The following is a 272,498-nucleotide window of genomic DNA, read 5'->3' on the forward strand; positions in this document are numbered from 1 at the left end:
TGACTCCTAGTTTTGCCACACATTGGCTGTGTAAACTTGGGCTATTTACCTAAAACTCTGTGCCACAGTTTTTGCATTTATAAAATGGGCATAATAGTACTTATTTCATAGGGTTGTTATGATGGAGCAAATAAATGACTTCAGCTAGGCATCATCTCTACCTTTTTCAAGGCATCCTTTACTATCCCTCTGCTGCAGTTATATGTGTTCATGTCTAAACTCCCTCTGGACTAAGTTTTTTAAGGATCCTTGACAGTTATCTTTGTATCTCTTACCACTCAATGCCTTGGACAGAATGAGAATTTATTAAAAATGTTAGTGAAATGTGAGTTAATTTTGGGCTACACAGTATACACCAGTAGTACAATACCACTCAGATGAGGACAGTAGGAGGGTGGAAGGTAAGTATATGACTGAGGTGAGTATTATGTGCCCACCATGAGCTTGGCACTGGGAATTCAGCAGTGAAGAAGGCCCAGACTAAAGTTCAAGGAGCTCCTAACCTAGAAAGGGATAAGATTTTGTGCTGTGTGCTAAGGTGGTGAATTATGAGGGCAAGGGAGGTGCTGAAGGGATTCCAGAATGGCCCGGGTGGTTGGGCAGGGTAAGATGCCGGTTAAGTTTGATCAGAAAATATAGAGCAAAAGGAAATGTGACTGTGTTCTTTACCCCTGAAGTTCCTTCCTGACAACGTGCTTTTGGGGAAGACATGAGATGCCAGTAAGACTTGGCACTCCTCCTCCTCTGAGCATCCACAGAAAATGACCTTTCTGCTCAAAATTGCTTCTTTTCTTTCCATTATGTGAGCCTGCGTTTGCTTCTTCCATCCTCAGTGCCTGCTTCTATTCAGTCTGTCTGTCAGCAACGCCTACAACATGTTGGGCTCTTGGCTAGGCCCTGGGGCTGCAGAAAGGAACCTCACTCTCAAGGGATTCATGGACAAAATCCAGTGAACAGACCATGACTAAACGGTGTGATCGGTGCTGTGCCCATGTGTGTTAACCACAGAGTACCAGCCTGAGGAGTTGGGGGAGGCATCCCCTAGGCAATGACCCCACTAGAATCAAGTCTTAATGATTGGACAAAAGCTCTTGTCACCCAAGAAAGAGTGAGGCCTGCCTTCAATTGAACAGCTGGTGCAAATCTCAGAGCTTGTGAGCCAGAACACCCTGGAATGACTCCACTTTATCCCCATCTCCCTTCCCCTTCAGCCAAGATCCATTTGCCACCCCTCCCCCGGCACTGGCTGCATTGCTGTGGCCACATTAAGACTTGGCCCCAGATGGAGGATGAGTGAGGAAGCTGTTGTACCAATATGGCTGAGTGAAGCTGTCGAAGGCCCTAGAAGGAGGAAGTGGATAAGTGCCTTATCCAAAAGGATACAGCAGCCTCAGGTCTTATCAGGGGGCAGGAGCTTCCTCACTCCTTCCCCCATCTCTGACCAAGTCACAACGTGCCTCGGCAGTGCAGGCAGCTGTGTGGGGGGAGAAGGAACTATAGAACTGGGGGCTAGAGTGGAGGTGTACAGACCAGCTGGTTCATGACTGCACTATCCCAAGCAGAAGCAATGGTGGCTTAGACTAGCATGGTGGTAGTGGAAATGGGGTGAAGATTCAAGAGACATAGTTGAAAGGCAGAACCAACAGGACTTGATGATAAAATACTCTCAAGAAAAGGGAGGAGTCGACTGTCAGCCATAAGCATCCACCCCCCAGAGTGGCCTCACCCTCTTCCTGGCAATCCTAGAAACCGTATGGGTCCAGGACCTAGAGCCCTTTACTCTGCCTACTACTCAGCAAGTGGGTTTCAGTTTGATAAGAAAAGACTTCCTGTGGTGGAACTGAAAGGAAGAGGAAGGAGCTAACCCATTCCTGCCTAGGAGGTTGTGGGAGAAGGAAGATGGCCAGAGCTTTGTGTCCACTTCATGCCCTCTGGCTTCTGGAGTGGGTGCAGCTGCTCTTGGGACCCGGTGCTGCACCTCCAACCTGGGCCTTGAACCTGGACCCAGTGAGACTCACCGTCTACACAGGCCCCAATGGCAGCTACTTTGGGTTTTCACTGGACTTCTACAAGGACAGCCGTGGGAGGTGAGCCCTGGGGGACTCCCCCACCATCACTGCATCTCTGGGTCTTGAGTTCCCCATTTGTGATAGAGGTTGAGCAAAGTGATTTCTAGGGTCTATTCGGGCTGAGTTCTTGTTAGGAGTACTGGGGAGGGACTAGCTCAGGTGAAGGTGTCAACGAGAGGCAGCACTGGGGAGCTGGGCAGAGCAAGGACAAAGGGAAGACAAAACTTGATGCTTTATTTTTTTCCCCAAGGGTCCGTTTTATGACCCACTCCACCCTCATCCTTTTGAAATACAGAGAGGAGCACATGTCTTAAATTGACTTGCAGAACTATGAAATTGTCTACCACCACCCCCCAACCTTGCTTTTCTATTCCAACCCCCTCATCCCCATAAAAATTATAGATATTTGAAAAGAAGCAATAGGGCTTTCGTGGTTGGGATGGATCAGGCTGCAAAATCAGACAGCTAAGCTTAGAGTCCTGGCTCTTCCTCTTGACAGGAACTACCCTGAACTAGTTACTTACTGAAGTGGACACTAATGTCCAGCTTCAGGGAGTGGCAATGGCAGATGGCCTTCAAGTATCAGCCCCTTGGGAAATTTCCTCTGCTGAAGAGAGCCACCTCCCCCAAAGCTCCCCCACTTCCAAATGTGGCCTAGGAACAATGACTGATCGATGAGGAGTGTGGAGAGAGGGGAAAGTTTAAGGGTCCGGCTCTCTCACCTCAACTCCAGACAGTTCTGAAGGGTCCTTCTAGCGCCAGAGTTCCCAGGGCATTAGCCCATGGCTGTTATTGGGCCTGAAGCTCAGCTCCGCTCCCTCCTCTGCCCACTCGTGCTTCTTTCCCCTCCTTTCCACAGATATTGGTCTCATGGGCATTACTTAAGCATTCTGCATACTAAAAAAAAAAATTATAGCATTTTTTTGGAGCACTCGTTATGTATTATTTGGGTGGCACTGTGCTGAATGTTCCTCTTACGTTTATTTCATTTACTTCTGACATCATTTATTGGTTGGTATTGTCCACCTTTTATATACGGTACAGCTGTGATTTGAACCTAGATCTACTGGAGTCCTCAGAGGTGTCAGCACCCCACCACCCACTTTAGAGGTGACCACTAGTCTAATTCTTCGCCGTTAAAACACCATCAGGAAGGGGTCTGATAACAGTTCAGACAGACATATTAGGCTGCATATAAACCCATGGCTTTTGGCGGCAGGTGTTGGGGAATGTAGATGTGTACAGAGTTTAGGAGGTCTCTAAAGGCAAGGATATCAAACCCCTGGTGTTCAAATCGAACCAGATGGTTATAGTCTCAGCTTTACCCTTAATTCCGCGGGTTGCTGTGGGCGTATGATTTCCCTCGCTGGAAGTCAGTTTCACTGACCATAAAATGAAAAGACTGGCCTCTATGGTCTGTGAGGTTTCACTGAGGAAAGATGACCCAGGGACCCCCCCTCCACCAAGGCACACTGCCCTCCCGGGTAGTGCTCCCAGCGCGGGCACTGGGGAATGGGGTACGCCAGAATCCGCGCAGCGCTCACCCAGCTTTCTTATGCAGCGTGTCCATCGTGGTGGGCGCCCCACGGACCCTGGGCCGCAGCCAGGAGGAGACAGGCGGCGTTTTCCTGTGCCCCTGGAAGGCCGAGGGCGACCAGTGTACCTCGCTGCCCTTCGACCTCGGTGAGTCTCGCACAAGGAGGGAAAGGGAGGGGCTACAGGGAGAGCGGACAGCGGGGCTTCAGCACCCCATCCCTTCTTGTGCCCTCCAGATGATGAGACGCGAAGCGCAGGCACCCAAACTTTCCAAACCTTCAAGGCCCGTCAAGGACTAGGGGCGTCGGTCGTTAGTTGGAGCGACATCGTTGTGGTGGGCGCTACGGGACTGGGCTCAGGGTGCAGACAGAAGGCGGGGACACGTGGAGGGGGGAACCCGAGTCCCGCCCCTTCCCCACTCTCCTGTGGCCCTGCTTCAGGCCTGCGCCCCATGGCAGCACTGGAACGTCCTGGAAAAGGCCGAGGAGGCTGAGAAGACGCCCGTAGGTGGCTGCTTCGTGGCTCAGCTGCAGAACGGCGGCCGCGCGGAGTACTCACCCTGCCGGGCCAACATCATGAGCCGGGTTTACCAGAAAAATTACTTCAGTGAGCTCCGCTCTCCGTTTTGGCTCCGCCCACTCGCGGCGGTTTAGCCCCGCCCTTAATCTGATCCTTCCCTCCCACCAGCTCCCCCAAACCCTGCTTTCAGCCTGGCATCGCCCAGTGACCCAGCTCCTGGCTCCACCCCGCACGCCCCCGGCCCGGAAGCCGCTTCAAGGCCACGCCACCGTATTACCCCGTGGCCCCGCCCCCATATGACTCCACCTCCCGGCCCCGCCCAGGCCCCAGGGCCTGCTTCTTCACAGACCCTTGCTTCTTGCCTCCTCTAGGCGGAGACAAGCGCTACTGTGAAGCCGGCTTTAGCTCCGTGGTCACTCAGGCGAGTAGGGATCATAAACGGCGTTGGGGGGCTCCCAAACAGGAACCCCTCTCACCTCCAGGGCTTCCTTTTCAGGCTGGGGAGCTGGTGCTTGGGGCCCCTGGTGGCTACTATTTCCTAGGTACGTGCCCATCCGTACACCTCCCTCCCTCCTCTCGGCCTGGGTAGACCCCAGGCGTCTGGGGCCCCACACCAGCTGTCCCTTGCTCCCTAGGTCTCCTGGCGCGGGCTCCAATTGCCGATATCATCTCGAGTTACCGCCCGGCCACCCTCTTGTGGCACGTGCCCACCCAGCAGCTCACCTTCGACTACAGCCACCCAGAGTACTTCGACGGCTACCGGGGTAACCCTGGCACCTCCCTTCGAGGCTTCCCAGCACTCTAAGTGTCACCGCCGGTCAGGTCCTGCCCCTGTGGGAACTCCCCCTTGCCAACCCTGGCTGGCCAGCTCCAGCGCTAAGGCGCCCCCATCCTCTGCTACCACAGCTCCCCTTCCCCACCCTCTGCAGACCGCCCAGCTCCCATACACCCCACCTCGACCTCCCGCCCTGGATTCGCTTCACGGCCTAGGGCAGGTCTCGGTGGCCTCGATTTTCCCGTCTACACAATGCAGGATTTAAACAGTCTCCTCCCTCCCGGCCCCCTCCCTGCTTCACCCTCCCAGAAAGGCTAATTCGCGCTGTGTCTTCAGGGTACTCGGTGGCTGTAGGCGACTTCGACGGGAATCCAAACACTACAGGCAAGAAATTCACTTAGGGGCAGGGGTTGGGGAAGCCCGGAAAGGAGCACCTCCAAGACCCGCGCCGAAATCTCCCTGGGATGAGGAATGGCGGGCGGGAGGCGGGTAGAGATTCCAAGGACCTCACTGGCTGGGCCCGGCTCTCCCCAGAGTTTGTCTGCGGTGCCCCTACCTGGAGCTGGACCCTGGGATCGGTGAGTGCCCTCAGCCCACCACTCAGTGTCCCGAAGCCACTGACTTCACTCTTCAGCCTGATACCCCCAACCTAAACCTCCTGCCCTTTTGCGGCGGGGACGACAATGACGCGCTCCTGTGCGTTGTCCGCGCAGGTGGAAATTTTGGGCTCGTACCACCAGACGCTGCACCGGCTGCACGGAGAGCAGGTGGGGGTCGGTCCCCTTGGGGGGTGGCCAAGGCTGGGGCTTTGAGACCCTAGAATATTCCGCGGGACATGGTGGGGGCAAAGTCCAAGAGAGGGTACCGAGTCCGGGGACAGAAAGTAAGGTGCGACCGGGCTTCCTGCAGATGGCTTCGTATTTCGGGCACTCAGTGGCCGTCACTGACGTCAACAGGGACGGGTGAGAAGCTGGGCGCCCCCACCCCTACCCAGTTGGGTCCCAAATTACCAGAGGCGTTGACTGCCCTCGGGCTCCTCCTTCCCTAGCCCTCACTCCCACGTGACCACCGAGGGGAGCGGGAAGGCGAGGGTGGGCGAGATTTGGCTCTGGCCCGCAGCGTCCCCCTAGCTCCCCCACCACCACGTAACCACCCGTCGGTCCTGCAGGAGGCATGACCTCTTGGTGGGCGCGCCACTGTACATGGAGAGCCGTGCTGGCCGCAAGCTGGCCGAGGTGGGGCGCGTGTACTTGTTCCTGCAGACTCGAGGCCCTCACGCGCTGGGCGCCCCCAGCCTCCTGCTGACCGGCACGCAGCTCTATGGGCGATTTGGCTCAGCCATCGCGCCTCTGGGCGACCTCAACCGGGATGGCTACAACGGTAAGGGATGAGAAGAGCCCCACTTGCTTCACAGGGGTTTACAGCCACAATGATCGTGGATTTGACCCGAGGGCAGCAGGAGCCAGGAAGGGCTTTGAGCAGGAGAGAGTTAAAGGAGACTCATTGGGGTTTGTTTGCATTAGTCCAGGCAAGAGGTGGTGACCGCCCGGATGTGGGCTTTGGCAGCAGAGTTAGAGATGAAGGTGATTTCAAGATATTTACTACTTAGGTTATTAGGACTTGATGGGTGAATGGATGTGGGGCTAAGAGAGAGAGGAGTTGGGTGGGTGTTCACTGCCTGGAACTCAAGCCATGCAACAGGTCTGGGGTGAGATCAGCAATTCAGTTCTGGACTTGTTTGATTTTTTTTTTTTTTTTTTTTTTGACTGTGCCGTGTGGCTTGTGGGATCTTAGTTCCCTGACCAGAGATTGAACCCGGGCCTCTGGCAGTGAGAGCATCGGGTCCTAACCACTGGACTGCCAGGGAATTCTCTGGACTTGTTTGATCTTGAAGGGCTTGGGAGCATTAGGCAGACATATCCAGAGAACATCTCGGTGTGGCTTCCCCCACTTCCAGCAGAGAGGTCTGAGTGGGAGATAGGGGATTGGGGAGAGTCAGTGAGGTCCTGGGAGCTTGCGAAGTGTGAAGAGGCCCAGACAGAGCCCTGGGGAGCGAGAGCATTTAGGGGACTCCCGGAGAAAGTGAGTCTGGAAAGGAGACAGAGGAATGTTCAGAGAGGTAGGAGGGAAACCAGGAGATCTGATATAGCCCAGAACTCAAAGGAAGAGTGCTTTAAGCAGGAGGAAGTTGGGTCAGTGGCTCCAGATGCTGCTGAAAGGTACAATTAGATGCGGCTGGAGAAGTAAGTATTCATGGGCTTTAACAAGAAGGAGGTCATTGGTGACAGTGACAAGAACCGATTCAGGGCTGGGTAGGGACCAAAGCCAGAATGCCAGGAGGCAAGGTATGAATGGAGGGGAAGAACTGATGACAGCCAGGGTAGACCAGTCTTTCAACCAGTTTGTGAACGGGAAAAGAGAAAGGTGATTACTGAAAGGAGATGAGGGTCAAGGGAAGGTTATTTTAATTTCAAAGAATATGGAGTAAGTTGAAATGTGGAGGAAAATGATCTTATGGGGAAATGGGGGCATGAAGTGAGCTGGAGGAGGGTCCCTGCAATGCCTGAGGGATGCAGGGGTGGGATGCTCAGCCCAGTGGCAGGTGTAGGAGGGACACCTATTCCAGGGTCAAATGGGGAGAGGAGGAAAAAGTGGGTGTGGAGCTATAACACAACAGTTGGGCTGCTTCTCTTTGTGAATGAAGTGGGGGGCTAGGAGCTTGACTGAGTGGAGAAGGTTTGAAATAGGTGCTGAGCAGAAAACGCCGAGGGACTGCTGGGCAGCACCAAGGTCCCTAGTGAAGGCTGGAGGTCAGGAATTCATGGTGCTCCATAGGGTGGCGTCTGGCCAGGCTTGCCCAGGACTGGCAATGGAGCAGGATGGCTGAGGATGTGGTGAGGGTGACTGAATGATCAGAAAATAAATGAAGAGATGAGGAAGCCAAAAATCAGGAGACAGTGGAGGCCCAGGGCCTGAGGACAAGACTCGTCTGAGTGGTCTATTTGTATGAATTCTGTGTACCTCGATCAGAAAAGTCAATAAAGATTTTTAAAAGAAAACAACTGCACAGGAAACATAGCATAAAGTCAGAAGACAAAGGAAAGACAATTACAACATATATATCAAAGATTTTAATTGCTATCACATGCAAAGAATTCTTACAGATTAATAAGATTATGATGATTATTAAATTTTCAAGAGTGATCTTAAAAGTTATTAGTGATGACGAGCCCATGGTATGACTCTGGATTTGCATGGTGGGCGTGGAATGGGGTGAAGACCCCCAGGTGGAGAAGGGGCAAATATGTAATAGGTCTTGGTTACTTAATCTTCTGGGACTCTATTTTTTGTCTAAAATGGGAATAATAATGCCTAATTTTCAGGATTAAGTGAAATCATGTCATAATATTTTTCTCAATAGATAGTGAGGGCTGTTATTGTTTTTACAATAATCGGACTTGATGGGTCTCCCTCCAACCCAATTGTGAACTCCTGGAGGGCGGGGCAGCTCTCTCCTTGACCCAGACCTCTGCATTCCTCTCCTGGTCCCCTGGAGTCTGCCCAGAGAAGGAGCTCAGGAAAGTTTTACAGGGCCATCTGGAGAGACTGGATAACAAACAGCCACCCCCTTTCTGTTGCTCCTTCCAGATGTCGCCGTGGCCGCCCCCTATGGGGGTCCCAGAGGTCAAGGCCAAGTGCTGGTGTTCCTGGGTCAGAGTGAGGGACTTAACTCACACCCTTCCCAGGTCCTGGACAGCCCCTTCCCCACAGGCTCTGGCTTTGGCTTCTCCCTTCGAGGTGCCACAGACATCGATGACAATGGATACCCAGGTGCCCCTGGACTGCCTCCAGCTAGACAGGAAGGGCTCTTGGGCATTAGCTGGAGATGCTGAGACACAGCCAGGGGCTTGAACCTGACCTGGTGCCCGACTGAGAGCTCTGACCTGTCTGTGGGGCTGGGGGGCCAGAGCAAACCTTCTATGGGGGTGGTAGTGTGGGGAAGCGCTGGGAAGATGAGGTGAGGACACCGTACCCCCTCTAATTAACAATTCTGACACCTCCCTTCCTTCCCACAATGTCCAAAGACCTGCTGGTGGGAGCTTACGGGGCCAACAAGGTTGTTGTGTACAGGTGAGCACTGACTCCAGGGGCGGGGAGGGGGAGGACCCACACCATCAGAGGAGACTAGGCCAGGAGGGGCCACAAGGCAAGCTTCCTGCATCCCACCAGGGCTCAGCCGGTGGTGATGGCCACTGTCCAGCTGCTGGTGCAAGACTCGCTGAATCCTGCTGTGAAGAATTGTGTCCTGCCCCTGACCGGGACACCAGTGAGCTGGTGAGGAGACAGAGGGTATGGGCCAGGCAGGATCTGGGACCTCAGTGCGGGGACCCTAGCCCCTGAGCCCCATTCACATCTTTGCAGCTTTGACATCCAGATGTGTGTGGGAGCCACTGGACACAACGTTCCCAAGAAGCTGCGTGAGTGGCACCAGGAGGACAGGAGGGAGGTGGGCCTGGGCTCCCCTGGAGGCTGGCCGGGGAGACCCTGACACTCCCTGCTTGCCCGGCCAGGCCTAAATGCTGAGTTGCAGCTGGACCGGCAGAAGCCCCGCCAGGGCCGGAGGGTGCTACTGCTGGCCTCTCAACAGGCGGGCACCATCCTGGGCCTGGATCTGAGCGGGAGGCACGGCCCCACCTGCCACACCACCAAGGCCTTCCTCCGAGTATGCTCGGCTGGGAATGGGCAGGGCTGGGTGTGCAGAGCTTGTTCATCCAGCTCTGGGGCACTGGGCTGGGTGCTGCACAGGGTGGTCAGTGGGACACACGTAGTAGGGTACATGGTAGCAAGATGGCCTGACTCTTGCCCCCTCACTAGGATGAGGCCGACTTCCGGGACAAGCTGAGCCCCATCGTGCTCAGCCTCAATGTGTCCCTGCAGCCTGAGAAGGATGGACTAGCCCCAGCTCTCATGTTGCATGGAGACACCCACATCCAGGAACAGGTAGGGGTGGGCGGGTGCAGGCAAGGGAGGTGGAGGACCCCTCCACCCAGCAAGTCAGGGTTAGGGTTAGTGTCCAAATCGTATTGTGAACCCCCAAACCTAGATGTCACCTCTAATCTCGGATGTTACTCTCAACCCTGATGGAAACCCCCACATCTCAATATCCCCTAAACCCTCATGTAAACCCCAAATGTCGATGTCACCTCTAAACTCTGATATAAACCCATAAACCCTGATGTCATTATCAAAGCCCTGACATCATCCCAAACCCTGATGCAAACCGCAAAGCTCTGATGTCATCTCCAACCTCCTTTTCCTTCTCAGACCTTCTAATTCCCTAAGCCCTGATGTGCCCCCAAACTTACCCACACACCTGATGTGCCCCCTCTAGACCCGCATCATTCTGGACTGTGGGGAAGACGACCTGTGTGTGCCACAGCTCCAGCTCACTGCCAGCGTGTGAGGAGACCGCCCGCTCTACACAGCCCTGGCCCTGTCTACCCCTGTGACACCCCCTCCCCTCCTGGCTCCTGATACTCTGTCCTCAGCCCCTCTCCTCCTCCCAGACCCTGGGCTTGGACCCGGCCTCCTCGGCTTTACTCCTTTCTCCCCACAGGACAGGCTCCCCCCTCCTCATTGGAGCCGATAACGTGCTGGAGCTGCAGATGGAAGCGGCCAACGAGGGTGAGGGAGCCTACGAGGCTGAGCTGGCTGTGCACCTGCCTCCAGGCGCACACTACATGCGGGCCCTCAGCAACATCGAGGTGAGGCCCCCACCCTGGGGCACGGTCGGGGACCTGGAAGGTGCAGGAGCCTTGATTCTCATCTCCCACCTGAGAGCTCCCACTTCTCTTATGCCTTCCCTTTAAAAGCTGCGATTTTTTTTTTCTTTTTAATTCGGAAGAGGAGCATTTGCTAATGGCAAAAAATTCAAGAACTCGATTATAAAACCCAAACCAAAAATGGCTCAGGAAATAAATGTTAACAGGAACCTCTGTTACCATTTGGTGAATTTCCTTCCAGTCTTTTTTCTCAGCATCAACAATTTTTATTTATTTATTTTATTGACGTAGTTTATAATAATGGGGTTATACTCCATGTAATGTTTTGTGGGTTTTATTTCCAAAAAAAAATCATTAAATAGAATAAGGTGCTGCAGTAATACATAAAGTGGAATGTGACAGTCCTTGAACTCCCACCCTGGCGTCCTCCTCTCCCTGACTTTCCAAGGGAGCTTAAATATATATGGGATGCTCTGTAACCATCTTGTTTCTCGGGACTGCCTCTCTGAAGGGCTTTGAGAGGATCATCTGTAACCAGAAGAGGGAGAATGAGACCAAGGTGGTGCTGTGTGAGCTGGGCAACCCCATGAAGAGGAACGCCCGGGTGAGGCCGCCCAGTCCTGGGTGCTGGGTCTCCTCCACCAGGGGTTCATAGACAGCTGGGTTTTAGGGGCTGGGTTTGGAGTCAGATGGCTCCAGGCTAGAATCCTGGTCCTCCCACTCCCTAGCTGTGGGTTCTCGGGTGAGTGACACCCTTTCTGAGTGCGCTTCTGCACAAAATGGAGGTAATAATGGTGACCTTGGAGGATGAGGACCACAGGCCACATTCAGAGTGGGCATTTGGGCAGTGACTTTGGCTCTCGCCATGTCTCAGATAGGAATCACGATGTTGGTGAGTGTGGGGAACCTGGAAGAGTCTGGGGAGCACGTGTCCTTCCGGCTGCAGATCAGGAGGTACTAGACTGGGAAGCACTCCGTTCCCCTTTCTGATCTCCACGCAGAGACCCTCAGACACCCTCCATACATAAGGGTCTTCTGGGATGCCTGCTCTTTAGACTTCCCTCTTCCCTTTCTTCCTCAGAGACTTGTTTCTGAGCTTTGGAGCCCTAGAGGAAGTTCTTGTCTAGGTCTAACTTTAGTGTGGCATGCTGTTTGTGGACTTAGCTCTTCCTGAGACCTCTGAAATTCTGGCCCAGCCCCAGAGAGTCCTCACGTTCACTGGCCTGGTGTCCCTGATCTGTTTCTCCTCATCCCCCTCCCTTACAGCAAGAACAGCCAGAATCCAAACAGTGAGATGGTGATGCTGGATGTGCCAGTTCGGGCAGAGGCCCATGTGGAGCTGAGAGGGTGAGAGGCCAGGGATGGAAAAGGGAGTTAGTAGGCACAGCCCTAAGGTTCCGGGGTCCTGGGCAAAGCCCCACGGGCAAGTCAGGGGATCAAGCTCACTCTGGGAGTGTCGGGCCCCTGCAGGAACTCCTTTCCAGCCTCCCTGGTGGTGGCAGCAGAAGAAGGCAAGAGGGAGAACAGCTCGGACAGCTGGGGCCCCAAAGTGGAGCACACCTATGAGGTAGGGAGGAGTCTCCGCGCCCCAGGCTGGAGTGGGAGGGCCCCAGGGGCTGGGCTAGGTGCTGAGCCTCCTAACATCCTGCCGCCGCCACCCGTCAGCTCCACAACAATGGCCCTGGTGCTGTAAATGGCCTCCGCCTCAACCTCCGCCTCCCTGGCCAGTCCCAGCCCTCCGACCTTCTCTACATCCTGGATATACAGCCCCGGGGAGGCCTTCAGTGCTCCCCACACCCGTCTCCCAACCCCCTCAAGGTGAGAGCCTGGGTGAGTCCCCAGCCCATCAAACAGGGCCCCCTGTAGGAGGGCTGGGAGATGGGCAGAGTGTCGGACCTGATGGCCTCTTTGCCTCCTCAGCTGGACTGGGGGCTGCCCACCTCCAGCCCTTCCCCGGCCCATCACAAGCGGGACCGCAGACAGGCACTCCTGCCAGAGCAGGAGCAGCCCTCGAGGCTTCAAGGTCCAGTTTTTGTGGTGAGCAGGCTCTGTGGTCTCCAGCTGGGGCCTCCCTGGGGCCCAGGGGCAGAAGGGACGGGAGGCAGGGAGGGAGACGGGCAGGGGGTGTGATGTAGGCCTCGTGTGGGCCACCGTGGTCCCACAGAGTCCTCCGACTGAATAGGAAGGCTTGTGCTGGTCTTGTGTCTGGGGCAGGGTCGGGGGCACTTGCATATTTTAAGGTTTCCAGTACATTGAAGAAAACGAATAAATGCCAAAGCAGGTTTACAGAAAGGCTGGGTACTGAACGCTGTGCGATTGACCCACTTCTTTCCTCCCTCTCCCTGCATCTCCGGGACTGTGTGAGCAATCTCCTTCAGAGATAACGTCCCAAGCTTGAATCTGAGTCCCATCCCGAGGAGGAGGCCCGGCCTGAGCTCCCTGACCCCCCAGCCCCCTCTGTCTTGGGCCCTACGGTGAGAGGGTGATGGGTCAGGACGGGCTGGGGACCAATGACACATCCCCTCAGAGCTGCGATTCGGCGCCCTGTACTGTGGTGCAGTGTGAGCTGCAGGAGATGGCGCGCGGGCAGCGGGTCATGGTCACGGTGCTGGCCTTCCTGTCGCTGCCCATTCTCCGCCAGGTGGGCCGGGATGCGGGCGGGCGGGGCCCTCTGGAGGCGGGCACTGAGTGTGTTGGGGGAGGGCGGGGCTTCGGGGGGTGGGAGAGAGTGAGGGCAGAGTTTACTTTGGAGGGGACGGGGTTAGGCTGGGGGCAGATCTCCCCAGAGGGGAGTCTGGGGCCGGGACTCCCGCAACCAATAGGCCTCGTGTAAATGGCTTTCACCGCCCCCCCATCCAGAGGCCCCTGGATCAGTTTGTGCTGCAGTCGCACGCTTGGTTCAACGTCTCCTCCCTTCCCTACGCCGTGCCCGCCCTCAGCCTGCCCAGCGGGGAAGCTCTGGTGAGTGTGGAAGGATGGTGGCAGAAAGGGGTCCCACGGGTCTCCCATTGGCCTTCCCCTGTGTCCCTGCCCAGCAGGATGGGGGCGCGGCCTCCCTGGGTCTGCGGGGTGGGACAAGTAGGTGGCTTAGCTGGGGGTCACCAGCCCTGCAAGTTTGAGTCTTTGGGAAGGTCAGAGTCCCGGTGACTGAGGAGACCCGTGGGTCTCCCCTCAGGTGCAGACACAGCTGCTTCGGGTCTTGGAGGAGAGAGACATTCCAATCTGGTGGGTGCTGGTAGGCGTGCTGGGTGGCCTGCTGTTGCTCACGTTCCTGGTCCTGGCCATGTGGAAGGTGACGCGGGAAGGGAGGGTGGGTTTCGGGGTGGGGGGGGGCAACCCCGCAGGGAGGCAGAGGGAGATGGTGGCCCAAGTAGGTGACCCAGGGTCCATCTGATCTCCATCTCCACTATTAGAATGTCACTCTCCAGAGGACCTCTTCCAGGGCACAGATCCCTGGGAGAGGTGGCACCTGAAAAAATTCTGAGGCCTTTAGACCCATTCCCCCTGAGAGCAGGAGTCCCAGGGCATGAGCCCTGCCTTCAGGAATCCATTGGCCACCGAGAAGGACAGGGTTCACCTCCTCCCTGCTCTGTCCTGCCCCCGACCCCCCGACTGATGTGGGAGACCCAGGTCTGGTCCAGACCCCGCTTCCTGCTCCTTGTGAGGCCCTGCTGGGTCACTCCCTCCTCTGCGCCTGGACAACATGTGAGCCGTTCTCAAACTCACATGTCCAAACCCTGGAAAGCCATAGTGCTTTTAGGGAAAACCACGCATTAGACTTATAATAATCAAATATATACCATCACATGCTTGAGTCATATAGAGACATGATCATCAGTACTTAAGAAAAATTCAGGCAAGAAAAAACAAAACATTAAAAAAAATTTGGGGGCTTCCCTGGTGGCACAGTGGTTGAGAGTCTGTCTGCCAATGCAGGGGACACGGGTTCGTGCCCCGGTCTGGGAAGATCCCACGTGCCGCGGATTGGCTGGGCCACTGAGCCTGTGCGTCCAGAGCCTGTGCTCCGCAACGGGAGAGGCCACAGCAGTGAGAGGCCCACATACAGGGGAAAAAAAAATTTTTGTTACATGTATTATCTCTAAATGGGGAAAGGCCTCCATTTGATCATATAGTGGGGTTTGTGTTCTGTGCTGGTCCAGGACGAGGACCTCGTGACTGGCTGGTTTCCAGCATACATCTTCCACTGCTGCTCTGGGGCCTAAAGATCACCTTTACACCCTGTCCCCGGCCCCTGTGCACCCCCAGGTTGGCTTCTTCAAGCGGAATCGGCCACCCTTAACAGAAGATGATGAAGAGGAGTGATGAGCCCGTGCATCTCTGTCCTAGCAGGAAGGCTGGGGGTGACGCCTGCTCTGTTGCTTCTTCTCCAGCAAGTGCCCCCCAGCTCTGGTCACCCATGGGTTGGAGCTGTTCCATGGAGGGCTCCTGATGTCCTTCCCCACCCATCAGAGCCAGGTCACCCCCTTTCCTCCTGCCTAATAAAGAGGTTGAGTCCCAACCCCCAGCATGATGCCTCCTCTTGGGGTCAGAGGAGGAGACGAGGCCTGACGTTGGGATGGGGAATCTAGGGCTGGCAGAAGTGTGAGCAGAGAGGGTCTCTGCCAGGGCAAAGGGTGCAAATTACTGTCTTTGGGGAGTGTCAGGGAGTAGAGAGTGGGGGTGGAACAAGGGAGAAAGGGTGGCAGAGCCTCCAAGTGAGACTGGAGGGTGATGGGGTGTCTGAGGGTGACTGGGTGGGATGGCGGTTGGGAGCATCGAGAAGGCAGGCTGCGTCCCTGGTGGGTGGCTTTAAACAATATTTTTTTCCATGATTTTGAGGGAATCAAACCTCAAGATGATCTGAGATTTGGAGAAATCACACACTGTCCCCACTCATAAAAGAAGGTGCCTAAAGCTGTGCTCACTGTGAGGAGGGGCCGAAGGAGACTGAGCAAGCCCTCAGCCTGAGGAAGGCAGGGTCACGGCGGGGACAAGAGCAGGCATTGCTCTCTGGCCGCCCTGCTGTTTGCTGTTCCTTCTTCCCCGCCAAGGGGAAGGGTCTTCAGTTAGGAACGAGGGCAGCGGTGGGGAGCTCACAGGAGGGCTGCGAGTGGAAGACAACTGTCCCACCGCAGAGACTGGAGTCAGCGGATAGAGGTGGGGGGTCCTCTTGGAGTCCTGAGAGGTTGTTGGTTCATGAGTTCAATATTTATTGAGCACCATGGACCTGGTACTGTTCCAGCGCTGGGGTGGAGCACTGGACAAAACAAGGTCCCTGAGCTCATGGAACTTACGTTCAACCAAGAGTAAAGAATAAACAAGTTAATGTATGGTCAGTGGCAGTCAGTGCTGGGAGTTGAAATAAAGATGAGATAGTGATCGGATTAAGTGGGTGTTGGGAGAGGGCTGACATTTTAGGGGGAGTAGTCAGGGAAGGTCTCTCTAATGAGGTGAGCAGAGAGATGAATGAATGAGGCAGGCAGCTGGAGGGAATAAAGTGTTCTAGACAGAAAGAGCAGCCAATGAAGAGGCCTGAAGTGGGAGCAGGCTTGATGTAATCAAGTAAAAGAAAGGAGGCCCCTGGGCTGGAGGCAGGAGACGGGTCCAGACGTGGTCAGGGGTGGGGGCAGGGAGGCAGCACCTTGTGGCTGTGGCCATGGGGAAGACTTTGGACTTGATGCTAAGTGTGGGGGGAAGCCACTGATTTACAGACTTACCTCACAAGAGCTGCTGGTATTTGATTTTACCCAAAGGGGTAAAAGGTAAATTCAGAAAAGAAGAGAACAATTTGACATTCATGCATGGCAAGTTCCAGAACAGGTTTCTCGTTGTGTGACTGTGACCATCAAGGAAAAGATTAAGCTGTGATCCTTGAACACCAGCCAAACTCCCTCTCCCCTCCACCATTGTAATTGGATGGCCCCAGACAATTTATCTTGATCCAGCAAAGCATTTGGCATTTGTCCTTATAAACAAGACAGAAATGTGAGCTGAATGATAGAGACTCAGATTTAAAACCGAACAATTTTGATAAAGCTGAAGGAGATCTCTATGGGGGTGTCCCAAAGCTCCATCCTTCCGCTGCCTGTTATTGTCATGAGTCCCTTGAATGGAGTCAGTGAAGCTTCTCTTCACCCTGCAGATGGCTCCGGGCTGAGAGGCAGCTCCAATACAATGGGTGATGAAGCAGATTCAAGGCAGCCTTGACAGATTGTAAAGTTGGGTTGAAACCAACAAGATGAAATTCACCAGGAATGAGTGCTAAATCCTGCGTTGAGGTTGTGAAAAAATTGGTTACATAAGACTGGAAAATCTGAATAGATGGAAATTTATGAGAAAGAAAAAAAGAAAGAGAAAAGCAGGGAGAGAGGATGAGAGAGAGGAAGGAAGGAAAGAGAGAGAGAAAGAAAGAAAGAAAAGAAGGAAGGAAGAAAGGAAGGAAGGAAGAAAAGAAAGAAAAGGAAAGAAAGGTAGTTTTGTTCACAAGCTCACAACAATATGTCCTTATGTCAGGAGACCCAACCAGGACCTAACCAGGAGAAAAGCCTGACCTCTGGGGGACGGAGTTCCTTGCCCTAAGTATCCAGTCCTATTGTGAGAAAGAGGTGACAAGCCAGAGAGAACCAGGAGAGGGATAACCAGATTAGATGAGGGCAAGGGGTTTTAGATGAGGACAACCAGAAACTGGAAAGAAAGAGCGCTTGGCTGGGGCGCGGGCAAGCTTGTAGTGTGGGATTCAAACGTGGGGTTCCAAGCATTATGTTTGCCCAGTGATGGATCTGCTACTACGCTGGGCCAACAATAGCACCATTTATTGTGCCCCTGCTCCAGTCAAGCACATGCTAGACCCTTTACGTCATTATCTCTTTTAATTGGTACAATAACCCCACGAGGTAGAGATTATTACAACTCTCATTTTAAAGGAAGGCTGTGGAGCTGTGGAGCAGAAAGTTAAGTAACTAGCTTATGGCTCAAGAAGAGGCAGAAGCTAGACGAGAACCCAGACTGGGTGATTCCCAAGGGGGCTGCGCCCTACCTCCCCAACATTGAGCAGGTGTTTGTGCGGAGAGAACTGGGCAGTTCTTACAGTCTGGGGAGACACGTATGACCAACTCTTTGTGTTGTAAGCAACAGTCATTCTCCCTCTCAAAATTCTGCAACAGATTTCCGGGGCTCAGGAACTCTGAGAACCCCTGTGATTGGACCCTATTCGCTACATTCCCTAGCCGTTGGGGGTCTGGGCGCGCGGCGGTGGGCTTCGTGGTGGGCTGTGGACAGCGAGGGGGCGGTGCCCGGAGTCCCGCGTGGTGGGGCGCCGCCTGCAGGGGGCGCTGGCGGCGGCTCCTGGAGGAGACAATCGCACTGAGCGGCCGCCGCAGCCAGAGCTGGAGCCCGAGCGGGAGCCCGAACGGCGCGGCGCGGCGCAGAGCTGGGGCTGAGCGGGGCCGGCCGAGCGGGGCCGGGCGGGAGCCATGGGCCGTTAGGGCCGGGCCGAGCCCCGCGATGCCGCCGCCGAGTGGCCCCAGCGTCCTCGCGCGGCTGCTGCCGCTGCTGGGGCTGCTGCTAGGCGGCGCCTCCCGGGCTCCCGGCAAGTCGCCGCCGGAGTCCCCCAGCCCGCAGGGTGAGTGTCGGCCGGGAGGGGCAGTGATCGCGGGCCTCTGCCCCCACCCCCGCGATCGGGCCCCCGCCCGCCAGCCCCCTCTTCGCGGCGCTCGTGAATTGGGGGGTGTTCTATTCCCTGGATTTGGGTGGGGGTAGCTAGGCGACCTGGGGTCCTAGCTTACGGGGGAGAGCAGGGAGGGAGAGGGAGACCGCCGGGCGGGGGTCTCGGGGAGACACAATGGGGAGGGCGGGGGTCCCCAGGCTCCGCGCCGTCGCCCCCTCCCGCCTTGTTTTTCTCCCTCCTGGTCCGCGAGGCGCTGCTTGCTGCCTGAGCCATTGTCTATCGAAGACACCCGCCCAGGGGCGGGCTGGGGCGGCCGCCCGCTCTGCAGCCCCCAGCGGGTTCCTCGCTCCCGACCTGGCTGGGTGGGAGCCCAGGCAGCGGCTGCCACCCTGGGCCCGGACGGGGGCTGGGCGCCTAGAGCTAGGTTTGAAGGGGGGAGGGGAGAGGGGGAGTGGGTGAGGCGGTGGGCGGATTGGCTGCTCGAATGGGGTTCTTCGCCCCGGAGTCTGACAGCCCCCAGACGGCCCCCCAGGTTCAGAATTTGGGGTGCACCAAAGAAACGCTGATGGGCCCATGATGGAGGAGGGGCTGCAGTTGGGGGGCTCTCTGGAAAAAGAGGTACGTTGTGATTCCCAGCTCAAGGCGCATGGCAGGGCTGTGGTGGCGGAGCCATGCTGAGCTGGCTATCTGGCCGTGGACAGTGCCGGCTGGGAGGGCAGGTGCCTGGGTCCCCGCCCAGCAGGGCTCCAGCCACTCCTGTCCGCAGCCCCCCCCCCAGGTCACCCCCTCCTCATCTCACCTCTCCATCGCAGTGGAGGAGACCCTCCCAGCGCCTCACGGGCCCAGGTGGGTGTGTGAGGTGGGAGCGGGGCGGGCTCCTGCAGCGGGAGAGGTGGGAGAGCCGGACCGTGACTCCCTGCCGACGCCTGGGTTCTCCGGGGCCTCCACCCACTCCAGCCCGCGCCCGCCTCCCAGCCCCTGGCCACGCACCCCAGCCACTGTTCTCCCCACTCCTGCCTCTTAGCCCCATCCCTGCCTGAAATGGTGCTCTCCACTCTTCGCCTTTCCACCAAGGAGCCGACAGGAAAAGCGGGGGGGGGGGGTGGATGAGGGAAGTGGGGTCCGGATGAAGGGAGGGGGTCGGATTTCCTCCTGGAATGGGGCAGGGCTGAAGCCTGGACAGGCGGATCCTGTATGGAATGTCAGGCTTTGAGGATGGGGAAGGATCTCCTCAGCTTCAGTCTTCCCTGCTCTCTGCAGGAGAGGAGGCTTTGCTGGGTAGGAAGGGGCCCTGTTTTCTCAGGAAACCTCTCCCTCAAGACCTGCACCTCAGGGGAGGTGGCCCAGGGAATTGGCTGGAATAGAGCCAGGAGAGGGGGTTCTCCCAGGCCACTAGCTGGGGGCCCAAGTTGAGGGGAAGGGAGAAGGGCACCTGCCCACCCCCTCCCCAGCTTGGCACTGATGCCTCCTCAGGCCTTACCTGCCCACCCCTGTGTTATTCCCTAAGCCCCCTCCCCTTTTCTAATGCTCTGGCCCTTGAACCCAAGGCATTCCTTCAAATGACCATATTCCAGACTCCTGGGTCCCCTCTTCCCAGCTGCTCTATCCAGCTGCTCCTAGCCTGGGGTAGGAGTGGGGAGTCGGCAGGCCCCTCTAGCTTCTCAAAATTCCTGCTGGGTGGCCGGGAGAGGGGGGAGCGGTGCGGGGAGGCTACCAGTTCCCCGGAGAACCAGAAAGCAGGAAAGGTTCGAGTGTGTGCAGCCACCCGCCGAGTTGGGCTCTGGCCTGGGAAGCGAGAGGGAGGTGGGCTCAGGCGAACAGCTGGATGGGATGCCAAGGGCAGGCGTGGTGCTGGCCCTGGGGTTGGTTGAAAGCCTGAGACAAGACACCTGTCGCTGTTGAATGTCAGGCTCCACCCGTGAGGCCCCGTGACCTCCACATGCCCTGCTGCCCTCGGCTCCGGGGTCTTCCTTCTGTACCTGGCCTCTCCTAGGTTTGTGTCTAGCACCCAGCCCACTCCCCACCTCCCTCCTGGGCCCCACACTGAGGCCTCTGTACCTTTCCAGGCATGACACCCACTCCCATTATTGGCAGCAAGGTAGGGGTGAGTCACGTTCTTGAGGAGGGGCTGTGCTGAGTGGGAAGAGGTAGGTGGTGCTGTGGATCAGAGAGGCTGCCTGCAGAATCCATGAGAACAACTCAAGGCTGGTCCCTACCCTGTCATCCCGTCTGCGCTCAGGACACCTGCAGGCCAGCCTGGCCAGACCATCTTGAGGCCAGGGGTAGGGGTGGCTGGAAAGAAAGACTTGGACTTCCCTTCCCAGCCTCCTCCACGCTGGTTACCCTTGGGCCTGGGTCGGCCCCCCCAGATCTCCTTCCCCTCGCCAGGGCCCCAGCTCCCTGCCCATCTCCTGGGAGGAATGAGGGCGTTGCCATGGTGACTGACTGTAGCTGACCAGCTGGGAGGGGGCTGGCAGTCCATGTGAGGGGGAGGGGTCAGGAGGTACTTGTTTGGCCTTAGGGGTTGTGTGAGTCCCTAAATCTGAAGGGAAACAGGTGTGTGCAAAGGATTCTGGGCACAGGATGAATGATGGGAATGGCCAACCTGCTGGTGTCCCCTTCTCAGTTTTTTCTTGAGAACCCAAACTCTGACCCAACCCCCCTGCCTCCCTTCCAAATGGCTGAAACTTGACCACTCTCCTCTCCACTTGCAGATCCCTGGTTCTCCGGTTATTCATCCTTTCTCAGCCCTCCTTCCCTCTCCTCTCCCTGACACCAGCCCCATAGGGTCCAGTGGTTAAGAATTTGGGCCTAGAGACAGACTCCCAGGTTTGGATCCCAGATCTCCCACTTTACTGTAGTACAAGTATCTAAACTCTTTGAGCCTCAGTTTCCATATCTATAAAATGGTCTAAGACATCGAGTCTAATACATCACTGACTGTAAGATACACCATTATTTATTTCATGTGCCAGTAAAAGAGGAAAAAAATGCTGCCGATTATGATTATGACATACCGATCATAGGTGTAGCCTGAGTCCAGAAGTGTTAAAATGTCAAAATGTGCATGTGTCAGGCTTGATGAAATGTGCTAATAGTACCACCTACCTCACAGGCTGATGTGAGGTTTAAATGAGGGCTCTATAAATGCTGGCTCTTATAATACCTTGTCTAGCCTGGACCCCAAAGCCACGCCCAACCCACAGCCCCCTCCTCTGATCTCGAGGCTCCCCCCAGTTCTCTCATGCCTCCTCCCTCCTCCTCACTCCCCTCACCCCATCTTGCCCACAGAGATTCTGATCAAGGTGCAGGTGTACGTGAGCGGGGAGCTTGTGCCCTTGGCCCGGGCCTCAGTGGATGTATTTGGGAACCGGATGCTGCTGGCCGCCAGCACCACGGACTCGGAGGGCGTGGCCACACTGCCCCTCAGCTACCGCTTGGGCACCTGGGTGCTGGTCACTGCTGCCCGCACTGGCTTCCTCACCAACTCTGTGCCCTGGCGTGTTGACAAGCTGCCCTGTGAGTGCAGGGGCAGCTGGAGGGGGCGGGGAGCAGCTGACCCCGTCAGCCCCTTCCCGAAATAGTCCTTGGGGGCGGAGAGGGCAGGCTTTCCAGCAGCTGCTGCCTGGGCTGGGGTATGCACAGGGGGCTGAGGGAGGGTGAAGTCACTGGGATTCAGACGGTGGGAGTGCCAGCCTAGGGGAGGGGGGGCTTTCTCTGGAGCTGACAGACCATCCCTCCTGCAGTGTACGCGTCAGTCAGCCTCTACCTGCTGCCTGAGCGGCCGGCCACCCTCATCCTCTATGAGGACCTGGTGCACATCCTCTTGGGCTCTCCTGGTAAGACTCCCCGCTCTCCACTCCCCCACCCCTCCGCCCACACCAGCTCCTCTTCCCTCTCCCTGACTGGGTACAGAGAACTTCGCCTGCCACATGTTAGCTGGGTGCCCTTGGGCAAATCACTTAACCTCTCTGAGCCTTAGTTTGTTCGTCTGTAAGATGTGAACAATTGATAGTATCTACATCGTCAAATTTAGGTAAGGATTAAATATCGTCAAGCATGTGAAAAACTTCACAGAAGGCTGTTTATTGTTACTGGGGCTTCTCGTGGTTTCTATTCTCCCTCTACTCCTACTATCAGAATTCCCATTTCCTGCCACCTTATCTTCAGTGGATCCGCACGTATTTCTTGTGCACCTACTGGGTGCCTGGCTATATCAGAAGCCAGGGTCATTCCACAGGCATAGAACACCTATCAAGTGCAAGGACTGGAGCAATCCCACAGTGGCCCTTGTCCACCCACCAGGCTTTCGGTCTCACCCAACCAATACTTCCTGCAGCACCCGTGCTGTGCGAGGCATTGTCTCCGGTTCTGGGGAATAATGGTAAGGAAGAGCAGGGCGGCTCCCCACCTGGTGGAGTTCCCTGACAGGCAGAGCATTGCAAACGCTGAGATAATTACAGATCAGGCAGGGCAGGGGAGTGGAGGGCAGCTGCTTTCAATACCGAGAGGACCCTCACGTGGGAGAATAGCAGGGTGAGAGGATTTGGCGAAGGGAGCTGGGGGACGCGGGGGCTCGGGAGTTGAAGGGGGAGCAAAGGCACCTTCGCTGGAGAGGAATCGAGATTCAGGGGCAGAAGGGGACCGTGAGGGGGCAGGGGATGCTCTGGACTGGCTACGCAGGATGGGGGCGTGGTGTAGACCGGTTGACGAAGCCAGGCAGAGGGTAAGTTCCATCTGGCTAGTACTAGGGAGCCACTGTGGGTTCTGGAAGGAGAGCCTCCCCTCCCCAGTTTATATTCTTATCTGGAGCCCTTGCTTGTCCCCAGTTACTTTTCTGGTTTCCTCTTCTCCCTCTCTCTGATCCTGAACCAGAGGCTTCTAAGATGTCTGTGGAGGTTTCTAGAATGCCAAACGAACCCGAGCTTAAACCCTCCCACGGCTCCCACTGCTTTTGGTAGAAAGCCTAGACTCTTTCACAAAGCTGGCAGCGCCCTCCAGGGCCTGGCGCAGTCACCTGCAGTGCCCCGACCAGCAAGCTGCCTCATGCCCCTGGGCCTTTCTCCTGTCAGTCCTCCTGGAAGTCCCTTTCCGCTTTCTTTCCTGGCTGAGTCTTACTCACACTGCAGGGCTCCACAGGGCGTTCCCGAGCTGGGCAGGCCAAGCTCCCCTTGCACCATGCTATTTTACCAGCGAGGCAGGATGGAACGGTGGGTGAGAGGAGGGGCCCTGGCACCAGACTGCCTGGGCTTCAATCAGCCTCCAGTGACCTTGGGCAAGTTACTGAACTTCTCCCGCCTCCGTTTCTGCATCTATAAAATGGGGCTGATCATAAAGGCACCTACCTCAGGGGCTGTTGTGCTAATTTCAGGGGTTAATATAAGTAACCTGCTTAGGACAGTGCCAGCGTATCTTAAAGCTTGATAAATGTTAGCTATTACCATATTATATTGGAATACTGTTTATACATCCCGTCTGCTCCAAGACACACACACACACACACACACACACACACACACACACACACACACACACACACACACACACACACACACACACACACACACACACACACACACACACACACACACACACACACACACACACACACACACACACACACACACACACACACCCTAAGTTGTCAAATGCAGTAGCCACATGTGGCTATTTACATTTGAATAAATTAAAAATTCATTAAACTTTTTAGAATTAAAAATAAATGCAGTTCCCCCGTCGCACTAGCTACGTGTCAAGTGCTTAACAGCCCTGTGTGTCTAGTGGGTACTGTTACAGGCAGCAGGACACAGAACATTTCCATCCATAGCAGGAAGTTCTAATGGGTACTGTAACGAACGGCGACGCACTAGACTGTGAACTTGAAGGCAGGGAATTGTAAATTGCGTCTTATTCCTCTTTGTATTCTCAGCACCTCACACGGTGCCTGCCACACAGTAGGCAATAATAATTGTTGGAGGACCTGAACCTCGTCATTTTATAAATTAACATGGAAAGAGTGTTTCCGAGAGAGCAGGTAACTTGCTCGGGGGTCACACAGCCAGGACCAGAGGATGACAGGTCCACGTCCCTTCTAGGTTATCATTCTAAGCCTGCCCGGTGCTCTCCCCAAGTCACCACCCTTCCTGGCCTTCCCAAGTGGCCTAACCCATTGGCTCCCCTTCTCTTTAGACACTTGCTTTCTGCTCCGGTCCCTGGGGACCTGGTCCCTGGCCAGGCCACTGCAGCCCCTCTTTCTATCCAGGTGCCCGCTCCCAGCCCTGGGTGCAGTTCCAGCGCCGGGCTGCCCGCCTACCTGTCAGCTCTACCTACAGCCAGCTCTGGGCCTCGCTCACACCTGCCAGCACCCAGCATGAAATGTGGGCTTTCCCTGCCTTCCTGGGCACGGAGGCCTCCAGCTCAGGTATGCTGGGTGCCAGCCATGGAAGGGATGTTCCCCCCACCAGGATTTAGGCCTCATCCCTTGTGTCCCCTTCCTGCAGGCAATGGCTCCTGGCTGGAGCTGATGCCCGTGGCTGCTGTGAGCGTGCACCTGCTGGCAGGTAATGGGACAGAGGTGCCGCTCTCAGGCCCCATTCACCTGTCCCTGCCTGTGCCCTCGGAGCCTCGTGCCCTCACCGTGGGCACCAGCATTCCAGCCTGGAGGTTCGACCCCAAGAGTGGTGAGTGCCTCAAGGAGGTGCAGGTGCTAGAGTTTGGGGAAAGAAAGTGGGACTTAAGTTGGGGGGACACTGAGTTTGATGAAACCCTCACCTCTCCCAGGGCTGTGGGTACGCAATGGCACTGGTGTGATCCGGAAGGAAGGCCGGCAGCTCTACTGGACCTTCATCTCCCCTCAGCTGGGGTACTGGGCGGCTGCCATGGCCTCCCCCACGGCCGGTGAGAGTGGGGGGGACAGCAGGGGCGGGGGGTGGTAGAAGGGGAGGCTGGGAGAGTGGACTCCTTCTGAACGGCAGGAGGGACATCCACACCTGGGAATGCTAAGCTCTTGCCCCGCACAGGGCTGGTCACCATCACGTCGGGCATCCAGGACATCGGCACCTACCACACCATCTTCCTGCTCACCATCCTGGCAGCCCTGGCCCTGCTGGTGCTCATTCTGCTGTGTCTGCTCATCTACTACTGCCGGTGAGTGCCCCGCATCCCCTCCGACTGCCTCCCAATCCCCCAGCCTCCTCTCATCCCAGGCACTGACTGAGGCCAGCTCCATGCCTGGTCTTGTGCTGGGTGCTTGAGGCCCCAACGATGCATAAAACACACCTTAGATCCTCAAGGCCCGACAGGAAAGCACTGCATGTGCACATGCAGAGACCAAAGACTTGGGGGGAGAGGAGGCAGGAGCTGCGGGCCAGGCCCCTCCAGGGACACTCTGCAGCTGCTTCTACCAGCCAGCCCTCGCTTTCAGGGGTCCTCAGGCCACACATGCCCCTGGTTGGCTTAGGTGCTTCTCCCCGGCTCTCACTGCACCTGCTACGTCCCAAGGAGTGCAGTTTATGCCGAGGGAGGCCCAGATGGGCACAGCTGCTGGCTGCTCCCCCAACAGACTCTCACGCTCTTTCCGCACACCTCTCCCAGGACCCATCTGGGCTCCCCAACCTCTCTCTTGAGTCCCAGGCACTGTCCCCACCCCTCCAACTAGATCCATCCCCCATCTTCCAACGGCGGTGTAGGGAGCTGCTCTGGCCTCCACCCTTTCCTGACGGCCCCGCGCTGTCCCCCGTCTCCAGGAGGCGCTGCCTGAAGCCTAGGCAACAGCACCGCAAGCTGCAGCTCTCCGGGCCCTCTGACGGTAACAAACGAGACCAGGCCACCTCTATGTCCCAGCTGCACCTCATCTGTGGGGGACCCCTGGAGCCAGCCCCGTCGGGGGACCCCGAGGCTCCGCCTCCGGGCCCCCTCCACTCGGCCTTCTCCAGCTCCCGTGACTTGGCCGCCTCCCGGGACGACTTCTTCCGTGCCAAGCCGCGCTCCGCCGGCCGCCCAGCCGCCGAGCCTGCGGGTGCCCGCGGAGGCGAGGGCGCCGGGCTCAAGGGCGCCCGCTCCGTCGAGGGTCCCGGCGGGCTGGAGCCAGGCCTGGAGGAGTACCGGCGGGGGCCCCCGGGGACCGCGGCCTTCCTGCAGGAGCCGCCCTCGCCGCCACCGCCCTTCGAGCACTACCTGGGCCACAAGGGGGCGGCCGAGAGCAAGACCCCCGACTTCCTGCTGTCTCAGTCGGTGGACCAGCTGGCGCGGCCGCCGTCGCTCAGCCAGGCGGGGCAGCTCATTTTCTGCGGCTCCATCGACCACCTTAAGGACAGCGTCTACCGCAATGTCATGCCCACCCTGGTGATCCCCGCGCACTACGTGCGCCTCGGCGGCGAGGCAGGCGCAACGGGGGCGGGCGACGAGCCGGCCCCGCCCGAGGGCGCGGCCCCCGGCCCGGCGCGCCCTTTCCCCCAGCCCGACCCCCAGCGCCCGCTGATGCCGGGCCACTCGGGCGCGGGGGGCGAGGGCGGCGGGGGTGGTGGCGGCGAGGGCTGGGGGAGTGGGCGCTCGGCACCGGTCAGCGGCTCGGTCACCATCCCGGTGCTGTTCAACGAGTCGACCATGGCGCAGCTCAACGGGGAGCTGCAGGCGCTGACCGAGAAGAAGCTGCTCGAACTGGGCGTGAAGCCTCACCCGCGCGCCTGGTTCGTGTCCCTCGACGGGCGCTCCAACTCGCAAGTGCGCCACTCCTACATCGACCTGCAGGCGGGCGGCGGCGGCCGCAGCACCGATGCCAGCCTGGACTCGGGCGTCGACGTGCACGAGGCGCGGCCGCCGCGCCGGCGGCCCCTGCGGGAGGAGCGGGAGCGCACCCCTGCCGCCGCCGCCCCGCCGCCGCCGCCGCCGCCGCCGCCGCCCGCGACCCCGCGCCTGGCGCTCAGCGAGGACACGGAGCCAAGCAGCAGCGAGAGCCGCACGGGCCTCTGCTCCCCGGAGGACAACTCGCTGACACCGCTGCTGGACGAGGTGGCAGCGCCCGAGGGCCGGGCGGCCACGGTACCCCGGGGGCGGGGCCGCAGCCGCGGGGACAGTTCCCGCAGCAGCGCCAGCGAGTTGCGGCGCGACTCGCTCACCAGCCCGGAGGACGAGCTGGGGGCGGAAGTGGGCGACGAGGCGGGCGACAAGAAGAGCCCGTGGCAGCGGCGGGAGGAGCGGCCCCTCATGGTGTTCAACGTCAAGTAGCACCCGGCCTGGCGCCGCCTCCGGGCCGGCCCCCGCTCCCTCCGCCCGGGCCCGCCCCCAGGGTGCGTGCTCCGGGGGGCCGCGGGGGCCCTCGCCCTTAGCCCCCAGCCCCGGCCTGGAAAGATGCCCGGGGGCCTGCGGAGCTGTCCGGTGGTATGTGCTGGGTAGTGTCTCGGGAGGGACCCGTGTCTGCCTCCGAGAAGAAGGTGGGAGGGGTCCAGACCCCCGACGGGAGGTGCTGGGGAGGAGGGCTGGGTGGGGGGGAAGCAGTGCCTGTATAAACGTGGCTGTACATAGAAAGCTCTATCGTGGGAAAGCAGGAGGGGCACCTGGGCCTCAGCTGCTAGTGTGAGGGCTGGGAAGGGAGGGGTGTTCTAGTGGACCCCTGGGAGGGGAGGGGGTGCTGCTTGCCGACTAGCCCACCTCTGGGCTACGATGTCACAGGGCTGGAGGCTGGGGCAGCTCTGGGGACTCGGGGATAATGTGATGGGATCGCTGTAGGCAACAGCAAATATAAAACTGGTGAGATAAACTTCTGTGTGTCTTTCTGTGAGGTGGGGGGAATGTGGACACTGGATGGGGGCCCTGGCTCAGGGGCCCCCTGGGGAGGGCAGGCAGGGTGGCCAAATCAGACAGTTAAGAAAGTGTACAAACTTTACTGCAGCACGCGCGCGCGCGCGCGCGCACACACACACACACACACACACACGCACACCTGTGGATAGGGAACAGCACCTGTCTACAGGGTCCACGGAAATGGGGGGAGGGGATGGCAGCTGGAATCGTGGCTTTTGCCACAGCCCTCGTTGGGATAGGGAGGGCCTTAGACTGAGGCCCCGCCTCCCAGGGTGACAGGGGTACTCAGAAATGGGGGTCTGGGAGACTGTGGCAGTGGAGAGGTGCTGGGGAGGCCTGAGCAGTGGGCACCCTCTGAGCAGGGCCCCGAAGGCCGCGGAGTGTCTTCAGTCCTCAGCCCCTCCTCACAGCAGCTGCCTCGGGGCCAGGTCCCTCTGAGGAGCGTCCCAGCGCAGGGCTTCCCGGGGCAAACACTTGGTGCCCTTGGTCCCACAGCGGAAGCCAGAGGGACAGCAGTGACGCCTGTCCGCACAACACGTGCCCTGGATGGTGGGAGTGGGGGGGGCGAGAGTTGCGCGTGGCAGGACCCGGCCCAGGCCCACACCCGGCCCCAGGGCGGGGGGTGGCACTGACCTGGCGGTAGGGACAGCAGGCCCAGCCCCCTCGGCTGTCTCGGCAGCAGGTTTGGTTATCGTGGCAGAAGTGCCCCTCTCCACAGTCCACGTTCCCCACACCCACGTGCCGGCCGCGGTCCAGGTGGGCAGCAGGGCGGGCAGAGTCCACCTCCTTCTCGCAGGATCGGGCCTTCACGTTGCAGGTGTACCCAGCTGGGCAGCAGTGCTGGCGGTCCTCACAGCACACGGCCTGGGGGGACAAAGGGGCATTACACGCTCGACCACCTAACGTCCCCCCACCCGGGACTGGACTCCCCTGTCCTGTCCGGAAGCAGGCAGGTGGGCACTCACGTGTGGCAACTGGCAGCAGGCCCAGCCCCCGCTCAGGCTCGGGCAGCAGGTCTGCCCCACCGGGCAGCTGGTGTGCTGGTCACAGCCCATGTCTCTGGAGTGGGACAGGGAAGCCTGGCGGGCAGGCAACTTGTCCAGTCCGGTCACCACCTTGTTCCCCCTCTTACAGTGTCCCCCGGCCACACACGTGTAGCCCTGGGGGCAGCAGTGCTGGTGGTCTGAGCAGCAGACAGCCTGGGGAGGTGGCCGAAAAGGGTGGTCTAGGAAGCTACTATGGGACGGAGCGCTGAGCCCCCGCTGCCTCCCCTCCGCCTCTCCTGCTCACAGCTCCTCCAGCTGGGAGTGACTCTGACTGAGCTGGCGCCACCCGTGGGCCGGGCAGAGGGCAGAAGAGCAAGGCAACAGGAGCCTGGCCACGTGCTCAGGCCAAGACACCGTCCCTCCCCCCCTACTCTCCCCCCTTCCATGCACCTCTGGGACAGGACAGCAGCCCCAGTCCCCAGACGCCAGTCGACAGCAGGTATCGGAGGAGGGACAGCGGGTGACGTTATCACAGGGGACATCCTTCTCCACGGCTCGGGGGGCCGGCAGGCTGGCGTGGGCTGGGGCCTTCCTCATCCAGGGCCCCCGGCGGGCCCCCTGTTCACAGGTACCCTTCTCTGTGTCGCACCTGAACCCGGCCGGGCAGCAGTGCACGTGGTCCTCACAGCACACAGCCTAGGGTGGAGGGAGAGGGGACGGTGGGCCTGGGGGGCCTAGCTGGCTGCCACCCTCTGCTCAGCCCAGGCCACTCACCGCTCCTCGGTACCTGGGCAAAAGGGCAGCAGCCCCAGGCCCCAGACAGCAGGCGGCAGCAGGTGTAGTCGTCGGGGCAGCTCACCTCCATGTCACACTTCACCTCCCGCACTGTGAGGCAGGCAAGGAGCATGGGTCAGCAGTGGCGCTGGGAACCCTCGGTGGGGGGGGGGCCCTCCCTTTGTCAGTTCCACAGCTAGAACCGGATGTGGAGGATGGAGGGTACCGCTCAGGCCACCCCTGGCAGTGATCCTAAGGCGAGGCCCAGTGTGGACGAAAGGGGGCTGTCCCTTGCCCTGGCCCCTCGTGCGGGCATCAGTCCCCAGCCCCATTTCTGCTCACTCCTCGTGGTGCAGGTGGAATGGCGGCGTCTGTGGCCTCCCCCGGTACCTGTGTGTGCGGGCAGCTTGACGAGCAGGTCCGTAGCATTCTCCTTGGAGAGGCACTTACTCTGGATCAGGTCACACACAGTGTCCTGGGGGCAGCAGTGCAGGTGGTCGGAGCAGCAGGTGGCCTGGGTGAGGGCGAAGTGGTCTTTGGGATTTCCAGTCTCCCTAAGAGCTCAGGGAGCAGCCAGGCCGACCGCTGGCACTGCCCCAATCCCCCACTAGGGGGTGGCATGAGTCCTGAGCAGCCAGGCTCCCGGCCAGCCACCAGCCAGCCCGCCCCACCCCTTGGAGTCCCTGCCCGGCAGGTAGGTGTCCAGGCCAGATGGCTGTGGACGCACAGCCCCTCACTCACACTGGGCATCGGGCAGCAGCCATACTTTCCACTGGGCAGCTTGCAGCAGGTAGAACCACCAGGGCACTGGGACTGTGCATCCGGGCACAAGACCACTGGAAGGAGAGAGAAGGGTGACGGGCAGCCAGGGTGGAGGGGAATGTCTCCCCAGCCAGGAGCTAGATGAGGCCTCTCCTCACTCCCAGCTCACACCCCGACACTCTCCCACCTCCTTACCTGGCCTTTTAGTCTTTGGGGCAGGGATCTTCTCTGCCAGGGGGTGGGTGCCTGTGGCCGTGAGGCAGAGGCCACGAGCCAGGTCACAGGAGGCGCCATGAGGGCAACAGTGCACCTTGTCTTCACAGCAAGCAGCCTGAGAAGGGGTGGCCCTGACTATGTCTGTGCTCCCTCCAGCCCTTCCTCTGCCCCCACTGCCCTCCTCCCTCCCCCCATCTTCCCAAGCTTGTACCTGGGGCAGGGGGCAGCACCCCCACGAGCCGTCAGGCATACTGCAGCAGGTGGAGGAGTCGGGGCATTCGAACTGTCTGTCGGGGCACTGCACGGCACCCAAGGGCTCGATATCTGTGGACGGGATGACCCAGGATTCCATCCCGTCAGTGAAGGTCATTCCCCAGGCCCAGCTACAGGAGGATTCGGGGGCTGGCACTAGGGCTCAGGGCTCCCCCAGGCTTTCCTAACCCACTCTCGCCCAAGCCAGCCCTTGCCCCAGCAATAATACGGCACAGGGCAGAGGCATCCACTGACTGGGTAGGCCTTAAACCAGGCCAGCTTGGCCTCTCCCCCACCACACACAATGCTTGGCCCTGGGCCTGGAGTCTTACATTGTCTCCTGACCCCTCCTCGCCCCAGTGCTGCCCGTCTCTCCAGAGCAGTGGGGCTGCTTAGTACAGATGTCACATGAATGAGGACACGAGGGCAGGAATCAAGGTCACCCAGCTGGCTGCACTCCTGGGTGCTCCAGGCTCTATGTGCTGCCCATGTGGCTCACCTGATCTCCGGAAGCAGGACCGCCCGTCAGCACTGCAGTGGAAGCCCTGGGGGCAGCAGTGGTGGCCATCCCCGCATGACACGGCCTGTGGGACACAGAGACGCCTTCGTTGGCTAGGCCCATTTCCCTGAGGGTGGGAAGAGAGTGCAGGAAAAGTGTAAACGCAGACCCGAGCCCTCCATCGACCTAATGGCACCCTCACCTCTGGGAACGGGCAGCAGCTGGAGGTCCCCGAGATAGTGAGGATGCAGGAGTAGCCAGGAGAGCAATGGGCGTCGGTCTGGCACGGTGTGCCCAGATGCCGGCTCAGCGCCGTGGGCCACTTGTCCTGGGAAGCGAGAGGAGGGGATAAACCGAAGGACCCGAGCCCGGCCCCCTCCTCTGGCCAATCCAAGATGAACCTTTGGGAAATCCCAGGCTGCGAGCTCTTGCCTGGGCCGAAGGGCACTCACCGGAACGGGATTGCAGCAGCTGTAGGTAGCTCCTCTCAGGTCCAGGCAGCAGGCCACAGGGCAGAGCTGACCGTCTGGGCACTGTGTTCCAGCCACCAGCCCTGTCACTAAGGCCACCCAGCTCACCAGGGTCCACATGGTCCACCTGCAAAATTCCTAGAGGCATTTGGCAACCAGCTGAAGCCCAGGCTACCCTCGATTCTGGGCCCAGTCACTCCCCCCGCCCCAGGCCCAGGCCTAGCTGAGCCTCCCCAGCCACACCCTGTCCAGGCAGGAAGAAGGATGCGGGGCCCGAGATTCAGTTTCCTACGTGTGTCCTGTGTGGGTGTCACACATGCACCAGCGTGTGTACACCCATGAGCATGAATGCTGGCATGATCACATGTGTGAATCTGTGTCCCCACATGTGGCCTAACACCTCAGTCTCTGTGGCTGAGTGTGTAGAGACATGGGTATGTGAGAGTCAGGAAGATTTGTGGGTCTCATCTGTGGGGACGAGGACCACCTCCGAGGGGTGGGGAAGGCATCAGTAGCCATGAGAGGACAGGGATGGGGTGCAAGGAGGGAGTCTCCCCTTGAAGAAAAGCCAGGGTTCCACTTCCCAAGCCAGCCCCTCTAGATGCCCGATGCTGTGCTCACACCTGCACCCTGCTAAGGCCTGTTGGCGGGGGAAGGGGAAGGGAGGACACTTGATGACTTTGGCAACCACGGGGTTGAGAAAGCTGTGAAAAAGGAAGTACGGTGCCGGTGGAGTCTGGGCTGCCTTCCCCAGAGGCCAGCCACCACCTGCCCACTGACCGTCGCCTCCCCACCCAAGGAAGGGGATACACAGGCTGAGTCAACCTTTGGGACACCTGTGTTCTAAGGGCCCCCCAATACCACCAGGCCCTTTCAGGATCCCCAAACATACCCCCCTCCCTTCCCCCCACCTCTCCCTGCCCTGGAGCCGAAACCCAGCTGCATGTGGGGAGACCAAGTGTGCCCACCGGGCTGCAGATCTGCATCATCAGAGGGAAGTAAGCCTCGGTCTCTGGAAGGGAGCAGCCTTTCACTTCCTAAACAACTCTTCCCCCAAGCTCAGCCAGCCCTGCTAGCTCAATGGGGTGGCCTCTGCCTAGAGGGGCCAAAACAGTCACGTTTGTTGAGCCTCTTGGGAGCCAGTGACAACACTCTACATTATTTTCTTTCTTCTTTGCAACAACTGTCCAAAGTAGAAATTATTACCTTTACTTTTCAAAGGAGGAAACTGAGGCTCAGAGATGTGAAGTAAACCGCCCCCCCACCGTCATATATCAAGACATAGAGATGACAGGCTTTGATGGCTCCAGACTATACTGGACCTGGGTTCATTTCACAAGTGGACCATGGATAGTGCCTGGGAATGGGACCCCAAACCCCAGGAGGATAGAGGCCTGGGGTCCAAGCTGAGAAGAGGGACAGAAGTGCTTCCTGGACAGGTGGAACAGGCCAGGACAGAAACACAGAGTACGGGGCTGCCTGGATACTGCACATGGGTCCTAGTCCTAGAACTACCACCGTTGACTATGAGAGCCCCCAAAACTGCTCCCTGTCTTTGGGCCTCAGTTCCCCATTAGTCTGTGTGTGGACACTGCACACTTTGTATGGCAGGGAATCGCACACACCCAGTCACTCACATCCTCTCTCCCTCGCCTGGTTTTCCTCAGCGCCCCCTCTCCAGCTCAAAGACCATCCCCAGCAGGCCATCTCCTGGCCAGGTAAGGCTGAAGAAAACTGGACCCCGGACTGCGGCCCCTTTCACCCTCTACACCGATGCCCACAGCCCCCCACCCTGAAAGGCATCTACAGCTGGCCGCACCTGCTTCTTAGGAGTCCAACCTCAACCCTCCACAGGCTTGTCCCACTGCCCCGGCCAGAAGGAGTGCCTGTCTGCACATATCTCAGACTACTCAGCGCCCTAGTGATTCATTTACATATATTCTCCTTCCTGTGTATCCTAAGGTTCAGGAGTAGAGTGTATGCTTCTACCGAATATACGTGCATGCACGCGCACAAACACACTCAGGACCAGGAATGGGGGAGGAGGGGACCCAAGTCCTCTCAGCAGGGTTCCAAGTGGTGGCCTCTCTCCCCACCCCACACTGCCACCGCAGAGAGGGAAAGGAACCTCTTCAAGCCCCCAGCTCCGTCATCTTCCACTAGGGGGCAGCCCCCAACTCCGAGTGCCAGGAGAGAGATTCCCAAAAGGCGAGCCAACCCAGCAGCGAGAGAGCAGGAAAAAGTGGCACGGGGAGGCGGAAGTTAGCTCGTCCCACCACCACCCCCCCACCCCCCGCGAGAGGAAGTGAGAGAGAGCCAGACACAACCCAGGGGTCCAGTCACCACTCCCAAGTCCCTACTGTCTTTGAGGAGGCCAGGGTCTCAAGCCCCGTTCCCAGCCCTCCGAGCTCGGAGACCATGAGTGGGCGCCTCGCCGGCGCCCGGCCGCCGCGGGGACTACCCACCAGCACCACCACCAGCACCTGCCGACGGGGGCGGAGTCGGCTCCAGAACGGAGTAGTCTCTGCTTTGGGGGAGGGGGCTGCAGGCCCCAGGGGTGCTGGAGAGGGAGAAAGCCCCTTCTAACGGGGGTCACTGCAGTTACTGCTTATTCCCACCACCCATAAAACCCCTTCCAGTGCATCGGAGTTTCTCTAAGGGAGTCTTTTCTTGTTTCCCTGATGAAACTACAGAGGAGCCTGAAGCCCCCACCTCCCCCTGGCTGGGCCCCTGGGAAGGAGCAAGCGAGAAGTCTATGCAGCCACCCTCCTTACCTGCGTCGGGGTCGGCGATCCCTGGGGAGCAGCGACCGGGAAGCTCACCAACTTCGCCCCCTCGGCGCGTTGTCCCACCCACCTCTGTTTCCATTGGCCAGGTGTCCGGGCTGTCGCTCTCCCATTGGCTACTCGTCGACGTAAAGGCGGGGCCAACCTGGGAGGCTGTGCTGCTTTTCCTACTCAATTCACTCTCCTCCCTCCCTTCCTCTCTCTCCCCAACCCCCCATTTCTAGGGATCATGTGATTAGGGAATCATGTGATGCCGTCGCCGGCTAAGCCTGCCTGCTGGTGCTCGCCTCGCCGCCTCCTGTAGCCCCATCCCGAGATGGGCCAGCTCCTGTCAGGGGACATTGAGAGCCAAGAACTGTCCCTTAGAGGGTGCGTACAAGAGCATTTACAGGATGTCTCTTGGATTTGGAACATTTGTGCATCCTGTTTCTATTCTAGTCAACTAACTCAGATTTAATGCTGGGCAGCCGGGCCCCAAAGAGGAGTGAAGGAGTAGTGAGGGCAAGGATAAACAGCCCTCAGGCCCCTTCCTCAAGGGGCTCACAGCAGGGGGGGGGGGTTGGAGAATCGGGGGCCAGGTGCTCTAGGTGTGTGTAGGGAAGACGTAGTAGGTTGGCTCTAGGCAGGGAAAAAGAGGTTTAATTCCACCTTGGGGGCACTTTTTTTTTTTTTGCGGTACGCGGGCCTCTCACTGTTGTGGCCTCTGCCGTTGCGGAGCCCAGGCTCCGGACGCGCAGGCTCAGCGGCCATGGCTCACGGGCCCAGCCGCTCCGCGGCATGTGGGATCTTCCCGGACCGGGGCACGAATCCGTGTCTCCTGCATCGGCAGGCGGACTCTCAGCCACTGCGCCACCAGGGAAGCCCCGTGGGGGCACTTTTTTGAGCTGAGTCTGGGAGGATTTTAACTGGCAAGTGGGGAGGGGTTGGAGAAGTGGCTAGATAGGGGGTAATGGGAAGAGCATTAGGAAACCAGATGGGAAAGGCAGCCTTGGGCAGAGATTGAGTGCCAGGTTCAATGAAGTGGACTTGAGGAGCTGCTGGCTGTGTGGCACCAGGCTGGGCTGGCTGTGCGTGCATAGCACAAGTGGCTTCCTGGTTTTGGTCGGCCCTACCTTTCAGGAATTGACATGCTGGTGAGGAGAGAAAATATACCACACGGAACAGATTCACCAGCAGCAGGAGCTAGACTGCTCAGTGCCAAGGGGCCTTTCCCTGGCAGAGACGGGTGATGGGAGATGCACCAGGAGAGATGAGAGGCCCAGAGGAAGCCTGGTGCCGGGTCTTTGAGGAAGGACAGCGTTTGGTTGTGCCGAATGGCTGGGGAGCACTGCAGGTTAAGCAAAGAGCTTGAGTTGGGGGTGAGGCTGGGGTTGTGGGAGTCTGGGTAGAGAAGATTTTGATAGGATCAACTGACTGTAAATGTGAGGACTGGGCTCTGGACTCTCAATTCTATTCCACTGATATACGTGTCCATTCTTAAGGCCAGTATCACACTGCCTTAATTACTATAGCTTTTAAGCAAATTTTGAAATAGGGGAAGTGGGAGTCCTCTAATTTCTTGTTCAGGATTGTCTTGGCTATTCTAGGTCCCCTGAATTTCTATGTGAATTTTAGGATCAGTTTCTGCAAAGAGAGCTGAGGTTTTGATAGAGAATGCACTGAATCTATATTTGGGGTGTATTACCTTCTTAACAATATTGTCTTCCTATTCATGAATATGGGCTGTCTTGATTTATCTATCAGTTTCTTTTTGACAGTTGCCAAGTATTCCACACTATAGGTGTTACATGTTTACTTAACCAGTCTCTGTGCGGCTGTGCGGCTTGTAGGATCTTAGTTTCCCTACCAGCGATCAAACCCGTGCCCCCTGCAATGGAAGCTCAGAGTCCTAACCACTAGACCACCAGGGAATTCCCTTAACCTGTCTCATTTAATGGACTTTTATGTGTTTCCAGTTTTTGCAGTTACAAATAATTAGGTAACGAATATTTCTGAACATGTCTCTGAGTGCACATATGGGGGTTAAATTCCTGAAAGTAACATTGCTGGGTAAAAGGTATGTTGAAATGTTAATACCAAATTGCCTTAACATTTTTCCAATTTACACTCCCAGGCTCGGTATTTGGGGGAACTTATTTCCCATATACTCACCAACATTGGATATGCCAGTTCAAAAAATTTTTGCCATACTAATGACGGAAGATATTTCATGGTTGTTTTATCTGCATTTCCTTGATCTCAAGGGAAGCTGAGCATTTTTGTGTATGTTTATTCTGCATATGTATTTCTTCTGTGAAATGCCTGCTCTTATCTGTATTAGTCAGGGTTCTCCAAAGAAACAGAACCAGTTGATGTGTATATAGAAAAAGATTTATTAAAAAGAATTGGCTCACATGACTATGGAAGCTAGTAAGTCCAAAATCTGCAGTGTGAGCCAGCAGGCTGGAGATTCAGGAGAGCCGATGGTGCAGATGAAAGTCCAAAGACAGTTGCTAGAGAATTTCCTCTTGCCTGGAGAGGCCAGTCTTTTTGTTCAGTTCAGGCCTTCAACTGATTGGATGAGGCCCACCTGCATTATGGAGGGCAATTTGCTTTAGCCAAAATTCAGTGATTTAGATGTTAATCTCATCCAAAAACACCTGCCAAGTTGACACATAAAACTAATCATCACACAACAAACTCACAGATATAGAGAACAAACTAGTGGTTATGAGTGGAGAGAGGAATGGGGGAGGGGCAATATAGGGGATTAAGAGGTACAGACTATTATATATAAAATAAGCTCCAAGAATGTATTGTACAACACAGGAAATATAGCCAATATTTTATAATAACTATAAGTGAAGTATAACCTTTAAAAACTGTTAATCACTACATTGTACACCTGTAACTTACATGATATTGTATAGTTGATACAGTACATCAACTGTGGTTCAATAATAAAAAAAACTAACCATCACATTATCCCTTGTTCATTTTTCTCCCGTGTTTCTTTTTCTTGTTGAACTGTGGGAGCTCTTTACGTAGTCTGGGTATTATATACATTGCAGATATTTCCTCCCAATCTGTCATTTGTCTTTTATCTTTGTTTATGGTATCTTTTTTTTTTTTTTTTTTTTTTTTTTTTTTTTTTTTGCTGTACGCGGGCCTCTCACTGTTGTGGCCTCTCCCATTGCGGAGCACAGGCTCCGGACGCACAGGCTCAGCGTCCATGGCTCACGGGCCTAGCGGCTCCACGGAATGTGGGATCTTCCCGGACCGGGGCACGAACCCGTGTCCCCTGCATCGGCAGGCGGACTCTCAACCACTGCGCCACCAGGGAAGCCCTATGGTATCTTTTGTGGTCAGAAGTTGTGTTGTTATGTCATCTGAAATCCAGCAATCGATCTTTTCCTTTGTGGCTTCTGGCTTCCTGCAGCCCACACTTGCTTAAGAAGTTAGAAATATGTTCTTCCTGGTCTGTGACAGTTCCTGCTGTGGTCCCACCTCGGATGCCAGCACTACCCTGGATTGAGGCACCACAGTGATAGGAGATTCCGCTGAGAGACCTGACATGAAGAGAACCCCGGATGTGACCCTGGCTAAGAGGTTCCTCCAGGTCAGGGTTGGACAGCTTCCCTCTCTCTCCCTCTTTCTGCTTCTTTCAGCCTCTCCCCAGTGCTTCCCATCACCCCTTCAGGGTTTTCTTCATTCAGACTTCCAGTTCTGCTCTCATAGAAGAGTCACAGCTGCCCCAGGGCCAAGGGCCTTTCCCCCCAAGATCTTGAATTGCCCGATAAAACATCGGATGCCCAGTTAAGTTTGAATTTCAAATAAAGACAAAAATTTTAAGCATAACTATGTCCCATGCAATCGGGGGGCCAGGTGCTCTAGGTGTGTGTAGGGAAGACGTAGTAGGTTGGCTCTAGGCAGGGAAAAAGAGGTTTAATTCCACCTTGGGGGCACTTTTTTTTTTTTTGCGGTACGCGGGCCTCTCACTGTTGTGGCCTCTGCCGTTGCGGAGCCCAGGCTCCGGACGCGCAGGCTCAGCGGCCATGGCTCACGGGCTCAGCCGCTCCGCGGCATGTGGGATCTTCGCGGACCGGGGCACGAACCCATGTCCCCTGCAACGACAGGCAGACTCTCAACCACTGCGCCACTGGGGAAGCCTCCATGCAATATTTGACACATACTTAACACTTAAAAATTAATCCCTGGGAGTTACCTGGTGACCTAGTGGTTAGGATCCAGGCTTTCACTGCCGGGGCCCGGGTTCAGTCCCTCGTTGGGGAACTGAGATCCCTCAAGCTGTGCAGTGTGGCCAAAAAGAAAAAAATATATTATTCCTTGTGTATCTGAAATTCAAATTTAACTGGGCATCTTATATTTTTATTTCCTAAATCTGGCAGCCCTGAACACTAAGGTTGGAGCGAGGGCACAGAAAGAGCCCCTGCCTCATGCACACCTCCTCCTTCCTTCCCCATCCTGCCTGAGTCACCTTAGGGTGAGTAAGCGTTGCCCCAGTTGCTCAGGCGCCTGCCCTCCTCATCGGGCACCTGACTGGTGTCTGTGGGGCTCTGCTGGGCCCTCCAGCCTGCCTGGGTAGGTGTGGGGGAGGGGAGGCAGGAGCAGGCCAGTGCCCAGGCCAGAGGCTGTGGCAGGATCTTTGGCAACAGAGACACCAGACCTGGATTCCTGACCTAGCACAGGTCATGAACTTGCCCAGTGCCAGTGGGCAGGCCCCTTCCCGCATTGTTTTTTAATCAATTACTATTTTTAACAAAGTATACCATGCAAATAAATTTTAGTCAAGTTATAACACAAAGCAGCACTCTTTTTTTTTTTTTTTTTTTTTTTTTTTTGGCTGTGCTGCATGGCATGCGGGATCTTAGTTCCCTGACCAGGGATTGAACCCGTGCCCCTTGCAGTGGAAGCTCGGAGTCCTGACCACTGGACTGCCAGGGAAGTCCCAACAAAAGCAGCACTCTTATCCTCTCTCTTTTCCTACACCAGGCTTCCACTTTCAAACCCTTTAACCGTTTCTTCTGTGACTTTCCCTTGTGTGCTTGTATGTGAATTCTTAATTCGCCTTTGGCCTCAGTGTGTTCATCTGAGCAGTGGGTGAGCACTGCCCTGCTCTCTGTCCACTGGGAGATTCAGAGTCTACACTGAGCTGTGGCGACTCCACCCGGCCCCGGGTGCAGGTAGACTGATGCTGGATGGTATCTTTAAATCCAACTGTGGGGTGCAGGATACAGGGTAGGGGTTCAGCGGGAGGGAAGAGAGGGGAGAAGGGGGAAGGCAGGTAGGGGAGGTGGATTACTTGGCTTTGCCCTGTAATGGAGGGAGCTTCAGGGATCCTGATGTGCAGGTCTGAGAGCCCCTCATCTCGCTGAACCCCCTTTCTATGCAACGAGGAACCTACGCTCAGCGAGGAAACTCCTCTCCGCTCCCCTTCCCTCTTACAAGCTGTGTGACTTGACTTAACCTCTCTGCCTCAGCGTCCTGGTCTTTATGTTGAGGACACGACAATAAGGCGCTTCCCTCGGGAATGAGATGATGCCTGCAGAGCCCTCAGCTCAGGGCCTAAGCCAAGTATGTGCTCAGTTAAGGAAGCTGCCACCGTTGGTTGTAGTGATTCCTCCCCTTGGGACCTCCCCAGCTCCCCCTCACACATACCTTAGCCTGGGAGACCGCCCACCCACCCCTCAGCCCACCTCACCCTCTCCTCTCGAGCCATGGCCCGTGTAAGTCTCTTCCCAGTAATCCACCTGGACCCCCACGTGGCTGCACCGCATGGCATCCTTCTGGCCCAGGGTCCAGAACTCTGTCCAGGAGGGTCTATTTGTACCTGGTCCATTTCAGACTCCTGAGAAGGGCACCCCATCAGACTGAAAACATCAGGATCCCTCAGCCAGACCAGGGCAGAGGGGGCAAAGGAAGACTCAACCCCTCAGGGATGGGGTCGGGGCAGGGAGACACAGGGTAGGGTGAGCTGGGTTGAATTCTCTTCTCGCATCCAGATGTGGAGTCAGCATCTGCCTTCTGTGGGAGAGGAAGGCACATTCCCAGGTCAAACTTTCAGTTTCTTATGTTCTGAGAGCAGTGGGGTGATCCAGAGAAGAACTTCCTGGTAGAGGCAAGGACTGACCCCAGCGAGTCTCCAGAAAGCCCGATTGGCCTCTGGGACAGGCAGGTGGCAGGTGCTGGAGGAACAGGAGCCAGCTCTTTCCTGGAAACCTGGGCAGTGGGCTGGCATCTGGGCAGTGGGACCTCGTCTTTGCCTGTTGATCTCAAATTCCAGCTCGGCCTCTTCCCAGCTGGGTGACTTTGGCTTATTTTTTTGACCTCAATGCCCTCATCTGTGAAATAGAGTAACTGTATTATAATTACCTGCCAGGGTTTCAGGAGGAGAGACTGTGCTTGCACACGTATGTAAAGCACCAAGCTCAGGGGACTTCCCTGGCGGTGCAGTAGTTAAGACTCCACACTTGCAATGCAGGGGGCGCGGGTTCGATCCCTGGTCGGGGAGCTAAGGTTCCACACGCCACACACGGCCGAGGAAACGAGGCACCAGGCTCGTAGTCGAGCCCCATAAGTTGTCACCTCCTCCTCCACTACTCCTACGATCGGGACAAGTTCGACAAACTGCATCTATTCGGGACTAAAATTCATTTTCCTATTAAAATTTACAAAATCAATGATGTAAAATCTGATGCCACTCAAATGACAAAGAAAACATCCAGCCAAACCCAAGACAGGGGCTCAGATCCTCCAAACCCTTCTGAAGCTCCTTCAGGGTGCTGGCCCTGCACCGCGTCTAAGGACACCCCGTCCCTCCCCTGGAAGGCGTGGGAGGGGCTGGGCCCCGATGGTGGTCGGGCCAGTGTCATACCTCCCTGTGGGTACAGGGAGAAACTTTCCCCATCCTGTGCCTTTTTCTGAACTTGAGAATGCCCTGGGGGCAGCTGTGCCCCTCCGTGGTTGCTGCATTGCCTGTGGACTCCAGGAGTTGGAGCCTAGCTGTCGTCAAGGGCAGCAAGTGGACAGGTTGGGTCATGGAAATGGAAGGAGAGCTTGGGCTGTGGGCACTGTTGACTCGTTGACTGTTAGGGCTGGAATGTTAATGAACTTCGGGGCGGGGCGGGGAGTGGAAAGGAGAAGAATCAGGACCATGTTTTGCCGGCCTCTGTGCCACGTCACCGAGTCCTTCTAAGGACACTGCAGAGTGTTAGCTCCACCTCGCAGATGCACGAGACACTAAGGGTCTTGTCCAGGGTCATCTGGCTACTAAGCGGTGGTGTCAGTATCTGAGTCCAAGTTGATCGGACCTCAGAGCTTTTACCCACATCGCCAGGCTCCACTGGATGATGACGTCAGCTCAGCCTGTCCTCCCTCCTAACCCTTCCAGCCCACCTGAGCTCTCCTGTCCCCTCTCCAGGCAGTTCCCCTAGGGGTCAGGAGACACCCGCTTCAAATCGCTTGGACAGGTCACTTAACTCCTCTGAGATTGTTTCCTCATCTGTAAAATGGGTCCATGATAACCCCCACATGCCCTCTTAAACAGTCATGAGAGGTTCAGATGGGATGATGGATGTAAAGAGATCTTGTAAAGTGGCACATAAAATGGGAGGAATTCTTTTTAGGACATCAAAGAGGTTCCTCTTGTTAATCTGATGATCTGTCTCTGAAGCACTGGGCCAGGGCTTAGGCGAGGAAACTGCCTTCCCCAGAAAATTCAGAGAGGTCAGGTCAGAGTCATCTCCAGGAGCCCAAGGAGGAACAGAGAGAGGAGGCAGCTACATGTAGGGTGGGACAGGAGGAGGGAACTTCCCCCCCTCAGCCCGGGGCACGCTTTCCGGGTCACAAACCTCCTTCACACGCCTCATGTGTCATCTTAAACCTGTCAGCAGTCCCGAAAGGGAAGTAGGGCCGAGAGTGTTATTCTTTCCACTTCAAAAGTGATGAAAACAAGGCCCAGAAAAGAGACAAATTCCCCCAACAAGTTAGCAGAGAAGTCTGTACTCAAATGCACATCGGGGGACTTTAATTCAATTTCTTACGTAGGATGGTTGCTGGTATACTTGATTTCCATGTTTTTAAAAAGTAGGTCTGGGGGCTTCCCTGGTGGCGCGGTGGTTGAGAGTCCGCCTGCTGATGCAAGGGACACGGGTTCGTGCCCCGGTCCGGGAAGATCCCACATGCCACAGAGCGGCTGGGCCCGTGAGCCATGGCCGCTGAGCCTGCGCGTCCGGAGCCTGTGCTCCGCAATGGGAGAGGCCACAACAGTGAGAGGCCCGCGTACCGCAAAAAAAAAAAAAAAAAGTAGGTCTGGCTAATGTTTATTGAGACTCACATTGTGCCAGGTTCTGTACTAAGCTCTCCTTTCATCTTTAACACAGGCTTGCGAGGTAGGTACAGTTATCATCCCCATCTTACAATGAAAGAAGGAAGACTCAGAGGTTAAGCAACTTTCCTGGGGTTGTGTAGTTGGAAAGGGGTGAAGCCAGAAATTGAACACAGGTCTGGTCCAGAGCCTGTGTTCGTAACCATCATAGTTGTTCTTTTCAATGCCAGATTTTCTTTCAGTGTGAGTGCCCAGCTCTCATCTGAGCACCTTCCTTCATCCCAGCCTGCTCGGCCCTCCCTTGGCCTTCACTATGGGTTAATCTCCATCAACGTTTCCTGACCCCCCACTTCTCCCTTGTTCTAGGCCATCTTAGGCCCTCTCCATCATGTGACCTGTTTTAGTGCCTTCACAGATGTCCTTCCTGTCTGCAATTGTCTCGTTTATTTACTTGTTTGTGTGTGTCTCCTGCACTAAAAAGTGTGAGCAGGGACCCAGTGTGGCTTGTTCCCTGCTATATCCCAGTACCTACAACGTTATTTGGCATACAACACTCAAACATTTTTAAAAAGAGAAAAAGAGAGGGAAACATTCAGTAAATCAAAAAGAGAGAGAGAGAGAGGGAGACGAACACAGGTCAGGCCTTTGGTCCAGGCCCAGCTGGGATGGCTCCTCCTCAGTTTGGGTCACTGAGACACGGGCTCAGCCCTGGCATGGCCACGCTTTTCTGGAGGCTGACATGCTCCAGGCAGCCTCGGGCACACTGAGAAGCAGAAACTGAAGCCCCAGAAGGCAATGACACTACATGGGACCCCTGGTGCTTGGTGAGCTCATGAGGTTCTCAACAGAATCAGATCCAAAGTCTTCTTTTGGTAATATAGTTTGTAACTCTCCTTCAATAAATTTTCAGAAGTGAAATTCACAGAGAGTGTAATTTCCTATGCACGTTTTTAAAAATCAGTATTAAATTCAAACCGTAATAGAGAGGAAAAATAAAAGAAAGTAATTTAGAATGAAATAACATGTATTTCTGTGTGTGAAAGCTCAGGCTTGACTCCACGAGAGAACAGAAGCTTGCAGATGCCCATGAATCACTGGTGATGGAGAACCGGAAATGGAGGCTCTGCGCTGGAGTGTTTTGTTAGTAACTCAGCTCACACCAGCCAGGTGGCCAACAGGATGAGATGTTCTGAATGGTGAATGATCCTTGGTAAAGTTCTAACGGAGACAAAGCCACATCTTCCTGAAGATTGCATGGTAGTTTTATTCCTGGGAAATTCTATAGATTATCAATATAAAACCATTTAAAAAGATATGGGTGGGGCTTCCCTGGTGGCGCAGTGGTTGAGAGTCTGCCTGCTGATGCAGGAGACACGGGTTCATGCCCCGGTCCGGGAGGATCCCACATGCCGCGGAGTGGCTGGGCCCGTCAGCCATGGCCGCTGGGCCTGCGCGTCTGGAGCCTGTGCTCCGCAACGGGAGAGGCCACAACAGTGAGAGGCCCGCGTACCGAGAAAAAAAAAAAAAAAGATATGGGTGAAATAGAGCTGGCTTCGAGGTCGGATAATTATGAACAGATTTCTCAAATCCGCAGATGTGGAACCCGCGGATACAGAGGGGCCGACCGTGCTAGGCCATTTTATATAAGGGACTTGAGCATCCCTGGATTTTGGTATCTGCAGGGGCTCCTGGAACCGATCCGCCATGAATACCGAGGGACGACTGTATGTGGTTGTCCAGAAAGACAGAGGAAAGCCGCGAGGTGTACGGGTATAAATCCCTGTTAATGTCAGACTGTCCTACACTTTATAGGACATTGAGCATCCCTGCCCTGACCTCTATCAAATCCCAGGGGCTCTGATCTTGTGACAATCACAAATGGCCTCATAATTTCCCCAAATTTCCCCTAGGGGGCGGTAGAGCTCAGATCGAGAACAACTCCCCGGAATATTCCCCATCGCCCCACTGTTTAATTTAACACTTATCTTTGAGGTTGTTTTACACTCGGAAGTGGGGGTCAGCATCCCTTTCAAGGTGGTATTTGTTATATGGGGATATTGTCAGGCAGTCCCTTTGCATGGCTTTCTGCTGTTACAAACAGGGCTAAGGTAAGGGTGAGTCATTTCGCACATGAACAAGCCAATCAGGGAGGAATGCTTACCAGTGGCCTGGCTGAGTCACAGGGTTGGGCATTTGGAATTTTGATAGCTATGGCCCAAAACTGCCTTCCTTGGGGGTAGATTAATCCACACTCCCCAGCAGAGTAGAGAGTTCTAGGCATCTGGCTGGGGGTTGGGGGGAAGGCAGTTCTGCAGTCTTTGCCAGGACCCTTCACCTCTGGAGGCCACCTCCTCAGACCACACCCAGGGTGCTCCCAATGAAGACTTGGGTGTCCAGAAACTTCCCAGCTCATCTTCTCAAGCCAGGGAGGGGGGGAGACAAGAGAGGCCTTTCCCTGGGTGGGCTGCTTCTAGCTATTACATTTCTTTCTTTCTTTTAAACTTCAAAAAAAAAAAAATACAGGGACCTCCCTGGTGGTCCAGTGGGTAAGACTCCGTGCTCCCAATACAGTGGGCCCAGGTTCGATCCTTGGTCGGGGAACTAGATCCCGCATGCAGACGTGCCTGCTGCAACTAAGACCGGGTGCAGCCTAAATAAATAAATACTTTAAAAAAAAAAAAAAAGATAGCTTTGTTGTTGTGTTTTTTGTTTTTGTTTTGTTTTCTCAGTGCATGGCTTGTGGGATCTTAGTTCCCTGACCAGGGATTGAATCCAGGCCACCGAAGTGAAAGCCCCGATTCCTAACCACTGGACCACCAGGGAATCCCCAGCTTTGTTGCTTTCTGATTCTATACATAATATATATGTATTTCAGAGGGAGAAATCCCTTTCCCCACCAACTTTTTATTTTAAAACCTTTTAAAACTTCAGAAAAATTGCAAGAATGGTACAAGGAGCACCATATACCCTTCACTTTGATCTACAGTTGTTCCCATTTTGCTACATTGGCTTTATCTTTTTATTTTTGCTGAACCCTTTGGGACAGTTGCAGACATTTGCACTAAACACTCAGTGTGCATTTCCTAAGAACAAGGACGTTCCCCTACAAAACCACTGTATGGTTATCACACTCAAGAAATTTAATGTTAATGAAGTAATACCAACTATACAGGCTTTATTCAGTTTTCTCCAGTTGTCACAATAAAGTCCTCTATAACTTCCCCACCCCTCCCTGCCCACAGGGCCCAATCAAAGATCTGACTTGGCATTTAACTTGAGGCCTAGAGTTTGGATTTCTCTTCTCTGGTTCAGTGGTCCTGCAGCCTGGGGCCTTGCCTACAGGAAGGCACCTCTGGGTGGGAACGGTTCAGGCCCTGAACTCAGAGGTGCTGGTAGAGTCCACGGGAGGGACCTGAGCCCTACTTCAGCCCCATAAATGTCTTCCTAGGCCCTGGGGGTGCAAGCTGGGGCTTGCCCTGGAAGAATTCAGCCTTACAATAAACTATCTTCTGTTTACCTCGCTTGCTAGGCAAGGACTTGTCCATCAGTCCCTGAGATAATCCCTGGGGCTGGTACTATTTGCTCCCCTTTTACAGTTGAAAGGAGTTTCTGTTTTTCCATCTGACAAGGAGGCCCGTGATGGCCACATGGAGCCACATGCTGCCTCTAGTAGGACCACTGGGTGCGTGGTCAGCGTGAACCGCAGCTGAGACAGCCAGGACAGTGGCCACCTCCTCCTCAGACCTCTAGGCTTGCTTCTCAGGTCAGGCCAGTCTAGCCAGAGCCCCACAGGTTCATGGGCATCTCAAGGCTCTGGATCCACCCTGCAGTCGCTATGATCGTCCTTGGACGACACCTCCACCAGCTCCAGTGGTGGATAACTTCTGCCTTCTGCCCAGACTGTTGCCAGCATGCTGGCCTTCGGTTATACCAAGGTTTTCTCAGCCTCCAAGCATTTACATGTAGGGGATGGCAGGGAGTGAGATCTATTCAGCTCTGGGTGGGACTACAGAACTGTTGGTCGACTCAGCTTTTCACAGACATGACTTTAGCTAAGAGTCTGTAAATTAGCAGGATGGGTAACTCATCCTCATTTTCAGTTGAGGAAACTGAGGTGTAGTGACAAATCTCAAAGGCATCCTATTGCAAGAAGAAAACCAGAAATGGAGTGCAAGTCCCTCACTCTACTGTGAAGGAAACTGAGGCTCAGAGGTTACCATGTTTGATTCCTGGCTGTGCTACTTTGCTCTGGGGAAGAAGGCGTGTAAAGAGTTATCACTATCTGTGCCTGCATTTAGAGGCAGAGGTGGGACCAGAATCCTGGTTGCTCTAAAGACCCTTTCCAGAACTTTCTGTGCCACAGGTCCTGGAGCGGGGCGGGGGTGGGGGCAATCAGTAATAATAGTAATGGTCACCAACTGCTTGCCAAGTGCCAGACAGGGCTCTAAGCACTTTAGAGCTATTAACTCATTACATCCTCAAATTCCCATGAGGCAGGGGTATTTTGATCCCCATCAGCTCATTTATAAATGGGTGGAATGAAGGCTTAAAGGACTCCAGATACTTGCTAGAGGTCCCACAGCTGCTGCAGCAGGCAGCCCAGATTGGAACCATGTCCCGCCCTCCCAGTGCTCTGATCTGGAGGCAGGTAAGTAGTGCAGCCCCACCACACTGTATCTTAGAGTTCTTGGGGCCTGAGGCCTGAGTAAACATTTGCAGGGAGCAGAGAGCCCTGGCTGAGAATGGGATGGGATGGGAGATCCTCTGGACTCGGGTAGGAGGGGGTTTGAATTCTAGCTCTTTCATTTGTGTGATCTTGGTGCAACTTGACCTCTGGGGTCGCCATTTTCTCATGTGAAATATGGGAGAGTGCGTAGGAGAAGTCTGGATTCTACTCCACACCAGGAGTCATTACACACAAGGACCTCAGTTTCCTCCTCTGTAAAATGGGGGGGGGCAGTTATCTCTTGGCTGATAGCTGTGAAACTGTGTAAGTCATAACTTTGAGGGAGTAAAGGACCCTAATAGGGGCTGGGTTCTCGCCCTGTCAGTTTAGAAAATTATTTTGTGTCATTTCAGAATTCAGTTGGTATGGGAAGGGCATGTAAAGGGCGCCTTCTCTCAGGGCCCTTTTGATCAGCAGCACTTCACGGGTCACTCCCCGCCCCCCATTTCGGGCTTCCTAGCGGTGGAGAGCCGCAAAGTCTTTTCTCAGGGAAAGCACACGGTTGGCCCCTTGGAACCCACGTGCTAATCCGGCGTGCACCGGCTGGCTGGGCGACTCCAGGCTCGGACGCGACCATTCTGGGGGTGAGGGGCGGAAGAGCTGGTGACGTCAAAGGCACGGCCTACCCTTCTTAAAGGCGCAGGCTCGCAGCCGGTGTTCTTTTTTCTCTTAGGACACTCTCGCCGCACGAAAGTTTTAAAAGCGAGGCAGCTGATGGGGTCTCGGGTGCGGGGCTGGCCCGGGACAGAAATGCGGCTCCTGAGAAGCGGGATCAGAGACGTCCAGGATTAACGCCCACCTGTCACCCGGGGAGGCAATGGGGTGCGGGGGAGGTACTTGTCCAGTTCTTAACTTTAAGCCTCAGTTTCGTGTTCTGTAAAACGGGGTTAATAATGATCTACTTCTAGAAGTTCTGAGACGTAGAAGAAATAGGTTTCGTGAGAGTACCCAACACAGAAATATCGATCTCCTTCTCCCCTACTCAATCCTATTCCTGTGCGAAGGAGGAATCCGAGACCCAGAGCGGTGTAGTAACTTGCCCAGGGTCACAGGGAGGTGGGATGAAGCCGAGGTTAAACCCGGTTGAACCCACGTCTCCCGGCTCCCGGGCCAGCCTTTCCTCTTTGTCCAGCCTGCCTGGCCCGGGTTACTTACTCGTCAACTTCACTACCCACACCTTCAGGGTACCCCTCAGTTTTGTCAAGTGGTTTTGCAGTTGCAGTCTCGATGGACTGTTAAATAGAGACGACCCTGTTTGATACGGTCGCCACGAAATTGTAAAATCTCAGCAAAGAGCCCGATGGGTTAATGTTTGTCAGCACTATTTCATCGCCCCCTGTGGCCTTGGAAGAACTGATTCAAACCCCCGCCGCCAAACAAATGAGGAAAATGGGGAGACTGCTTTACCCACGTTCGTCTAGAAAGTTTGCGGGAGCAGCGCTCGGCCGGGATGCTGGCGGGGTGGTGTTGGCGACAATACGCTGTCAAGTACGGTGCTACGGCCAGGTCAAGCGCGGCGTGGAGACTCGCGACCTTGGGTGCGCGGGCCCGGCGGGGCACCCGCGGCGCGGGGCCGGGTTAGCGCGGGGCCCAGAGGAGGCCGCGAGTGGGCGGGCCGGCCTCACTCCGGGCAGGCGGCCGGTCGGCCCGTGGGGGGGGGGGCGGGGCCTCGCGGCGCCGTCCAGGGGCGGGACGGGCTCGTCCAGTTTCCGAGTCGGCCTTGGTGCCTAGCGAGCGCGCGCGGAGCCGGTCCCGGCCGCGGAGCCGCTATGGGCCCGCTCGGCCCCGGGCGCCGCGCCGCGCAAGCACCGGCCTAGAGCCAGGTGGGCGGGGCTGGACTTGGGCTGAGGGTCCGGCGGGGGGCGGAGGCGGGAGTCGGGTCTCTGGGGGTCCCGGGGAGCCTGAGCCGGGCCTGGATGGGGGCCGGGAGTCGCGGGCCGACCTAGTCGGCCCCACCGAGCGCCCCTTGCGCGCGGGGCCAGAACAGAGAGTGTCGCCGAGGGGCGAAGAGCGATCTTGTCTCCCCATCCCTACTTCCCGCACTCTCGACCGGCCCCCCCGAGAAAGAGATTTTGAGGGAGAGGGAGCAGAGAGATTGTCCTTCCCATCCAGGCTCGGGGCTTGGCCGTCCGGCCTCGGGAGGACGGGTGCGGGGGAGGGTCGGGCACCCCCGCCTGCAGTCCCAGAAAGTGGACGGACGGACCCTTCGCCGCCCTCAGGTTTGTTACCTTTCCCTCCCTGCCGGGCTCCACCTCTCCACGTCCGGTGACTCGAGGCTCGCATGGGCCCGCCTTGGGGCTGGGTGCTGGAGTGGGGGCGTAGGGGGGGCGGCTCAGGCGTTTTGATCTTTGGGCCCCCAGGCCGTCCCGGGCACCTGCACTGAAGAGGTGCACAGTAAGCCCGTGTGGCGAGGGTGAGGAATGGCGGTGGGTCATTACCGTCCATTAACTGATGAATGATTCTCCCAGATTCCTTCCTAACTACTTCCACGGTGACCTTGGGCAGGTCACCTCACTCTCTGAGCCTCTTTCCCCTTTGGCAAGGTGGAGTCGACAGTAACTGCTATAAAAAGTGCTTCTGCGAAACTCATAGTGAGTGAGTGGGGTGAGGGTCCAGCTAGTGTCCCCAAGAGCCTCTGCCTCCGTTCTCTCCCTCCCCCTGACTCCGGTTTTGTGCTCCAATTGACTGACGTTTGTTTTTCAGAACTGAAGCTACAAGATGGCTGACCAGGACCCTGGGGGCATTAGTCCCCTCCAACAAATGGTGGCATCCGGCACTGGGGCCGTGGTCACCTCTCTCTTCAGTAAGACCTGGGATGGTGGGGTGGGGGCAGCTGGGAGCTGGGGCAGACCAGAGATTAGGAATGACTTGGCTCTGGATGAGGGGTCGGGGCGGGGCTTTCAGACCTGCCCTCCTCCCCCAGTGACCCCCCTGGACGTGGTGAAGGTACGCTTGCAGTCTCAACGCCCCTCGGGGGCCACTGGTGAGTGTCTGACCCTGAAGCCAATAGGGAGTGGTGCCAGGGATCCCCAGAGATGAGGTCCCTGGGGCAGGTGGGGAACATTTGTGACTTGAGGTAGTGCCTTGTGTTTTAGAGTTGATGTCTTCCTCCAGACTCTGGAGCCTCTCCTACGCCAAATGTGAGTGCCCCACACCACGGGGAACCCATAAGTGTCCTGGGGAGGGATGTCCCAGTCTCCCCAGGGCACACGGGGGCCTCACAGCCACGGACTAGCACACGTTTCTAGATCATATTAGGTAGTCCTCGGTCCTACACAAGAACGGCCACCCAGGGACCCCAGGCTCTGCTGGCCCTCTAGGGATGGGAGCTCACCACCTCCCTGTGAGGTTCCAGGGCTCTGTCATGCTAACGCCCCTCCCCTTCCCCAGTGCCCTCCTCTCTCCAATCCACAGGGAAATGCCTCCTGTACTGCAATGGTGTCCTAGAGCCCCTGTATCTGTGCCCAAATGGTGCCCGCTGTGCCACCTGGTTTCAGGACCCCAGTCGCTTCACTGGCACCGTGGTGAGGAGCAGCTGTGCCCTTAGCTGGGTCTGTTGGCATTCCTGAGGGATTCAGATTGGTCAGGCAGCAGACCCAGGAAAGACCGGGTAGCGCAGAGCACGTAGGGGTGGCCAGTTCAGTTTGGGAAGGGCTTTCCTGAGGAGGTGGGGCCATCACAAGATTTTGAAGGGTGAATAGGAGTCTGTTTGGAGCCAAATAGGGAATTCCATGTGTAGAGGCCTGAGGGGCTACTGGGTAGGAGCGAGGGCATCAGGCTAGGGCCCAGCGTGGGCCAGCCCCACCACAAGCCTTGTTCATGTTCACCCTCCCTCCTCCTGGGCTGGTGTCTGCTTGGCCAGGATGCCTTTGTGAAGATTGTGAGACATGAGGGCACGAGGACCCTGTGGAGCGGCCTCCCAGCCACCCTGTGAGTACCCCAGTTCTGCGTATTGCTTTCCCCTGATACCCCACTGACCCCTTACTCCCCTGTTGGCTGGCTGGGTGGGCAGGGGAAGCTTGGGAGGTTTGGGAACTTCGGGGAGTCTTGGCTAACCTGTTCACACCCCTAGGGTGATGACTGTGCCCGCCACTGCCATCTACTTCACCGCCTACGACCAACTCAAGGCCTTCCTGTGTGGTCGAGCCCTGACCTCTGATCTCTACGCACCCATGGTGGCTGGCGCACTGGCCCGCCGTGAGCACAGCCCTGGGCTTTCCACCTCCCCTTGACCCCACCCGTGCCGGAGCCCAGTCTGGACTCCCAGCTCCAACCTCTGCCAGCCTAGGGGTGGGGGGGACGTTCAAGGCCCCCAGACTCTGGGCAGGCTGCCCCTGGGACCTGTAAACTGACCCCTCCTCACTGGTCCCTGCAGTGGGCACTGTGACTGTGATCAGTCCCCTGGAGCTGGTGCGGACAAAGCTGCAGGCTCAGCATTTGTCATACCGGGAGCTTGGCACCTGCGTCCGAACAGCTGTGGCTCAAGGCGGCTGGCGCTCACTGTGGCTGGGCTGGGGTCCCACTGCCCTACGGGATGTGCCCTTCTCAGGTAGGCACCAGGAGTGCAGGGATTGGCGTAAGGGAGCCCAAGAGGTCTACAGCCAAGTCCCAGCTTTGCTACTACTGACCTTGAAGTCACGTAAACTCTCGGAGCCAAGAACATCTCATCTGTGAAGTGGGCCCCAGCAGGCGGGATATTCAGCCAGTTTTCACAAGATACTTCTCTCGCAGAGGGCCTGTTACGGGAACTGGCACGTGGCAGGCAGGCTTCGTAGCTGGGAGGGAGTGGTTGTGATGTAGGTCTGTGAAAGGGGGGGTAGTTTGTGCCCTTCCCATCTCTGATGAGTGAACTCCTGTGCCCCCAAGCTCTGTACTGGTTCAACTATGAGTTGGTGAAGAGCTGGCTGCGTGGGCTCAGGCCGAAGGACCAGACCTCCGTGGGTATCAGCTTTGTGGCTGGCGGCATCTCAGGGACGGTGAGTTAACCAGGCTGGGAGTGTGGCCAGTAGAGGTGTCCTTGGGGTGACCTGAGGGCCGTTGCAGATGCTCCGGAGAAGAGTCCTTGCTTGCCTGTCAAGGAGTGCGCTCCCCCTCCCCTTCTGAAGCTCTAGCTGGGGCTGGCAGACCCTGGCCGCATGCAGGGGATGGGGGTCCTGGGAACGGAGACCAGCCCTCTCCCCACCCCACCAGGTGGCGGCCATCCTGACTCTACCCTTCGACGTGGTGAAGACTCAGCGCCAGGTCGCGCTAGGAGCGGTGGAGGCTGTAAGAGGTGAGGTGCCCTGGCTGGTGCGGGGCGGGGCAGGCGGGGTCCCAGCGGGGTCTTACAGGGTCTCGCCTTGGTTTGCAGTGACGCCCCCGCACGTGGACTCCACTTGGCTGCTGCTGCGGAGAATCCGGGCCGAGTCGGGCACCAGGGGCCTCTTTGCAGGTGAGCGGCTGTGTGTGTGTGTGTCCACGCCCAGGTGGAGGTGGGGCTCCCGGGGACCCGACCTCTGACCCCAGTCTCCCCCTCCCACCGCAGGCTTCCTCCCAAGGATCATCAAGGCCGCCCCGTCCTGTGCCATCATGATCAGCACTTATGAGTTCGGCAAAAACTTCTTCCAGAGGCTCAACCAGGAACAGTTTCTGGGTCCTTGAAAGGAATGAGGGAACAAGGACCCGACCTCTTCCGTGGTGGGAGTGGGGCAGGAGGAGACTGAGCCTGGTGCCTTTTCCTCAGCATTGCGGGGAGGGGCCTCATTTCTCTTTCCTCCCCGCGCTGAGCCCCAGGGGTAGGGGGCTGCCCCTCTGGGCCCACGCCGACCCCTCCTCTCTCAGACCACTTCCTTCCTGCTGCTCCCCATTCCCCAGCCCCAGGAATCATCACGCCCTCCCCTCAAGTTCAAGACCAAATTTGCTATCTTCTCCCCCCCTTCTTTTCCCTGTGGGTTTGCTGTAGCTGGGCCTGCCCCCAGGAGCCGCAGAACCTTGCGCCCGGCATAGTCTGCACCCACCCTTGTTAACTCCTTGAGTCTAAAGATGATAAACTTCTTTCCACTGCCTCTGATTGTGGGGGTCTGTGGGGAGGGTGGGAAGCAGGATTTGGTGAGTGATTTGCACAGAAGAAGGCTGGAAGGGACCTTGATGTTGGCTTTGGCTGCCCAGGTGGCACCCATATAGAGGACCCCTCCCACAGTGTAGTGAGAGCAGGTGGGGATAAGGACCCAGAGTTGAGAAGGTGGTGAGACCTCTCCCCAAGGGTACACTTAAGTGACAACCCAGGAGGGAGGGTGGCTTCACTGCCAGGCTTTGGCCTAATGGAAGGGTCTGGATCTCTAGGCCAAAGCTGTATTGCTCAGGATGATGGAAGGGAAACGGGGCCCTGCCACGCCTTGCCTTCTCCATCCTGCCACCCAGGATGTCCAGCATCTTCTTTGCCTGGGGTAAATGAGTTACCAAAGAGTATCAGGTTGAAGGGGTCCTTACATGTTTTGGTCCTTCCCTGGGCTGACCTAATATTTAGGACACTTAATACAGAAGCCACCCACCTCTTGAATTATTCTGACCAGTCTGCTCCCAGGGGGCACACCTGATTTTATCTGGTCTAGCATGACCTTGGTTATGGGCGCAGCACTAGCCCCACCGCATTCTGCCAACCTCAGAACAGGGCCCTGTCCCAGTCCCCCCCACAGACAAGGCTGCTCTCAGTCCTCTGGTTTTTATTTGCCTGCTACCCTCATAGCTGCCCCCCGTGCCCCCCCCCAGCCTGGGGGCTGAGGAAGGAGTGACTTGGGGGCATACACACGGACAGACGAGAGGCATGGGAGGCGGCGGTGCCAGGCTGGGCCACCAGCTCCTGAGGAGGGCGGGGAGATGAGCGAAGGAGAGTCCGGTAGGGAGCTAGCCAGGCAGCAGGGTCGCCAGAAGAATAAGCTTCCTGAGGGCTCCCTGTGGCCCCGGTGCCCCTGCCTCTTGGCCCAAGCTGCCTCCCTTGGCAGCTCCTGCCTCCATGGGCAAGAAGCTGAACCGCGCTAGAAGCAAAAGGTGTCTCCCGAGAGACGCCTGGCTGAGTGGGCAGCATTCTCTGGAGGGTGGCCTGGATTGGGGGACTGAGGAAAGGCGGCAGGTGGGGCCGGCACCGCCCGTGCCGCTCCTCAGCTGGGACTCAGTGCCGGGCTGCCCTCGGGACTGTCGCTCACCAGGCACTCGTTGGATTTGAAGCTCGCCAGGGACTTGCAGCTGGGGATGGAAGCCAGGGAGCCGCAGAGGCCCAGCATGGAGGGCGTGGGGTCCTTCCCTGGGGAGAGAGGGCGGGTGAGGCGGGGCCAACCGGTCTGCGTGTGCGAGTTGCGTATGTGAGTTGGGTGTGCACAGGTGCAGGCGGAGAAGGGACAGCCCTCGGGTCACCCATCCGGAGACCTTCCTCATTGCTGGAGCGCTTGCCTTTTTCAGTTAAACCCTGGTAAGCACCTGCCCGTTTCCATGCACAGAGCTGGGGGGCACTGCATTGTAATCGTCAGTTTATGTCTCTGTCTCCCCCCGAGGGTTCATCCTCTCTCTTTGTCCATTTATTAAACACACGGTGAGCACTTGTTCCGTTCCAAGCACGGGGGATACAGAGAACGGACGAGACACAGTCCCTGCCCTCACGGAGCTCACAGTCTGGTGGGGAGACAGACACACGGACAATCACAAACAGTGTGGCGGGGTTCCACGTCCATAGCCTGCCTTGTGTCAAAGAAGATCTAGGGTCATCCAGTACAGTGTGGTTTTTAGAAAGAAAAGACAGGTAGTCCAGGCACCGGGAAAACTAGGGTGGGAAACCAAGGTGAAGCCAGAGGGGGAGGGCAACACAAAATGCATGCGTTGAAGTCCTGGACATTCTCTTGAAGGGAGCCACTAATTTGGCTCTGAGCTTCCTGGCAGCCAAAGAAAAGGGGGAAACAATGATCAGGCGACTGGTTCACAGAGCGCATGAGATAAGAGCAAATTAGGTAGGCGAAGAACTCCCTGAGGATTTGCAGGGCTCTTGAGGATGTCATGATGCCAAAAGCCATGGAGCCCTCACCATATGCCAACACTGGTGATCATTTTAAACAACATCCCCATTTTACAGATGAGAAGGACTCAGCAAGGTGGAATCAGTGACCAAGCTCGCACAACCAGAGGAGGCGCAGCTGGGATTTGCCTGACGCACCAAACCAAGCTCTCAGTTGCTGTGCTAGGCTCTTGGGGAGAGTTGAATGAATGAGGGAAGTGGCCAGGGCCTGACTACAAGCCCCGAGGCCTGGCCTCAGCCCTTCTGGGATGGGTGCTGGATTGGGGGGCTCACCAATGGGGCCCCAGGGCTCCTCGTCCCGCTTGCCCTCTCCCAGGCGCTGGGAGTCCGAGCTCAGACTGGCTTCAGCCGACAGCGGCTCCGTGCTCATGAAACTGTGTCTGTGGCAAAGCAGAGAGCTGGTGTGCGGGCAGAGGCCCACGGCCCCAGTGCCCCTCTTCCCTGGTAGAGGAGGGAGTGGCACTGAGGCCAAGCCAAGTCTGCCTGGGGCTTACCTCCGGTAGAGCTTAGAGTTGTTGGCGCCCTCGGCCCCATTGAGTGTTCCCAGTGACGGCCATTGGTTGACCAGGCGTGTGGTGACGTCCTTGGAACACTGGGCCAGGGGAGCATGGTCACCGGGGATCAGACCTGTCCTGGGATGGGGAGGGGGGGTCAGGCCTGGCTGGAAGAGGGAGCAGAAGTGGGGAAGAGGAGCTCAGCAAGAGGTGGGGGGAGGGGTTAGGATTGAAACCTGGGTAGCAGAAACGGGTATGAATGCTGAGGACCCGTGGGGCAGATCCTGGGAGTCAGTGGAGGGTACTGGGGGGGGCCACGGCGGTGCCAGGAATTAGTGCCCTCGTGCTGGGGGTTAGGGGAATAATGAGATGTTGCAGGGGTCAGTCAGGGTGATGGGCGGGTGGGTGCAGCATAGTGTGGGAATCATGAAGAGTCATGGGGTGCCGCAATCATGCTGGGAGGTCACAGGGTGATGAAAATGTTTCAACGGGAACGGTTAGAGGGGTGGGTAGGGGTGAGGTCAGGGGTCACGGTGGGTGATGATGGTCAGTGGGCCTGCGCTGCAGATCAGAGGAGTGGTGAACAGAGGGAATAATGCAGTCATGTTGAAGGTCGTTGAGTCACATTAATTAGAGGTCCTTAATTGTAATCTTGGAGTCCCAGGAGTACTGTTCAGTGGCCATTCTAGCTTATGTCGGGTAGTTGAGGGTGAAGTGGGGAACCGGTTGGTGGGGGGCCTTATGTCGAGAATGATGTTCAGTCGCGGTGGCGGGGAGGGGGCTGGACCTCCGGGTGCCGGTGACGGACTCAGGGGTTTGATGCTGGTGCTTGGTATCAGGAAAGGTGGCGTTAGACTCAGTGGGGGCGATGGCGGGGGTTCCCTGGGGTGATGTGGTCGGGGTGGCCGAGGACGGGGGTCAGGGCCGCGGCGGCACTCACAGCTGCTCCTGCAGCTCCAGGATCACGCCTTCCAGCTCCCGCTTCTCCCGCTGGTTCTGCGCCGCCGCCTCCTCCAGCTGCAGCTGCAGCCGCCGGTTCTCCGCCTCCAGGTCCTTCAGCTGCGACTCGCGCAGACGCACCAGCTCCTCCAGGTAGCCCTGCGGGGGCGCCGGCTCAGCCCCGGCGGCGAGAGGAGGGGGTCCCCGCGGCCGCCCGCCCTCTGCCGGGCTCTCAGCCCCCACCCCCCGCCCCGTCCCGCCCCCGCACCGCGCACCTTCTGCGCGTAGACAATGCGGAACTTCTGTTCCATCTTGTGCCACTTGCTGTACCAGCTGTCCTCGTCGGTGACGAGCGGCAGGTACGGGTGCTCGGGCGAGTTGTCCTCGCTCGTGCTGCTCTCGGCGCTGTGCCGCTCCTCCTCGTCGGTCAGGTAGTCGTAGCTTGGAAGGAGGGCGCAGTGGGCACTGGCCGGACCTGCCCGCCCGCGCGGCCCCAGCCACACCCCCTTGGGCAGGGGGACCCAGGATGCCGCCCAGCCCGCCCGTCTCCCGCCATCCCCGCCCCTCAGGGCCGTCGTCTGTCCGCACCCAGCACCCCCCGCCGCAATCGGGCTGCTCACCTCTGGGTGAACTTTAGGTAGGGCGTGTAATCGATGACTACGGGGGTCTTCCCGTCCAGCACTTCGCCCTTTAGGCAGAAGCTGGGGGCAGAGCAGCCACAGGGTTGGGGGCGGGTATGAGGCGATGGGAGTGCGGACCTTCGCAGAGAAACAACCTCAACCCCCAACCATGGCCACGGCCACCCAGGCCCCACCTGAAGTCTATGGCGCTCAGTCCGATCAGCATCCCGGTGAGGACCGTGGCTTCCTCCCGCAGCATGATGGCTCCCGAGTCATAGAAACGTCTGCGGGGAGGGGTGAGGGACTGCCGGTGTAGCATCCTCCCAGGGAGCCCCACCCCTCAGAGCGTCTCTTGTTGGCTTATTACCAACCTTTCCTAGAGGAAGGAGGTATCTTTTTCCTGTTCACCCCTCAGCCGTGGATCTTGTCTCCCCCTCAGACTGGGGCCCACTGGGGATAGCGCCTGTGTTTCCCACCTATTAGAACGTGTGTGCCCTGAGACTAGACCTCCATCCTCAGAACTCCCCCTTCCCCACCAAGTACTGGGTCACCCAGATCCTTAAAAATCAGGAAACAAGTCCTAAAACAGTGCTTGGCATACAGTAGATGCTCAAAAATATGTTGACGTGAACTCTGAAATGTGAGGACAGGCTAGAGATACAATGCTGTTAAAAACCCACAGTGCAGGGATTGAAGATCTGAACCCTGGGGCTCTGGAGTCCGTGGGTAGCAAGTACAGACTGCTGCTATTGTTTGGGGAGCAGGTAGGGCTCTGTGTTGTAGGCCATGGAAGGCCAACAAGTAAAATGATACACAGTTGAGGCTTGTCCAGAGCTGTGTCTAAGAGCAGAGCTGTGCATGAGACCGGTGCTGGGGGTCATGGGAGATAATGAATTCGACTTGGAAGAGATGGTGGTGGTGCTAAAGGTGTGTTCTGGGACTGCAGGCCCAGCTGACTGGTGGACAGTCTGGGAGATGGAAACTAGCAGTGCATACTGGGAATTGTAGTCCAGGTACTGAAGGTTACATCAGGAACTTAAGGATCAAGTGTGTTTAGGCAATAAATGTACACACTGGGACTTGTGGTCCACAATGACTGAGGAGGTCTGACCTGGTGGTCCGGGTGTCCCGTAGGGCTGTGGTGATGTATTCCGACATGCGCTTCTCCATCAGTGCCACCCGGATCCATGCCCGGCCCTGGAAAGCATGCTCACCTTTACTTGCTGCCCCAAAGGGACTCAAGTGTGCACCACTGGGTCTGGATCTCCTGTGGCCCTTCTCCCCAGTGCCCGTGGGCAGGGGCTAGGACCAAGGAACAGGCAGTCCTCCTGTGTCCACAGCAGGGAGCAGCTGCCCTGGCCCTGCTCACTGCAGGCCACTTACCTTGGCGCGGGCAGTGCTGATGTTTTCCATGTTCTCGATGCTGCTTACGCAGTTGTTGGGCACTTTGCTGCAGGCCAGGCGGATGTAGTCCCAGAAGCCCCGCTGCCCGTCTGAGCTGAACCAGCTCACCGGACCTGCTGGGGCACAGGCTGAGCCAGGGCAGGGAGGGGGCTCAGCAAGACCAGGGAATTCGGAGAGGGTCCATGTAATGGGGCACACACATGCGTAAGTATAAGCAGCCATGCGCGTGCGTAGTGCCTACCCCAAACGCACGTGCACACACATGCATGTATATACAGGGCACATAACTGCACGCCCTTGGCTGGGGCTTGTGGACACCCACTGCCTTGTGCCCAGAAGATCCCCTCCCCTCTTCCCAGCTCTGTGCATGGGCTTCTGCGCATGGTCCAGAATTGGGGCCAGGGTGAAGGATGGAGTTCAGAAAGCCACAGAGTAGATCAGAGCGGGGGTGGGGGGTAGCTGGAAGCCAAAGGCTGGGAGTTGGGAGGGCTGGGCAGTGGGGGGACAGGAACCTGGGCCCACCTTTGAAGCGGTGGCTGAGGATCTGCTCTAAGATGGCTGCAAAATTCACGAACTCCTCAGATGAGTCATCGATGGGCTCTGCCGTATACTTCTCCAGCAGCGTTTTCACAGAGAACCTGGGCGAGGGGGAGGGAGAAGGGCAGTAGGGTGTCAGGTGAGAAGACAAGGTGATGGGGGTAGAAGGAAGGCAGAGAAGAGGCCACCAAGAGCACGGAGTGGTGGGGGAGCGGAGGGAAAGAGGGCGGGAGACAGGGGAGACTGTAGTGACCCATAGAGGGGCTGTGACATGCGAGAGTAGGGTGGCAGGTGGGAGACTGATTGACAAAGTGGGTGACAGGAGATAGGAGAGGCAGAGAAAGAAAGCTTCAGGAACAAGGTATGAGAGGGGATGAAACAATCGGTAGAAAGATGAGGTACCTAGAGCCAGCGGGCTAGCCCAGAGCCCCTTCCTCCTTGCCCACCCTTTGGGGTTGCATTCTCTCTGTCAGAGAAGGGTAGGGGTCCGATAGGAGTTAGGAGCTGCTTTGTGCCCCGTCCTCGAGCTGCCTTCTGCTATTGCTGGAAAAATCTCCAGTCCCTTCTGGGGTGGGGTGCGGGTCACCTGTACCAGGGCATGTGAGTTGGCACCAAGCACATGGAGTGTGGGCATGCATGGGTGGCCAGGTGGGCTCCCAGCACACGGATGCCCCCCTTCCCCCTTCTCCTTCCTAGCTTGGCCACCCACACACCAGCTGCCCAGACCCAGGCGGTGCAGAACTGGGCCGGGGGAGGTGCAGGGTGTGGGTCTGACACACTCAGTGGGTGGGAGGGGGCATTGGCAGCAGACCTCTGGAAGGGGGCTTGGGGGCCCGGACACCTGGCTTCTCAGAGAGGAAGGAAGCGAAGGGAAGCCAATGGGGTGGAGAGGCTGGAGCACAGAAGCCCCCGTCCCTCCCTTCAGTCCTGCCCGGAGACTCAGCTCCCTCTGCAGTCCCTATGCCTGCAATCGCCACCGGCCATCACTGCGGTGGGCTGGGACAGGGAGGAAGACACGGCTCCCAACATCCCATCATGGCCCCCTATGGGTGGCATAGCAGGGGTGAGGTATCCAGGGATATGGGGGCTGCTTGGAACTGTCCTTTTTACCCTAAGCTCATCAAGCCCTGTGATGTGCCCAGCACTATACTCTGCGTGTGTTATCCCATCCATCCCTACAACAGCCCTGGGTCCTCTTCTTATCACTGTCAGCCCCATTTGACAGATAAGGTAACTGAGGGTCCAAGAGATTGATGTTTTCAAAGTCACACAGCTTGTGAGAAGTCAACAGGTATGTCTGATTCCAAAGGCCTCGCTCTTTCTGCTACATCTGTGGCCTCCTGGTGGATGTCAGGATCACCGAGGCCCCGACCAACCCCTGCCTCCTCTGCCCTCTGTGCTCCAGCCCTCAAGCCTTGGCCCCTGAGGCTCTCAGGGCAATGGCACAACCAAGCCCATGGACCTTCCTCCCTTCCCTATGGGCTTAGAGTTGGTCTGGCCTGAGATCAGAGCCAGGTCAGTGCTGGAGTTGCACTAGGGAGAGGCAGCCTGGATGGACCCAAATCTTGTGTCCATGTGATACCTGGTGACCTTGGACAAGTCATTTAATCTCTCCAAGACCCATTTTCCCCAGGTGCAAACAAGAACAATGGTACCTGTCTCATCAAATTTTGGTTCAGATCCCGGGAAAGACTGAGAGAAGGTGAGCGCAGGCCATGGGGTAGGGGCGGTGAGGAGCTGAGCCATTAATGGGACAACCAGAAGGAGCCTGTGTTTAGGGCATTAATCTGGGCTTCGTTATGCAGCCCCGCCCCCGTGATTTCTTCTGGTCATTTGGGTCAGACCTCAGTGGGGGCCTGCGGCTGGTTTCAGCATGGCAGCCATCTGCCATCTGTCCTCAGGGGTGCTGCAGCTGGTCATTGCCCCCCCAGGAGCCCCATGGTGTGTTCCCTGCTCAGAGGTGCAAGGCTGCTGCAGGTTACCATGGAGACAGGGGGGCCAGGGCCCAGGGGAGCCCTCGGCCTGCTAAAGGGAACTGTTCTGGGAGCTGGAGGCGAACCATGTGACAATGAAGAGGCGGCGGGGGCCCGAGGGGTTTCTGAGCCTTTGTCATGCTCCCAATCGTCCCCAAAACTCTATCCCTCACACCCCAGCTCTAAGCGCACTTCCAATCCACCAGAACCTCTGCTTCTGCAGCCTAGGCCAAGGGGAGTTCCCCCCTTTCCCACACACTCAACAGGCCCAGCTGTCCTGGCAGGCAAGAGAAGGAAGAGGAACCTAGGAGATCAAGCGAGAGGAGAGGGACTGGAAGGATGACATCGGGATGGGGCGATTTTCGTGTGCCAGGCACAGGGCTAGGCACACTCCTTGGTGTGGCTGTTACATCTACAGTGGGGATGATGAGGCACCCAGGGCCCAGAGTGGTTAGGAGACTTCCTCAAGGTTGTACAGCTCATAACTGATGAAGTAAGAGCTTGAACCTAGGACCACCTGTGTTTTACACCACACTGGCAGGGTTTGGGGGGTGAGCGTGGAGGCAGGGGACCGCCTTTGGGCTGGGCCATTGCTGCATTCATTCCTTCTATAACATTCCAGGCATTTTTACAGAGGTCAGATGTGCACAGAACCGTGCTAGGCACTAGGGATATAATGGTGTGAGACAGACGCAGTACAGTTGGGTGTGTGCCCAGGAACCTGGAAGGAGCTGTAGGATACGGAAGCCAGGGCATCAGGTGGGCACTGATTCCTGGGGGAAGGGGCGGGACCAAGGCCAGTGTGCAGGCACGTGGGGCTGGCAAGGGAAGACAGCTGAGCCCTGCACTGGGAGCGCCCTGCCCTCAGAGGTGGCGCGGGGGAGAGGGGAGGTTGCAGGTGGAGAAGGAAGCTGGCAGGGGGATCCTAGGCGGGGAGATGAGTGCAGGTGGGGGCTGAGAGACTGGCCATTCCTGGCTTCACGGCAGGGCAGGGGGGGTGAATCACTGCAGGGCTGGGAAGTGGGAAGCTTCACTTCCTGGCCCCAGGAAAGTGGGCAGGTCTTCCCAACACTGCAACAGCCCCACCCTCAGGAACCAATGGCTCTGCCCTCCCAATCTCCTCCCCTTGAACCTAGGAGACCCAGGCTTCTGCGGTCAGGCCCTCAGTCCTTCCCACGGCAGGGGCAGTGCCGTGCCTTCACTGGACGGATTCAGGGACTTTGCCTACATGCCAGTTGACCCTGCCATAGGCTGCAACTGCCCAGAGATGGAGGAGGGCACCATCCCTGATCCAGGATTTGAGCACTGGAAAATCTCCCAGAAAAGCCCCACCCCAGAGAGGCCAGGCTGACAGGAGTGGGAGTGAGGGTATGCTTGGAGGGCGTTCATCCCCCATCCCATCAGTTCTCCTCTGCCCACCCAGCTCCCGCCCCCAGCAAGGGAGTCAGCCATCCCCACCCCTCCCCCTCACACACAATGTCACTTCCTGGTTCTCACAGGAAGCTGCAGTGCCAATTAAACACCCCTCACCCCCAGGCCCCAGGCTGGGCATAGGCCTGGCTTGGCCTAGAAGGGTAGGGACCAGACCTCCAAACCCCCTCCAGGCCTGAGCCTGAGGATAGCGGACGCGCCCCTCCTAACCCTGTGCTCTCTCCCTTTTCTCCGCGGCTGCTGTGCATCCTCCCGCGGGCACGCTCAGTCCAGGTCTCCGCAACCCGCCCCGCCGCCTCTTCCTGACCACCCCACCCCCGCCCGCCAGCGGTGCCCACCTGCACACGGTGATCAAGTTCCTACGCTCCACAGCCACATTGCGGGAAGACGCTTTCTTGGAGGGCAACCCCAGAGCCATGGTGGTCTGGACAAAGCTCGCTTCCATCCAGATGTGTAGCCACTGCTGCCGTCTCTAGCTGCCCCCCGCACCCGCCCGGCGCCCCGGCCCCCCCGCCGGATCACGGCTGGGCCCTCTGCCCGCCGGGGCCCCTCGACCCCTCCACGGCCATCCTCCAGCCGCTGCGCCTGTTGCCGGGCCCCCTGGCTCCCTCCCCCGGCGGCGATTCCAGAGCAAAACAAGGCAGGGGAGGGAGCTCTCCGAGGTGCTGAGCCGGGGCCCGTCACCCCCCTTCCCTAGCCGCCCGCCCCCCTTGTCAGGTGACGTCAGGGTCCTCGGGCCCCGCCCCGAATGCCGGGGACCAATCCGCAGAGGACGCAGGATTTTGGGGGGAGGGGAGAGGGCCGGGGCCGCAGGGAGGGCGGAGAGGGTCCCAGGGAGAGGCAGCGATTGGAAGGAAGAAAGGGGGCTTCTGGCTTGTTCTCCACCCCCATGCTCAGAGCCCGGGACCCACGCCTAGCGTCTCTGAGCTGCGACGCCTCTTCTCCCTTGTTTCTGACTTGTGATCAGTGGTGTCTATCTCAGATTTCTCCTTTCTCCTCACCTCCTGTACCCTCATCCCGGCCCCGCCCCCCCACCCATTCAGTCACGGCATTCCCAGCGAGGCCAGGCCAGGTCTGCGTCCAGAGAGCGCAGGTGGCCCTACACTGCCGAGCCGGGAGACCAAGGAGCAGTCAGAGACCGCATATCTGTCTGTCTGCGCCCTGGCTTGACTTGTGTGCACCAGCCGGTGGAGTCCACGGATACTAGGGTGGGGGAGGGGAAACCAGAATAAGCCGTAGGAACCCAGCGCCTGGGACCACTCGGGACGATGAGTGGAGAGTAGACTGGCAGCTAAGGGCCTGGGCTCTGTGGAGGTTCCCAGCGGTAGAGCTGATGCCCACAGTGGTGCCAAGGTAACTGCTTCTTCTCTGAGTCCTACCTCCTCACACCACCCCAGAGGCAGCTGACATGAGGGGTTAACCCCTTGGCTGCCAGAATTGCTGCAGGGTGCCATCAACCCTCTCTGCAAGGCCAGAAAAGCTGGTTGCATCTTTTTTTTTTTTTTTTTTTTTTTTTTTTTAAGCATAGTCGATTTACAGTGCTGGTCACATCTCTTAGGGAAAGGTGGGGAAATGGAGGCATAGTCCGGCTTCCCTGCCACCCTTTGCTCCCTCACAGCACTGCTCCCACCTGCTCCATCCCTCTATTTAGCCTGTTCTCTTTCAACCACTGAAATCCCCAGCTCCCACAGAAAGCTTTTCTGTGTCAGTTACAAGGGGGCCACACATTTTCTCCATCTGGCCTCAAGAATGTCCATTCACCAACTCTGCCCACTCACTGGGTTTACTCTGCTTGCTAGTGGCAGGTCAATGTCCACACATTGATTCAGATGTGCACCCACATCTGAATATGACCAGCAGGCAGGGACCCTCCATTAGCACAAACAGAGGAGCAGGAGATGAGAGACCTGGAGAAATTTCCAACCTTGGTTTGCCCCTCTGGGGGCTGGGAAGAAGGTCCTGACTCCCAGCACAGATCTCCTGCTCACTCGGCGTCAGCCTCAATTCTTGGCCTTTGGGACCTCAGACTTAGTCTTTTCAGTCCCTTCTCTCTGACTTTTCCCCCTTGCCTCACCTCTAAGAAGCCCCTCTTATTGTCCTCCTGCCTCCAGACCCATTGCCAGGGGTGATTGTGATGTTCGTTCTTTTGTTTTTTGGGTTTTTTTGTTTTTTTTTTTTTGCGGTATGCGGGCCTCTCACTGTTGTGGCCTCTCCCATCGCGGAGCACAGGCTCTGGACGCGCAGGCTCAGCGGCCATGGCTCACGGGCCCAGCCGCTCCGCGGCATGTGGGATCTTCCCAGGCCGGAGCACGAACCCGTGTCCCCTGCATCGGCAGGTGGACTCTCAACCACTGCGCCACCAGGGAAGCCCCGTTCTTTTGTTTTTCAATTGCAAGATATATCGGATGCACAAAAGAGCACCTAAAACACATATGTGCAACTTGAAGAATATTTACAAAGCAAACACCTATGTCATAACCTCAATGATCAAGAAATAGGATATTATCAACACCCCAGGACCTGCCGTATGCTTCTCCCAGATCTCATCTTCATCCATCCCCGCAAGAGATAACCACTATCCAGACTCTTGCGATAATCATTTTCTTGCTTTTCTTTATAGTTTTACCACTTACACATCCATCAATAAAACATATAGTTTAATGGTGTTTAAACTTTGTAGAAATGGTGTCATACTATTTGAATTCAGTTGCAATTTGCTTCTTTCAATATCATGTTAGGGAGATTCATTTTCGCAGTATACTATTCCAATGTATGTCTCTATCACAATTTATCTGTTCTACCATTGAGGGTATTTTGTGCACCAGATAGGGCCTAGATAGAAAAATAGAAACCACACGATGTATTTGAAATAGAGGGGATTTGGTTACACAGGAGTGGGAAGACCAAAAGAGCAAAAAGAGAAAGAGTACATAGAGACAACGTGAAAGTAGTGAAACTTATAACTAAATAAAGTAGCAAGGGCTAAGGGAACTCAAGGGAAGAGGCGGGAGCCCACGGGTGGGGCTCAGACTCAGCCAGAGCCACCAGTGGGCTGCCACTGGTGCCATCTACAAAGCTGGTTCTTAGAATGCAGAAAAAAGCTGAAGGCTAGAGCCAACTGCCAAAGATGGGGTGACCCTAAACAAAAACCCCAAAGAGAATATCGTCCCTTCTCCTTTCCCTGACTTCCATCTCCCTCTAGTGCTTTCTATTAGTAGAACCTAACAGAAGGCCAGTTAGTAGTGGAGTCTGGGAAACAAGTTTGTAGAGACATGAAGAATGGATCTGGAGCAGAAAAGCCAGAAATAAGTAACAGGCACAGAAAAAGTGGGGAACTTTTGCTGCTCAGCATCTACACACATCTTTTCTATACATATTTGAACAATAACAACTTCCTGCCTTTGCCTATTAAGATGCAGTTGTCTTTGGTACAAGTGAAGGTGCTATAGCGCCCTCCCCTGCAACGTTGAGTTGCAAAGTCTCTGCAGTAACTATTCGTCTCTGGGTGATGTTCATACCTTTCTGATTTCAGCCTCATCTCCTCTAGAGGAACCTAAAGACTAAATAATAAAGCTCACTACCAACAACAATCCTTCTATAAGATAATAAGGCAAAGGAAGTTAGGGGGAAGTAATACTATACAGAGTATATAATATAAAGCAAGCAAGCAAGCAAGCAAATACCCATAGCATCTACAATTCTTATTTTTGTAACTGGTCAAAGTTGACATTTATAATCTCCTCTTCCAACACTCATTTCATTTTCACTTTGCCCTTAGCCAGCACCCCAGTTGGCTATTGTTTTTTGTTTTTTGTTTTTTTGTAGTATGCGGGCTTCTCACTGTTGTGGCCTCTCCCGTTGCGGGACACAGGCTCCGGACGCACAGGCTCAGCGGCCATGGTTCACGGGCCCAGCCGCTCCGCGGCATGTGGGATCCTCCCGGACCGGGGCACGAACCCGTGTCCCCTGCATCCGCAGGCGGACTCTCAACCACTGCGCCACCAGAGAAGCCCTATTGTTGTTTTTTAAACCATGTCAGGTGACCACTTCATTCTTGAAGAATCTAAATCCTCAGAATTGGATTGCTACTAGTTCAGTGGAACCACTGTTGTATCTAGTGAACGGATTCCTCCCTTGGGGTAGCAGGCGCTGTCAGTATCCCTCCCTCATTCCCTAAGCGCTTGGGTACACTGAAAAACCTTCCCACTGCCAGAAAAACTGCAACTCAACCTGAGGGCTCTCTCTGGCCACTGGAGCCTGCACTACTCAGACGCTGGGCCCTCCCACCCTCAGCAAACCTCAGGCAATAACTGATGAGGATTGGTGGAAAAATACCCCAGTTCTCTCAGTCATCAGGTGGGATAGTCCTGAGGCTTACATTATTACTGGCTCCCTGAGTCCCCAGCAGGACTCAGTTCCACTTGTCCACACTCGTAATTGGGTTGATAGCACAGCCTTTATTGGCCTCCTTCCCTTCTCTGTGTCACCTTCCCGTTCACTTGCAGGTAGTTCCTAGCATCATTTTTCAGATATGGGGAATTCCCTGTCAGTCCAGTGGTTAGGACTCCGAGCTTCCACTGCAGGGGGCATGGGTTCCATCCTGGTTGGGGAACAAAGATCCCACAAGCTGCATGGCGTGGCCAAACAAACAAACTAAACACCCCCCCAAAAAACCAAAAAAAAACCCCTCAAATATCAAATCCTTCAAATCCTCAACTGAGATTTTATTCCTAGGGGGACCGCCCCTCCCCCCAAAAAACCCAGTTGGTATCTGGAGTGGTCCTAGGAAGCAGATCCCCCAAACGGGATTCTGGAATTGGATGACTCACCATCCAAATGGGAACAAGGATTCCATTGCCGGGGTAGGTGCGGGTGCTGATACCCAGAGCACCAGCAAGTTTACTAAAACTCTCACCCTGGTGAATCCAGGGATGCACTGCCTGTGAGTATCTCTAGTATTTGTGATATGGGAGGGAAATGGGAATTATAAAGATCGTGGAGTTGGTCAGTTGTTGGTAAATGCCTTCAAATTGCTAAAAGGAAAAAACGACAGACTCACATCAGTTATCAACTCAGGGTACAGTGTAAAACCCAGAAGTCCTTTAGGGCAGCACTCAAGGAAACTCTTATCTGCAGCCTGTGTAGGGCTGACTGGGCTGAAAATCAATCCCATAATGCTGTAAGAATAGCAGGATTATTTATTCAAAGCCCCACCAAGTCAGGGCCCTGATAAGGAAGGAGGAGGACACTGAGACCTGGTATGAAAACATCTGTTCTGGAATCCCCATGTTATCCTGAACCCACTGGGCAAGGAGAAGTGGCCTCTCCCCCTTGGTAGCAGAGAGCAGTTTCTCCTTGCCTGGATAACATGCAAAGTCCTCACCTGAGGCAGATGCCTCACAAGATGATACTTGCTCTCTTCAAGATCTGACCCTGACCCCACTCCACGATTCTAGACCATGGGCAAGTCTCATCCTGGAACAAGTGAGGAAGTACTATCCCAGCTATAGGAAGAAAGGGATTGTTCACCAAAAATGCTGCAGGATCTGGCTAACGTAGCAGCAGAAACTGGGAGAACATGCTTGAGAACAGATCTTGAGGGTGCCGGACTGGGGTCAGGGAGTAGAATATAAGGCTGGATAGTGGAGAGTCTATATTGATCTGGGATACTCTACCATGACTAAGGATTTAACATTTTAAAGCCTTAGCAAGGACATCTGGAACCAGTTTCAATATGCTACTGGGATAGAGCTTCAAAGTTTGGAGGAAACCGTATGTTACAGCAAATGAGGTGGAGATGCTAGAATTTCCTTGGCTGAGTGCTAGGGAAGGGTCAAAAGGCTTAGGGAGATGAGCTCACCAGAATGAAATTATTATTGTATAAGACCTATTATTATTGTATAAGACCAGAGAACGCTCCAGCTTCCTGTGTTCCTCATGAGGACCCAGAGACACTCGCTCAAACAGTGATAAGAAATGGGCTAGTTGTCGGAGAGGCACTGGCATCATTTGCAGTTCAGTAGGGGTTATTCTCTGCAGGCCAAAGTTGATGGTAGTGGACATATCTATGGAACTGGGCTTTGTAAAGTCAGTGGGTATGACACGAACCCAGAACAGAGGCCAGGTGATGGCACTTAGTCATCAGTGTTAAGGTGGACGTAATTACCATAATGGGCAGAAAGACCAAAATGGCAAGCTGGGATCTACTGTGATCGCCAGTGGTCTTCAACATGGAAGAACATGGTCTTCCTAGGTAGGTGGACAGCCAATGAGAGTATTTCTTGACTTATATAACCAAAAACAAGCAAGAATGTGAGAGTAGAAGGCTGATGTCGGCCACTGCAAAGGAAAATCATGATTCATCACCCAATTTCCAGAGCCCAGCCATTTTTCAGCTACAGAACCCACTGATGAAAGCAGAGGCTGGTGCCCTTCAGGAAGAATCTTGCAATGCCACAGTAAACTTACATCATAATAATTATCTCACTCCTCCAAAGTCATTTCTCAGAGCAACTAAGGAAAGGGGAATACTCAGATCTTTCAAGGCTTTTGGGTACAGGATCTGAGCTGACAGATATTAAGGGATCAAAATGCCACCATGGACATGTGTTAGAGTGGGGCATACAGAGGCCAAGTGATAAAAGGAGACCTGGCCAAGTCCATCCCACAGTGGGTCCAATAGGTCCACAGACCCACCTGGTGGTTATTTCCCTGGTCCCTAAATACATCATTGAAATAGATGTACTTAGCAGATAACAGAACTCTCACATTGGTTTCCTGAAACAATAGCCATCAGAGTAGGAAAGACCAAGTGGGAACTGCCCCCTATCCCTGCCAAGATATTAAATCAGAAGAAATACCTCATCCCAGGTGAAATGACAGTGATTATAGTCACCCACAAAGGATGCAGGAGTGGTGGTCCCTGTTACATCTCCATTTAACACAGCAATCTGGCCCTTGCAAAACCCAGGTGAATAATTGTAGATGATGGGAACATGACCAAGTGGTAGCCCCAATTTAGCTGCTGTGCCAGATGGTCTGATAGGTTCTCCTAGAGCATATAAACACGGTCCCGGATAGTTCGTATGTGCCTATTAATTTGGTGAAAGAAAGGGGATTAGAAACTTATAAAAGTATACTTCCATTGCCTCTCTCCCTGACTTTGAATATTGTTATACATTTTATTTTAGTTGGCATTTATTTCCAGGATTGTTAATGAGTTCAAGCACTTTTTCACACGCTTATTGGTCATCTGGGTTTTCTCTACTCTGAGGCTCCTGTTCCAAGTATTTTGCTCAATTTCTCTTGGATTGTTTTTTCACTGCTTTGTAGTAGTTCTTCATATACTCTAAATATGAATCTTTGGTCACTTGTATGTACTACAAATATCTTCTCATATTCTGTGGCTTGTCCTTTAGTCCTCTTTATGGTATATTTTCATGAACAGAAATGCTTAATCGTAATATAACCAAATATATCATTTTTTCTTTATGACAGGTGTTTTTCGTCTCTTAAGAAATCTTCCCTATCTTGAGGTTATGATGTTTTCTCTTACATTACCTTACAAAAGTTTTATAGTGTTATTTTACTTTGAAGTCTATAATTCACCTGGAATAAATTTTGTGTATGGTGTGAGGTGGGGGTCCAATTTCAGTTTGATCCAGCTCCATTAGTTATTTTCTCTCTCTCTCTCTCTCTCTTTTTTTGGTGGTGGTGGGGGCGGGGTGTCCATGCTGCGCAGCATATGGGATCTTAGTTCCCCAACCAAGGATGAAACCGGCAACCCCTGCATTGGAAGTATGGAGTCTTAAACATTGGACCACAAGGAACGTCCCTCATTATTTTTTTAAAGTACTTTCCCCACTGCTTTTCTGTCTCAAATCAAGTGTCCGTACATGTGTGGGTCTGTTTCTCAGCTCTGTGTTCCGCTTTAGTTGTCTCTTTGTCTGTCCTTGCACCAAATCATAATGCCTTACTTATTAAAACTTTATAATAAGTCTGGATGACTGATAGGGCAAGTCCTACTATCTTATTTATTCTTCTTTAAGAGTGCCTTGTTTCTTTTCTTGGACCCTTGTGTTTCCAAAATAATTTTAGAATTAGCTTGACATGTGCAACAAAAATGAACTTTATTGAGGTATGATTAGCAAATAAAAAATTACATATAAAAAAACTGACCTTAGGATTTATATTGGAATTGGGATTGTATTGAATCTATAGCTTAATTTCTACAAAGCTGACATCTTTACAATTCTGAGTCTTCCGATCATTGGATACAGTATATTTTTATTTAGCTTGTCTTAAAAATTTGTTAATAAAATTTTCACATTTTCTTCAAAGAAGTCTTATACATACCTTGTTAGGTTTATCCAAGGTTATTTATAAGTGTTATGTATTTTAAAAGTACCTTGTTAAAATTTTATTTTCTAATTGTTGCTGGTGTAGATAAGCAACTGACTTTTTATTGTGTTAAAATATATATAACATGAAATTTTCTACTTTAATCATTTTTCAGTGTACAATTCAGTAGCATTAATTACACTCACAATGTTGTGTAACCATTGCCAGTATCTATTTCCAAAATATTTCCATCACCCTTCATCATACAGTTATGAACATTTGGGTACAGTATGTGTTTGAGTCCCTGTTTTCAATTCTTCTGAATTGCTGTGTCATATGGTAATTCTATGTTTAACATTTTGAGGAGCAGCCAAACCGTTTCCGCAGTGGATGAACCATTCTACATCCCCACCTTAACGTACGAGGGTTCCATTTTCTCCACAGCCTCACCAGTGCTTACTGTCTTTCACTTTTCATAATAGGTCTCCTAGTAGTTGTGAAGTGGTATCTCATTGTGGTTCTGATTTCCATTTCCCTAATGCCTAATGACGTTGAGTATTTTTTCATATGTTTATTGGCCATTTGTATACCTTCTTTGGAGAAATGTCTATTCAAGTCCTTTGACCATGTTTTTTTATTAGTTTCTGCTTTATAACAAAGTGAATCAGTCATACATATACATCTGTTCCCCCATCCCTTCCCTCCTTTGACCATTTTTTAATTGGGTTGTTTGTCTTTGTGCAATTAATTTTTAAGTTGATTCTTTAAATTTATTAAACACTTCTATAAATTGAAATAATTTACTGTAGCAATTTTCTTGCTACACAATTAAATTATTTGCAAATACCAGGTTTTTTTCTTCCTCGCCAAGTAACAAGCATCCTTGTCCTGTTTCTGACATCGGGAGGAAAGATTTCAATATTAGGTGTGGTGTTTTCTTTTTTTTTTTTTTTTTTCGGTATGTGGGCCTCTCACTGTCGTGGCCTCTCCCGTTGCGGAGCACAGGCTCTGGACGCGCAGGCTCAACGGCCATGGCTCACGGGCCCAGCCGCTCCGCGGCATGTGGGATCCTCCCGGACCGGGGCACGAACCCGTGTCCCCCGCATCGGCAGGCGGACTCTCAACCACTGCGCCACCAGGGAAGCCCCAGGTGTGGTGTTTTCTATAGGTGTTTTTTACAGATATCCCTTATCAGGTTATAGAAGTTCACGTCTATTCTTTTTTTTTTTTTTTTCACGTCAGACGGGTAATGTGCCACAGGCATAACAAGGTTAGAAGGAGGCACATGTCACACAAGCGCGTGAACACCCAATCATCACACTTATGAACTACAAAAGGATCCACGTCTATTCTTAATTTGCTCAAAGCGTTAATCATTAATGAGTGACAAATTTTATCAAATGCTTTTTTCGTTTCTGAGATGAATATATGGTTTTCATTCTCTTCATGTTCATGTGGAGGATTACACTTAATTGATTTTTCTAATGTTACTAAACTCGATGTCTGGGATAGCCCAGTTTGGTCATGATGTATTACTTTTTTCTTTTATTACTGGTTTCAGTTCGCTAATGTTTTATTTATTTAGGACTTTTGAATTTATGTTCATGAGCAAGATTGACATGTTATTTTTCTTCCTTGTACTATCCATACCAGGTTTTGGTATTAAGATAATGCTACTAAATGAGTGAACAAGTGCCCCCTCTTTTTCTATAATCTGGAATAATTTGTGACTCTTTGGAAGTATTTGCTTCTTGATTATGTGATTGAATTTAATGATGAAACTCTCTGGTCATGGAACTTGCTTTGTGGGAATATTTTTGACTGCTAATTCAATTTATTTTATGATTGTAGACTATGTAGATATTGTATTCTTTTTTTATTCCTAGAAGGTTTTTATTTTTATTTCATCAATTAATTTCTCCGTTTAAAAAAATCAACATTACTAAAGTATAATTTACACACAAGAAATGCACCCATGTTAATTGCACCAGTCAGTGAGTTTTGACAAACATACACACCCACAATCAAGATAGAGGATATTTCCATCACTGGAAAAGTTCTTTCGTGCCTCTTCCCAGTCAATCCTCTGCCCCAACCCCAGGCAACCATTTATCTACTTGCTGTCACTGTGAACTAGTCTTTTTTAGAATTTCACCCAAATGGAATCATATAAGATTTACTGCATTGTGTCTGGCTTCTCATACTCAGCATAACATTTTGTAAACTCATTCCAGTTGTTGCAAGTGTTGTTAATTCATTACTTATCAGTGCTGTGTAATAGTCCAGTGTATAAATGGACAATTTATTTGTCCATTCACTTGTTGATGGCATTTAGGATTTTTTCAGTTCTTTTCACTAGTATGACTAAAGCTGCTAAAAATGGTATTGTATAACTTTTTCTGTAATGAAGCGTTTCCATTCCTGGTGGGTAAATACCTACCAGTAGAATTTCTGGATCATATGAGAAGTATGTGTTTACGTTTGTAAGAAACCTCCAAACTTGCAAAGTGGTTGTACCATTTTACATCCTCATCATCAATGTATGAGAGGTCTAGTTGCTGCACATACTCACCAATATTCAGCATCTTTATTCCTTTTTTAAAATTTAGTTTATTGAAGTATAGTTGATTTACAATGTTATGTTAATTTCTGCTGTACAACAAAATGATTCAGTTATACATATATACATTCTTTTTCATATTCTTTTCCATTATGGTTTATCACAGGATATTGAGTATAGTTCCCTGTGCTATACAGTAGGACCTTGTTGTTGATCCATTCTATTATTCTTTTTAATTGTAGTCATTCCAGTACCTCAGTGTGGTTCTTCATTATTGAGGTGTAATTTACATACATAGAGCAAAATGTTTTGTTATAAGCACAGCCATTCAATAATTTAATAGATACATGCACTCATGTATCCTACACACCTATTAGGACAGAGAACATTTCCATCACCCCCAGGAAGTTCTCCTCTGCCTCTTCTCAGTCAATCCCCATCACCACCAAAACAACCACTGATCTGAACCATAGATCTGTTTGCCCTATTCTAGAACTTTCTACAAATAGAATCATATGATAAATATTCTTTCGCACCGGCTTTTTTCCTTCAGTGTAATGTTTTTGAGATTCATTAATGTTGTAGCCATGTAAAAGTAATTTGTTTATTTTTATTGATGAGAAATATACCACAGATGTCTATTCATTAACCTGTTGATAGACATTTGAGCTGTTTCCAGTTTGGGCTACTATGAAGAAAACTTCCATGAACATTCTCACTGAAGGTTTTAGTCGCATATATTTCATTTCTCTTAGATAAATATCTAGGAGCACATGAATAAATCATAGGGATAAGTGTATGACTAACTTTTACTGCCAAACTCTTTTCCAAAGTGGTTTTACCCCTTGTACGATGTACAAAAATGTAAGGTTGCCAGTGCTCCATCTCCTTTCTAACACTTGGTGTTCTCAATCTCTCTCTCTCTCTCTTTTTTTTTTTGGCCATGCCACGAGGCTTGTGGTATCTTAGTTCCCTGACCAGGGATTGAACCTGGGTCCACGGCAATAAAAGCACTGAGTTCTAACCACTGCACCTGCAGGGAAATCCCAGTCTTTTTGCATTTTAGTCATTGGGTGGGTATGTAGTGGTATCTCATTGTGGACTTACTTTGCACTTCTCTGATGACTAATGATGTTAATTTTTTTCATGAGTTTATTAGTCCATTGTGTATTTTCTTTTGCAAAGTGTCCAAGTCTTTCATCAAAATTTTAATTGAATTGTTTGTTTTCATAATTGAGTTGCAGGAATTCTTTATATATTCTAGATACAAGGCTTTTGTCAGATAAATGTATTGCAAACATTTTTGCCCAGACTGTGACTCTCTCTAAGGATCAAGGTGCTGGATTTTGTTGTTTTCCAAAATGCTGGACTTTGTTCTAACAGGCAATTCACAAACTTATTCATGATTAACTTAATTCATTTGAAGTTTATTTTTAAGGTATTAGGGAAGGTTTAAATTTGCCTAAGGCTAAAACAGCCCTCATTAACTACTAAAGTGTTACCCTTCTGGGGTCTCTACTGAATGCCCTGGTTTTTTTAACAAGCATTCTCCACTCTGGGTGGTCAGAACTTGACTATATCCTAGCCTTCTGTAACCTCTGGGAATTCTGTAGCTCACAGCACATCTGATCTCTCAGATGTGTGGCATTTCACCCTTACATGTGTGGCTTAGTATTCAAAGACTCTCTCAAGTACACTCTGATGCATATTGCTGGAGCTCTCTCTCTACACAGCTCCCTTTTCTTTAGTATTCCACTTTGTAAATTCCAAGTGTTACAGCCTCCTGAAACTCTGATTTCTCATCCCGACCCAGCAAATCCACTGCTTTGGGACCTCTTCCTTGCACTGTGGTCTAGAGAGTGCCTCCAGGCAGAAGCTGGGGTAATCACAGGGCTCACTTGGTTCCCTTTCTCCTAAAGATCACAGACCTGCACTGCCTATCCAATGATTAAAACAATTGTTTCATATATTTTATCTAGTTTTCTTGTTGTTTACAGCTAGACAGCAATTCCAGTCCCTATAACTCCATCATGATGAGATAGAATTCTCTTATTTCTTCTTGAGTTGGTTTGTGGTGTCATAATTTTCTAGGACATGGTCTATTTTATTGAAAATTTTAAATTCTTTGGCATAAAATAAATGTATCTGTAATATCCTCTCATTTTTTTAAATGTCCTTAAATTTGGTAGTGAAACTCACCTTTTCATTTGTGATATTTGCAGTATGCGATCTTTTTTTTCCAATGATAAATCTCACTAGAGATTTTTAACTTTTATTAATCCTCTTAAAGAACTACCTTTGTCTTTATTGATTCCCTTTATTGATGCTTTATTTTGTATTTTATGTATTTTTATTATTTTTTTCTTCTTTCTTCTTTTAAGGGGCTCATTTTGTTCTTCTACTAAGAAATGGGTAACTTAGGGAATTCCCTGGCTGGCCAGTGGTTAGGACTCTGCACCCCCCATTGCCAGGGGCATAGGTTCGAACCCTGGTCAGAGAACTAAGATCCCGCAAAGCCTGAGGATACAAGAAAGAGTACGCTGGCGTCTGGTTCCTCCAAAGGGATAATCCCAAATAAATATTTAAAAAAAGAAATGAGTAACTTAGATTGTTCATTATAAGCTTATTTTCCAATATACACATTTAAGGCTGTAAATTTTTCCATGAGTATTGCTTTAGCCATATCCCACAAATATTTTTTTCATTCAATTCAAAACATTTTATAACTCCCATTATGGTTTCTCCTTTAACCCATGAAAACCAATAGGACAAATATGTAGAGACATATAGGTACAGCTATATAAACATCTCTCTATATATTTATAGACATACATATATAAATATAGATATTTATATGCAGATATAAATATATTTGTGTATTTCTAGATATATTTATAGATAAATATTTACAGAGAGAGAGAAATTGATTTACTGTTTTTTTTTTTTTTTTTTTTTTTTTTTCTTTTCTTTTTGCGGTATGCGGGCCTCTCACTCTTGTGGCCTCTCCCGTTGCGGAGCACAGGCTCCGGATGCGCAGGCCCAGCGGCCATGGCTCACGGGCCCAGCCGCTCCGCGGCATATGGGATCCTCCCAGACCGGGGCACGAACCCGTATCCCCTGCATCGGCAGGCGGACTCTCAACCACTGCGCCACCAGGGAGGCCCGATTTACTGTTTTATTGCCAAAGAATTGGCTTAGTCAATTGTGAGGGTTGGCTAGACAAATCTGAAATCTGTAGGGCAGGCGCTGACACTGTAGTTCACAGGTAGAATTTCTTCCTCCTCAGGGAACCCTTAATTTTGCTCTTAAGGCCTTTCAACTGATTGGATGAGGACCGTCTAGACTATCCTTTACTTAAAGTCAACAGATTGTAGATATTAATCCCATGTACAAAATACCTTCACAGCGACACCTAGATTAGTGTTTGATTGAATAACTGGATACTGCGGACTAGCCAAGTTGACACATGGAACACACCACTGTCTGTCTGATGCTTCTCTCATGATTAGACTCAGGTAATGAGTTTTGGGGAGGAAGATCACAGAGTCCCATCTTCATCCCATCATCTCAAGTGTATGTACTATCAGCATAATGTGTGATTGATGATGTTGACCCTGCTTGTTGGCTGAGCTAGTGTCTCTTCTGCTCCATTTATTAATCTATTCAATCACTTAAACATATCAATATGGACTCATGGATATTTGTTTTATACTTTGGGTTGTAATCCAATACTTCCTTATTTTGTTGTTCAAATTGTTCTAGCTTTGGCCACTGGAAACTGCATGGTATATATATTTCCCATCTTCTTACCTTTACCTTTCAGCATGCATGTTCAACAAACATTTATTGAGCACCTACTGTTTGCCTTGCCCTGTGCTAATCATATAGGATCTGCATGTAGTTTAGTATATAAGGGGAGAGAATGAAGAGGAAGAATGAAACTCAAGGTTAGACAGAGCTACAGGATTTGAACACTAACATTTTTTTAACTTTTTTTTTTTTTTTTTTTTTTTTTTGTGGTACGCGGGCCTCTCACTGTTGTGGCCTCTCCCGTTGCGGAGCACAGGCTCCGGACGCACAGGCTCAGCGGCCATGGCTCACGGGCCCAGCTGCTCCGCGGCATGTGGGATCTTCCTGGACCGGGGCACGAACCCGTGTCCCCTGCATCGGCAGGCGGACTCTCAACCACTGTGCCACCAGGGAAGCCCTAACTTTTTATTTTACATTGGAGTATAGTTAATTAATGGTGTTGTGTTAGTTTCAGGTGTACAGCAAAGTGATTCAGTTATACATATACATGTATCTATTCTCTTTCAAATTCTTTTCCCATTTAGGTTGTTACATAATACTGAGCAGAGTTCCCTGTGCTATACAGTAAGTCCTTGCTGGTTATCCATTTTATTTTATTTAAAAATTTTATTTATTTATTTATTTATTTTCTGGCTGCCTCGGGTCTTAGTTGTGGCACGCGGGGTCTTCGCTGAAGTGTGCAGGATCTTTCGTTGCGGCGCGGGCTTCTCTCTAGTTGTGGCGTGCGGGCTTTCTCTTTCTAGTTGTGGCACGCGGGGTCCAGAGCACGTGGGCTCTGTAGTTTGCAACACTCGGGCTCAGTAGCTGTGGCACACAGGTCTTAGTTGCCCCGCAGCATGTGGGATCTTAGTTCCCCAACCAGGGATTGAACCCTCGTCCCCTGCATTGGAAGGCAGATTCTTTACCACTGGACCACCAGGGAAGTCCCTGGTTATCCATTTTAAATACAGCAGTGTGTACATGTCAATCCCAAACTCCCTAACTATCCCTTCCCCCACCTCCACCCCGCCAACCATAAGTTCTGAACATCAGAATTTGAACATTACCGAGGAGTGACAGGCTCCAATTTGGGCTTTAGCAAGGTCATCAGTTATAGGAAAGTCAGTGGATGGTTCCTTGATGACTGGCCAAATAAGGTGGAAGTCTTGCAGTCACTTCCAGGTTTCTGGCTTGAGCATTGGGTAGACTGGGGTGTCATTGGCTGAGATAGGGCACCTTGAATGAGGGCCAAGTCACAAGAGTGTGCACCGTGGAGGTAAGATAGCTCAGGAAAGATGAACTTGGGGGGAGCATCAACATGGGGCTGAGATGATAGGAGGAAGATGAGCCAGCCAAGAAGATAGAGGAGAAACCATCAAACAGATAGGAGGGGAACTGAGAGCAGATACCTCCAAGAAGGGAGGGGCTGCACATGTCAAATGCTACGGAGAAATCCACCTGGGGAGCTGGGTAGTGTTCATTAGACTTGGCAACTTATAGGTTATTAGTGGAAAGGGGAGATAGAGGAGAAGCTGAGCTGTCGGGCAGAGGAGGGAATGAGAGGTGAGACAGAGAGGGTGTTAGGCATTGTGAAGGGGAGGAGAACAGCAGGGCAACCTCTGTAGCGTCAAGAGAAGCTCGTCTGGTTATTTCAATGGATAGACTTGAGCTCTTTAGGGCTGTGGGGAAGGAGCGAGCGGAGAGAGAGAGGGAGAGTGGGGAGAACGGAGGGAGGAAGTCCAGAGTGGCCTGTGCCTCAGGGTGGGGTGGAGTGCTCCAGAGAGGTAGGGTGTCCCATGGAACAACCTGAGCCCCCTAGAGGACGGGTGCTAACACTACAGACAAGTTTACCGGAGTTGCGGGAGGAGAGGTTATTTATTAAATTCTTCAGCCTTCAAGGGTCTTTACTGATGGAGGGAAATCCTCACTACTACCTGAACTTGGTTTCATGTCCAGTTTATTTATTTTTTTTATTTTCAACATCGTTATTGGAGTATAATTGCTTTTCAATGGTGTGTGTTAGTTTCTGCTGTATAACAAAGTGAATCAGCTATACATATACATATATCCCCATATTCCCTCCCTCTTGCGTCTCCCTCCCACCCTCCCTATCCCACCCCTCTAGGTGGTCACAAAGCACCGAGCTGATCTCCCTGTGCTATGCGGCTGCTTCTCACTAGCTATCTATTTTACATTTGGTAGTGTATATATGTCCATGCCTCTCTCTCACTTCGTCCCAGCTTACCCTTCCCCCTCCCCTCATGTCTAGTTTATTAACCTTCTGAATCTACTGAATAATTGACATTACTTTAAATAATCAAAGAAATTAAAGAAATAAAATAAAATAAGTAAAATAAAAAAGGAAATTCTCTGGCGGTCCAGTGGTTAGGACTTGGCACCTTGACTGCCGTGGCCCCAGGGTTAAATCCCTGGTCAGGGAACTAATGTCCCGCAAGCCACACAGCGCGGCCAAATAAATAGATAAAAATAAAATAAATAAAAATAAACAATCAACATCTCTCTGATAATCATACAAGCACAAATTAACACTTAGGAATCTGACAAATTAAATGTCTCCTAACATTTTAAACATGAGTGACAATAAAAATTGATAACACTTAATATTAGCCTTTACTATATGCTCCAAGCACTGTTTGAAGTGCCTTACATGTATTACTTCATTAATACTAACAACAACCCTTCAGGGAAGGTGCTATGTTTATCACCTGGTTCCCATTTTGCAGCTGAGGTGGCTGAAGCCCAGAGACGTGAAGTAACTTGCCCAAGGTCACACAGCTGGTAAGTGTTACACTTGGGATTTGTACTCAGTCACCTGGGCCATGGAGACTCTACTACAATTACACACTGTAATGAAAACATGGCTGATTTTTCTGAACACTTAAACAATTGTCAAAACATACACAAATATGATTATTTCCAAAAGTATTATGTCTGGCTATCAGGCGAATTGAGGCTTCTGTTTGCAATGGTCATTTCCCAACGGTCTAAACTCTGTCTTTTGTGTTTTTCTTTGACCGCGCCGCGGTGCAGCTTGTGGGATCTTACTTCCCCAACCAGGGATGGAACCTGCATCCCCTGCAGTGGGAGCGCAGTCTCAACCACTGGACCGCCAGGGAAGTCCTTTAAACTCTGGTTTTAAAGTACAAAATGAGGAGGGCTTCCCTGGTGGCGCAGTGGTTGAGAGTCCGCCTGCCGATGCAGGCGACACAGGTTCGTGCCCCGGTCCGGGAAGATCCCACATGCCGCGGAGCGGCTGGGCCCGTGAGCCATGGCCGCTGAGCCTGCGCGTCCGGAGCCTGTGCTCCGCAACGGGGGAGGCCGCAACAGTGAGAGGCCTGTGTACCGCAAAAAAAGTACAAAATGAGGAGAGGGAACTTAAAGCCAGCAGGCAGAGGCATCTCTTACGTCCTTTGCCTTCATTTTCTGCCCCCTTGGGCACATGGAGGGCCACTTCTCCTGCACTGGCCTGTCCACTGTCAGACCATGTTTTGACCATCAGGACATCCTGTCTGCAGTGCCTTGCTGCATTTCACACCTGGCTTATGTCAGGTTAACCTGACTATCCTTCTCCTTCTGACGCTCGCACTGTCCCTGCCCGACAGAAGGACTCCTCAGCACGGCCCCTTGACATCCTTGAAAGTTTTCTTGCTACCCCAGGATACGGAAGCCACTATCATCCTGGGGATTGTATTTCCTTTGGTAGAAGAACTGATTCGAGAGGTAAATATGGGAGTCAGGCCATGTTTGGTTTGAGCAATGTCCTCCAGCAGCAGAGTTCGGGGTGTGAGAGGACACCCCCTGGTCAGGCAAGGTTTCGGATCTGCTGGGCAGATGATGCAGAAGGCTGAGGGTGTCTATACATTGCAGATACTGGCAGTCCGTCTCTTTTTTTTTTTTAATAAATTTCTTTAATTATTTTATTTATTTATTTTTGGCTGCATTGGGTCTTCGTTGCTGTGCGTGGGCTTACTCTTCATTGCGGTGCACGGCCTTCTCATTGCCGTGGCTTCTCTTGTTGCGGAGCACGGGCTCTAGGCGTGCAGGCTTCAGTAGTTGTGGCACGTGGGCTCAGTAGTTGTGGCTCGCGGGCTCTAGAGCTCAGGCTCAGTAGTTGTGGCGCACGGGCTTAGTTGCTCCGTGGCATGTGGGATTTTCCCGGGCCAGGGCTCGAACCCGTGTCCCCTGCATTGGCAGGCGGATTCTTAACCACTGCGCCACCAGGGAAGCCCTGGCAGTCCGTCTTAGCGTCTGCCTTCCAAGGCTTCCCATCTGAGATGGAGAAGAGATGGCAGATCCACCAAGCTCTTGGCTCATTCCTTCACGGACACACTTGCTACACTGCTTTGAGCGCATCTGTTGACCTCTCTGCTAAACCACAAGAGGAAATCCCTGCTCCCTCCTGGGGTTTACCGGCCAAACTGATGTGTAGCTTGGTGTACAGGAGGCTCCCATTGGTTCTGAGATGCTACCTCTCTCTGCACAGTCCCAGGACTGCAGTGTTTGCTTTCCCTCAGACTCTGAGGCTCCCAGGCCCGTCTGCCTGGGTTTCTGCATCCCCAAGCACCTAGCAGGGTGCCTGACACATTAATAGAGGCAAAATAAATGTTGTGGACCTATTCTTGGGTGAATAAATGAACTAACTTCCCCATCTTTTCAAAGCTGAGGCTTAGAAAATCCCATTTCCTCCAGGTATCCGAAGGTAAACTGAAGGACAGACTGGAAACCCTTCCCCCATCCTCCTCTCCCCTCGGGTATGAGGCTCAGTATTTTTTTCTCCCAGACAAGATGGGTTAATGTAGTGGCCTCCCAAGTCTCCCAGCTGACAGCGCTGGATCCTGAGATAGGGGCCTGGGTGCTGAGACACAGCTTTCTACTCCCCACCCTGTCCCACCCAATCCCCTTTAGCACCACTGGTCAAGCCCCATTTGAAATTAACCAGTGTAAGGGTAGAGCTGATGCTCTGGGTCCTGATTGGCTGCTCCAGGTCTATTCAAAAAGGAACAAGGAGGGGCGGATAAACTAGGAGTTTCGGATTAACATATGCACACTACTATATATAAAATAGGTAATCAGTAAGGACCTACTGTAGAGCACAGGGAACTCTACTCAATATTCTGTAATAACCTATATGGGAAAAGAATCTGAAAAAGAATGGATATATGTATATGTATAACTGAATCACTTTGCTGTACACCTGAAATTAACACAACATCGTAAACCAACGATACCCTAATATAAAATAAAAATAAAAACTAAAGGGACTTCCCTGGCAGTTCAGTGGTTAAGACTCCTTGCCTCCAATGCAGGGGGGGCAGGTTTGATCCCTGGTGGGGGAGCTAAGATCCCACATGCCCTGCGGTGTGGTCAAAAATAAATTAAATTGAAATAAAATAAAAACGTGCTACTTGAAAAAAAAAGAAACAAGAAGCCGTTTGGACTTCGGGGCTCCCTGCCCTCCTCCAGGCTCCTGGAGAGACAGTTATTAAGCTGAGTCTTCTGGAGCCTGGTTGGCTTCCCCCCCCCGAGGAAGACAGAGGCTCCTGAGAGGAATAGAGGTTTCTGAGGTTTCCCTCAGGAGGTCTTCCCAGAGCTCAACCTTCCTGCTGGGAGTCGGGGTGGGCATCTCAATGTCTCCTGATAGGGATAGTTCACGAAGGAGGAGAAGCTGGGGTCAGGGGTTTTGGGACCCAGAGGCCTTGCTTTCCCCCTTCCCCATCAGCCAGGTCTTTGGGTATGTACCCTCCCCTGCCAGGATGATCAGACCTCAGGGTCCAACGTATGGAGGGACCCTCGGGCTGACTGGGGTTTTCTCCTAACCAGGGCAAAACCGACTATTTATCAAACTTTACTACGTGCCTGAAGCTGTGCTAAGGGCTTCCTGGACAGTATCTCATTCTACATGCACAACCTCTCTGGGAGGCTGGATGTTATGGGTGAAGAATCTGAGACTTTGAAGACATCTGGAAACTTACTCAAGGTCACACAGCTAGTAAGAGGCCAGAGCCAGTTGGTTTGACTCCAAAGCCACTGGTTTAACCACAACTCCTCCCGCCCACTCCCCCCCCACCCCCGCACCCCCCAACACACACACATACACAGTGGGGGACACACCCATAGGCCCAGGCCCTGAGACAGACTCTGCCATCAGCTGTCAGGCAGAGGCCCCACACATCTGGCTCAGCAGATAGGGAGGACCAAGAAGGGATGGAGCTGCTCCCCGAGGGAGGGGCCGTCCCTCAGGTCAGGCTGGGCTCTTTTCTGGAGGAGCCATCTGACCCCTCCTCCAGCAGGGATGGAGAGAGAAGAGGCTCTCTTGGGCTGAGAGGCGGGGGAGGGCCAGACTCACAGAGAGACCCACCTACCCCGGGGAGGGGTGGGTCAGCCACGGAGAGAGATCCCAGGGGATGCAGTGAGAGACAAGCCAGGGACAAGACAGAGGGAGGGTGGAAGGGGATTTCCCCCACCCCTCGGGTCCACCAACAGCTGTCTTGCCACACAGAACTCACCAGTGAACACCGACATGGCAGGCACAAATACCACCCGCCCCCCAGCAAAGCGGCTGCTCCACAGTTCTGAGTATTTCAAAGGGTCAGGAAGGGAGGTAGGACAGAGGCAGCTTCCCAGTGGGTTCCATGGTCAGCCCCTGACACACCTAGTTCTGAGCTCCCTCCTGGGTGCAGGCCTGCCCTGAAAGCAGAGGATGACAATCGCAAGGGCCCCCTCAGGAAAGGGAGGAGGTCCTGGCAGGAGGACCAGTGGTCATGCGTGCTGGGTAGCCAGTCAACAGAGGCGGGTGTGGCTGGACTGGAGAAGGGACTGAGCTCAACTTGAACACTTAAACCAGTTCAGAGGAGAGCACGGAAGCTAGGACCAGTAGGGCAGGACCTGGGATCAAGAGCAAGTTCACAGACAGGAAGGCCAGGCTGAGAGGTCAGCAAAAGTCGGGTCAGAAGGAAGAATTTGGATTTTATCCTCGGGCGCCAGGAGCAGCTGGCAGCAGGAGTGGTTAAGAAGGGCAGGAGCGGGTGAGGTGGGCGGGATCAGTGGGCCCCTGGAGCACATGCGGACCCGCTACGTGCCCCACCCGCTTTGGGAAGGAAGAGGGAACCACCTTCCACGGGTTCTCCGCCCGCTCAGGGCTCCTCAGGCCTGGATCCCTCCTCCCACGCACAGAGGCCCCCAGGGATGGGTCCTCTTCCCGCACAGTCCCCTCCCCCTCCGCCACCCCCCCCCCCCCGCCGCAGGTTCTCCCCCACCCTCAGGTTCTCTGCTGCTCCCTGCAGGTCCTTCAGGTGTAAAGCTCCCCAAGCAGGCCTGCGTCCAGGCCGCCTGGGCCCTAAGTGGGAAGAGCAGGGGTCTTGAGCCTCTCCCGCAGAGTGGATCCAGGACAGGAACCGAGTGACTGTCCCCCACTGGCCAGCCCGCCCTCCAGGCCTGAGTCGGTCTAGTGGGCAGCGGTTTCCGGTCTGCTGCAGCCCCGCCCCGCGCTGCTCCCTGGGCCTGGTCGGTGTGACCTTGAACTCTCACTGACCCAGAAGAGCCATTTCCTTGAGGGTTTTCTCTCCCTGTCCCCATCCCAAGCTTTAGACCCTGGCTGTCTCTGAGCACACCCTGCTCCAGCTGGCTGCCTATGAGCTGGGTGACCCCTGGGAAGTTACACCACCTTTCTGTGCCCCCCTTTCTTCAAGTATTGTGAGGATTAACGGAGAACAGGCTGTGAGTAAAGACAGCTTACCTTATGGAGGGTGGTCTTTGTGCCATGTGATCAAGTCTGTTTGTCTGGATGAGGAAGCGGAGGGTCGGGGGTTGCTACTTAATGCGGAAGAGGTGAGGTGGAGGGGGCCTGGATGTCAGCATCCCACTGTGGGCTGAGGCTTGCTCCAAGACTAGTCCTCATTTTGAAGCCCTGTGGTCTCTGGGGACTTGTGAGCCATGCTGTCTCCACCTGTGGGCTGTGCTTTTACACCCTGAGGACGGAGGCTAGATGGTGGGATTAGTGATGGATGAGATTGTACCGGAAAGGGTGGGAAGATGCAGGCTAGTGCAGACCAGGTTGGAAAATGGCAGGGACCTCGGGGATCAACACAGCAGGGGACAGAGATAATACTGTCAAATGTTCTACACCAGAGGATTCCCCAACGCCCCCACCCCACCGCCCCGCCTCCGTCTTTCAAGGTGCCTCTTTCTTGGGAATTCCCTGGTGGTCCAGTGGTTAAGACTCCAGGCTTTCAATGATGAGGGCCCAGGTTCGATCCCTGGTCGGGGAACTGAGATCCCACAAGCCGCGCAGCACAGCCCCCCCAAAAAGATGCCTCCTCCCTCCTCCTTGAAGCCTTCTCTGACCACTTCATTCTCTTACTGGAGAATTCCTGGGGCCTGAGAAGCTGCAGCTTAGCCTTGGTGAACTAAGTGTTCCCTGTTACTGCGTGTGATAGGGGTCCACCATTTATTCATCACCGAGTCTTTTTTAAAGAGCTTTCCCAGGACTTCCCTGGTGGCGCGCAGTGGTTAAAACTCCACGCTCCCAATATAGGGGGCCCGGGTTCGATCCCTGGTACGGGAAAGAGTTGTAGCCCGTAAGCCACAACTCAGGAGCCCACCTGCTGCAAATAAGACCCAACACAACCAAATAAATAAATAAATAAATATTCTTTTTTAAAAAAGAGCTTTCCCGTGTATTAGCTCATTTAATCCTCCTAACAGCCCTGGGAGGGAAGGATGAAATGTGCTTACTTCCAGGAGGAATTTATCTCATGGATTCTAGTAACATCCTCACCTAGTGAGTAACAGAAAGGTTACCGAAACTTGTCCCAACCATTTCTGATGTTAATCCCATTAGAGCTTGAGAATTTCACAGGGAAATGGCATTTACAGAATCCACGTGATTGTGTCCTGGCTTCTAACTAATCCAGGGTGGAGCTGCGAGATCAGAGAAGCCAGTGTGTGAGGTGAAAGTTGAAAGAACACTGGAGCCACAGAGAGCAAGATTCAAATCTTGGCCCTATTGCCTACTGTGTGACCTTAGGCGGGTTACTTAATGTCTCTGAGACTCATTTTCACCATCGGTAAAATGGGAATGAGAATGCATCTCTCATACAGTTATTGTGGAGAATCATTCAATCATTCATTCAGTAAAAATTCAGAGCCTACCCTGTGCCAGGCACAGTGATGGCCAAGCCTAGTAAAGAACTGGTCTTCAACAAACTACTATGTATAAAATAAATAGGCCACAAGGATATATTGTACAGCACAGAGGATATAGCCAATATTTTATAATAACTATAAATGGAGTATAATCTTTAAAAATTATGAATCAATATGTTGTACACCTGAAACTTATATCTTACTGTAAGTTAATTATACCCCAATTTTAAAAAAATTTTTTAATATAAAAATAAAAAGAACTTGTCTTCATGGAGTTTATGGTCTAGTGGAGAGAGATAACAATAAACAATAAATAAAATGGGAAATTATCAGCTGATAGGAAAAAGCAGGTGATGTGATCCTGGCTGAGATTACTGGGTGTCCTCTCATTTTCATTCTCTATTTTTTTTTTTATTTTTGGCTGTAGGATCTTAGTTCCCTGACCAGGGATTGAACCTGGGCCCTTGGCAGTGAAAGTGTGGAGTCCTAACCACTGGGCCACCTGGGAATTCCCCTCCTCTTCTTCTTGTGTAACTCTGGACACATGGCTTCCCAGGCTCCCTTGAAGCTTAGCGTAGCCATGTGATTAAGTCCTGACTAAAGGGATATAAGCAGAAGCCACCTCTGGGAAATGTCCTTAAAGCAAGGGGCACATCTTTCTTTACCCCTTCCTCTTTCCTACCTGCTGGGATGCAGAGGTGATGGCTGAAGCTCAAGCAGCCATATTTGACCAAGAGGAGAAAGTACCCGCTGAAGATGCCACAGATAGAAGGTATGTGGGGGCTTCCCTGGTGACGCAGTGGTTAAGAATCCGCCTGCCAACACAGGGGACATGTGTTCGAGCCCGGGTCCAGGAAGATCCCACGTGCCGCGGAGCAACTAAGCCCATGCACCACAACTACTGAGCCCGCGTGCCTAGAGCCCATGCTCCGCAACAAGGGAAGCCACCGCAGTGAGAAGCCCGCACACCACGATGAAGAGTAGCCCCACTCGCTGCAACTAGGGAAAGCCCATGCGCAGCAACGAAGACCCAACTCAGCCCAAAATAAATAAATAAATTAATTAATTAATTAATTAAAAATAAAAAAGAAGGTATGTGGGTGGGGTCCCTGACACCACGGAGGACCAGCCTGAGACCTCCTACCTCCAGACTTCCACATCAAAGAGAAATAAACTTCTGTCTTGCTTAAGCCAATACGATTCGGGGTTTCTCTCATACACAGCCCACCCTGATTTTCCTTGACATGATGATAGAGTCCATGGGGTTATCTGTAAATGGGTGATCAAAGATGCAGGGGTAGGGCTTCCCTGGTGGTGCAGTGGTTGAGAGTCTGCCTGCCGATGCAGGGGACACGGGTTCGTGCCCCGGTCCGGGAGGATCCCATGTGCTGCGGAGCGGCTGGGCCCGTGAGCCATGGCCGCTGAGCCTGCACGTCCGGAGCCTGTGTTCCGCAACGGGAGAGGCCACAGCAGTGAGAGGCCCGTGTACCGCAAAAAATAAAAATCAAAAAGATGCAGGGGTAACATCTGATCTGAAACCTGAATGGTGAGAAAGAGCCAGCCAGGGGGAGATTGGGGAGGAGCATCCAGGCAGAGTGGGGAGACACAGGCAGGAATGGCGCTGGTGCCTTGGCAGAGCAGAAAAAGGGGGTGAGCAGAGGGCAGGAGTAGCCCAGAGTAAGGAATGGGTGTGGGGAAGTCATGAAGGATTTTACACAGGGGAGTAATGTCTTCTGTTTTCTGTTTCTCAAAGGTGAGTCTGAGGGCTTCCCTGGTGGCACAGTGACTGAGAGTCCGCCTGCCGATGCAGGGGACACGGGTTCGTGCCCCGGTCCGGGAAGATCCCACATGCCGCGGAGCGGCTGGGCCCGTGAGCCATGGCCGCTGAGCCTGCGCGTCCAGAGCCTGTGCTCTGCAACGGGAGAGGCCACAACAGTGAGAGGCAAAGGTGAGTCTGAGTACTGGGTGGCCCCTGTATTGTGAGGTCAGGAGGCCAGGTGGGAGGCTCCTGGGGTGTTGGAGGAGCAGGACGGTGGGCCTGGGGAGAAACAGTAGAGAGGGAGAGAAGAGGATGGAAAAGTGGAGACGGAGACGATAGAATGAGCCGTGGCTGGATGTGGAGCTAGGGAAAGAGAAGAATCAAGGCAGTCAGTTGATTTGGGGCGTGAGGAACCAAGTGGGTGAAAACTGGAGGAGGCCCAGAGTTTGTTTCTTTGCTTATTTGTGTTTAGGGGGAAAGGTCAGAATTAAACAAAACTGTTAACCTGTGTCACCCGTATTGCCTTTCTCAAATAGTAATTGCCTCATGCGTGCTTTCAGCAGTGAGCTAGGGAACCGATTTTTGCATTGACTGCATTCAGAGTCAACAAACACGTATGAACTATCAACTACGGACAGAGCTCTGGGCCAGGTTTAAGGGACTGAACAATGGTCCCTGTCCTTGAGGTTCATGGTCTGTGGAGGAGAAAGGGCCATGGACCATCCCAGTAGAGCACAGATGGGCGATGACACAGGTGGGCTTGGGCTGAGCCGTTTCAGTCCTCCAGGGGTGGGGGAGCATGAGGGGAGGGAGGCTTCACAGAGTTGGGGATGCAAGAGCTGAAACCTGAAGCTTCAGTTCAGCAGATATAGAAAGGAAGGGTGTCTCAGGACAAGGGAACAGCATGTCTAAAAACCCGGAAGCCCAAGGAGTTCCCTGGTGGCCTAGTGGTTAGGGTTCCGGGCTTTCACTGCCATGGCCTGGGTTCAATCCCTGGTCAGGGAACTGAGATCCTACAAGTAGGACAGTGCAGCCAAAAAAAAAAAAAAAAAACAACCCAGAAGCCCAGAGAACACAGAACCTTCAGAGAAGAGAAAGTGTCAAAACTCTGAGAGAGGGACTTCCTGGTGGTCCAGTGGTTAAGACTCCATATGCTCCCAATGCAGGGGGCCCGGGTTCTATCCCTGATCAGGTAACTAGAGCCGCAATTAAAGATCCCACGAGCAGCAACAAAGACCCCGCGCAGCCAAACAAATAAATATTTAAAAAAAAAAAGGGCTTCCCTGGTGGCGCAGTGGTTGGGAAATCTGCCTGCCAATGCAGGGGACACGGGTTCGAGCCCTGGTCGGGGAAGGTCCCAGGTGCCACGGAGCAACAAAGCCCATGCGCCACAACCACTGAGCCTGCGCTCTAGAGCCCACGAGGCACAACTGCTGAGCCCACCTGCCACAACTACTGAGGTCCACACACCTAGAGCCTGTGCTCTGCAACAAGAGAAGCCACTGCAATGAGAAGCCTGTGCACCACAACGAAGAGTGGCCCCTGCTTCCCGCAACTAGAGAAAGCCTGAGCACAGCGCGCAGCAACGAAGACCCAACGCAGCCAAAAATTAATTAATTAATTAATTAATTAAAAAAAAAAACAACCCTCTGGGAGAGCTCTCAGCCTTGCCTTGAGGCCCCTTGAGCAGATCCTACCTACCAGGACACCCCACCTCCCTGCGCCCTCTGGAGAGCCAGGCTGCCCTCACAGCTCTCCAAGGCTGCCGTTTGACCTCCCTCCTCCCCTCCTGGAGAAACCCCTGGAACCCTCCTCCCCCTCTTCTGTGAGCACCCAGTTCTCAGGGGATCCTGCCGACTCCCGGTTTGTATCTCGGAGTGACTTATCTTTGCAAGATCTGACCTTGCTTCCCCCAGAGAGGCAGAAGCCTCCTTGCTCTCAGGATGCCCCCCAGGACCAGCCAAAGGTGCGGGGATGCGAGTCAAGGGGTACAGGATTCCAGGAGAGGAGGGCTGGACGGGCTCATCCCTGAATGCCTTTCCAGTTCCAGTCCCTCCCCCTGCTTCCCTGCTCTCCCATCCCCTCACCCCTCTCCCCTGCTATAAGGAAGACTGGTCCATTCACAACGTAGAGGAATTACTGCCCCAATTCCATTCACCCGCACTCTGCTCTGTCCCCAGCCCGTGCTGCACCTTTACACCTCTGGTCCCTCCACCTGGGAGGCCCTGCTCCTACTTTTCCTGATGGACTTTTCTAAGACTTGGCTCAGAGGATTCCCTGGAGACATCTTCACTTCCCAAATTACTCGTCCCTCGGGCTCCCCATTCTTTGTTCACACCCCTTGCTGTCCTCACACTCTGGTTGTTATGTGCTGACACCTGCTATCTCCATTGGACACGAATTCCTTGAGGATGGATGCTGTGTGGCCCTGGTCACCTGAGACACAGGTGACCTTCAGTCTCCATGGTCTATTTCCCCATTCACGACTCAGTCCCTTACCTGCGTCCAGAGCAGATTATCTTCTCAAGCTCCTTTTCATCTGTCATCCCATTTGGTGCGTACATTGGCCCAGAGAGGAAAATCAACACCGGAGAGAGGATGTGGCCAGCTCAAGATCACCTAGCGAAGGGGAGAGCCACCTGCCCCAGCAGTTCACACTGAACCTAAATGCCCCAGCTGTGGCGCGTGTGCCTTTAAAATCCCAGTGGTTTGAGTCCCCAATCCAGGAGGGCACAGGAAGTCACATCTTCACAAGGAATACCCATGGGTCTCTCCAGATCACCTGGCCAGACCCGGTCCCCTCTGCCAGGCTCCTGGCTCCCTTTGATGGGTCATCCCATGCTATCTGGACCTCCGCTCACCTTAGCTGCCACTGCACACTGTGGACCACTTTGCACTGAACTTGGGCCCAGACCCTCCCTTCCGTTCCCACAAGGGAACTGTCCAGCAAGGCTTTGCTAAGGGTCTGGGAAGAGCAGAAGAGGATCACCCACTGGGCACCAAAGAGTAGGTGTGAGACTACCAGATGGGTCTACCTTCAGTGGTCACCGGCCCACCTAACACTTCACTGTCAAGCCCATTGCAAGGGGCAACTCACCATGGCCCCACCCCCCTCAGCTCCCTCAGGCCAAAAGAAGGCAGCCTTCCCTTTCAAGGTCACTGCCAAATCCTCACTTCTCATTGAGGACTGACCGTGTCCCAGGCTGCCTGAAAATACAAACGTTTCCTCCCTTCAGGAGAACTTCACACCTAGCCCACAGGGTCTCCCTCGGGGACAACCAGTCCCAACCCATGATCTGGGCTGTGTGGTCTGGAATAACATCAGATGGGGGTGCAACCAAATCCCAGTTCAGGGTGGGCTTCCGCAGGCCCAGCTTGGGGCTCCGCCCTCGGCTCACCTTGTTCCTGCCGACATTTGAACTTGGCACCCAAACTTCTACAAGCATGAACCTGGACAGGGGCATCCGTGGACGTTGGAGAGGGGACCAGGTAGGCGCCTCCCTAGTGCTCTAGGAAATGGCGGGGTCTGGATGGCAAGAGGGGCTCTAAGAGAAGAGGATGAGGGGGTGGGGGGGCTGGGGAGTGTGGCCCTGGAGGACAAATCAGGATACCCTCTCAGGGCATCCTGGGGCCCTGCTCAATTCCCCCAAAGCCCAGGCTTTCTGACCATCTCCATCCAGTCCAGGGGCATGGCTAAGGGGAGGCAGGCCTCTCTTGTCTGACTTCCCCAGAGCCCTGTGCAGTGCGAGGCACTGGAGCCTTCAAATAAATTGAACTCACCCAAGTCCAAATTGGAATCAAACGAGTGAAAGGAGCCATCACTTCTTCCTGGAGAATCATAAACAAGCCAAGTGCGACATTGGGTGGATTTGGGGAAACAGCCACACCCAGTCAAGGTGACAAGAATGACCAAGAGCACGTGGTGTGAGCAGAAGGACCAGAGGCCGATCCGCTCTGCTGCTGCTTGGGTGACTGGTGGGCTGGCAGGGGCTGGTCCCTGCAGAACAGCCGAACAGCTGGGTAGATTCTCCTTCTAAGCCAGATGTTCCTTTGTCATCCCCTCTTCTCCCCGCCTCTCACCTAGCTGGCTGCCAGTCCTTTCTGGGCCCTGGGAGAGGTGCTGTGTGGCAGTCTCCTGCACTCAGCTGCCTCTCGGCCACTGGGACAGGCAGAGGGCAAGGTGCCTGGGACCTCGGGGCTGTGGTGGGAAGGCAGGGCCTGCATCTGGCATTCGCTGCCGCAAGCTGCAGAAAACAGCCCAGTCTGGACCAGGGCCTGGAACAGATGCCACCAGCTGGGAGACTGAGCACCAACGTGGAGCACAGGAGGCGTCCCCATCCCCCTTCGCCACGGCCGCTCCGCTCCTGACTGACACGGAGGCCAAGGGTGGCAGGAGGGAGCCCAGGGCTTGGCCTCAGGCAGGACACCAGCTGAGGGGAGTCGCCTACCTCTCCACCCTCAGCTTTCTCATCTGTAAGAGGGGAAGAGCAATAGTAAACAGTGCCTTCCTCAGAGGGGCTTGCAGAGCTCAGAGACATGATGCATGTGAAGCGCCAGGCACGGCACCCGGCACAGAGCCGGTGCCCATTCATTGGTTATTCTTTTTACTGGGAAGCCACTTTACCTCTCTGTCGTGATAGTTTCCTCCTCTGTAAAATGGGGAGGCTATAAGGATTAAGTGTGACCATCAGGTGAAGCCCCCAGCGCAGTGCCTGGAACAGACCCTCTGCAAACTGGAGGATTCCAGCTCCGGGTCTGAGTGGATGGATGCCCTTTCTCTCCCTGCCGGGGCTCGGCACGTGCGGGCTTGTGGTGAGCCCCGGGAAATGGCTGTGGAATGACTGGATATGCCACCTCTCTGTCCTTGTCTCTGTGTTTGTATTGTTTGAGTCTGAAGCAGGAAATCCCCAAGCTGGCGGCCACAGAACCTACACTCTCCCTTTACAGATGAGGTCATGGAAGCCCGGAGAGGGGCAAGCGCTTGCCCTGCGTCCCGCAGCCAGGCAGGGTCAGAGCTGGGCCGGGATGGCTTCCTTCCTCCATGCAGTGTCCACAAAAGCCCCTTTCTGTCCGCTTTCCAACCTCTGTTCACTCGTGCCCATCTGAACTCCTCTTTCAGTCTCTGCCTCTTTAGCAACCAGAGCCCAGGAACCGGTGACCAGCCCCAGTGCCCGCCAAGAGCAGAGACTGCCCTGCTGGGGGGTGGCGATGGGAGCTGAGAATGCCGGCTGCTCTGGCCCCGGGGCCTGGGTCGGGCTGCCGACAGAAAAGCCAGTGTGCCCAGACATTGGGACTTTGTGAGCTCAGAGCTCCGTGTGGGGACGTTGTTTTTGTTGACCTGAGATTGTTTCAGGTTGACTGGAGGGCCGCGTCTTAGCGCCCAGGTGCCAGTTCTTTGGAGCTGGTTGGGGTCTTGAGGAGAGGATGGAGGGGGTGCCCTAGTCTGGGGCAAGAAAGGGCAGTGGCTGCCTGGGTGCCCCCACTCCATGAACACCAGTCCCCGAGGGCAAGGCTACAGAGGAGGAGTGAGAGAGTCCCGAGGGACGGCACCAGGAGAAAGCAAGCGCCCGTGCATCTTGGGACCTGAGCAGAGGGGCCTGGCCAGAATAGGATGGACAGAGGCAGGACAGGAGCATCCAGATGTTGGGACAGACCCGCTGGGAGGCTGGGAGCTCCAGGAACCCAGCCATCGAATGTTAGTCCACGAAGGAAGCCCCAGGAGACTCGTAGGGGACAGGAGGGCCTTGGGAGGCCTTGGAGGCTGGCCATCCGGGGTTGGGTGGGGTGGGCCAGACTCACAGCTGTCCAGATGTGGGTGAGAGATAACTCTGTTTACTGGGCATCCAGCGGGAGCGGGGCAGGGGGGTGGAAGGGGCTCCCAGGACCCATGGGGCGGGCAGATTAGGAGGCGGGGGCATGAGTCAGGGGTTTGGGAGCTGCCCCAGGGGCGCAGGAGTGAGGACCGAGTGCAGTTAGAGCGGGTGTGAGCTCAGCTGGTCGTAGAGGCCACCAGCGGCTGCAGGAGTTCGCCGAGGGACCTGAAGGCTCGTGAGCAGGTGAGCAGGACGGGGAGGGGCTGGGGTGATCCTGAGGTGCCTGTCCTGAGGGTTTCTGCAGGTGCCCAACCTGAATCTGTGCCCATGGGCATGGGTGCTGGACCTGCGAGAGGGGTGCTGGTGGGTGGGATGAGAGCGTTACAATGTGTGTTGTTGCCCCTAAGGGCACAGGCCCACTGGCCCCTGCAGCTGGGAAGAGTGGGGCGGCAGGTATTAGGAAGGAAAGGCTGGCACGTGGCAGCAGACGTGGGTGAGCTGGCCGGGTGAGCGTGTGTGGAGGGGCAAATCTGATTCCCCTCCAGGTGTGGGTCCTTGTCAGGCTCCTATTTACCAGCCCCTGAATCGAACAGGTTTGGGTCTCACCCCCCAGCCTCCTCTTTCCTCTGCGTATGGGGATCCCCAGGCCACCCCGTCTCCCTCCTAAGAGAATAATTTTCGGCTGGCACTGCTTCTCATTTTGAAACACTTCCAGGGAATCTAACCAGGGAGACCTGGCACTGTCCCCATCCTAGGGGGTGTTTGGAGGGAAAGGAGGAGTCCCCCACCACCTGAGGATCTCAAAAACACTTAGGTTAATTCCATGGGAATTGAAAGAAAATCAGAGGGGGATGAAGATAGCAAGTCTGTACTTGATACCCAGTAGCAGTGATAACGATAGCAGACTTTTACATAGAGCTCTTTTGTGCCAGGCATTAGTCTAAGTGCTTTATATACGTGAACTTACTTAACGCTACGACAGGTCTGTGAGGTAGATGTCATTATGATTACCCCCATGTTACAGATGAGAAAACTGAGGCACAGAGAGGATGAGTCAGTTGCCTAAGGTCACACAGTAAGTGGCAGGGCTGGGATTTGAAGCCAGGCAGCCGGATTGCAGGGTCCATGCTCTTAGTCACTGATACTAAACCAGCTAATAGCTGGGAGACAACTCAGGGCAATGGTTAGAGGTGTAGCTGGAGTCAGACAGGGCAGGGTTTAATCCTGCCTCTGCTACCTACCTGCCAGGGCACCGAAGCCGTAAACCTCTCTGAACCTCAGCTTTCTCATCTGTAAAGCGAGGCTAATGACATCGCCCGCCTCACAGAGTGGTTTGGGGAGAGATAAAACGGCACAGCCATGTATGGTGTCGGGACGATTACACAAAGTTGGTGCTATGCCACCAGGGAGCCCTCCCTGCCTTCTGGTCCACGCCCCCCCCCCACCAGCCTCTTCCAGCTGTGCTCCACTTCCTGGGCCCCAGATGCCCTGCTCCCCCTTATCTGCCTGGCCCTGGCTGGCGGGCTGGCCAGGTGTTTGGTGCGCTTCCAGGTCTTCGGTGCCATCAGGGTCCAGGCTCTTATCAGCGCCAGCAGAGCAAGGCCTGCAGCTGAGGGGGCGGCTGGGCCTGGTGGCAGCTACAATCTGGGTCATGGGTGCACCCTCTGAGGCCCCAGCGGAGCTCGAGACACCTCTGTTCTCCCCTCTCCTCTCTCACTGGTGTCTCAGAACCCCAGTAGGAAGGCGTCCCATTGTACAGACGGGGTGACTGAGCCCTAGAGAGAGGCAGGGAGCTGCCAGTCAGTGGCAGAGAGGCAGCCTGGATGTCCGGGTTCTCGGGCTCCGAAGGGACCTTCTGACCCTCTACCCTCTCAAATGGGAAACTAAGACCACAGTCCCAGCCCATAGGGCGTGGTGGGGGGCGTGGCATATGTTTAGCACCTCAGGTAACAAGGCCAGAGAAGGGAGAAAGAGAATAAAAATGGGAGAAGAGGAAGGCAGGGGAACCTGGGAAGACGGGGACACGGAGAGACAGAAGAGGGAGAGAAAAAGGGTGCATGACCAGACTCTTCAAAGGGCAAGTCCCCTGCAGGAGGGACACCCCATCCTCAGGCTTTGGAAACCGCCCCCCCACCACGGCCATCACTTGCCCTACAACCCCCCAAGGCAGGGAGCCCTGCCTTTCTCAGTGTAGGTCAGGGGCTCATTCATGCCCCTCTCTCTATCTCTAAGGGCTTCAGGGCCATCCATTCCTCAGAATGGCTCTTTCCGTATATGCTCCCTGCCCGGTTCCCTCCCACAGCGCCCAGCCCTGTCCTGCATGGCCCTCTTTCTGCATCTTGCCCACCATTCCTGGCACCCGGGCTAGCCCTCCCCACCTCTCAGCCCTTCACATCCCACCGGTGCTTCTGGAACCAGCACCAGTGTCCCCTCCACCAGAAACACTCCGCCTGTGGCCCCACCGCGAGTGCTGCTTCCCCCTGCCACAGGCATCCTCAGCACCCAGCACGGTCTGCTCACTGCTTGTGTTTGTCTGGGGCATGTGTTTTCTCCTGAACGCCTTAGCCTGTCACGTGTTCCCAGCTTGTCTCCCCAGTCAAGGTTGCGAGCTTCTGGAGAGTAGAACCGTCTCTTGTTCATCTCAGTTTCCCAGGCTCCATGCCAGGCACAGAGTGGGCACGTTTGTCAACCTGACCCAAAGCCTTGTTGCTACAATGCGCTCTGCTGCTGTGGGTAAGGCGGAGAAGGATGTCCCTCCACACCCAGCCTGGAGCCGCGCCAGGGCACCCCTGTGCTCTCCTTGGGCTGGTCCTCACATTCCTGCGGTGGGCATCCTTCCTCTCCACTAGAGACACAACTGAGAAAACGGAGGCGCAGGGCTCCACTGCCTCCTGGCTGGCTCCTAGTCATCCTGGCTCCCCAGCCCCAGAGCCCCAAGCCTGCAAGGGGGAGCCATTCTTACATTCTTTCAACACATACTTATTGAGCGCCTACTATGTGGCAACCACTCTGCTAGGAGTGGGAGATCCAGTGAGGATTGAGACGCGCAGGATCTTAGCCCTCGTGTGGCTTCCTTTCTAGAGGCATCCTCAGACCATATATCCACAAATGAATTAAGAAACCAGAAAATGACAGATTGGGTTAGTGACTGTTAGGGTGGTCAAGAAGGGACTCTGAAGAGGTAGCATATGAGCTGAGATGTGGGAAGGGCTGGTGTGGGAGTAGGGGCATCCAGGATGTGGCCAACGACATGTGCAAAGGCCCTGGGGCAGGAAAGGGCTTGGTAAGGAGGCCAATGGAATAGGTGGTGAGAGAGCAAGAGAGAGGGAGTTCAAGATGGAGTTCAAGGGGAGAGAAGCAAGGCCATATCATCCAGGACCTGTGAGCCACTCCTAAGGATACTGCAGCCCCATGCCCAGGAGGAGGCAGCCATTTCTGGGAGAAGAGGGTATTCTGTGGAGACTCTCAGCTAAGCTCCCTGAAGGAGGGACAGTTCACGCTCCTGGAGTTGGTGATTCCTGGGGATGGGCAGAAAAGGAAGCCAGGTGAGGACTGGTGGATGGAGGAAGGAGTCGGATTGGAAGAACTCCCCCCCCCCCATCCTCCCAAACTGGTGCCAGCTAAGTTTCATCTTCCCTGCTCTGCCCTGTCTCTCTGGCCCCTGCACACCTGCCCTCAGACCTACAAATCCAACCCCCCACTCACACTTCTTTCCTCTGACCCCGTTGTCTCCCAACACCTGGGATCCCCCTTCGCTCAAATACAGCCCCCTGTGGGGACGAATGGGAGACCCCAGGCTGCCCTGTGCCTTTCCCCTGCAGGGACCTGCAGTGTGGGTTATGCTGGGGGCTCAGATCACTGCAGACAATTGAACAATCAGGACAGCGCCATGGGGGATTCACAGGTGAGTCTTGGGTGGCATAGGGCTCCTAACCCTGGACTCCTACCTTCACGGAGGTTTGTGGAGCCCCCTCCACAGCCCAGCCCTGATGGCAACTTCTCACAGGAGAATGAAGATAAGCTGGAGGAGTTTCTAGAGCAGAAGGAATATGAAGACCTTGGATTCCCCACGCTCCAGGTGGAGGAAGCAGAAGGTGAGCCCCATCTCCCTCTGTCCTGCTGGGATGAGCTGCTGAGCCCCATCAGACACAGGTGGGGAACTTGTCCTCCCCTTCTCCCCGCTCCCCACCGGCCCAGCCCCAGGGCCAGTTCTCCCACAATCCTGGCTGATTGAAGGATAAACAGAGTTTTGTTTGAAATGATCACAGGAGGGGACTGGGGGTGGGGGCTGGAGGCAGGACCAGTCACCCAACACTGTGCCCCTTAGATTTGTAAGAGGGCAGCCAGGCCTGTCGGGGACGAGGGCATGAGCCCGCATGCCACCCGTGCCCATCCAATGCCAGCTTCCAGGCCAGGCACTAGGCCTGTTCTGGGAACATCATTCTGTTTGGGGGTCCAGAAGTCCTGAGAAATGGGGGGGCCGTGGGGACCCTCAGGGCGGAGAAACATCAGGAAACCTTCCTGGGCCTGCCCAAGGTCTCGGTTGGGGAGCCCGGGGAAGGGACCTGTTTACTGTCAACAGGACTTAAGTGCTGGCAATTGGTATTGGAGATAAGAGGCCCCTCTGGGAAATGAGGGCTGGGGGTGTAGGGGCCAATAATATAAGGGCAGACCCCACGGGGCACCCAAGCTCCACTTGGAGGCAGCAAGAAGCTACTGGCTGGTGGGATTGTTGAGGCAGGTGGGAGGAAAGAAGGGAATCTGGTCCCAGAAGGTAGCAGGAGAGCGAAGAGAATTGCCATTCAGGACCCCCCAATCCCTTTGGAGATGACCCTCCTCGTCACCTCTGAGGGGTCCTCCACAGCGTTCAGATGGGGAGTGACAGTGCCAGGCTGGGCGGCCAAGAACAAGCGTGGGGGCCCACAGCCCACTGAGCAGCAGGGGCAGGGTCCCAGCCAGGGGCAAGGAGAGGGAGAGCGGCATCATCCCGTGTGGTGTCCGAGGCTCATGCTGGGTGGTGGAGGAAAGTCTTGCGGGAATTTTCTGGGGCCAGTGCTAACCCGGCCTCTTGATTTTCAGCTCAACTCACCGAGCCAACAGCCACAGACTACCACACCGCGTCGCGCCGCCCCCCAGACGTCCTCGAGGTGAGCACCCCAGCCTCCCCCGAGTCTCTTTCCTGTGCTGCCCTTGGGATCCATCATTCTACCAGGGGAGGAGAGCAGCAGAGGGGAAGCTACAGTTTCAGGATGGGGAGACCCCGCAGACAGGGAGAGAAGGAATGGGCATCCTGGGAAATAGGGAAAGGACGGCTCCCAGTGAGGGGGGAGACCCGGGGCCCCCTTCCACTGATGGGGGAGCTCCCTGGACAGAGATAAATTGACAGCTGGAGGTCTGAGCCACCCGGTCCGCTGGCCCTGGCTGGGCTGTCCGTTACTCCCTGGGGAAGCACAGAATTAAATACGTGCTCTCCTTAGCCCGGTCCCCCAAGGCCCCCCACGTCCTTGCTGGACTCCAGATGGTCTAGCTGGTTAGAAAATCGGGTCTGCCCTCAGCTAGACCCCTGGGACTGGCCATCTGGCCCCAAGGAACCCCAAGGGCATGCTGAGCCCACACCACAATCTTGGAGGCAGGAGGCTGACCCAGTGACCCCGAAGGCTTCCCTCTCCTTTCCTTTCCTGCCCACTCTAGCAGCCCTTTGGGCCCAGAGTTTCTTCAGATGCCTCTGAAATGGGGTGAGGGGCCTGGTCAGGAGGTTGGGGAACAGAGCCAGAGGTGGGGGACCCCCAATCATCTCCTCACATGTCACACCTCACTCTACACCCTGAGGATGTAGCTCCTGACGGTGCCTTCCGAGCTCAGGCTCTGCCCTGAGTGCTCCAGGACCCCTGGCCCTCGGACAGACATCTCTCAGAGCCTGCTAAGTGCCCACCGTGCCCTGGGCTTCCAGCCTCCCCATAGCCCTGCCCGGGGCCCGAGGGACTAATTCAGGCCCGTGGGGCTGCAGGTCCTCGTGGAGCTGCGGGAACTGGTGATGGATGAAAAGAACCAGGAGCTACAGTGGATGGAGACAGCACGCTGGGTGCGGCTAGAGGAGAACCTGGGGAAGGACGGCACCTGGGGCCGCCCACACCTGTCTTACCTCACCTTCTGGAGCCTCTTGGAGCTGCAGAAAGCCTTTGCCAAGGGTGAGTGAGCCCCTCTGTGCCCCTCTGCGTGTGACCCCTGCATGTGAAGCTGCTAGGGAGGAGGAGGGCCAGGGCCAGCCAGCCCATTCACCCCTCCCCTGCCTGCAGGTACTGTCCTCCTGGACCTGCCAGAGAAATCCCTGGCCGGGGTGGTCAGCCAGCTGCTGGACAGGTTTATCTTCGAGTGGCAGATCCAGCCTGAGGACCGAGAAAATCTGTTCCGGGTCCTGCTGCTCAAACACAGGTGCCCCTCCCTGCCAGGCACTGGATTCCACACCCACAGGGCCCATCTCCCCGGCCCGCCTGCCCCAAGCTCTCCCTGGGGGTCCAAAGGGCCCCTCCCTACCAGGCTGGGTCCCACTTTTCTTCCACAATGTCTCGTGCTTCCAGCACCTCTCGAGCGGTAACCATGTCTCCACGCTCAGGGTTGGAGGCCGCTGGTCCCCAGGAGGGCGGACTCTCAAGGTCCCTCTCTCCATCCATTCTTCTGGCTCCACCTAGTCATTCCAGACAGAGGCCACCCGCTTCCATCCACAGTGTCCTTCAGAGGAGGCTGATTCTCCTTCCGCCCTGGGCCTCTCTAGTCTGGTCACTGGCAAGTCCCATGTCCCTCCCACCACCGGTCTCCACTCTGCTGACAGCCCAGGCTGAGCAGCCTACTCAGACCATGTCCCCTGTGTGTCATCCTGCAGCCACGCCAGAGATGTGGAGGCCCTGGGGAGTGTGAAGCCTGCAGTCCTGACACATTCTGGGGACCCTTCACAGCCTCTGCTCCCACAGCATCCCTCGCTGGAGACAGAGCTCTTCTGGGAACAGGTGAGGCTGGACCAGGGGTGTGTGAGGAGACCCGGAAAGCTCCCAGCCTGAACGTGGTTCGAAATGAGAACGGGTAGGGCAGACGGGGTGGGCTGCTCCAGTGTCCAGGGTCCAGAGTGGCTGGAGGACTCCCCTCACCACCCTCCTTCCAACAGGGAGAGGGGAGCGCGGAAGGGCACTCGTCATCTGGAATGCTGGGAAAGAGTCCCCAGGACCGGGAGGCCACCCTGGTGCTGGTGGGTAAGTGGGCAGAGCGTCCATCCCTCACCCCTGCACGTCCCCTGCTCCTGCCTCCTGCCCTGGCCCAGCCTGCCTCTCCCTAGCCCTGGACCCCAGCAGCGCGCCCGCCTTGGCCTGGCCCGACCACTTCACTTCATCTGTCCCCAACAGGCTGTGCCAGGTTCCTGGAGCGGCCAGTGCTGGGCTTTGTGCGACTAAAGGAGCCTATGGAGACGGAGCAGAAGCCACAGGAGCCAGAGGGGCCGGCAGTCCCTGTGCGCTTCCTCATTGTGTTGCTGGGACCTGAGGCCCCCAACATCGACTACAACCAGCTGGGCCGGGCTGCTGCTACCCTCATGTCAGAGAGGGTGAGGAGGGGCCGGCGAGGGCTGGGGGAGCCCAGGGGGCTGGGTGGCCGCTGAGGCCTCGTCCCCGGCCCCGGTTACTTTAACTTCACTAGTTTGGCCCATTCAGTCTGATCTAGCTGCTTCCGTCCCGTCTGGCCAGGGGGAGTCCAGGCCCGTGTAGTCTGGCCGAGCACTGCCTGATCAGGCCTGGTCTAGTCTGGCCCACTCTGCTCTGGTTCTGTCTGGTTAGGGTTGGCCTGGTCTGGCCTGATCTGCTCTCGTTCCGTCTGGTCTGCTATAAGCCACCTGGTTCACTTTAGTTCTTTCTGCTTTCCCGACTCAGGGCCCTGTCTGCCTCCCCAAAGCCCTTTCAGAGTCGAAGGTGGAAGGTCAGGGGGGAAGGAAAAGCAGTTCCCAGCAAGCAGGAGCTGGGGGAGAGGGGCCCCAGAGGCCCTGGCTGTGGCCTCTTGGATCCTTTTGTTGAGCAGGGCCTTGTGGCTCTCACCTTCCTTCCTGCTCCCAGGTGTTCCGCACTGATGCATACTTGGCCCAGACCAAGGAGATGCTGGTGCATTCCCTAGAGGGCTTCCTCGACTGCAGTCTGGTGTTGCCTCCCATGGACACGCCCTCTGAGGATGCCCTGCTCAGTCTGGTGCCCGTGCAGAAAGAGCTGCTGAAAAGACGCTACCTGCCCAGCTCTGCCAAGCCAGAGCCCAGCTTCCTCAAGGGCCTAGGTACTTGCCCTGCCCTGCCCAGCCCTAGGCTTGCTGAGCCCCCAGACCTTCAGACAGCCCAGCACAGCCCTGTGAGCCCCTACCTCCCCTCTTCCCATTAAATCTCCCATGTCCCCTCTCCCTGTCCTCATGCCTCCCAGCCTCCTGGACCACCCCATTCCCATCAGACAATTCCCTTCTTTTTCCCCACACTTCCCCCTTCCACCCCCCGTGACGGTGGTCCTGTCCTTCTCTACAGATTTGAATGGGGGTCTAGAGGACACCCAGGATGACCCTCTGCAGCGGACAGGCAGGCTCTTTGGGGGAATGGTACGTGACCTCCGGCGCCGCTACCCCCGCTACTTGAGTGACGTCACGGACGCCTTGAACCCCCAGGTCCTGTCTGCCATCATCTTCATCTACTTTGCCGCCCTGTCACCCGCCATCACCTTCGGTGGCCTCCTGGGTCAGTGCCTCTGTGTGTCCCACTAACCCTCACCTCTGACCCCCTGGCCTCTGTATTAGCCCTGACTTTGCCCCGGCCTGACGCTCTGGACCCCCACATCACCTGTCCCGTGAAGCCTCTGGAAATGATCTTGACCTTGATCACACTCTCACTTCCATCCACAGGAGAAAAGACCCACAACCTGATGGGTGTGTCGGAGCTGCTTGTCTCCACCGCAGTACAGGGCATCCTCTTCTCCCTGCTGGGGGCTCAGCCCCTGCTCGTGGTGGGCTTCTCAGGACCCCTGCTCGTGTTTGAGGAGGCCTTCTTCTCGGTAGCTCTGTTCTGGCCCCACTGTCGCCCCGTCACTGGCCCCTGGCCCAACCTGCTCAATGCACGGGGCCTGGGACCATTTATCTGACCCCAGCTCCCTCTGACCACCCTACAGTTCTGCAAGAGTAACGGCCTGGAGTACATTGTGGGCCGCGTGTGGATTGGCTTCTGGCTCATCCTGCTGGTGGTGCTGGTGGTGGCCTTCGAGGGCAGCTTCCTGGTCCGCTTCATCTCCCGCTACACCCAGGAGATCTTCTCCTTCCTCATCTCCCTCATCTTCATCTATGAGACCTTCTCCAAGCTGATCAAGGTGAGGGCCGTGGGAGTGTTAAGAGGCACGTGTGCGTGCATGTGTGTGTGTGTGACTGTGCACAAGCTGTGTGACTGTGGGTGTCATTGCACATGTGTCTGTACAGCATTTATGTGGCCGTGTTTTCACGGTATGGGACTGTGACCACATACATGTTGATGCCGGCTGTCTGTGGGCCGGTATTCTCACCATGGCTGTGCGGGGTGACGGTGCATGAGAGCTCCCCTCTGCCCGCACAGGCCCGTGTGTATAACCACATGCAGTAACCAGTGGGCACGTGTGAGACTGAATGTGGGAAACTGCAGGCATGGCGGGGTAGCAGGGGTCCTGGAGACTCTGAAGTCCCCCACTCCTTCTCCTGCAGTTGCCCTTGGGAACTGCAGGGCCTGCAGCGGGCATACCCTGCCTCCTCAGCTCTGTCACCTTAAACTATGCCTACCTCTGTGTCTGCATTTTATACGGAGGAAGGGTGGATACTGTACATCACCCCTGATTCTGTTGGTCAGTGGGTCCTTCTCTGTTTTCCAAGTCTCTGGAGCCTAAGTCTTTTTAGGAACCTCCTTGACATTTGTTTCCTGCCCTCCAGCCTTCTCATGGCTCCCAGGCCCTGGAAGCTCGTGTGCGCGTGCACGCGCACACACACACACACACACACACACACACACACACTCATTTCCTCCATGGCCTGCCCCGCCCAAGCCTAGCCTGGTCCTCAGTCCTGAAAACCAAGCTGTGGAATCCCATTGCCTCTCTGTTACTATGTCAGCTGAGGAAGAAGATAGGTAGATGCATGATGCATGGATGATGCATAGACAGACGGATGGATGAATGGATGGCTAATGGATGGATGAATGGATGATGAATAGAGAGAGAGATGCTGAATAGAGAGATGGATAATGGATGGGTGGACGATGCATAGTTAGATGATACAGGATGCATGTATCATGATGGCTGGAGGATGGATGGATGGGAGGGAAGAGGATGCCTTGGTTTTCTGCTGCAGATCTTCCAGGACCACCCACTGCTGGAGAACTATGACCACAATGTGACAAGAATACCCAAACCTCAGGCCCCCCTGCCCAACACAGCCCTCCTCTCTCTTGTGCTCATGGCTGGCACCTTCTTGTTCGCCATGATGCTGCGCAAGTTCAAGAACAGCTCCTACTTCCCTGGCAAGGTCAGCACGTCCCCCCCACCTGTCCTTGCCTACACTGCCCTATCCCAGTCTCCAGCACTCCCCTCAGCTTTCCCAGTGCCATTAGTTCCCCTTCTTACCCTAGATTCCCATTTCCCATTCCAAGCCTCCCTCCCCCCCTCATCATGCAGGATTTTACTCTTGAGACAAGCGCATCTCCCTTTCTCGGCACGTCCAGGCTGAGAACCCAGTGGGGAACCAAGGACAGTTCTTGGAAGGGAGTGGAGAAGCTGTGGGGCTGGGGGTGGGGCTGGGCCAGGTGAACAAGAAAGGAGGCAGGTATGTTGAGAAGCAGGACAGGGCATTAGATGTTCCCCCTGGGGAGAGTGGGACCCCCTGGTGAAGTTGGGGCAGGAGTGGGGGCAAATGGCAGGTGAGAGGCGGGAAGCAACTGGGCACTGACCATTGGTCCCTTCACCTGCCCTCAGCTGCGACGAGTCATTGGGGACTTTGGGGTTCCCATCTCTATCCTGATCATGGTCATGGTGGATGCCCTCATCCAGGACACCTACACCCAGGTAACCCTCTCCCCCAACCCTTATTTCATTCCCCCGGCGTGCACCCTCCCCCAAACTGCCTTCCCAAACCTGAAACCAGCTAGAACTACCCCTTCCCCAGTCCTGTCTCTCCAAGCAGCCCCATGTTCTTCCCACAGCCCTTCAGGACCCCTCTGGCTGAAGAAAGGGCCTGGGTCCGTTTGCCCCCTTTTACTCCTTAATCCAGGGCAGTAGGAAAGAATCCGCTTTGAAGCCGGGTTGATCTGAGTATGAATCTCAGTTTTGCTACCAAATAGCCGTGCAATGCAGAGCCAGCTACGTAACTTCCCTGATCCTGTTTCCTCATCTATAAAGTAGGGAATGAGAAAATGTATGTAAAGGGCTCAGTGCAGTGACTGAGTACAAAGTAGATGCTCAATATAAGTAAGTTCCCAAGTGCTCAGGACCCTGGTTCTCCCTGTCCCCACCTTTCCCCATCCCCCTGCCCCCAGGTGTTCTCACCAGCATCCCCCTCCCCCAGAAACTCAGTGTACCTACAGGCCTCACCGTATCCAACACCTCGGCCCGAGGCTGGCTCATCCACCCGCTGGGCTTATATAAGCCATTTCCCATCTGGATGATGTTTGCCTCTGTCCTGCCTGCCCTGCTGGTCTTCATCCTCATTTTCCTTGAGTCCCAGATCACCACGTAAGAGCCAGGGTGGGACTGGGCCTGGGAGGGTCCGAGGCAGAGAAAGGGACAGGCTCCAGGCAGGCAGAACACCAGGGACTGAGTGCTAGTAGGAATGATGGACAGGCAGGAGGTCCAGGTTTTGTGGGACATGACATGGTACTATTTGGGGAGCCCTTTTTAATAAAAAGAATATAAAATGAGAACTATAAAATTAGGTGCTAGATCTTGGAAAGGGCCTGTACCCGTGAGGTTCCCTGAAGCTTATGCTTCTTTAGCTTCAGTGTAGATCTGCCGGTGGGTGTTCTAGGTGATGATGAAGACACTTCTGCTCTTAGAGTCTCGATTCTCAAGATGGTGCAGGAGGGAGGGGAGAAAGGAACTCTAAGGGAGATGGGCAAAGAAGGATAAACTAAAGTACAGAGGGACCAAGTCTAGGGGAGGAAAGAGAGGGTAAAGGGGGTTGGGGTGAAGGAGAGCCCTGGTGACTCCTGACCTTCCACACCCCCAGGCTGATCATCAGCAAACCGGAGCGCAAGGTGGTCAAGGGCTCTGGCTTCCACCTGGACCTGCTGCTGGTCATGGGCATGGGCGGGCTGGCCACCCTCTTTGGGCTGCCCTGGCTCAGTGCCACCACTGTGCGTTCTGTCACCCACGCCAATGCCCTTACGGTCATGAGCAAGGCCAGCACCCCAGGGGCTGCAGCCCAGATTCAGGAAGTCAAGGAACAGCGGATCAGCGGGCTCCTGGTCTCTGTGCTCGTGGGTGAGTGAGGATTGGCCACACTTTCCAGCACCCTCAGCCCCTGCCCCTCAGGATCCAGTGCCCCTCCAGCCCTGCCCACCCTGCAGCCAGGGCTCCCCAAACACCCACTGCCCACATCTCCCCAGTGTCAGTTATTCACATGAAGGAATTCTGGAGGAAATACCCAAGGCACTGAAATGGGATCTGAGGGGGATGGGGGGGGCACTCCATTACTGGAAGCTTCTCTAGACAAGACCCTGTACTCTGAGCTTCCCCAACAGCTCAGTGAGCTGTGGGTTCCAGCCCTGCCCCGCTGCTGACTAGGTATCCCACCTTGTCTCTGGACCTCAAGTTTCCCTCTCTGCACCATTAGAGGGTTCATTAGATGCCTGAGCTCTCTCTAGCTCAGCTGCTCTGTGACTCGTACAAAGGGCAGTGCTCCTAGGTGGGGGTGTGAGGTGAAGACTCATCTGAGTTCCAGAGCAGCTGAGAATCCAGTTGGGCTTGGTGAGGGCAGTGCCATGGTCGCTGATGGAGAGGCCAGGGAAGGTTCCTAAAGGAGGCGAAGCTGATGCTAGCTGGAGGAGGGCTGGGATTTGGGTAGGTGGAGGCATTCTGGACCGGGGTAAGAGGAAAGGTGGGCTTCTCTGCCCTCCGTGACTCCCTAGGTTAGAGGAGTGGGCCTTGAAGTCAGGCCGGCAAGAGTCTGACTCCCTGCTCTCCCACTTCCTAGCTGTGTGGCCTTACGTTAGTTGCTTCACCTCTCTGAGTCTGCTTCCTCATCTGCAAAATGGGGGTAATACCTACTAAGAGGATCCAGGGAATTCCCTGGTGGTCCAGTGGTTAAGACTGGGTGCTTGCACTGCTGTGGGCCCGGGCTCCATCCCCGGTTGGGGAAATAAGATCCCGGAAGGTTCCCGGCGCGGCCAGAAAAAAAAAAAAAAAAAAAAGAGGATCCACAAAAAGGGTTCCATATAGTCCCTGTGACTTCATTCCCCAGCCTCTTCTTGTGCCGATCCTCTGGGGCAGCTGGGGCTAAGACGGCGTGGTTCTCCCCACAGGCCTGTCCATCCTCATGGGGCCCATCCTGTCCCACATCCCCTTGGCTGTGCTGTTTGGCATCTTCCTCTACATGGGGGTCACATCCCTCAGTGGCATCCAGCTTTTTGACCGCATCTTGCTTCTGTTCAAGCCGCGCAAGTACCACCCGGATGTGCCCTACGCCAAGCGGGTACGGGGCCCTCCCGGCTGCCCAGGTCAGGGGCGGGGGGGTGTCGCTGGGTGCCTGGGCAGGGCAGGCCATGACCCCAGCCTCCGCCCGCAGGTGAGAACCTGGCGCATGCACTTGTTCACGGGCACGCAGATCATCTGCCTGGTAGTGCTGTGGGTGGTGAGGAGCATCAAAACCATCTCGCTGGCCCTGCCGTTCGTCCTCATCCTCACGGTGCCCCTACGCCACTTCCTGCTGCCACTCGTCTTCCAGAACCTGGAGCTCCAGTGTGTGAGTTGCTTCTCCCCCGACCCAGCCCGCGCCCCTCCCCGCCATTTCCTATGGCCAGAGGGCACAACTCCCGAGCAGAGGGCAGCGAGGGGTCACCAGTGGGGCTCAGAGGATGTGAGAGGTGTGTCTGGGAACGAAGGAGGGCAGAAGAGCCTGGTGATGAAGGTCTAGGTTGGGGCCTGCGTCCAAATCCCGGCCCTGCCACACCCCGGTGTGTGCCCTGGAGCTGGCGGCCTCGTTTCTCTGTGCCTCAGGTTTCCTCACCTGTAAAGAGAGGAATAAGGACAGGGCTGGTGAGAGGACTGAGAGGCTCACGAGGTGTGTTCCACGTGGGTGGTCCCCACCCCTGAGCGGCTAGTCCTGTGGTCTTATAAACCATCCGGAGAGTGGCTCTTCCAGTAGAATTCTTCCACGATGTGACACAGGTCACTGTGGCGCTGCCCCGGTGAAGGGGTCTCCTGCCTGCCCTCGGGAGGCCCTCTCCTACCAGGGCACCAGATTCCTGCAGGCTCCCCACCCTGAGGAAACCTCTCATCGAGACCAACCCTAGGAGATGCAGGGACAGGACAAGACTTGTCCAAGCTTCAAAGAGAGACAGGCTCTCCTGACCCCGGAGGTGCCTCAGCGCTGGGGGGAGGGCTCACCTGGGCCCTCAGCCACTCACCCTATGTCCTTCCTGACCCCCCCCACCAGCTGGATGCTGACAATTCCAAGCCGAACTTCGATGAAGAGAATGGTCAGGATGAATATGATGAGGTGGCCATGCCTGTGTGAGGGGAGGGCCCAGGCCCCAGAGCCCCCTCCATCATTCTACTTCCCCACTCTCCCAGGAAAAGCAGAAGTTCATGGGCACCCTATGGACTCCCAGGTCCCTCCTGGGGCAGCAGTCGAGGCCCTGGGGCCACGGGTGGGGGAAGGAAAAGGTGTCTAGGAAACCTTGTATGAAGGGTAGACTGGCTTTTCTGGATGGAAAAGGCCAGTGGGGCCCACAGTAGGGGATTCGCTGTGCAGTCCCTCCTGTGGCCACACTGCCACCTGGGGGTCCCACCCTGGAAGACTTAGATTCAAGCCCTACCTCCTCATGACACAGACAGGGGAAGTAAAGAGGATGGGAGTTGGGTGGGGGGGATTCAAATTCCTGCTTTCTGTGTGACCTTGGGCAAGTCCCTGGATCTCTCCAGCCTCTGCTTCCTCGTCTGTAAAATGGGTATATTGATAATCACACCCACATTACAGGATGGTTTCTGAGGACCAAAGATAAATGTGAAAAAAGGGCTTCGTAAAATCTAAAAGGACTATTATACAGTAATCATCGTTCTTCAAGCCTGCCCAAAGTCACATAGCTCCTGAGCCATACAGCTGGGATTTGACCTCTGAGGCCAGAGCCTACTTCAGTCACCCACCTTTCCATGCTTAGAGATGTCCCTGCTGGCCCCTCTCTTCCCCCTCTCTGCTCCCACTGGGGACCCTCTTCTCTGGGGCGGAGGAAGGTGTCCTGGTGAGGGCAAGGTGCAGGTGAGGACAAAATCAGGGCTGGGACTCAGGACTCCTAAGTGCTGCTCCCTCCCCCATGCTCTCATTCATTCATTCCACAAACATTTATCTAAGGCCCTGGACCCCGTGGACACAGAGGTGACTGAGACAAGACCTTGCCTTGGGGTTGGGAGTGGGGGGCAGTGTACAGTCTGTTCTTGATTTGGATGGGGGTTAGGGGAGGGTGGGAAGATAGGGAGGAGATGGGGAGGGGGAGGGAGAGAAGTTTGTAATTTATACCTTGTGTATCCTCAGAGCTTTCATTGTACTTCAGCTACACGCAGGCACACTCGCGCATGCGAGCCCCAATTAGAGACACACTGTCCTCAACTCCACTTGAACCAAATCTTGGGGAGAACCCAGATTCGACCAACTGGGGTAGGAGACAGTGGGAGCTGCAGAATATGGGCAAAATCTATTTTTTTTACAAAAGAAAAATATAAAAAGAGTTGAAAGAACTGGAAGCGGTGAGAGATGGTTGAAACTGAGAATCAGGGTGTGACAGAAAAAAAGGAGGCAGAGAGAGGGTTCTCGGGTACCTCCTGAAGGCTCACAGCTGCTTCCCACCACTTCACTGTTCTATGCCTCAGTTTCCTCATCTGTAAAATGGGGACGATAATGGTACCTACTTCGTAGGTTTGTTATAAGGATTAAAGGAGACATTGCCTATAAAGTGATTGCTTAGCACAGCGCCTGGCCTCAGACCCCTTCAGAAGAGTTCAGTAAAGTTAGCTGCTGGTATCGTTATTCTGACTGGGATGCCCCTGCCCATTCCTACCCTCTGCTCCGTGAACACTGCCAAGTGGAAAAAGTCACTCACCCTGCTAGCACCCTTCCCCTTGATGCTTGGGAATAGGTTTTACTAATAAATGCATCTGTGGTGGAGTGAGTACCAGGCTGGAATTCCCTTCCCAGGGTCGCGGGTCCAAGGGGTCTGGGCTGGACCAGGTGGAGAAGGAATGTATGGTGTGGAGCTGGTGCAGGGCTGCGGCCCTAAGGGTCAGGAAGGGTCAGGCTGGGGGAGGGGAGTGGCACTAGAGTTGGGGGAGAGGCAGGGCTGGTGGCCCAGAGCCCTAGGGTGGAGCGGGCCAGCACCCCGTGAGGGGGTGGGAGAGCAAGGGAAGACAAGTTTATGCCCCGGACATCCCTCCTCTCCAAAATAAGCAAGACCCATGGAGGTGGGGAGAGGGGCGCCCCCTGCCCCTTGCACAGTGAACCCCACATCCCTTAGGACCAGTTAGCCCCTTAGCCTGGACACATCAGGCTGGGCAGCACCGCTAACAGAAATTGTCAGAGAGAAAATGCGATTTGCCATCGGTCACACGGGAACAGCATCTCCTGACCAGCTTTCCACCAGCCCCCACTGTGACGCCCTTGGAGGCCCTGCCCCCCACTCCCACCCCCAGCCACTTCCAGCAACTCTAGGGGACTGCTGGGCCAGGTGTCACCCACCCTGGTGAGGAAGGTGTCAGGACATCATCCCTCACCACCCCAACCTTCCAAAGAGAGGTCAGTGCAGGGTTGGGCCGCCTGGCTTCCTTCCCTGCATCTATATTTACATGCTGCCTATCCCCAGCTGACCCCTCCCAGGCTGGCCAGGGCGGCCGCCAAAGGGCCAGAGAGCTACTGTGGCCCCAGGATAGTAGTCTCAGCCACTCACCTCCCACACAGCAGCTTCATGTCCCACAGAGTTGTCCCAGTCCCCAGGACTTGACAGAGGGACACCCTAAGCCAGCAGGGAAGGCGTTAAGGAAATGTGAAGACCACAAAAATCAATCAGGATCCAGCTTCCTGCCTGGCCCGAGACCTTACTCTCCCGACATTTCCTGACCTGTCTCCTCGCAGATGCCCTGCCCCCCACGTCCACATTTCCTGCCAGGAAAACTACCTCAACGTGAATTCACTGCCATAATGAGGTACACCCTTTTGTGTGAACACAAAGCAACCTAACCCTAACCCACTCCTGGTAAGGGAATAATTCAACAGAATCAAAAATCTCTATACCTGAAACTATTCTTTGCAGGACTGTCTATGAAAGCAAAAAGCTAGAAAGAGTCCAAATACTCAGCAATAGGAGAGCAGTTAGTAATTACAGTGAATTACCCAACACCAACATAATGGACCATTAGGCAGGCCCTAAAAATAATGATGATGATGATGAAGAAGTGATTGGATCAGCTTGGTGCAATCACCTGATCCTGGGCATCTGAGGCCGAGATATTTGAAATTCCAGCTAAGAACCACATTCCTGAGCTCAGTTTTCTGCATCTGTAAAATGGAGATCAGGACACGGTACTTACCTCATAACGTTACTGAGAGGATGAATTGAGATCACACACCAGTGGGTCCTAGCCCAGTGCTGGCACTGAGTAAGCAAAAGTGCATTCCTAGGATTTCCCTAGTGGCGCAGTGGTTAAGAATCCACCTGCCAATGCAGGGGACAAGGGTTTGATCCCTGGTCCGGGAAGATCCCACGTGCCGCAGAGCAACTAAGCCCGTGCGCCACAACTACTGAGCCTGTGTGTCACAACTACTGAAGCCTGCACGCCTAGAGCCCGTGCTTCGCAACAGGAGAAGCCACCGCAATGAGAAGCCTGGGCACCACAGTGAAGAGTAGCCCCTGCTTGCCTCAACTAGAAAAAGAAAGCCCTTGCGCGGCAACGAGACCCAACACAGCCCCCCCAAAAATTTAAAAATAAGTAAATTAATTGATTAATTAAAAAAGAAAAAGTGCATTCCTATTCCTAAGGGAAGCATGCAGCGATGTGACTGTCATGGTAACAGCCTTGTGGAAAAGTACGGCGGGCACAGGAATGAAGGTTAGAGGCTTAGATGGAAACAATTAAAAGGCCACGGTGGTAGAGGTATAGGGGATATCAATTTCTTTCCTCCTTCTTTTGGACTTTAGGTGCAAAGGGTTAAGTTAATCATCCTCCTGAGTTCAGAGTGGATTTTCGTTGACTTCTTATTTCCTTCCTTCCCCTTTGGCCTCATTTTCTATTCCCTCCTATTTTCTTTCCCCTCCATAGGCAGTCACTCTCACATGTTTAATGTGTATCTTTTTGTGTGAACATAGTCTTGAAAATGTGTATCATTGATATTGTTTTAGCTTTCACTATGAATTTTAATACATACACAGAAGTAGAGACAATAGTACAACGAACCACCAGACACTCATCTCCTAGACGCAGAACTTACCAAGATTTTGCCTTAAAATCTTGCTTAAATCTTTGCCTAAAATACATTTCTCTTTTTTCCCCTCTGCTGAACTAAATACTTGAAAGTAAATTTCATACGTCATGCCATTTCACCCTTATACTTTTCAGCTATGCGTCCCCCCCAGCACTGATCATTTTTGAACCCAACGGCAGTGCCCTTGTCACACCCAACAAAATTAGCAAAAAAAAATACCTAACATTCAATCCATAACCAACTTTCTCAGGATGTCTCTTTTTGGTTGGTTTCAGGGGGTATGTGTGTGTTGGGCTGTACCCCACAGGCCTACAAGCCCTGTGCTTGCCCAGCTTCGAGACCGAAGAAAGAGCCCAGAGTCAGCAAGAGACACATCAATGGTTTAATGGATGGGGGAGCTTACATGTGTGAAGCAAGGTCCTGGAGTGACGCCTCACCACATACGGCAGACAGGACGTGGTGGCAGTCTTCACTCCCTAAGGGAACGGGAGACTGCCACATATAGGGGGAACTGACATCAGGTTGGCTCATTAGTTACCAAGGAAAGCAGCAGAGAGGCATGCCCCTCACCACCCCTTTGATAAGCTATCACTAGCTGGGCCTGGGGCAAGTACATAGGAAGGTCAGTCATGTGCATAGGGTATAGGTGAAGCAGGCACTGGTCGGGCAGGGGATGTACACAGAGCAAGCGAACAGCCATCTTGAATGGCCTGACCATACAGTGTGTGTGTATTTCTATACATTAGCAGCACTATGTTCCAGGCCTTGCTCTGTTCGTCCTCTTTGCACCCAGCACTGTGGCTTTAAGATCCAGCCAGGTTGCCCTGTGAACACTGAGTTGCTTTAATTGCTGTGGGGTGCTCCATGGGGGCATCCCCCACCTTTGGCCTCTCCACTCTCCCAGGGAGGGACATCCGACTGCACCCAACTCCCCTCCAGTAAGCAATGCTGCAACGCACATCCTCAGCCTTGTCCTCTTATGGATCTAGTGAGGATCTCTCTGGGTTATAAATGTAGAAGCCAGGAGTGGACTTGCTAGGTCATAGGGTATAAATACATCTGTCTTCATTTGACTAAGTACAGCCATATTTTTCTCCGCAATGTCTGCACCAGGCCACACTCCCACACGCAGAGCAGGAGGTTCCTATATTCCCATATGATTGATATTATCCAGCTGTCTGATTTTTCCTACCCCGACTGAGGTATTATCTCACTGTTGTTTTATTTGCATTTGTCTGATCATCAAAGAGTTTGAGCATCACTGCACTTGGTGATTAGTCTTTAACGTTTCCTCTTATATAAAGTCTTTTTATATCATTGGATCATATTTCTATTGTTGCTTTTTTGGAGGTTGATTTGCAAGAGATCTGGAAGAATCTATGTTGGTTTTGGACCTTGCAAAAATATTCTCCCATTTTGTCATCTCTCTCTTAACTTTGTCCACCTCATTGAACAGAAATCTTTAAAGTTGATGTAATTAAATATACACAAGAGGAAGAGTTTGGATTTGATTCAATAGGCACCAGCAAGTCACTGCAGGTTCTAGAACTGGGGATGACATGATTAAAGTGATTCACTTGGGAGCTATATACAGGAGAGGTTGGCTGCAAAGAGGCAATTTGGGAATCTTTCTATGTAGGTGAGTCAATAGCAGAGGCAGGTGGACATAGCCCCAATTCTCATAGGACTTCCAGTCTGCGTGGGAGCCAGGCGTTCAACAAGAGTGATGCGTATTCTGCAGGGAATGCTGGGAGCAGAGGCCGGCTGAGGTTTGGCAAGGATTCCTGGAGACATTTACTCTGATTCCTGAGGGAAAAGTAAGAGCTGGCCCAGTGATGAGAAAGGGGGAATATCTTGAGAGAATAAGAGTCTGGAAAATGGAAAACATTGAGAAATAATCTGAAGATAAAGTGGGTGAAATTTGCTCAGCAAAGTCAAGTCACATGGTGGAAAGCCTGCTGGGTTGGCAGACCACATGGTGACCTCAAAAAATTGTTTCTTTCCCAGGCACCTGGGCCCAAAGCCAGATGACAGGAAGTGAGAAGGAAGGGCTGGTAAGCAAGCAGAAGCAGGAGGTAGAAGCCATGGTCTGGGAGCTTGGCAGGAATGGGACAGAGAGCACCCAGCTGACTTTTTTCCAAGATAGCCCAGGCTAGGGGGACACATTTGAAGGCATGCAATCACCTTTCTCTTTCCCTTAAAACATGTCTGTATATTTTCAAATTTCAAAAATAATACATGTATACTATAAAACACTTAAAATTACAGAACTATTTAACATAGAGAATAAAAGCCTCCAATACCCCCCCACCCCAGTAACCATTGTTAATAATTTAGAGTATTTTCCTCCAGATATATTTATGTGTGAACACTCGTTTCCACATATATAATTTTTTTAATAGAGCATATATAATTTTTTAACAGAGCTTCAAATACATGAAGCAAAAACTGATGGGACTGAAAGGAGAAACAGATAAATCCTCAGTTACAGTAGGAAGCTACAACTACTCTCTCAGTAATCCACAGAACAGGTAGAGAGAAAATTATCAAGGATACAGAACCCCTGAAGAGCACCATCAACTTACTTGACCTAGTTTACAGTTGTAGAACATTCCAAGCAACAATAGCAAAATACACATTCTCTTCAACTGCACATGGATAACTCACCAAAACAGATCATATTCTAGGCCATAAAAAAAACCTTAACAAATGTAAAAAAACTGAAATCATACAGAGTATAACTTATGTCCGTAACAGAATTAAATAACTCGTATATCAAAGATGAAGTGTACAGTATAATGATTTGACTTACATGCATCATGAAATGATTATTATTATTATTTTTTTTTTTGCAGTACGCGGGCCTCTCACTGTTGTGGCCTCTCCCGTTTTGGAGCACAGGCTCCGGACGCGCAGGCTCAGCGGCCATGGCTCACGGGCCCAGCCACTCCGCGGCATGTGGGATCTTCCCGGACCGGGGCACGAACCCGTGTCCCCTGCATCGGCAGGCGGACTCTCAACCACTACGCCACCAGGGAAGCCCCATCATGAAATGATTACCACAATAAATTTAGTGAGCATCCATCATCTTGTATAGATATTTAAAAAAAAAAGGGACTTCCTTGGTGGCGCAGTGGTTAAGAATCTACCTGCCAATGCAGGGGACACGGGTTCGAGCCCTGATCCCACCTGCTGCAGAACAACTAAACACATGCGCCACAACTACTGAAGCCCACGCGCCTAGAACCTGTGCTCCGCAACAAGAGAAGCCACTGCAATGAGAAGCCTCTGCACTGCAAGGAAGAGTAGCCCCCACTTGCTCCAACTAGAGAAAGCCTGCACGCAGCAACAAAGACCCAATGCAGCCAAAAATAAATAAATAAATTTATTAAAAAAAAAAAACCCAGGGGCTTCCCTGGTGGCGCAGTGGTTGAGAGTCCGCCTGCTGATGCAGGGGACACTGGTTCGTGCCCCGGTCCGGGAAGATCCCACATGCCACGGAGCGGCTGGGCCCGTGAGTCATGGCCGCTGAGCCTGCGCGTCCAGAGCCTGTGCTCTGCAACGGGAGAGGCCGCAAGAGTGAGAGGCCTGCGTACCGCAAAAAAACAAACAAACAAAAAAACCCCAGAAAACAGTAAGTGTTAGTAAGGATGTGGAAAAATTAGACCTTTTGCACTGTTGGTAGGAACGTAAAATGGTACTGATGCTATGGAAAACAGTATGGTGGTTCCTCAAAAAATGAAAAATGGAATTACCTTATGATCTAGCAATTCCATTTCTGGATATATACCCAAAAGAATTGAAAGCCACATCGTGAAGAGATATTTATACACCCATGTTTATAGCAGCATTATTCATGTTAAAAACATGGAAGCAACTCAAGTGTCCATCAATGGGGTAGATTGATAAGCAAAATGTGGTATGTGACTATATATATATGCACATGCACAACAGAATATTATTTAGCCTTAAAAAAGAAGGAAATTCTGGGACTTCACTGGTGGTCCAGTGGTTAAGATGTCGCCTTCCGATGCAGGGGGTGCGGGTTTGATCTGTGGTCAGGGAGCTAAGATCCCACACGCCTCGCAGCCAAAAAACCAAAACATAAAACAGAAGCAATATTGTAACAAATTCAATAAAGACTTTTAAAATGGTCCACTTCCAAAAAAAAAATGGTCCACATCAAAAAAAATCTTAAAAAAAAAAGGAAGGAAATTCTGACGTATGCTACAAAATGAATGAACCTTGAGGACATTATGCTGAGTGAAATAAGCTGATCACAAAAAAGACAAATATATGAGGTATTTAGAGTAGTCAAAAAACATAAAGACTAATTGGATCATTTTACTGTACACCTGAAATTAACACAACATTGTAAATCAACTATACTTCAAAAAAAAAAATCATGGAGACTGAAAGTGGAATGGTGGTTGCCAGAAGCTGGAGGGAGGAGGAACAAGGAGTTACTGTTTAATGGGTAGAGAGTTTCAGTTTTACACAGTGAAAAGAGTTATAAAGATGGATGGTAGTGACGGCAGCACAATATTATGAACGTACTTAATATCACTGAAGTGCACACTTAAAAATAGTTAAGATGGGGCTTCCCTGGTTGCACAGTGGTTGAGAGTCCACCTGCCGATGCAGGGGACGCGGGTTCTTGCCCCGGTCCGGGAGGATCCCACATGCCGCGGAGCGGCTGGGCCCGTCAGCCATGGCCGCTGAGCCTGCGCGTCCGGAGCCTGTGCTCCGCAACGGGAGAGGCCACAACAGTGAGAGACCCGCGTACCGCAAAAAAAAAAAAAAAAAAAGAAAGTGGGGGCAGTTCCCTGGAGGTCTAGTGGTTAGGATTCAGTGCTTTCACTGCTGTGGCCTGGGTTCAATCCCTCGTCGGGGAACTGAGATTCCACAAGCTACACAGTACGGCCCTCCCCCCAAAAAAGTGGGGATAGATATATTAATTTCAGACAAAGGCAACTTCAGAGCAAGAAAAGTAATCAGGGATAAAAAGGGCATTATTTAATGATAAAGAGGTCAATACTCCAAGAAGACATAACAATCCTTAATGTGTATGGGCCTAGCAACAGAGTGTCAAAGTACATGAGGCAAAAACTGATAGATCTGCAGGGAGAAATAGATGATTCCACTATTACAGTTGGAGACTTTTTTTTTTTTTTTTTGGTTGTGCCGGGTCTTTTTTTTTTTTTAATAAATTAATTTAATTAATTTATTTGGCTGCGTTGGGTCTTCGTTTCTGTGCGAGGGCTTTCTCTAGTTGCGGCGAGCGGGGGCCACTCTTCATTGCGCTGCACGGACCTCTCACCGTCGCGGCCTCTCCTGCTGCGGAGCACGGGCTCCAGATGCGCAGGCTCAGTAGTTGTGGCTCACGGGCCCAGTCGCTCCGTGGCATGTGGGATCTTCCCAGACCAGGGCTCGAACCCGTGTCCCCTGCACCGGCAGGCAGATTCTCAACCACTGCGCCACCAGGGAAGCCCCTGTGCCGGGTCTTATTGTGGCTCGCTGGCTGCTTAGTTGCTGCACATGGGCTCCTTAGTTGAGGCTCGAGAGCTCCTTAGTTGCAGCATGCAGCCTCCTTAGTTGTGGCATGCAAACTCTTAGTTGTGGCATGCATGTGGGATCTAATTCTCTGACCAGGGATCGAACCCAGGCCCCCTGCACTGGGAGCGTGGAATCTTAACCACTGCTCCATCAGGGAAGTTCCATACAGTGGAGACTTCAACACCTCTCTCTCAGAAATGGACAGATGCAGCAGGCAGAAAATCAGTAAGAACATGGTTGAACTCGACGGCACTGTGAATAAACTGTAAATGATTGACATCTATAGACTACTCATCCGACAACACATTCTTCTCAAACTCATGTGGAACAGTTACCAAGATATACCACATTCTGGGCCATAAAGCACACTTTAACAAATTTAGAGGATTAGAAATCATACAATGGGGCTTCCGTGGTGGCTCAGTGGTTAAGCATCCACCTGCCAATGCAAGGGACACGGGTTCGAGCCCTGGTCCGGGAAGATCCCACATGCCGCGGAGGAACTAAGCTCATGCGCCACAACTACCGAGCCTGCGCTCTAGAGCCCTTGAGCCACAACTACTGAGCCCACGTGCCACAACTACTGAAGCCTGCATGCCTAGAGCCCGTGCTCCGCAACAAGAGAAGCCACCACAATGAGAAGCCCGTGCACCACAACAAAGAGTAGCCCCCACTCACCACAACTAGAAAAAGCCCTCGCACAGCAACGAAGACCCAATGCAGCCAAAAATAAACAAACAAATAAATAAATAAATTTATAATTAAAAAAACGAAATCATACAACGTCTACACTCAGAACACAATGGAATTAAAGTAAAAGTCAACAACAGAAAGATAGCTTGAAAATCCCAAAATACTTGGAAATAAAGCAGCACACTTCTAAATAACACATGGGTCAAAGAAGAAATGTCAAGAGAAATTTAAAAATATTTTGAAATAAATGAAAACAAAAATACTACTTATCAAAATTTGTAAGATGTAGCAGAAACATTGCTTGCAGGGAAATTTATATCACCATGTGCATATAGTATCAGAAAGAAGAAAGATCTAAATCAATAATCTAAACTTCCACTTTAGGAAACGAGAACAAAAAGAGCAAATTAAACGCAAATTAAACAGAAGAAAAGAAATAATAAAAATCAGAGCTGAAATCAATGAAGTTGAAAACAGGAAATCAATAGAGAAAATCAACAAAACCAAAAGCGGGCTGTTTGAAAAGATCAACAAAATTGATAAGCTTCTAGCCAGGGTAACTAAGAAAAAGAGAGAAGACACAAATTGCTAATATCAGAAATAAAAGAGGGAACATCATTATAGCTCTCATATACATTAAAAGGATAATACAGAAATATTATAAACAGCTCTATGCCTACAAATTTGATAACCTAGATGAAATGGACCAATTCCTTAAAAAATACAATCTGCCTAAATCCACACAAGAAGAAATCTGTATTGGTCTTTATCTATTAAAGAAATTGAATCGATAATTAGTAACCTCCCAAAACAAGAAGCACCAGGCCCAGATGGGTCACTGGTGATTTCTATCAAACATTTAAGAAAGAAATTATAACAATTCTCTACAGTCTCTTCCAGAAGATAGAAGCAGTCAACTCTTTGTATCCTCAGGTTCCACATCTGCAGATTCAACTAACTGTGGATCGAAAATATTCCAAAAAATTTTTCTCCAGAAAGCTCCCAAAACCAAAACTTGAATTTGCTGTGTGCTGGCAAATATTTATGTAGCATATTACATTGTATTTTCAACTATTTACATAGCGGCTACATTGTATTAGGTATTATAAGTAATCTAGAGGTGATTTAAAGTATATGGGAGGATGTACATAGGATATATGCAAATACTAAGCCATTTTATATAAGGGACTTGAGTATCTGTGGATTTTGGTATCTGCAGGGGTCTTGGAACCAAGCCCCTGTGGTTACCAAGGGATAACTGTACTTCCTAACTAATTTTATGAGGCCAGCATTACCCTAATACCAAAACCAAAGACATTACAAGAAAAAATGGTAAGTATCTAATGGTGAGTATCTTGACGCTTTCCCACTAAGATCAGGAACATGGTAGGTATGTTCTCTCTCACCACTGCTTTTCAACCTCGTACTGGAAATCCTAGCTAATACAATAAGGAGAAAAGAAAGGAAAAGAAAAGGAAAGGTTAGGAAGAAAGAAACACAGATTAGGAGGAAAGAAATAAGGCTGTCTTTTTTTGCAGATGACGCCATCATCTATGTAGAGAATCTGAAAGAATCAACCAAAAAACACTCCTGGAATTAATAAATGATTATAGCAAGGTTAGAGGTCACAAGGTTAATGTACAAAGGTCAATTGCTTTCCTATATATCAGCAATGAACAAGAGGAATTTGAAATAAAAAACACAGTGTTATTTACATTAGCACTCAAAAAAAAAAGAAATACTTAAGTATAAATCTAACAAAATATGTATAAGAACTATATGAGGAACATTACAAAACTCTGATGAAAAATATCAAAGAAGAACTAAATAAATGGAGAAATGTCCATGTTCATGAATAGGAAAACTTAATATTTTCAGGGCATTAGTTCTGGACTTCCCTCGTGGCGCAGTGGTTAAGAATCCGCCTGCCAATGCAGGGGACACGGGTTCAATCCCTGGGCCAGGAAGATCCCACATGCCAAGGAGCAACTGAGCTCGCATGCCACAACTACCGAAGCCCGCATGCCTAGAGCCCATGCTCCGCAACAAGAGAAGCCACTGCAACGAGAAGCCCGTGCACCACTCGCCGCAACTAGAGAAAGCCCGCGTGTAGCAACGGAGACCCGACGCAGCCAAAAAAAAAAAAAAAAAAGACATCAGTTCTTGTCATTTTGATCTACAGATTCAAAGCAATCCCAATCAAAATTCCATCAAGTTATTTTGTAGATATCAACAAACTGATTCTAAAGTTTACGTGGAGAGGCAAAAGATCCAGAATAGGCAATACAATATTGAAGGAGAAGAACAAAGTTCAAGGAAAGACACTACTCAACTTCAAGATGTGTATAAAGCTACAGTAATCAAGACAGTGTGGTATGGGTGACAGAATAGACAAATAGATCAATGGAATATAATAGAGAGCCCAGAAATAGATCCACATACATATAATCAACTGATCTTCGACACAGGAGCAAAGGCAATACAATGTGGCAAAGACAGTCTTTTCAACAAATGGTGCTGGGGAATTCCCTAGTGGTCCAGTGGTTAAGACTGGGCACCTTCTCTGCCGTGGGCCCAGGTTCAATGCCTGGTCGGGGGAACTAAGGTCCCACAAGCTGCGTGGCACAGCCAAAAAAAAAAAAAAAAAAAAAAGTTGCTGGAACAACTGGACATCCACATGCAAAAAATTTAAAAATCAATCTAGATACAGATCTTATATCCTTCACAAAAAATTAACCCCAAATGGATCATATACCTAAATCTAAATCACAAAACTATAAAACTCCCAGAAGATAACACAGGAAAAACACCTAGGTGACCTTGGGTATGGTGGTGGCTTTTCAGATACAACACCAAAGGCATGAAAGACATCACTGATAAACTGGAATTTATTAAAATAAAAAACTTCTGCTCTGAGAAAGACAATGTCAAGAGGATGAGAAGACAAGCCACAAACTGAGAGAAAATATTTGCAAAAGACACCTCTGATAAAGGACTGTTAGCCAAAATATACAAAGAACTCTTAAAACCCAACAATAAGAAAACAAACAAACTCAGGACTTCCCTGGCAGTTCAATCCCTGGTCGGGGAACTAAGGTCCCACATGCTGCATGGCAAGCCAAAAAAAAAGAAAGCAACTTGATTGAAAAACTGGGCAAAAGATCTGAACAGACATCTCACCAAAAAAGATATACAGATGGCAACTAAGCATATGAGAAGATATCCAACATCATATGCCATTAAGGAATTGCAAATTAAAACAATGAGATATCACTACACACTTATTAGAATGACCAAAATCCAAAAACACTGACAACACTATTTGGCAGTATCAAATAATGTCCAATATATTTATATCCTATGATATAGGAATCCACTCCTTGAAATACACCCAGGAGGAATGAATGCATATATCCACCAAAATATAGGCACAAGGTCTGAAGCTGTTTTATTCATAGTAGTCAAAAACTGGAAACAACCCATATGCCCATTAGAAGTAGAAAGAATAAATTGTGGTATATTTATACAGTGGAATACTACATAGCAATGAAAAGGCATGAACCAGTATTATGTGCAACATCATAAATTAATCTTAGACATAATGTTGAGTGAAAGAGGTTAGATGCAAAACAATACATACTGAATGATTCCATGCATACGAACTCCTAAAACAGGCTAAACTTATCTTATGGCAATAGCTCAGAATACTGGTAACATTTGGAGGGGAATATTGACTTTGAGTGAGCTTGCTCAATGCTAGAAATATTCAATATCTTGATCAGGGTGGGAGTTACATTATATATATATATGTATATGTATGTATGTATATATATACATACATATATGTAACATGTATACTATGTATACATAGGTAAAAATGCATCAAGCTGTACTCTTAAGATGTGTACACTTCATTATCTGTAATGAATAATATAAAAGAAAAATAAAAAAGAAAATAAAAAAGAAATATCTTTTATCTTCAATAAAAAAGAAAAAAATAAATGAGGGACAGTAGCTCCCCCCCCAAAAAAGAAGCAGGTTTATGTCACTATCTTAAATTAAAAAAAAAAAGCATTTCCAAATACACATTATAATACATAACTTTGAAAACAATATATTCATCTGTACACTATCTAAAATTACTCCATGTACACTAGGCATTTAAGTGCCACACTTTGGTTAATGCATTCCAGGCACAGTAGGGGTTTTATATGAGCTAGTGCTGGGGTACTGGCAACCCAAGGAAAGGCTGGGGCCAAGTGGAGAATGAGTAACTAGGATTATGCCTTGTCACCAGCCTGGCTGAGGTTGTGGAATGCTGAGGCTCCGTTTCAAGGCACAGGGCAGAAAACTGGGAGGGAGGGGGGAGTGAATTGGGAGAGGCGGCATAGAAAAAAGACCAAGGGTAGCTTCCCTCATGCTCTGGCCCATAGCCCAAGTCCTAGACTCCTGACCTCACCAGAGACACAATAGATGTAAAACAAGCCAATTGGTTTCCAAGTGGGAAATGTGCCAGCTATGATTTTTGCTGCCCAAGAAATGAAAAATCAATAATTATCATTCTTGGGCTTCCCTGGTGGTGCAGTGGTTAAGAATCCGCCTGCCAATGCAGGGGACACGGGTTCGAGCCCTGGTCCGGGAAGATCCCACATGCCTCGGAGCAACTAAGCCCATGGGCCACAACTACTGAGACTGTGCTCTAGAGCCCGCGAGCCACAACTACTGAGCCCACATGCCACAACTACTGAAGCCCGCGTGCCTAGAGCCTGTGCTCTGCACGCAACAAGAGAAGCCACTGCAATGAGAAGCCCGCTCAACGCAACGAAGAGTAGCCCCCACTCACCGCAACTAGAGAAAGCCCCACACACAGCAACGAACACCCAATGCAGCCAAAATTTAAAAATTAATTAATTAATTAAAATAATAATTATTATTATCATTCTTATGATTCATGTTCATCCTGTTTTATTCCAAAGCCCTTTACCGAAAGGCCCCTTGGCCCAGCCAAGAAGTTCAGGGCCAGGAGCCAGGACACCTGGACTCCAGATCTGTGTGTGGAAGACTTGGAACTTTCTTGGGGTCTAAGTCTCATTGTAAACATCGCAAGTGACATTGTGGAGTATTTTACAGTTTTACATACATCATCTCACTCGACCCTCCAGCCCCTGGCGAGGAAAGCAGAGAACATAGGATTGCTATTTTAATTTTATAGACAAGGAAACCAGGATCAGATGAAGGTAAGAGATTCAATCAAACTCACACTGTTAAGAAGGTTGGGAAGCCGAGAAGCTCGGAAGCTGGGACTTCTGACTCCAAACCCTTTGCTGTTTCCCAGTCAAAACAAGAAAGTCAGTCCCTGCAGGCTCCAAGTGCAGTGTGAGATGTCTTGGTCCTACACAAAATGCCCTCTGTAGGTTCCAAGGGTAGAGCTGGGTTTGTGGGGCTGAAACTTGTACGATTGGAGGGGAGGGGGAGACTCAAAAATAATACCAAATGATGAATCAAAATTAAGGACAGGGCCTTGAACAGGCCCTGCGATGAGGAGCCCTGAAGCTTAAGCTTCATTAGCATCAAGGTAAATCGGCCCCTCCTACATGCCCTACCCACTGAAAAATCCGGACACACCAGATCTTGACAGGATTTTCCTCCTTGTTTGTGAAACGTGGCAGATGTGGGCTATGGAAGTCCTGGAAAAGGAATCTCATTTCTCCCAGGAGACAAGAGGAATTACAGCAGCAGCGAGGCTGCTGTGTGAGGATGGAGAAGGCTGTGTGCCAGGGGAGAGTCCAAAGGGGCCGGTGACCCAGCTGGTCGAGATGTGGGCCGTAGCAGTGTTGGTGTGGTAGACTGGCATTCCGAGACCCGGGAGCAATGGCTCTGCCCCCGGAGCGATGGCCCAAACCGTAGGCTCGCCTATTGGAAGCAGGCGTTCTTCAGACTGTCTTCTGGTTTCCTGCGTCCAGATGAACCTTCCTCGGAGGAGGGGAGGCAGCGACAGACAACCACAGCCGACGGCAGTGGGAGGGTAGATGGTGGTCCCGCCCAGGCCTTTCGATCCCCGCCCAGGCCCTAAAATCCCTGGCCCTCAGGATGGTGGAGAGCGGAAACCTACGAGGAGGCTTTCCCGCTGCGGCTCGGGCGGCGAGGCCGGGGTGCAAGGCTCCCCTCGCGGCTCCCCTCCGCCGCCGCCGACGCCGTGCGGGGGGCGGGGGGTAGGGTTGGGGGGGCAGTGCCCGCGGCCTGTTTTCCCAGGGCTGGCCGAGCCTTTTTGACAAGCTGATTGCGTGGCGGGGATTGGCTAGTCCGGGCGTGACGCCGGTTAACAACAAAGGTGGAGTTGGAAGAAATTAGATTAAAGGAGAGGGGGGAAAAAAAAAAATTAAACGGGGAGCAGGCAGGGGACAGGAAGCAGAGACCGAAGGGGAGATGCTCGAAGCGCGGTCTCGCGGCTCCGACTTTGCCCCGGAATCCTCTTCGCCTAAACCAACCGGGATTTTTGCTCTCAACCCGGACTCCGGCCCAGCTACCGAAGCCGGGGTGGGAGGGATGGTTTTGCTTCTTGAGAAATGCCCCCAACTCTCACCCTGACACCTCCTTGCTACGGCCCAGGGGGAGAATTATTTGCTTGGACTCCTCGGACCCTAAACCCGAAGGAGGTGAGGGGCATTGAGAATAGCGTGAGGCTCGCTCTAAAACCCGGAAGGCCCTCGCGGGGCACCGAGATCGGACGAGGCGGGGTACTCCCCCGGTTTTCCAGTGTGTTACAAACCGAAGAGCTTCTTGCTTGCTTTTTCTTTTTTTTTTTTTTCCTTTTTGGTAACACCCCCCCCCCTTTCTATCCCCCCCCCACTTGGCTCCAGGGTTGCAAAAGCAAAGAGCAATAAAAAAAAAAAAAAAGCGCGCACACACTCAGACACACACCAGTGGCGACAGGGGAGAGTTGGAAAGACGCAGGAGAGAAGCAGGAGGCAGGAGGCAGCGGGGAGGGAGCAATGGGACCGGGAAGCCGCAGGTTCCCTCGCAAATCCCCCTCCGTCCCCACGTCGTCTCGCCGGCCGCGGCAGGGGAGCGAGGAGCCGGGCGAGCAGATGGAGGAGTGGAGCTCGCTCTAGGCAGCGGGCTTGGCCGGAGAATGGAGGAGCCGCCAAGCGATCGGCTGATTGGAAGAGAAACGCAGAGCGATGGAGGCGGGGGAAGGAGGACGATTTCTCTGCGGGGACTGGCGGCGGCGTATACGCCCGGGTCGAGCGCTGCAGAGCTTGGCTAGCTTTCAACCCGCGCTTGCCGGCTCCAGCCCCGCGCGCCCCCACCCCCAGCCCTCCCGGCGGTTCCGCAGGTGAGTGCGAGCTGGGGGCAAAAAGATCCGAAAGTCTCAACACGCCCGCCCTACCAAAGGAAAAAAAAAAAAAAGCATTTTTCTTTTTCTTTTTTTTTTAATTTTCGTGCAGCCCCCAGCGCGGTGGGACGGAAGGGGTGAGGCTAAGCCGCCCGGAGGAGGCGGAGGGGCCAGGCGAGGCCCGGGTGGCCCGGGAGGCGCGGCGGCGCCGAGGCGGCTCTGACGGGCGAGCGCTCGGAGCGGCGCTGCGCTGCGCCGAGGCGGGCGGGCGGGCGGGCGGAGCGGGGCGGGCGGAGCGCGGCGCGTGGGGCTCGCCATTAGCCGTCGCTCCGCTTCGCCATCTCGGGCTTTGTCTGGCGACTTGCTGCCCCGGCGTCGGCTGCGGCGGAGCTGCAGCTCGGCTCTTCGGCCCGCCGCACCCCTAAGGTGCCCCTGGCCCGCGCTCCCATTCACACGCTCGGTAAGTGAGCCCCGGCGCCGCCGATTTCGGGGGAGAGGGGTTGCTGAGAGTGGCGGCGGCGCCGATCTCCATGCGCCCGGGCAGGCCTGGGGAGCCATGCCGGGCTGGATTGAACCAGCTCCCAGAGAGGCTCCTCCGCCGGAGCCCGTCGCCCCCTCGCCGTATGCGGGGTTTAAGAAGCAAAGGAGACTTTTTTTTTAATTTGCAAGAAGGATATTTTGTAGGGATAATTTTTTTGAAAGTTTCGTGTGTGTGCTGCGAGGCAGCTAGGCGACCGCGAGGCAGGCGCCGAAGCCTGGCGCCGCGATCGGCGTGCGTGCGCCCCGAGCCGGTGGCTACGCTCCGGGGATAAGGGTGGACGCGGACCGCCCGCTCAGCGAGGCGGGCGAGGGGAGCGTATGAGGGCTGGAGTGGAAGCCCGAATCTGAGCTGGGGAGACTGGGGAGAGAGCTCCGGAGCAGGGCTGCAGCCGACCCCTGAGCCTCCACGGCCGCCTGGGGGCCCTCCGGGCACCCTCTCTGCGGCCGCACCTCGCGCCCTCCCTCCCGCGCCGGCCGAGCCTGCTAGTTCCCCCGCGGGTCTGGCGAGGTCGCTCTCGGCGCCCGCCCGCCTCGGCTCCGAGCCCCGCCGCCATCCGGGCGGCTGCGTGTCTCCCTGCCCCGGCCCCCCCCGCTCCCCGGCGGCAGCCACCGCCGCCGCCGCCACCACCACCACTACCACTACCACCACCACCACCACCACCACCACCACCACCCCCCTCCCCTCCTTCCTTCCCTCCGCCTCGGCCGCCCGGGTCCCCCCAGCTCCCGCCCCTCCTCCCAGCTGCCCCCCGCGGAGCCCGCCCGGGCAGGCTGTGGGAGGGAGCGGAGCCGGCGAGGCGGGCGGGCTGGCGCTCGCTCCCCGGGGGTCGGTGTGCGCTCTACGGGGAAGGACGCGCTCGCTGCCCCGCTTCTCCCGCCCCCCCTCCCGCTCCTCCTCCTTTCTCCCTCCTCCTCCCCGCTCCGGCGGCGGAGGCTGCGGCGGCGACGGGGGGTGTGCGAGCTGAGGCCGGGGCCGGCGGGCGGGCGGCGGGCGGGCTGCCTGCAGGCGGAGGGCGCTGTGCTTTGTGCTTTTCGCCGCGAGGAGCAGCAGGCAGCAGCCACAGCCGCCGCCGCCACAGCAGCAGCAGCAGCCGCCGCCCCACAGCCGCCGCCGCCGCCGCCGCCGCCGCCGCCGCCGCGCCCGGAGGAGGAGCCGCTGCCGCCGCGGGAGGGAGCTGCGGCTGTGCCCGGCCGAGCGGGGGAGGGCGCCGCCGCTCAGAGCCGGGGAGGGAGCTGCCGGAGCGGGAAGCCCGGAGGCCGCGCTGCGCCGGGTAACCGAGGCGGCTGAGGACGCGCGCCGGGGTCGGGGCCGGGCGGCGGGGAGCGAGCCGTGGGTGCGGTGGACACCCGGAGGAGACCCGGGGCGACCTCCGGGCAGGGGACTGGGCGAGAGAGGACCAGGGCACTGGAGAGGACGCCGAGAACCGGGGGAGGGGAGGGCAGGAAGCGAGGCCCGAGCCGAGCCCCGGCCGCAGGCGGAGGAGCCCGCGCTTCTCCGAGCCGGCAGGCGCAGTTCTCTCCGGCCGCCGGAGGGGGCGGCGGGGCCGGTGAGCGCTGCTCTCCCGCCTCCCGGCCGCCGTCCTCCCGCCCTCTCCTTGGCTCGGCTCCCCGGAGGCCGGGGCGGGGGCGCCGGCGGGGCTGGGCCGCAGGCTCGGGGGAGGAGGCGGCGGTTCCCGCCGTGGTCGCGCCTCTGCGCCGGGCTCCTCCGTGCGCGTCGGGGTGGCTGGGCGGTGGCGGCGCCTCTGGCCGGGGTGGGTGGCTCGGGGGCGGGGGGCAGGCCAGGCCGCTTCTCTCCGGCTGCTCGCCCGCCCAGGCGGGCGGGGACGGCGTCGGGAGCCCGAGGGGGAGGGCGGCGGGAATCCGGATCCGGTCCCCGGGGGCGATGCGGCCGCTGCGCTCCGGGGCCGGCGGCGGCTGCGCTGCGTCCGGGTCCCCGCCGGGTTGCGGAGGCGGGGGGAACCGGCCGGGGGGGAGCGGGAGGAGGAGACTGCAGCGCGTGCCCGCTTCCGCGGCCGCGCGCGCCCTTTACCCGCCCTTCCTCCTCCCCCGCCCTCCAGCCTGGGGCCTCCCCGGGGCGGGGCGTACAGAAGAGGAGGAGTTTTGTTTTGGTTTTTTTTTTGGCCGGGGTGGGGGAAGGAGGGCGGAGGGCGGGTGCTATAGCTGCACGCGGGAGCAGGGAGCAGTCTTTCGCGTGGGCAGGGGAGGGCGCACGCCGAGGAGCGGGGCTGTAGGGGCTGTAGGGGCTGGGGGGCGGGGGTGTGTGTGGTTAGGAGGTAGAGGAAGAGCGCACTCCCACCCCCACCAACTCATTAAGCCTCCTAGAGTCTTGGCTGGGTCTCTCTGAGAGTGTGGGCTTGTGTCCCCCTCCCCTTTGGGGGAGGGAGGGATAGACAGTCCCCCACCTCTCAGCCCTCCTGAGTGGGGACTGGTGTCTCTTCTAAAGGGTGAGGTGGCTTTGACCCCGGCTTGCCTGGCCAGCACGACCGAGGAGGTGGCTGGACGGCTGGAGAATGAACGGAGAAGCCGACTGCCCCACAGACCTGGAAATGGCCGCCCCCAAAGGCCAAGGTAGGAGCCCCGACCCTCAGGCCTCTTTAACTTAAATCCTCTTTTCTCACGTAGGTCTGCAAGGCCCACTCCCCTTCTAAAGGCCTTCTGCAGTCTGCATTCTCTGAAATGATATGGGAGGGAGCGGCTTGAGTGTCAAACATCCCTTACACTGGGGGTTTGGCTAAACCCAAATTATTTGGCCTTGAACCTATAAACTGTATTTTTCACACTCCATTACCCCCACGTCAGAGGGGGAGTAGGAGGCGTATGCAAGTCTTCCTTCTGGGGTTCCCAGTCAGCTCTAGTGTGTCCCCAACAGTGTCCTGGAACGGGAGGGAAGATGAGGAATGTGGAGGAAGGGGGAGATGAGAGGGATTGGGGAGGCTTTTCAGGTTCTTTATTGTTATTAAGAGGACAGTTTTTGGTGAGGCAGGTTGGAGAGAAAGGGTGTTTTGATGGCTTGAGGCCTCAAAGATAAATAACTACACCCTACCCCACCCAGTGGGGATCCAGTGTGTAGGGTGGCAGGGGGTAGGATGAATCTGAGCATCTGGCAATGCCTGTGGGACATTGAGAGGAGAGAGGATTATGGGTTCATGTGACCCATCTGTGGAAACCCTGGCCCAGGTTACCAGATGTAAATACAAGAGCCCTTTTGACTCCTAGCCTTGGATAGCTGTCCTCCCAGCTCACTTTCCAGGGAAGCCACCCTCCAGAGAGGCCTCACTGGAGCTACCTTTCAGTGGCTGGAAATAGCTGGTCCAGACTCCGTTTTTTGCCTGCATGGGGAGTTGGGCTGAGAAGACAACTCAGAATTCTAGGGGAGGGGGCGGGTGTCTCCCTGGAGCAGGGCCCTGGGAGTGTTTGCCCACCTGCCTGCCTTGCCTCACAGCTGCCCTATATGGTTCTACCATTGTTTTACTTACCCCAAATTCTCCTTTGGTCCTCTTTGAGAGGAGGGGTAGGATGGTGGAATACTCATGCCTCTAATGTTAGTTTCTAGCTGTGCTGGAGAGAGACATCAGCATGGGTTCTCCTTCCTGCCCACACCCCTTCCTCAGTCTGCACATTTAGGGTAGCCACCTAGAACTTGGATTGAATTTAGCTTCACGTGTAGATGTGTTGCCTCCTTCCTTCCCTTCCTTCTCCGATAAGCTAGCTGTTCTCCAGCAGTGTCCCAAATCACTGTAGCTTCCTTTCCCCGCACTTGGCTACAGTAAATTGTAACCCATGTCAGGCTGCCTTCAGATGGGAAATAATCAGGGTCCGGGATGCTCTGGGAAGGAAGGGTTGAGTGCTTAAGGACTGGGGAGCAGATGGGGGCTGGCATGAGCCAGGCATGATGGCTTTTCTTACCCTTCCCCAGACCGCTGGTCCCAGGAAGACATGCTGACTTTGCTGGAATGCATGAAGAACAACCTTCCATCCAATGACAGCTCCAAGTTCAAAACCACCGAGTCACATATGGACTGGGAAAAAGTAGCATTTAAAGACTTTTCTGGAGACATGTGCAAGCTCAAATGGGTGGAGATTTCTAACGAGGTAACGAATCCCCCCACCCGCTTCCTGACACATTCAAACACACATCTACACTTACCCTTGCCTCTCAACCTTCCTGGTGGAGGAGATGGAACAGAAGTCTATAAACAGGAAGGAAAGAGACTAGGCAAGGTGCTCTTGTGGTCGCCCTTGTGCATTTTGGGAGGTGGCACGGTTGACAGCACTGGCCAAGACTTCTCAGTTCTGCCACTTTCTAGCTGTGTGGCCTTGAATACTTACCGTCTTAGAGCGTCTGTTGCCTGAGCTGTTCTGGGGATTGAATGAGGTGCTGACATGGACAACCATTTCGAGGTCAGGTGGTCACCATGTTGCTGTCCTGTGCTGTGTACTGACTGCCTGGGCCTCTGCAGTAAGCACAGACCAGTGCCTGGGTGTCTGCCTGGGTGTCAGGGCTGTCTGAGTTGTGTCACTGTTGGCCCCTGCCCTCCTCCTTCGATAACTTCAGTCTAGTGGAAAGTAGAGAAGGCCCATTGGGAAGCAAGGCTTCGTGCCTGGGTGGTGTCCCCCTTTTCGGAACTTCCCCTTCCACTCACCTCCCTTCCTCCTCCAGGTGAGGAAGTTCCGTACGTTGACAGAACTGATCCTCGATGCTCAGGAACATGTTAAAAATCCTTACAAAGGCAAAAAACTCAAGGTGAGTTGCCAGGAGGAGGAGCACAAAGGTTTGGAGAGGCAAGGTCCAAAGAATGGACAGTGTCTCACCTTGACCATGTCCTTGTTCCTCCTTCCAGAAACACCCAGACTTCCCAAAGAAGCCCCTGACCCCTTATTTCCGCTTTTTCATGGAGAAGCGGGCCAAGTACGCAAAACTCCACCCCGAGATGAGCAACCTGGACCTGACCAAGATTCTGTCCAAGAAATACAAAGAGCTGCCGGAGAAGAAGAAGGTGGGGGGAGGGGGACTAAGGTGCGGGGAGGGAAAAGGCCGGGAGCAGCTGGTGTGGTGTAGGTCATCTGTCGGGGGTGGTGAGGGCTTAGACCAAGGGACCTGGCATCAGGGGCGTGGGTGGGTCAGCTGAGCAGAGTAGGGCCTTGGGCAGCCACACCTGATCACCCTCTGCCAGGCCCACACACTGTCCGGCGTGGGCACTGCTGCAGGTGTAACCCTGACCGAGGCAGGCAAAACCCGTAGTGTTCTTTCACACACACGTCCTCACTGTTAGGCCTGCAGAGCTGTTCACTTCTGATATTTCCCCACATGGTCTCGTTTGATGCTTGTAGAGGTAACCCCGGGAGACTGGGTTATCCTGATTTTGTGGGCAACGAACTGGGGTGCAGGAGGGTATCGTGTCCCAGGACTCCGGTTTAGTGCTCAGGCTCCCTGCCTAGTGCTTTTCTCACTGCCACGTCCACAGGTTACATGGGTGGGCTTCCCCTTGCACACATTGTCCCTTGTGGCCTTACGCTCTCCCAGACCCTCAAGCCCGTTAACCTTGGGCAGGGGCTGCCCAGCCTCCCAGGCAGGGGTGGACACAGCACAGTGAGATCATGCGGTACCTTGCAGAGATAGACAGCAAAGCACTGCAGCTGGGACACGAGTGAGGTGGGGTGGGGAGAGAGACACACACACACACAGGAGATGCTACATGGTGAGATGGAGCCAGGGACAGATGTTGGCAGGGGGCAGCAGGAGAGACAAGGGGGCACATTTATTTGCTGGGAGAGGACACAGAGTTGCAGGCAGCCAGCTCTCGGGAGGGCACCAGCACCGGGGGTAGCCCTCTTCCTGGTCTGCACACCCTGGCTTTGGGCTCACGTGGCCTGGTTCTGTACCCAGAAAAGGAGCTAGCTTGGCTGGGTAGATCCGGCTGTCTGCAACTACTGCTTGAGCCAAGCCGGAGTATGAATCGCTGGAGCTATTCTTGACCCCTACGATGGGGCCGTCACAGAACTGACTGTACACATAACACCGAGACATTTCCACAGGGTGGGAGGGAGAGGCAAAGGGTCTCAGGTTCAGGGAGGGATAGAAGAAACTCCGTGGTAGAGTGGACAGAGTGCCGGCCTAGGGGACACAGGCCTTGGGCCTGTTCTGGCTACCACTGAATCACTGTGTATGTGCCCTTCGGTAAGTTCCTTCCGTCCTTCGGGCCTGGTCTTGATCTGAGGTGTGGAGGGTGAGCCTGATCTGGGTGGTGCCTTCCGGCTCCAAAAGCTGCTGTTTTGTGTGAGGAGGGCTGCGACTGGGGCTGAGCGGGCTGGGTTCTGCTCCTGGTTTTCTACGGGAACCTCGGAGGGAAGTGGAGCTGCCTCGCTTCTTGCGCCTGATGAGAGGCAGGGGTTGGGCTCAATCAGCTTGAGCCTCTGGCCTCCTCCAGTGCTAACTCATTTGTGAATCTGGGAAGAAGAGGGATAAAGGAAAGACGGACATTGAGTGGGAGCCAGGACAGGATGTAGATGAGGAAGGGAAAGAGACAGGCTGGAAGGGAAGTCAGAGTGAGGGGTGTGGAGAGGCCGGAAGGATACCGGGATGGAGGTGGGATGGTGGGATGGTGGGAAGGGAGGACCAGGCTGGTAGAAGCCGGTGCAGTCGAAGGAAGGGAAGCCAAACAGCAAAGGAGAATGACGGGGCTGGGAGAGGGAGGGCTCAAGGAGCGAAAGAGCCAAGAGCCTGGAAGAAGGGATCAGAGGCAGGGAGGGTGGCAATGGCTGGGGGTGGGGGTGGGGGTGGGGGTGGTGTCAGGATCGCCAAGGACAGCCAGGGACCCAAAGGTAGCAGATGGGGGGAAAAAATCCATATACAAGAATTCACTCTGGGTTCCCTCCAATGCGATCTCCCTTTGGAAGCAGGACTCAGCCTGCCACTTGCCCTGTGGGCCACCTCTGAGGGGGCAGATTAGTATTAGCTGCCACAGACACAGGAGGAGAGCACGACAGGAGCAAGGCCTACATCTTCTCCTGACTCACTGGGAGTGTCGTGGCGTTGGGGAAAGGCAGAGGGGTAGTGTTGCGGGGAGTCCCAGCCCTGTCGCTGCTTACTGCGTGACTGGATAATGCCATGTCCCCTTCCTGGGACTCTTTCCCTTTCTTAAAAGGAGGGGATAGGATGCAGGATGTGTTCTGGGAGACCCCTGTAGCTCCCACTGTCTGGGCTACGGTGGAGTCCCCCACCCCCAGCCCACTGGAAGGCAGACCGCAGTCCCTTTCCTGCTCACGACATCCTCTATATACAGCACCAACTGGGAGGCAAAAGAGCTAGCAAGGAGGGCTTGGTGGGTTTTGTAGCTCAGGCCTTGGGTTGTGGATGACCCCGTCACCTCCTCCCCCCAGATGAAGTATATTCAGGACTTCCAGAGGGAGAAACAGGAGTTTGAGCGAAACCTCGCCCGATTCAGGTAAGGCAGTGGAGCCCAGAGGAGGGCCACAGGGCGCTGGGTGCGGCAGGAGAGGGTAGCAATGACCAGAGCCTGGCACTTGAGGCACGGAAGATGGATGGGTCACCTGTAGACCCTAGTGGCTTAGGCTCAAGGGGAGGGACCGGCAGGCAACCGCTGTCCCACTAGGCCCCAGCTGATAGGCCAAGGAGCCTTGGTGGGTGGGGCAGCTAGCTTGGGTCTGCCCTGGCAGGGTCCCCTCCCCCCATTGACTGTTGCTCCCCGTGCCCTGGCTAGGGAGGATCACCCAGACCTAATCCAGAATGCCAAGAAGTCGGACATCCCTGAGAAGCCCAAAACCCCCCAGCAGCTGTGGTACACCCACGAGAAGAAGGTGTACCTCAAAGTGCGGCCAGATGTGAGTGTCCGGCCAAGGGGTGGCAGGGAGGGCGCACGGTAGTGGCAAGGGGGAGCCGCGCCAGATCGGCCGGGCACGGTGCAGGGGTGCAGGAGAGGAGGCCCCTCCCCAGGGGTGGGCTGCATGGACAGGGCCTGGGCCAGCTGGCGTGCGAGTGTGTGCATGTGTGCGTGTGTGAGCCTGTCCCCTTGCACCCAGGCGGGCCCCGCCCCCCGCCCCCCCCCGCCCCCTCTCTGCCTTCCCCTCCTGGCCTGTGGGGGACACTCTCGTGACCTCCTGTGGCCTGAGGGGGCGGGGGCCTCTGTGTCCCCCTCCCCTTCCCCTCCCCCCCTGCCCCTGGCTGCCTGCGTGTGTCTGACGGCTTTTGGTTTGCAGGCCACTACGAAGGAGGTGAAGGACTCCCTGGGGAAGCAGTGGTCTCAGCTCTCGGACAAAAAGAGGCTGAAATGGATTCATAAGGCCCTGGAGCAGCGGAAGGAGTACGAGGTTAGGCTTCCGCTGCGCTCCTCCCCGCCCGGCTCTTCACGAGCCTCTGCCCTCTGACTCTGCGGCCTCCGCACTCTGCGGCAGGCAGTCTCTCCCCGTCCTACCGCTGAGGGAGGGGCCTTCTGGGCCCCTCACCTCTGCCCCTACCTTCCCCGCCCCGCCCCTCCCCATGAGATCTCAGGCTAGGGCAGGGCAGGGCACCACGTCTCGTGTGACACAGCAGACACACGGCCACCCCCCAGCTTTGCTCCCTGCCTCCCCTTCCCAGCGGCTCTCCCCCACCCCCCCGGCCCCGGCTAACCCCACACCCCGTTGCCCTCCATCCCCCCTGCCTCACTCTGCAGGAGATTATGCGTGACTATATCCAGAAGCACCCCGAGCTCAACATCAGTGAGGAGGGCATCACCAAGTCCACCCTCACCAAGGCCGAACGCCAGCTCAAGGACAAGTTTGACGGGCGACCCACCAAGCCACCTCCGTGAGCGCTGCCCTGGGGTGGGTGGGCGAGCGGGCAGCTAGGGAGCCGGGCTGGGGAAGGGCCTCAGCCCAGGCTCTGGAAGTGAGGGGGCTGCCGCCCTGGGCCTCCCAGGTCGCTCACAGGGCCGTTCCTCCCTTGCTGCCGGTTGTGACAGGAACAGCTACTCGCTGTACTGCGCAGAGCTGATGGCCAACATGAAGGACGTGCCCAGCACAGAGCGCATGGTGCTGTGCAGCCAGCAGTGGAAGCTGCTCTCCCAGAAGGAGAAGGATGCCTACCACAAGAAGTGCGACCAGGTGAGCCGCGGCAGGAGCCAGCCCTGGAGAGGGAGGACTCCTGGAGAGCCTTGGGGTTTTGAAGCATGAGGTCTGACCCCTGGGCACCTGCTTCAGACACGGTGTTGTACTAGGTTTAGCATCTGGGCTGATGCAGGCAGATTCTCGGGCCTCGCGCTTACCATCTGTGGAGGGAGACTAGGCCCTGTCCAGGCTCTGGAAGGTCTGCTGAGGGCTACTGTTTGTCCCCCGAGCACGGGAGGGTCTCCAGTGAGGCTGCCCCCATGCTGACCCTGACTCCGCTTCCTTTCCCAGAAAAAGAAAGATTATGAGGTAGAACTGCTCCGTTTTCTAGAGGTGAGTGTTCCTTTCGGGAGGGCAGAGGGCAGAGGGAGGCCGGGGCATTGGTGAGCAACGCCCTTAAGACAACCAGGAAGCAGCCTGGGGACCAGACCTTCAGCCCTGTGCTGGCCCTTCTCCCCAACCAGAGCCTGCCTGAGGAGGAGCAGCAGCGGGTCCTGGGCGAGGAGAAGATGTTGAACATCAACAAGAAGCAAGCCACCAGCCCAGCCTCCAAGAAGCCCTCCCAGGAAGGGGGCAAGGTGGGCAGGGGGCACGACCAGGCAGGTCCTGGGGGCGGGGGGAGGTGGGGCTCCTCCCCGTGAACACCCCGTGGACCCCGACCCTCTTTGCACATCTACAAGGGTGGCTCGGAGAAGCCCAAGAGGCCCGTGTCAGCCATGTTCATCTTCTCGGAAGAAAAGCGGCGGCAGCTGCAGGAAGAGCGGCCTGAGCTTTCAGAGAGCGAGCTGACCCGCCTGCTGGCCCGCATGTGGAATGACCTGTCAGAGAAGAAAAAGGTCAGGCCTGCCAGACCGGAGGGGCTGCCGGGCAGGGTCTGGGCTGCTTCTCCCCTGGGGGCTAGCTGTACTTCCTCACCCTGCCCCAGGTGTGTGTGGGGTGTGAGCCGCAAGGGTGCCTGGGCGCAGATGGTGGGGCTGGGAACCCAGCGAGCCGGAAGGCGGGAAGCTGTCAGCTGTGGGCTGTGGGCTCCCTGGGGAGCAGGGCCGCTGGGCAGCTTGAGCCCCTGGCCGGAGACATCTGCACCGGCCCACGCCGCTGCTCATCCCACCCTTGTCGGTGGCGGGGAGAGCCTTCAACTGCTGGACGAGCCACGTGCGCCCCCTGGGGGTGGCCGGAAGGCTGACGCCTCTGCCGCCCCTCTGCAGGCCAAGTACAAGGCCCGGGAGGCTGCACTGAAGGCCCAGTCAGAGAGGAAGCCAGGCAAGCTGCCAGAGTCGCCCAAAAGAGCCGAGGAGATCTGGCAACAGAGTGTCATCGGCGACTACCTGGCCCGCTTCAAGGTGGCAGGCAGTGGGAAAGGGGTTGTTTGGGGTTTTTTTTTTCTTTCTTTTTCTTTCTTTTGGTTTGTGTGTGTGTGTGTTGTTGTTTTTCTGCTTTATTTTTCCGTTTCCTTTTTCTTTCTCTTCTTTTTCTCGGTAAGTAGTTACTTTATTATTAATTTCATAGGAAAGGGGTGGTTCTGCCACCGCCCATGCAGACCCGCTCCAGCCCCAGGTGACCCTTCCCACAGCTGACACCCCTGTCTGTCCCCAGAACGACCGGGAGAAGGCCTTGAAAGCCATGGAGATGACTTGGAACAACATGGAAAAGAAGGAGAAACTAATGTGGATTAAGAAGGCGGCCGAAGACCAAAAGCGATATGAGGTAGAAAAGGGCTTCTGGTTAGCACAGTGGGGCAGGATGGAGCTGGGGCCACCTCTCTCCACTTAAAACTCAGGAGCACCCTCCTGGGTGGGCAGCTTTCCTCACTGCGTGGGACTTGGAGCCAGAAGTCCCAGCTTGGGTTGTGTGACCCTAAGTAAGTCTCTTAACTTCCTTCTGTGAGCCTCAGTGATGCATCACTAAAACGAGGGCGATGATACTAGTCGTGTGAGTGCAATTATGAGAGCACTTTCAGACGGCAGTGCCTGTCTGACACAGGTGTGAGTTGTTAGGAAGTTGCTCCCTGGCTGTGCCTCAGTTTCTTCCTCCTTCCTGGTACATAAAAGGAGAGTCAGCTAAGGACTGACGGCATGGGGCAGGCGGGAGGATGAGTGTGACCTTTCCGGGTGTCCCCATAGAGAGAGCTGAGTGAGAGGCGGGCACCCCCGGCTGCTGCAAACTCATCCAAGAAGATGAAGTTCCAGGGAGAACCCAAGAAGCCTCCCATGTGAGTCTGGGGGCTGGAGTTCACCCTAGGGATGGGGAGGGTCAGGGCAGGACGGCTGCTTGGTTGGTCTCCTGACCTTCCCTGCAACGCCCCCGCCTCCCAGGAACGGTTACCAGAAGTTCTCCCAGGAGCTTCTGTCCAACGGGCAGCTGAACCACCTGCCACTGAAGGAGCGCATGGTGGAGATTGGCAGCCGCTGGCAGCGCATCTCCCAGAGCCAGAAGGAGCACTACAAAAAGCAGGCCGAGGAGCAGCAGAAGCAGTACAAAGTGCACCTGGACCTCTGGGTCAAGGTGAGAGGGCCGGGGGACCCTAGGAAGGATGACAGAAGCATCGTGGTGGCTGGTCTGCATTCATGATTTCATTCAGTGTCCCAGCAGCCCTTCAGGGTGATGATTACTATCAAAGATAAGGAAACCAAGGCTCAGAGGGGTTAAGTAACTTAGCCAAGGTCACACAGCTAGTGAGTGGGAAAATCCAAATGAGACTGCCTTTTCCTCCCTCCAGTTGGGACCAGGGGACCTCTCCTAGACTCTGGCTCAGCCCCTAGCCTCTGAGCTTCCTTTCTGTGCCTTGCTTGAGCAGTCAGATCTGTAAAGCGGGGAGAGTCACTGATGTCCTCCCCAGCCACCCAGGCAGGTTGGCCAAGGACCCAGGGAATTAGCAGGGTTTAAGTGTTTCAGAAGTTTGGTGAGCCCCACTGCGTTGGCAGTGGCTCTGGACTTGGCTTCCGGGGAGGGGTGATGCAGCCAGGCTATGGAAGTCATCGTGTGGGGCTTCTCTGAGTTGAGGAACGCCCTGAATCTGGAGCCTCCATTTGGGTAGAGCAACAGGACAGACATGAAAACCAACAGTCTTAGGACAGGGTAGCTTAGAAAAGGCTTCAGGGCATCTTAAGCAGAAACACTGAGCTGTGTTCTCAGGTCCCTGGGGTTCTCTGCAGAGACCCAAGGTATGGGGAGACTGGGACAGGCAAAGGTGGGATGGCGGTCATTGCTCAGCCCACTGCCTGGCACTTGGCCAGCATGCTCTGTCAGCAGTAGTTTGGGTCGTGTTCCAACCCTCACCTCCTTCTCTGTCTCCCCCAGAGTCTGTCTCCCCAGGACCGTGCAGCATATAAAGAGTACATCTCTAATGTGAGTCTGGGAGCGGGCTGGTGTTGGGATAAGGAGGGAACTTGGGGTGGGGGGGATGTTTGGAACTCATGGCTGCTCCCTTTGCCCACGTCCCCTTCCTCTCCTACAGAAACGTAAGAGCATGACCAAGCTGCGAGGCCCGAACCCCAAGTCCAGCCGGACTCCCCTGCAGTCTAAGTCGGTAAGGAGCCCCTCTCAGAAGGGGGACCGGGAGCGGGGGTCCGAGGTGCCTGGAGTGGTGTGGCAGGGACCACTCATGTGCTTCCATCCCTCCCAGGAGTCTGAGGATGACGATGAAGAGGATGAAGATGAGGATGACGAGGATGATGAGGAGGAAGATGATGAGAACGGGGACTCCTCTGAGGACGGCGGGGACTCCTCCGAATCCAGCAGCGAGGATGAGAGCGAGGATGGGGATGAGGTGGGATGGATGGCGCCCGGTGGGAGGGGCGCGCGGGGCCCTGCCAGGACGGCCACCCGGTGACGGCACATTCCTTGCCTCGCAGAATGAGGAGGATGACGACGACGACGAGGACGACGACGAGGACGATGACGAGGACGAGGACAACGAGTCCGAGGGCAGCAGCTCCAGCTCCTCCTCCTCGGGGGACTCCTCGGACTCTGACTCCAACTGAGGCTCAGCCCCACCCGGGGCTCCCCTCCCCGACTCACCACCTTTGTTTCTCCCCCATGTTCTGTCCCCTGCCCCTTGGCCTCCCCCACTTTCTTTCTTTCCTTTTTTTTTTCTTCTTTTTTTTTTTTTTAAACAAAATACGGTGGGGGGGAGGCACTGGAGGCGCCCAGGCCAGAACTCTTCGGCCTCAGAGACATCAGCCCTGGGGGACCCTCCAGGGAGCACAACCTTCAGACTGAGCCACCACTGGACCGGCCCAGCCCACCTCCCTCTGCACTTGCGGTTCCGGCATGGACAATGGACCTGGGAGTGGGATGGGGTGGGGGACCCAAAGAGTTCAGTGAGGCCCCTTACACCTGCAGCCCGACCCAAGGGAGGGTGGAAGCTTGGGGAAGACCCCTTTCTTTCCAGAGGGGCTTGCAACCTGGACCCCTACGTTGGAACTGGAGGCAGGGAACATGGGAGAGGAGCGGGGGGCGCCTATGGGAACATAGGCACTGACCCATGGCCCTCTCCTGCCCCCTGCGGGAAGGAGCTGCCTGGACCCACTTGCGGGGGGGAGGGGCAGATGTCTTTTTTATATATGTGTATATATTTTTTTTTTTTAAGCTCTGAGCTGTCAACGAGACGTTTCCTACCGACCTCGGCTGCCGTCTCTGTTGTCATTTCTGGGAGAGGGAGGGTTTAGAGGGTAGGTTTGGGACTTTTTTAAAACGGTCTTGATGCGTATGGAAAAGTGTATGTGCGCACGTGTGTGTGTGTGTGTGTGCGCGCGTGCGCGTGTGTGGCCTATACATAGCATGTGTGCACCTGTGGATGTGTGCAAAGGCACATGTGCATTTGTGCGTGTAAGAGAGAAGGGGGCGCCCACCTCAGTCTGTGAAGCTGGTAAAAGGGTTGGTGAGGGCCAGGGAGACATTGATCCTGGTGGGGATAGGCCGGGGTGGCCCCTTTCTCCATATCTTCTGCTTTGCTTCGTCTCTAATTCAATTTGGGGGGTGTACTGAAGCCACTCTGATGTTTCCTATACTGGTTTCCCTCTGTCAGGGTCATTGGAGCTACTGCTAGTCTCCAATATCCAGCAGGACTGTGGGGAGGGGGAACAGACCAGGTGAAGCTTAAAGCTTTGATTTGGTGGGAAAGGCCCTTGCAACTCATCTGAGGGGTCACCCAGCCACCCTGGGCTCTGAACCTGGCCTTCAAGAAATGTGTTGGAAGCTCTTAACTTACACATCCCTCCTGTCTTTCCCCCCGCATATCCTCCAGGTACCCCACGCCTGTTTCCTTTGATTTCTCAGGTGTGCTCCCTTCCCCACCCCACCTCCCCAAATCCACAGCTGGGGAAGAGGTCTGCAAAAGCGGCTTTTGCAAGCTGTCCTCCTAGGCCTTCCCAGCCATCCCCCTCATTTTGGTACCCTGATTCCTAGATTCTTCATAAGCCAAGCCACCTTGCCTCTCTGGGTTTAATTTTTGTTGGTTTGTTTTTTATTAAATTTTGGCTTCTCTCTTTTAAAAAAAAAAACAATCACGTCAGTGACCTATTTAATTGGGGCTTTGTGCATTTCCACCTTCCCCTCTGAATGAAAGCCAAGGGATGGGGAAGAATGGGAACTCTACCTAGGAGGTGGGATAGGAGAGGTAGGTCCCCTTCCCAGAGGAAGGCAGACCATCTGCTTTGCCTTAGCCATGGTGCTGGGGAGGGGGGTTGCGGCTAGGGAGGGACACTCCCCACTCCTACTCCCCTTTGTCCTGATCCTGGAGTTAGGTACTGGGGTCCGTAGGTTCTATTTCTTCCCAAGAGCCCCTGCAAAGAACCCCATTACCCTGAGTGCCCCTGCTCTGTTGTGTTTTCGCGGACTGTGTTTTCATTTAAAAACAACTTTGAATGGGGCACTTTTTTTTTTTCCTGTTTTAAAAATTGAAAAATTCTTACAGTACGAACAGGGCTGTGGTGGTGGGGGAGTTAGTGCTGTGAGAGGTGACTCGGTGCATTTTGGCACTGGGATTGGACGGCTGGGGGGGGGGAGGACCCTCACTCCCCCCACCCCGTTTTTTTTTCTAATATCTAAGAAGTGTTTTTGTAGGTTTCAACAACTGCAACTTGAATTTGCATCATGGGAGGTGGGAGGGAATGGCTTAGAGGTGTCTGCCTAAGCTGAAGGCCAACCGTGGAAGTGTTGTTTCCCCTTTTTTGTACAATAAAGTGAAAAACAAAGGTGTGACTGCTGACTGATCCCTGGACTCAACGACAGGGGTGACCGGACGGTCTCAATGTGGGAAGACCCTTGAAGCCAGCTGTTTGCCCCTTCTTTCTAGAACCATCTTCCTCATTCCTGACGATTCCGTAGGCAACCTGCCTTCACATTGTTTCGTGCTACTGTTCTTGCACTTTCTCAATTCAGTTTGTTCACCTCGGGTTGTCAGACCACTAAGGCCTGAGAATTTGGGAAACAGATACATTATTTTCTCCCGGAATGCACTGCCTTGAAAAACGGAGGTGATGAATGAACCATTAGGGTCAGGGGTGTTCACCATGGTCATGCAAGGGCTTATCTTGGGGAGTTGGGGTAACCCTCCCACCTTGAGCCCTCAGCCTCACCAGGGTTAGGAATGACTTTCCTAATGACCCAGACCTCTGATGGGAAGTGGGCTGGGCTGAGGTGACTTGCTCGCTGATGTTAAGGAAGAGAGCCTTCCCTCCACAAGCCTTGGCTGGGTTCCTGCAACCACCAAGGGCTAACGACCCAGGGCCATCTAAGACCTCTCCCTTCACCCCACACCCCTCTCACTCTTGGCCAAACTTCTGAAAAGCTCCTTGCCCCTCGTGGTCTCCCATTTCCTCACCTCCCACCCACTATTCCCCTGAGGTGACTCGCTGAGGTCACCAACATGTTCATCAGTTACACCCAGTGGACACTTGTCCGTCTCTCTTTTTTTAAAATTAATTTGGCTGCTCTGGGTCTTAGGTGCGGCACAAGGGATCTTTTAGTTGTGGCACGTGGATTCTTAGTTGCGGCATGTGGGATCTAGTTCCCTGACCAGGGATTGAACCTGGGCCCCATGCATTGGGAGTGTGGAGTCTTAACCACTGGACCACCAGGGAAGTCCCACTTGTCTGTCTCTTGACTTCTTGGTCTACTCTGCTGACATCTGCTCCTCCTCCTCATTTTTTTTTTTAATAAATAAGGGATTGATTTTCTTTTTTTAATATTTATTTTATTTACTTATTTGGTTGTGTGGGGTCTTAGCTGCGGCAGGTGGGCTCCTTAGTTGCCGCTCATGGGCTGCTTAGTTGAGGCACGTGGGCTCCTTAGTTGCAGCACATGGGCTCCTTAGTTGTGACATGTGGGCTCTTTAGTTGCAGCGCATGGGCTCCTTAGTTGTGACACATGGGCTCCTTAGTTGAGGCATGTGAACGCTTAGTTGCAGCATGCATGTGGGATCTAGTTCCCTAACCAGGGATCGAACCCAGGCCCCCTGCATTGGGAGCATGGAGTCTTATCCACTGTGCCACCAGGGGAAGTCCCACCTCCTACTCATTCTATCCTAGGTGTTCAAGTCACTCTATGAACCCCCAGTTATCACCCATAGTAACCATTCCAAAAGGTGGTCTCTATAGAGACTGCTCTTCCAAGCTGCAGACCTGTACAGACTTCAGTGTATCCTTTGGGATATCTTGCAGGCACCTCATACCTCAAGACGCCAGATGATCACTAACTATCTGGTCATTCAATCTAGAAATCAGCGTATCATCCTTAAGTCCTCGCTCCCTATTTCATCTCTTAGTGAAAGGAGGTGAAATTCGCTCACCTAGACCCGTCCATTCCATTTCCCGTATCTCTCTCAAATCTGCCTACCTGCTTCTATCCCCATCCTCTTCAGGCCATCACCATTTGCTCAACTTCTGCAAAGACCTAAAACTGGCCTTCCTGCTTGCTCTCTTGCCCCCTACAGTCCATTCTGCAAACAGCAACCAAAACTATCTTTTTAAAACAAACCTGATGACCTTACACTTACGACTCCTTGTCTTACAATGACCCTAAAAGGCCTACCCCTTGTTTCCCCTCTCCCTTCTCTCACTCCACTCTTCCTAATCACTCACAAGGATCGAGCCAAGGGATCTGTCTTTTGTTCCTCAAATATGCCTACCACAGGACCTTTGCACTTGTTTTCTCTGCCCAAAATGCAATTCCCCCAACACTACAGATAGCTTGTTTTTCCCATCCTTCAGACTTAAGCTCAAATGTCACCTCACAGGCCTTCCCTGACCACCCTCTCTAGAGAGGCCTTCTTCTACATCTCCTTGTTTCTGTATCTGTTTACTTGTTCATTGTCTATCTCTCCAAGTAGAAGGCAACGTATCTGTTCATTCATTACAGTAATCCCAGCACCTAAAAGTGCCTGGCATACATTTTACAGTCAAGAATTATTTGTTGAGGGACTTCCCTGGCGGTCCAGTGGTTAAGATTCTGTGCTTGCACTGCAGGGGACGCAGGTTCGATCTCTGGTCAGGGAACTAAGATCTCACATGCTGTGCAATGCAGCCAAAAGAAAAAAAAAAAAAAAGGAAATATTTGTTGAATGAGGGAATAAATAGGGCCCACAATGCCCTGGGGGATCTGGTGCCCTTGCTGGCCTCTCTGCCCAACTCCAGCTACACAAGCCATCCAAGATTCAAACACACCATACTCTCTTCCCAGGCCTCTACACAATCTGCCTGTACACATAACCGTTCCCTCTGCCTAGAATGCTCCTCTTCACCTCTCTTCCTAGTTAATTCAGGGCTCCACTTAAAAGACCACTTTCTCCAGGGAGCCTCCCCTGACCCCCTGACTAAAAGATCTCTATGCATTTGTTTCTTCGGCAGCCTGGATGCCTTCACATTCAATCTTTCTTCCACATCAGGCTTTGCTGGGCTGTAAGCCCCACTAGGACAAGGTCTGTGTGTCTCTCTGGCTCACTGCACTTCGCCCAGAGCCTGGACCAGTGTAGTCCTTAGTGTTTATTGACTGGTGCTAACTGTGGAGACCGGGCACGTGCCCAAAGAGGTCACCACCACAGACTGCTCAGGCCAAGTGCCAAATGAATAGTACAATCCAGTTTTAAAGGAGTTTCTTGTGAGGGTGGCCAGGGGTGGAGAAGTGAGGAAGGATTTAGGTAAACAGGGAGGAGATAGGGAGGCTTCCTGGGCATATGTAAATTCCTTAGGGCAGGACGTATTGCACATATTCCGAGACTAAGAAACAGATCACGGTCATCAGAGTGGAGAATTCCTGATTCACACTGTGGAGACACCTGAAGTCCTGGCCTCACTAATTTGCTCTAGACTCAAGTTCAAACACCTTCTGAGAGTCTCCACCAGCTGATTCCACAGTAACTCCAACATACCTCAAGCTGAACTTGTCATTGTCCTGTATCCTCACATCTCCTCCTCAGAGTTCCCCATCTTGGTTAATGATGTATTCAGGGTCTCTCTCTCCTTTACCCCACACATCTCAAGCTATAACAAAAACCTACTACTTCTAAGCTATCCAGACTCCACATTCCAGAGTGATCTACTTAAAACGCAGGTCAAACAGTTCCCCTTGAGGACTCCTCACGGCCTGTAGGGTTAAAGCCCGCAGACTGCTCAGCACACCCTTAGTCCTGCATGGTCTGCCCTGCTTACTTCCTGCTATTTCCCCATCCATTCCTATGTTCCAGCCAGTGTCCAGACTTCTGGGCACTTCACTTTTTTTTTTTTTTTTTAATAAATTTGTTTATTTATTTATTTTTGGATGCGTTGGGTCTTCGTTGCTGCACGCAGGCTTTCTCTAGTTGCAACGAGCGGGGGCTACTCTTCATTGTGGTGCACGGGCTTCTCTCTTGTTGCGGAGCACGGGCTCTAGGCGGGCGGGCTTCAGTAGTTGTGGCTCGCAGGCTCTAGAGCACAGGCTCAGTAGTTGTGGCGCACGGGCTTAGTTGCTCCGCAGCATGTGAAATCTTCCCGGACCGGGGCTCGAACCTGTGTCCCCTGCATTGGCAGGCGGATTCTTATCCACTGTGCCACCAGGGAAGTCCCTGGGCACTTCACTTCTGAAGCTTCTGTGTGAGATATCTAGTGCCTTCCTGGCCTGCCTTGACCTGGCTCCTCTCCCACTAAAAGCAGCCTTTCCTGACCAACCCTTTTACATCATTTGATTCCTTCGCCTGGCCACCTCTGTCCCCTATGGTTAGCTCCAACCACGGGTGGAACCCGTGCCCCTGCAGTGGAAGCGCAGAGTCTTAACCACTGGACCGCCAGGGAAGTCCCTAGCTCTCTTATTCTTATTACACTGGCAATTATTTTCCTCCAGGTCTGTTTACCCCACAAATTGTGAACTTCTTGAGGAAGTATAACTGTCTTATTTTATTTTTGCATCCCAGCACGGATGCACCATAAGAATTCTTACAGCGCACCGTAAGAGTAACAGCTAAGATTTATCAAACACACTGAGCTTTCTCAGGCACTGACTTGTCAATCCCCTAAGGAGATAGGTACTATCATTATAGCCGGTGACAACAGTGTAAACTGGGGCAACAGAGAGCTCGTTTGCTCAAGTTCGTTTGTCAAGTCCACAGATTTAACTTCAGATGATTCCTGGTCTTAACCACTTGGGACTACTGCCTCTATAAATGCTTGCTGAAGACTAAAGAATCAGTGATGATCCCAAAGTACATGATTCAAGACTTTCCTCATTTAATCTCATCTTCTGAAGGAAGAGGGCTATCATATACCCGTTCCAGGACTCCAGACACAGAGAGTAACTGAGATGGAAGCGCCAGTCTAAGCATCTACTGCGGCTGGGAAAGGCCCTTTGCTCCAGAAGAGGAACTGTGAGAGCGCGCGGATATGGGCACACACCGGGGAGCAGAACTGGGTCGGAGTAAGGGTCTGGCCACTGACTGGCAAGCTGTGGAGAGAGGTGTGTGTATGTGTGTGTGTGTGGGGGGGGGGTCCAGCGTGGGTTCCGGAAGCAGGAAAGGCGAGCAGGTGTGGGATCTAAATTAGGATGAGGGCGGGGAGGGCGCTCCGCTCAGACTGGCACAGCCCGGCCTCCGCCCTCAGCGGAGGACCCTCATCTCGGGCGTCTGTTGGTCCTCAGGCCTGGAGTGGGCTGGGACCCGCCCAGGAACACGGGGAACCGAGGCTCGGACGAGCCCCCTTGAGGTTTTCTGGCCTGAGTTGCTGAGTCCCACTTCAACTCTGGCCTCTTCACAGAAGCGGCTGCACGCTTCGGGGTGAACTCCGGGGTGGGGGCGCTGGGGGGGAAAAAGAGCCGGGAGCCCGGAGGGAAGGGCGGGGGAGCCTGGGCCGGAAGGCGTCCCAAGCTCGGCTGGAAGCCGGCGCTCTCTTTCGACGCCACCCGCTGCCCCCGCCCCGGAGCCGGCCGGGACGGCACAACGTCTCCGCCCCCAGCGCACCGCGCACCTCACCTTGAACGCCGCTCCACCCACCGCCATCCTATTGGGCCGGCCGGGCCGAGGCGAGACGGCAATTGGCCGAGGTGGCTCCCGAAGGCCCCGCCCATCTCCCCGCCCCCGTCCCCGTCCGCCGGTACTTTGGACGGCGGCGTGGCGCCCCTCCTCCCCGCCCGGTCCCCGCCCCCTGGAGCAAATGCTGCCGAGCTGCGGCCGCGGGGCAGATGCACGCGCTCGGGCCCTTCTAGCAGGCGCGAGCAGTCGCTGGGCGCGCGAAAGCGAAAGAAGGAAGAGGAAGGGAGGGCGGGGGCGGGGTGTTGAGGAGGGGCGGGAGGAGGAAGAGGAGGAGGTTGGAGCGCGCTCGCGCTTGGCCTCGCGCCCGCGCGAAGGGAGGGGGGAGAGGGGCGCGCGCGCGCACGCTCGCGTTCTCGCTCGCTCCATCCATCCATCCTCCGGTCGCGGCACGCGCGCGCGCTCCGGGCTCGCGCCGCACCCCCCGCCCGGGAGAGGCGGGCTGGAGTGGGGGGCGGGGGGAGGGGCGCGCGGACGGCGCGCGGACTGCGCGCGGGCGGGGTGAGGTGAGGAGGAGGAGGCGGCGACGGGACGAGAAGGGAGGGGAAGGGGCCATGGCCGCCCGGTGAGGCGGCGAGGCGGGGGGGCGGCCCGACCCCCCGGCCCCGGGCCCTGGGCCCCGGGGAGAGGCGAGGACGGACCGACGGACATGGGGCTCCGGAGCAGCCGCCGCCGCCGCCGCCGCCGGAGGACGCGGCCCTGAGAGGCCGCCGGGCCCCGGCGCGGCCCCCCGGGCGGGGTGAGTACGGGACGGAGACGGGGACGGGGGAGGGGCCTGCGGGGGGCGGGGGGCGGGGCCCGAGGCGGGGCTTGGGCCCCCTCCCCCCAGGTCTGGGTCAGCGCCCCTTCCCCTCCCCCCGGGCCGACGCGGAAACGCCCGGCTTCCCCCGGCTTCCCGGCCCGGCCGGGGCCCCCCGCTCTCCCCCTGTCTGGGTCCCCCCTGGGCGGGGCAGGGCCGGCCGGGGAGGGGGCGCGGGGCCTTTGTTAGGGAGCCAGGCCCCAGCCCCCGGGACAATAGAGACACCCTCCCGGACTCCTCTCCCCGGCCGGCCGGGGCTGTCGGCGGGCGGGGAAGAAGAGGGGCCGGGACGCGTCCCACTCTGCCCACTCTCTAGGGGTCGGTCTGTCCCGGACCGGCGCCGGCCTCCGGCGGCTCGGCTCTCCTCCCCCCAGTTGGTATGATGCAGCAGCAGTGCCGCAGGGACGGGGGAAGAGCCGAGGCCCGGCCTCCTACCCTCCCCAGTGCCCCCGGCTCATTTGTCAGTCCCCACCCCACTCTAGGCCGGCAGCTCCTTAAACTCGTACCCACCGTTCAGAGGGGCCCCGGACTGTGGGCGCTGTTTCTGAATCCTTTGGTGGGGATTCCTGGACTTTGGGGCTCTTGGAGAGACTTCCGGGCTGGTCCTGAGGGAGGGAGGGTGGGTATGTAAAAGAAGAACAGGTAAGGGCAGTGCCCACTCTTGGCCTGCCATCCCACCGGACTGTACCTCCTCTTGCTCATGGTGGCTAGCAATGCCCCTTTAGCTCTAGATTTCTGTGGGCCCTGCTCCCCTTCTGTAGTGGTAGGCTCATTTCAAGGGAAGATAGAGTGGGGTGAAGGTTGTAGGGTCCTAGGGCCATTCCTACTTCTGGTAGCAGTACCCCCCCAAGTGGACATCCTGGCTGAAAGCAGAGGTGGCTCTGAGGAGAGCCTAGCGAAGGGAGGGGAGTGTATTCAGGAGTCTGTGCAGTTCTTTGCCACACCCTGTGGGTTTGCTTTGAGGCCTTAGAGTTCCTTCTCCTCCCCCTGCTGCATTGCACCATGGGTATCGAAGAGGGGTTTGAGTTTTGGGGACCCGGGGGGAGCTGCCGCCTCCCGTAGACCCAGACTCTGATTGGCAGTAGAGTCCAGGGCCCGAGTTCAGTCTTGGAAAGGACTAGGCCGCCCTTGGGTTTCAGGCCCCGAAGGACCATCCAGACTTAGTGAGCCTAGGCTTTAGGGAGAGGTAGATCCTGATGCCACCACTGAGCTCTGGGCAGCGAGGTGCGGAGGGGAGGTGGCAGTCATCAGAGGTGCCTTGGACTCACACCAACACCCCCACCCCCATGTGTGCAGCCGTGTTGCCGCCCGCTGTGCTATGAGCAGTCAGAGCGCCGTCTCCACAAGAGTTTACAAATGAAAATGGAGGAAATGTCTTTGTCTGGCCTGGATAACAGCAAACTAGAGGTGAGGGCTCCCCCACGTGTGCCTCCAGTTCTTTCCCTTGATGTTTCTTCGTCACTTTCTCTGGCATCCGTACCAGAGAGGAATTTGGGTAGTCAGCCTTGTTCCTTAAAGGGAATAGCCAGCTAAGAAGGCCCGAGGATCCAGAAGAAGAAAGAACTCGAAGTCAAGATGGGGAAAATGGCAAGGAAAGCATTGTTTTTGACCAGGGCGAATTGGCAGGAGATTTGGTTGGTGAGAGTTGCTCTCAGTCCATGGGACTATGACTCTTGTGACCCTGGATGTTCTCCCCTGGGCCCAGGCCATCGCTCAGGAGATATACGCGGACCTGGTCGAGGATTCTTGTTTGGGATTCTGCTTTGAGGTACACCGGGCTGTCAAGTGTGGCTATTTCTTCCTGGACGACACGGACCCTGATAGCATGAAGGATTTTGGTGAGCTTCAGGGTTGAAGGAGAGCAGTCTAGCCCTGTCCTGGGAGTGCTTGGAGGGTCCTTCTCTGGCAACCGCACCACATGTAGAACGTGGAGCTCCTGTGAGCTTAGGCAGGGGCTTTGAAGCGGCCATGGGGCCATGGGTGGGAACGAGAGGTGAGGGTCCCCTGCCTGCCCTGATCGACACGCCTCTCCTGTCCCCAGAGATCGTGGACCAGCCGGGGTTGGACATCTTTGGACAGGTTTTCAACCAGTGGAAGAGCAAGGAGTGCGTTTGCCCCAATTGCAGCCGCAGCATTGCCGCCTCCCGTTTTGCCCCCCATCTGGAGAAGTGCCTGGGAATGGGTCGGAACAGCAGTCGAATCGCCAACCGCCGGTGAGGGCTTCTCCCCCTGCTAGAACCAGAGCGGCTCATCTTTCGCAGCCCGTCCCATGGTGTAGCCCCCCAGGGGCATTTGTAGGGCACAGAGGGTGGGTCATGCTTGGCCCCAGATGCTCCACTATACCTGTGAAGTCGGGGGCAGAGAGGTGGCAGCCTTGACCCTTCCTCTTCCCTACCCTTGGCAGGATTGCCAATAGCAACAACATGAACAAGTCTGAGAGTGACCAAGAGGATAACGATGACATCAATGACAACGACTGGTCCTATGGCTCAGAGAAGAAAGGTGTTTGGGGATCTGGGGAACTTGGGGGCCATTGGGGTGAGGCGGGCACGCAGGAGTTGGGTATGGAACGGTCACGAGTTGTTATCCTGGATGAGGGGGGAGAGTGTAGCTTTGTACTTTCCTTTAGGTGCCCTTAGCTTGGGAACTTAAAGTGACCCTACCTTTTATCCTTCTGTCCTACACAGCCAAGAAGAGGAAATCAGACAAGGTGAGAGCTGGGACAAGCATGAGGGAGATTTGGGCGAAGGACACATACCCTCCCCTTTGGGTAGGGAGTCCTCGGGTGTCTTGACTCAAGTCTGAGGTCGTTGGGTACCTCTCTGGGTTCTGGGATGAGGGTGTCTGGTGGGCAGGAGGGCAGCAGAGGCCTTGGGGGAAGGTGGGAGGAGGGAATATGGGTAGACGGGCCTCTTACTGATGGGGAAGAGTAGGAATTTGAGGATGTTTCTTTGTCAAATCTTTTTTCCTTCCCTGGGTTCTCGGCTCCCCCTTATCGTTACCCTTTCCCCAAAGCTATGGTATCTCCCATTCCAGAACCCCAATTCCCCTCGAAGATCCAAGTCTTTAAAACACAAAAATGGTAAGTGGGGCTGGAACAACGGGAGTGATTCTAGCTGTGTCTTCTGGGACTCATTGCTGGAGGGCAGAGGGGGGCGCGGGGGGCGGGCCGGGGTATCGAGGGAGGGCCTGTGATCCTTCTATCACCCCCACTTCCTCTCTGGTTATTTTCAGGGTTCTCTGTCTGTACCTCTGCATCAAACACCCTTCCCCTTCTTTTTTCTTCTTCAGGGGAACTTAGCAATTCGGATCCTTTTAAGGTGAGTAGGGGCTGCCCCTTGTAGGTTCCCTCTCATTGTCCTTGTCGTGAGTTGGGTGGGATTGGGCAAGTGGGGATCAGAATGCTGGCAGCCAGAAGCACTAGATGGGGCGTTTAGGTCTTGCATATGTATGTTCTTTGTAGGTCCCAACCCCTTACCCCTGTGCAGGTGGGATGGAAGGGATTGTTGGAAAACCGCTGGGCAGTCTTAAGGCCGTCTCACTTAGGAGGGGATGAGAGGGACTGATTCTGCCCCCACCCCCCCCCCCCAACCTCCCTTTGGCTGCCCCTTCTCTAACCTGTACCTCTGGTTCTTGCCCAGTATAACAACTCAACTGGGATCAGCTACGAGACCCTGGGGCCGGAGGAGCTGCGTAGCCTGCTCACCACGGTGAGGGACCAGGGAAGGGGAGGCCCTCGGGAGCGAGCTGAGCCACGGGCAGTGGTTGAGGCCCTGAAAGAGGCTGCTGACGTAGCAGTGAGGGCACCTAGGTCTCTCTCTGGAATTAGGTTTCCTGGCCATTGGTGGTCTGGGGCCATCTGCTGTGGACACCCTGGGGCCATTTCTGCTCACAGTCTAGTGTTTGTACAGAAGAGAATGTCTAGCGTCTAGAGTAGGCTTTCCTCCATCCCTCCTTTCAGCTTATATTCCTCTTCCAGCAATGTGGGGTGATTTCTGAACACACCAAGAAGATGTGCACAAGGTGAGCTCAGAACCTAGGAGCAGGGCCAGGGGGCCCTCCTGCACACTCACCCTGGGCACGGGTCGGGAGTACCCCTGGACTTGAGCAGCGGGACTCCCCCCCTTCCCCTCCCCTCTTCTAATGGTCAGGCCTTAGGCCACAATCTGGGGGCTCTCCGTTCATCCCTTCCCTGCCTGTGTCCATCCCTCCCACCTCTGCTGAGGGGAGGGGCTTCACCTGTATTCCTCAGACCCTTCCTGCCTTGTCAGGGTCTGATAATTCTCTCCCTACCAGGTCCCTGCGCTGCCCCCAGCACACGGATGAGCAGCGGCGGGCCGTGCGGATTTATTTCCTTGGACCCTCAGCGTGAGTGACCCTCCAGGAAAGGTGGTGGGTTGTGGAGGATAAGGATGATGATTGGTATCCTTGAAACCCTTCTCTGACCTCTTCCCTTTCCAGCGTCCTTCCAGAGGTCGAGAGTTCCCTGGATAATGACAGCTTTGACATGACTGACAGCCAGGCCCTGATCAGCCGGCTTCAGTGGGATGGCTCCTCTGATCTCTCACCCTCTGATTCAGGTTCCTCCAAGACGAGTGAGAATCAGGGATGGGGTCTAGGTAGGTGATACAGCTGGGCCCCGGGGGCTCTCTGCCCGAAGCCGACCCTCAACGGGGAACGTTGCGTTCCCCTGCCACGACCCTCCCCTCCACCCTCGTGCCTCTTTCTCTTCAGGTACCAACAGCTCCGAGTCACGGAAAACCAAGAAAAAGAAATCCCATCTGAGCCTGGTAGGGACTGCCTCTGGCCTGGGCTCCAACAAGAAGAAAAAGCCAAAGCCTCCGGCACCCCCGACGCCCAGCATCTACGATGACATCAACTGACTTGGGTGCAAGGGATAGCCTTTGGCTGAGCAGAGCCCTCCCTCCCGACCCCCACCCAGGTGGCATAGCCTGGCAAATGGACGGCTGCTGGGGGTTTGGGCTTGGGAAGTTTGGTGGGCCAGGCAGGCAGAGGATCCAATTATGCACCCCTGGGGGGTGTCAGGGTCTTCTGCGATGGAGCACGAGCCCTCGGTGTGCAGGACTCAGACCTGGACATATTATGCCTTGGACATAAGTTCGGTGGGGAGGTGGTTTTCCTATTTATTCTGTGAGTTACTGGATGTCCAGCTAGGCCAGGGGCCTGACCTGGGCACTGTGCCAGGGCACTGCCGCCCCCCACCCCAGGAACTGGACTAAGCCCTGCCGAGGAGCATCGTGGCTACCCGGGAGGCGGTGGGTTGGAAGCTGAGCCTGGAGGGGGCCTCCCCCAGCTGCCCTCAGCAATGTGAATGGGTCCGGTGCTTGCAGCTGAGGAGCAGGGCTGGGCGTGTCCTGTGTGTGTGCAGAAGAAGCCTATCAAACGCCCCCATCCCAGGGGGAGGCAGGCACAGCGAGCTGTCTGCTGAGGTAGGCGTCCAGAACTGCCGCCGCCTTCCCTGCCCCTCACAGGGGCAGCCCTTTCCCCTCAGTCCCCATGGGCCTCCTTGGCAGCAGGAGCTGTCCTTTTGTTGTTGGGTGCCAGGAAAGGGCCTCCAGCCTCTGCAGCTTCAAGGGCAGGGGGAGGGTAGGAAGAGGGAGCTGTGTATCAAAATGACTCCCCCCCCCTACCTCTCCTCCCTGACCCAGGGCTGGCGAGGAGTGGGGCCCCAAGGTGAGAGGGAACGGTGCTGCTTTATTTGAAATGTTTTCTTACCTCATTCCCTGCCCCAGGAAGGGGCCCAGCCTCACCCTCCTGGGGTGGCCCCATGTTCCTCCTGCCTACCCTGCCCCACTGCCCTACCAGGGCAGCCCAAGTTCCCAACTGCTGCTTGCCACCCCCTCTTTCACCTTGACCAGCTCCAGTTCCTCTCTCGATGCTCCTGCCTCCGAAGCCTGCCCTGTTTCCCCTTCCTTAGCCGCTTTTAAGTTATTTATTCTGTACTTGTGGTTTGGGGCTCTGAGGAAAATCCTGATCTTTTACTTCTCGCCCCTTGCTAGGAGTGGGGCAGGAAGAGAGGGTGGTCTCTCTGCTCTGGGCTGTCAGCGGAGGGGGAAGGGGTGCCATGCCTAGACAGTGCCCCTCTGTGGGACTGTGGTGCCAGTGTGCCCACCTGCCTGGTCTACATCCTGAAGAGATGTATCGTCCCACCTCCACGCGGGCACCATCGCTCTCAGGAGCCGAGCTGGGGGACTGCAGTCTGGGCAGGGAGCCGAGCTGACTGACACAGGGATGGAGTTGACCCTGAGCCATGTTCTCTGGCACTTGCAGGACGTGTCCCCTGTCCTCCTCCCAGGAGGAGCCATCCCACATTTGGGTAGCTAGTACCCAGGACTGGTTGGACTGATTTGGGTTAGGGACCCTAGAGGGTTAAGGGAACAAGAGATAGGGCCGTAGTACCCTGTCTGGAACCCCAATCTCCCCCTGGGGTGGCTCTGATTGTGGCTGACGCCTGGTTACAAACTGGTTTTTAACCCAAGAATTGTTGATTATTTTTTAAAAAGCCAAATTTTGGCAGGAGTTAGAATAAATCCTGGGGCCTGGGCTCCTCTGTTCTCGCTCTTCCACAGCCTTCTCCCTCCAAGGGAAGCCAGAGGGAAAGGAGGATCTCAGCCAGCCTCCAGCCTGCTCCCGAACGAAGACTTGGGAGTAGGTTGAAGGTGAAGGGAGGAAGGCCGCCGGCCACTCTTCCTCCTGAGAGGCAGCTGCAGCTCAGGCCCTAAGAAACGCACCCTTGCACCTCTGGCCTCTCCCTTTCCCCCTTCTGGTTGGAGGAGGGAGAAGTGGGAAGTAGTTTGGGAACTGGTTTGTCCACATCCACTTCCCCATTGTTCCCTGGCCCGCCCTCAGGGCAGAGCCCCCTGCCCAGGCTGGGTAAGAGATGGGCTTGGTCCAGCAGAGACCCTGAGGGAGCAAACCCCTTTCCTTCCGGGGAGAGCGTGCCCCCCCTACCATGTAGTTGAACAGGGGCTAGGAGCTCCCCACTCCCTTCCCTCTAACAGCAGGCTGTGTGGGTTTCAACTCCCATCCTTCCCACCCCGGCTAGGTGTCGTCCACCCTGTACTCTATCATGTGTCTGAGTGTGTGTGGGGGGGTTCTGTACTAATTTCCATGGCCGGTGGCTTTTCCTTCCATGCATCACTCCCCCCCGCATGCCCAGGGGCCACCCGCCTGGCATTACCGCATGCTGGGGTCATTGGGGGAGGGGGGTGGGGCTCACGCTGTCCTGTGGTCTTGAGATTTTTATTTTTGCATATGTAATCCATCCTGTACAGGTAGCTAACTTTGTAAACGCTGTGTATTCCCCCTGCCCCCATGGCTGCTGGTGTAAATAAACTGCATCTCCCGTTGGTAGCCCGGCCTACCCACCCTCATTCCCATGTTGCTGGGGGCAGAGCTGCGGCATTCTCTTAATGTCACAGGAGACGCCACGGCCACAAAATGGAACTTTATTCAGTCACAGATACTGGCCCTCCATCCAAGAGCCCCAGAGGCAAGGGCCTGGGGCCCAGTGCTCCATACCCAGAGCTCGTCCTTGGAGCTGGGCAGAGTAGGACACTGGCTGAGGGCCAGAGCTGCCTCTTGCTTACAGCCTTAGGCCTAGGGTAGCAGCAGCTGTGGCCCGGCCTCTCCCAATGCTGGGGGCTTGGCTTTGTGCCCCAATCCCCTTCCTGACTGAGCTCTATAAGGGACTTTTTTTTTTTTTTTTTTTTTAAGAATATAAGCAAAGTGCTTTGAAAAAAAGGACACTGGAAACCATCCAGAACACAGAGAACACCCTATTCCTGCTACGGGGTGGAGGGAGAAGGTAGAGGTGGCCAGGTGCCTACAGGGAAGGCTGACACAAAAGTCACTCCTGCCCACGTGATTTCAGTCTCAAAAGATGGATATTCCACTAGGGAACCGAAAGGTACTCCAGGCTCCCTATAGATGTATGCTGGGGCCATGCTGAGCTGCCCTGACAGGCAGCCCTGGGGGCTGAGGAGCAGACATGCAGGGTAATGCAAAGAGCTAGGGCCACAGCTGGGAGGGAATCCTCAGAGCCCAGGCTCCCCGTTGAGCTGGAACACCAGCTCAGCTCTGAACTTCAGGACCTTAAAAGTGAAGGAAGATGACATTCTCATTTCTACCTGAGTTGTGCTTGCACAGAGGGGATGTCTGTACCCTCGTGGACGTGAAGGGGAGGCCCCGTGCCTGCCTCCTGGGTCCTCTGGAGGGGGACCCACCACATCCTTTCCACCCTTCCCTCCCAGGCCCTTGGGCCCAGCTCTGGCCAGGAAAGGGGGGAGGCCATAAAGGAGGAAGACCACGCCTTTCATTTTCTCCCTATGGTCCTTATCGTCCATACATCCCAAATACTAGGAAGCTGAAGAAGACAGTGACCCCCACTAGGGAGACAGTGGCAGGTGCTGTGAAGAACTGGCGGTAATTGATACGGAAGTACCAGACCACACCCAACAGCACCACAAACACAGGCACCATGAGGCTGCCCACACTGACGCCGAGGCTGGGCGGCTCAGTGGCTGAAGAGGGGGCCAGGGAGGCCGAGGGGCCTGGAACAGCTGACCCAGGGGGTGAGTGGTGACAGTGAATCACACAGTTGTCGGTAATGTTCAGGGAACGCAGTGTGCGGCCTGGGTCCTGGAGCAGGCGGCCCTGGTAGATCAGTTTCATCTGGCTTTCTTGTCCAGGGAAGTATTTACTGTAAGGATGAGAGAGACAGAAGGAAAGACAAGAGGGCAAGGTATGAGAAGGCCGAAAGGCCTGGACCGACAAAGCAAGGCACTGGGGGGAAACTGCAGGGTGGCTTTCTAAGGAAGTATTCCCCCACCCGCCCTGTAAGGGCCGCACCTGACGCTTCCCTGCTGCTCCCACGTCTGCATCAGCCTCCTCCGAGAAGACCAAGGGCTGGGGGCATGGGGTACAAGCAACCTCCCACTTCCCAGCCCACTTACGTCTTCAGAGCACCCACAGTATCCTCTGGCCTGGCCACAGCCAGCTCCTCGGTGTCATTGAGGAATTTGAGCCGCACATTGATGAGGCAGGTGCTATCCTCAGATGTCTGGGGCACCTCTGGACCGCTGCTCCCCGGGCCCGCTTGTCTTTTGGGCAGGCCTTGGATGTCAAGCAGATGCTCAAGGCTGGGCTCAATACCACCCCCAGCTCCGGGTTCCCCTGTGGAGTCTCCCCCACCTTCGCCAGCCTCTTCAGCCTTCTCATCATTACCCTCTGATGGATGCGGGAGTTCGGTTGGCTCTGGGGTGCCTTGGCCCGCCACCAGATGGTCCACATGCCCCAGATGGAGGACGGATGTGTCGCCAGCTGACACAATAGTGCCCAGGAGCTGGCTGCTACCGCTGTCGGCTACGTAGGTAGAGAGCCAAGCTAGGACCAAGGCTAGAATCAGCACCGCCACACCTGCCACCACAGTCACCTCATTACCCACACCCTCAATAAGGGTGACATCAGAGAGCTCCATGGCCTGGCTGCTGACTGGGTCCACACTGCAGGAACAAAGGGGGATAGCATCAGCAGGGCATGAGGGGTGGCAACCAGGTGTCCTGTTTGTTTAGGCTCTAACTGACCCAGCCCTGAAAGAAAATGGAGTTCAGTGTCCTGCAGAGACACAAACCTTCCGAACTCTGGACCCCCGATCTACAGCTAAGGACTTAGCCCTTGCCTCTAACCTGAAACGCTGGCTTTCAGGTTCCACGCCCTTCCTCTCTCACATTCCAACCCCCCCAGTAAGCATGGATCATCAGGAAAACCTTACAGCTTTGTTGCTGCTGCTGCTGCTGTTACTGTTCGTTGCTTTTTTGGCAGGTGGGGAAAACATTTGCTTCTGTGAGCCCTGAGTTTCTCTAGGATTTTTATCTATTGGTAAAGCAACTATGTCCCCCCTGAGATGCCTCTAAGGTGGCTTCAGAGAAACCAAAAAAGCCCGGAATATTTTACTTGGGGCCCTTTGGAGGCACAGGGCAGCCACTCTTGCCAGATTGTGTCATTTGAACTCAGTCTCTTTCATGGTCATGGATCTAGGTCTAGATGTCAAGAGCCAAAGAAAATTAATTTATCAAAAGCAAAGTCAGACCACCCCAAAGGGACAGCTCAGTAGGGGCCATCAACAGACACTATGCAGCGGACATTGTGTCTGCCTCCTCCGAAATTCTTCTGGCAGCAAAGCAGAAGAGACACCAGAAGCACCACCCTCCTGGGTCACTGTAGGCTCACAAATGCAAAACCACTACCTCCATGGAACTGATTCGGACAAGATTCCAAAATGGCTCTCACAATCCACATCGCAGTCTCCCCTCTTGTCCTGTGTTCTCCCTCGGCAGTTTCTTAGAAAGGTAGGAAGGATATCTGCTTGCTCCTTGGAGTACCTACCCTTTCCCTTGGAGAATCTGCTGCTTTCAAAGCTGTCCCTGGGCAAATCCAGTCTGATGATGATCATTACCAGACTATTCTCACAGCACCTATAAAACTTCATTATACTTATCTACCAGTCCATCTCTCTACTAGACTCCTGGAAGATAAGGTTCACGTGTATTTCGCTATGCACCGTAGTGCCCAGCATAACCCCACAGTAGCTGCTTAAAGGATACTGCGGAACATATCAACATTTGAATACTTTTCACATCCTTATTTAGTACATGGGCCCTGGAATCAGGAAAACAAAAAACAAAAAAACCCAAAACTAACTATAACCCCCTTTGCCTCTTACTAGCTCAGTAACCTCAAACAATTTTCTCAGAGACTCAGCTTTCTCATCAGTAAAATGGGGTTAAAAATAGTACCTACCTCATAAGGTTGTTTTGAAGATGACGGGAAATCATCGAAGCAAAATACTTAGCACAGTGCCTGGCACATTGCAACTGTTCAGTAAACAAACAGCAGCAGTTATTTATCACTCCCACAGCTAACCCCTAATGGTAAGGTTAACGTCATTAACCCTGATTTAAAGAAAAGGAAACTGCGGCGAACAGAGGCAAAAACGATTGGCACAGGCACAGGGAACTTTCGAGGGGAGGGACTGGGCAGGACCCCAGGTCTCCCTTCTCAGAGGCCTTTGCTCGCTCCTCAACCTGTGAGCGACCCTGACGGCGCGGTGAGGACGGGTCCCCGATCCTGCCTTTTCTGACGCGAAGGCTCCGCGTTTGGGCGGTCCTATTCCCGCGGCGCTGGAGAGGAGTCCGTGGGTCCACCCAAGCCGAAAGGCTGCCTAGTTCCGGCCGCCGTGGCCAAACCCGCTTCTCCCAGCCCGCGACGGGTAGACTCAGGTGAGGGGTTCACAAACCATCCACACCCCTCACACTTCGGGGCGGGGCCGGGAGACTGGGGGCGGGGCTTGAGTACGCGGGGGAACATGGGAAATTAAAGGGGATCTGGACCGGTACTGTGCCTGGATAAGGAAGGACATCCTCACCTGAAACGGCCAGACTAAATGTTTTGACTTCGCCAAGACGGCCCGTGGACTCACCTTTCTGTAGGGGCCGGGGGAGGGGCTGGCTAGCCCTGATTCTGTCCAGGGTCCGGTCTCTTCCGGCTTCAACCGGAAGCTGTTAGAACCAGAGACAGGAAGTTCCACCTCCGCGCCTTGCACTGATGAAGACAAGCTACGTAAAGCGGGCTGACGTAAACGTATTCTTTAAATAAAAGGGACAGGTTTCTCAGCGGAAGGAGGGGCGGAGTTATTGTTGGCGGGATCCTGGCCCTCCCGGGGCAGGGCCGCGCCTGGTGGGCGGAGCCTAAGGAGCCAATGGGTGAGGGGCGGGGCCAGGAGGGAGTTAGGGGAGGTGCTTCGGCAAGGGGTGTGACTTCGCGTCTGGATGTCCGAGCGGGCTGGCACCGCTGGGCAGACCAGAGCGGCGCTTTCCTCTTCGCAGCCTTTTTCTTCCGGCCTTGCTCCCAGCCTCCCGGGCTGATTGGATTTATTACTGCTCTGCAACGCGCACTGAGCTCCGGGTTAGCGGAATCAGCCGGGACTGGTCTTTCTGATCTCAAAGAGTTCAACTCAGGGCTAGTCGAGATGACAGACACGGAGACAATTTAGTCACCAGCCGGTGCTCCGAGAATGCGGCCCCAGGTGGTGTGGAACCTTGGTAAATAAGGCAAGAAAGCAATTCAAAAGAAAACACAGGACTTCCCTGGTGGCGCAGTGGTTGAGAGTCCGCCTGCCGATGCAGGGGACACGGGTTCGTGCCCCGGTCCGGGAAGATCCCACGTGCCACGGAGCGGCTGGGCCTGTGAGCCATGGCCGCTGAGCCTGCGCGTCCGGAGCCTGTGCTCCGCAACGGGAGAGGCCACAACAGTGAGAGGCCCGCATACCGAAAAAAAAAAAAAAAAAACAAAGAAGGCACAGATTCATTGCAGGCTTAGGACACAGGGAAAGCAGGACCCCCAAGAAAGACAGGGAGAAAAGGTTCAGCTTCCAAGAATTTATCCGGATTTTTGAAATTAAAAATTGTTCTAAAGACGTTCTGGGGGTTTTGCTGTTGTTTCCCAGTGAGCTATTGATTGAAGTGTAAATAATGCTGACGGGAAAACTCAGAAGCGAAGAGCTCGTTAGTTTTCACCAACTGAACACATCGGTGGGAACAGGACTCACATCAAGAAATAGAAAATGAGGGCTTCCCTGGTGGCACAGTGGTTAAGAATTCGCCTGCCAATGCAGGCGACACGGATTCGAGCCCTGGTCCAGGAAGATGCCTCTTGCCGCGGAGCAACTAAACCCGTGCGCCACAACTACTGAGCCTGTGCTCTAGAGCCCACGTGCCACAACTCCTGAGCCCGCGTGCCACAACTACAGAAGCCCGTGCGCCTAGAGCCCGTGCTCCCCAACAAGAGAAATCACTGCAATGAGAAGCCCACGCACCACAACAAAGAGTAGCCCCCGCTCGCCACAACTAGAGAAAGCCCACGCACAGCAACAAAGACCCAACGCAGCCAAAAATAAAGGAAGAAATAGAAAATGACCCCAGAACTGCCCTTCAGTCCTCTTCGCCACTAACTTCCAAAGAGTAGTCACTACTATGATTTCTGTCACCATAGTTTTCTGTTTTTGTATTTTGTATAAGTGGAATCAAACAGTATGTACTCTTTGGTGTCCAGCTTCTTTTTTTCTTTTTCAGTCTTGTCTTATTGTGGTAAAATATACATGAAATTTACCACTTTAACCATTTTTAAGTGGCTAATTCAGTGGCATTAATTCACAATGTTGTGCACCCATCACCACTATCCATTTCCTTTATTTATCCATTTCCCTTCCCTCCTCCCCCCTTTATTTCTACTTTCTGTCTCTATGAATTTGCCTATTCTAGGTATCTCATGTAAGTGGGATCATACAATATTTGTCCTTTTTTGTCTGGTTTATTTCACTTAGCATGTTTTCAAGGATCATCCACGTTATAGACCATATCATTTCATTCCTTTTTAAGGCTGAGTAATATTCCATTGTATGTATATACCACATTTTCTTTATCCATTTATCTATCAGTGGACATTTGTGTTGTTTCCACCTTTGGGGTATTATAAATAATGTTGCTGTGAGCACTGATGCACAAGTATCTGTTTGAGTCCCTGCTTTCAATTCTTTTGTCTGACTTTTTTGATCAACATTATGTTTGTGAGATAAAAGGTACTGTTTCAATTTCTGCATAAATGTATGTTTTGGATTTAAAGTTTAGTGTTTTTATTGTGATGAACACAGGAGAAGGCAGGGCATCATAGTACAGTTAAAGAAAGTTTTGAAGAAAGAGTACAGAGTTACCAAGTGAAGTTCCAAATAGAGAGAACAGCAGGCTCAAGGGCTCTCAATAAATATTTGAGGGAATGAAAAAGCACTGAGTTGAACCACTGTTAATGCTTTTGAGAGTTTATTATATGCCAGGTACTGTGCTAAGCACCTCACATACATTATCTCATGGAGCCCTACCAAGTACCTCATATTGTATCCACTTTACATATTTGGAAACTGAGGCTCAGAGAGACTAAATAATTGTCCAAATTATGCAGTTAGTGGTATAGCTAAAGTTATCCAGTTCTCCCTCCCTCTCTCTCTCTCCTCCTCTCTATGTATTATATATACATTATATATATATATATATATATATATATATAATATAATCTTATTGTCAATATTTTGGTCCCTTACTATTTTCACTTAGCTATTACCATAAAGCATTCCACATGTTGGTGAATATTTTTGTAGCATCAGAGCACAGTTTTAAATAGCTGCTCAACAGTATTACCTTTCACGTTGCACTATACTTTTTTAAATTAATCATCTCACTTGGATAGACATTTAGATCGTTTTCAGTACTTTGTTCTTAAACCACATTTTAATAAACATCTTTATGACAGTTATTTGTACACATCCATGATTCTTTTTCCCCCTAGGGTAAATTCCAGAAACTGGAATTACTGGGTCAAAGGATGTTCACATTTTTAAGATTTTTAATACATGGTGCCACATTGTCCTCTAGAACGTTGTACCTATTTTCATTCCCATCAGCAGCGTGAAGAGCACCCCTTACTGTTCTCTTCCCCCAAAACAGGGTAGAGGCTAGAGAGGAACAGGGAATATTTGGGGGGGGGGCCTGCAGCTTGAGAGATGTGAGACTCCTGAAGATGTTTATAAGCCAAGAGGAAAGAGGAGAGAAGAGGAGAAGTGAAGATAAATGCAATCTGAGAAGGGAAAATGACTGAGCAGTGGCCTCTGGAGCCAGGGAGGGCTGGGCTTGCCCTGCAGAGGATGTGGGAAATCTGGCTTGCCCCCTGCCCCAGGTACCGATCCATCCATCTGGGGTTAGGAACATACACTCTGTGTTCCCAAGGCTGCATGGATTGACTTCTACCATAACATTTACCATATTACATGTCATTTTTCATTTTTCTGTCTTACCAAATTCTTTGAAGGCAGGAACTGTGTTTTGTTTGTTTTTATTCCAGTATTCCCAAAGTCTATCCAATGCCTGCATGCAGCGAGTACTTGATAAAAATTTATTAAATGAATGATAGATGCATTCAGAGAAGTTGGGCGAAGAGATAGGGAATTTGAGAGAGTTGTCTTCTGGCCAGAGGTGAAGTCTTTTTTTTTTTTTAATTGAGATATAGCTGATTTATTATATGTTTCAGGTGTACAACATAGTGACTCACAATTTTTATTTTATTATTTTTTTTAATTTTTGGCTGCTTTAGGTCTTCATTGCTGCGTGGGCTTTGTCTAGTTGCAGTGAGCGGGGGCTACACTTTGTTGCAGTGCACAGACTTCTCAGTGCAGTGTTGCGGAGCAACTCTGCGCAACTCTTGTTGCGGAGCACGAGCTCTAGGCGTGCAGGCTTCAGTAGTTGCAGCACGCAGGCTCAGTAGCTGTGGCATGTGGGCTCAGTAGTTGTGGCTCACAGGGGCTCTAGAGCACAGGCTAAGTAGCTGTGGCTCGCAGGCTCTAGAGTGCAGGCTCAGTAGTTGTGGCGCACGGGCTTAGTTGCTCCACAGCATGTGGGATCTTCCCAGACCAGGGTTCGAACCCATGTCCCCTGCATTGGCAGGCGGATTCTTAAAAACTGCGCCAGCAGGGAAGCCCCATTTCACAATTTTTAAAGGTTATATTCCATTTATAGTTACTATAAAATATTTGCTATATCCCTGTGCTGTACAATATATCCTTGTAGCTTTTTAATTTTATACCCAGAAGTTTGTACCTCTTAATCCCCTGCACCTATCTCCCCCCTCCCCCCCTTCCCACTGGTGACCACTAGTTTGTTCTCTATATCTGTGAGTCTGTTTCTTTTTTGCTATATTCACTAGTTTGTTTTATTTTTTAGATTCCACATATAAATGATATCGTACAGTATTTGTCTTTTTCTGTCTGACTTATTTCACTAAGCATAATACCCTCCAAGTCCATCCATGTTATTGCAAATGACAAAATTTCATTCTTTTTTACAGCTGAATAGTATTCAATTGTATACATGTACAATTGAATATATATATCTGCACAATTGAATATTTAATTGTGTATATATACGATTGAATATATATATACACAATTGATACCATATATATATATATATATATATATATATATATATATATATATATATATATATCACATTTTCTTTATCCATTCATCTATTGATGGACACAGGTTGCTTCCCTATCTCGGCTATTGTAAATAATGTTGCTGTGAACACTGGGGTGCATGTATCCTCTTGAATTAGTGTTTTCCTTTTCTTTGGATATATACCCAGGAGTGTAATTGCTGGATCATATGGCAGTTCTATATTTAATTTTGAGGACCCTCCATACTGTTTCCCACAGCTGCAGCACCAATTTACATTCCCACCAACAGTGCACAAGGGTTCCCTTTTCTCCACACCCTCAGCAACATTTATTATTTTGATCTTTTTGATGATGGCCATTCTGACAGGTGTGAGATGATACCTCACTGTAGTTCTGATTCACATTTCTCTGATTATTAATGATGTTGAGCATCTTTTCATGTGCCTGTTGGCAGTCTGTATGTCTTCTTTGAAAAAATGTCTATTCAGGTCTTCTGCCCACTTTTTAATCAGGTTGTTTCTTTTTTTTTGATGTTGAGTTGTATGAGCTGTTTATATATTTTGGATATTAACTCCTTATCAGTCATAATCATTTGCAAATATTTTCTCCCATTCAGTAGCTTGTCTTTTCGTTTTGTCAATGGTTTCCTTTTCTGTGCAAAAGCTTTTAAGTTTAGTTAGCTCACCAGAGGTGAAATCTTAAGATAGCCATGGCAGTGAGGAAAATGGATAGAAGGGAAGAAGGAAGAATTGGCTGGGGATGCGGATATGCTTGGAATACCCTTGGAATGCTCAGCAGCTGGGATGAAGGGGTGGAAAAAGTGGAGGTTGAGTCTGACAAGGATGCGTTTTGTGAGTATGTACAGCAAAGGACAGGATGCAGTTGAGTTAAAAGTGTTTTGAAAGAGGGGCCTTCAGGGTTAGGTTTTTGAGGGTGGAGGAATTATGAGAGGAAAAGAGAGGGAAGAAAGAAGCCTGCAGCTGGGACTATATCACTGCCCAAAGCTGGTCTCTTACATATAATAATAATTTAAAATTAACAGAGGATTTTAAGGGATCTTAGCTCCCTATCTGTTTATTTTTCCTAAACTATTGAACTTGGGTATTTTTATACCTTTATGCGCAATTATGATGGCTATAGAGTGGTGAATGTATCTGTAAATCCTGGATGTTGCCTTAACTAAATGTTTATAGTAAATCCGTCCTGTAAAAAATCAAAAAGTGCTCTTTCCCTAACCGCTAGATGCTATTTGTTTCATGTTTGCCTATTTGCTAGGCAAAAAGGTGTCTGTTCCTTTAATTTGCATTCATTGCATTACTAGTGAGTTTTTGCACATCTGTCATGTTCCGTCAACCACCTTGTAAATTAATAGTTTAGGCCTCATGCCTTTTCTTCCCTTCAATTTTTTTTTTTTAAATTTCACAAGGATCCACGGGGACACCTCTTAGTAAAAAAATTAAATGCAGACCATAAAAAGCCCCACTGGCACAGTCCCTTTCCCCTCCCCAGAGGGGAATATTTGGGAACCTGCATTCCAGGCCTTTTTCTATTCATCTCTAATCATGGGGCTTGGTTTTGTTTGCTGTACATGTTGTATTCCAACCTTGGTAACAGTCTTGGTAATCTTTCCAAGGCAGTACATATGCTGGTCACTTGGAATCCCTCTCCAGTTTTCTCCTGCTGTGGGTACTACCCTTTGTAAGGACTGAATTGTATTCCATAGTGTGAATTTGTTTGACATTTCCCACATGTTGAGTTGTTGCTAGCAAGGCTGGGATGAATGTTCCTGTGTGTACCAGCCTTTTGTGTAACTGGGGAGCAATTTAAGGGCACTGCTATTGCCCACTGAAGAGGCAATTTCCTTTATGACCCACAGGATGAGCAAGAACTTATGTCTCCATATCTTCACAGGCACTGCATATTATCAATCTTTAAAATGTCCCCTAGGAATTCCCTGGCAGTCCAGTGGTTAGGACTTGGTGCTTTCACTGCAGTGGCCCGGGTTCAATCCCTGGTCAGGGAACTAAGATCCTGCAAGCCACCAAAATGTCCCTCAATCTAGTAGGAGAATTATATCTTACTGTTGTTTTAATTTGCATTTCCCTAATTACTGGTGAGGTTGAGCATGACCATGCATTGCTTTGACAGGTATTTGAGTGTCCACTCTCTGCAAGGCATTGTACAAGCACCAAGTCAGCAATGGTGAATAAAACAGATGTCATGCCTGCCCTTACAAATCAAAGAAGTGAAATCTTTTAGTGGCAGATACTTTTTCAACATTTTGCCTTTTACTTGTGTTTTTGATTCGGTGCTTTTATAACCAAATTTAAATTTTTTCTGTATCCACACCAATGAGTCTTTTCTTTTATGCTTTTATCCTGGAAAATCTTCTCTTATCCCAAAATCAGATACATAATCACATGCATCTTTTGGGTTTTCTTTAAGCAGATATTTATCATTGTAAATATAACAGAAAAGGCCATGCTCGCTAGGGTCTGCCTGCTGTAAAGGGGGAGACAGCTCGACATCCTCCCCTGAGAGTGAGGCTCCTGGCTTGGCCCCAGGACTAGAGAGGATTTCCTTCTCTTCTCTCGGGCTTTTTGGATCTGTGAAATTAAAGCAAAAATTTCACCTAGAAAGGAGATGGTGCTGCTCTGCATAACGAGGTAAAAGACTGTCTTCATGTTGGTGAAAGGAAATACCCGCAGAGACAACTTTCCACAGAGGAGGGGAGGCTGGGCAACAACTGCAGGAGGCCGACCCAGGACTGCTGATACATCTCTACCATGTGACTCCAAGTGGTAATTACAGTGGAGAGCCCAGGGTCCCTCACCTCAGCAAAGGGACAGGAAAACAGGCTGCTGGGAGCCATCTCCTCCAGGGGGTACTACAAGCTCAGGGTCTGGGAGAGTTCCTGTGTTGTTCTTATACTCTTTCTCCTATCACAAGAGTGACAACTGCTCAGTGCAGAAAACCTGGGAACCACCAAAGAGTACAAAGAGGAGGAATAAACATGGAGCGATAGGTATCTCAGCCACATTTCAACCTAAGAGTCACACTTTGGTTCTGTGCACAAATCATTTATTTGCGTTCATAAAAACTGGCTTGGCCTAAAAAGCTTCCTCTTAAAGGTGAACGGTGGTACTTTTGACTCTGGGACCAGAGGAGGAAGTGAGAGGGAAAGAAGGGAAAGCTGGTGGCTGGTCCTCCTGTCACAGACCCTCAAAGACCATGAGTGCGGTGACCACAGTTTAAGATAGTGTGCATCACTGAGGGGTGAGGAACAACCAGCCAGTGCAGAGAGGCTCTGCAGAGAGAGGGCTATTAGGCCAAGTCTTGAGGATCAAATCAGCTTCAACCAGGGCAAAAAATGTGGGAAGGGTAGACCAAGCAGAGGGAACGGCACATGCAGATGCCTGGAAGCAAAGGGGAGCAGGTCATATCCAGCGATGGGTAACTAGTTTGCTAAGGCTGAGTTACAGGCATCTCAGAAGGGAGGAGGAGGATCCGGATGCCAGAGAGCTTGGCGCAGGCAGGGGCTAGAAGGTGTGTCTGCCTTGTTACGTTTTTATTTTAGCCTGAAGGTGGCGTGGAGCCACTGATGGGCATCATCAGAGTTCTGATTCCCAAAGATCGTTCCAACATCCTTGCAGGGCGTGGGCTTCAAGACTAGTCAGTGAAATCCTCCCTTGAAGTGACAAAAGCAGGACGGGCACTGGCAGTGCAGCTAGAGGCAGAGTCTGTCACTCTTTAGGAGTCTGAACAGGTACATGGGTAGCAGGGGAGAGGGGACAACAAGGATCACTTCCTCCTGGCTTGGGGCCTGCCTGGATGGAGGGGCCATCATCCACTTAGGCACAGGAGGAGGATGCGGGCAAAGGCGGAGTCTGCAGACCTTCCCATGGGAGAGAGGAGCTGAAGTTCAGGTCGAGCTGGAGGTCAGCAGGTGGCTCAAGAAGCCAGTAGAGGGATGAGCTGGCCCCAGAGGACATGCAGAGTGTGGATAAGAAGCCAGGGACTGGTCCTCCAGGGTTGCGGGGGACAACTGATGGAGGGGGCAGGACAAGCTCTGGGAGCAGCTGGGCACGGGGCTCACTGGATACACCCGTCCACACGCAGCAGCAGGTAGTCCCTGAGGAGCGGGGGCAGGGGGAGGCGGGCGGCAGCCTGTCGGCAGCGGCTACCCAGCTGAGCACGGACGGCCAGCCGGGCCAGGTGCTGCAGCCGCCTCGGCTGATTCACCATGCACAGGGCCGAGCTGTAGAAGGCTTCGTGCTCCTAGATTGGGAGTGGGACAGGGTCAGATGGCCCAACGCCCTGACTTTGCCCTTCCATCTGGGGGTGACCTAGTGGTGGGGCCCTGGGATTTTGCAACCTGCACCCACCTGGGCGTTTGGCTCATTTTGAAGGACTCAGATTCAGAAGCAAAGGCCCTGCAGGGGTCATGGGAGCTGGGACCACACTGCAGAGCAGGGTCTCAGCCATGTCTGCACCCACCCTGACTCCAAAGATACTGGCACAGTGCCCACTCAGTCAGAGATGCCTGATAAATGTCTATACTGATGCAGGTAAGAGAGAGGCTAGAGAGTTGTGTGCAATTAAAGGTTGTTCTGAGCTTCCGGGGGCAGGGGTACCCTGGAACCCAGAGGTTTCACTCTGCCCATCCTCCTCCAGCCCAGGGTCCCTCTTGCTCCTGCCTCCAGGAAGCCCACCCTGGAGGGACAGGCCTGGGGCTCATCCTTCCTCTCTATCTCCCCCACAGCCCAGGAAGGAGCTGTGCTCATGGGGCGGACTTACCTGCCACAGCTCTGGAAGCACTGCCTCAACCCAGGTATCACAGGATGGAACACAAGGGTAGGCATTAAGCAGGACTTCCAAGGCTCGAGGGAAGTTGGCACAGTGTCTCAGCATCTAGAAATCAAAAGAGAGTCTCAGGGCTTCCCTGGTGGCCCAAGCGGTTGAGAGTCCGCCTGCCCATGCAGGGGACACGGGTTCGTGCCCCGGTCCGGGAAGATCCCACATGCCGCGGAGTGGCTGGGCCCGTGAGCCATGGTCACTGAGCCTGTGCATCCGGAGCCTGTGCTCCGCAACGGGAGAGGCCACAACAGTAAGAGGCCCGCCTACCACAAAAAAAAAAAAGAAAAAAAGAGAGAGTCTCAGACTAGAAAACAAAAGAGGGTCTCAGGGGTACCATGCCTCTACCAACCAGCCTGGGCCGAAGCCCCACTCACATCCAAATCTGTTTTTTTTGGCCCGCCCACGTGCCATGCGGGATCTTAGTTCCCCGACCAGGAATCGAATCCGTGAGCCCTGCAGTGGAAGCGCAGTGGCTTAACCACTAGACTCCCAGGGAAGTCCCACATCCAAATTTGAGAGGCCAAGATCTGAGTCCCTCCTCATCCTTTTCTAGCCTCAGTTTACCCCACCTTCAAGTGTGCTCCAACCTCCTGGCCCCAGCCAGTTTCCTGGGGGCTGTTTTTCTCCCTTAGACACCCTCTCCCATAGCCCTCACTGGTCCTTCCCAAGACGGGGACAGATCTCTGGCCCAGAGAGCGGGGCTCTCTGTCTCTTAGCCTCTATTCGCGGAGGCTGGGCAATTCCAGCTCCAGGCATCCCCCGCCCGTCAGGAGTCTTCTCTCACAGGCCCTCCCTACGCACCTCGGGGCGCACAGGCTGGGCCCCATAGTCCAGCAGCGCAGCAAAGAGGATCTCGGGCTCCCAGTTGGGGGCGTCCTGGACGGCCTGCAGCGCGCAGTCCATGGGCGTGTGGCCCGCCCCGTTGGGAACTGCAGCGCAGGCCCCGTGGTGCAGCAGCAGCTCGGCCAGGCCCCCGCAGCCGTTGGCACAGGCGTTGTGCAGCGGCGTGTGGCGCTTGCGCCCTGCTGCCCGGGCATCTGCCCCGGCTTTCAGGAGCCGGCGCGCGGCGGCCTGGTGCTTCCGACTGCTGCCCGGGCCCTCGGCCCCCGCGCACGCGGCGTTCAGGGCCGTCTCGCCCTGGCTGGTGCGCAGGTTCACATCGGCGCCGTGCTCCAGGTAGAGAGCCACGTGCTGCTCCAGGCCTCGTGCCGCCGCCACGTGCAGGGGCGTCACCTCGCTGTCCTGCACCGCCAAGTTCACGGTTGCTCCCGCCTCCAGCAGCTGCTTGGCGCACCTGGAGGCAGGGTACAAGGCCCCTGAGGCAAATCCTGAGGGACCAGGCCTGGCCTGGAAACCCCTCAGCCTGCTGTCATCCCTGACCCCTTCTTCCCACCTCTCTTGGCTCAAGCGAGCCTGGCGCCCACCGCCAGACTCACAGAAGCCCCATGACAGACAGCAGAGCTGGAAGGCCCATCCAAGTCACTGGGAGCACTGCAGTTTTCAGCCCAGAAAGGTTGTGGTGCAGCCCAGGACATACAGCAAGTTAGTGACTGCGGAGGAATTAATACTCACTGCCTCAGACCGTCCTCCCAGAGTCGAACCTGACTCCCCCATCAGATAGGGACCCCAAGGCCTTGTTCTGAATCACTTGTCAGTGGTCTCCTAACATTTTGATAGCACAAAAAGTTTTGAAAACCCACTAATGTGTACACTGTAAAGCACAGAAAATTAAGGAGTATGACCCCCAAAGAAAACAGAAATAGAAGTCCTAATTAGTAAAAAAAAAAAAAAAAACAAAAAAAAAACAGTCGTAATTAGTATTTTCTTCCTGTCTCCAAACATGAAGACCACATTTCTCAGCCAGCCACACCCACTCCAGCAAAGGAAGGCACTTGGGTCCCGCTTACTTCACTTTCCCCTGGAGAAAACAAACAAAACCAAACAACAAAAACCAGATTTTAGGGAGCATGTGTTTCACAGGTGTTTCATAGGTCAGAACACTGTTGAGGCAAATATGCATCATTAACCACCTCGGGGTAAACCAAACACGCTGAAAACTAAATTAATGATGGCACTAAACTAACAGTAATTTAAAAAGCCAGAAGGGCTTCCCTGGTGGCGCAGTGGTTGAGAGTCCGCCTGGTGATGCAGGGGACACGGGTTTGTGCCCCGGTCTGGGAAGATCCCACGTGCCACGGAGAAGCTGGGCCTGTGAGCCGTGGCCGCTGGGCCTGCGCGTCCGGAGCCTGTGCTGCACGACGGGAGAGGCCACAGCAGTGAGAGGCCCACGTACCGCAAAAAAAAAAAAAAAAAAAAAAAAAAGCCAGAACAGTAGCCACTGGAAACTCAGGAGCAGATCCATCAACCCCATCGAAACCCTGATGAAAAAATATCCTTCCCCAAAATGGCCAGCATTCCAGCTCCCTTCAGTGCGCATGTCCGGTAGGCACTTTGCTCAGTGGCCAAGCTTTGAGTAGCAGCCAGCCAGCCACAAACTACTTAATTTATTACCTTGGTAAGTTCTAATCATAGGCTAATTTCTGTTTCTATACACTAAATTTAAATAACTCCAAGAAGCTCGCTCAGTAGGGTTCCAGTAAGTGAAACCATTCTCAGTTCACTTAAAAGGATCAAGTGTGCTGGAAGGTGCACCACATGCCCATAAGACCTCAAGAAAGGACTGAAAATTTTGGATCATTTCTGGGTCCATCACTGATCTAGATCTACACGGGTAGATGTTCCCAGCACGTGGGCTCTGGAATGTCTTTCAGGAGCCCTTGATTCCTTGCCCCCGCCAGCCTTGTCTGTGGACCTGACTTGTCAAAGTGCAAATACCTTCATGTAGGGGGTGGCCAAGAAACTGTTGACCTTAAAAAGGTGGGAAGAGGACGTGTGCTTCATACTAAGATTGGGAAACACTGGGCTAGATCTTTCTTGATGCCTACCTCAAAATAGCTAGGAATGTGGCTGCACAGGGTTCCCAGGGAATAGGAGACTGCAGTTGGGACAGGGTTTTTCCAAAAAGCAACAGGGCTTCTGCCTACTGTGCTTAGCTGATGTGACCTTGGACAAGTCACTAAACCTTTCTGAGTCTCAGTTTTATCACCATAGAATGAGACCTGTCTCAGGATAGAAAGCCCAGAGATAAACCCATGTACCTGTGGTCAACTTATCTATGACAAAGGAGGCAAGGGTATACAATGGAGAAAAGACAGTCTCTTCAATAAGTGGCGCTGGGAAAACTGGACAGCTACATGTAAAAGAATGAAATTAGAACACTCCCTAACACCATACACAAAAATAAACTCAAAATGGATTAGAGACCTAAATGTAAGACCGAACACTATAAAACTTAGAGGAAAACATAGGAAGAACACTCTTTGACATAAATCACAGCAAGATCTTTTTTAATCCACCTCCTAGAGTAATGGAAATAAAAACAAAAATAAACAAATGGGACCTAATGAAACTTAAAAGCTTTTGCAAAGCAAAGGAAACTACAAGACAAAAAGACAACCCTCAGAATGGGAGAAAATATTTGCAAACAAATCAATGCACAAAGGATTAATCTCCAAAATATATAAACAGCTCATGCAGCTCAATATTAAAAAAACAAACAACCCAATCCAAAAATGGGCAGAAGACCTAAATAGACATTTCTCCAAAGAAGACATACAGATGGCCAAGAAGCACATGAAAAGCTGCTCAACATCACTAATTATTAGAGAAACGCAAATCAAAACTACAATGAGGTATCACCTCACACCAGTTAGAATGGGCATCATCAGAAAATCTACAAACAACAAATGCTGGAGAAGGTGTGGAGAAAAGGGAACCCTCTTGCACTGTTGGTGGGAACGTAAATTGATACAGCCACTATGGAGAACAGTATGGAGGTTCCTTAAATAACTAAAAATAGAATAACCATGTGACCCAGCAATACCACTACTCGGCATATACCCTGAGAAAATCATAATTCAAAAAGACACATGCAAAAAAAAAAGAAAGACACATGCACCCCAACATTCACTGCAGCTCTATATACAATAGCCAGGTCATGGAAGCAACCTAAATGCCCATTGACAGACGAATGGATAAAGATATGGTACATATATACAATGGAATATTACTCAGCCATAAAAAGGAACGAAATTGGGTCATTTGTAGAGACGTGGATGGATCTAGAGACTGTCATACAGAGTGAAGTAAGTCAGAAAGAGAAGAACAAATATCGTATATTAACGCATATATGTGGAACCTAGAAAAATGGTACAGATGAACCGGTCTGCAGGGCAGAAATAGAGACACAGATGTAGAGAACAAACGTATGGATACCAAGGGGGGAAAGTGGCTGGGAGGGTGGTGGTGGTGGTGGGATGAATTGGGAGATTGGGATTGACATGTATACACTAATATGTATAAAATAGATAACTAATAAGAACCTGCTGTATAAAAAAATAACTAAAATAAAATTCAAAGAAAAAAAAAAAGAATGAGACCTGTCTCCCATGATGTTGTGAGGACATGTGTTTCTGGCATGTGAGCTGGAAACACACACACATACACACACACCCCTTCCCCAAACCATTTCAGCCCCTGGGCACCTACTGTAAGGACTCAGGGGTTGTGCAGAGGTGCAAGGGGGTCGTGCCTTCCTCAGACAACACATTGACCTTGGCGCCGAAGGTCAGCAGCAACTGCACACAGTCGGACTGGGCCCGGGCACAGGCCTCGTGCAAGGCGGCCCGGCCCCCAACCCGGGCGTCCAGCTCAGCTCCCTGCCGGATCAGGTAGCGGGCGCAGTCGGTGTAGCCTCGGGCAGCAGCGATGGTGAGCGGTGCCGTATGCTTGGCTTTGGGGGTCAGCACCCAGAACCCTGGGGGGAGCAGGCAGTGTTAAGGGGGGTGGGTATGAGGCTGGCAGGCAGGGCAGGCTGTCACGTACAACGGACGCTGCCCTGCCCTCTGTACGCCTGGCTGAGCACAAACCCTGTGCTCGTCTGTACCTGTGGAGAGGGGCTTGCTCAAGCCCCCAGCTGAGAGTGTAAATTGGAACAGCCTTTTAGAACCGCTTGTCAGTCTATAACAAAACGTAATACGTGGGTCATAGGAAAAACATTTAATTGCTCTTTTTTGGGGGGCCACACTGAGAGGCTTGTGGGATCTTAGCTCCTCGACCAGGGACCGAACGCTGGCCCCGGCAGTGAGAGCGCCGAGTCCTAGCCACTGGACTGCCAGGGAATTCCCTTAATTGCTCTTTAAAACCACAAGGGCAGCTAAGGAGAGTGAATCCTGTTAGGGAAACCTCTGGGTCTTTGAGCTGCTGGTGCAGTCCTTGGCTCTTTTTGTTAACTTGGGCGCTCTGGTGTTGGGGAGGGGAGGGAGTTACACACAGGAGGGCCTGGAACTGACTCAGGGAGTGGCCAGAGCAGAGCTGAAGAAGTCCTAGGATGCTCCTGGGGTGGGGAGGGTGGCATGGAAGTGGGGGGAAGGGCGGAGAGGGAGGATAAGAGATGGAGGTAGAGAAAAGAAGAGTGGGAAGAGGGGTCGATCATGGGACTGGTGTTGAATCCGAATTGTAGAAATAGCCAAGGTCTTGTTCGAAAGACACAGATGGCTAATATCCTGCTGTCAGTTGTTTGCATTGTAGCTAAGTAAATCCCCGGGTTTCCTAAATCTTGGGTAAAGCATGTTTTGTTTTTTATTAGGATTGAAATTAAGGCCAAGTTCCATTTGGGAGATGGAGATGGTGGACATGCTGGAAGAGGAGACCAGGGTGCCCTGGGTGGGGTCACATCTCTAACAGTTGAAGGAATTTGGCCTGGTGGTGACCGTGAGAGCATAAGCTCTCCAAGGATTGTGAACCCCCATATCCATGGGTGGGGTTTGAGGCAATCTCCTGTCAATCTTTTTTTTTTTTTTTTGCGGGGGTGGTTTCTTTTCTCCTGCCTAGGAACGGGGCAATCATTTGGTTTACATGGACAAACCTTCTGGTCAGAATAGATCCTAAGGAAGATCATCCAACAAGTACACAAAGATGTTGGTCATACTGTTATTTAAAAGAGTTTTTTTAAAAAAAAGAAACCTAGGGATTTCCCTGGTGGTCCAGGGGGTAAGACTCCACGCTCCCAATGCAGGGGGCCTAGGTTCGATCCCTCGATGGGGAACTAGATCCTGCATGCATGCCGCAACTAAGAGTTCAGATGCCTCAGCTAAGAAGTCTGTATGCTGAAACTAAGACCTGGTGCAGGCTTAATAGATAAATAATAAATAAATAAATATTTTTTACAATAAATAAATAAAACAAAAAAGAAGCCTAATCTAACCAATCTATTTGGGGGCTAGTTATATAAATCATGGCACACCCATACAATAGAATTTATGCACCTATTTAAATTATTACATGGAGAATTCCCTGGCGGTTCAGTGGTTAGGACCCTGAGCATCCAGTGCCAAGGGCCCAGGTTCAGTCCTTGGTTGGGGAACTAAGATCCCGCAAGCCGTGCGACATGGCCAAAAAAATTATGTGGACTTATGGTTATTGACATAGAAAGATGTTACATGAAAAAAACAGGCTATAAATAGCATCTGGAGTATAATTTCATTCTATGAAAGAAAAAATATTCACGTGTGGATATACATCCAGAGAAACAACTGCATTCGACTACAACTGTGTTCCTGTATAAGTCATATAACATGTTACTATAACTTTAATTCTGAAAAGACATACAAACCACTAAGTATGCCTCATCTCTGTTTAGGAGGGAGCTAGAATCGGCAGTGGGAAGGGATGGTCTAGTCTATGGTCAGGAGGGGGGCGATGGGGCCCAGGCTCCCTCCCCACCCTCCCCTCCTCCCTCTCCCTCCTCTTCTGCCCCCACCGGGTGCTCCCTACCCTGTTCAGCTGACCAGGCCAGCTGGTTGCTCACTGTCTCCACAATCATGTTGGCAGCGTCTTCATCTTGGAACAGGGCTTGGATCTGTTGCAGGTCACCGGAGAACAGGGCATTGTGCACAGCTGGGTCCCGGCAGGAGCGGCGCGGCCTAGTGAGTTGGGCCCGGGAACTTGGGGGGCACCTTTGGCTCTGGCACTGCTGGGCTGCAGCCCGCCGCCGGTCCTCCCATTCCAGCCACTCCCGCTGCAGGCGGAGAGAGCGCAGGGTGGAGGAGGTGAAGGGGAAGGTCTCCCTTGCCATGCGGAGGGATCCAGGGGTCTGGGCAGTGGCAGCTGGGCAGAGCAGGTTCCCTCGGCCCGACTGCCACCCGTGCTCTGAGGAGCCACCCTGCCCCCAACCCATGACCCAGAGGAAGGAGCAGCTGAGGCTATAAATAGGCCCTTTGCTGTTCTGGTAAACACAGTTTGCCCAGAGTCACGATCTTGGTGCAAAGGAAGTGTTGGGTCAAGCCCCAGCCCGCGGCTAGGCACAGCCCCTGCCCCTGCAGATACCCTCCAGTTGGGGAGCCGGCCCTCAGCTGAGCTCCAGGTTCACATCCTCCCACTTCTCTGGAGTGAGCATCTTGGGTTGGCAGGGTCCGAGGTGAGTGAAACAGTCAATCAGGGAAATGGACAGGACAGGGTCTCTCTGATGTTGGCTGGAGGGCAGACCGCTGCCCGGGAACTGAGGGCAGGTCAAGTCAGAGTTTGAACACCTCTTCTTGGCATCTGCACTAACAGCAATAACTCTGCACATATAGGCACAGGGCTTAACAGTACTTAAATCACTTTTATATCCATCTTTACTCAGGTGACCATACATATTTTCTGGCTTGCCCGGGTAAACAGCAAGCTTGATTTTGACAATAAATTATATGATCAGGCTCATTATCACAGTTTGAACACCTCTGAGATGGGTGGTCTTATTTCTGTTTTACTGACGAGGAGCTTAAGGCTTAGCAAGGTGAAACCACTTGCTCAAGGTCACAGCTTGTGAGGGGGGAGCCAGACGAGGACCACAGTGGGTCTGACTCTGTAGATGGTGCACTTTGGTGAGAGAGCCTCTCCCCACCTTCCAAGCAGGACAGCACGGTCCCTAACACTGCCTTTCATGAGTCTTGGTTAGGGGTTTTTGTTTTGTTTTTTTCCCGCAGCTCCTAAAAGGGCTTACATGCCTGCCCGAGGAGGACCAAGGGCTTGACCTCCCGACTCTGGGGACCAAGGAGACCTTCAAGCCACAAACCCACTCACTCAAAGTGGCTGTGCTTCCACGAGCCTCTAGGGGGAAGAAGGAGCCCGTGAAACAGCACTGGGCGCGGGCTGGCGAGCAGCGAAGGGGAGGGCGGGAGGGGGGTCAGCCCTGGCGCCACGAGCTCTCCTCAGCCGGGGGGGGGGGGGGTGGCGGGCAGCCCCTTGGCCCCTCAGGGTCCGCCTGTCCCCACCCCGCCCTGGCTGCAGGCCATGGCTGCCGCGGTCCACGCACGCGCACACACACACACACACACACACGCACACACACACACACACACACACACACACACACACCTTCCAGCTCCCATTCTCCCACTTTCAGTCACCATCTCGAGGCCTTTAACCCGGACCGGCCCTGCCTCCTACCTGGCGTTCCCTCCTCTGGCCACAAGCCCTCTGCTCCACTGCCCAAAGGGAAGGACCTATCTAAACAGTTCGTTTCCTATAGCTTGAAAACGTCTGCTGACTTCCAAGCCCTGCCCTTTCCCGCTAAGCCCCATGCCCTGCTTTGGCCTCCCATCAGGCAGCTGTCCCCGCACGGATCCTCGCCTTTACCTGCCGCTCCCTCTGCTTGGAATTCCCTTCTGACTCATCCCTCAAAGATCACCTGCGGTGGGAGACACCTGCTCAGGTCGCCCACCCCTGCGGTTCCAGCCACTCCCCAATACGTGCTCCTGGAGGACCTCCCGTGTGCTTTGTCAAGCCCGGACCACAGCCTGCTGCGCTGGACATGGGCTCCAGAGCAGGACCTGAACGGATTCAGTTGGGGTTCTGGTGCCCAGCGGGGCCTGGCGCACAGTAGATTTTGTCGTGGTGCTGAGGAGCCCTTGGCTTGTCGTGGGCCGGCCTCTTATGTGTAGCACGTTGACTGAGGGCCCCCGTCCTCCGCCGGAGCAGACGCTCATCTGCCTGCCCAGGTGGGCGGCAGCAGCCTGGGCTGTCTCCAGCTCTGCCCTTGCCCTGCTGTTCACCCACTCTGGCCCCAGCCTCTTGGTGGTGTTCCAGGGTGCGGGATCCCAGAGGAGGAACGAGATCATGCCCAGCGAGGGCTTGGAGATCCTCAGAGAAAGGCGCCTCTATCCTCAGAGAATGGCACCCATTCGATGTTTTAATTGCCCTGCCCACAGCCCAGCTGAGCACCCAGAGCTGGGTTCCCAGGGTTGGGAGCTGGCAAAATGCGAGGGGCCAAGAGGGGCCTTCTCCCGAGGCCCACGGTAGTCGCGGTCAGTGGGGCCTGAGGCTGTTCTGACCTCCCCAGCCTCTCTGCAGCCTTCTTGTCACAGGCCTGAAGGTGCTCTGACTACAGATCAGTCCTCAGAGGTACCGTATGTTGCCCCCTATCCTTAGCCTTAACTTCCTGAGGGCAGAAAAACTAGCCTCAGCATTAACTTCCTGAGGCCTTTACTTCAACCCGCACATGAACCCACAGGGAGCCCAGTTTTACTGGCAGGAACAGTGCCAGGCAACTGGATACCCAGCCTGCCTTCTGGGAGCTCAGAGCCTGTCGGGGGGATGAAGCACACAAGAAACCAGGGCATCTGTCAGGATCGTGAGCAGTAGAGACGAGAGCTCAAGGGGGCTGAGTGCAGATGGGCACCGCAGGCCAGGGTCAGGGGTGGTTTACGTGCAGGAAGACCACCCGGCATAGATGGGCGGCTCTGGCCCAGATCTAAGCTACAGAGGCGGAGCTGGGGAATTAGCAGCATGGGGAAGAGAAAGAAGTGTGTGGTGTGCTCAGGTAGGAAGACCCAGTGAGAGTGTGAAAGGGCCGCGCTGGTGAATTAGCCCCTTCTTGTTCCTGGGCTTGGGCCACAAAAGCCTTCTAGAACAGAGCCCCACTGCCACCAGCAGCCAGCTGAACATGGAGTTCCTAAAGCATCTGTTCACTTCAGCTTTGAGACTGGGATCCGTGGGATCAGCTTTTCTTTGGAAAAAGGGAGACTAACACCTTCTCCCAGAGCCGTACCAAGCCCATTGGAGGTCCTGACTCACAGCTGAGGTGAAGGCTGAGGCAGAGGCAGGTGAGGCTGGCTGTCAAACTGGGGTCTTTAACCCACACCCACTCCACCATGTGTTGAGAGAATCTTCCTTTCCTCCCTTCATTCCAGAAAGGAAAACAAGGTTGGTTGGCAACTTGGTATAATTAGACCTTTTACACCCCACCCATGACCCTTGTCCAATTCTTGCCTGAAAAGCGGTACAGAGAAGCTACAGAGGTGAAGAGTTGCTTGGCAACAAAATAAATAAAGTAGTAGTGGACTCTAACCCAAAGTATAAAATAAATATCCATGAGTCCACACTGATATAAATGGGTGGCTGAACAAAAGATAAGGGAAAACAGACCGATCTCCCATGCAGCAAGAATTCCAAATAATCCATGTAGATATTCTGCCCTTAAGAAGGTAGAACGTACTCCTCATCCCTTAAGTGTAGGCAGCAGAGTGAATTCCTTCCAAAGGGTATCGTGCATAAAGGGAGAAAAAGAGTAAATTGACAGTGGAGAAATGTGGCAAATCTGACAATCCCTACGTCAGCTAGGTGATCAAGGTCAACACCAACCCTTGATATGATGTGATGAGAAAAGCACCTTACCTCTGAGGTCTTCCCCAGTCTAATCATGGAGGCACACCAGACAAATTCCCATAGAGGGACATCCGACAACGTGCCGGACCTGCGCTCCTCGAAGCTGTCAAGGTCATTAAGAAAGAAGGAGAGTTGGAGAAACTACCACAGCCAAGAAGAACCTAAAGGGACATGATGACTAAATGTAATGTGAGATCCTGGAAGAGAAAAAGGACATCAGGGGGAAACTGAGAAATGTGAATAAAGTATGGAATTCAGTTAATAGTAATGTACCAATACTGGTTATTTAGTTGCAACAAATCTACCACACTAATGTAAGATGGCAGCAACAGGGGAGACTGGGTGTGGGGTATATGAGAACTCCCTGTAACATCTTTGCAATAATTCTATAAATCTAAAACTGTCTACAAGAAAAAGCTTATGGTAAAAAAAAGAAGCAGAGAGAGAGAAAACGAGTGGCTTGGCTCTGCCCTGGCCAAGGTACCACCGGCAGGGCCGACCGAACAAGGAGCGGCGAGGCTGGAAACGAGAGGGAGGTGGGTGAAGCAGGCGGCTGCTTTATTTCAGAATAAGGCACCTCAGCCATACTCCTGCCCCCGCTCCTGGGAGCCCTGGGCACAGGCGAGCTGGCAAGCTACAGGCCTCAAGAGACGAAGCAGAGGGAAGTCTGAGCGTTCCTTCCTTGTCCAGAGGGACAGGTCGCCACTGCTGTGGTGCGGCTCCTCTTAGCTCCTCAGCTGCCCGCGGACTAGGGAGTAAAGGGACCAGGCCCAGCATCCTCTAAATTCAAGCTGAGGTGGGAGAATGGCACACCTTCCCTGTTGGAGGAGGAGAAGGAATATGCAGCCGAGGGCTTGGAGGACAGTAGAGCTGGAGAGTTGATCCTGGGCAGAGTTCCGGTTGCCAAAGGAAGACCCAAAGTGACGGCACTGCAGAATCCGAGGGATGAGGGTGTTCTCAGGGTAAGTGTCCAGGGTGGGAGCAGCAAGAGAAGTCCCGGAACTTTGTTTTCCAATTGTGTTGGTCTTCCTCTCTCCCCGGACGTGATCAGACACAACCAGAGCTTTGCCTGGGTGCTGAGAGGCTGCCGGCTCATGGTGGGTGCCCTGCCTTGGGGAAGTCCCAACTGCTGGTGCCACGGAAGAAGTCCTCAGGGAGCTCGCTCAGGAGTCCATCTAGGTCATCTGCGGAGGGGGAAAGAGAGGTCAGGGAGACAGTGATAATATTAGGGCTCCACGTGACTCAGAGCCAAGGCTCCCGCCCCTCGGGAGGGCTGTCAGGAAGGTGGCTCGCCCGACCGCCAGCTCCCACACTGACCGGCCTGAGGCCGGCCCGCCTTCCACCTCCCCTCTGCCCCCCACATACCCACACACAACAAAGGCAGAGGCAAACGCCCGGGCCACTTTGCTAAGCAAGAGGCTCCCCAGGGCCTTCATGGCTCCTCTTTCCATCCAGAGGTACAGTGCCCGAGCAGAAAGGCTTCAGAGGTCCCCTAGTGCAACCTCTGCGCTGGCCAGAGGGAGAAAGAGGGCCAGAAGAGTCATTACATGTGTTCAATCACACACTTCATTAACCTGGTTTCTCATCTGCAGAGTGGGAGACATCATCGTCCCCTCCCCCAAAGTGCCTTGTGGGCAGAGGGGACAAAAGTAACTGTCCCCGACTACAGTTCTTGGATGGGGTGCTTCTGTCTGAGAACTTGGAAACAGAGCTGACCTCAGTAAGCCCTACTGCTCCTCTGACTGCTAACAAGGGCAGCTAACACGTACCGGGGGCATGCTGGGTGCCAGCACAGGGCTGCACACGTTATACTCATCACTTCATTTCGGTCTCACCGGGCCCCTTTCGAGGGCATCTCGTGGTAGTTCATGTTATAATCCCCACTTTACCTGAGAGAACAGGGTTTAAAGAGGTCAACAACTTCCCCAAGTAGCATCCCTTTGACACCAGAGCCATAGCTTCCAACTAGAAAACGCCCGCTGAATGGACGGGATCAGGCAGCCCTAGAGTCAGTCAGGCTGGAAACGATACCTGCAGAGGCCAGCTCCCAGTCTGGCACAGAGCAGTCGATACACACTGCTGCTGGAAGGACAGACGTCAGTTTGGGGCATTCAGATTCAATTAGGGAGACCAGCACTGTACTCAGGGAAGCAGGACTGGAATTTGATTCTAACGAAAAAAGCTGCCTCTCACTAGCTACACTGTGACCGTCGGAAGAAACACTAGGTTAAATGGAGTGAGCCAGCCAGCGTGACCCTAGGAAAATGGGAATCATAGAAGGAATCCGCATTTGTGTCTCCTAGCGCTGCCCGGCCACCACCAGCAGCTGCCTGCCTGGCAGGTCTGTCCCTACAGTGGAGATATGACACCAACCACACCTTCTACAGGCAACTCGCCTCACTCTTATACTATGACCACCAGCAACCTTCTGATGATGGTTCGGCTTGTCATCAAGCTGACTTACAAGGAGACAGCGCAAGATTCTAGAGAAGATTCCAGCATACAGGGTAGATGCTATTTCATACAATATAAAGAAATGGGCTTTGTGGTTTATCCATTGGTCTACTGTGAATCTGGTTAACGTTGAGACACCTATTCATAATCCCACGAGCTTTGGGGCCAAACAGGGTTGAATTTATGGAATCAAAGAGCTAAGGACCAGACCTGGACTGTGTTTAGCTTCACCTGGGTAAGGCTCCCTCCAGAGGAACAAGTTGGCCCTGCCCTAAAAGGTCTGTATTTGGGCCTCTCAGGTCTGTATCCTGGTCCCACCCTAACCACATGGATGTCTGACCCCTCAGCACCACCTGGAGGGTCTTGGAGCTTAGTCACTATGGGGAAATCTGCCTCTGAGGTCTGGCCATCAGCCCACAGAAGACTCAAGGATGGTGCCAGTCTATCTCCCCCTGTGGCTAACAGCACATGGCCTGGAAACTGGGGAGCTTCGGTTCACATTCTTTGCGTGAATTAGTTTGTGGCCTGCAGCCTTGCCAGAGAACACACCACATTTGATTTCTGTTAAGATTCTGTAAGACCCAAAGATTCACAGAAGGAGGAACAAGATGCAGCCAGAACAATCTGGCTGAGCTATTCAAGAGGGAACAGAAGGAGAACCTCTTTTGCTCCTGGGTGGGCTGACGGCCTTACCTGCTTCTGGGAGTTCTTTCTCAGGTGATGCCCCTGCCTCTGGGTTCTGTGCTATTCGGAGGCCTTTCCCAGGCTTCTCGGGCTCATGCTGGAGGCTTTCACGGACGCTTCCTGGATCCTGGGGACAGAGGACCTGGTCACCAACACCTGTGCCCCTGAAATCCCTCTGGACAGTTCTGCCCAAACAACCTCAAAGGAACAGGTGGGGGCTCAGGAAAGACAGGAGAGAGGAATGTGGCAGCGGCCAGTCACCCAGGCCCATGCTGTGGGGAGGGGGCTGAAACGCCAAACACCCCAAACAGCAGACAGTTAAAAAAATAAAAGAGAAACAGAAAACTTTGGGCTGATTTTCTTTTCTAATTCTGCTGGTATCTGATGTTTTAAGGAATCTCTATAACTGGAGCAGAGAGTGAAGACGCCATTCAGAATTATGCTGAGGAGTTAGCCTGGAATTAAAAATGAGCTGTTAACAATCCCCAAACTAGCTAATATATGAACAGGTAATTAAAATTAGTAATTAAAGCTGTTAACCATGGTTAGCCCTAGGGAATGGAAGTGGAGAGGGTCAGTTTCACATTGCTTTATTCTGTACCATTTCAATTTTCTTCAACAAGTATGGATGACTTGAAATTTTTTTTTTTTTTTTTTGGCCGCACCTTGCAGTGAGCGGGATCTTAGTTCCCTGACCAGGGATCGAACCCGTGCCCCCTGCAGTGGAAGCACAGAGTCCTAACCACTGGACCACCAGGGAATACCTGGGGTGACTTGAAATTTAAAAGGAAATCAAGATGGGACTTCGCTGGTGGCACAGTGGTTAAGAATCCACCTGCCAATGCAGGGGACACAGGTTCAAGCCCCGGTCTGGGAAGACCCCACATGCCATGGAGCAACTAAGCCCGTGCGTCACGACTACTGAGCCTGCGAGCCACAACTACTGAGCCCACGCGCTGCAACTACTGAAGCCCGTGCGCCCTAGAGCCCGCGCTCCGCAACTAGAAGCCACTGCAATGAGAAGCCTGCGCGCTGCAGTGAAGAGTAGTCCCCGCTCGCCGCAACTAGAGAAAGCCACGTGCAGCAACGAAGATCCAACGCAGCCAAAAAAATAATTAAAAAAAAAAAAGGAAATCAAGATGCTTTTTTTAGAAGTGGGGTGATATTAAGAGAATGAAGAAGGTTAGGGAGAAAGATGAGAAGCAGCAAGTTAGAACATGTAACTTGACTAGATGTCATCGAGTCTAACCCACTCATTTTATAGACAAAGCAACAGCAGGGGAGGGGACAGGACTTGCCCAAGGTCGTGTTACAAATTTCCAGCAGAGCAGGGCCATGACCTAGGTCTCCTGACCCCCAGGCCAGGTCATGACGACAACCCAGGATCCCAGGAAGGTGGGGGTGGCCACAGACGGGACAGTGTGTGCCAAGTCAAGGCCGGGCCCTGCACACTCACCCTGGAGTGGAGCTGCCTGGGACCCAGCCTCCCTTGGTTCCCAAAGGAGTTCTGGGCCGGCGCCCCCTCACCTAGCAGAGGTGGGAACCAGGAGGGAAGATGCAGAGCAAGTGCTGGCTCACCTGAGACCACCTGTAGCTGGCTGCTCTCTGCACTGCCACCTGCAGCAAATCCAGCCCTCAGCCACTCACTGAGGGCCCCACCCCATCGTGGACCCTCAACTCGGTTAGTTCTCAAGTGACTCCCACGCTCTCCGACGTTCAGGTCTGCCATCAGACACTCAGGGATCCACCCAGAAGCCAGCTGCTCCTCTAGGTCCTGTTACTGTGCCATCTGGCAGGTGGCTGGACCAGGGACAGGAGGAGATGGCCCTGTCCCCAAAGGGCATCTTTTCACCTCAGGGCAACTGTCCACTTCACATCCCTGCTCCCCAGGATAGAGGAGGGGAAGAGATCAGAAGACCCAGGCGGAAAGCGGCTCTACCCATCCCCACTCCATCTTGCTCCTCTTACCTTGGGGAAGGGCTGAGATGGCTTGAGGAAGTTCCCATCCCCAGAATCAGGGCTATAAACGTGGACCAGGTTGTTGGGTGTCACGTTGAGGTAGTGATTTCGGAGGGAAGGAGAGAACACTCCGATCTGGAGTAGAGAAAGGGGGGGAAGGTGTCCAGTGTCCTGACAGAGCGCCCGCCAGGTGCTGCCGGACGGCCACCCAGTCCCACCCGCCTCACCCTTGCTAGCCTCTGCACCAGGGTCACAGAAATCACTCCTGCCGCAGCCCTGCTGCCAGAGTAGAACCGCGTACCCCATCCTCGGCCCCTCACAGCACGACCCCCACCCCCATCTGCCCCCTGAAGGATGGCAGTCAGGCCTTTACTCGGCTCCAGTGAGCCAGGGTCTTCCACTAGGGCAGCCACTCTCTGCCTGGGCCCTGGGAGGACAGGGAGCCAGAGAGACAACCCCCGGGCTTTCTCCAGGGCAGGAGGCGGGAGAGCAGGTCCCCACCTGGAGCTCCCGTACCTGCTTTAGCAGCAGCACTGAGCCAGGCTTCAGCTCATTCTGGCGTGTCTCCAGCAGCAACCTGTGCACCGTGCCCTGCATCTCTCCTGCAAACACCACACCGCCCGTCAGTATCAGGGTCAAGGGCAGCACAGCGACTGGTTTGGGCCCTGGCTGGGAAGGGGGTTGTAGACTGCCTCAATTTTCCTAGCTGCAAATGGAGAGGGTGGCTCCTCCTCACCTCCTGACCTCAATGCGGCCACTCGTCAGACACTCCCAGGACTTAACTCCTCACCCGTGGGGTCCTTGAAAACCGCACTGGCGTCCACTGTGCTCCGAGTCAGGGACTTGATCATCACTGCCATGTTGGGGACTTTGTTCCTGGGCAGCTGCTTCAGGGCTGCCTGGTTACAAGGAGAGGCATTTGCTGAGCCAGCCACGTCCCACCTGTAAGGCTCCCAAGTGTGCCAGGGCCACGCAGGGAGTGGGGGCAGACCACTGGTGTGGTGATGATCTTCCTTTTCAGAGGGCACAGGGGCAGCCTAAAGGGCTCATCCCACCTCCCTCTGGCAGACCCGAAGCTGGCGGGCCTTTCGTTCGTCTCCCCTGCCTCCTTTCTTTTGTGTGTTTATGTGTATGTATTCATATAGAGCTCCGTCACACAGGCCACAGGCAGGAATACGTCAGCACATGGACTAACATGAGTCTGCACGTGACCTTTGACCTCTGGGGAGCTCTAGGGGTAGCAGTGTGTTTACCTTACCCCATTCAGGGCCCAGATGTGCAGAGACATGCCCATAACCCACCTCCACCTATGCCAGATACTGTGAAAAGGCAGGTGAGTGGAAGATACGACCAAAGGGGCTTCGTGTTGCCACTCAGAGACAGGCCTGGGGTAGCAGGGAGCAAACAGAGAGCCCCTTTCCTAAGGTGGAGCAGGGCAGGAGGTTGGTGAAAGGGATAAAAATGGTCTTCCCTTTGGGTCTCAGCACCCAGGACCCTTACCTTCCGCAGCACCATGATGATGCTGTAGGTACAGAGGAAACAGGTAGGGTCTCTCTCATCCAGGCCCAGAGCCGATTTCATGGTCAGCCAGGGCCCTCGTCCAAAGTCCTCCTCCACCGATGCCTGGGAACTAGTAACAATCTGGCACAACAGAGCACAAGGGGAGCCTGCATTAACGGGTCCGCTTTGCTCGAGGCCTTGACTGAGCTGGGATGGAGGGGTGGGAGAGCAAGGGCGAATTCCCTGCAGCACGGTGGCCACACTCTCTCCCTTTATGTATCTCCAAGTTCAGAAAATGGTGTGTGAAACCTTGTGGCATATCACATCTTCCACTGAGAAGCAATAGCAAAGGTACACTAACAAAGGTACTTTCACTGAGGTATTTGTTTACTTTAAATCAGGCCCTGATTTTAATTCCATTAATGCAAAAGGCTATCTATGCTTGTCTCTTACAATGGACTTGCAAAGTCTTAGGGCTAGGGAGCCCCCACATACATCTATAGGCTTCCAGGCAATTTTGAAACCAATTATATTTTATTTGGGGTGCCTCTGGCTTTAACTATTCACCTTCTTATATTAAAAAATGCTTTGAATCCAGGTGAGTATTTATTGCTTTGGAGCTGAAATGGACTGGTGGATCTGCAGAGCTACAGCAAAGAGAAGAACTTCTAGAGAGAATTAAAAGCAAAAGTGGGTCTGGGAGCGGAGCAGGCCAACCAGAATCCCAGGGAGGAGGGAGGCTGGGTCTCACCCACCAAGAGGGAACCCACCAGAGGCAAGATGAAGCCAGATCCTTCCCAGCTTGATTCCCAGAAACCTGAAAGGCAGGGTTCCTGAGATACAATTTCGACAGCTATTACACTCTCCTCCTCTGAGGGAAGATGGAGTTAGCTGGGCCTTTCTTTCTTAGCTGGGAAAGAAAGCTGGGCTCATGGTATCGGTACACACCCCTCTGGCATCAGGATAGGCTTCACCTTATGCCAGGAAAATTGCCACCTCCCCATATGCCCTGTGGTGTGTGACCCCAGGGAACAGGCCGAGCAGCACAGACTCTGATTCTCAGCTACTGAAACATGTAGGGATGTCCCTCACTCTTAAATGATCCCCAGGAAGTTAACATTTGCATGGAATTAGTTACCTCTGCCCGGAATTTAGCCAGAGCACCATGAGTCGGAGTCTGGGGCGTGGAAACCATGATGTCGTCCAGATTTTTCCCACTGTGCTACAAGGGGAGAGAGGAGGAGAAGGCAAGAGCAAGCTCAGCAGCTGTTATTTACAAGTACAGCTTCTTGTCTGGGTTACATAATGAGTTCAGGAAACTATCAGGGACAATTAACACATAGTACATCTCTCCGAACGAAGTCTCAGGAGCCTAGTTGGCAGCTCAAAAAAGATGCTTTGGGGGGCTTCCCTGGTGGCGCAGTGGTTGAGAGTCCGCCTGCCGATGCAGGGGACACAGGTTCGTGCCCTGGTCCGGGAAGATCCCACATGCTGCAGAGCGGCTGGGCCCATGAGCCATGGCCACTGAGCCTGCGCGTCCGGAACCTGTGCTCCGCAACGGGAGAGGCCACAACAGTGAGAGGCCCAATTAGCTTAAAAAAAAAAAAAAAAAAAAAAAAAAAAGATGCTTTGGGGATCGGTTTGGGAGTGTGAGGAAGCTAGAGCTGGCCCAGGAACAAACCCCAGGGCTTCCTGAAGGGGGCGATGACGAATAGAGAGGCCTGAGATGAGTAAAAGGCAGCTTTCCCCAAACCCCTGCTCAGGGACCTCATCCTTCCCTACAGAGATCCATCCCAGGAGGAATGTACATGATCTCCTTGGATTTCTCTTAAAAGTGCCAGGGAAGAGCAAGTTAACAGGTAGGAATCGTTTCAAACACCCTTCAAATGTGAGGAAAGGGGGTAACCTATCACAACCAGACCAGATCCTCAGAGTCCAATTATCTGGGATCTGATCCAAGAGTAGTTTGATGGACCCTGTCTCTCCACTGCTGCCGAAATCTACACACGCAGCTCAGCCCCAACTGCCCCACGTTGACCCCACACCAGCTATGAGTGATTCTGTGGATCTCCCAGAGCATCTGTGCCTTTGCACACGCTCTCCCGTCTTTCCACTGCTGAAATGCCCTCCAGGACACAGCCTTCCGACACACCCTCCGTAAACCTCCTACTCATCCCTCCAGAGCCCACGCAGCAAGCCCAAGGAGCCTAGAGTCTCCCCAGCACCCAGGGAATGACCTCTACTCTCCCTGTGCCTTTTATGTGTAATCGTTTGTTTGTATCTGCTTCTTCCACTCTCCTGGGAGCTCCTTAGGACGGGAATTATTTCTATGTTAATCTCTGTATTCTCAGGTCCAAGCAAAATGCCCAACACATACCAGTCCTTAGCAAATATAAATGAATGAATCTTCCTGCCCTGGTGCTAGGAAACAGTAGATGTTCAACGAATGTATGGAAATTGTGACATTCTCAAGCCTTAAGCATCTCACACGTGGGTTTTCGAGCATTCAATTCTTCCCACTTCTTCTGACTTCCTCCACAGCTTTGGAAACGCTCCCTCTCTGCACTTCCTTCCTCTCCTTCCTGGGGGGGCGTGAAGATCCTCTGGGACTCTGCTGCTCTCCTGGGCCCACAGCAGCCTGGGGAGCTCCGGCTCTGGCCAGAGAGAAGCTGTCACTCACCTGGTGAGGCAGGAGCCCAGCTGGGCCGGGGAAGCGGCGCGTTTTGGCACGGGTGGAGGTGCAAGTGGGCTGCTGGGGTGTCCGGTTGGCAGCAGTGACGAGCCGCACCAGGTGGTTCGTGACGATGGGCGTCTGCAGAGCGGCTTGAGGGACTGGGGAAGGACGGGGGCCCTTCAGGGTGCTGACAGGAGACTCGACAGAAGATGCTGGAGCTCGGGGCTGGAAGGGCCCCCGAGGAAATAATCCAGAGATAGTCCTCGAGGGAGTAGCACAGCTTGAGTTGGGAGTTCGTGGTGTAAGAAAATGAGGTTTGCCAGCTAAGCAGGCATTTGGAGACTGGAATGGCTGACCAGGGAAATGATTTTGAGGGCTGCTCTGAATGAGCCTGCCAGCAGCTTGGAGAGGCTGGGGTGCTTGAGGAGGGGGACCACCGGGAGAGACTTCCCAATGGGGCTGCTGACCGCGAACCATTGCGGCAGTTGGGACAGGAAGGTTACCCGTGGCACCAGGCCTCAAGTGGGACTGTGGAGTCCCACCGCGGACAACAGGATCCGGGGGCACATCCCGGGCTGACGGGACACCAGTTATGTGGGTTGCAGGCATGGGCCCCTTTGGGCAAGGTCTGCTCAGATCAGCTGCCCAGGCCTTTTTAGCCAAGGTTGAGTCCTCCCGCCGCCAGGTGGGCAGGATTCCTGTGGCCTCACCGCTAACTCCAAGTTCCAGTTCCATGACGGGGCCCTCCAGCTCCATGCTTGCCAGGACCTTATCAAATTCATCTTGTTCAGGCCCCTCAAAGCCACCAATCACCTGCTGTTTGCTCTTGAAGGTGAGCTGGGGATGGGAGACTGAGGACTGGGGTCTCACTGGGGTCTCACTGAGCGCTTCTGTCAGTGTCACTCTTCCCCGATTGCCAGTCCAGCTGCTGGATGTTGAGACAGGCCTTAGGGGAGCTGTTCCTGTGGAAGGTGGACCTCCAACGGCCCTGGGCATGCTGGAGGTAGAAAGGCGGAGTCCCAGGGCTGGCAGGCCCGCAGCCTCTGAAGGAGCAGTGGGGCATGGCAGTAGCTGGGCCTCCTGTGGCCGGGAAGAGACAGGTCTCAGGCACCCAGCATTTACAGGCCGTGAGCCAGCAAACTGGTTCTCTGCATCCTCCACAGCCGACAAGAAATCCTACAAAGAAGCAGAGACAGCGGGTCTTGGCATCTGGAAATCAAGAAACACTCTGCTTTTACTGTTTAGGGCACGTGGTGTGTCTGTGTGTGCAGATACTCGCAAACAAGAAACCAAGGTGTGAAAGGCAGTGGTGGACTCTCTCACCACCTTTGACCTTGCCCAGGAGCCCATAACGAGGCTTCTACCAGACGCATTCTAAGGCTAAGTCTTCAGGTAGCTTCTCTCTTTCTTCAGTGTCAGGTGGGGGGTGGGGAGGGGTGGTGGCGGCAGTTGGGGGAGCAGTAGGAGAAGCAAAGGAACCAGGTCACCCAGGAGTCAAACAAATCATCCAAGGTCACACACACATCTCAAGGAAATTAGCTTTGTGGTGTCGAGCCTGTGCACCAGGCATCTAACCATCTGGTCCTGCTGCCTGTCCTCCACCCACTCCTCACCCCCACCACACACACACACACACACACACACATGCATGCACACACACACGCACATGCACATGCTTAGTCTTCAATAAGCCAGAGAGTCCTTGGAGCCTGCAAAATAGACAGAAGTTAAATATAGCTTTTCAGGCAAGGTAAATTAAGTATGGATTCCGGTTGGGAAGCAAGGTGAGATTGACACCTTCAAGAGCAACAGACCTGCTCCGAAGGTGTCAGAACTGCTGATTTAACTGACAGGAAGGCCCCCTCCATCCCTACCCCCCGCTGCTGCACTGGACTGTCCAGGCTAGAGAAAGGATCTTTCTTGCTTCGTGTATTATCAGGAGAGTAGCATACTCTTAACAGGACTACTTTAGGACTTAGTAATAATAATATTGTAATTACAGCAGCAATAAAATCCTGATGACCCTGGGAGTTGGTGGAGCCCTTTTCCGCTGAAGAGCTCACTCTCAGACATGATGTCATCTGTCTTGGGAAGGGGGACAGGGACTGGTCATGGAACAGAAACTTGAGCTGTCAGAGTTCTTCACTCTTAATTCCATTACTAGCCTAGCAGTCCTACCATGGCCTGGTAAGACCCAGGAGGGTCATTTTTTTCAGTCCGTAATTACACATCTCCAAAGCTGAAAGACAAAGACAAGGACGCATATCTCCTTGACAAAGCTGGCAGTTTTGAATTATTTGTAAAAACAAAAATCAAGTCCCCAAGTGATAACAAAACACCTAACATTTGAAAAACCTCACCGGGTGCCAGGTACCATGTAAACATTTTACCAGAATTCTCTCCATGAGTTCTCATGATGACCCTATGAATAGGTACTATTATTGTCCCTGTTTTATGGATACAGAAACGGAGACTCAGAGAGGTTAAGTAACTTCACAGAACCAGGACTGGAACCCATAAGTGCCTTTGTCACTATGTCTTGGGGCCTCAATGAATGAGACAAGCCAGAGATGGAATTTTAAGAGGTCTGAGGAAGGTCTGTTTTTCCCTTCAAACCTCGGGTTCCAAAAGCCTCAAAGGAAGGGAAGCGTGGGACTGTGGCTGCCAGAAGGGTCCCTGGTGCAGCATTCACCATCTCACTAGGCACCAGTTAGGCAGCCGGACAAATTCTAAACGTGATTTTTAAAGCAAATCACTGGGAGACAAAAAAGTAGATTTGAATGGCTTGTCATTGATAAACTAGAGCAACTCTATTCTATAAATGTAGTTTAATAGCTTCCATGTACATTAGACTGGAGTCAGGAGGCCAACCTGGCTGTTGGTGTTGTATTCTTATTTACTTATTTATTTGGCTGGGTTCAGTCTTCGTTGCTGCACACGGGCTTTCTCTGGTTGCATCGAGCAGGGGCTACTCTTCGTTGCAGTGCGCGGGCTTCTCATTGCAGTAGTTTCTCTTGTTGCGGAGCTCGGGCTTTAGGCACATGAGCTTCAGTATTTGTGGCACGCAGGCTCAGCAGTTGTGGCTCGTGGGCTCCGGAGAGCAGGCTCAGTAGCTGTGGCGCACAGGCTTAGTTGCTCTGCGGCATGTGGGATCTTCCTGGACCAGGGATGGAACCCGTGTCCCCTGCATTAGCAGGTGGGTTCTTAACCACTGCACCCCCAGGGAAGTCCCTGGTGCTGTATTCTTAAGCAATTTAATTTACCTTTTGGAGATTTACTCACTTAAATCCTGTTTCTTTCTGAAAAGGATTTGAGATAGCAATTTTGGGCCTCCTAGATGAAACTATATCTGTTAGATCTGAGTGGGAAGACAGCTGTGCAGATCACTACTTCAGTGGTCTCTGGCTGCACCCAGAGATTAGAAATACCCCCGCCTGGGCCCATTCCCAGAAATTCTGATGTAACTGGTGTGTGGTAGGGCCTCAGCAGAGGTGATTCTAACATGCCAGCTTCAGATCTAGTCTAACGTGTCATCTTCTGAGGAGAGAGGAGGAAGGGAAGAATGTTTATGGCAGGAGAACAGCCATCATGTCATAGGAGAGAAAATGGAAGGCCACAAAATGCAGTACTTTGCCCTGGCTCAGGTAGCCAGTTGGTGACCCCGAGCCTCCTGTTGTCCAGTAACTGTGCTGTCTCTGACTCTCCCTAAACTTTCTTCCCACATCAAGTACGTCATCGTGGGGCTTCCCTGGTGGCTCAGTGGTTAAGAATCCACCTGCCAATGCAGGGGACACGGGTTCGAGCCCTGGTCCAGGAAGATACCACATGCGGCAGAGCAACTAAGCCCATGTGCCACAACTACTGAGCCTGCGCTCTAGAGCCCGCGAGCCACCACTACTGAGCCCGCATGCCACAGCTACTGCAGCCCGCATGCCTAGAGCCTGTGCTCCACAACAAAGAGAAGCAACCGCAGTGAGAAGCCCACACACCCCAACAAAGAGCAGCCCCCGTTCGCTGCAACTAGAGAAAGCCCGCCTGCAGCAACGAAGACCCAACGCAGCCAAAAAATAAATGAATAAATAAAAAAATTTATAATTTAAAAAAGTATGTCATCGTGAAGGTGAATCCAATCATCCACGTGACACAGCTTCCAGGCAAGGGCCCTTATAATTTAAAGGTATGACAATTAAGCAGCTCATCTTTCTGGTTTTTCATTTGTTTCTAAGACAGTTAAGTGGGTTGTTTACATTTCTCATTATTTCTCAGCCTCTCACAGACAAAAAAAGATATACATGCCAAGTAAAAGGAAACTTGGGTTCTGGGCCTGGGTGTTTACATCTTAAGACCTTCTCTGCCATCTCTGTTCACCAGCACTTCCTTACCTCATCTTCAAACTCCTCTTCCACAGCAAACAGCTTCTGCAGACTGCATGCCTGAAAGGAAAACAAAGCAGTTGAGGTTGGGGGAGAAATACCGTTTGCAAGTACCTTCTGTCCTCTCTCTGCTTTTTCCCAATTCTAACAAGACCATCAGGTTTACTGTTTTCTGTTTGTTTTTCTGCTAGTGTTGGGGGGAGGAATAAGGGATGAGGAGAGAAGAGATGGGATTTACTTAAAGACTTAGATGACTTAGAATCCTTTCTTGTAAAATAATTCACTCAGGTCCATTTGCACTAATCTTTTTTTTTTTTTTTTTGCCTGTGTTAGGTCTTCATTGCTGTGCACGGGCTTTCTCCAGTTGCGGCGAGCAGGGGCTACTCTTCGTTGCAGTGCGCGGGTTTCTCATTGTGGTGGCTTCTCTTGTTGTGGAGCATGGGCTCCAGGCACGCGGGCTTCAGTAGTTGTGGCACGTGGGCTCAGTATTTGTGGCACACGGGCTTAGTTGCTCCGCGGCACGTGAGATCTTACCAGACCAGGGCTCGAACCTGTGTCCCCTGCATTGGCAGGCGGATTCCTAACCACTGCACCATCAGGGAAGCCCTGCATAATCTTGTAATAAGAGGGAGGAAGCAAAGAGAAGACTGCCCACGGGAGCCTGGTCATTCTTTAGACCCAGCACTGTGCAGTGGGCCTAAGGATTTTGCAACACCCCAAAGGTTTGGCGTTTGGAAACTTTGTCAAACATAAGGGACACTCCCATAAATCCAAGCATGCCCAGCCTAGTGGCCTTGATTCTGAAAGTCAAGCCAGTGGTTTGTATCTAATCCAATACCCAAAAGCTAGGGTCCCAGGAGGGTGGGGTGCCTCCCAGTCCACAGTTCAGTTCCTTCTTTCTGGGCAGCAGGGCTGCTGTGGTCAACATTAAAAGTGTGCCACTCTGGGCTTCCCTGGTGGCGCAGTGGTTGGGAGTCCGCCTGCCGATGCAGGGGGCGCGGGTTCGTGCCCTGGTCCGGGAGGATCCCGCATGCCGCGGAGCGGCTGGACCTGTGGGCCATGGCCGCTGGGCCTGCGCATCCGGAGCCTGTGCTCCGCAAAGTGAGAGGCCACGGCGGTGAGAGGCCTACGTACCGCAAAAAAAAAAAACCAACAAAGTGTGTCACTCCTAGAGTCAAGGGCTGTGCCTAAACTCAGACGCCAGAGCAGCAAGAGCTATAGTTAGGGAGACCTATCCCGGAATGTCAAGGATCAGGCTGGAAGGGTTAGGGGGAGGAGGGCCCAAGAAGCGTGACGTTTGAGCACACCGGTTAGGATGAACAGGAGTCCTCCAAGATGAAGTGGAGGCTTTCCTGGTGGCGCAGTGGTTAAGAATCCGCCTGCCAATGCAGGGGATACGGGTTCGAGCCCTGGTCCGGGAAGATGCCACATGCTGCGGAGCAACTACTGAAGCCTGCGCGCCTAGAGCCCGTGCTCCTCAACAACAGAAGCCACCGCAATGAGAAGCCTGCTCACCGCAACATAGAGTAGCCCCCGCTGGATGCAACTAGAGATAAGCCCGCGCAGCAATGAAGACCGAACACAGCCAAAAATAAATAAATAAATTAATTAAAAAAAAAAAAAAGGAAGGCAAGAGGCAGGAAACTGAGGCCCCAGAGGGAGGTGAGTGGAGAGACCTTCCCTGGGGGTCCGGGCGTGTCCATGTCGAGTCCTGACTAGGGCCCAGGCCTCCCGACCCCACCAAGCTCTCCCCTAAACCCTAACCCGGCCCTGCAGCTCGCACGGGGGAGGGGCTGGAACCCGGAAGGCAGGTCCTAGCGGCCTGGAGACCGGGCGGCCGGGTGGTCCCATGCAGGGCATTACCATGGCGACGGCCGGTAGTCTCCCGACTCTAGGGGTCACCGGGGCCAAGGTGGCAGTGTCAGAGTCCGGGCGACAGAGTCTCTGGTGCGAGCTCGGAGAGAGGCGTCTTTGCAACCCAGATGGCGGCCGAAGGTGGGTGGTCGGGAAGCTGACCGCTGGCGTCCTAGGCCGCTTTCGAAGCCGCCGCCACTCAGCGTCTCCGCCCTCTTAAAGGGGCAGGTCTATTTCTATCCCGCCGACACAAAGGCCCTTCACCGCAGTCTTCCGCCCCGGCCTTAAAGGGAAACGGATAAGCTCTCGGTCGCCCCCCAGCGGCCCCTAGGGCCCAATCCGCTTGTTCAATGCGCTCTCAGGTGAGAGCAAGGTTGGGAATTTGGAGCCCATTGCATCCCATCCTGCCCACCCCCCTCTCTTGTGTTAAGCATACTAGGGACTGAGTACTACAGCGTGACTCTCATTCACACCAGAATCTACACTGTTGGTTTGTCTGTCTGTTCATCTCTCCATCCGTCCATCCATCTATTCTTGCCACGCGTATATTAAGCAAGGTATTCTCCGTCGGGCTCTTTTCATCCTTCATGTTTCAGCTTAGATCTCAGATCTTCCTTGTCACCTTATCTCTCAAGTAACATCCCTCCCCCCATCACAACGCTTAATTTCCTTCATTGCATTTTTCATTATTTATAATTGTCATGGTTTACATCTTTTAAAAAATATTTATTTATTTATTTATTTATTTTTGCGGTACTTGGGCCTCTCACTTCTGTGGCCTCTCCCGTTGCGGAGCACAGGCTCTGGACGCGCAGGCTCAGCGGCCATGGCTCAAGGGCCCAGCCGCTCCGCGGTATGTGGGATCTTCCTGGACCGGGGCACGAACCCGCATCCCCTGCATCGGCAGGTGGACTCTCAACCACTGCGCCACCAGGGAAGCCCCCAAATACTTATTTATTCATTTTTGGCTGCACTGGGTCTTAGTTGCAGCACCCCGGATCTTTCGTTGTGGTGCAATGGGCTCTTCATTGCGTCGCACAGGCTTCTCTCTCTAGTTGTGGCGCAGGCTCAGTAGTTGCCGTGCACAAGCTTAGTTGCCCCGCGGCATGTGGGATCTTAATTCCCCAACTAGGGATAGAACCGGCGTCCCGTGCATTGCAGGGCAGATTCTTAACCACTGGACCACCAGGGAAGTCCCATGATTTACATCTTTACTGTCTGTCTTCCTCACTAGAATATGAGCTCCATGAGGGTAGGGACCTTGTCTGGCTTGTTCAACTTTGTATCCCAGCACTTAGAACAATGACCCATAGAGTTATTGAATGAATGACACAGTGACTACTATTTAACAGGCACAGTGCTTGACACTGGAGATAAAGAAATGAATGACTCCTCGTGCTCTCAAGTTCATGAACAAGTCAGGGAGGGAATTCCCTGGCCGTCCAGTGGTTAGGACTATGTGCTTTCACTGCCATGGGCATGGGTTCAGTCCCTGGTTCAGGAGCTAAGATCCCACAAGCCGTGCGGTGGCCAAAAAATATATAAAATAAATAAATAAAATATGAACAAGTCAGGGAGATACAGATCAAAAGATAGAGTCCAGGAGAGCTGTGCAGACAGATGGGCAGGGGCCCAGAGATCTGGGAAGGCCAGCTCTTATCACTAAAGCCTACTGTGGTTACTGATTCAGCCCAACCTCAGTTTCCCTTTTTGCTTGTCACAAGAGAGGTAGTCAAAGACATAAGGGTTGCATAGTTTTGAGGACTCAAAAGGCAGGAGGAAGGTAGCTGACTTGAGTTCTTAACAATCTGATCTGAACCAGCCATGGATCTTCCCTAGGGTATCCTGCTTGGTCTGGCCTGATCTCTGGGCAGCCTATGGCTTCCATCATTACTCCGTGTGGACCAACTAACCTGTCATATGTCAGAATGGAGGCCAGAATGGTGATGAGAGGGGAAACCTGGACCTCTTAATTCTCATTCAGGTTAGGAATTCCTTCAAGGTCTCTGTGCTTCTGAGCTAGAGGACAAAACCCCAACCCTCCCATTTACAGACCCCCTCTCCTCCCAGGAATCCCAGGCACAGCTCACCCTGTGCCCAACTTTCGATAGTCCTAGAGACTCAGTTACAGAGCTCCCTGTGGATCTGGGCTCTGTCAGCTCCAGTTGAAGGGACACCACAGAGCCCAAAAAGCCAAAAGGAATAATATCAACTCCTACTCACACCGTAATTTCCATCTTCCAATTTTATTTATTTATTTATTTATTTTAATTTATTTATTTTTGGCTGCGTTGGGTCTTCGTTGCTGCCCGCGGGCTTTCTCTAGTTGTGGCGAGCGGGGGCTACTCTTCGTTGCGGTGTGCGGGCTTCTCATTGCAGTGGCTTCTCTTGTTGTGGAGCATGGGGTCTAGGCGCGTGGGCTTCAGTAGTCGTGGCATGTGGGCTCAGTAGTTGTGGCTCGTGGGCTCTAGAGTGCAGGCTCAGTAGTTGTGGCACACAGGCTTAGTTGCTCCGCAGTATGTAGGATCTTCCTGGACCAGGGCTCGAACCTGTGTCCCCTGCATTGGCAGGCGGATTCTTAACCACTGCTCCATCAGGGAAGCCCCTGATTTTATTTTTATTTATTTGTTTGGCTGCACTGGATCTTAGTTGCAGCATGCGGGATCTTTGCTGCAGCATGTGCAATCTTTTGTTGCCGTGCAGGGGCTTCTCTCTAGTTGTGACCCACAGGCTCTAGAGCACACGGGCTCAGTAGTTGCTGTGCATGGGCCAAGTTGCCCTGAGGCATGTGGGATCTTATTTCCCGACCAGAGATGAACCCGCATCCCCTGCACTGGAAGGCGGATTCTTTACCACTGGACCACCAGGGAAGTCCCCACTATGTTGTTTTGCCTTTTAGAATTCCAACGAACTAGGTTCTTAACCTGGGGATTCAAGGAATATGAATCCCTTATAATTGCCCAAAACATCATGTGCCTATGCACATATGCCTTGTTCTGAAAGAAAATCTTGGCTTTTATTACATTTTCATGGGTGAGAAGGCTTTGCCTTGCACTGTCTCAGGACCAGGATACACCCTAACCCCTCATCTCCCTCCATCCCTTATCTTGTCTGGATGCCTTACACTCTACATCAGACCTCACCATCTCCTGCCTGGACTATCGCCATAGCCTCCTGCATGGTCTCCCTAGTCCAAGCTCTCCTCCTTTCTGCCCACTCTTTGAACATGCAAATGGCATACTATTTTTCCACCGTAAAAATTCTTCAATCCCTCCCAGTCACCTGAGGATGACATATAAAACCCCCAGGGACTGCAATGCCCTGGCATCTGATTCCCTGCTCTATCTCATCTCTCAACCAATATCCCAATCAATACCAATCCCTCTCCACCCCACTCATTCTTCATGCCTCATGTCACATGCTGCCTCCTCCAAGAAGCCTTCCTTGACTGCCCCAGGCAGACCCAGGTTTCCTTCTTGGTTCTCTGCACTTGGGCGCTACCTCCATGATAGCTTAGTTCCCTTGTATGCCCTGTATTGCCTTCAAATTTCCCTGACACCTCCCTGCTGGCCTTTGAACTCTTTCAGGGCAATTGACCATAGGGTTTCACTTTTGTGAGCCAGCACTTGGCATAAGACCTGGCACACAGAAGACATTCAGTAAGCATTTGTTGAATGACCTAATGCCCTTTGTCAGAAGGGAGTGCAAAGGAGTCTAGGTAACTCCATGCTCATTTCCCTGTATAGTACCTGTACTTATTGGAAGAGGAGCCTCAGCTTCTTAGACACAAGAGAGAGAACACCTGTATTTGTGTGTGTGTGGTGTGGTGTGTGTGTATGTGTGTGTATGTGTGTGTGTGTTTGGAGACAGCATGCCGCACTGCCTGTGGAGTTAGGCAAATGTTGGTTCATATTTGACCCTGCTGCTAACTGGCTGTGTGACCTTGACTAAGTTGCTTTCCCTCTCTGAACCTTAGTTGTCCCCTCTATGAAAATGGAATAATGCATCTTCCTCACAGGGTTGCTGTGAGATTAAAGGAATTAATGCATTGAAATGGCTAACTCCATGCCTGGCACATTGGCGGGGGCTAAACAATGTGGGTTCCCTTCCCCCCTTACTTGAGTTTGCAAACCTGTGCTGAGATTTGTTATGGGAACCACATGGCTTGAGTTTGTATCTATTTCAGCATATTTGCAAATGCATTTCTTCCTAATTTGTATTTTGATCATATGAACAGTTGTATGCAATTCAGGGTGATGATGTGTGTTTATGTGTTTACGTTTGTCTTGGTATGGACAGTGGCATACACTGGAAGTGTGTACACACACTGAGAGCTTTGCGTGGCTGTGTTGGTGGGTGGGTGTTGCATGTTGAATGAGTGTGTGGAATGTGTGTGGAATTAAGTGTGTGTTGTGTGCTACCTACGAGGGTGGGGGTCTGAGTGTATGGGAGTGGGGGAAGGGCTGGTCTGTTTGTGTGGCATTATGTTGTGAAGGCTGTGTAGACCAGCACTGTCGCATAGAACTTTCTGCCTTGTCCAATAGAGTAGCTATTAATAAGAGCACATGTGGCTATTGAACACTTAAAGTGTGGCTGGTGAGACTGAGGAACTGAAGCTTTAATTGGATTTAATTTTAATTAATTTAAATGTAAATAGTCACAGGTAGACTATTGACAGAAACCTCAAACTTATTCTCCAATGACCAAGTGATGTGCTTCCCCCTCCCTCTTATCATGAAAACCCATCCATCGCGTCCCGACCCCAGCAGGGAAATAGACCCGCTGGAGCCCCGCCCGCGCGTGTATGCGCGTGTGCGCGCGTGTGAGACGTACAGAGGGGGCTGCTACCGCCTCCCCCCAGCCAGCTCCCCCTTCCACCCCCCGCAAGTCCCCAGGCGAGCAGTGAATCAGCCTGACAATGAGGTGAGTCATTCATGAACTGCTCTGGCCGACCCAGCAGGCGGGAAGCTAACGTCAGCCAGCCTCCCAGTCCTACCCCCCAACCCCCCGGTGGGATCGCTCAACCCCACGCACTGCAGATGTTGAAGAGACTGACGCGGGCGGATCAAGGCACTAAAGCTCATCTCCTTGGCCCCTCCCTTTGGTTTGCAATCCATTCATCCTCCAGCCCCTTTCTCCCCTCCGGTGGCATGTGAATCATCACAAGATCCAGTCCAACACCCACCTCCCCCAAGCCTCTCGTGGACGGTCTTCTTCCAAGGTTGGGAGGAGGTGGAGGCAAGGAGGCTGGACACCTGGTGGGGCGCCAAGGTCTGGCTTTGGACGGGAGGCTGACACTCTCCGAACCGTGGGGGTGGGCGGGGCTCAGGGCAGGCTGCAGCCGGCTGGGTCTCTGCGAGCCGACATCCAGCTTGCCTGGAGCATCAAGACCAACAGGGGTCAGCAGGGAAGGAGTTGGTGAAGCTTGCTGCCTGGAGCACCTGTGGCTGGTGGTGAGGAGGGGATGGGGCAGGGGCAGCAACATTCCTCTGGTTTCCAGGGAGGTCCCACATAGTGTCTCCCCAGTACCTGACAATCTTCAGAACCTGGTAGATTCTCTCATCTGCCCTCCTCTACCTGTTCCCCCAACCCCCAGCCTGAACCCCACCACACGGCATCAATCAGTCTTCTTCTCTTGGGCTGAATGTCACCTGGGCTTGGACAACTTGGTCCCACGGTGGTGTCCCTTACAGGGTCGGAAATAAATCATCAAACACCTTAAAAATGTGTAGACCCTTTGACAAAACAGCTCTACCTCTAAGAATTTATCCTAAGAAAATAAAAACTGACGTGTGCAAGGATTTAGCTACAAGAAGGTGCATCACAGCATTATTTAAAATGGTGAAAAATTTGAAACAACCCAAATTTCCATCAAAAAAGGATTGAATAAAGAAACTGGTAAAACAACACAATGGAATGCTGTGCAACCTTTAAAAATGATGTTGCGGGGCTTCCCTGGTGGCGCAGTGGTTGAGAGTCCGCCTGCCGATGCAGGGGACACGGGTTCGTGCCCCGGTCCGGGAAGATCCCACATGCCGCGGAGCGGCTGGGCCCGTGAGCCATGGCCACTGAGCCTGCGCGTCCGGAGCCTGTGCTCCGCAACGGGAGAGGCCACAACAGTGAGAGGCCCGCGTACCACAAAAAAAAAAAAAAAATGATGTTGTGGAAGAAGATTTGACGCCATGGGAATATTTTCATGATGTATTACATAAAATAATTAGATAGTAAGATATTGTATATTGTGTGATATAATTTTTCTTTTTTTTGAATTTATTTATTTACTTTATTTATTTATTTTTGGCTGCGTTGGCTCTTCGTTGCTCCGCGCAGGCTTTCTGTAGTTGTGGCGAGCCGGGGCTACTCTTCGTTGCGGTGCGCAGGCTTCTCATTGTGGTGGCTTCTCTTGTTGCAGAGCACGGGCTTTAGGCGCGCGGGCTTCAGTAGTTGTGGCTCGCGGGCTCTAGAGGGCAGGCTCAGTAGTTGTGGCACACGGGCTTAGTTGCTTGGCGGCATATGGGATCTTCTCGAACTCATGTGCCCTACATTGGCAGGTGGATTCTTAACAACTGCGCCATCAGGGAAGCCCATTTCTTGAAAAAATATGAACATAGGAAAAAGATTAGAAAAGCATTTACCCAATTACTAATAATTGTTCTCAATGAATTATGCACTTAGGAGTGATTTTATTTTCTTCTTTGTACTTCTCTAATCTCCCTCTACATTAAGAGTTTGTGATTTTTGGGACCTCCCTGGCAGTCCCGTGGTTAAGACTCTGCACTTCCACTGCAGGGAGACATGGGTTCGATCCCTGGTCGGGGAACTAAGATCCTGCATACTGCTCCACGCGGCCAAAAAAAAAAAAAAAAAAAGTTAAAAAAGAAAAAAAGAGTTTGTGACATTTTACAACAGGAAAAAAATAATTATTCAATATTTTAAAAAGCCATTTGTGAGGTTGGTAATGGGAATTAACTGTAAATGGGCATTTTATTGGGTGACGAAAATGTTTTAAAATTGGATTATGTGATGGTTGTACAAATTGGTAAATTTACTAAAAAAAATGTTGAATTGTATACTTAAATGGGTAACTTTATTTTTTTTTTCCCCTCGGTACGCGGGCCTCTCACTGCTGTGGCCTCTCCCGTTGCGGAGCACAGGCTCCGGACGCGCAGGCCCAGCGGCCACAGCTCATGGACCCAGCCGCTCCGCAGCACGAACCCGTGTCCCCTGCATTGGCAGGCAGACTCCCAACCACTGCGCCACCAGGGAAGCCTGGGTAACTTTTTGTTTAAAAACTCTTAACAAAAGCCATTTGCTGGGCTGTCTTCCAACCTGAACTTGAGGTCTAGGAGTAGGGATGCCAGATAAAATATAGGACATAGGACACCCACTTAAATTTGAGTGTCAGATAAGGAATAATTTTACAATATAAGTATAAAAATAAATAAGTTTTGAAAAGTCAGGAGCTCTTTATGTAAGTATACAAAATTATTCCTTGTTTATCTGAAATGTAAATTTAACTGGGACTCCTCCCCCACCCCCCCACCCCCACCCCCCACCCCCGCACCCAATTCTGGCAACCTTAGTCTGGAATCCTTGTTCCTACAGCATCCCTGGGGCAGAGAAACAGACCTGGGGGTGGACATCTGGGCTTGCACCTCCACCCACCCCTAGGGCAATTCTATAGATACTAAGTCTGGGAGAGTGGGATGGGGATCTCAGGAGTTGGAAACGGCAAGGTGAGAGAGGGTGGGGCAGAGGTCATTTCCTCTGTGTAGAAGGTGAGTTCCTTGTTCAGGGAATGGGAGTGTCAGTAGCATTACAGCTGGCCCTGAACCAAGGGGTGGTAACACCAAGGCTGGAGGTGAGGGTCGGGCTTACCCTTTGCCATGCCCTGGGCTAGCTCTTCACACAGGTACCCCACGTCCTGCTCTAGCAACCCAGGGAGGAGGAGGTCATTGTCCTTTCTTATGAGTGAGGAAATTCTAAGAGATAAAGTAAATTTCCAAGTTCACATAGCTGGTAAGTGGCAGAGTGTCAGTTCAGGTCTAGGTCTTTACCCTTTCACTGGGGCTGGGTCCAGTGGTTAAACTGATCGTGCTCTGGGCTCTGAGAACCTGGAGTCAGATCCCTGTATCCTTACTTACTGAGTCTGTCGCTTTCGGCAAGTTCCTTAAGTCTCCTGAGCCTCAGATCCTTCATCTTTAAAGTGGGGGCAGGGCTTCCCTGGTGGCACAGTGGTTGAGAGTCCGCCTGCCGATGCAGGGGACACGGGTTCGTGCCCCGGTTCGGGAAGATCCCACATGCCGCGGAGTGGCTGGGCCCGTGAGCCATGGCTGCTGAGCCTGCGCGTCCGGAGCCTGTGCTCCACAACGGGAGAGGCCACAACAGTGAGAGGCCCGCGTACCGCAAAAAATAAAATAAAATAAAATAATAAAGTGGGGGCAATAATAATAATAACAACAATAATAATAATAGCAACACGACACTCATCTTGTGGAGTTGGGAGGATGAAGTGAAATGGTGCAGGTAAAGTCTGTTGCCTGCTGCTCTCTCTGTCTGCTGGGCAGGATGAGTCCTCAGTGGGTGTGCTAGAGAGGCCCTACTGCTTGAGGATGATGGAATGTCCTTTCCAGACATGTAAATCAAGGCCTTCTCATTGGGGTGTCCTGGGTCCGCAAGGAGTTCCCAGGAGAAAGATGACACCGGGATGACCCTTCAAACCTGGGGAGACCTCACCGGGCACTGTACCCACAGAGCCTGTGTTCTGCCCTGGTCCTGACACTTACTGATTGCTTAACCTCACTGGGCCTCTGTCTCCTTATCTATAAGATGGAATACATAGCATCTACCTTGTAGAATTGTGAGAATGGTAATACATGTGATGGGGCCTTTCAAAAGGAAGTTGCTCAATAAATGTTTAGCAGAAAGGGGGCAAAATGTATGTCAGGACTTCCCTGGTGGCACAGTGGTTGAGAGTCTGCCTGCCAATGCAGGGGACACGGGTTCGATCCCTGGTCCGGGAAGATCCCACATGCCACGGAGCAATTTAGCCTGCGTGCCACCAACTCCTGAGCCTGTGCTGTAGAGCCCACATGCCACAACTACTGAAGCCCGCTTACCTAGAGCCTGTGCTCTGCAACAAGAGAAGCCACCTCAATGAGAAGCCCATGCACCACAACGAAGAGTAGCCCCTGTTCACCGCAACTAGAGAAGGCCTGTGTGCAGCACAAAGACCCAATGCAGCCAACAAAACAAAACAAAAAGTTTGTCAGCCGAAGACGACTTGCTGGAGGGACACAAATTGGGCCAGTTTGGTGTGGCTGTGGCCCATGCCCCTCCGTGTAGCATCAGTCCACTGTGTCCTGTTCTCTATGGTTTCCTGACCTCAGGGCCAAGAGGGCCTTCCAGAATCGCAGTGTCCAATCCTCCGATCACAGAGGGGAAACTGAGGCTCAGAGAGGGCAAATGATTTGCCTGAGCTTCTATAGGCAGAGCTGGCCTGTGTCTCCCAGGTTCCCTCCTTCACCACTGCTTCACTCTGCTTCTTGGGGCTCTGTTGTTTCCACAGGATCATAAGCTCCCAGAGGGCAGGCACATTTGCACCCTCTGTCCTCTTCCCGACATGCATGCCCCGCCCAGAGAAGATACCCTGGAGGGACCTGCAGACATTCGGAATGTGACTGGCCATAACCGCCCTTGCACTGTTGTGCTCGGGTGGCCTTGACTTCTGAGCGGGCAGACAGGAACCCCGTATAGTCCAGGAAATCCTGGGCTTCACTTCCAGGTCCCGGCAGGGCGGTGGGGGAGAGGGTAGGTTTCCTTTTCGGCTACAGTCCCCTGGGCCTCCTGCTCTTCTTGCTGCTAGAGGGGTAAGAAGCCTCAGTGTGGGTCACTCTGGGTCCTGGCGGGTGGGGGGGGTGGAGATAGGCTGAGAAGCTTTTTCCCACCTCTGTCCCAGGCCTCCTGGTCACCTGCTGTCCTTTAGCAGGTAGCTAGCTGCTATGCGAGGCTCTTGGTCGATATACTGGCAGCTTTTTTCTGCTTTCTCTCTCTACATAACATATATATTAAAGGTACCATGACAAATGGTGGTAGCTGCACCCAGAATTGTCTTTGTTTTTAAACAAATTCACAGCTTATTCCAGGGGCCACAGTGCTGGCTTTCTCAAGGCTCGGCCACTGCCGAGTGAAGAGACAGTGACCCGCTTCCAATCTCTGGGCCAGGAAGGTAGGAGGTAGGAGGCCTGGGAAAGGACAGAAAGTGTTGAGGGCTAGGTAAGGCTTTCAAGTGAGGCATGACTGAGGCCCTCACCTCTAGCCACTTGTTTTGTTTTTGGTTCTTTAGAGCTACAGCTGTAGAATTGTTAGCTCACAGAGCGGGAAAAATCCTCAGAAGTCATCCGTTCAATTATACCATTTTACAGATGAGGAAAGTGAGGTCCAGCGGGTAGCAGCCTTCCCAGGCACCTGTATGTTGCTCTTCCTCCAAACATCTCAAATAGTCAAGCATGACTCTATCCTGGATGCTGGCCTGAAACAGGTTTCCTTCTGCCCCAATCCTGGAGGAGGGGGTCCTGGGAGGAAGGCAGGAGAGGGAGGGGAGGAGGAAACTGTTTTTCCATCTTTCCTTTTCAACTTCACCTGTTGGACCCTCCAGAAATGTCTCCAGCTGGAAGGAAGAAAATCCAGTCCAACCCTCTCATCCTACAGGTAAAGAAACAGAGGCCCACAGAGAGGAAGGGACTTGTCCAGGGTCACGCTGGGAGGCCTGGGCCAAACTCAGGCATCCCAGGGGCAGTTTTCATTACACTCTGCATAGCTCAGTCCTCAGTGACCTCCTTTGCTTTGTGCCTTGGGGCACATGAATTATTTGCCCTGAAATAAACTCTCTTGACTCTTGAATGTATTGTAAACCGCCCATGGGCAGGACTGGACCTTAGAGCACGCTGAAGGAATGAAGGTCCGGCCTGAACTCTGAAGCCTAGCACTACACCGGATGTTGTCATAACATCTAATTTGGGATTCTCAGAGGGTCAGAACTGAAAGGAACCTTGGAGAACAGAAGTCCAGTCCTGTTCCCCAGATAAGGACACCAAGGCCCAGATGGACTCATCCAATAGCACACCAGGATGGAGCTGATCCTAGGACATAGGGTTTCTCATCTCCTGTCCTGTTTTCTTATTCATTCATTCCTTCATTTATTTATTTATTTTGCAGTCCCCAAAGTACCTAGTATTGTGCTAGCCTGATCATTTTTCAATGAGCTCAATAAATTCTTGCTGAAGGGACTAGAAACAACATGCCTCTAGGTACAAGTTGCCCTTGGTAATTGATAAAGGCTTTAAAGAATGCATATTTCCTTTGATAAATATCCAGTAAATCCGTGTTGCATGAGTTTATCAGCTCAGTTCTTCCTTGTTCTCTATTAAATATTTTCCACCCGAGGCTGTATTTAGGCACAGCTGGACTATTTCCACACCAGGCACCCTTTGGAGGCCGGCAGGGCCACGTAAAAAGTGTTGCTTCACCGGGGACCAGAGCTGTGGGCTGGACCACTCTGACAAGGGCCACCCCAGAGCCTCTGGAATTCTATCCATGGATCTGAGGCTTTCTACCCCAGGAGAGATTCTGGGTGAGAGTTTGCAGGTAAGGGCACATTGGCACTGGGTGCCCTGTCTGTTCCCCAGGTAATGCTAACTTTATTTATTTATTTATTTTTAAAATTCATTTATTTATCTATTTTTGGCTTCATTGGGTCTTCATTGCTGCATGTGGGCTCTCTCTAGTTGCGGCGAGCAGGGGCCACTCTTCGTTGCGGTGCGTGGGCTTCTCATTGCTGTGGCTTCTCCTGCTGTGGAGCACGGGCTCTAGGCGCGCGGGCTCAGTAGTTGTGGCGCGTGGGCTCAGTAGTGTGGCACACGGGCTTAGTTGCTCCGCGGCATGCGGGATCCTCCCGGTCCAGGGATTGAACCCGTGTCCCCTGCATTGGCAGGCGGACTCCCAACCACTGCGCCACCAAGGAAGTCCCTAATGCTAACTTTAGATGCTGTGTGAGTGAGAGGGATGTGGAGGGAGATGGGTGTAGCTGTTAGTTCCGCAGCATTCACCAAGCAGGGAGGAAGGTTGCTCTCTGTCCTGCTCCAAGAACTGGCCAGGACATTTCTCATGATTTTAGATAGGAGTAGCCGCACCCAGAGCCCCTGGCACTGCTGCTCACCACTCCTCGTTTTTATCCCCAGCCCTGATGCCTCCTTCTCAAAGTCCAACGGTGCTGCCAACCTGTCAGGCTATAGGTTAAACACCTGGCTCTCCTCCGAGATTGATATCCTTCTACCAAGAGGCCAAATTCACCACTGGGTTCCAGGGTCAGAAGTTTTCCCATCAGCTACTAGATCCCATCTGCCCGATCATTCTAAATTGGGAAACTTAGGCACTGGTTAAGGAGACAACCCCGTGACTCCTGTTTCCATGGTGAATGGTCCTGGCAATGGCCCACCCTAGGGACTCATAACAAAAGATAGTTTTATTCTCTGTGAGAGACCCTAAGATCCTTAAAGGCAGTTTCATCTCTATATTTCCAGCACCTACCGTTTGTGCTCAAGAAACGTAAGAAGAAATCATGTGGAATTATTTAACCCCACTTACCAGAGAAGGAAAAATCTGAAGGCTCATCAGGGCCCCATATGGTGAATTCTCCCAACTTCTGGGGCATTTGGCCATGGCGGGGACAAGGTGTTGATCTCAGAAATCTACAGAGAACAGGGCTGGAGTGCTGGGCTTGGGAGCCCAGCTCCCCCAGGCCCTTTTCCTAGTATTTGGTGGGACAGCCAGAGAGACATGGGTCTCAATCCTAGTTCTTGCTTGCATGAACTCTGTGACTGGGCAAGTTATTTAGCTTCTCTGAGTCTCAGTCCCTTCATCTGCGGAATGGAAAGGGCCTGGCCATAGGACAGTTACTGATGTCTATCATACCACATGGGGAGATTCTTCCCCATGTTCTGAGATCTTGAGAGAAGAAATTCCAGAGTCTTCAGTGTCCCTGAAACTTTATCTGCTATATGTCAGGCGATGTGCTAGGTGCTGGAAAGGCAACAAAATATATATGATCTTACGGCTTTTCTCAAGTGGCTCATACTCTGCTTGGGGAGGTAAAATATAAGCACTGAAAAAGCAAAATCCCAACCCAACCTAACTACCCAAGAGACATCATAAGATTGCACAAGAATAACAGGAAATGGATGGCACCATCATTACAGGATAGAGGCAAGAAGACCCCTATCTTGGAGTGACACAGGATGACTTTGTTGGGGTGGCCTTTCTGCTCAGAGTCCACAGTCAAAAAGTGCTTATGCTGGCTAAGTCATTTAACACTCATTAGGGGAAGAGAGCCATATGCCATAAATAGATGTATAGTTACAAATTGTTATCAGCATCAGTGAAAGCATACGTGGGCTTCCCTGGTGGCGCAGTGGATGAGAATTTGCCTGCCAATGCAGGGGGCACGGGTTTGATCCCTGGCCTGGGAAGATCCCACATGCCACCGAGCAACTAAGTCTGTGAGCCACAACTACTGAGCCTGTGTGCTGCAGCTACTGAAGTCCGCAAGCCTAGAGCCTGTGCTCCGCACCAAGAGAAGCCACCGCAGTGAGAAGCCCGCGCACCACAGTGAATAATAGCCCCCACTCACCGTAACCAGAGAAAGCCCTCACACAGCAATGAAGACCCAATGCAGCCAAAAATAAATAAATAAATAAATTTATTACAGAAACATTTATATATTCACTTTTTCCGATCAGATAAGTAACACATGATAATTGCAAAATTTCAGATATACAGAAAAAGATAAAGAGGAAAGCAAAGGTAAATATTTTGCATATATTTTTATAGACTTTTTGATATACAAACATATTCAGACATATGGATCTAGTTTTTTGTTGTTTATAATAATAGAACAATTCTGTAGTACTTGTTTGATTTCTGATTTTCAAGAAAACTGTATATCTTGAGCACCTTTTCAGGTCAATAAAGACATATCATTTTAAATGTCTGGATCTGGATGGTATTCTACTGAATGGATGTGCCTTAGTTTATTTGCCAATCCCCTACTGATGGATATTTAGGTTGTTTCCAACTTTTCACATCATTAGAAGCAATCTCTTTCCTTCTATACTCATTTTTGAACACAACAATATTTATTTCCTTAGAATACATTTTCGTTAGTGGAATTACCGGGTCACTGACAAACCACCTAAGTTCTATCACACATACTCATATTGTGTTCTAAGGGGAGCTGTAGAAGAGGATAGCACCGAAGCCAGGGACCGGAAGTCTTCCCTTTGAAGGCCTTGGACTATTACTACATTACAGCTCTACCCTGGCCTTTCCCATTCTTTTTTTTTTTTTTTTTTTTTTTTTTGCTTGGCACACAGTTAGCGTGTGCGGTCGGAACTGGCGGGTTCGAGACTTGTCCCAGACATCCACCCCCAGCCTGGACCCCTAGCTGGGGCCTCCACTGCCCTCCCAGCCCCTAGGAATCCATCCCCAGTTCCCCTCCCCCACCGCGGGAGGGCGTGTTAGGGAGACGCTTAGGCAGGCAACGATTGCACCATCCACGGTTTGAAAAGGAAGTGGAGGAAGCGCAGGCAGGAAAATCGTGCATCCCAAAGGCCGAGCCCCCAGCAGCCAGGCCCGTACGCCTGCAGCGCTCCTTCAACCACTACTCTCAGGGCTCCTTCAACCACTACTCCCAGGGCTCCGATCCCTTGCCTTCCTTCCCCTTCCCAGCCCAACTCTTTGCTGGCTACTGGCCCTTTTAGAAGCTGTCACGGTGGCGCTGTTGGCCCCGCCCGGCGGGGAGGGCCAAGAAGGAGGGGAGGGGTTGCTGGTGGCTGAAGCTGGGGGTGGGGGTGTGTGTGGGGGGGTGGTCTGGGTCTATTTTTAGCTCCGGGTCGAGTCACGTGACGACAGTGACGTCTCGAATGTTGTTGTTGGTGGCGGCGGCGAGCGGAGCCGGAGGAGCCGCCGCAAAGATGGAGGAGCCGTCGAGGAGGTGCTGCCGCTGCTGCCGCCGCCGCTGCTGCCGCCGCCGCCCGCGAAGCCGGAGCTCGAGCCGCAGGGGGTGAGCGCGCCCCACCAGCCCCGATCCCATCTCCCCCGGGCTCCCCGGACTCGACGCGGCGCCCCCTCCTCCCGCCGTCGCTGCCCGCGGGCTCCCCGAGCGCGCGTCGCGCTCCGCGCCCCCCTTCGACCCTCCCGGCGCCCGAGTGCCAGTAGGCGCCCCCCGGGAGCATCGCCAGCCGGTAGCCGGGCCTCTGGGTTACTGCGCGCCCCCCTCCGCGCCCCTCCCCGCCCCTCCCAGGCAGGGGCGCCTTCCCTGCAGGTAAGGGAGGGGCCCGTCTTCCCGCTACCTACACCCCCAGATGGCCGGGAGACCGGCCGGGGATGTCTGATTTGCCCTCTCCCGGGAGGCGCGTGGTGCGTTGCAGGGCGTTTTGAGCCCTGCACCCGGATTCTGTGCAAAGCCCTCTTCGCTGGACACCCTTTCTTGGTACTCTGAGGTGAGGGGCGCTGCCCACCCCACAGCGCTTCTAGCCATACCTCAGAACGCATCCTTGATTTTGTGTCCTTGACATCCGTGCTTGAGGAGGGGGCCTGCGGGCCCACCTTACTTCTCTCTCCCATTATTCTCACCCCCTCCCCCGTGAGGCGTTACTGCGTTTGTTCCCACCCTCTTCTCCCGTCTGACACCCTGGAGCCAGAGAGAGAGAGCTAGGAGGTGAAAGCTTCCCCCCTTCTTGTCTGGGGTGGAGGCCCCCCATTTTTCATCCTGGGTCTGTATCTCACAGAGAGAGGGACACTGCCTGTGCCTTTTAACTTGGGTAGGCTGCTTCCCCACCCCACCCTTCTCTGGGCCCCTGGGGAAGATGAGAATTGGCTGGGTGATAAGTAATTAATCTGGGAGTCTGGTTGTGGGGAGAGAAGAGGGGAACGTGGGAGCACCCCATTTGGGGGAGGAGGTGACCACCTGATGTCCCCCGTTGGCCTTCTGAGATGAGGTGTGTCCCTAAAAAGGAATGGTAGCAGCTGCAGTTGCTCTTGGGGGTGCTCAAGAGACTCACCACTCTGACAGTGACCACTGTGCTCTGGGGCCTGGAATGAGCTTTGGCGACTGGGGGTGATGATGCTGGTGACTGGGTTCAGGGTCCAACTGGGAGGGAAGGATGGAGCAGACCATAGGAACAATAGGAGGCAGGGGGTGGGAGATCAGGAGTCTTAGCCAGAAGGACCCATGACCAGACTGCTTTGCAGGACTGGAGCCTGGAGCTGGGTCCTGCCCTGGGCCTCCTCAGGTTCAGAGGATGTAGGCAGGGAGGGTCCTCAGTTCGAGTTCCAGGCAACAGGGGCCCTGAGCCTATGCTGGCTGTTTAGACGCCGGGCTGGGCTGGGCTGGGGATGGTGGGTGAGCCATGTTGGGGGCTGCCTGCTTCTTCATTTCAGTCTTCCTTCCTTCCTCTTCCTCTTAAACACAAAGCTTGGGGAGCCCTTGGGTTGCCTCCCACCCCTTCTCTTGAATCCTCTCTTTGCTCTCTCTCCCCTTGGACTTGGATCTGGGCTATGTCCAGACAAGGCAGGGTGGGCGTCTCTGAGTTAGAGGGGTGGGCCCCTAGCATCCCCACTCTCTGCCGGGCATGTATGCCTGCCAGGGGCCAGAGAGACAGATGCCAGGTGCAGTTTACTTGGGGGCAAGGATGGAGGACATGCCAGCTCTGTGCCAGCCTCCCCTTCCCCATATATCCTCCTCTGTGGCTGGATGGAGTAATCTGGGGGAGGGGGGAGGGCAGCACTATCACATGCCCCACCCACTCTAAGTAGCAGCAGAGACAAAGGTTTGCATTCCCTTCCCTTGGGGTGGCATCTTAGCTGTGTGTTTAGAAATGGGGGCTGGGGCTGGGGGGGGTGGTGTGGGGCGGGGAGTTTGTGTTTCTGCAGGGGGGAGGGGGCATCAGCTATAGGAGCTGGGGGGAGTGCAGTTGGTGCCGAAGTACCAGCTGCTCTTTAATAATTAATTCTTCCTACTCACATCCCTTTGAGGAGGGATGTCTGGAACACGGCATCAGGCTCAGCCAGCCTGCTGGAGGACGCACTCCTGTTGGTGGGGGGTGGGGGAGAGACGGCGAGGGGGTGCGGTTCTTGGCATTTTTGGAGCACTGTTGCTTGCTCATGAATGAAAACCTGATGCAGCCCGTGAGGGGGCCTATTGTAGCCGACTTTGGCTAATTAAACTTTCTCTGCCTTTCTTCTCCCCCACCCCACCTCACCCCAGCCTCGGCCCCAGCCGTTTCTTGGATGGGGACTCTGTCTGGTAGTGCTGGTGAGGGGGTACCCTTCTGCGTGAGGTTTTAGGGCAAACAGACCCGGTCTTCTGCCCTTTGCCTCCGTCTTGCCCCTCCCTCCCCTCTCACCCCCCCCCACACCCTTTTTCTTTTTCTAGAAATAGCAGCCTCCTCCATCTGGCTTGTGCAGATGCCTGGAGCTGCGTCTGAGCAGACAAACAGAAATGGGCCGATTGCAAAAATGAATTTGTCAGCCTGGTGCCTTTTTTCCTCCCCTGTTGCCCTCCCCCCTCCCTTAGTTTGGGCCCTGGACATCCAAGTCAGCCATCCCTCCTGGCTCTGATCATCTGCAGGCTTCTGGTGGGCCAGCTTGGGGGAAGGCACACGGCGATGGAAGCTTTTGGAGGCTGGGGAAAGTGGTCAGCCGTGGCCACGGTCAGGAGGGGTCAAGATGAGAGTTCCTTTGTGCCTTGGGATGGGATGTCTGGGCTTGTAGCTTTCTGATGACGTCTTTGGGGCACATCTCATATTGTGAGCAATCTCAGGCTCACAGGATTTGGTTCAGACAGCTCACCTGGCTGCCTTGACCTGGGGACAGGTCCCCAGCCTCAGTGCTCAGGACTTGGGCCTGCCTCTAGCAGGGCCAGAGCTGGTGTGTTGGCAGAGCGGCTGCCTGGTGGTGCTGGAGTTCAGGTTCCTTGAGGGACAAGATACCTGCAGGGCAGCATTGTGAACTTCGGGCCTTTGAGGCATTGCCTCCTCCTCATGTCCCTCACTTGGCTGCTCTTCTCCTGCCACCCTCTGCCAGAGTTTTTATTGCTCGTGAATGGAGTGTGGGATATTCCCCTAGGGTTTTTGCCTTTCCTCCCCCGGCTTAGCCCTGAGCTTGTAGGGTGAGATGCAGCTGGTTTCCTGCTGTCCTGGCTGAAGGTGGGAAGTGGGTTTGGATCCTGGGGTGGGACAGAGGTCTGACTGGAAGAGAGAGTTCTCAGGGGATGGGGACAGGGCCCTGGGATCTGCCTATTTGTGATGTCACGGAAGCCAGGTAGCTCACTGGTTTGGCATCGAAGTGCCAGGAGCCACACAGCTCTTGGTCCCTGACTGCCCACCGAGACCTTCCTATAACAATGGTCAGCAGTGAGTTTCTCTGGCTGAGGAGGCACCCAACAGCTCAGGTTTTTGTTTTTCTTTTTTCCAGCGGTTCGGGTTTTAACCATAAAGCTGCCCTTTCCCCTTGCGTGGCCCTCCTTAGTCAAAAATCTACACCTGTCCTGCCTGTCCTGATTAGACCGTGAATGCTGCTTTGTTTCCCAGGGAGGCTTGATGGGGGTGTTGGCAGACACTCTCCACTGGTGGATGGGGGTCCGGGGTCCTGCTACATCCTGCAGGGTGGGCAGGAGTGCAGCCTAACAGAGTCCTGAGCCCCTTGGGAGTTCTGGGAGCCCCTCCCTTCCTCTTCTCCCCAGGGGGTGAGGAAGATGGGCCTCAGGGCAGACCTTAACGTCGTTTGTGTACCATGGAGGCTCTGCCCCTCCTGAGGGCCCTGTTGTGGAGGTTCCTTTCACTAAGGAGATGGGCTGGGGCACTCGGGCTGCTGGGAATCGTGGGAATTTCTGAACCTGTGTTCCCCAGAGCATGGGAAGGGGTGTGAGCAGGACTGGGTGCCAGCCCCGGGGTGGGCATGGGCTGAGCTGTCTGCCCACGCGGGCCCTGCCAGGGCACCAACAACCCCACCTGCCGCCTTCCTGAGCTTGGCCGCAGTCCTGCGCAGCCTCTTTTGTCCTTGCCCCACACCTGTACCTGCTGGGAGCAATTCAGCCCCTTCTCTCTGCCTCCTCCCACCTCCCCATCTGAGTGCACCCTTCTCCAGCTACAGAGTCCAAACCTGGGGGCAGCAGGTCTAGGAGGACTTGAGGTCTTCCCACTCTGTGCACGGCATACGTGTGTGCATGTCTGTGTGTACGTTCTTATGTCCCTGCCGTGGCTGACTCCTGCGCCCCTCAGCTCCAAATGGACCCCACGCCTGGCGATCCTTGATGAGAATGCAGGGCTTACCGAGAATTTATCCTGCCAGGAGGTGGGCTGTCCTGGGGTGGAGCTGATCGTCTCTTCCTAGTTTGGGGGGCAGAGCTAGGGTTTAAATCTCGGCCTCATCGATCGCTTCCAGCTACCTCGATTTCACTGGGTGTTGGAGGGCCTGCCTTCATCTGGAAGAAAACGAATGAGATCATGTCTAGGGTGGATCGTGGACTGTTTAGGGATGGGCCCAGGTGGGTGCGTGTGTAGTGTCTGAGGCTTGAGGACTCGCTGTGGGGCTGGAGCGAGGTGGGGAGCTGGAGAGGTGGGGACAGGTTGGCAAACTCATGGCCCTGTAATACGGGGACATCCTCTCTTGCTGTATTGGCCTCAGCAGGCGTACTGCTGGGCCTTTTGGTGCCTTTGTACAAACTGGAAAATGGTGTCCCTTATTCTGGGTGGATTTAGCCTGTGTAGCTTGGCAGGCAGAGCAAAGGCTGGATTTCAGACCTCGTTGCACAGGGCACAACCTATACAACACACACAAGGCCCTGGGCTTGGGCCTTGGAGCCCCAGTCCAGAGGGCACCGGATGTGGGATGAATGTCTCTGTCTTTCGAAATTCTTGGAAACAGCATGGTTAATGGGTAGAGGAAAAGCAACTGTTGCCCTCTTTTCTCTGACCTGTTGTTTTGTTGAATGGGGGAGACCAAGACAGAAGTACATCCCGTTTCCAGAGTTGGGTGGCACAAGGATCAGGGAGTACGGAGAAGATGAGAGTCCCACCTCAGGCTACTGGGGCTGGGATACCAGTCTCTCCCTTAAGTTCTGCGAGGGGCTCCAGATCAGCCCTGCGTCTCCCCACTGCCCTGGACAGAGTTCAGAAGCACTTTCCCTGCACTTTCTCCTTTGGTGAGCACCATCTCCCACGTCAGGCACCCTTGGGAGTCTGTGAGGTCTCCCCACCTGGCAGCGGACATTGTCACCTAAAAAAGAATTTTGTTGTGGCTACTGTAGCCATTTCCCTTCCCTTGAGGGCTGATGTCCTCACCAGTAAGAAAGAGAAGAAACCAGGGTCTGGTCCAGTTCTGTGCCCCTGGGCAGGTGGCCCTCCCTCTCTTCCCTCGGTGTAACTGACAAGCTCCAAGGTCTCCTTCGACTCTCAGATTCCAGAGTTGGGGACCTCTAACCCTGCTCCATCTCTCCCCAGGGATGCCGTTCTGAGTGCCTGACTGCCTCGCCCCGAAGGATGGCCTCGGATGGGCGTTAGAGGCACAGCGGCCCCGGGCTCCTGTCCCGTCCGTCTGTCTGTTATCGTCTGTCTCTCTTGACATCACCGCAGCTCCACCCCCTCCCGTCCCAGCCCCCAACGCCAGCTTCCTGCGGGCCCAGAGCCGGCATGAACTCTCCCACCGAGTCGGGTAAGAGCTGGGAGGCTGGAGAAGGCACCTGGGGTGGCTTTGGATGTAATGGGCTGTATGGGTATCCAGCCCAGGCAAGCTGACCTTCAGGGTCTGAGCTGTAAGGGAACAAGGGGTCAGGAGTGGAGAAGCATCGTGAGAAGAGAACAGAGGCAAACCCAAAGTGATTGACCATGGGGTAGACCTGAAACTGACGGGTTGACGGTCCAGCCTGGCCCTGGGAGGGCATGGGTTCAACTCTGTCCCCAGGCCTGCCCTCTCAACTCAGGGACCTTCAATTCCGTGCCACCCTGCCCTGTTCACCAAGACAGGCAGGGCTGAGGGGGATGTGTGCCCCTGAACCTCTGCAGCCGGTCCGGGGATGATGTTGGACGAAGTTCCCTATGATAGCTGAATGTCCAGCTTCCTTTTTGTGGTGGTGTCCTCTCTTCCTGGTGGAGTGTTTCTCTGTGTTCCATACTTTATTCTTAGTGGAGCTTTGCAGGGCCTTCAGCCTCAGCCTATGTTGGGATATGTGGTATTGGGGTGGGCATGCAGTGACATGTTGGCGGAGGAGACTTGGCTCTCTCCTTTGAGTCCAGGTAGACATGCCCTGGACATGGAAGGGTCCTAATTTGGGGTCTCTGAGGTTTCTTATTCCCCTCTGCTCGTGGGAGCCCGCCTAGTGCTTCCAGAAATAATCTATGGGTGGGACTCCAGGCAGCTTTATGTACGGGTGGGTCTGGGTTTGTGCCCATGAGGATGTGTCCAAATGGCCTGAGCTGGACCCTCAGGAGTTTCACAGGGGGGTCTTGGGTCAGTGTGGTCAGAGTAATAACTGTCTTCCCTCCTTGGCAGTCTCCTTCTGCACAGACTTAAAGGATCAGAGTCCATCTTGCTCAACTTTAGCCCCCCCCCCCCCCGCAGGCCATCCGGTCACTTAACATCTTTTTCTGTAGGGATGGGAGCTATTTCTCCTTCTTTAGAGATAGGGAAACTAGGGCCTAGAGACCAAAACCCACCTGCAGGATGGTACTGAAGCAGCACCAGGGAGGAATCCAGGCCCCTTCCCCTCTCATTCCCTGTCCTTGTCACTGTGCTAAATCTCATGCTTCCTGTTGTGAGGATCCCCTGCTGGCGACCTGTGGCCCTGACCACAGCCCCAGGGCTTCCAGCAGATTCGATTCAGGGATGCCGAAGCTGGCGGGATTGCTTGGCTTTGTGACATTTGTTTTGGTCAAGGCTGTGCCCCCTCCCCTTTCCAGCATGACACACCCCGGGCACAGACAGTAGAGTGCCAGCTGGAGAAGGCTGGACTTGCCAGGTCAGCTTTGCTGATGGGCCCCCTCCTGCAGGGTCTGTGGCTCCCCCTCAGGTCCTCCCGCCTCTGCCTGCCTTCATTTCCCCTGCAGGGGCTGTGCCAGGTGTTAGACGTGGAGAGGTCTGTATGACTCTGGTGCTGGAGGGGGGCTGCCCTGACTTCCTGCTTCCTCCTCTGAGGCTGGGCTGGCGAAGGGAAGGAGAGGCCTGGTGGGTTCTCATCGGCCCTTCGGCCATCTCAGCTGGACACTGCCCCTTGCAGGGTCAGTTGTGCCCGGCAGGGGTGCCAACCGCTCTCTTCCTCTGAGCTACTATGCTGACCTGTCCAGGAGCCACTTCCAGTCACACCGGGCCTGGGGTCTAACCCTTGGCCAAGGGAACAGGAGCCTCGCAGAGACATCCGTTAGTGGCTTGGGGAGGACGTTTTCCAGCTTCGGGAGTTTATTCCCTTACAGTGAAAGGCTGAGATAATCAGCCTCAGATAGATCAGGTCAGTGGGTTGCCTTTCCACATGCAGGTGGTCCGAGTCCCCCTTGTAGCCACTGGTGCCAGGGCTGGCAGGGGCTGGAGGTATCCATCTGCCCTGAGCCGGGCCAGGAGGGGCCTCCAGAGTGGGGCCTATGGAGTTGGCCGTGCCTCCTGGCTGGCTTTCCCGCTCCCCCCAGCAGGGGGAGATGCCGTCTTCTCGTGTTCAGGAAGGAGGGAGAAAGAGAGGGGGCCAGAGGTTGGGAAGCTGGTTTTAGGACTGTGGCCAGACCTCAGAGCTGGGATCGTCGTCGTTGTTCAGGGCAGCGCCCTGAGGCCTTTCCCACCGAGTTTTCCCGGGGCTCAAGGCCTGGCTCTCCCGCTTGTGGAGTTCCAGCTGCTCTGGCCCAGGGAGAGGGCCAGCCTCCACACAGCCTCCCCCTTCGAGGGGCCCAGCATCTGCCATTCCCAGAGCTCAGGGTGGCATCTGGGCTGGGGTTGTGGGTGTCCGGCGCCTGGCAGAAGCCTGGAAACCACATGCTTGGACTCCACGGAAGTCAAATGAAACCATGAATTGTAGCTGGGTGTCCACATCCCGGGTAGACACCTCACAGGGCGCCCCAGGAAGAGCATGAGGCTGTGGGGCTGGGGATAGAGGTGGGGATGAGAATGGTTAGTACCTGGGGCCTGGGTGCCCTGGCCCCTGAGCACCTCCCACCCCCTCCCGAGACTCACTTCTCTTTCCTTAGGGCGCAGAACGGCAGGCCTGGGTGAGGGGCAGTTTCCCTCCATTTCTCTCAGTGCAGGAGCTTTCCTGTTTGGAAAAGAAAAATAGAAGATGGTCCATCCCGGCCTTCATAGCAAACAAGTTAGTAAGAGAGCACATTCCGGGTGAGGGGTGGCAGGTAGAGATTTCGAGAGATTTACTTCTGGGGCTCACCCGTCCTCCCCGGGGAGTGGGAGCTGATCCACTTACCTCTGGGCTGGGCCGAATGCCAGCATTTGACCTGATTTGCCTCTCTTGCAGTCTTGGGAGTACAGGCAGAGGCCATTGATGGGGCTGCCCGCTTCCCTGAGGAGGCCACTGCCTGGGGTCTGGCTTCTCTTCAGGCAAAAGGGGACTTGAGGAGTGAGGCTTTATTTTCATTTCTGCTTCCCTTAGTGGGACTGAAGGACTGACAGAATGTGCCCCTGGCCAGCCTGGAAGAGCTGCCCTGGGGCCTGGGCCCACTCTGGTCACTGCCCTGTCCTCCATGCTATTGCCCAGAGGAGAGGGCAAGGGTGAGGCGCGAGCCAGTCTGTGTGGCGACAGGGCCCCAGGAGAGAAGGTGGCCAGGTTCCTTAGCCCCAGCTTGGGAGGAAGAGAAGCTTCATGACAACACCTGCCTGCCCAGCACCTCCCAGCTCGCTGCACACTTTCTCTCCTTCCCTTTCCTGGCTGCCCCCTCCTTTCTGGGTGACCAGAGAAACTGGGGCATAGGCGTGGGGTGGAGCCAGGAACCTCGGCGTCCCGCCTCCCAGCCTTGGGCTCCGCCTCTGAGCCCCCGGGGAAGGCGGAGAAAGTGGGTCAGAGTCGGCGTGGGGCGGGGGTCTGGGAAGTGGACTCTGGTGTCCCTTCTCCACTTAGATGCCCCCCTGGCACACCTCTGCGCTCACTATAGATCAGGATCTGCCCTGCTCTCCCCTCCCCTGTCCCATCATTCCAAAGGGATTGAAGGCTTAGCATGGGACGTCCGGAGGAGGCAGGCTCAACCCTGAGGGGATGTGCAAGATGCCAAAGTAGGTGTGCACATTTTTCCGAGACTTGGTCTCAAATGAGAGGGTTCAGCCAGCACCTAGCATGGGACCTGGCGCATGGCGGGACCTGGCGCATGGCAGCTCCTGGGCGATGCTGACGGGCTCCAGCATGACTGGGTTCTAAGGGCAGGAGAGAACCGGAGGGCAGGCAGGCCCGATATCTCCAGGACCCCAGGGCAGCGGGCACCCCACACTCCATCTGGGGTGCTCCCCGGCCAGCCCTTGGCTTTTTTACTGTGCACAAAGCAGACTTCGCTTTTTTTCTTTTCGGTCAGGCCCCCACTCCAGCCTTTTGAGCCCAGGAAATGGGAGCCTTCAAGAGCTCAAGGGGCCCCATTAGGTTCTCCTCCTCCAGATTTAGAGGGTTAGGAGGCCTGAGCCCAGCCTCCAGGGGAGGGAGCAGGGTGAGCAAGGTCATTGCGGCACCAAGGAGGGGTTGGTGCCTGCTTCTAATGAGGCTCCTGTAACCCACACTTTGTGGGTGCTCTCTAAGGTTTGTGGGATGACATGGGAGAGCTAGATGCGTGGGGATGGAGAAGAGACACGAACCACAAGGACAGGGGCTATAAAGCAAGAAGGATTGAGGTTAGACATTAGGAAGACTTGGTTGCATGACTTGAATCTCCGAAGGAAAAAAAAGACACTTGTCCCCGTCCCAGGCCTCCTCTCTTATTCCCCTGGAGGATTCTGGGAACTACATTGAGGATTGTCTGGCTGTGTCTGACACTTCACTTCCCACTTCAAGCTGTTACTGGAATTCATAGTAGTGCTGGGAACTGCCCTGAGTCCCCGGCTCTGGCCACCTCTGGGTGCCCAGTCTCCTGGGTGCTCCCAGCTTTCCTAAACAGGGAGTCGTGTTTCCTAAGGTTTCTGACTGCTCCACGTTCTGGGGCCCCTGCTTTTGAGTCACTGTAACTGATGATTTCCTCTCTTCCAGAACAGGGCTGCCCTACCATACTCTCCTGCGCCTGGGGCAGGCAGAGAGAGCCAGGACAGGGCTAGCCAGCCCTTCTGGTTGCTTTCAGCGTGGGTGGGTGGAGTCCTGGCTGGGAGGGGCTGCTGCCCCCAGCTTTCTGGGTTCCCTTGAGTCTGCTGCCTGTCACCTGTTAAGGAGACCTTGACCTTCCCTTCCCTTGCTCTTGAGAGAGCCTGGTTGGCTAGGATGAGGTTGGGGCAAGGGGTGCTGGGCAAAGTCCCCAGACCTACCCTGAAATGTCCACCAACTCCAGACCCCTGTGGGGAGCACTGCTCCATCACCAGTTTTCTGGAGTCTGCCCTGGCTGAGAAGCTGAGGCTCCAGAGCTTTGTTTCGTTCCTGTTGACCTCCAACTCCCCCAGTATACATCTTGCCAGCCAGTCTAGGGCCTGGGAAAGCCCACCTCTACCACTTACCCATCCATGTGATCCCCCCACCTGAGGGCAGGAGGCCCCTTTGCCGTCCCCAGCTGGCAGGAGCCACAGCTACTGTGTCCTTGGTTGGCCAGCTCCTCCTGGGCTCCCGACAGGAGGGTGAGGTCATCCAGTCCAGGGAGAGGACAGGTGTCCCTGGCTCCATGCCTAGAGTTGGGGGCAAAGGGGGCCAGGAGGGGGCTCCAAAATAGCAACTGTGACATCAGGAAGGGGGAGGGGGACACAGACCCAGGAATAACCAGGCTATTAAAAGGCTCCAGTGAGGTCAGGGGGCCAAGTGGGATCTCGGTATCAGTGGGAGGCACAACCTCAGGAGGAGGGTTGGGCCAGCAGTGGGCTGGGTAGGCGGGTGTCACCAGTCCTCAGGGCGCTCTAGCCTTAGGTCCCAGCAGGGCCGCAGGAGCCGGGGCTGCTCTGCCAGGCCTGGGGCTGGTGGCTGGTGGGGAAGGGCTGGGTGCTGGCAGCCCCTTGACTCTTCTTGGAGGGGCTCCAACCTCAAGTCTCTTCCTACCTGGGTACTGGGGGTCATTATACCTGTTAATGGAAACCCTGGGGCAGCTTCGTGTGCTCCCTGTGCAGGAGGCAGTGGGCTGTGGTGGTTAGAGCTCAGACTTGAACTTCAGACATCCCAGACCTACCACTGAAACAGCTGTATGACCTAGGGTGAGCGACTTCATCTCTCTGTGCCTCGGTTTCCCCGTCTGCACCTCTCTTCTGAGGTCATCGTGTAGAATAAATGAGGTGACGTATGTGCTGCTCTTAGCATTACACCTGGCACATTGCCACAGGAAGAGCTACCTGCGCTCTGAGAACGGGCAGGTGCTCCCAGGTGCCCTTCCCTGGGTGGGGTGAGGCCTGTCCAGGAAGTCTCCCTGCCCCCTGGAAGGAAGCTGAGCAGCCTCTGGAGGTGACACCCTTAATGGGTAGGAGGGAGCTGCCATTTAGCTGCTGCTCAGGGGTCTCCCTGCTGGTCAAGGGGGTGGGGGAACCACCTCCCAGCTCGGCAAGAGGGCAGAAATTAAATCAACTCCCATCCGTTGGCTGTTAGAGGGACTCCAGGGAAGATGCAAGTTTAGGCCAGGTGGCCCTGTCTGCCACCCTCTCCCGGACCCTTCCAGTTCCTTTACTTGCTCTGGACGGCGAGAGGGCGGATAGAGGATGAAATCTGGCTTTTTGGTCTCTAGCCCCTCGCCTGCCAAGAGCAGCGCCAGAGCTGCTCCCAGATGCGTGGGTATTCTAGCGCGTGCCCTTCCCCAGCGCAGGCTCTGGCCACCCGGCTCTGTGGCGTTGGCCCTGAATGCAGGCCCTCCCCTGTCCCCATCCCCCTGCCTGGCGCTTCCTCCTGGGGTGGAACGCGCCTCCCCCTCCCCCACTTGGGGCCTCCGCCAGGCCCGGGCTCCTGGCAGCCGGCCGGCGGCTCCCTGAGCATGCTCCACCTATTTATAGACAGGGCCCTCCCCCAACTGCTATTTCAGTCTCCTGCCAGCTGCCGGCGGCTCATTCGGGAAGGAGGAGCAGGGAGCCGGGCCCAGAGCTGTCACCCAGGGCTGGGAGGGAACGCAGAGAGCCCGCCTGCCTGCTCAGCTCTCCTTCCTGTACCCTGAGTGCTCAGCCATACCCGCTCCTGGGAGCTCTGGAAGGGCCAGTGGTTGGATGCCCCTCTAGCAGGGAGCTGGGCCTGTGGCTCCGGGGCTCCTGGCTCCTCCTGCCGCCTGGAGTGCCCAGGCCGGATGAGGCACCTCCCCACAGCGCGGGTCCCAGCAGCAGTGGCCTGAGGGAGCCCCTGAGCAGCGAGGGCCCCGCCCAGCCACCTTCCCTTTGGCCGACTCCCGCCTCAGGCGGCCCCCTGCCGGGCATGCTGCTGGTGCCCAAGGCTCAGGGGCTTGTGGAGATGCTGCAGACCATCTATGAGACGGAATCCTGTTTCTCAGCAGATGGGATGCCAGGCCGGGAACCATCCTTGGAAATCCTGCCTCGGACCCCTCTACATGGCCTCCCTGTGGCAGGTAAGTGCCTCGGTGTCCCCGCCTGCCCTCTGCCACTGGGCATCCTTGTCTCTGGGGCTGAGCGTCTGGCTCCAAGTCTCGCCCAGGTGGGGTCCTGCTTAGATCTTTCTGGAGGTCTTTGTTGAGGATATGTGCAGTCAGGGGAGGTGTGCTTACTGGGATGAGCTTCCCTGCTCTCCCTGGGCCAAAACCTGTCCCCCCACCATGCCCTCCAGCTGCACTCTGCTGCATCTCTTCGAGTCCCTTTGGCCTCCGGCAGGGTCTACATCAGCTGCTGGGGGCTGTGGATTACTAGAGGATCCTGGCCTAGTTGGCACCATGGTCAGAGGGGAGGAAGTGGGTCAGTGACCTGCCTCCAGGCTGTCTGCTCCCCAGGTCTGGACAAGACAGGAACCCATAGCCCTAGTGTCCCTAAGAATAAAGGCTACCCCCACTCCTCTGGCTGGGTTCTTAGGGCCAGAGGGTCCAGTGCAGTGATTTCTGCGAGTCCCCAGTCAGGAGTGCCCTGGGAATCAGACACCTGGGGAGGAGGCTTGATGCAGTTGTGGTGGAGGTAGGCAGAGGCTGGCAGCTGGGATGTTGGGGGTCTTGGCTGCCTTGGCTTCTGGCTCCCCCATATCTCTCCTCCCCCCAAGCTTTGGTTTATCCTCAACACATGAGGATGAAGGAATGTTACTCAGGCTCATAGGGCTTGAGGACTCCCTAGCCCTCCCACCTTCTCAGCAGGGACGTTTTTGGCTCTTGGCTGGGGGTGGCGTCCCCCAGAGCCGGGCCACTCCTTCCCTCCCTCCCAGGAACCTGTTGGCAGCATCAGGCCTTCCTGGCACAGCCTCCCCACCAGGCCGGCACCACAAGATGCTTCCTCTAGGGAGGGGCCTGCTGGACCCATGCCCGCTTGGCACTTGGGTGTGGGTGTCTGTGTGTGTATGTATGGGGAATCTTTGCCTCTGGATATGTGGGTGTGGGTCCCAGGCTTTGAACTGGAAGGTGGGAACCATGTGCCTGTGCAAGTGCCAGTGATTTGGCTCTAAGCTGTCCAGGGATAAGGTTGCAGCTGGACTGGGATGTGTGAGAGGATGGAGGTTTGGGGAACATTTGGAAAAGCCTTCAAACCAAGCCTACCGTCTGCCTGAGCAGGGAAGCCCATGTAGTCTCCTAAGGTCACAGCATAACCCTGGGGACCAGCCCTGAGAGTGCCCGTGCAGGCCCCTGGGATGGGGGGTGGAACCTTGGGGCCAGCCGTGCAGAGTCTCTGCACAGTCCCCTGGGAGGGGTGTAAACGCAGAGGGTCGTTCTAGCCCTGGTCTGGTGGAGCCCGCAGCTCTAGCTAAAGACCTGCCTGCTCACTCCTACCCTGAAGCCTCTGGGAGTCAAGGTGGTCCCTTGCCAAGCAAAGGGCTGACTGTGCAGAGCATCTGCCTGGGGGGTGGTCCTACCCCATTTGGCAGATGCCATATCAGTCCACCCATCCTGTCCCCACTGCCCCTTGCCTCCCAGAAGCAGTTGGCGGTTGGCCTGAAGTTTCCTCCTCAGCATGTTCTCTCATCCTCTTTCAAGTTGGGCCCCAGAGTCCTTGCAGGCTGGAACCCCGCTGATCCCATCCCTTCCCTAAGGCTCCCCGTCCCCGCATAGACCCCCCAGCCAGTCCCTCCCCCCCCCGCCCCGACACATGCACACTGCCTAGCCTTCTGAGCGGTGGCGTGGTCCATGCTGGCAGGAGGGAGGCGTGAGTCACCTCAGCGGCTCGGGGAGAGGGCTAAGAATGTTCCCCCTGCGCAGCTCTGATGCTGTGTCTGTGACGCGGCTGGGGACAGATATAGGCCTGGAGCTCGGCTGCCTTGTTTTTTTTTTTTGGACTCTGGAATGTAAATAGATGTTTCAAATAGAAACGCTTTAACCTTTGGGTTAAAAAAAAATCCACCCCGGATAAACACGGCCATGAGGGCCAGGCAGCCTGGTGTTCCCCCCCCAACCCTCCCCCGCCGCCTCCTCTCTCCATCTCTTGATCAGTCTCCAGACAGGATGCAAAAGCCTGTGGCTAAAAAAGCAGGTGTCCAGGGACGCTTCTTGGGCAGTGTGTGTTGCCAGGCCTCCCCAGCCCGAGGGTTTGAGGAAAAGGGGCTTTCCAGGGTGGGTGTCTGCCCTGAACTCTCTGCCCACTCCAGCAGTAAGTCTTTGGAGCCCTATTTTAGGGGCATCCTCGGCTCTCTGGACTGTCCTGTGCGCACTTAGCACAGTGCCTGGCACATGGATGAATGAATGTTGCTGAGGGGACTGGCATCCAGGGCTGACAGCAGGATTCCTGGGCTCTATTCTGGGGCTTGGCCCTCTAGGTGAATAGACAGATACGGTAAGTTGCCCTGATGGGTGAGCCAGAGTCTTGGCAGGCGAGCCCACGAAGGATGTGGGGTGCTCTCCTCTGTTCCTGCTCGAGGACGGGGACAAAACACAGCTTCTGCTACTGCTCTCAGGTCTTCCTTGATGGATGGGGCCTCTGCCTGGCTCCTTCTGCAACAGCCCAGCACACAGTGGACACCCCTCTCATACAGGCTTGGTCCCGGCTCAGGGAGCCCAGGCGCTTGAACTCTGGTGAGGGATTCCCAAGGATGCAGTGCCGGGGGATCCCCTGCCTCCCTTCTGTTGGGCCTTGGATTTCCCTCTGGCCTGGACTGGGCAGCGTGCTGCTGCTTGGGCAACGTGTAGGATGTTAAAAGCAGGCATGGAGGAGGAGTCTTCTTTCCCCAGTGAGGGAGGGTGTGAATCCCACTTATGCCAGGAAGGGATGCTATGGTTGTTGGGAAGTGCCATGGGGTCTGAGTTTGGTATTGGGGTTTCCCCTGGATATTCTTATTCATACCATTCCAAGCTTGGCTAGGTAGGTGGGTGTGTAGGCATAGGGGTGTGGGTAGGTCGGAAGTGCGAGACTGGGGTGGGAGGGGAATTAATATTATAATCTACTAAATGATGGGTATTAGGGTGCTTTCCTTACCTTATCTCCCTTGGAAAGGTATTAATAGCTATGTTTTACAGTTGAGAAGGATCTGAGAAGTTAAGGAACTTGCGCAAGGTCACAGAGTAAATGACGGCTGGGCTTCAGACTCAGGTCTTTGTGTAGGGCGACGTCTAACCCATACAAGAGCTTCCCTGTACAAAGTTTTTTAAAGGCGGCCCTTCTTCCAGGTCGCTATATCCTCAAGCCAGAGTGCATGGCTTAGCACTGGGAGCCTGGGCTAGACTTCAGCCCCCAACTTGCCCCTTCAGTTGGGTGCCCTTGTGCAGTACACAACCTGTACAACCTTATGTGGTGGGTCTGTCTTTGTTGCTTCCAAAGTTTTTTCTCCTCGACAAGAGAGACCATTCTGGTCTTGGGGGGCTCCTGAGGTTTCTGGGAGGAGACTGTTTTCTACAAATACTGGGGGCCGCTGAATCAGCTATTTCCCTCCCTGTAGGGATTTCGGCCCAAGCGGGGAGAAGGGGGCTCAGGAACAAAGTTGAACACCCTGTCCCATTCAGACAGCCTCCCCTGCCCCCATCCCCTCCTACCCCACCCCCTCTTCTTGTTTTTGAGACCCTCAGCTGTCCCTTCCCTGCTGCACAGCTGCCAGACAGGAAATCAGATTAACCGTGTCCACGCACACAGCTGTAACAGCTGTCAGGTTGGCAGCAGAAGTGCCGCCAGCGGGGGGACACTGTGAGAAAGTAGTTCTCAAACTTTCAGTTGCTGCAGAATTACCGAGGGGAGCTATTAAAATGCGGATTCCCAAGCCTTACTCGCCACCCCAAGGTTCGGATTCCGTAGGGCAGCCCAGGAACCAGCATTTTTAACACATCTCAGATGATTTTGATGTGAGTAGGCTCAGACCACGCTTGGAGTATGGGCAGGGATCCTGTGGACAGGGGTCATGGGGCCTAGCAGCCTGCCAGTGGATGTCACCAGTCTCCCTAGAAGGCCTCGATGGGCTTTGGGACTCTTGGGAAAAGGCCAGCTGCAGAGGGAGGGAGGCTGTTGCCTCAGTCAGATTCAAATCCAGCTCCCAGCAGCCTGGCCGTCTGGAGACGGAGGATGTCTTAAGACACTGGGGAGCAGGTGTCTGAATCCCAGCGGGGCAGGGGATTGTGACAAGTGGCCAGGGGGACAGGGTGCTCTGCCGGACGCTCCGGGCTGGGCTGTGCTCGGGGAGTAGTGCAGGCAGAGCTCCTGCCCTGGAGCCCCTGCTGTCCACCCCAGGTGTGGAGCGAGCAGTCCCAGCAACATCTGCAGACTTTGAATGGTTAGTGTGCCTTTTAATTGCCTCTAGCCTAGTGCCCAAGTGTTTCCTGGAAATGGCTGGGCTGGGAGAAGTGAGTCTACTTATCCTCCAGAGAGCTGCTCAAGACCAGTGACTAACTCTGTTTTTGCCGGTGAGAGATGCTTTGTGCCTTCCACCAGGGCTCTGCATCCCTTAAGCTTAAGGTCCTTGAGAGGCACAGTCTACCTCAAGGTTTCTGGCGGTCCCGTTCACTTGGCCCCCTTTCCCCCCGCACTCCCGGCTCTGGGGTTCTGGGGCCAACCAGGTCTCCCATCTAGATCCCTGGATCCTTCATATGGAGTTTGGCGCCCTGCTCTCATTAAGTTCAGGGATAGCCTTCAAGATTTCTCCTGGGTTTTGGTGGGAGGCAAGAGAGAACCAGAAGACCCAGGGTTAAGCCCCGGCTCCTCCGCCTCCTTTCCAGGTGACTTTGGATGAATTTCTTCCATCTCTGGCTTTACTTTCTTCCCCTGTCAACTGGGGGAGTTGAGTGGCTGATCCGGCTGGCACTTCCTTCAGTGACATTCTAAGTCTTTGACATCAGTTTCACGTTGCTTCTGCCTAAGAGGGGCTTCGGGTCGCCCGAGTCCTGGCCCCAGGTGGATGTAGAATGGTACTGGGGAGAGGGGTGTTGCCTGCAGCAGGCACAGCAAAGTTAGATACCTGGAAAGGCTTTCTGACTGCCGGGAGCTGGGGCCCAAGAGCAGGGACCAAAGCTTGTGTTCCCCTGTGTTAAGTAATGCTTTTAAGGGACTGAGGGATCCCACCGCTGTGGGCTGAGCCTCAGAGGACAGGGTGGCCCTTCTTGGAGCTAACAAGGCAGGGGAGGCTGGAGAGACAGGCTAGAAGCGCTGCCGTTGGGAGGAGGCTCTTCCCAGGGATGCCTCCTCCCGCGCCGGGATCCAGCTGCCGGCCGCTCCAGCTTGTGTTGTGTGGGGCCCACCGGCAGGGCTTTGATTGGGACAGGTTCACAGAATGACCTTGGGACGGTCTGAAATGAGAGCGCTAAGAGAGCTTAGGCTTCACTAGACCGCCAGAGGGGTCCAGGACACACAAAAATGTCAGGAGCCATTAATAGCCTCTACTAGTACCTCCTGAGATTTTCCCAGGCTTTGCGCCAAGCTCCACTGCACGTGTTATCTCTCCGGAGCCCTAGCAGCTCTGGGAGGTGGGTGCTATTCTTCCTCCCATTTCACAGATGCCCGCACGCAGCACGAGGAGGGGCTTGGTGTCTTGCCCTAGGAAGTGGCAGAGGCTGACTTGAACCCTGGTGTTCTCTTATTCCAGAGCCCTCGCTCTTAACCATTATGTGATGTGTGTTGGCTTGCACTGCATGGGGAGTTGGGAAAATTGCTAGGTGAGCGTCATCCCCAGCTCGCACATGTGGAAATACTGTCTGCATTGTGGTAGAACCTGTCGAGCCTAAATTGGCCTCCCTAGTCACGTAAGAGCACAGAAATAGATCATGGGAAACCGTCCTTGGTGGGGAGGGGTCATCGGCGTCATGGGGAGGAGTGTGAAATGCTGTTCCCTGCCTCCTTCCAAAATCCCTCAAGGCCAGCAAGGGGACAAGAGCCTTTTCCCATTCTCCAGAGGGACAGGACGAGGTCATCTGACATTTAAGGAAGCTGCTGACACCCCAGACTGCTGAGGGAGCTCCCGAGGGCCTGGATGCTGGTGGAAGGCACTGCCCTCTAGGGTGGGCTGCCAGCCTGTTGCTCTCCAGAGGGGCCAGTTCTCTGAGCACCTGGGAAGCCCCGCATTGGAGTTAGCACTGCATAGGTTAGTGTTCAGACGGAGCCCGCCTGAGCTGGGAGCCAGGACACCTGGGTTTGAGTCCCTGCTACTTAAACGGTGAGATCTCCTGCACAGCAGCCTGAGAGGCTTGGTTTCCTTGCCTGTGACACGAGGCAGCTGCAACAGATGATCTCCCCTTTCCCCCTCTTCGCTCTTTTTGTTGGGGGTAGCTCTTCAGATCCAGGGCTTATCTGCAGAGGCCTCATTTTCATCCTGTGTAGACATTCCAAACGGCTTAATACACCCCTCCCTCAAACTCCGTGTACCCTGGCTCCCCTCCTCCCCGCAGCCTTCTGTGGCTGGTGGCTTCTGGGAGCAGGGTCTTTTTAGAGCCAGTTGTTAAGCTTCTTAGGTCTGCCAGGTCGGTCCACACACTGTGGGGCCCCTCCCCCTCCAGTGCTTCTCCAGGGGGAACTCAAGGTACCATTTTCTTGCTGCTAGGGTTTGGGTCACAGGGATACTGGAGTTGGTGACTTCTCCAAGAGAAGGCTGGGAGCCGGGGCATGGCCTGTGGTGTGTTCAGAGCAGGAGGAAGGCTTGACCTTGGTTTTTATTTTGAACCCTTTTCCCAAAGTTGCTGCTAAAAACCTGCTCTTGGCGTGCTAGAACCCCTTGTCTGCTCGGGGGCAGTGTCCCTTTGCCTGGACACACTCTTTTTAGTCTAAGCCTGTGCTGGCAGTCATCCCAGAGGTTACCCTGTCAGCACCTGCGTCATCCTTCCCTTCCCCCCCGCCCCCGCCCCGAGGAGTCAGGGTAACCCTGGCTGTGCTGCCCAGAGAATCTGCTGGGGGAGCCCCCGCTGGGCTGATCGGAAGCCCAGCTAGATGGGAAGGAAGTGTCACTGAAGTATCACTGGCGCTGCTCAGTTGTACCCATGAGCTGGGCAGAGTGGTCCCCTCTAAGCCAGAGCCTGGTGTGTGTGGGGCCCTTCTGACGGCTGCCCACCCAGCTGCCTGGGCTGGGGCTTCTCCGGGGAGGCAGTGTTGGTTAGTCCTTCCGAAGGCCGGAGGACAGGATGCTCTTGCTGCCAGTTCCTAAGGCCACAGCTCCCAGGCAGGGTCAGAGTCCCCGGAAGGGGAGGAGTATGGAGCAGGCCGACCTGGACCCTTCTGCCTGCCTCTGCAGGAGGTCCCTGGGTCAGTTACCGGCTTCCTCTCCACTTCTGCAGCTCCCTGTCAGGAGGAGGCCTGGGGTAGGAGGCCGTGCCCTCCCATGTGACCCCTTCCCAGGCCTTTGCTGGCCAGAGTCCCCAGCCTGTCCTCTTAGGGACCAGTGTCCCTCCATCTACTTTCTTCCCTTTCCAGAGGTCCTGCCACCTTTCTCAGTCCACCAGGAGGCGGTCGAGAGCCTCCTCCTATCATGACACTCCCATTTCCCCTTCCAGGTGCTTGGTTCTCAGGGCAGCCACTGCCACCTGCTCTGCTCATGCTAAGCTTGCAGAGGGCACAGATCCTCGAGGGGGAGCAAGGCCAGCCACACTCTAGGTTTCATGCCCAGAAAACTGCATCTGGGGGGCTCTGTGCCTCCCCGCACCCTTTCCCTGACTCCAGCTGTCCAGCCGCAGCCCCTTCCGTCTTGGATGGAGCCGGGTTACTACCTGCAGACCCACGGGCTGCTGCGTCCTGTCCAGGCCCCACAGGGCCTGCAGATTACTATTCCATCGCTCGTCCTTCCTGCTTGTGTGGGAACAAGGCTGTGTGGCAGAGCCCGCTGGCCGCCCCGCCACCTGCATACCAATGGGACTGAGGTTGCGGCTGCAGCACAGGACCTAGCATCTCTGCCGCGGTGGCAGCGGCTGTGCAGGAGCCCTGGTGGGAGAGTCCTCTTGCCTGAGCCCGTGCCCTCTCTGCAGGGCTCCTGCAAGGGAAGCCAGCACTGCTGGCGGCAGTTCCAGCCCAAGCAGGGTTATCTGCTGGGAGCCAGGAGCACTTGGACCCCTGCCCTTCCCTGGGCGGGCGGGCGGGCTGGCATCCGGCTCCCACAGCCCCGGCACTGCCGGGAGCAGCAGGTTGAAGCCTGTCCACCTCTTGGCTGAGTGATCAGAGTGCCATGGGCCAAGCCAGCCTTGCCTAGGAACAGATAACACTCCGGCCAGCCTGGGACCTTGCTGAGTGTTTCCAGGGCTGGGGACACCTGAGGCTGGCTGCTGGTTCCTCGCTGCCCACCCTACTTTTGCACCCTGGACAGGGCCGGCCACCTCCAGAAAGGGCCTCTGTAGTTTCCCAGGGCCTTTCCTCCTGGTGCTGGGGCAGGACATGGGTTAGGAGGGAAAGTGTGTGTGTGTGTGTGTGTGTGTGTGTGTGTGTGTGTGTGTAACCCCACCCTCCTGGTCACATCTGGCCACTCCTGCAGATGTGGCTCTGGCCTTGTGGCCGCAGAGTCGTCAGTGTGGCTGGCGGGCAAACCACAGAGGAATGTGCCCGGCAGTGCTGGGGGAAGAAGGGCTAATGGGGAGCATGAAAGATACTGTGCTCAGGCTACCTTCCCTCTCCCATCTCCAGTGGGTCCCAGGAGCCATGTTCAGCCACGAGGGTAGCATGGCCTTGGCCTTCAGTAGGCCTCGTCCCTGCCTTGGGGGGACACTCATTCAGTGCAGGCCCCCTGGAGAGATCCAGGCTCACAGACTGCAGTGGGTGTGGGAGCCTTTCTTAGCTCAGCCCTTAGCCCCGCTCCCGGCTCTCTCTCCACTCCTGATAAGAGATGGCAGTGGGGGCCTGGGCAGAGGCCTGCTCGTGAGGGCAGGGGACTCCAGCAGCCGTCAGGATGGGGGGGTCTTTCCTTCTGCAGGCCTGGGCTGGAGTGGGCCCCCTTGCCACCGGAAAGTCTGCCCAGCTCCCTGTGGCCTCCCTGGGTTGGAGTGGGGAAAGTGAGGGCTGTCTTTGGAGAAAGAAGTGGAAAAGAAACAAGACGGTCGGGCCCTGCCTCTCACTTCCTCCTTTCCAGGCAGTGGGTAGCTTGCCTTCCCTTTCCTGCAGGCGTCAGGAGGCTTTGTGGGGTGTGGGCTGGGCTTGGGGCTCCCTGCTGGCGTGGTGTTTGCCCAGTTGCCCTGGCAACCACAGGGCAGTGGTGGAGAGTGACATTCAGTGACCAGAGGACAGTATACAGGGATCAAGAGGTCGAGACCCATCTTTCCCATAAGCCCATTGGAATCTTTTGCCACTTCCTGGGGCCCCTTGGTCCATGCGGGCCTGGACGCAAGGTCTTGGGACCCAGCAGGTCCCCTCCACCCCTTTCCCCTTTCCCTGCGGGTTCTCCCTGGGACTGGAGTTCTGAGATCTCTGCCTTGGCTCCAGCCAGCCCCCCCTGCCATTACCCTTCTTCCTGTCTGATTCCCTTTCCTTTCCTGTCTCCTCCTCCCACCTCCTCCCTGCGCCTGCCCGCCCATTCTCTCTCTCTTTCCCCCCTCCCCCCAGGCACAGCTGCTGTTTGGCTCACTCTATATATAGCGGCATTTTCAGGGTAATTACAATAAAACTGTTGAAAGGAGATAATCCAGCAAAGGAAGCGAGTCTGACTCCCAGCCCCCTCCTGTCCCTGGTTTGGTGCAGCCCTGCACCCCCCCTTTTCCTGCGGCCTCCTGCTCCCACCCCACCCCGTATTCCCATAGCCTCTCCTGCCCGCCCCATCTGCCCTAGCTGAGTGTGGGGCAGAGAAAAGGGGAACGGATAGGGATGCCCAGAGGGTCTCCACAGGCCTCTCGTGGGCTTAGCGAGGTCCCTGGCTGCTAGCCACATTAGTTCTAGAACTAACGGCTGTGCCTCCGTTTCTCCTGTAGTATATAGACCTCTTGGCAGGGATTGTGTGGTGTTGAGAGGTGGGGGAGGAGGCACAGGAAGGACGGTGGTTAAAAGTATAGGATTTGGGCTTCCCTGGTGGCGCAGTGGTTGAGAGTCCGCCTGCCGATGCAGGGGACACGGGTTCGTGCCCCGGTCCGGGAAGATCCCACATGCCGCGGAGCGGCTGGGCCCGTGAGCCATGGCCGCTGAGCCTGTGCGTCCGGAGCCTGTGCTCCACAATGGGAGAGGCCACAACAGTGAGAGGCCCGCGTACCGCAAAAAAAAAAAAAAAAAAAAAAAAAAAGTATAGGATTTGGAATCACATCTTGGTTCATTGATCACCTGGCTGTATGTCTTTGGTCGTGTTACTTACACCTCTCTAAACCTCAGTTTCCTTATCACTAAAGTGATTCACATAAAATGCCCAGGGGCCTTAACTATCAATGACGATATTCTTTGTTGAACACTCGTGATCTTCCAGGTACCCTGCTTTGCTTATGCATGTTTTCTTTCTTTTTTCTTTTTAAAATAAATTTATTTATTTAATTTTGGCTGCGTTGGGTCTTCGTTGCTGCACGCGAGCTTTCTCTCTAGTTGCGGTGAGCAGGGGCTACTCTTCATTGCGGTGCGGTGGCTTCTCTTGTTGCGGAGCACAGGCTCTAGGCACGCGGGCTTCAGTAGTTGTGGTGCACGGGCTTAGTTGCTCTGCAGCATGTGGGATTTTCCCGGACCAGGGCTCGAACCCGTGTGCCCTGCATCGGCAGGTGGATTCTTAACCACTGCGCCACCAGGGAAGCCCTGCACGTTTTCGTAGTGAAATTCATGGCTTCGATCTCATTTAATTAAGGCAGAAGGTTGTATCCATAGAGCAGAGGGATTTGAGTCCCCCCTCCCCCATTCTCTTTGGGTCTAGTAGTCCTGCCTGGTAGCTTTCTGGGCCCCAGGCATGGCAGCCAGGGCCCGGTGGGGTCTGGGGTGGCCCACTGACCCCTTCCTGTCTCTTCTCCCTGCAGTGGAGGTGAAGCCGGTGCTGCCAGGGGCCATGCCCAGCTCCATGGGGGGCGGGGGAGGAGGCAGCCCCAGCCCCGTGGAGCTGCGGGGTGCGCTGGCAGGCCCCGTGGACCCCGCGCTGCGGGAGCAGCAGCTACAACAGGAGCTCCTGGCGCTCAAGCAGCAGCAGCAGCTGCAGAAGCAGCTCCTGTTCGCTGAGTTCCAGAAACAGCATGACCACCTGACCCGGCAGCATGAGGTCCAGCTGCAGAAGCACCTCAAGGTGAGCGAGGGAGGGCGCGGGGGTGGGGGGCCACCCAGACCTCTGACCCCCGCCCGGACCCGGCTCACCCAGCCTGCTCCCCCTGCGCCCCTGCAGCAGCAGCAGGAGATGCTGGCAGCCAAGAGGCAGCAGGAGCTGGAGCAGCAGCGGCAGCGGGAGCAGCAACGGCAGGAGGAGCTGGAGAAGCAGCGGCTGGAGCAGCAGCTGCTCATCCTGCGAAACAAGGAGAAGAGCAAAGAGAGTAAGGCCTGGGGCCGCCCGGGGCCAGCTGGGACTCCTGCCCCGCCCCACGCCTCCCAGCTGTGGGGACCTGGCCCCAGGCTCCCGGTCAGCTGTGCCCTGTCCCGCAGGTGCCATCGCCAGCACTGAGGTGAAGCTGAGGCTCCAGGAATTCCTCCTGTCGAAGTCAAAGGAGCCCACACCAGGCGGCCTCAACCATTCCCTCCCACAGCATCCCAAATGCTGGTAATGGCCCCTGGCAGGCATGGGTTGCAGAGGTGTCCTGCTCAGGGGCTGCTTGGCTGCAGGATGGCAAGGGGCTCCTGGCCTGAAGCCATATAGGGGCCCTGTAATCTCTCCTAGGAGACGAGACTCCCACCCCTGTTTGTCTCCTCGCTGCCCTCCCCAGGATCCATTTCCTATCCCCATGTGCAGTGGATGTTTCATAGATGTAGATTGCTTGGTGGCCGGTCCAGCTGGCTGGGTGATAACCTACATCTGTTTCCATCCCCTCCCTCCACCCTGCAGGGGAGCCCACCATGCTTCTTTGGACCAGAGTTCCCCTCCCCAGAGCGGCCCCCCTGGGACGCCTCCCTCCTACAAACTGCCTTTGCTTGGGCCCTACGACAGCCGCGATGACTTCCCCCTCCGCAAGACAGGTGAGTGAGTACAACCTGGCCTCCCAGGATATGGGGGGGTGGGGGGGGGCAGAGGTGGGAATGTGGAGGGGCCAGGCTAGGCTGCAGGTGTGTCCGTTTGTGTGCGTGTGTCTGAGCCCTGGCTGCCTTCTCCCCAGCCTCCGAACCCAACTTAAAAGTACGTTCGAGGCTAAAGCAGAAGGTGGCCGAGCGGAGAAGCAGTCCCCTCCTGCGTCGCAAGGACGGGACTGTCATTAGCACCTTTAAGAAGAGAGCTGTTGAGATCACAGGTGCCGGGCCTGGAGGTAAGGGCTCCTCTCCTGTCCCTGTTCTGAGGGCCGGGGAGTGGGGGATGGCTCCGAGCAGGCCCAGGTGACAGCCACTTCTCCCGTAGCGGCAGCCGTGTGTAACAGCGCGCCAGGCTCCGGCCCCAGCTCTCCTAACAGCTCCCACAGCACCATCGCCGAGAATGGCTTTACTGGCTCAGTCCCCAACATCCCCACCGAGGTACAGGCCTGCCAAGGGAATGGGCGGGTGGGCCAGAGCTGCTTTCTGTCCCGTCCGGTCTGTCTGGCTGAGAGTGCCCAGCAGGGACCCCTCTGCCTGCGTGGACAGGCTAGAGGGACCTATTGCCCCGAAGTGGGATCTGTCCCACGGGCCTCTGAATGGCTCTTATCTCTCAGTCCCCCCAAGGCGGGGCTTGGTGCAGGAAGCGGGGCGCCATTCAGAGCCCTCAGCCTTGGCCCCAGGTGGCCCCCCTTTGCCTGCTCTCATGCTTGTCTCTCCCAACTGCTCCCCAGATGCTCCCCCAGCACCGGGCCCTCCCTCTGGACAGCTCCCCCAACCAGTTCAGCCTCTACACGTCTCCCTCTCTGCCCAACATCTCCCTAGGGCTGCAGGCCACGGTCACGGTCACCAACTCGCACCTCACCGTAAGTACGGGGCACATACCCTGTCCTCCCTCTGGTGTTGAGGTCTTCGGTCCTGGATGCCCCCGGCTGGGGCTGTTGTCCTCCCAGGGTCCTGATGGAGATCAGATGGCCCTCCTGCAGAGCTGGGGGTGGGCAGAGGGTAGGTGAGGGATGCTGGTCCAAAGTCGGCAGGACTGGGGCCAGTATAAACCCCTCCCTCATCTCCATCTCCTCTCCCCAGGCCTCCCCGAAGCTTTCGACGCAGCAGGAGGCCGAGAGGCAGGCCCTCCAGTCCCTGCGGCAGGGTGGTGCGCTGACGGGCAAGTTCATGAGCACATCCTCTATCCCCGGCTGCCTGCTGGGCGTGGCACTGGAGGGCGACACCAGCCCCCACGGGCACGCCTCCCTGCTGCAGCACGTGCTGCTGCTGGAGCAGGCCCGGCAGCAGAGTACCCTCATCGCTGGTGAGTGGGCGCAGCTGTCCGAGGAGGGGGTGTCAGGCCCCCCCCCATTCTGAGGGCTCAAGGAAGGACCAACTGCCAGGGAGAAGTAGCCAGGGATACTCACCAGCCCTGTCACAGCTCCCCTCCGTGGCATCATTGATTTCTTCCATATTCTACAGACGTTATTGAGTACCTACAGCCGGCCAGGCACTGTTCCCGAAATCTGCCGTCGTAATGGAGCTCACATTCCAGAGCTGTGCTGTCCAGCAGAAATATAATACGAGCCGTATGTGTACTTTAAAGTGTTCTCGTGGCCACGTTAAAAAATGTGAAAAGGAACAGGTGAAATTAGTTTTAATAACATATACTTAACTCAGTATATCTAGGATACTATCATTTGAACATAAAATGAATATAAAGAGTTAGCAATGAAATATTATTTATTTATTTATTAAAAAAAATAAATTTATTTATTTATTTATTTTTAATTTTGGCTGCGTTGGGTCTTCGTTGCCGCGTGCAGGCTTTCTTTAGTTGCAGCGAGTGGGGGCTCCTCTTGTGGCGGAGCACAGGCACTAGGCACGCGGGCTTTAGTTGTGGCACGTCGGCTCAGTAGCTGTGGCTCGTGGGCTGCAGAGCGCAGGCTCCATAGCTATGGCGCCCGGGCTTAGCTGCTCTGCAGCATGTGGGACCTTCCCGGACCAGGGCTCGAACCCGTGTCCCCTGCATTGGCAGGCGGATTCTTAACCACTGCGCCACCAGGGAAGTCCAGCAGTGGAATATTTTACTTTGTTTCATAGCGTCTTTGAAATCTGGTGCGTATTTCACACTTAGAGCACATCTCAGTTGAGACAGGCCATGTTTCAAGTGCTCAGTGGTCACGTGTGGCTGGCAGCCATGGGACTGGACAGTACGGCTTTGGACAGTCAGCCCATAAGTAGCTGGTGGCATCAGAAGAGGGTCTGCTTAAAAGACACGTGATCCTGGCCTCCAGGCTTCCCAGCCGGGGGTGGGATCCTCCACGTCCATGATCAGGGAGGCCTTGCAGTTGGGGACAACTAGTCATTGTTCATGCACACGGAGGGCCCGAGACTATACGTGCTCGTAAGTGAATCCAGGAAGTTTTGCTGGAGGTGGTGGCTCTGAGCTGCGAGACTGTTCAGTTGTGGGGAGGAGGAGGAATGGGGCTCAGGTTTGGGGGCAGGGTGCTCCAGGCCCCTCGCAGGTTTTTCCTGAGTATGGAGGCGGCGCTGTTCCAGAAGGGGGAGAGTCTCGGGGTGGGAGTGGGAGCCTGGCGCCCCGACAGTGATGGTTACTTCCCTCTCCCCACTACCTCCACAGTGCCGCTCCACGGGCAGTCCCCGCTGGTGACGGGTGAGCGCGTGGCCACCAGCATGCGGACGGTGGGCAAGCTCCCGCGGCACCGGCCCCTGAGCCGCACTCAGTCCTCGCCGCTGCCCCAGAGCCCCCAGGCCCTGCAGCAGCTGGTCATGCAGCAGCAGCACCAGCAGTTCCTAGAGAAGCAGAAGCAGCAGCAGCTGCAGCTGGGCAAGGTGAGCCGGGAGAAGCAAACATCCAGGGCCGTGCTGGGGTCAGGACACAGAGGGTGCCGGGCTGGCAGGGGGCTGGCAGGGGGCTGACACCCAGGCCGCTCCCCAGGCTGCATCAGAGGAGCCGCCTTGCCTTTTTCTAATTCACATCAAAGGTCTGTACGGGCTGGGCCGCTGCCTGCCGGGGAGAGAGGAGGGAAGGATAGGACCTCCTGGGCCACAGGCTGCACAGCTGCGCCCCCTCCCAGCTGCTGTGCCTCCTTGCTCTGTTCCTAGATCCTCACCAAGACTGGGGAGCTGCCACGGCAGCCCACCACCCACCCCGAGGAGACAGAGGAGGAGCTGACAGAGCAGCAGGAGGCCTTCCTGGGGGAGGGAGCCCTGGCCATACCCCGGGAAGGCTCCACGGAGAGTGAGAGCACACAGGAAGACCTGGAGGAGGAGGAAGAGGAGGAGGAGGAGGAGGAGGAGGAAGAGGAGGAGGAGGAGGAGGAGGAGGAGGAGGAGGAGGACTGCATCCAGGTCAAGGATGAGGAGGGCGAGAGTGGTGCTGAGGAGGGGCCCGACTTGGAGGAGTCCAGTGCTGGTTACAAAAAGGTGTCCCCTCCGCCCCGGCCCTTGATCACCACCCCTGTGTCCTCCCTCCTATCTTTCCACCTTGGCCCTTCCCTCTCCCCAGTCTGCGGTTTCCAGGCTGTGCAGGAACAACTTTTTAAGAGTGAAAGGGGAGCAGGAAAGAGACAAGGGGCTGTGGAAGGGAGGGAGCTGCTTCTGTCAGTCTCGGAGCTGTCTGTGCCCCGTCTGCCAGCCCCTCCCTGCGTCTGGGACTGCCCCCGCCTGTCTGCTGCAGTGTGTGTGTGTGTGTGTGTGTGTGTGTGTGTGTGTGTGTGTGTGTGTGTGTGTGTGTGTGTGTGTGTGTGTGTGTGTGTGTGTGTGTGTGTGTGTGTGTGCGCGCTCGCGAGCGTGCACGTGCACGTGGTCTGTGTATATCTGCATTTCTGCCTGCGTAGGGCCGGTTGTGCGTCGGTCTCTGCGTGCGTGTGTACACACACGCCCCCGCTGTTACTACAGTCTGCCCTGGTGCCTAGCACACACTCCATTCATTGCGGACACAGCTGAGCCCTCCGGGCCTGACTCATCCCACCCCCTCTCACACCCCCCCGTCCCTCCCAGCCTCTTACCTCAATGCTACTCCGGTAGCATGACTCATCACGTTCCCCACCCACCCCCCATCTCTCTCCATCCTCGGAGATGGAGATGAAGATGGCTAAGGCTGGAGTGTCTCCTGTCCCTGGGGGGAGGAGGTGATACAGAAGAGAAGGACTGGATTCAGGCCCTCCCCCTGGGAGGCCACCTGTCCTCTCTTCCATTTCAGACTAAGCCTCACCCAGGCTCTCTCCCACTCTCCTCCTTCCCAGGTGTTTGCAGATGCCCAGCAGCTGCAGCCGCTGCAGGTGTACCAGGCGCCCCTCAGCCTGGCCACTGTGCCTCATCAGGCCCTGGGCCGCACCCAGTCCTCACCTGCTGCCCCTGGGGGCATGAAGAGCCCCCCGGACCAGCCCACCAAGCACCTCTTCACCACAGGTGAGCCCCGCGCCCGCACGAGCTGTCCTCACATCGTGTGCCAGGGGGCCTGTGCATGGCATCCAGCCTTGGGCATCGTGAAGAGATAAGATACAGCCCCTGCCCTGGAGAGATGGCCAGGGCCCCTCAGAGCGTCCCGAAGGGAGGGAAAACAGGCCTTGGCTCCCTCCCTCTGCACCACAGCCACCTGTGGTAGTGGTGGCAGCCTCTGCCTCAGTGGGAGGGTGGTGAGTGTCCCTACCCGCTGGGGCAGCGTCTTCTTTCAGGGGCCCACCCCACCACTGCTGAGGGACCACCAGTTTGCGCCCTCGCCACACAAGCCCTGGAGGCCTAGGTGGAGGGAGCCCACTGCCTCAGTTTGGTCCTGCTGTTCTAGCTCCCTCTCTGCCCTGTGAGGTTAAATGTGAGGCCTCAGTCCATTCCAGAAGGCTCTTCCATGTGAAACTGCCCTGTGCTGGGCTCTGAGGGGGCACAGATGCTTGAGGACGGTGTTGGGGCGTAGAGGGGCAGCACACAGGGGCTGTGACGGTGGCGGGGGAAGGAGGATGTGCCATGAGGTCAGAACCGACGGGGGTGTCAAGGGCGGCCTGCTGGAGGCTTGAGGAGCAGGGAGGCTTTTGACAGGCGGTGATGGGGGAAAGGGATTTCATGAAAAGAAGAGGGGCAGGTGTGTGGGAGGGCCGCTGGGGTGCCTGTGAGGAGGTGCTGGGACCAGGGTGGGCTGGGGAAAAGCTCAGTGAGCTCTGCTGAGGATGGCGGGGGCCAGGCTGTCACACGGCCCAGAGCAGTGCTGGCTGACAGGTGTGTCTCTGGCCCAGGTGTGGTCTACGACACGTTCATGCTGAAGCACCAGTGCATGTGTGGCAACACACACGTGCACCCTGAGCACGCTGGCCGGATCCAGAGCATCTGGTCTCGGCTGCAGGAGACAGGCCTGCTCAGCAAGTGTGAGGTAAGGGAGCCCCTCCTTCCAGCCTCCACCTCAAACCCAGCGAAAGCCTTTGTGTTTCCCCTGTCGGGGAAGCCTCTGTCTGGGTCTCTTCCTCATTCTCTCTTCAACGCCTGACTTCAGGGCCAGGCCCCCCAGGCACCTCCCAGTTCCATCCCTTGTAGCCTGGTTCCCCCATGGTCCGCAGCTGAATGGGGGAGGGTCCTGGACTGGGGTCCCTGGGGGACCGGGGCATACTTTCTCAACAACCTTTGGATCTCCCGAGGCTAGAAAGTGGCTCCGTGTGCCCCAGGCTGTGGGGCAGAGAGAGGGGCTGGGCCTTGGGGGAGCTGGGCCTGCGGTGCCGTCCCTCTCACCGGCCTCTCTTCCTGCTCTCCCCTGGCAGCGGATCCGGGGTCGCAAAGCCACGCTGGACGAGATCCAGACGGTGCACTCCGAATACCACACCCTGCTCTATGGGACCAGCCCCCTCAACCGACAGAAGCTGGACAGCAAGAAGCTGCTCGGTGAGCTGGCCGGCCGATGGGGGCGGCGTGGGCCAGGCCAGGCCTTCTGCCCTGTGGGACGGGGGCTGTCAGGAAGACCACCACTGGGGTAGGCAGGTGGGTTCCCGTGGGCGCAGTTGCTACATTGCACGCCTCCAGAGGGCGCCATTCACACAGACTACAACGTGCTGGTGGGATGTGTGCAGGAGGATGGGAGGTGACAGGTCAGGCCCGGTGATGGGCTTTGCCCTTCTCCCTAACCTGTCAGGCCCCTTTTTCTCCCTGCCATTTGCCCCAGAGGTAGGATGCCCCCCCCACCAGGACGGGGGACAGACATCTCCCAGCTGGCATGGGCTGCAGAGGCCTGTCGTGTGCTGGGGCCTGGCCGCCTTTTTCTGTGATTGAGTTTACTGCCCTCTGCACACCCCAACCCGCGGCTTTGGCGGTTGAGGCAACTTCCAGAGTAACTCTGTTCCTCTTCCCTGCAGGCCCCATCAGCCAGAAGATGTACGCCATGCTGCCTTGTGGGGGCATCGGGGTGAGTAGGGCACCTGCCAGTGGGGATGGGTGGGTGGTGCTCCCAGCTCCAGCCCCTCCCTTCCTGCCCACCACAGCTGCACCCCCATTCTCGCCCTCCCCCTGCAGGGGGCACGCTGAAGCCTGCTCTCCTGCCCCCGCAGGTGGACAGTGACACCGTGTGGAATGAGATGCACTCCTCCAGTGCCGTGCGCATGGCGGTGGGCTGCCTGGTGGAGCTGGCTTTCAAGGTGGCGACGGGGGAGCTCAAGGTGAGTGTGTGGGGGGCCTTGGTTCTGTTGCCTCAGGAGCGGGGGATGGGGGCAGCCGTGGCCTTCCTGTCGGTAAGACACCATCCTCTGTAATCTCAGCTCTCAGGTGTAGGTGTGGGGAGGAGGTGCCAGCTCCAGGCCAGCTGGGGGGTGAGGGGTAAAGAGGGAATGACCAAGGGGCACTAACGTCTGTGCTGTCATGGGTCTCATGTGGCCCTCGGCTGGCGTTCCTAAAGGTTGTGGGATTGACGCTTATGACTTATGTTCTCGTCCTGGCTTATGCTTCTCTCCTGTGTCCACCCACTTCGTGGCCACCTTGCCCGCCTGTCTGCCTCTTGTTTCTGTCCCTCCGTCTGTACCTCTCCAGAATGGTTTTGCCATCATCCGGCCCCCAGGACACCACGCGGAGGAATCCACAGCCATGTGAGTGCCACCGCAGCCCTGCCCCAGACCCACTGCCCTCACACCGTCTCCCTCTCAGCAGAGCTGATGCGCGTGTATCTGTGAGCAAACGCCCACTAAGGCTGACGACCTGCCCTCTTCTCCGCTCGCCCCCCAGGGGATTCTGCTTCTTCAACTCTGTAGCCATCACCACCAAACTCCTGCAGCAGAAGCTGAATGTGGGCAAGGTTCTCATCGTGGACTGGGTAGGCAGTGGGCTGGTGGGACCAGGGTCAGCCTTCAGGAAGCCTCCACCCCAGCCCCACGCCCTCTTCCTCAGGTGCCCGTGCTGGGGCTGTTAGCGCAGCCTTCACAGTCCCATGGGGCCCCCCTCCTCACTAGTGGAGACTCAAAGTGCTTTTAGCCCCTGGTCCACCTTGGCCCCCAGCCCGCAGCCTTGAGCAGCCGAGGAGATTTTCCACCTTGAGTGGTAGAGACAGCTCCTGCCGTTGCTGGAGTCCCTCTTGACGGGGGGCTGACCGTGTGCCAGACACATGGTGCTGCTTCGTGGCCGCCTTGCTACCTAAGTAGTAGGGTGTCCATTTCGATAAACAGAGACACTGGGCTGTTGGGGGACTTACCCAACCAAAGTTACTTAGCTTGGGATGTTGGTACTGGGTTTCAGATCAGGCCTGTGGGCCCCGGCATTTCTGCTCCTGCTGCCACGCTGTGCTTCTCCGCCCCTGCCTCTCACGACAGAGGGAAAGGCCCCCACCGCTCCCTGTGGGGAGCAGGCCTCGGCAAGGAGGGATCTAATCTCTTCGAGGGATCTAATCTCTTGCCCCTGTCGCAGGGCTTGCCCCAGCTTGGGCTTCAAAGTTCATGATGTTGGGTTCTTCTTCAGAATGCATCTGTTTGCTTCCAATTCCTGACTAGCCGCACTGTTTCCCTCCACACTGCTGAGCAGAGTGGGCTCGCAGGGAGATCCACCACGTTCGTTCCCTGGCTTTGTGTCTCCTCTGTGCAGTGCCATGTCCCGGCCCGCAGACCCTGGTTAGAAAAGCGTGGGGTGATTCCGTGGCGAACAGAACACAGATGCCCTGTAGCGAGTGGTGGGCTGCACCCCCAGAGTCCACCACAGGGTCGGGGTGGGCCAAGCAGAATTCTGACCTTTGGGTCAGACCCTGGGCCTTTTCCCTGACGCTCCCACCCCTTCCCACTAGGACATTCACCACGGCAACGGCACCCAGCAAGCGTTCTACAACGACCCCTCCGTGCTGTACATCTCCCTGCATCGCTATGACAATGGGAACTTCTTTCCGGGCTCTGGGGCTCCTGAAGAGGTACAGCTCCTGGGCTCAAACGTGGGGCCCTCGGGGAGATAGCAGAATGGGACCTGGCAGGGAGCCATGGAGGCCCGTGGTGGTGCTGGTACCTGGGGAGTCTGGGCTTCTAGTGGGAGGACCACGCCAGCCAACTGCCCCTCCATGCAGAACAGAGGTCAGTGGAGTGAGGGCTGGCGGCAGGGCTGAGGGCGGGGCAACGTCTGGGATCCCCAGGCAGTGAGAGTAACCCCTCCCCCACCGTGCTGCCAGGTTGGCGGAGGGCCGGGCGTGGGGTACAATGTGAACGTGGCATGGACGGGAGGTGTGGAGCCCCCCATCGGAGACGTGGAGTACCTAACGGCCTTCAGGTGGGGACTGAGAAGAGCCGAGGGAGGGGTGGGAACCGCCGGGCCCTGCCGTGGGAGGGGCAGAAGGCACTCAGTTCCGCGTGGGTGGAGGGGGTCGGCTCTGCGGGGGGCCGAGCCACCTGCCAGCGTCAGCTTGGGCCCTCCCTTTGCAGGACAGTGGTGATGCCCATTGCCCACGAGTTCTCACCTGACGTGGTCCTGGTCTCCGCCGGGTTTGATGCTGTTGAGGGACACCTGTCTCCGCTGGGTGGATACTCTGTCACCGCCAGATGTGAGCCTGTGGGGGCACCGAGGGAGGCTCTGGAGCAGTGAAGATGGGGTCAAGTGGGAGGTTGGGAGGAGGGTTGAAGGCAGGTCTAAGACTTGGAATCATCCTGGCAGCATCCTCCCACTCTCCCTCTGCCAACCCTGGCCTCGAGGGGCCAGCAGGTTGGGGGGAGTATCTCCTCCAGGAGTTGTAGGGATGGAGCTCGCTGGTCCCTCATGTTTCAGTGGTGGTTTTTCATGGTGCTCCTTAGGAGACGTGTAATTGGATCTTTTTAGCTTCTTATGTTTTGTCTTTTATGGAGCATTTAGTCCACTGACACTGAATTTTATTATGGATAATCTATTTGGGTTTAAATCCACCATCTTCTTTTGTGCTGTTTGTCCCATCTCTTGTTTCTTTTTCTCTCCGTTCTTACTTTTTCTTGAATTGAGTTTTTCCTTTAACCGTTTCCTCTTCCTCCCTTCACCCGTCCCTAAAGGTTTTGGCCACTTGACCAGGCAGCTGATGACGCTGGCAGGGGGCCGGGTGGTGCTGGCCCTCGAGGGAGGCCATGACTTGACCGCCATCTGTGATGCCTCTGAGGCCTGTGTCTCCGCTCTGCTCAGCGTGGAGGTGAGGGGTGCACAGCGGGACTGGGGGAGGTGGGCCAGTAGGCCAGGGGGTAAGGGGCCAGCGAGGGAGGGTCCCTTTCCCGGGTCAGGCGGCACCGAGGGCCCTTGGGGAGGTTTTCCTGATTCCTGAGGACAGGTGGTGGCCAGGGAAGGCTTTCTAAATAGAGGTTTCCCCAGAAGGGCTATGCTTGCCCCTGTCACGGGGCTGAACGGCGGGATGGTTCGAGGGGCAGCCACTCTAAGCCTTCTCTTCCTTCCCCTGCCAGCTGCAGCCCTTGGACGAGGCAGTCTTGCAACAAAAGCCCAACGTCAACGCAGTGGCCACGCTAGAGAAAGTCATCGAGATCCAGAGTGCGTGGGCACAGGCAGAGGGACTCAGGGCCCAGCTTGCCGAGGGGGCGGAGCTTGCGTGACGCCAGGGCCAGGGCTGGGGGTGTCCGTACGTTTGGGGGTTTCTGGCTCTCCCTGACCCCCAGCCCATCCCTCAACCACAGGCAAACACTGGAGCTGTGTGCAGAGGTTCGCTGCTGGTCTAGGCCGTTCCCTGCGGGAGGCCCAGGCCGGTGAGACAGAGGAGGCTGAGACTGTGAGCGCCATGGCCTTGCTGTCGGTGGGGGCCGAGCAGGCCCAGGCTGCTGCAGGCCGGGAGCACAGCCCCAGGTGAGGTGCCCCCCACCTCCCTGCCCTCGCCCAGACTGCTCCCCCCCATCCCGCATTGCTTCAGTGCCCTTCTCTGTGCTTGTGCCCACAGGCCGGCAGAGGAGCCCATGGAGCAGGAACCTGCCCTGTGACGCCCTGGCCCCCACCCCTCTGGGCTTCATCATTGTGATTTTGTTTATTTTTTCTATTAAAAAACAAAAAGTCACACATTCAACAACGTGTGCCGTGTGGGTCTCTCTCAGCCTCGCCCCTCCTGCTCCTCTAAGCTGCCTCAGGCCCCCCCTTCCCCCCCCCACCGCGGCCCATGTCTCAGCTCTAGAAGTTTGCGCCCTCTGTAGGGCGAGGGGTACCCTTTCCAGCCCTTCCCTCACGTTGTACCCCACACCCACTTCCTGAATTCTGTCTTTGTCGCCCTTGGAGCTTGGGCCAGCTCAAGGTGGGCCTGGGGCCCAGATAGCACCTTCCGGTTCTGGGGTCCCCCTGAGTGAGGAGGGAACAGTAAGTTTGGTGCCTTGGCTTCAGCGGACTTAGGGGGAAATGCCTTAATTTCACCCTCCTCCCCTCTCCAGCCCCAGGGGAGGATCCGGAGGGTCCCTCTACAGTCTAAAGATGTAGAGTGGAGGGGAGGTGGGCTCCCGCCCTGCGATTCTCACTCTTTTCCCCCAGTGTCCTCACCATCTCCACACAGACCCCTCTCTCCTCCTCCTCTCTCCTGGCCTCAGCGCCGAAGGGAAGCTTTGTGCTCTAGGATATGGGCCTGAGGTCTGCGGGCAGGGCTGTCTTGCTTTACCCTCCTCAGGGCCTATTTCCCCTTCTCAGGGGCTGGAGAGGGTGAAAGCGTGTGGGGAGGTTTGAAGCTGCACTCCTGGGTTCTGAGGGGCCAAGAGGAGGCACGGAGCCAGGCCTGCTCTCCATCTTCGGCCTCCCTGACCCTCTGCTGGCACAGCCTGGGGAGAGGGGAGAAGGTGGTCCCTGCAGGGGGGCTCCAGGCTGGTGAGAGCCCCCCTGCTGTTCAGGACCAGATTTCCCCAGCCATCCAGCATGCTACAGGCAGAAGGGTCAGTGGCCCACCTCTCTCCTGGGGCCTTTGGCTTTGAAGCCTGGGGATGGTGAGTGGGAGTTCTAGAAGGGCCAGGGCTAGAACCCAGGAGTCTGCCCTCAGCTGTAGCTTGCCTTCCTCCTGGGCTTCCTCTGTGGGCCACCAGCCCAAGGGAACTAAGACCAGGATGGGGCTGGGCACTGCCCTTTCTCTTTCCCAGAAGCCCTGCTAGCCTTCTTGTTTCCAGGGCTAGGAGCCCACAAGGCTTCTAGCGAATGCTCTCCAGCCTGTGGGAAACCAAAGATGGGAAGCAGCTCCTAGGGGGCTGAGTCTTCCTCCCTCCTTCTCCCCAACACCGCATAAACTTTCTTTCCTCCCGTCCCCAGGGCTCCACCAATCTGTTTACATATTTATTATCCTAATGCGGGCCTGAGCAGGGTTGAGGGAGCCAGGGGAGGGGCAGGAGTCCCGCCACCATTGGTTCATTGTGCGCTTGTGTCTTGTTAGTGTGTTCTAGATCCTCCTGGGGGATGGGGATGGGGCTGGGCCCAGTGTACCAGGCCTCCCCATGCTGAGCCCCAGCTCCGGGCCGCTTACCCTCCCTCTCCCCACGGCCGGTCTGGTTCTCATGTAAACCCACTCCTTGCTTTGTCTCCTTGGACATGGATTTCAGTTAAGTGTTTTGTAACCTGTTACACTGTGTGTCCTTGTGTAAATAAACTTGTTTCTGGCGCCAATGTCTCTGTTCTCTGGGCGCTCAAATGGAGTTGAGGGTCTCATTCCCCCTCCTGGCCAAAAAAAAACTACTCTTCTTTTCTCCAGCCCCTGGACTAGCCAATTTAGGGAACAAGAGGCTGGGGTGGGAGGGAGTGGGATCTCTGTCCTGTGGGTTAAGAACAAGGTTTCACTGAACGTAGCCACAGCATCTCCTGGAACCTCTGTGTGGCCTACGTGGTGATGGTGGGGAGGGGGCCCAGGGCTGAAGGTCTCCCTGTTCCTTCTGACTCTCAGTCTCTGGGGGCACAGGGTTGAAGCAGGTGCAGAACAGGTGGCCTGGCAAGGGTTCCACGTGCAGCCACACAGGCAAGTCCAGTGGAGATGTGCACAGAGTCAAGAGAGGAGTCCAGAGGTGTGGAAGGGCTTTATTGGGGCTGCTCTGAGCCCCTCACAGTGTTACAGGAACCCACTGGTCTCGCTGTTGCCTTTGCCCTTTGGGGACTTGGGAGGGAAGGCAGGAGGAGGACCAGCCTTCCTGGGAGAGAGAAGGCCCTTCTCTGGGGCTGAGACCAGGTGGTGGGAGAAGTAGAAAATTCACCATGAGCAGGGCCTGTTGGGGGCTGGAAGGGGGCGGGGCTGCCTCCGCGGAGTGTGGAGGTCACGGAGTGTGGGCTTTGTGTGAGGGAGAGTGGCTGTAGGAGGCACCTAGAGTTAGGAAGAGCGGATGGGTGGTGCTTCCTGGGCACTGAATGTGTGCACCAGCCAGGGTACGAGGGCCAGGACCAGGCATGGCCAGAGGGTGTGCTTGAGGAAATTGAAGATGTAGAAAAGGCTGATCTGAGGGGGGTAGCCCAGCCAGTCCAGGGGGCCCAGCAGCCCCATGGCCAACACAAGGCAGGCTAGCTTCTGGCCGTGTCCCAGGTATGCCCGCCGCACCTGGGCATAGCAGGGGGAGTGAAGGGCGATGCCCAGACCCAGGGCGGCCCCTGAGTCGCGGCTCAGAGAGGCAAAGGGCCGGCTGTCCAAGTGCACCCACTCAGGCCGTTCACACCACTTAGAGGCTAGGTTGATGGACCTGTGGGGAGCAAGAGTCTTTGCCAGGAGAGAGATTCCCCTGGGTCCTAGAGGGCTGATGGCTCTCCACCCCTTCGGGGCCTACCGCCATGTTCTGCCGTGACCCCAGAAGACTCGATGTTTGTGAACAGCTAATGTGTCCCGTTTTAGCTACAACCAACCAGAGACCCACCAGGCCAGGTATAGGTGAGGCAGGACAGACCCCAACTTGCCCAAGCGTCAAAGCAGGACTTACCAAGAAAGATCCAGGCCCAGCGTAAAGAGGCTCCAATAGATGAGGCTGGCACCCAGCAAGAGGGCCAGTGAGGTCAACCCGTAGAAGCTGAGCTCCCGCTCCGTGGGCACCCGGGGGGCCATCAGCCAGCCCAGAACGGCACCTGGGGAAGTGGGGTGACAGTACCTTCAAGGAGTTTGGGGATGTGACCCCCACCCCGAGCCGCAGGGTAGTTTGGCAGGAGAAGGGGGGCCTTGGGGTTGGCTGTACAATGGGAAGATCGTACACTGGTCCTCCCACTGCCAACGGCACCCTCTGGGTCCACCCTGTTGCCCCAGTTGCTCACCAGTTATTAGGCCAGCCAACACCTGGTGAGGGAAATGTGCTAAGAGGAAGACCCGCGACAAGCCGACCGCCAGCAGGAAGGTGCAATAAGCCAAGCTAGGTATCACCCTCACCCAGCGGCTAAAAGGAAGACAGGCAAATGGTTCAGGAGGTGTCCACGCACAGCTGGGCTTCCCTCAGCACCCAGGCACCTCACAGTTTGACCAAATGCCCCAGGGTCTGCAGGACTCCAGCTCCCAGGCTGCCCTGCTGCTGGGTCTTTTGGGTCCAGGGTACCATCACCTCTGCCCCCGTTGGTGGGCAATGCCAAGGTGTACCTGTGGGTCCGAGTGGCCACTTGGGAAGAGATGGCCGTCATTATGGGCCAAAGGGCTGCTCCTGTGATCATACAGTGTCCGGAAGGGCTGCCTGCCAGGGGATTCAGAAGCTTGTGGTGAGAGGACGCGGGTGGAACCCAGGTGCCCTTGGTGATTGCTCAACACAGCTGCCTCCCCGTGGCCGAGGGGAGAGCCTTCCTCCAGCACTGACCCTTAGCTGCCTCTGCCCTGAAGCCTTCTTCGTCCCCGCCTGAGGCCACTGCTCTCAGGCTTCTGCCTTGACCTCGGCTCTTGGCTTTCCTCTATACAAGGTGGACAGCTGGCACACTGGCACGGCTGCTCTTCTCCTATAATTCAGCATGGTCTTCCCTGGGTTTCTTTGTTCTCCGGCCCAGTAACTGAGAGGCTGGGCCTCTGATTAGGTTGCCCCAGCTAAAAAGTACTACCAAACGCTCACCGAACCCTAACCACATTGGGAGAGGGAAGTTTGAGGCTTCTCACCTGGACCAGTTTCACAAGAAGAGGGGAACTGGTGAACCTGGGCTGGAGCCTGGCTGTAGTACCCAGACTCATGGACCCACCAAAAGGGCCTGTCTCCAAACAGAAACCTAGAAGAGAACAGATGCAAGATGCCATTCCACGCACACACAGCCAGGGGAACGGGGGGGTGGTGGTGGTGGTGGTGAGGTAGGACACCTGGAGTACTCCGGAGGGCGTACAGGCTGGAGTCAGAAAGGGTGTCCAGTTCTGTGCCATTGCCTTGCCAGGGTTTTTTACCTTGGAACAGGAGAAGGCATGCTATTTGTTTTAAAGGGATAAGGAGGCAAGAGATTGTGGTGTGTGCATGTGTGTGCTCTGAGATGCTCCGAAGTCCCATTCTTAGCCCTCCCGCCGCAGGGCCAGCTCCGCTCTTGCCGTCTATAAAGAGCCCAGGACCTGCCCCTCGCCCTCCCTCCCCAGACCCTCACTGACCCTCCTGCTTCCCCTCTCTCCATTTCCCAAATTCCAGCCTGAGTTACTTAGGTAAGCCTCTCGTGTTTGAAAATGGGAGTGGGGAATGGACAAGGAGGCTGGGAGAGAATAAGGAAGACAAAAAAGTTCAAAATCCACTGGCTTAGCCAGGTGCTTCACTGGACCCTGGGAAACACACTGCAGAGGCTGCTGTGGCCAGAAAGAGAAAAGGTGGGAGAGCAGAAGAGATCCTGGCAGGAAGCCAAGTGCTGGGGAGGGAGGTGCGGAAGGGACTTGCCTCTCCCCGCCAAAAAGTGAGCCCGGATCACGCACCAGATGCTCAACACATACTCAGGAAATGAATAGGGGCTCTGCCATGTGGGGGGGTGTTAACAGTGTCTACCCAAGGGGGTGGTCTTAGGGGAACAGGACTAGAGAGGAAGGCTTATACAGACTCTGAGGAAGGAGGGCACAAAGCAAAGAGCAATTCAGTAGGAAGGAAGTGATCAGACAATTGCTTTCCGTTTACAGCAGGGATGACGCCCTGGCTGAGAAGAGTGGAAGGGAAGGTATTTTGTTTTTCAGCAAGTCATTCCAGCCCATCCATTCAAGTGTCTCCTATGAACCTCCCCTCCCTCCCCCAGCCTGGAAATCTGGCAACAGAGACAGTGGTGAGGGGTGAGGGGAGGTGCAGCTGCATGCCCAGCGGGAAGTATAGCTCCCTTCTGCACCCAAGAGAGAACAGGTGGCACAAAGAGATACACCCCAAGGGCCCCACCCACTTGCCTGGGGTTCCTGGCTTCTAAGTCTGTGTGCAGAGCCTACTAGTGAATGAAGGGGAAAAGGGAGAAGAGACAGTGTTCCCTGGAAGGCAATGCTTTAGCCCAGTGCTTTTTGAAATTTACTGTGCACACAAATCGCCTGGGGTCCTTGCTAAAATGCAGATTCTGATTCAGTAGCTCTGGCGTGGGGCCTGAGATTCTGCATTTCTAGCGAGTTTTCAAATGCCCCTTGTGCTGCTGGCCATGGTCTGGGGGACCACACCTTAATCTGCAAGACTTTTCTGTCCTTAGCCGCTAGTGTGAAGCCTGGCACAAAGCATGCTTCTTAAAAACTATGTCAAATAAACGAATGAATAAATAAATCAAAGAGTGAGTTGAGAAGCAGGACTTTCTGCTACTTAAGTCACCACGGATGCCTGTTAAAATACAGATTCCCAGCCCCTCCCCTGGAGTTTCAAAATCAGTCTGTCTGAAGTGGAATGGGGTATTTGCATTTTAAATATGCCCCCTTAGGTGATTTCTCTGATCAGGCCCGTTAAACACCAGTTTAATGATTAGGATGGGGACTCTGAGGTCCAAGATGCACAAAGATGCTCATAGGGGAAAAGTCAGTGGCCACGGGGTAGGGGTGGGAGGTCTTAAGGCCATGGGTTCACTGTCGGGGGGTTGGGGGGAAGCCAGGCCTTTGAGGCAGCTGACGAGAGAGATCAAGGACTGCACAGGGCTCAGGGCCTTTGGGGGTGGGGGACCAGGACGCCGGAGGGCTTCGCTGTCTCACCACTTGAAGACGAGGTTGAGCCACTCGGTGATGAGGCTGATCCAGAGCACCGCGATGCCCACCCGGCGAGAGGCGTAGTAGGCCACGGGAAAGTAGAACAGGAAGAGGCTCTTGGGGTCGCCCAGAAAGGTGACCCAGAGCCACACGTTCTCCAACCAGGGCAGCTGGTTCTGCAGCGCCTCCGCCATCGCGATGCCCGCGCCCAGCGTGGACTCCATGGCGACCCCGCGGCCGGCCCGGCCAGGGTTCGAGCTAAAGCGGAAGCCGAGGGGTCCAGGCGACCAGGAAGCAGCTCCTCACGGCCCTCCAAAGCCCACCCTTCGGATCCGAGGCCCCGCCCCCTGGCGGTGGCCGGGAAAGCCCCGCCTCCCTGCCCCGCCTCCGGCAGCCCCAGGCTCGCGCGAGCCAGGCCTCCTGCCGGTGCCGTTTCCTCCTCCTGCGCTCTTCCCGGGCCTCCCTCTCTACTGGGCAGCGCAGGGGACAAATCTTTTCGAAGGCGTTTCCGCAGAGCCCCACGTGGCTGCTATTGCCGGCACGTGGGCAGAGGGCGTAGAGGCGGCTCCAGCTGCTGTTCCGGGTCATGGGACAGACTAACCTGAGGGTCGGCGGTGCGTCCAGGATCCCTCCTTTACTTCTGTGCAGATGGATATGTAATATCCCGGGCCAGGATTCCTTCCAGACCCGACCTTTCTCCTCCAGTACCGCTACCCTCCAAAAATATTTCGAGATCTCTTGGAGAGAAGGCTAGGGACAACCCCTGCTCCGGGGAGCCAGGCATCCCTGGTCGGCGCTGAAGCGGGCCCCTACGTTTGCACACACAGCTGGCTAATCGGTACACGCCTTCCTCCGCCAGCCCAAGACTCTCCTGCTTGAATTCCTCTGCTGTTGATTTGGAGGCTGACAGATCAGCCTCTTGATTTTGAGGGGTCATCCCTAACGGCTTGAGAGTTGTTACGCATAGCACAGTCTAAATCACCCTCCCTCCCAGTTCTGTGCTCGCCTTGCCCCTCTCCTTTCGTCATCTTGTCATGTTGCCTTGCAGAACCCCGCTGGGCAGATAAACCATGAGATAGTAGCTGGGTTGGTAAAGGAAGAGGAGAGGCGACAAAAATTGGAATAATCCTTTGGAGGAACACACAAAATAGAAATCTCAGCTATTCTAGGTGAGGTCTTGCCTAGAGGCAGAGGTGAGGTGGGAGGAGACTGGTGATGTCGTTCCCTCCTACCTCAAGCAACTTTGTCCTTGGAGAGTTTTTGAGGGGCGAAAATGAGAATGTAAATTTGGGTTCTTCTTGCAAAGAGATTAATTTCACTAATTAAAAAGGTGTGGGGAAAGGAAGCTAGATACAAATCTCATTTTGCTCCCTTGCTAAATGTTTTTCAGTTGCCCCTAGGAAAAAGCCTAAATTTTCTTAGTCTTTGAAAGTTTGCTTGGCCTCTAGCCAAGACAACTTTTACCAGCCCAGTCCCACATTCTGTTTCATGATATTTCTGAGCTACTTTATGCTCCCTGAAATCACCAAGCTCTCTCCTTTTAGGGGTCCTGACGTCTGCAGTTACCTCTGCTTAGAATGTAGCCACTCTTTCCCTGCTTGTCTTCCAGATCTCAGCTTTTCCCACTTCTTCCAGGAAGCTTTTCCTAACAGTGCCTGGCAGTCATTTATGAGAACCTATAATCATAATGTTATATAAAAGGTGGAGTGGCAGTTACGTATGACTTGTTATGGGGTAGACGTGAAAGTTCTCTGGAAAAACCCAAGTATGAGGGAGCAGTATGTTTATTTCTATTACAATGATTGTACTAATATGGGCCCAACTTTAGGAAGTTGATGTCTCTTGCAAGGCAAGGAAACACTTTTGAAATTCGTTCAGGTTAAGTAGTGCCAGGACTGGCCCTTTGCCTCCCTCTCTTTGCCTGTCGTTACTCATACATGAGGCTCTAGAATTTCTTTAGTGGAAGGGTAGGTGGGTTAGGGATGGCAACTGGTGATGGTAGGGCTTGAAAATGCATCTGCATCGTACTTACATGTTAAGAAAACTGTTTCGTATATTAGATAGTCATTAACGGGGGGCCCCAAACGCCTGCCCCAAGGCTCCCTTTGTCAATACCATTGCTCCTCATTCTGGCTCTTTGCCCGGTTTTCTAGAGGAGAGGGCAAGATGGGAGATGGGGAAGCATCTTGAGTTCCAACAGTGATGGGTGATCACGGAGGAACTACCATTTATTAAGGATCTACTACATGCCATGCATTTGTACACATTATCTCATTATCTCCCGCTCCTCCTAACTACTCTGTGAGGTATTATCTAATATAGCATAGCAGTAAATAGCACCGTCTTTGGAAACAGGTAGACCGGATCCTTGCTAGTTGTGCGACCCTGGACAAAGTTTAGTCTAAGACTTAGTTTCTTCCTCTGTAAAATGAGGATACTGATTCCTACATCGAAGGGTTGCCGGATGCTCAACAGTGATAATACAGAAGGAATAAAGAAAAGAATCAGGCTTAGTAATTTGCTCAAGGTCATATAACTCAGTGGAATTCCGATTCCGTTTTAGTTAACTCTACAGCCAATGTTCTTTCCACTACCACTTTGTAGTTAGGTGTAACCGTTTTGAGCAAGTTTAGTTAAGTCTTCTGGGCCTCGGATTCCTCATTTGTAAAATATAGAGTTCATTCATCAAACCCTTGTGTCAAGGTGTGCACGTAATGGAGACTGCAGTTCCCTCCTCCCTCCCCTTTTCATTCCACGTAGGTCATTTATCCTTAACTTCTAAAATGGACCTTGCAAGCCTGTTACAAACCGGGCGCAGCCGCACAAACGTAATTATTCACATTCCTCTTTATTTCCTCTTTTCTCCTCATCCACCTAGGCTCCCGCCCCACCCAGTCCAGGCCACGCCCTAGCGCGTGACGTCAGCACGCCCCGTGCGTCGCGGCGCGGCGCTCACTGGGGGCCCGGCTTTCGCCCGCTGCTGCCGCCGCCGCCGCCGGCCGCGGCTGCTCTCCCAAGATGGCGGCTCCTCCGGGCGAGTACTTCAGCGTTGGGAGCCAGGTGTCGTGCCGGACGTGCCAGGAGCAGCGGCTGCAGGGCGAGGTGGTAGCCTTCGACTACCAGTCCAAGATGCTGGCTTTAAGTATCCTTCCCTGCGCGGAGCCCGAGGCCGGGCCGGCGTGTATGTGCGGCGGTGGGGGGGCGGGGGACGACGGCGGTGGCTGGGGCCCTCTCCGGGCCTAGGGGCGACCGGCTACCGCGGCGCCCGGAGCGCATGCGCACGGCCCTGAGCTCCCCTCCCCCTCTCGCGGGTCCCTCGGTCCGCCTTGGGGACCCTTGTCTCCCACCCCTTGTGGGAGCTGGGCCCCGAACGAGGGTGAGTGGGTGGAGGGGGGCTTGACACGCTGATGGCTTTTCGGGGGGAACGCTAGGAGAGGGGACACAGTAATCCGGAGAGGGGTGGCCGTGGGAGGGGGCTGGTGATTGGAGCTCGGATGGGAGGGGGACGGGTGAAATCATGTGGGGAGACGGTGTGTAGAGTAAGGAACTGCTAGTGAGTGGGACAAGGGTATGGAGTTCAGGAGGGGTTGTCCACTGATGGGATTTGGTCCAAGAAAGGGCGGTGGGGTGGTGGCCAAATGGGCCTCGCCTGTTTGGGGGGAGAGTAACTGCAGGACAGAGTTTGTAGCAGAACTGGGGATAGGGGCTTGTTTTGCTGGTGCTTGTGTATGCGTGGTGCCGCTGGGGGCAGGGAGTGCTGAATTTTCGGCTTCTCAGTGATTTGGAAGTTGCTGTTTTGGGGATGTTTGTATTGGAAACCTGGTCTAGAGAGAGGACCACGTTTTTCAGGGGCTTATCTATGGATGTGTGGGTTACAGGTGAAAGAGTAAACTGTCTTCTCTTGTCAGCCCAGCACATGGAGTCCTGACTTCTCCATAGCAGTAGCCTTCCCTTTTGAATGTGTCAGTGTTTAACAGAATGGAAAAGGTGGTCTCTTTCTTTGGGGTGGAAGTGATTTCTGAATTACTCCAGGAAACTCAGTCATGGAAACAGAATACTACCTGGTTGTAATACATGTGCCACCCCTTCCCCTTTTATTTGAGCCACAGGTGGGTTTATTTGGATTTTTTTTTTTTAAGAGTAATCTCTTATGGCACCTTTCAAAAGGAAATTTCTTACTGAGTCTGCTGCTGCCTTTGGCAAGTATTTTAATTCATTTAACTACTGGTTGTGGATTTGTAGCTTAGGAAGATGTCCTTTGAAACTAATTACAGCAAGGACAGTTGCGTTTTTTTTTTAATTTTTGTTTTTTTGAACACAAGACTTCATACCTGGACCAAGTAAGACCTTTTACAGTAGTGGTTTAGTTGGAAGGGTTTCGGAATGAAGAATTACTGCACCCTTATTTGACAAACAGTATGCTTTTGAGAAATGGTTGGAGAATGAGTGAGTGCGTGCGTGAATGAATGAATGAATGAATGGGTTAGCTCGCTGGGTCACCTTGAGTGAGCTTCCTTTCCAGTGTTGTAGTTTTCTCCTGTGCAAAATGGGAAATCTCAAATCTGAAAAAGAGAACAGAGTACTGTTCGGATATAGGGAGTATTATTCTACCAAGAACAGAAAGTACTTGCTCTTCAGTGTGGTTCATTACGTTCAAGACCAACGGTATGCATAGCGGCATTAAAACTGTATTAAGCCTCTTCACAAAACCGGTAAAGAGAAGGTGACAGAAACACTGTTGAGGCTTCCAATTTTGGATTGTGTGTGGCTTTGAAAAGCTTGAGATCTTTTGGTTATGGGGTTGTGCGGCAGGAAAGTGACAGGCAGAGATTTCCTGAGGAGAGGTGTGGTTCTTGTGAGGCTCCCTCTCTTGCTTGAGGCACACCTTTTACACAAGCCTTGGGTGAATTGTGTTTTCCATGCCCCTTTGGGATGTGTCCGTTCTCTGCTTGCCCCTATTTTCCTTAACTTTATTTTTTCACCAGAATGTCCCTCTTCCAGTGGAAAGCCCAACCACGCAGACATCTTGCTCATAAACTTACAGTATGTTTCAGAAGTGGAAATAATTAATGACCGAACAGAAACCCCTCCTCCCCTAGCTTCACTCAATGTTAGTAAGGTAAGGACTTGAGGGCAGTTCTGGTTCTCCAAAATGATGGGAAATTTGAGTCTCATTGACTCTTGGTGGTACATACATTGTCCATTGTTTGTTTTTCATTTTTTTTCAGTGATTTACAATTGCTTGTTTTGATATATTTTTTAAAAAATATATCAGTTTAACTTTTCTCTTTATTCCTGGTTATCTTCAGAAGATTTTAAGAAATGTCTTAATGCCCAAATAGAGAAATAGAGTTGAGAGCTGGCTTTTGTCCTTTGTGAAAGAGGGCTTCCCCGCCCCCCTGCATCCTGCAGTCCATGTGTGAACTTCCAGTGCTGGGAGGGTTGGGTAGGGGCGTTGCTTCTGAACCTCCTGAAATTGTGTATGTGTGCACATGAGAATATATGTTTCCTGGGTGAAGATTTGGGATATGTTTTTAGATTCTCAGAGGGGTTAATGACCTACAAAAATTTGAAAACCACTGCCTTAGAGCTTTGTTTTTGTCTTTATGTTTGAATTTCGAGGTCTAACAAAATTAGAGTTTTAGGATATTTTAATCTTGGATGTACAAATTGGTCTCTGGGAACCCTCAAATAACTTTCCTGATTCTTTAGTTCTGTTAGCCAGAGTTCATGTTGATCAATAATAGTAATACCCCAAGCCCTGTTGTAGCCTTTGCTGTCCCCTGTACTTGGAACACCCTTTCAGAATGACTGGAGTCGTATCCATCAGGACTCAGTTTAATGGCACCTCTTTCAAGAGGTCTTCTCTGATCACTCAGACTAAAGTGATTTGCCCCCATTATTCTCTCTTACAGTACCTTAGCCTTCAGAGATAAGGTGACATATCATTTATAGTCCAGTCTGGGACATTTTCGAGAGTAAAGGGGGGGGGTGGCGCTTTTGTTTTACACGGAGACAAGTATAGATGGGTGTGTCCTGGGCAAATTGCGACTTAAGGTTACCCTCTTCATAGCTTTTTTGTAACTATAATTGTATATCATTTGTTTACTTTTCTATCTAACCAAAATTCGTTTTGTGGGGATCGGAACTATACCTGTTTTGTTCATCACTGAATATACAGAGCCTTGCACAGAGTAGGTGCTTCGTAAGTACTTGTTGAATGAATAAGTTAGGCCTTCAGTTTTCATAACCGTTGCCTTTCCTTAAGTCTCTTGAATTAGTGTGGTGGAAGTTTTTTTCCCTGTATAAGAGTATTGTAATAATGTATATTCTCTTGCCTCTCCTGGGAATGTAGTGTGTTTGCTACAATTCAGCAAAGCAGGGAGGCACTCAGGCAGCTGAAACAAAGGAGAGTGACTGAGGCTGGCAGAACGCAGTTACCTCAGATCTGGAGCTCCCTTCTTTCTAGATTCCAGGGAAGTGCCACACTTTTTTTTTTTACTGGTGTCTGAGGGCAGATTCAGAAGGGTCTTGGGTTTCATATTAAAGGCTGTTGCGTACAGAATGTCCCATTCTTAGACTTATAGATTTTTGGAACACTGACTCAGTCCTCCTATTAAAGTATAGGTCGTCTTTGGATGATCTTCTGTTAGCAGAAGAGATTATTTATTTTATTTTTGGCTGTGTTGGGTCTTTGTTGCTGCGTGCACGCTTTCTCTAGTTGTGGTGAATGGGGGCTACTCTTCATTGCGGTGCGCGGGCTTCTTGTCGCGGTGGCTTCTCTTGTTGCGGGGCACGGGCCCTAGGCGCACGGCTTCAGTAATTGTGGCACGCGGGCTCAGTAGTTGTGGCTCACAGGCTCTAGAGCGCAGGCTCAGTAGTTGTGGCGTGCGGGTTCTAGAGGGCAGGCTCAGTAGTTGTGGAGCACGGGCTTAGTGGCTCCGCGGCATGTGGGATCTTCCCGGACCAGGGCTTGAACCCGTGTGCCCTGCATTGGCAGGCGGATTCTTAACCACTGTCCCACCAGGGCAGTCCCCAGAGGAGATTTTAAAAGTTCCAAATAAAATAGTTTATGCCTGGTATGTTGAGGGTGAAAAGGGCTCTAAGTTATCCTTTAGTGTTTGTAGGGTATGAGAAGTTTGTCAACAACCTTTAGTGAGTAGTCGAGGAAAAGTTATCTGAAAGAGGGATGATTTTCTCAAATTTAAAAGATACAGGATTCTGCTCTTATGACCACCAAGTGCCACCATTTATCTGAGAGGGGCTGGAGTGGTGTGGGTGGGACTGTTAAGTGGGAGATGTTGAGAAGCAATTCTTTTCTTACATTTGACTTCAAGTACAAATGGTTCTTGGTTATTAGTTTGCAGATTATCTTTGCCTTTAGGGTTTTGCTTTGTGCTGGTCAGTTGTCTACTAGCATTATTGTAAACTAGTTGTTTACCCACTCTTTCAAGAAAGCAGCCAGAAGTAATAGGTTGTGGAATACCAGAAATCTTTACTTTTCTTACTTTGTGGCCTGCTTGCCAAGTCTTGAAAAAGGAGTCAGAAACTGAAGACTAAAATTAGGTTGGAGGGCTATCTTTGGGTTTCATTTATTCATTCTTCATTCGTAGAGTTGTTTATGAATAAGCTATATTGGTTTTCCCTTGAAACCAACCTTTGAGGATGCTTTGTGATTCTTCCTGAGGGCTCTTACTGTTACTGAAAACAGCTAATCTGGGCAACTACACGTTGCTTGAATGACATGAAAAGTTCTTCTCATTTAAGAGCATGAGCTTGAGTTTTTTTTTTTAGGATGGAGGATTGTTTAAGCGTTTTAGAAGGGAACTAAAGTGCCTTGAAATCCCTGGAAGAAAACTGTTGATACTTGCAGTCTAGGGAGCACTACCTGTGTACTCCACTTGCAGTGGAAGATAACATCACATGATGGCTCATCTTGCTGACATAGTAAGTGCTTTGTTTAATTAAACCTGTTGATATAAACCGGATATTTACTCCGTCCGACCCAGCAGGAAATGGAATAGAAGGCCTTTTAAAGGAAATATTTAATTCCAGCCCCACTAGAGATGGTATGAAGTAGCAGTTCTTGGAGATGAGCTTGTTTTGCTTTTGGTTGGCACTTTCACTGCAGGCTAAGATGTCCTGTGTCTGTCCACAGCAGTGAGATGTAAGAGGAAGCTTGGGAGAGGACAGTGGGGTGGCAGAAGGTGGAAGTTTTGAATGTCATTTTATCTTCTCCACAGTAACATTGTACCCTGTAAAACTGTTTCCAATTTCCTGACTGTAAAAGTACAGAAGCACACCAGAGCCAGTCATAAGTGAGGTTCAGGTTATTCACCACGTGGCTTATTAGTTTTCTGTCACGAGGAAGGTTTAAATATTGCATGAGGATGAGAGCCCAGGGTCTGCATGGTAGGGTGAAGTAAAGTGTTTCTTGACAAGTTCCTTCGAATTGACTCCACATTTTGTTCTCTGGGGATAAAGATTGCCCGTGAGTTAGCAGTGCTCTCAGATGACTTGGGACATGGCAGTGTTAACAGAGTTCTCTTCTATGTAGCATTTATCAAACATTTACTGAAAATTATTTTGTGCAAGGCATTGTGGTAAGCTCTGTTGGGGACCATACCTTACATTTTTCTAGGGCTTTACAGTTTACAAAGAGCTTTGACACATCTCGGTTCATTCTCCAAACGATGCTTTGTGATCTTTAGAGTGTATTCTTTTCCTTTTAGTTTAAGAGATGGGAAGATAGGCTTATCAGTTTAAGTGACTTGTTCTAGGTTATATGGCAAGTAGTGTGGGAACTAATACTTTTACATGCCACCCTCTGAACTAGTGATCCGGTAGACATCTCATTTAATCCTAACAATAGTTCTTATGGTGGGCGTACCATCACCATCTTACAGAAGAGTAAACTGAGTCTCAGAGAGGATGAGTCACTAGCTTAAGGTCATTCAACTAGTAAGTGATAGAGCTGGGATTTGAACTCAGGTCTGATGTTTTGATGGCAAAGTCCCATGTTTTTTCTGCTTCTGTGTGCTTACCCAAGGAACTTATAGAGTAGGTTGGTGACATGAAATGAGCATGCAGATATCTATAATCCTAAGTAATATTTCTGAGTAAAGAGAAACATCTGTGTTGTGTGGTCAGGAGCAGAATGGTCTAGTAGAAAGAACATTGGGGGCTTCCCTGGTGGCGCAGTGGTTGAGAGTCCGCCTGCCGATGCAGGGGACACGGGTTCGTGCCCCGGTCTGGGAGGATCCCACATGCCACGGAGCGGCTGGGCCCGTGAGCCGTGGCCGCTGAGCCTGCGCGTCCGGAGCCTGTGCTCCGCAACGGGAGAGGCCACAACAGCGAGAGGCCCGCGTACCGCAAAAAAAAAAAAAAAAAGAACATTGGAACCAAGTGGATTAGTCTTTAAAGTCACTTCTCTGCCTCTTAACCTTGCTGAGCATCAGCTTTCTCACCGTAGAGATGGGGTCATGTTAGTACCTATCTCATAGAGTTGTTTGGAGGATTAGGTCCAGTTGACCAGAGTTGGCAGATGTTAGTCCTATTCTCCCGCATTAGCTATGTGCAGCCAACTGATGTTCCTTGAATTATGGTGTAGGAGCAGGACGGGGGCAGAGGGACAGTATGACAAAGGGAAGCGGCCAAGAACATTGGCACTGTTCCTGTGTCAGTCTTTCCTGATACTGGATCTGACGTTCACTGAGATATCAGAACTTGCCAACTCAGGACTGGGGAAAATCAAAATTATATTGGATACCTCTTGTTGTGACCAGAGTCAACGTGAATTTCCAGGGCAGTGTTATCAAGTGGCATAATTAAGTGCACAGTTGCCCGAGTACTGGAGGTCAGTGTGAGCAGGCTTTCAGCTCCTGAGACTCTTAGGGACAAACTCACTGAGGCAGCCAAGGCAAGTGTTACGTATTCATTTGTTTGGATAAATGCCTCCAGTGCATCGAATGACATGTAAGCCTTCTTTTCACTTTGCTGACTTGGAGCAGACTTTCTGGAGGAGATGCTCGCATGTTGTGCAGGAGGCAGGAAAAGGGACAAAGCATGGAAAAGTGAACTCCACAGATGAGGCATCTACCTCCCTTACCAAACCACTGACTGATTGATCAGGCTGTTTTGAGTATTTATTACCCATTTGTACCTTACTAACCAGCAGTGAGTGATTAACTAGAAGAAGAACCAGGAAGAAGAGATTCAAAGAGCTTTTCGTCAGCACCTGGTAATGAAGAATGAGTGCTGCCTTTGGATAAAAATGATACTTGGGAGATTGGTCTGGGAGTGGAAGGGCCTGGGAAGGCTGAGAAAATGGAAGAGTCACAAAGTTCACTTTTGAAAGGAACTGACGTCATTGCTTACCTTTAGGTATGACGTCACACAGGGAAGAACTGACTTGGTTTTTGTTTTGATTTCTGACCAGCTTGAAAGCTAAGATTTAGCATAACCTTATGGCTTTCAGTTGATGTGAGGGATAATCCTCAAGTATGAGTAAATTCCTGGGGTCGTTGGTAGCTACTGCACTGTGGCCTGTGTTCATGGACCTATCCTGTTAGCTGAGACCTTGACCATATCTTGACCCTAATGTGTTGAGGTATGGAGTTATCACCAAGTAGAATCAGATGACTTGGCCACCCTATGTTTAGGTATGTATATATGAGTAAAAGGTAGAATGTGTTCATATTATGAAAGTGGAAGGGAAGTAACTTGTCTAGGGAAGGCAAGACTTTTTTGTCAGATAAAATTTTTTCTGGCTTCTAGAAGCTACGTGTAACGTACTGGCTCACTTGATTAGAATATGTTGTCAAGGCCACAGTCCCAGGTTAGAGTCCACCAGTAAGTTTTGCACCTGACTCTGAGCAGACAGCTTCCTCACAGAAGTGCCATGAAGATGCAAGTGTGGGCTGAAGAGGAAGAACCCATCATTGCTGAGCAACAGGGACACAGTAAGTAGGGAGTGGTGTGAGATGAAGTCAGAGGGGTAGAGTGATTGACTGCCATTTAAAAAATCACTAACCTTTGAAAGAGGTCACATTTGGTGGCATTCAAACATTGGGGTCAACCTGATAACCATAGTAGGGGGTGCAGCGTTCCAGGCTAGGGCTCATGACTCACTTCAGGCTATAGTGCCTGGCAGCCAGCTGACTTGGTGGAGCCCTCCTCAGGTCAAGAGTTTGGTTCTGAAGGGGGCTTTCCTGACATCACAAGGGTGTGGGGAGAATCGTCTACATGAAAAGACAGATTGCTCGGCCCACGTGACTGGCAGAGATGTGCCATAGGTGTGTTGTTGCAGCCACCTCTGCATTCTATCTCTTTCACACAGAGACGATTCAAAATAAGCACTTTACTGATAGCTCAGTGGTAGTATCTCTTACAGTGTTAAGAAAGGGGCATTCTAACTGGTTTAATTTTCCTGGCAGAGATCAGGCTTGGGGGGAAGAAAAAAACAAGTGGTGCAGTCAAGTTCTAGCATTGGAATTTAAGGCTAGCTTAGATAAATACCAGAAACTACCCTGGAGAGTGAAGCAAATTGTACATGAACTAGAAAGTTAAAGGATCTATATACCATGCCAAAAGCTAACAGTATAGTGTGGTAGAATGTGGGAAGTTTGAAGAACTGGGTTCTTTTCACAGCTGGGCTGCTAATGAATTGTTATATGACTGTGTGTTAGCCACTTAACCATTGGGAACTGTTCTGTGAATCTCTAATAGTCAAGGTTTCTTTTCCTTTGATCTGACTTCCCTCTCTCCCCCTCCCTTCCTGGTGCTGGGAATGTCAGGATGATTAAGATAGTGCTTTTGCCCTCAAAAATCTCATGTTTGGGAGTGGTGAGAGACAGCAGAATTTAACTTTTTGAAGGGGGGCAGCAAACCTTTTCTGTAAAGGGCCCAATAGTAAATATTTTAGGCTTTGTGGCTATACATTCTCTGTCACAACTATCAACTTTGCCTTTGCCGCAAAAGCAGCCGTGGGTGATACGTAAACAAATGGCCATGGTCGTTCCAATAAAACTTAACTAAAACAGGTGGTTGTCTGAATTTGGCCCACAGGCTGTAGTTTGCCAATCCTTGGCTTAGAGTAATGAACATTTTAGGAAAGCCTTCTCAGATGTAACAGTGGAGTAGGGTCTTGAAGAATAAATCACGATTGATTAGGTAAAGGGAGGGAAGTTAAATGGAATCAAGCTGATTTGGATTGATTTCAGTTTGTCCATCTTTGCAATTTAAAAACTTTTGCTGTTCTGTCAGTGAGCTAAACTGGTGGCAGTTCTTAGAAATGAGGGAAGGGACTAGTTAAGTGCCAGTGTTGGTGTTAGATGTATATCGTACTGAACTCCAATAACAACCCTTTAGGATGGGCCCCCATGAATGGACTAATAAGGCTCAAGAGAGGTTATGCATCTTGCTCAGATTCATGCAGCTAGTGAGTGGTAGGTAAGGGTTTGATCTGGAACCTCTTTTGTTTGGGGTGGGGGGGCAAGGGGTGGCTTTTCTTTCTTTCTTTTCTTTTTCTGCCCTCTTCAGAGCCCAGGGAACGACAGCACGTGGTTCTTTCACTATCTCTGAATAAAATCAACTCTTTGTTCTATAAGCAAATCCCCATTTTGGCACATAAAGTGCATTTTCCAACTTACTATTCCAGTTATATTTTGGAAGTTATTCTGTTAAGGATTTATAGCCTCTCTAGCAGCTCTTACAGAAAGCAGAAGAGAGAGAGAGAGCCCTGAGCTCATTGGCTAAAGGAAGGTTGGATTATATGAATTTTTTTGAAATAACCCACAAGCCACCTTCTCTGTGCTAATAATAATGATGTTATTATAATAATAATGTTAACAGCTAATATTTGTACAGTGCTTTACAACTCACCTAGTGCTTTCACCCATGTTATCTCCCTCAATCCTTACGGCCATGTGTGAGATGGCTAATTTGAGCGTGTACTCTCACAGATAGGTTGCTGAGGTCAAATTTCAGTTTATATCTGCGCCAGGTTTTTTTCCTGGCAGAGTCCTGCGGAGGTTCCACAGCAGTGCTGGTGTCAGGGTCTTGGGACTAGGAAGTTACCCTGTTGGTGTCCAGGAGGTTTAGCTGTCTTTTGTAGCTATGAATAGTGTTTGTTGACATAATTACAAACCACTAAGAAAAACTATTGACTTTGCTGGCAACTAGTTTTTGTTCTAAGCCAGGTGAAGTATAAAACTTTGCTTATAGCCTGTACTGACTGACTTGAGGCTGGCCTGTATTGTATGACAGCAATATGCTGGTCAGAGCCTGGCGACTGAGGTGGCACTGTGGCCCCTGGGTTTGCAAGGGTGTTTTTCCTTTTTTTTTTTTTAAACATCTTTATTGGAGTTTAATTGCTGCATGGTGTTTTTCATCAGAGCTCAACGCTGTCAATGCACCTTAACTTTCTAGTGCAGAAGACTTGCTTGACTTACGTTCTCTAGTCTTGGCACATCAGAAAATGATGGGTTCAGGGAATAGCCATTATTATTGGCCTGAAATGCTTTCTCACACAGGATCTGTTTTCTTAAAAGCATTCCTATGAATTACCGTCAACCAAAGAAATAAAGGATGTCCTTGAGGTTTAGGGTGAGACTGGGACCCTTTTCAGAAAACAGAGGCCCTTCACTAAAAGGCAGACAATTGTGTTCTGTACAGAGGACATTGATGGAAATGTCAGAATTCACTGATAAAAAGAGAAGATGGCAGCTGAGGCTTAAAATGTTTTCTCTTTTATAAAACATTTTCTTTTACATTCAAATTTATAAGTGTATTTTCAACATTTCTCTTAGGTGGAACTATTTGAGTATAGTGCAGAGTTCAGAATGCAAGCTCTGGAGTCAGACTGTCTGGGTTCAAATCCAGACTCTCCCACTTGTGACTTGGTAAACTTGGGCAAGTCCATCTGTTAAGTTGGAGTAATTTTAGTCCCTATTTCACAGAATTGTTGGGAAGATTAAACGTTTAATACATGTAAAGCATGTTGTTCCGTGCATTGCGTGGAGTAATTTCTCACTCAACAAATTAGCTCTTAGGATTTTAATGTTCACTGCCAGGCCTCTTGGACTCTACTGTTCCCCTGTTTGATTCAATGTTTTGGTTCATTTTATGTATTCTGGGACATGACTTCAAGTAGGGTTCTCTATTTGAGTTCCCAGCTATTTGAGGTTGTAAAGAACAGTATTTTATTAGAAAGTTTCAGACAGGAGCTTTCAGCCAGGGAGCAGGAAGACTTGGGGATATTGATAGTTGGAAGAAATATATATATATATATATATATATATATTAAAATAACTTTATTTAATGAATCTCATATTGATGAATATTTGGGTTATTTAGGGGTTTTCATATTATTCATCTATCTCAGGTTACTTTTTAAAAAATTTATTTATATTATGTATTTATCTTTGGCTGCGTTGGGTACTCGCTGCTGTGCACGGGTTTTCTCTAGTTGCAGCGAGCGGGGACCACTCCTCGTTGCTGTGCGTGGGCTTCTCAGTGCAGTGGCTTCGCTTGTTGTGGAGCATGGGCTCTAGGCATGCGGGTTCAGTAGTTGTGGCTCACAGGCTCTAGAGCACAGGCTCAGTAGTTGTGACGCACGGGCTTAGTGGCTCCGCAGCATGTGGGATCTTCCCGGACCAGGGCTCGAACCCATGTCCCCTGCATTGGCAGGCGAATTCTTAACCACTGCGCCACCAGGGAAGCCCCAGAAGAAATATTTCTGAGCCTGCTTGTTGCTAGCCAAGAATGAGGGCTTTCCAGGAGTGCGCCCCAGAATTGAAACAGCAGGAGCAAGCGTGGGCCCTTAAGATGACAGTGGTTCTTGGCTGCTTTGGTCTGCCATCCCTCAGCCTCCATCAGGACTTGCAGGCAGCACTGCCAGTTCTGGGCAGCAGCTGCAGTGCTTCCTAACCCCTCTGTGAGGGCAGCTGGTTGGAAGGCCTGAATACAGAGGGAGGACAAACCAAGAGTGGCTCAGTGGCGTCAGTAGGTCACATCCAGCAGGTTCCTCTCTGGACTTTGCTTCCCTTGTTGGATCAGCTGTCACAGCCTGTTAAATACTTGCAGTAGGAATCCCTCTGGATTCCTCACAGCACCTGTGCTTTCCTGGTCTGGGTATGTGGAAATAAGATGGCCCAGCTGGTTACCAAGTAACAAGATGAGGTTATAACAAGATGCTTGGATTATGTTGTTGTGGCTGCTTCCTCTTCTCCATGTCACTGAGTGCAGGAGAGATGTGTTGTCGCTGTTCACTGATTCACTCACTCGAGGGTTACCCAGCAGCAGGCATGACTAGAGCCTTTTAATATTGATATGCTCTGGAGTCAAGTTCATGCACTTTTCTTTGTTGCCCACATCAAGATGCTATATATAAAATGGCCAAGAGAGGAAGAACTGGTTAGTAGACAAGGAATGAATGTTTTCACTGGGAATTGTGCAAAATAAAAGGAGAGGTAGATAAATGCAGGTTGTCTTGTGCAGTTATTTCGATTAGGTCACATGTACATTAGTAACATGTATTTGTAGGTTTGTGCTTCTCCGTTTGCCTGAACCCAGTGTATTCTTAAAGTTGGTGCCTGTAACATTCTTTATGATTCTAACCAGTTAGTGCTTCAGTTTTAATTGGGAGAGAGGCCAGCAGTTAGCATGCTTGCATTGAAAATGAATGTAGTATGGTGATAGTTACTGAATTTAAAAACTGCAGTCCTGATGACCCTCCGAAGCCTAAAAGGCACACCCTACACCTTCTCTATTGGGGACAGCTTTTATTGGTTCTCTCTGGCCATTTGACAGTAACCATAAACTTATTAACTTGGAGTAACTGGACCATTTATAGATATGCATTAGTTTACAAAAATATGATGTGGGGAAATGTAGAGCTACAGCTAACTTGAGGGTAGAGTGATAGTCACTTGCTTTACAAAAGGAGGCTTGTCCACATTTGTCACGGGTTTTCAGGAACATGTGTGAAAAGAACAGGGTAATCTCCCTTCCCTTCTCACCCCAATTTTGAGAAGAAACATTTCTAGATTCTTTTTGTGAAGGTAATCTTCCTCATGCCTAATTGATGCAGTTCTCTGTGGGAGAAATTTACCCCATTTATTCAGCTTCTTAGTGAAAGCAGATCTCTGTAGCTGAATATTAGGTTTAAGCATTTTCAGATAGCCATGAAAATACAGTTCATAAACTGGCAGCTGGAGGCTTCAGGGTTTGCTGTGAATCCAAATCCCCAAAGCAATTGCAGGTACAGGTAGAGTAGTTGAGGATATTGGGGCAAATTGAAATAGTCAGCTTACACTGATTTCCGCTGACTTTTCCAAGGCTCTCCCTTGTATCATTTAGCATTTGGGATCAGTCTGCACTGTGGGTTGAGATGGAGAGTCATCTAGTCCATTCTGCTTTGCTTTCAGACCCTTTAGAAGAGATTGTACAACGGGTATCTGGCGGAGGTCTGGGGGGGTGGGTGGGAGTGGCTAGGGCGTATTTTGAAATCATTGTTCTATAACCATTGTGTTGATTTGACTCAGGCTGTCTAAACAAATCACTTGTGGCTGAGATTTATATCCATTTTACTCTGCCTCTGGCAAAAATTCAAAAGTGGTTCTTCTTCCAGCCTTCCTGCCCCTCCCCAACCCCAGCTTAATTTGTCAGTTCCATTCTTAAATATTCTGCATGGATGCCTGCTTTTCTTGAGCCAACTCTTGTCTTCCTGAATGGGTGCTGTTACTATCTAGGCAACACAAGCTTTACAGAAGCAGCTTTGTCTGACGCAACATTGGGAGATGTTTTTGGTCTTCAGGGATAAATGTTTTTAAAAAGACCTCAAAGTGAGACCCTTCTGCCTGCTCATGGGGTAAGCATCTGCCTGACCACTAGCCACTTCTCAGGAGCTCTGCAGGAGCTTGGTTAATCCAAGGGAGCTCTGCTTCCCTCCAGTTTTCCTTTCTTTCCTTGGAGACTTCAGATTTTCTTCAGGATTGTTTGGAAAGTGAGACTCAAGGAAACTCCTTGTTACTAGGGTTTTCTTGGTGACCAAGTAAGCTTTGCTTGTTGCTACTTAAAATACACCCCTAGCAGTTCTCGTTCCATAGAAACTGAGTGCTTTCAAGCCACGAGGCTTCCTTGCTGCAGTTGGAATTGCCAGTGCTCAGGGGAATGCTCTCAGCCCTGTGCACTTCCTTCTCTGTAAAGTTGTAACCTGGTGGGGCCAGAATGGCAGGACCTGGCTTGATAGATCATTTATTTACTGCTGCTGTATTTGTCTCTCTCCATGTCCTGGGGACCAAGTGAAAAGGGAGCTCTGGCTTTAAATCACTGCAGAGCTTTGGCCTTTCTTCCCCCTTTTACCTAGGGAGTCCGAAGCAACAGCATGGATGAGCTGCGCTCTTACCCCCTCCTCCCTCAGACAGTCTTTGAAACTCAGAGGCAGTTGAGACTCCTCAGTTACCCTAACCTGATTGAAGGCCTCCTCTTCTCTTCTTCATAGTCAAACCCACACTTAATAAAGTGCTTCATTTTCCCAACAATTAGACACTTTGCTTATTTTTCCCCCTGGAGAACTATGTTTGGCTTATGGTTTGAAAGGTCACTGTTAAAGCAGAATATGAATGAATGTTTAAGAATTCCAAGCATCTAGGTACTTTGGGAATGTGCTGGAGGTATGACCTCTCTTTGCATTTAAGGAGCTGGCATTTGGGGACAGGTTGGGTGTTCTCATGTGTATGTTTGTGCGTATGTCTTTAGTATGCTGCAGCATCAGTATACTAAGTATATGTTCTTGTTCATGGATCTGAAAATCTCCAAGTCATTGGTTTGACTTTCAGATGCATTATCTGCCTCTCGTGTAAACCATCAGTGTATTTGTTTTGTCTTCCACTCGAATTTGTACTTCTGTAGTCTAGCAACCAATAGTGTGGGGTGGGGACCACAAATGTATTAGAGGGGATAGACAGGATACCCACCCCTGCTGGGAGCGATTTACTAGATTTGAGTAGACCTACTAGATTTTACTACAATTCTTGATCAGTTTATGGTTGTTCCACTAGAGGGCAGTTAAGGAACAGACACGCGGTAGAATGCAGACCATTCCTTTTTTTAAAGAGCATGGTAGCTATAGCCCTAGTCGAAGGTGGACAGTATACATGGTTAGGTTTCTTGGAGTCCTGGCTCCCCATGTGAGTACAGATAATGGTACTATAATGGTTGTCAAGTCTTTAGAACTTCAAATCCTGGTCTTTGAAGGTGTGGTAGACATTTATTTCTAAACCTGAGGCTCTAGCGCAGTAGCTGATAAAAATTCTTAATTCTTTCCTTTCGTAGAAATGTATGCATTACCTTTTATCTCTGACCACCACTTCCCATCAGGTAGGCCCCCTCCGCCCCCCAGTCATACTCTATAACCTTGCCCTGCTCTATTTTCTTCCTTGCACTTAGCCCTGTCTGAAGTTATCTTGTTTGTTTTTGTTTATAGTCGGTCTCCCCTGCCCCCTTCTGTGCTGTATCTCTAGCTTAGTACAGTGAATGTCTGGCACATGGTAGGCATTCAGTAAGTACTGGAAGGAACGGATGTTTGCCAGGAATAGCAGTAACTGTTGAGGTATATTGTGTGTGTTTTTGTTTGTTTCACTTTTGGTCTCTGAAAAAACTGAATCTACCCAAACCAGTCTTTTCCAGCATCTTTTCCTCAACTTAGGTCCTGAAGGAAGGATAAAGGTGAATGCTTTTCTGAGTCTCTTTCCTTTCCCCCACCCTAGCTTGCCAGCAAAGCACGGACAGAGAAGGAGGAGAAGCTGAGCCAGGCCTATGCAATCAGCGCTGGTGTCTCCCTAGAGGGCCAGCAGCTCTTCCAGACCATACACAAGACGTGAGTTGGGGGGAGCATAGGGGTCCCTTGCCCCGGGGGTGATGCTGCCTGGCTGTGCTGTCTGGTGGCTGATTTGGGGGTAGTTATGTTTATGAATGTCACAAGGGGAGCTGGGTAGTGTGTTGGCAGTACCTCGGCTTCCAGGGATGCGGTGCTTGTTGCCTTTCTATATGGTAGAATGGTGTAATCTCCAACAAGTTGTCTGCGCTGGGCTTCAATTTCTTCATCTGTAGAACTTAGTTTTGGATTAGAGTATCCCCAAGGGTCCCTTCCAGACCCAGTGTTCCATAATTTAGAACTAGTGATTTCTTTCTCTTTTATTATTTTGATCTTGTACCTTTCTCTAAAAGCTGACGCAGTCTTATTAAGGGAAAGTTATACCTGCCTCCCTCTTCCCAATTATATATTGGGGTGAACATAGGGAGTTAGGGAGAGCAGAAGGCCACCTTATTACCACCTCATAAAGGACATTTTGTCACAGCAGAAGTCATTTGACTCTCCACTAGCTTCCCTAGCTGCTGAAAAACTGAAACATTTGACACTCCCCCTTCCTCCTGCTGCCTTCTGTTACCCTATTTAACCACCTGAGTCTGGTGCACAGATGGTAGCTGGCATCAGAGCTGTTTGAGGCCATGGTGTGAGTATCTAAGCATTTACAGGTATGTGAAGGAACTCTCATGGCAGTGGCAGCTGCCCTAGGTTCCAAGTGTGAACTGGGATGGATTTTCCCGGCCTGGCAAGTTACCCAGCTGTCTGATCATTGAGAAGGGCCAGTGTGAGGAGCAGCTATCCTTTCGGGGGGTGGGAAGCAGAGTACGGATTGCACTAAGGTGGGGAGTTCGTTCTGCCTTTTTAAAGGTACCATTTCCCCCTAGGCCAAAGGTTGGCAAACTACAGCCCGTGGGCCAGATCTACTCATTTGTTTATGTATCATCTGTGACTGCTTTTGAGGTACAGCAGCAGAGTAGTTGTGACAGAGATTGTATGGCCTGCAAAGCCAGAAATACTTGCTGTCCGACCCTTTATAGAAAAAATTTTGCCAACCCCTGCCCTAGGCTGCTGTTTGAATCGAATCTAGTGGCCCGAGCCTAGCTGTTTATTTGTAAGT

The 272,498-nt window shown here is 53.8% G+C and overlaps 15 protein-coding genes and 1 long non-coding RNA gene across 49 annotated transcripts in view; 8 read left to right on the forward strand and 8 right to left on the reverse strand.

The window, feature by feature from the left end:
* The first annotated feature begins 1,884 nt into the window (after positions 1-1,884).
* ITGA2B (integrin subunit alpha 2b) lies at positions 1,885-15,212 on the forward strand. Its single transcript, XM_081219552.1, has 30 exons — positions 1,885-2,087; positions 3,631-3,752; positions 3,842-3,939; positions 4,046-4,211; positions 4,496-4,545; positions 4,621-4,666; positions 4,760-4,888; positions 5,236-5,283; positions 5,434-5,477; positions 5,613-5,666; positions 5,809-5,861; positions 6,068-6,279; positions 8,548-8,730; positions 8,985-9,030; positions 9,130-9,234; positions 9,322-9,377; positions 9,471-9,622; positions 9,775-9,900; positions 10,292-10,359; positions 10,517-10,664; positions 11,194-11,286; positions 11,557-11,636; positions 11,949-12,029; positions 12,153-12,249; positions 12,348-12,500; positions 12,603-12,719; positions 13,210-13,323; positions 13,542-13,643; positions 13,858-13,974; positions 14,949-15,212. The coding sequence occupies exons 1-30, from the start codon at positions 1,900-1,902 to the stop codon at positions 15,003-15,005; spliced, it is 3,105 nt and encodes a 1,034-aa protein (XP_081075678.1). The 5' UTR covers positions 1,885-1,899; the 3' UTR covers positions 15,006-15,212.
* A 2,848-nt stretch (positions 15,213-18,060) lies between these two features.
* On the forward strand, positions 18,061-27,708 carry FAM171A2 (family with sequence similarity 171 member A2). 2 transcript variants are annotated; one of them, XM_081219312.1, is made up of 8 exons: positions 18,061-18,303; positions 21,640-21,867; positions 22,095-22,187; positions 24,611-24,769; positions 24,849-25,028; positions 25,129-25,245; positions 25,368-25,494; positions 26,094-27,708. In XM_081219312.1, the coding sequence occupies exons 1-8, from the start codon at positions 18,186-18,188 to the stop codon at positions 27,571-27,573; spliced, it is 2,502 nt and encodes an 833-aa protein (XP_081075438.1). In that variant the 5' UTR covers positions 18,061-18,185; the 3' UTR covers positions 27,574-27,708. The 2 variants fall into 2 exon arrangements, with proteins under 2 accessions (XP_081075438.1, XP_081075439.1); XM_081219313.1 differs by having other exon boundaries at positions 18,185-18,303; positions 24,538-24,769.
* Positions 27,709-28,209: 501 nt separating this feature from the next.
* Positions 28,210-34,962, reverse strand: GRN (granulin precursor). 3 transcript variants are annotated; one of them, XM_081220652.1, is made up of 13 exons: positions 34,883-34,962; positions 32,091-32,235; positions 31,841-31,966; positions 31,639-31,723; positions 31,099-31,211; positions 30,867-31,002; positions 30,651-30,745; positions 30,300-30,423; positions 29,923-30,020; positions 29,586-29,831; positions 29,115-29,348; positions 28,783-29,013; positions 28,210-28,691 (listed from the first exon to the last, which is right to left on the reverse strand). In XM_081220652.1, exons 2-13 carry the CDS (start codon positions 32,226-32,228, stop codon positions 28,554-28,556), a joined length of 1,764 nt encoding a protein of 587 aa, XP_081076778.1. In that variant the 5' UTR covers positions 32,229-32,235; positions 34,883-34,962; the 3' UTR covers positions 28,210-28,553. The 3 variants fall into 3 exon arrangements, with proteins under 3 accessions (XP_081076778.1, XP_081076777.1, XP_081076779.1); XM_081220651.1 differs by having other exon boundaries at positions 32,091-32,246; positions 34,883-34,956; XM_081220653.1 differs by lacking the exon at positions 29,115-29,348 and having other exon boundaries at positions 32,091-32,246; positions 34,883-34,956.
* LOC308607068 (uncharacterized protein) lies at positions 33,914-129,948 on the reverse strand (the record flags this gene model as incomplete). Its single annotated transcript, XM_081218658.1, has 3 exons — positions 33,914-34,668; positions 128,931-129,557; positions 129,945-129,948. The coding sequence occupies 3 exons, from the start codon at positions 129,946-129,948 to the stop codon at positions 34,448-34,450; spliced, it is 852 nt and encodes a 283-aa protein (XP_081074784.1). The 3' UTR covers positions 33,914-34,447.
* Positions 48,685-53,990, forward strand: SLC25A39 (solute carrier family 25 member 39). 7 transcript variants are annotated; one of them, XM_081218863.1, is made up of 13 exons: positions 49,637-49,769; positions 50,059-50,165; positions 50,650-50,749; positions 50,870-50,929; positions 51,027-51,086; positions 51,337-51,470; positions 51,809-51,876; positions 52,019-52,143; positions 52,322-52,495; positions 52,813-52,922; positions 53,137-53,218; positions 53,297-53,377; positions 53,471-53,990. In XM_081218863.1, the coding sequence occupies exons 3-13, from the start codon at positions 50,665-50,667 to the stop codon at positions 53,584-53,586; spliced, it is 1,095 nt and encodes a 364-aa protein (XP_081074989.1). In that variant the 5' UTR covers positions 49,637-49,769; positions 50,059-50,165; positions 50,650-50,664; the 3' UTR covers positions 53,587-53,990. The 7 variants fall into 7 exon arrangements, with proteins under 7 accessions (XP_081074991.1, XP_081074990.1, XP_081074989.1 ...); XM_081218867.1 differs by having other exon boundaries at positions 51,361-51,470; XM_081218868.1 differs by having other exon boundaries at positions 51,042-51,086; positions 51,361-51,470.
* RUNDC3A (RUN domain containing 3A) lies at positions 54,644-64,143 on the reverse strand. 8 transcript variants are annotated; one of them, XM_081217960.1, is made up of 11 exons: positions 63,724-64,135; positions 59,967-60,082; positions 59,424-59,560; positions 59,152-59,237; positions 58,235-58,324; positions 58,041-58,121; positions 57,696-57,861; positions 57,422-57,579; positions 56,482-56,619; positions 56,261-56,385; positions 54,644-55,225 (listed from the first exon to the last, which is right to left on the reverse strand). In XM_081217960.1, the coding sequence occupies exons 1-11, from the start codon at positions 63,828-63,830 to the stop codon at positions 55,083-55,085; spliced, it is 1,347 nt and encodes a 448-aa protein (XP_081074086.1). In that variant the 5' UTR covers positions 63,831-64,135; the 3' UTR covers positions 54,644-55,082. The 8 variants fall into 8 exon arrangements, with proteins under 8 accessions (XP_081074086.1, XP_081074085.1, XP_081074087.1 ...); XM_081217959.1 differs by having other exon boundaries at positions 59,424-59,572; XM_081217961.1 differs by having other exon boundaries at positions 59,424-59,557; positions 63,724-64,134.
* On the forward strand, positions 94,965-109,879 carry SLC4A1 (solute carrier family 4 member 1 (Diego blood group)). The gene is made up of 20 exons (XM_081219339.1): positions 94,965-95,054; positions 98,633-98,715; positions 98,818-98,905; positions 99,891-99,958; positions 100,819-100,999; positions 101,108-101,243; positions 101,692-101,815; positions 101,971-102,055; positions 102,206-102,402; positions 102,905-103,115; positions 103,354-103,560; positions 103,725-103,873; positions 103,988-104,182; positions 105,186-105,359; positions 105,806-105,895; positions 106,395-106,561; positions 107,055-107,308; positions 108,349-108,518; positions 108,612-108,788; positions 109,482-109,879. The coding sequence occupies exons 2-20, from the start codon at positions 98,701-98,703 to the stop codon at positions 109,560-109,562; spliced, it is 2,769 nt and encodes a 922-aa protein (XP_081075465.1). The 5' UTR covers positions 94,965-95,054; positions 98,633-98,700; the 3' UTR covers positions 109,563-109,879.
* On the forward strand, positions 126,749-140,912 carry UBTF (upstream binding transcription factor). Of its 5 annotated transcripts, none has more exons than XM_081220649.1 (21): positions 126,749-127,098; positions 130,082-130,206; positions 131,555-131,730; positions 132,299-132,382; positions 132,480-132,635; positions 135,019-135,083; positions 135,360-135,480; positions 135,856-135,966; positions 136,311-136,444; positions 136,599-136,740; positions 137,035-137,076; positions 137,208-137,321; positions 137,424-137,579; positions 137,949-138,083; positions 138,337-138,447; positions 138,864-138,952; positions 139,056-139,245; positions 140,041-140,088; positions 140,198-140,269; positions 140,366-140,509; positions 140,595-140,912. In XM_081220649.1, exons 2-21 carry the CDS (start codon positions 130,149-130,151, stop codon positions 140,721-140,723), a joined length of 2,277 nt encoding a protein of 758 aa, XP_081076775.1. In that variant the 5' UTR covers positions 126,749-127,098; positions 130,082-130,148; the 3' UTR covers positions 140,724-140,912. The 5 variants fall into 5 exon arrangements, with proteins under 5 accessions (XP_081076775.1, XP_081076773.1, XP_081076772.1 ...); XM_081220647.1 differs by lacking the exon at positions 126,749-127,098 and adding an exon at positions 127,221-127,558; XM_081220646.1 differs by lacking the exon at positions 126,749-127,098 and adding an exon at positions 128,545-128,909.
* A 5,388-nt stretch (positions 140,913-146,300) lies between these two features.
* Positions 146,301-150,223, reverse strand: LOC308607937. Its single transcript, XR_014014064.1, has 3 exons — positions 149,722-150,223; positions 149,544-149,638; positions 146,301-147,654 (listed from the first exon to the last, which is right to left on the reverse strand). It is a non-coding gene; the product is annotated as an uncharacterized lncRNA (long non-coding RNA).
* Positions 148,904-156,407, forward strand: ATXN7L3 (ataxin 7 like 3). Of its 5 annotated transcripts, none has more exons than XM_081220378.1 (13): positions 148,904-148,973; positions 150,330-150,440; positions 150,739-150,871; positions 151,075-151,246; positions 151,438-151,535; positions 151,721-151,743; positions 152,049-152,115; positions 152,268-152,353; positions 152,675-152,743; positions 153,013-153,056; positions 153,330-153,401; positions 153,495-153,652; positions 153,768-156,407. In XM_081220378.1, exons 2-13 carry the CDS (start codon positions 150,390-150,392, stop codon positions 153,914-153,916), a joined length of 1,122 nt encoding a protein of 373 aa, XP_081076504.1. In that variant the 5' UTR covers positions 148,904-148,973; positions 150,330-150,389; the 3' UTR covers positions 153,917-156,407. The 5 variants fall into 5 exon arrangements, with proteins under 5 accessions (XP_081076504.1, XP_081076506.1, XP_081076505.1 ...); XM_081220380.1 differs by having other exon boundaries at positions 152,325-152,353; XM_081220379.1 differs by having other exon boundaries at positions 152,070-152,115.
* Positions 156,408-156,486: 79 nt separating this feature from the next.
* TMUB2 (transmembrane and ubiquitin like domain containing 2) lies at positions 156,487-160,622 on the reverse strand. 4 transcript variants are annotated; one of them, XM_081220377.1, is made up of 4 exons: positions 160,534-160,618; positions 159,855-159,928; positions 158,009-158,557; positions 156,487-157,755 (listed from the first exon to the last, which is right to left on the reverse strand). In XM_081220377.1, the coding sequence occupies exons 2-4, from the start codon at positions 159,887-159,889 to the stop codon at positions 157,389-157,391; spliced, it is 951 nt and encodes a 316-aa protein (XP_081076503.1). In that variant the 5' UTR covers positions 159,890-159,928; positions 160,534-160,618; the 3' UTR covers positions 156,487-157,388. The 4 variants fall into 4 exon arrangements, with proteins under 4 accessions (XP_081076503.1, XP_081076501.1, XP_081076502.1 ...); XM_081220375.1 differs by having other exon boundaries at positions 160,480-160,535; XM_081220376.1 differs by lacking the exon at positions 159,855-159,928 and having other exon boundaries at positions 160,534-160,622.
* Positions 160,623-169,178: 8,556 nt separating this feature from the next.
* Positions 169,179-177,168, reverse strand: ASB16 (ankyrin repeat and SOCS box containing 16; the record flags this gene model as incomplete). The annotated part of the gene is made up of 5 exons (XM_081219594.1): positions 169,179-169,394; positions 169,914-170,027; positions 170,775-171,267; positions 174,582-174,849; positions 176,868-177,168. 5 exons carry the CDS (start codon positions 177,166-177,168, stop codon positions 169,209-169,211), a joined length of 1,362 nt encoding a protein of 453 aa, XP_081075720.1. The 3' UTR covers positions 169,179-169,208.
* Positions 177,169-181,272: 4,104 nt separating this feature from the next.
* On the reverse strand, positions 181,273-196,417 carry HROB (homologous recombination factor with OB-fold). 2 transcript variants are annotated; one of them, XM_081218955.1, is made up of 10 exons: positions 196,248-196,417; positions 194,394-194,444; positions 190,018-191,187; positions 188,476-188,559; positions 187,338-187,478; positions 186,628-186,736; positions 186,354-186,439; positions 185,847-185,972; positions 183,888-184,005; positions 181,273-181,924 (listed from the first exon to the last, which is right to left on the reverse strand). In XM_081218955.1, the coding sequence occupies exons 1-10, from the start codon at positions 196,248-196,250 to the stop codon at positions 181,833-181,835; spliced, it is 1,980 nt and encodes a 659-aa protein (XP_081075081.1). In that variant the 5' UTR covers positions 196,251-196,417; the 3' UTR covers positions 181,273-181,832. The 2 variants fall into 2 exon arrangements, 1 of the variants encoding a protein (XP_081075081.1); XR_014013980.1 differs by lacking the exons at positions 181,273-181,924; positions 186,354-186,439 and having other exon boundaries at positions 183,919-184,005.
* Positions 196,418-211,186: 14,769 nt separating this feature from the next.
* On the forward strand, positions 211,187-246,516 carry HDAC5 (histone deacetylase 5). Of its 5 annotated transcripts, XM_081220155.1 has the most exons (27): positions 211,189-211,356; positions 216,797-217,007; positions 223,910-223,984; positions 234,860-235,119; positions 235,216-235,360; positions 235,470-235,584; positions 235,867-235,997; positions 236,135-236,281; positions 236,371-236,483; positions 236,777-236,908; positions 237,129-237,351; positions 238,672-238,883; positions 239,157-239,477; positions 240,299-240,464; positions 241,283-241,416; positions 241,799-241,919; positions 242,387-242,436; positions 242,579-242,686; positions 243,054-243,109; positions 243,246-243,333; positions 244,291-244,410; positions 244,663-244,760; positions 244,913-245,031; positions 245,507-245,640; positions 245,906-245,990; positions 246,134-246,299; positions 246,391-246,516. In XM_081220155.1, exons 2-27 carry the CDS (start codon positions 216,986-216,988, stop codon positions 246,428-246,430), a joined length of 3,381 nt encoding a protein of 1,126 aa, XP_081076281.1. In that variant the 5' UTR covers positions 211,189-211,356; positions 216,797-216,985; the 3' UTR covers positions 246,431-246,516. The 5 variants fall into 5 exon arrangements, with proteins under 5 accessions (XP_081076278.1, XP_081076279.1, XP_081076281.1 ...); XM_081220152.1 differs by having other exon boundaries at positions 211,187-211,356; positions 234,860-235,360; XM_081220153.1 differs by having other exon boundaries at positions 211,187-211,356; positions 223,913-223,984; positions 234,860-235,360.
* Positions 246,517-248,460: 1,944 nt separating this feature from the next.
* On the reverse strand, positions 248,461-252,830 carry G6PC3 (glucose-6-phosphatase catalytic subunit 3). 2 transcript variants are annotated; one of them, XM_081219213.1, is made up of 6 exons: positions 252,517-252,828; positions 250,507-250,613; positions 250,006-250,096; positions 249,690-249,808; positions 249,365-249,506; positions 248,461-249,130 (listed from the first exon to the last, which is right to left on the reverse strand). In XM_081219213.1, exons 1-6 carry the CDS (start codon positions 252,732-252,734, stop codon positions 248,767-248,769), a joined length of 1,041 nt encoding a protein of 346 aa, XP_081075339.1. In that variant the 5' UTR covers positions 252,735-252,828; the 3' UTR covers positions 248,461-248,766. The 2 variants fall into 2 exon arrangements, with proteins under 2 accessions (XP_081075339.1, XP_081075340.1); XM_081219214.1 differs by lacking the exon at positions 249,690-249,808 and having other exon boundaries at positions 248,970-249,130; positions 252,517-252,830.
* Positions 252,831-255,464: 2,634 nt separating this feature from the next.
* Positions 255,465-272,498, forward strand: part of LSM12 (LSM12 homolog) — a 20,414-nt gene continuing 3,380 nt past the window's right edge. Inside the window, exons 1-3 of the mRNA XM_081219489.1 lie at positions 255,465-255,652; positions 257,496-257,629; positions 271,281-271,390. Of these exons, the coding sequence (XP_081075615.1) occupies positions 255,529-255,652; positions 257,496-257,629; positions 271,281-271,390 (368 nt within the window). The 5' untranslated portion in view covers positions 255,465-255,528. The remainder of the gene's footprint in view (positions 255,653-257,495; positions 257,630-271,280; positions 271,391-272,498) is intronic.

The sequence above is a fragment of the Mesoplodon bidens genome, assembly GCF_964165515.1.
Source record: "Mesoplodon bidens genome assembly, chromosome: 19".
Classification (NCBI taxonomy): domain Eukaryota; kingdom Metazoa; phylum Chordata; class Mammalia; order Artiodactyla; family Ziphiidae; genus Mesoplodon; species Mesoplodon bidens.

What these genes read in the sequence shown, in the direction of transcription:
- SLC4A1 (XM_081219339.1), top strand. An exon ending in CCAGGTGGAGGAAGCAGAAG is followed by an intron (nt 98,906 to 99,890) that starts GTGAGCCCCATC and finishes CTTGATTTTCAG; the next exon opens with CTCAACTCACCGAGCCAACA. An exon ending in CAGCTTCCTCAAGGGCCTAG is followed by an intron (nt 103,116 to 103,353) that starts GTACTTGCCCTG and finishes CCTTCTCTACAG; the next exon opens with ATTTGAATGGGGGTCTAGAG.
- HDAC5 (XM_081220151.1), top strand. Translation starts at nt 223,834, where the DNA reads ATGCTGCTGGTGCCCAAGGCTCAGGGGCTTGTGGAGATGCTGCAGACC. An exon ending in CAAGGAGAAGAGCAAAGAGA is followed by an intron (nt 235,361 to 235,469) that starts GTAAGGCCTGGG and finishes CCTGTCCCGCAG; the next exon opens with GTGCCATCGCCAGCACTGAG. An exon ending in TCACCAACTCGCACCTCACC is followed by an intron (nt 236,909 to 237,128) that starts GTAAGTACGGGG and finishes TCCTCTCCCCAG; the next exon opens with GCCTCCCCGAAGCTTTCGAC.
- TMUB2 (XM_081220374.1), bottom strand. Translation starts at nt 159,543, where the DNA reads ATGAAGTTTTATAGGTGCTGTGAGAATAGTCTGGTAATGATCATCATC. An exon ending in TCCGAATCAGTTCCATGGAG is followed by an intron (nt 158,558 to 159,301) that starts GTAGTGGTTTTG and finishes TTGTTCCTGCAG; the next exon opens with TGTGGACCCAGTCAGCAGCC. An exon ending in ACTGTGGGTGCTCTGAAGAC is followed by an intron (nt 157,756 to 158,008) that starts GTAAGTGGGCTG and finishes TCATCCTTACAG; the next exon opens with TAAATACTTCCCTGGACAAG.
- FAM171A2 (XM_081219312.1), top strand. Translation starts at nt 18,186, where the DNA reads ATGCCGCCGCCGAGTGGCCCCAGCGTCCTCGCGCGGCTGCTGCCGCTG. An exon ending in GCGTGTTGACAAGCTGCCCT is followed by an intron (nt 21,868 to 22,094) that starts GTGAGTGCAGGG and finishes TCCCTCCTGCAG; the next exon opens with TGTACGCGTCAGTCAGCCTC. An exon ending in CTGCTCATCTACTACTGCCG is followed by an intron (nt 25,495 to 26,093) that starts GTGAGTGCCCCG and finishes CCCCGTCTCCAG; the next exon opens with GAGGCGCTGCCTGAAGCCTA.
- RUNDC3A (XM_081217959.1), bottom strand. Translation starts at nt 63,830, where the DNA reads ATGGAAGCGAGCTTTGTCCAGACCACCATGGCTCTGGGGTTGCCCTCC. An exon ending in TCAGCACTGCCCGCGCCAAG is followed by an intron (nt 59,238 to 59,423) that starts GTAAGTGGCCTG and finishes CATGCTTTCCAG; the next exon opens with GGCCGGGCATGGATCCGGGT. An exon ending in GGAGCCCTGGGGCCCCATTG is followed by an intron (nt 55,226 to 56,260) that starts GTGAGCCCCCCA and finishes CTCTCTCCCCAG; the next exon opens with GGAAGGACCCCACGCCCTCC.
- ITGA2B (XM_081219552.1), top strand. Translation starts at nt 1,900, where the DNA reads ATGGCCAGAGCTTTGTGTCCACTTCATGCCCTCTGGCTTCTGGAGTGG. An exon ending in CCACCAAGGCCTTCCTCCGA is followed by an intron (nt 9,623 to 9,774) that starts GTATGCTCGGCT and finishes CCCCCTCACTAG; the next exon opens with GATGAGGCCGACTTCCGGGA. An exon ending in CTCCAGCTCACTGCCAGCGT is followed by an intron (nt 10,360 to 10,516) that starts GTGAGGAGACCG and finishes TTCTCCCCACAG; the next exon opens with GACAGGCTCCCCCCTCCTCA.
- ATXN7L3 (XM_081220378.1), top strand. Translation starts at nt 150,390, where the DNA reads ATGAAAATGGAGGAAATGTCTTTGTCTGGCCTGGATAACAGCAAACTA. An exon ending in TGATAGCATGAAGGATTTTG is followed by an intron (nt 150,872 to 151,074) that starts GTGAGCTTCAGG and finishes TCCTGTCCCCAG; the next exon opens with AGATCGTGGACCAGCCGGGG. An exon ending in AGTCGAATCGCCAACCGCCG is followed by an intron (nt 151,247 to 151,437) that starts GTGAGGGCTTCT and finishes TACCCTTGGCAG; the next exon opens with GATTGCCAATAGCAACAACA.
- GRN (XM_081220652.1), bottom strand. Translation starts at nt 32,228, where the DNA reads ATGTGGACCCTGGTGAGCTGGGTGGCCTTAGTGACAGGGCTGGTGGCT. An exon ending in GCTGCTGCAATCCCGTTCCG is followed by an intron (nt 31,967 to 32,090) that starts GTGAGTGCCCTT and finishes CTCGCTTCCCAG; the next exon opens with GACAAGTGGCCCACGGCGCT. An exon ending in GTCCTGCTTCCGGAGATCAG is followed by an intron (nt 31,212 to 31,638) that starts GTGAGCCACATG and finishes TCCCGTCCACAG; the next exon opens with ATATCGAGCCCTTGGGTGCC.
- SLC25A39 (XM_081218865.1), top strand. Translation starts at nt 50,665, where the DNA reads ATGGCTGACCAGGACCCTGGGGGCATTAGTCCCCTCCAACAAATGGTG. An exon ending in GAGCCTCTCCTACGCCAAAT is followed by an intron (nt 51,087 to 51,336) that starts GTGAGTGCCCCA and finishes CCCCTTCCCCAG; the next exon opens with TGCCCTCCTCTCTCCAATCC. An exon ending in AGCGGCCTCCCAGCCACCCT is followed by an intron (nt 51,877 to 52,018) that starts GTGAGTACCCCA and finishes TCACACCCCTAG; the next exon opens with GGTGATGACTGTGCCCGCCA.
- UBTF (XM_081220649.1), top strand. Translation starts at nt 130,149, where the DNA reads ATGAACGGAGAAGCCGACTGCCCCACAGACCTGGAAATGGCCGCCCCC. An exon ending in AGCTGCCGGAGAAGAAGAAG is followed by an intron (nt 132,636 to 135,018) that starts GTGGGGGGAGGG and finishes TCCTCCCCCCAG; the next exon opens with ATGAAGTATATTCAGGACTT. An exon ending in ACCTGGACCTCTGGGTCAAG is followed by an intron (nt 139,246 to 140,040) that starts GTGAGAGGGCCG and finishes TGTCTCCCCCAG; the next exon opens with AGTCTGTCTCCCCAGGACCG.
- G6PC3 (XM_081219213.1), bottom strand. Translation starts at nt 252,734, where the DNA reads ATGGAGTCCACGCTGGGCGCGGGCATCGCGATGGCGGAGGCGCTGCAG. An exon ending in CTCAACCTCGTCTTCAAGTG is followed by an intron (nt 250,614 to 252,516) that starts GTGAGACAGCGA and finishes GTTCTCTTCTAG; the next exon opens with GTTTCTGTTTGGAGACAGGC. An exon ending in CTGGGCCTGGATCTTTCTTG is followed by an intron (nt 249,131 to 249,364) that starts GTAAGTCCTGCT and finishes TGCTCCCCACAG; the next exon opens with GTCCATCAACCTAGCCTCTA.
- HROB (XM_081218955.1), bottom strand. An exon ending in TGGCTAAATTCCGGGCAGAG is followed by an intron (nt 187,479 to 188,475) that starts GTAACTAATTCC and finishes CTGTTGTGCCAG; the next exon opens with ATTGTTACTAGTTCCCAGGC. An exon ending in TCATCATGGTGCTGCGGAAG is followed by an intron (nt 186,737 to 187,337) that starts GTAAGGGTCCTG and finishes CCTTGTAACCAG; the next exon opens with GCAGCCCTGAAGCAGCTGCC.